The 246,197-nt window shown below is 50.0% G+C and overlaps 13 protein-coding genes and 1 pseudogene across 20 annotated transcripts; 4 read left to right on the top strand and 10 right to left on the bottom strand.

The window, feature by feature from the left end:
- The first annotated feature begins 19,991 nt into the window (after window positions 1–19,991).
- On the top strand, window positions 19,992–24,982 carry SMPD1 (sphingomyelin phosphodiesterase 1). Its single transcript, XM_070425430.1, has 6 exons — window positions 19,992–20,440; window positions 21,286–22,058; window positions 22,916–23,087; window positions 23,370–23,446; window positions 23,612–23,757; window positions 24,243–24,982. Exons 1-6 carry the CDS (start codon window positions 20,156–20,158, stop codon window positions 24,647–24,649), a joined length of 1,860 nt encoding a protein of 619 aa, XP_070281531.1. The 5' UTR covers window positions 19,992–20,155; the 3' UTR covers window positions 24,650–24,982.
- Window positions 24,983–25,112: 130 nt separating this feature from the next.
- On the bottom strand, window positions 25,113–49,322 carry APBB1 (amyloid beta precursor protein binding family B member 1). Of its 6 annotated transcripts, none has more exons than XM_070425424.1 (14): window positions 49,005–49,322; window positions 39,778–40,509; window positions 33,888–34,063; window positions 33,738–33,794; window positions 33,570–33,655; window positions 33,392–33,455; window positions 32,817–32,966; window positions 32,326–32,453; window positions 31,821–31,935; window positions 31,587–31,671; window positions 31,272–31,355; window positions 26,092–26,207; window positions 25,771–25,947; window positions 25,113–25,688 (listed from the first exon to the last, which is right to left on the bottom strand). In XM_070425424.1, the coding sequence occupies exons 2-14, from the start codon at window positions 40,493–40,495 to the stop codon at window positions 25,521–25,523; spliced, it is 2,124 nt and encodes a 707-aa protein (XP_070281525.1). In that variant the 5' UTR covers window positions 40,496–40,509; window positions 49,005–49,322; the 3' UTR covers window positions 25,113–25,520. The 6 variants fall into 6 exon arrangements, with proteins under 6 accessions (XP_070281525.1, XP_070281524.1, XP_070281529.1 ...); XM_070425423.1 differs by lacking the exon at window positions 49,005–49,322 and adding an exon at window positions 48,583–48,666; XM_070425428.1 differs by lacking the exons at window positions 39,778–40,509; window positions 49,005–49,322 and adding an exon at window positions 36,329–36,362.
- Window positions 49,323–58,892: 9,570 nt separating this feature from the next.
- Window positions 58,893–66,784, bottom strand: HPX (hemopexin). Its single transcript, XM_070425412.1, has 10 exons — window positions 66,694–66,784; window positions 66,504–66,568; window positions 66,333–66,404; window positions 66,041–66,156; window positions 64,282–64,435; window positions 63,390–63,602; window positions 63,017–63,148; window positions 59,643–59,773; window positions 59,396–59,558; window positions 58,893–59,257 (listed from the first exon to the last, which is right to left on the bottom strand). Exons 1-10 carry the CDS (start codon window positions 66,774–66,776, stop codon window positions 58,998–59,000), a joined length of 1,389 nt encoding a protein of 462 aa, XP_070281513.1. The 5' UTR covers window positions 66,777–66,784; the 3' UTR covers window positions 58,893–58,997.
- Window positions 66,785–74,643: 7,859 nt separating this feature from the next.
- On the bottom strand, window positions 74,644–75,797 carry LOC139018069 (small ribosomal subunit protein uS11-like; annotated as a pseudogene).
- An 847-nt stretch (window positions 75,798–76,644) lies between these two features.
- On the bottom strand, window positions 76,645–102,786 carry TRIM3 (tripartite motif containing 3). Of its 2 annotated transcripts, XM_070425410.1 has the most exons (12): window positions 102,704–102,786; window positions 94,703–94,868; window positions 86,184–86,415; window positions 85,809–85,960; window positions 85,413–85,593; window positions 84,433–85,165; window positions 84,202–84,305; window positions 79,113–79,280; window positions 78,761–78,929; window positions 78,446–78,516; window positions 77,343–77,483; window positions 76,645–77,214 (listed from the first exon to the last, which is right to left on the bottom strand). In XM_070425410.1, exons 2-12 carry the CDS (start codon window positions 94,831–94,833, stop codon window positions 77,062–77,064), a joined length of 2,235 nt encoding a protein of 744 aa, XP_070281511.1. In that variant the 5' UTR covers window positions 94,834–94,868; window positions 102,704–102,786; the 3' UTR covers window positions 76,645–77,061. The 2 variants fall into 2 exon arrangements, with proteins under 2 accessions (XP_070281511.1, XP_070281512.1); XM_070425411.1 differs by lacking the exons at window positions 94,703–94,868; window positions 102,704–102,786 and adding an exon at window positions 90,545–90,590.
- Window positions 102,787–105,210: 2,424 nt separating this feature from the next.
- On the bottom strand, window positions 105,211–110,016 carry ARFIP2 (ARF interacting protein 2). 2 transcript variants are annotated; one of them, XM_070425408.1, is made up of 8 exons: window positions 109,917–110,016; window positions 109,000–109,140; window positions 108,650–108,746; window positions 107,818–107,936; window positions 107,420–107,641; window positions 106,729–106,886; window positions 106,411–106,585; window positions 105,211–105,962 (listed from the first exon to the last, which is right to left on the bottom strand). In XM_070425408.1, the coding sequence occupies exons 2-8, from the start codon at window positions 109,096–109,098 to the stop codon at window positions 105,807–105,809; spliced, it is 1,026 nt and encodes a 341-aa protein (XP_070281509.1). In that variant the 5' UTR covers window positions 109,099–109,140; window positions 109,917–110,016; the 3' UTR covers window positions 105,211–105,806. The 2 variants fall into 2 exon arrangements, with proteins under 2 accessions (XP_070281509.1, XP_070281510.1); XM_070425409.1 differs by having other exon boundaries at window positions 109,000–109,100.
- Window positions 110,017–110,154: 138 nt separating this feature from the next.
- TIMM10B (translocase of inner mitochondrial membrane 10B) lies at window positions 110,155–111,354 on the top strand. Its single transcript, XM_070426708.1, has 3 exons — window positions 110,155–110,247; window positions 110,449–110,544; window positions 110,736–111,354. Exons 1-3 carry the CDS (start codon window positions 110,215–110,217, stop codon window positions 110,910–110,912), a joined length of 306 nt encoding a protein of 101 aa, XP_070282809.1. The 5' UTR covers window positions 110,155–110,214; the 3' UTR covers window positions 110,913–111,354.
- Window positions 111,355–121,234: 9,880 nt separating this feature from the next.
- On the bottom strand, window positions 121,235–122,617 carry LOC139018067 (RNA-binding motif protein, X chromosome-like). The gene has a single exon (XM_070426707.1). It carries the CDS (start codon window positions 122,513–122,515, stop codon window positions 121,373–121,375), a length of 1,143 nt encoding a protein of 380 aa, XP_070282808.1. The 5' UTR covers window positions 122,516–122,617; the 3' UTR covers window positions 121,235–121,372.
- A 1,619-nt stretch (window positions 122,618–124,236) lies between these two features.
- On the top strand, window positions 124,237–175,631 carry DNHD1 (dynein heavy chain domain 1). Its single transcript, XM_070427001.1, has 42 exons — window positions 124,237–124,300; window positions 124,585–125,374; window positions 129,857–130,027; window positions 133,029–133,232; window positions 133,312–133,422; window positions 135,238–135,394; window positions 138,884–139,138; window positions 139,247–139,384; window positions 139,508–139,559; window positions 141,780–142,036; window positions 142,127–142,370; window positions 145,217–145,374; window positions 145,849–146,341; window positions 148,722–148,849; window positions 148,953–149,151; window positions 149,496–149,587; window positions 150,085–150,283; window positions 151,660–151,785; window positions 152,077–152,174; window positions 152,289–155,172; window positions 155,371–155,548; window positions 155,706–155,898; window positions 156,115–156,403; window positions 158,496–160,095; window positions 160,287–160,495; window positions 160,700–160,904; window positions 160,980–161,082; window positions 163,439–163,588; window positions 163,841–164,023; window positions 164,154–164,585; window positions 164,800–165,271; window positions 169,704–169,991; window positions 170,255–170,407; window positions 170,583–170,761; window positions 170,891–171,856; window positions 172,054–172,240; window positions 172,435–172,551; window positions 172,639–172,840; window positions 173,623–173,714; window positions 173,876–174,025; window positions 174,241–175,064; window positions 175,251–175,631. Exons 1-42 carry the CDS (start codon window positions 124,237–124,239, stop codon window positions 175,602–175,604), a joined length of 14,346 nt encoding a protein of 4,781 aa, XP_070283102.1. The 3' UTR covers window positions 175,605–175,631.
- Window positions 175,632–181,527: 5,896 nt separating this feature from the next.
- On the bottom strand, window positions 181,528–190,340 carry RRP8 (ribosomal RNA processing 8). Its single transcript, XM_070425407.1, has 7 exons — window positions 190,223–190,340; window positions 188,438–188,801; window positions 187,770–188,223; window positions 187,551–187,680; window positions 187,262–187,368; window positions 187,083–187,179; window positions 181,528–186,860 (listed from the first exon to the last, which is right to left on the bottom strand). Exons 1-7 carry the CDS (start codon window positions 190,319–190,321, stop codon window positions 186,741–186,743), a joined length of 1,371 nt encoding a protein of 456 aa, XP_070281508.1. The 5' UTR covers window positions 190,322–190,340; the 3' UTR covers window positions 181,528–186,740.
- A 197-nt stretch (window positions 190,341–190,537) lies between these two features.
- Window positions 190,538–197,298, top strand: ILK (integrin linked kinase). The gene is made up of 13 exons (XM_070425405.1): window positions 190,538–190,614; window positions 191,029–191,163; window positions 194,605–194,770; window positions 194,929–195,024; window positions 195,216–195,312; window positions 195,403–195,486; window positions 195,572–195,657; window positions 195,776–195,885; window positions 195,991–196,118; window positions 196,199–196,320; window positions 196,392–196,491; window positions 196,595–196,725; window positions 196,892–197,298. Exons 2-13 carry the CDS (start codon window positions 191,075–191,077, stop codon window positions 197,039–197,041), a joined length of 1,359 nt encoding a protein of 452 aa, XP_070281506.1. The 5' UTR covers window positions 190,538–190,614; window positions 191,029–191,074; the 3' UTR covers window positions 197,042–197,298.
- Window positions 197,245–198,638, bottom strand: TAF10 (TATA-box binding protein associated factor 10). The gene is made up of 5 exons (XM_070425406.1): window positions 198,386–198,638; window positions 198,114–198,268; window positions 197,822–197,886; window positions 197,622–197,736; window positions 197,245–197,439 (listed from the first exon to the last, which is right to left on the bottom strand). Exons 1-5 carry the CDS (start codon window positions 198,621–198,623, stop codon window positions 197,350–197,352), a joined length of 663 nt encoding a protein of 220 aa, XP_070281507.1. The 5' UTR covers window positions 198,624–198,638; the 3' UTR covers window positions 197,245–197,349.
- A 496-nt stretch (window positions 198,639–199,134) lies between these two features.
- Window positions 199,135–206,980, bottom strand: TPP1 (tripeptidyl peptidase 1). Its single transcript, XM_070425403.1, has 13 exons — window positions 206,902–206,980; window positions 206,715–206,786; window positions 206,306–206,445; window positions 204,078–204,228; window positions 203,754–203,881; window positions 203,428–203,606; window positions 203,029–203,227; window positions 202,677–202,865; window positions 202,360–202,429; window positions 201,814–201,934; window positions 201,561–201,719; window positions 201,287–201,412; window positions 199,135–201,106 (listed from the first exon to the last, which is right to left on the bottom strand). The coding sequence occupies exons 1-13, from the start codon at window positions 206,943–206,945 to the stop codon at window positions 200,966–200,968; spliced, it is 1,719 nt and encodes a 572-aa protein (XP_070281504.1). The 5' UTR covers window positions 206,946–206,980; the 3' UTR covers window positions 199,135–200,965.
- A 730-nt stretch (window positions 206,981–207,710) lies between these two features.
- Window positions 207,711–241,227, bottom strand: DCHS1 (dachsous cadherin-related 1). The gene is made up of 21 exons (XM_070425402.1): window positions 240,972–241,227; window positions 226,540–228,446; window positions 220,922–221,110; window positions 220,593–220,824; window positions 220,234–220,470; window positions 218,874–219,899; window positions 218,456–218,649; window positions 218,147–218,243; window positions 217,889–218,046; window positions 216,830–217,694; window positions 216,500–216,739; window positions 216,196–216,321; window positions 215,372–215,581; window positions 213,169–214,047; window positions 212,936–213,049; window positions 212,554–212,765; window positions 212,311–212,465; window positions 212,006–212,136; window positions 211,607–211,890; window positions 211,111–211,249; window positions 207,711–210,775 (listed from the first exon to the last, which is right to left on the bottom strand). Exons 2-21 carry the CDS (start codon window positions 228,325–228,327, stop codon window positions 208,164–208,166), a joined length of 9,888 nt encoding a protein of 3,295 aa, XP_070281503.1. The 5' UTR covers window positions 228,328–228,446; window positions 240,972–241,227; the 3' UTR covers window positions 207,711–208,163.
- Window positions 241,228–246,197: the final 4,970 nt, after the last annotated feature.

The raw sequence follows: 246,197 nt of genomic DNA, 5'->3' as shown, positions 1-246,197 counted from the left end.
AGGGTAGGTTTGGGGATGGGGGGACAGACATGACTTGGTGAGGAATAAAATTTAGGGATGAAGGGAGGTGAAATGGCAACAGTGACTCCCAAGTTTCTGGTACAAAGAATTGTGTAGATTGAGGCACCTAATCCCCAGCTAGGAAGACCGGAGCTATGCCAAATTCAGGAAGGAAGATCAAAAGTTCCATTGTGGACACAGTTAAGTTAGAGATGTCTGAGCTCAGAGGCAGAACTGGAGATATAAATAAACCTGGAACTCATCAATGTGTAAAAAGTATGGGAAGCTGCGGGTGTGGCTGAGGTCACCTGGCCCTCAGGGAATGGGAGGATTCCTGGTTCTGGGTCAAGTTTACCAAAAAAAAGATCCCATTAATAGGCAGCAGATTTTCATTACTTGTGAACAACTAGATTCCCTTTATCTTATTTTTAAAAACAATTTTCTTAATTTAGAGAGAGAGAGAGAGAGAGAGAGACTGATTTGTTGTTCCACTTATTTACGCTTTCATTGGTTGATTCTTGTATGTGCCCTGACTGGAGATCGAATCTGAAATCTAGGCATAGCAGGATAATGCTCCAACCAACTGAGCTACCTACCTGGCCAGGGCCCACGTATTTATTTATTCTATTAATTTTTTAAATATATCTTTATTGATTTCAGAGAGGAAGGGAGAGGGAGAGAGGGATAGAAACATCAATGATGAGAGAGAATCATTGATTGGCTGCCTCTTGCACGCCCCCTACTGGGGATAGATCCCGCAACCCGGGCATATGCCCTTGACTGGAATCAAACCCGGGACCCTTCAGTCTACAGACTGATGCTCTATCTACAGAGCTAAACCAGCTAGGGTGAGAAAGAATCATTGATCAGCTGCCTCTTGCATGCCCCACACTGGAGATCAAGCCAGCAACCGAGGCATTTGCCTTGACAGGGAACTGAACCATGACCTCCTAGTTCATAGGTCAGAGCTCAACCACTGAGCAACACAGGCTGGGCCCAAGTATTCATTTATATATGAAAAGAAGATCTCTGGAAAGATACCAAAGAAACAGGTAATGTTTGCCTCTGGGAAGGGGAACTTGGTGGGAGGGGGGGGTGGAGGGAATAAAGTTGGAAAAGAAATTTTGTTGTTAATCCTCACCCAAGGATATTTTTCCATTGATTTTTAGAGAGAGTAGATGAGAAGGAGAGAGACGAAGAGAGAAAGAAACATTGATGTGAGAGAGACACATCGACTGGTTGACTTCCACACGCGTGAGCAACTAGGGCCAGGGATTGAGCCTGCAACCAAGGTACATGCCCTTGACTGGAATCGAACCCAGGACCCTTTAGTTCAGGGGTTGGCGCTGTATCCACTGAGATTTTTTTTTCATTCTATATATCGTTTTGTACCTTTTGAGCCATGTAAATATGTTACCTTTTTAAAAAAATTATTTTAGTTATAAAAGAATATAAATTGTAGTAAATGAATATGCTCTTTGAGAGGCACCCTGTCTGAAATCTGTTTCCAAACTTGCTTGGAGCGTGCTGCCCTCTGCTTGGTGTATCCAAATCCTACAGGGCCCAGCTCAGGCACTGCTCTCCCCAGAAGCCTTTCTTGAGCACCTCAGCCTAGAGTGACCTGAACACAGTGACCTTTTTCTACAATCTGGGTCAGGTTAAAGGAACACCAATGTGAAAATTAGAAAGCTGGAGTTCTTATCTAGCACTTACGTCATTCAAAATTTCAGCACATTCTCTGAGCTTCTGCAGGTCAGACACTGTGTAGATAGGAAAATGCAGAGATGAAACATTAAAATCAGTTTAATTACACCTGGCACTAAAGAGTCACACATTGAATTACAGTGCTCGCCAAGATCCCTCTTCTCCTATCTTGGCCCACAGCTAAACTAGATTTTCCAGGCATCCTTGCCCCACTTCCTGCCAAGGGAATCTGGGCAGACACAATGGACACCAGTCTCAGGCCTGGTGCATAAAAATTGCTTCTAAGCCTGGGTTCGTCTGCATAATCATCTCTCTCTCTCTCTCTCTCTCTCTCTCTCTCTCTTTCCCCCACCCACATTCCTTCCCACTACCCCCCCCACACACACACATACCCCCACCTGAATTTCAACATCCAAAGCAACTTCAGGAGTCATGAGTTGACTATGATACTATGATAAAACCTCTGACCTCTATCTACCCGGGTCCCGCTCACTTCTCTCTCACCACACACCCACACTGGATAATGACAGCCCAAAATAAACCCATACCATGTTCAGTCACTGATATTCTAAGATTGTTTCTTAAAGCGGCTAGTGTTACTCATCCTGACTAATATACAAGTATGGAAACAGAGTAAATTCAAAATTGTCCTGCTTCAAAGTATTACTGTTTCCCTAATCAATTGGCTTTTGTACCAATGAACTTTCCTCAGATCACCAGCTTCCCATCCACGCTCCTCATTTATGTCTTCATATTACAGTGACAGGGCACTGTGCATGCAGGGACAGAAACCAAAGCCCATCCTTAAGCTAAGGAATCAGACCACTTCCCTAGTCATTTCTTACATCTTCAGCTGTCTTCTTACCCAGGCAAGGAGTAGAGAAAAAACCTTTCTGTTTATTTGTTTGAAAATTCTCGTTCTGTTATTGGTAGTGTCACACACATTTCCCGCCTTTGGAATAATGTCCAATAATGAGAGGCACACCGTCTGAAAGGTTTACATGGCGTCTTGATATCTTAACATCTCCGAGGCCTGTGTGACTGGCAAGATTTTCACAGTGAAATGTGGACAGAGAGGCAATGCACTGAGATCCCTGAGAGCATGGCTGGGGTTTGGACAATCCGAAAGCAAATCCCAAGCCTTGATTCCATCACTCACTGGCTGTGTGACTTTGGCCAAGCCTTTTAGTCTCCCTAAGCCTGTTTCCCGAGAAGTAGAGATAATACTCATACCTGTCTCAGGGTCATTCATGATGATCTGACTAAATTTTCTGGTCCTTCCAGGCTTCCTTCCCCCATTCTTAGCTGCTAAGATACCACAGCCCACAGAATCTGATTTTGTAACCCCTCCCACACACACTCCAGACTGGGTGAATTCAATCTATGACCATGGTGAATAAAAATTAGAACTTGAGAAAACAACACACATAAAACAAACAAAATATAAAATAAGAACTGGACCATTTTGCATCCAAAGAACTGGTGGGAGGAACAAATTTGATTTCAACAGAAAAGCTAGGACAAGCCTGGCAAGTTTTATGTCACCTGCCCTGCCCACACCACACGGCTGCCAGGCCTTGGAAAGCAGCCAGCTCAGGAGTAAGGCCAGGCCTACAGGCCTCAGCCCCAGTGACTTTCAAGTATCTTTGAGTGGTTCATGGGTTCATGTCTGCTTTAACTCATGAAAGTTAAAGCAGAGAAGTTAAAGCAGGAAGCCTGCTTTGGGCTGGGGTTCTGTAGCAGGGAAAAGGGAAAAGAAAGTCTATCATTGACTACTGGTAACATCTCAGACAATGTCACAAGTTAGGAATAGAAAAAAGGTACTTTTCAAGAGAAAGAAAAAGTAAGAAAACTATTGCAAAAAAGTAATGTACTTTCTTCTTGACTTAGATTCAAGGAAGACATAAAAGACGAGAGAAATACCAAAAAGTATGATCCTGAGCCAGGCAGGCAAAAGACCCAGTTATGGACTATGTCTGGGGGTCCAGAAAGAGTCACCCCAAGAAGTGCTTCTGTGGTATGTGGATTGTTCTGAGCTAAAGGCCACTTTAGCCACAAGCTCAGGAGAAATGTCTGGCCTCTCCACCCCCTTAATTGCCTTGATGTATTTTAATTAGAGGCCTTGCCCATAAGAGATTATCAGAGGTAAACAATATGGAAGGGCAAACTTTTATTTACTAAACACCTGTTCTTTTAATTTAAAAAAAAAAGGTTCTTATTGATTTCAGAGAGAGGAAGGAAGAGATAGATATATCAATGAGAGAGAATCATTGACTGGCTGCCTCCTGCATGCCCCACACTAGGGATCAAGCCCACAACTCGGCATGTGCCCTGACAATAAATGGAATTGTGACCTCCTGGTTCATGGGTCGACACTCAACCACTGAGCAACACTGGCCGGGCCATCTGTTCTTCTTATCATCTTGCAATGACCCTTAGAAGCCCCCAGGGTGCATTACCTCATCCCTAGCTCATGATGTCTTATATTCCTCAATCCCCCTTTTGTCTCTGAACCTCTCCTGCATGTAGGGTCTCTGACTCTCACATATGTGGGGTTCTCATACATATGTATGTATTAAATTTGGTTATTTTCCCTCGCTAATCTGTTTTATGACTGTTTGATTATTAGACCAGCCAGAAGAACCTTGAGGGTAGAGGAAAGTTTGTTCCTCCTCCACATTTCCTTATGTTAGGAGACTTGCTTATACTTTTAGGTGATAAGAGGCTAAAATTAGCTGCTTTGGTTAAGATGGAACCCCTTTTCCCCCAATCAAGGCAAAATGCCAGTGTATTACAAGTTAGTTATGTCAGAGTTCAGGAATAAGTGCTCAGGATAGTCACAGAAGCAAGTAGGCTGTTAATTTATTATAACAAAGACAAGGATGTTTCTGTCTAATGCAGCGGTTCTCAGCCTGTGGGGGTCGAATGACCCTTTCACAGGGGTCGCCTAAGACCATCGGAAAACACATATATAATTACATATTGTTTTTGTGATTAAGCACTACGCTTTAATTATGTTCAATTTGTAACAATGAAAATACATCCTGCATATCAGATATTTACATTATGATTCATAACAGTAGCAAAATTACAGTTATGAAGTAGCAACGAAAATAATTTTATGGTTGGAGGTCACCACAACATGAGGAACTGTATTAAAGGGTCGTGGCATTAGGAAGGTTGAGAATCACTGGTCTAGTGGATCCTGAATTATCTGTGAAATAGAAGGAAAATCCTTAAAGGGGACTGGGTGGTGTGGTGTGGGGACAGAGGACTCAGAGATATGAGAAGATTTGCAAAGATATGGGAGAGTTATTGTAGAAAAGGGTAGAGCAAGCTGACTAGAGAAAAACAGAAAAATTGCCAGGCCCCACTGAGGACCCCATGAGGCTGGTGTACCCAGATCCTCATCTGACTCTGGGAGCCCTGTGATTAAATGGCTCTTGGAACTACCCAGAAGTTAGCTTTCTCCAATTTGATATGAAAAGACACTTTGCTAAGTGAAAAAAACAAGGTGCCATTTTCCTTAGTGTCTTTTCTGTTATTGCCAATCAATACACATGTAATGGTTACTATTGCACTGAGTTCAGAATGAACTGAGTTCAGTGCAATAGTAACAGGTCTCAGCTTTCTTTCCAACCACAGCCTTCACACGTTCTGTGTTGAATGCTCTTTTCACACCACCCCTCCCATGACGTCTCAAGCAGATCCCACAGATTTTGGTCACTTACAGATGGAAAAAGTCACACATTGGTAATTAAAACTAAACTCCTTTCTAAGTATTAAAATAATTCAGTCTTGCCTAAATCAAAGTATAAAACATTTCCAATTCCAAATTTCCCCTACCCACTTTGCACTTCCAGCTCAGGCCAGTTCTGTGGTTTTGAAACTTGTAATAATGAAAACAAACATGGACAGCTCTTTCATTTTTTTTTTCTACCTCCTTCACCCTACAACTGGCTCCTCCAGAGTCCCCACCAAGTGTTTGAATGTGAGTTTCTATGTGTAACAGGAGCCTGTTGTAACCGAGCAATTGACACCCTCTGTATAGAGGTGTTGGAATTTGGCTCTCTCCTGGGGACATTTGTGGATTTCAGAGGCCCAGGAGGGATCTCAACCCTGTACAGTTTTCTGAGCTGGGAGATGGAGAAAGAAATGGGCAGAAAGAGGTACGCATCCTCCTGCTGATCTCCTGAGACCCCACCTCCTCAGTTCCTCTCCACTGATGCGTATTCTACAGTTTCTTGTTGTCAGTACCAAGTGCCCCCATGGACAAGGCTCCTTCATGTTCAGCTCTCTTCTGCAGCACCCATCTGACTTTGTCACATCAAGCTATTGGCATGCAGACTATGCCACTGCTGCCTTCTCTCCTTGCTCTAACACTGAGGGCTGCTCCAGCCACCTCCCCACTTGAAATTATGCAGATGGAAAATAGGCAGCAGACTGTCACATGTCAAGCTCTTCCAAGAACTCTCTCATCACCCTCTGCTCCAGTAACTGCATTGGGATTGCATTGGGTATGTTTCTGCAACTCCCCAAGCCTTTCTCCACAGAAAGAAACCATATTTCCAATCACTGAGTGGTTTTCTTGGCACCATCCCCCCATCACACACGTACTTAGAAAACCATAGCACTTGCCCCTGTGCTTTAACTTTCATAGACTTTTTAGACTTCATTTATATGCATTGAAGGTGGATGTTAGGGTGAGGGTCAAAGGACTTGTTCCATCAAATTTTAAGAAATCCGTTGGGTATGTGTACTGTCTAAGATTAGAGCTTTGATCAAAATATTGAGATATCAGAAGTCCTGCCCAGCCGGCTTGGCTCAGTGGTGGAGCGTCAACCTATGAACCAGGAGATCACAGCTCGATTCCCGGTCAGGGCACATGCCTGGGTTTCGGGATCAATCCCTAGTAGGGGCGTGCAGGAGGCAGCTAATAAATTATTCTCTCTCATCATTGATATTTCTATCTCTCTCTCCCTCTCCCTCTCTGAAATCAACAAAAATATATGTTTTAAAAAGTGTCACTCACAATTCTGTTACACACACACACACATACACACACACACACACACACACACACACACACACTTACTCTTATTATGGTAGAAGCATTCTAAAAACACACAAAGGAGTCATGGTTCTCTCCAAAGAAAAAGGCCCAGGATTTGGGGGTAGGAAGCATTCTCTGGGGAAAAAAAGAAATTTAACATGTGCATATATTATTTTTCAGTTTTAAGAAAACTGGGCATTAAAAAAATTGAAAGCTTTCCTATTCTCTCTTCAGTCTCCAAGATTGCTTTGTTACACCAGTATAACAAACAAGTGTGGGTGGTATTACACAAAGCAAATTAATGCCTTTCTTTTTTTAAAATATATTTTATTGATTTTTTTTACAGAGAGGAAGGGAGAGGGATAGAGAGTCAGAAACATGGATGAGAGAGAAACATCGACCAGCTGCCTCCTGCACACCCCCTACTGGGGATGTGCCCGCAACCAAGGTACATGCCCTTGACCGGAATTGAACCTGGGATCCCTCAGTCTGCAGGTCAACGATCTATCCACTGAGCCAAACCAGTTAGGGCAGTAATGACTTTCTTAAAGCAACTTGCCAGACAAACAGATTTCAAGCAGGAGTTAAAGTTTGTTTCAAACTTTCCCTCAAGGGAGCTAAGCTTACAAGAAGCCCAGTTGAAAAAATGTATTTGAGGGAAGTAGGCTTTACTGGGAGAGGAAAAGGGGGTATGTAGATAAAACTGTTAAATGAGATTCAAGAAAAATATGGCTGGTTCAAGGCCATTGGGCTCCTCACTACAAGACTAATGGTAAGCTGAGAGGGTTAAAGCCTAACTTTCCACAAGGGGCTGTTACTCAGCTCAAACAACAAAATTCTTTCCCCTTAGTCTATCAGGGTTGTTTATTATCAGTGCAATAGCATATGAGTTCACCTTTTCTCAGGTTTGAGATTTTTTTGTTTCTGTTTCTAACAGCTGGATTCCCAGTCTTATTTGTCAATAATGTTGGCTGTTTCTCCTTATATTCTTCCCCTTCCCCTCATCTCTACTGTCAAGTTCTCCTCCAGACCCCTACCTCAGCCTCACTCCTTTCTCTCCCAACAGGCAGTGGGCTTTTACTAGGCCCCAGACATCATGCCATCGAGTGAGGATAAATGGTGCAACTGAACATCTCCGCCCCCATCACTCTTGGTGTAGTGGGGAAAACATTGAGCAATTGTCTCCTGAAGGGTGTGTTGTGGGTAGAGTGTGGGGAAATCCCCCAGGTTTGAAGAGGCTAAACTGAAACTTGAAGGACAAGAAATTAGGCAGATGTGGGGAGGGGACAGCGCAAACCAAGGCCTTCGTGACCTCAATTCCTTCCTGACAAAGATCATGGGGACTTTGAAATCCTCTCATGTTCTGTCCTCTTCCTCCTCCCCCTACATGAGTCTGAAGTGTGGGTGGAAATGTGGTGCTGTCATATATCATAAATACCTAACTGGGCAGGTCATGGTGGGTAGTTATGCCCCAGGCCGGTAACTTCTTTAGTGAAAGGTTTTTAAGACAGGCCTGGCCATTGTTCTTGTGCATCTGGTTAACACACCTTTGAAATGCCAGAAGTCATACCACCCCCTCACCCTCCCACTCCCCAAAGCCATAACCACCCTCAGGAATCTTAACTATCCTGTAATCCAACGCCCACCTTGCTTTCTCCCTTCATGTAATCTTCCTTATCTCTTTCTTACATAGACAACAGTACAGTACACTAGTTTCAAAATAAATAAATAAAAATATTTTAAAAAATACCTTCAACCTCAGAAGAAGCTATAACCCTTCTCTTATCCCAATCCAAAACTCACACACGTGCTCCATCTGCTTATCCCCTAAACCAGAAACCCTCCTGTCTTTAATTCAAGTATTTGCTTTTCTCACTTGTTTACTTACAGAGATAAGATGGCTACTTGGAAGGCATCAGTAGCTCTCTCCCAGTAGTGTCAAGGTAAGAAAAGTCCAAACCTGGAGAGAATTTTTATGAGTTTATTTGAGCCAAACTGACAACAAATGCCAGGAAGCAAAGATCTCCGAAGAGTAACAGTTTGGCAGCTTCTTTTATGCATTAGAAATTAAGGAAGATTACAAAGAGGTGGGAGAGAGCAAAGTGGAGATTGGATTACAGCAGTGGTTCTCAACCTTGGCTGCACATTAGAATCACCTGGGAATCTTTTTTTTTTTAATATATTTTATTGATTTTTTACAGAGAGGAAGAGAGAGGGACAGAGTGTTAGAAACATTGATGAGAGAGAAACATCGATCAGCTGCCTCTTGCACACCTCCTACTGGGGATGTGCCCGCAAGCAAGGCACATGCCCTTGGCCAGAATCGAATCCGGGACCCTTCAGTCCGCAGGCCGATGCTCCAACCCCAGAGCCAAACCGGTCAGGGCACCTGGGAATTTTTTTAAAATCCTGATTTCTGGGCCTCATCCTCCAGATTACAGGGATCCTCAAACTACGGCCCTCGGGCCACATGCAAATACAAATATTTGTTCCCGTTTTGTTTTTTTACTTCAAAATAAGATATGTGCAGTGTGCATAGGAATTTGTTCATAGTTTTTTTTTTTAAACTGTAGTCCAGCCCTCCAGTGAACTGGCCTCCTGTTTAAAAAGTTTGATGCCAAAACCGGTTTGGCTCAGTGGATAGAGCGTCGGCCTGCGGACTGAAAGGTCCCAGGTTCGATTCCAGTCAAGGGCATGTACCTGGGTTGTGGGCACATCCCCGGTGGAAGATGTGCAGGAGGCAGCTGGTCGATGTTTCTCTCTCATCGATGTTTCTAACTCTCTATCTCTCTCTCCCTTCCTCTCTGTAAAAAATCAATAAAATATATTTAAAAAAAAAAAAAAAAGTTTGAGGACCCCTGCTCCAGAAATTCTATTTCTTTGTTATGGGGTGAGGCCACAACATTAGTAACAAAAAAAACAGAATTTCCGGAGGATGAGGCCCAGAAATCAGGATTTTAAAAAGATTCCCAGGTGATTCTAATGTGCAGCCAAGGTTGAGAACCACTGGATTACAGGATTGTGAAGATTGTTGCAGGCAGGAACAGCACCAGGTGTTAGGTCTTCCCCTGGGACCTCCCCTAAAAATTCCACCCTTAAAACCTTTAGGATGGAGGACCCAGAGCGCTCTCCCTCCCAGGAGCATGGGTGTGCCTTTCCCTTTACCCTCCCCCTAACCCAGTGATGGCGAACCTATGACACGCGTGTCAGAGGTGACACTCGAACTCATTTTTTTGGTTGATTTTTCTTTGTTAAATGGCATTTAAATGTATAAAATAAATATCAAAAATATAAGTCTTTGTTTTACTATGGTTGCAAATATCAAAAAATTTCTATATGTGACACGGCACCAGAGTTAAGTTAGGGTTTTTCAAAATGCTGACACGCCAAGCTCAAAAGGTTCGACATCACTGCCCTAGACACATTACCATTAGCGTCCTCACTCCCAAGTTCCAAGGGCCCTTTACCTCTCCTACGAATTACTTCTACCTCTGTGATTTTCCAAATAAATGTTCTCTTATAGTTGCAGTCTTGGCTGTGAATTTTTCCTAGCCAGACTCAAGTACTGAGGTTGCTGAACCCAGGGGAAGATGTTTTTTTCTGTGTTTTTATTGATTTCAGAGAGGAAGAGAAAGGGCAGATAGAAACATCAATGATGACAGAGAATCATTCATCAGCTGCCTCCTGCATGCCCCCCACTGGGGCTCCAGCCTGCAACTGGGGCATATGCCCCGACTGGGAATCAAACTGTGACCTCTGGGTTCATAGGTCTATGCTCAACCACTAAACCACACCAGCTGAGCATCCTGGGGAAGATTTTTTTTTTAATATATTTTTACTAGAGGCCCGGTGCACAAATTCCTGCACAAATGGAGCCCCCTCAGCCTGGCTGGCAATCAGGCTGATCGGGGCCGGCCAGCAAGGAGGGACCTTAGGAGGTTAGCTGTGGGAGCACACTGACACACACAGCCATAAGCCCTGCATCTGGCACCTGTCCCACGGGGGCTGGGGGTGGGACGGGGACACGATTGGCCCTCCTGGCAGGCAGTGGGATACCCTTGCCGACCCGGGATCCGGATCCTCCCACTGACATTTGCGCCAGTTGGGAGCCACCTGGCAGTCACCTTTATATCCTTTCTTCCTTGTGGAGCATCTAGGGAGGGAAGCGGCTGCAGTGCCCAAGGCTGACTTCGGTGTCAAGGCTGTGGTCCCTCAGTGCCTGGCCCATTCTCCCAAGATTGGACCTAAAGGGCTACTGAGGGAGTGAGTGGCTGCCACCTGGGATGGGTCGGTCAGCTGAGCGGCACTCCCGCTGTAGGAGTGCACTGACCACCAGGGGGCAGCTCCTGCATTGAGCGTCTGCCCTCGCGTTGTCAGTGCGACCAGCCCACTGGTCGACCAGTCATTTGGTTGTTCCGTCGTTCAGTCGCTTAGGCTTTCATATACTAGTTTATAGGTTGATTTCAGAGAGTAAGGGAAGAGACCTAGAAATATCAATGATGAGAGAGAATCATTGATCAACTGCCTCTTGCATGCCCCTTACTGGGGATCTAGCCCACAAACCAGGCATGTGCCATTGACCAGAATCAAACCTGGGACCCTTCAGTCTGCAGGCTGATGCTCTACCCACCGAACAAACCCAGCTAAGGCAGGGAAGATCTTAATAGAATGTTCAGCAGCTTTCAGATCTGGGTCTCCCCTGATTGATTGGTCTGAGCCAGGGCAGGAGGTCATTATTCAATGCAGCTGGTCCTGGGGTGGTGTCCCTTATCTAGTTTTGCTGCTTTTCTGGGCCTGGAGCTGAAATACAGCTGAGGCCTAAATGTTATCTCTAGGGAGGAAAGGTCAGGGGTTCCAAACCTCCTGACCAGAGATATGCTAGGGGAGGAATGGTCACCCTGAGGGTGAGACTCCACCCTAGAATTATCCTTTGCTATGCACCCAGGGCTTTCCACCCTGGTGACCTTCTGTACCTGGACCATCATCCTTGCTTTGCTCATGTCTGTCTGTCTACCACAAGATTATGTGCTCTCTTGCGAGTGGTTATGGCTTATTTCACAGGTGTGCTAACCTAGAGATGCATAGAAACAAAGAACAGGGCTTACTTAAGGCAAAGATATACCTTTTATTAAAGAACTTGTAATGCCTGGGGTGTGACTGCCCATCATGACCTGCCCAGTTAGAAATGTATGATCACATCACCCAATGAGGTTACTTTTCATAGAACCCCTTTTTCCATGCAGAATAGCATCCAGTTGGTTGTGTTGAGGCTGCTTCTCTAATATCTCTTCTATCTATTCACCCTGCTGAATGCCCCTCTTCAGTCCCACTTTTCAGAATTCACCATCTCTACTTTTACCTATTATAATTTTCTTTAAAAAATATATATATATATATATACATATATATACATCGATTTCAGAGAGGAAGGGGGAGGGAGAGAGAGATAGAAACATCAATGAAGATGTGTTTGGCTGCCTCCTGCACACGACACACTGGGGATCTAGCCCTAAACCCGGGCATGTGCCCTGACTGGGAATCGAACTGTGACCTCCTGGTTCATAGGTTAATGCTCAACCACTGAGCCACACCAGCCTGGCACTTATTACCATTTTCACCAGCTGATCTCCCTGGCCTATCCTCACTGAAGTGCCATAGCTTAGCAGGAAAAACTCCAATAAAATTCTTTAATGATTCAGTTGTCAGATTGTCAATGTAAGAAACATTCAAACCTGTAGAGAATTTTTGTGAGTTTACTTAAGCCAAACTGTCAACAATTGCCAGGAAGCAAAATCTCAATGAATTGAGATAATGTTCCAGAGAATGGCAGTTTTGCACCTTATTTTATACATTACAATCAAAAGAGATGATGCAAGTGAGTTACATGAAATCCGTTGGTGATAGGTTAGAGAGGTGGGAAAAGGCAAAGCGAGGAAACCTCTGGGATTGGATGAAAAGTAAAATGATAGACACATACATACATCTTTTACTTAGGTGGGTACAGGATAGCTAACAGTCAATAATTAACATGATAAAACAATGAGAGAATTTATGGTTCCCAACCTGGGTATGCCTTTTTCAAAAAAAAAAAAATGTTATAGATACAAAAGATAATAAGACAGGCTTAGTTGAGGTAAAGATTGACCTTTGTCAGAGACAATTCTAACCTAGAACATGACTGCCCACCATAAACTACTTTTAATTTAAAAGTTGTAATTTCAGACCATCTTTGGTGGTTATTATAGGTCTTTGAGTTTGAATGCCACCACAGAGGTCTTCCCTGGGCTTGTCAGGATAGCATGCGGCCCCTTTTTCTCCACAAGGTTGTAACTAAATTCTTTAAGATTGGTCCTGCCGCCCTAGCTGGTTTGGTTCTGTGGATAGAGCATCAGCCTGTGGACTGAAGGGTCCCAGGTTCGATTCCAGTCAAGGGCACATGCCAGGGTTGCAGGCTTGATCCTCAGTAGGGGTCATGCAGGAGGCAGCTGATCCATTATTCTCTCTCATCATTGATGTTTCTACTCTCTCTCCCTCTCCTTTCCTCTCAGAAATCAATAAAAATAAAATAATTTAATAAAAAGAAAAGATTGGTCCTGCCTCCCCACCTCCCTGCATCTCCTCTCAAAAACACCCTTCATCTAAACTTTTAAATATTTCTCCTTGTTGCATAGTGTTGTCTGCCATTGGTCCTTTTGCGGTAAGCACTTAACAGACATGAGCAAAGCAAGGACAATGGGCCAGGTTTGGAAAGTCACCAGGTGGACAGCCCCAGGTGACTAGCAAAGAACAACTGTAGAATGGGACCTCATCCCCAGGGTGACCTTTCCTCCCCGAGCATATGGCTGATCATGGGGTTTAGACACCCCTAACCTTTCCTCCCTAGAGATAACATCTAGGCCTCAGCTGTATTTCAGCTCCAGGCCCAGAAAAGCAGCAAAACTAGACAAGGGACACTACCTCAGGACCAGTTGCATTTTGAATAATGATCCTCTGCCCAGGTGCCAACCAATCAATCAGTGGAGACCCAGATCTGAAAGCTGCTGAGCATTCTATTAAGATTTTCCCCCTGAGACATCCCCTAAAAATTCCACCCTTAAGACCCTTAGGATGGAGGACCCAAAGCGCTCTCCCTCCCCAGAGCGTGCTGGAGCCTTTCCCTTTACCCTCCCCTTCCCCTTTCCCTCAGGCATATTGCCTTTACCTTCCTCACTTCTGAGCTCCAAGGGCCCTTCCTTGGCCTCTATAGCTTGTTTCCTAAGCCCATTTCTTCTATGAATCACTTTTCCTACCTCTGTGATTTTTCCAAATGAATAAAATCTCTCATCGCTTGAGTCTTGGCTCTGAATTCTTTCCTAACCAGAACTCAAGTATGGAGATTGCTGAACCCAGGCCCTGCCTGACCCCACCGGACTAACACCTGGTACTGTTCCAGCTGCTGCCAACACTTTGCTTATATCTCACTTCTAATTTATTCAACCATTCTTATTGAGACATTGCCAGGCTTTGTGGTAAATACTGGGGATATTTTGGGGAGCAAACCCAGACATTCCCCCTGCCCCCATGAAGCTTACAGTCTATTGGGGAAGGCAGTCATGAATCAAATATGCACATACATAAATGTAAAATTACAACTGTAAATAGAAATATGCTGAAGGGAAAAGTAGGAGGAGGGAAGGGAAGGAGCAGGAAAAAGAACAAGAGTTAAAGCGATCAAAGTATCCCCAAGGAAATCACAGTTGAACTGAAGAATGAGTAGAAGTTAATTAAGTAAAAAGAGAGGGAAGATCTCTTTAGGTAGGAGGAACAGCATGTGCAAAGGCCCCGAAAAAGCTGGAAGCATGCTGTATAAATTCTGAAAGAAGGTTAGTGCATCGAAAGCATTGAGACATAAAGGGAAACCTCTTCCCAATCTTGTTCTCCAGGCAAATACTAACTTATTTCTCAAGGCTGGAAAACGTTTCCTCAGCCCCACCAACCCTTACTCCCTAATCAGCAGGAGCCAAACACTTTTCCTTTGGCCCCTTTGACCCCGACAGTACCAAGTAAGCATGATCTCAAAAGCCCTTTATGGTAGGTCTGTGCTTTCATGTCTGTTTCTTCCCACAGGTCCATGAGGGAGGATCTGAGGGAGGTACTGGTGTCTTAGTGGGGCTCTGTGTTCATGGTTCCTACACTTGGTGCAGAGTAGACTTCTAAAGTGTTTGTCACAGGAATGGCTGGCTGGCTGGCTGGCTGGCTGATTGAATGAATGAATGAATGAATGAATAAAATGAATAATAAATGCATCCATTCCTTTAAAGATTAAGACAAACACTTTAATGTAATCCCCTTAATGTGGCCCTGTCAGTTTCTCCAGCCTCAGCTCTCAGCACTCTTCAACTCCTGATTCCTCCTCAGGGCTCCAGCCCTACTGTCTTCTCTCTCAGTTCCTGAACCTGCCCAGCCCTCCCTGCCAGAGGACTGTGCAAGCAGTTCCCTCTGCCAGGGGCATTGGTCTTTCCTCATCTATGCACTTCCTGGCCTCAGTGTAGACACCAATCACTTCCTCAGAACCTGCACCAAGGAAGGCCTTCCGTTCCAGGTGATCAGCCTCCTCTCTGCTCCCACAACTCCCCACACCTCCCCCTGGAAGTTCTTATCAGATTGAATAGAATTCTCAATTACTAGTATAGCAATATAGAGAAATTAATTATATATAATATGCATCTAATTTCTCCCTATCCCTTCAGAAGAGAATTGGTTTTATTGCATTAATCTTTTTTTAAAAATATTTTATTGATTTTTTACAGAGAGGAAGGGAGAGGGATAGAGAGCCAGAAACATCGATGAGAGAGAAACATCGACCAGCTGCCTCCTGCACATCTCCTACTGGGGATGTGCCCGCAACCAAGGCACATGCCCTTGACCGGAATCGAACCTGGGACCTTTCAGTCCGCAGGCTGACACTCTATCCACCGAGCCAAACCGGTTTCGGTGCATTAATCTTTTGAGGAGAAGTTTAGGTGGAGAGAGTGAGGTCCTCCAAAGGCTGCATGAATAACAATAGATGACAACAGGGCTTTTCTGGGGAGGATAAATTTAGTGAGGGGTGTGTGTGTGTGTGTGTGTGTGTGTGTGTGTGTGTGTGTGTGTTGAATGAATGTATGGTTGCCTGGCAATAAAAGGAACTAAGTGTCTGTTAAATAAATGCTCCCTACATATTCCACTGAGGGGGAATAATAGGATTTTTCCAAGTTTCCTACATTCTTCCCTTTGGCCTTTCACCTCATTGCAGCTGGAGTCTGTCTCCCCTGACGATGAACATGGTGAATGGGGCCTGGGAGTCAGTAAAAGCTGGGAGCTGGACTTCATTAAATTACTGGCAGTCAATACATCTCAAAGATGCACCTTAAAGGTGGGGCATCAATTACTAAGCCTTCCTCTGCACCATACGTTGCCCTAAGTACTCTTCCTCACTGAAGCCTCACAACATGTACTATTATTATCTCCATGTCACCCGGGAAGAAACTGAATCCCACAAAGTGACATGCACTTTTTAGATCCTGAATCTAAAGTCCACCCCCTTAGCCTCTGCCCCTGCCATTCAGGTTCTGTATACATTGTATTAGAATTGCCTATTAGAAAATACTGTTTCTTCAGGGCTTCCTTAAGATTTTTTTTTTTTTTTTTTTTTTTTTTTTTTACGGAAAAAAATTCTTAAGATTCTTAGCCCTCTAGTATTCCCTAAAAATATCCACAAGAGGGAGACCTTTCCCCTTCAGTTCTCAGCTGACTGGAATTATGGATTTAATTTGCAGTTTAGTAGGTTACGATAGGCGACTGTTGCTTGATTTTGCAGCTGTAAAGTTACATGGAGGGGACAATGCCAAAGGGGTGCCCATGGAAAAGGGGCCCAGTGAGCCATCACTCACCATGACCTGGGTAATGGGCATAGTCAGCAGGTGAAGACCTGAGTCATCACTTGGCTTCCATACGAAACAGATCAGCTGCTTCATCTGAGGTGTTCTACTTGACATTTACAGGGGTTTCCGTATGGTCTGGGGTAAACAAATCTGACAGCAAGATTGTTCCATAGCAAGCTGTGGGTCCTGTAGTAACCCAAGCCTGCTCTTCCACTCTGGAGCATTTAAAAGCAAAGACATTGCCCCTAAATTACTCACCCTCACAACCCATTTTAGTAAAGTTCTTTGGAAATTTGATGATGTTAATCTTCAAAATAAAACAACTCATTCACATTATACCCCCTGGTTTTAGTCATTTCTTGGTTTTGTCCTTTCTCTACACAGACCACCTCTTGGTGACTAGAGTCTTAGCGGTACTCTCAGTTGTCACCAAATAATTTTTCCCTTTGGGGTGATTTGGAGGCTAGTGGCCAAAGCTCAACCAAAATCTATGCTTGAGCCAACATCAAGGTCCAACCCAGCACTCTCTTATTTTCATTTTCACTATTACAGATAGCAATAATGAAGAGATGATATATTTTGCTCTTGTCTTATTCATTTCAGAAACTCAACTAGGCAATACCCAGAGTGTTCCAAAAGAGAAAAAAAAAAAGCTGAGAGTTCTTTTAGTAAAAACTACATTCTTGAGAAGCATTAGTCCTGCATTCTTAGCCTCTGGATTGGTCCAGAGATGGTAATCTTCTAGCTGACCAGTGGCCTGGATAATGGATATGTGTTGGTGTAAGAAATGCCCAAACTGGTAGAGAATTTTTATGAGTTTATTTGAGCCAACATATGCCAGGAAACGAGATCTCAAATGCTTCAGAAAATAATAGTTTTGCAGCTTTCCCCATGCATTTGAAATTAAGTAGGGAAACTAAGGAAGATTTCCTGGAGGTAGGGGAAAGCAAAGCAGGATTACAGGACGGTTAACAAAATTATGTGCTCTCTTGAGGGTGGTTATGGCTCAGTTCAAAGGTGTGTTAACCTACATGCATAGAAACAATTGACAGAGCTTGCTTAAGGCAAAAATAAACATTTTAGTAAACAGTTATATGCCTGGGGCATAGGTATGACCCATAACTTGTCCAGTTAGGAATTTATGACCAGATCACGCTGTGAGGTTACGTTCCCTAGAATCCTTTTTTTTTAAATCCCATCCACGGGTGTCGTCTGGATACATGAACATTCTTTCCTTAGTTCTTCATGGGGTAACCAGGTTACCTGGAAATTCGATGTATATACAGGCACTGACACAGGACTGGAAAGCTCAATGGTTTTAGTTCCCAGGCTAGTTAGAACAGGAATAGAATCATTTCCTCCTGCCTCAACTTACCTGATTTTAGCAACTTGGCAGGTTGGCTATAGCGACTTCCTTTTATTTCTTCACTCTATTCCTTATTCTTTAGTAATTGCAGCACAGCTGCTGTTCCCTACCAGGTCGCCACCAGGAATCAAGTTCCTCACCCTCTCCCCTTTCATCCTTTCTCTTCCCAAACCACGTGTTCTATGAGCCAGGACCAGTCTGGCAAATCCTACTTCTGATGCCAATTCTGGGGTGTTTTCTCTGACACCAACCAATTCTTTGAAACCAACTGGATGTAAAATAATTCAATTAAATTCTGATACTATCTACCTGGAGTTAGTGTGAGATCCCACAAATTAAAGGGCTAAGTTCCACAAGGCCCCCTTTCCAAAGCCAGTCACAAGTCTCCGGTTACACCACCTGTGCTTCTGACCAACCAGCTAGAAATTTTGGTTTGATAATTTGCTGGGACAGAACTCAGAAAACACCTTACTTACATTTTCCAGTTTATTATAAAGGGTACTACACAAGAATAACTAAATGGATTAGGGCAAGGTATAGAAGGGGGATGTCATGGAACTTGCATGCTCTCTCCAGATGCGCCATTCTCCCAGCACCCTCTGCACCAGCCAGAGGCTCTCAAAGAGATTGTTTGTTTGTTTTATTAATCCTCACCCAAGGATATTTTCCCATTGATTTTTAGAGAACAGAAGGGAAGGAGAGAGACAGAAAGAAACATGGATGTGAGAGACACATCGATTGATTGCCTCCCGCCCGTGCCCAGAGCAGGGCTGGGGATTGAGCCTGCAATCTAGGTACATGCCCTTGACCAGAATCGAACCAGAGACCCTTCAGTCCACAGGGCCAACTCTCTATCTACTTAGCCAAACTGGCCAGGGCTCAAAGAGGTTTTTAGAGAGCTCAATCTCCAGCCCTACTCCCTTCCGTGAAGGTTGGGGGATGGGAATGAAATTTCTCACCCTCTACTCACTTTTTCTTTTTAGTGACAAGCTCCATTCTCTATGTAGGAACATCACCCTAAATCATCTAATTAGTATAACATAAATAACAAAAAACACTTCTATCACTTAGGAAATTCAAAGGATGTGGGGAGCTCTGTGCTGGAAACTGGAGACAAAGGCCAAATATATTTATTATAGCACAGTTACTCTGAGATAATGCCCACAGACGTGAGGAAGAGTCACTTGGAAGAAACATTCTCGAAGGAGAGAATCGGCAGGACTCTGCACTCCAGACGTGAAACAGCTTACGTTTTCATCTCTGTTCTGCCACTAAACTTCCCACTGTAAAGTGGAGGTAATGATATTATTAGACCTGCTTCTGGGGGTTGGTAAAATGGAAGATTCGTCATCACAGTGTCTGGATCAGTGCGGGAAACATGTACAGAGCTCAATAAATGATGGCTTTTACCATCATGGCTACAGGCGGTGGGAGACCCAAGCTCTAGTCCATGTTCCCAGCCCTGGTGATGTTACCCCTTCTTAGTCATTCACCATCCGCGAGCTTCCGTTTCCTCATCCATAAAATTAAAGTATGGGTGTCCCCACCTGAGCCCAGGTCCCTTCCTTCAGAAGTCTGAATCAAATATGACTCAAAGACTCGCAGTCAGGGTGACTCAGGGGGCTGGTGCCAGGACCAGAAGGTGGGAGGGAAATTGAGGGGAGGCGCCCTCCCGGCCGGGGCAGCACACTCGGTGGGAGGATCCCTGCCCAGCCCCGCTGGCCCCCAGCCCCCCTTCCCGAGTTAAATGCCGGGTGGGCCTGGCAGTCAGCCATTCCAGGAATTTGAGCGCAGGTTTGGAGAGAGGTGGCACCTAGGAACCTCCGATGGGCCTTTCACCTGCCACCCTAGCAGCCAGGGCCCCGGTGGAATCCGGGGCGGGGTCAAGGGCGGGTCCCGGACGCGCCCGGCCCACTCCGCCTCCGGGACGTCGTCCAGGTCCCCCGCCCCCGCCGCCAACAGCTGATGGGGACGGAGGAAGAGGAAGGGGTGGAGCTGCTTTGCGGCTCGCCGCCGAGCTGTCAGCCAGCAGCGGGGCGAACTGGCGGACCCTCGCGCTGTCCCCACGGCTGCGAGGCCAGCCAGGGCCTAGACTGGCGGGGCCGGGACAGGCGACCTGCCCGGCCGGCAATGCCCCGCCACGGAGTAACTCCCAGCCGGGGCCGCCCCAGGTCCGGCGGGGAGCGGCGATCGGACAGGTCCTGCGGGGCCCCCGGCCTGGGGATGGTGCTGGCGCTGGCCCTCTTCTCCTCCCTGGCTCTCTGGACCCCGGCGGCGGCCCACCCACTCCCCGCCCAAGGCTATTTCGCCAGTTTCAGTGGCCTAGCGCCCCAGGTCCGGAACACCTTTGGATGGTGGAACCTCACCTGCCCGGTCTGCAAAAGCCTGTTCACCATCCTCGACTTCGGACTGCAGGTGAGTGCTGTGGGGGCTGTGGGGAAGCAGGCCGGGCCGGAGAGCGCCCGGGCCCGGGGCCCCGAGAGCACCCGCACGGGGAAAGGCTGGCCTCCACAAGCCTTCACTGAATTTGTTCTCCTTTAAGGACACCCCTGGCTGTACGCCGCCCTGCCTCCACGGTGACCTTGTGAAGTAAGGGAACCGTGCAAATTATACGCTGAGCGCTGTGCTAGCCTTTTGGTACAGGTTAAAGCAGGCCTGCGAGCTGGTTTCATTGCTGCTGCTGTCTCCGTTTTACAAATGGATAGATTTCCAGGGGGGTGAAGTCACTTGTCCAAGGGCAGATGACTGGCCGTGGCGGAGACTGGGACTCCCATCCGGGTGTGCCTGGCACTAGCTACTCAAAAGGGACTTGAATGAAGAGGTATCCAGGGGTGTAGGACCAGCTGGGGCCGCCTTGACCCTGATCGGGTTATGATGAGTACTGGTTGTTAGGCAAGCTTTGTGAGGCTCCCCAGATCAGCAGGGCCCTGCCCCTGTGTGTGCCTCCAAACCCTGGACAGTCTGTCATTGTGCCTGCCCGGCCCAAACTTCAGGGCACACTGAAGAACTGTGCCTGAGAAAGCCGCCTGGGCAAACAAAGGCCTGAAATGGAGCTGGAGAGGAGTGCTGGCCTGGTGCTGCCTGAGTCACGGGGCAGCATCTGTGGGAGGCAGAGGAGGCGCTGAGATCTCTTCGGCATGGTGGCACCGGTCCAGTCCAACCCCAGTTTGGATAGGGAAGCCCACAGGGTGGTAGCCAGGGGACGGCCTGGCCCCTGTGTTCTGAGTCTGACCTCTCACCACTCGGTCTTTCCGCCACAGAAAGAGAATAATGTGGTCCGGGTGGGCTCCCTGGCCACCAAGCTGTGCCAGCTGCTGAAGATCGCACCCCCCGCCGTGTGCCAGTCAGCCGTTCAGCTCTTTGAGGATGACATGGTGGAGGTGTGGAGACGCTCAGTACTGAGCCCATCTGAGGCCTGTGGCCTGCTCCTGGGCTCCACCTGTGGGCACTGGGACATTTTCTCATCTTGGAACATCTCTTTGCCAGCCGTGCCGAAGCCGGCTCCCCAGCCTCCCAAACCGCCGGCCCCAGGTGCCCCTGTCAGCCGAGTCCTCTTCCTCACGGACCTGCACTGGGATCGGGACTACCTGGAGGGCACAGACCCTGACTGTGAAGACCCGCTGTGTTGCCGCCGGGGTTCTGGCCCGCCACCCCCCTCCCGCCCAGGTGCTGGATACTGGGGCGAGTACAGCAAGTGTGACCTGCCCCTGCGGACGCTGGAGAGCCTGTTGAGCGGGCTGGGCCCCGCCGGCCCTTTTGATATGGTGTACTGGACGGGAGACATCCCCGCCCATAACGTCTGGCACCAGTCTCGTCAGGACCAGCTGCAGGCCCTGACCACTGTGACAGCCCTTGTGAAGAAGTACTTGGGGCCAGTGCCTGTGTATCCTGCGGTGGGCAACCACGAGAGCACACCCGTCAATGGCTTCCCTCCCCCCTTCATAGAGGGCAACCAATCCTCCCGCTGGCTCTACGAGGCCATGGCCAAGGCATGGGAGCCCTGGCTGCCAGCTGAAGCCCTTCACACCCTCAGGTACTTGAGGCCCATGGGAAAACGGGAGTGGAAAAGGAAGGTGGATGAAAGTGAAGGGAGCAGGGAACCCGGGCATTATCTCTGACCTCTGCTCTCCTCTCGGGCCTCCCTAATCTGACCCCTCCTTCCCTTCCCACCCTTATCTCCCGCCACCCTCCTCACAGGGCTGGCAGCATACCTTCTCCTTCTAGCCTCTGCTTTGCTCATGTTGGCCCTCTCTAGAATGCCTTCCCCTCCTGTTGACATCCTACCTTTCCCCAACTTACCCAGGCCCATGTCAACTTTCCTGAGTGGCCTCTGCTTCCCATTCTAGCTCACTTTTCTCTCTACCCTGAACTCCTTAGCTCTCTAAACCACTCTCCTGTCACTCAGGCCCTATCATCATGCTCTTTGGTCTTCAGCTAGAGCAGTGGTTCTCAACCTCCCTAATGCTGCGACCCTTTAATACAGTTCTTCATGTTGTGGTGACCCCCAACCATAAAATTATTTTTGTTGCTACTTCATAACTGTAATTTTGCTACTGTTATGAATCATAATGTAAATATCTGATATGAAGGATGTATTTTCATTGTTACAAATTGAACATAATTAAAGCATAGTGATTAATCACAAAAACAATATGTAATTATATATGTGTTTTCCAATGGTCTTAGGCGACCCCTGTATAAGGGTCGTTCGACCCCCAAAGGGGTCATGACCCACAGGTTGAGAACCACTGAACTAAAGTGTGAGCTTCTTGAGGGTAGAGCTGATGGTCTGTATGCCTCCACCCTCTGTCCAAATGTCTCGCACAGGACTGGGCATGCAGGACCAGGGTTATGAATGACTGTTGACCCCTTGTGTTCACTTTATTTCAGAATTGGGGGGTTCTATGCCCTTTCCCCAAGCCCCGGCCTCCGCCTCATCTCTCTCAATATGAATTTTTGTTCCCGTGAGAACTTCTGGCTCTTGATCAACTCCACAGATCCCGCTGGACAGCTCCAGTGGCTGGTGGGAGAGCTTCAGGCTGCTGAGGATCGAGGAGACAAGGTGAGGGAGAGTGGGGAGCATGATGGCATCGGTGCCCAACGAGGGGAGCAGCAGGCTCTTCTTAATAGACTCCTGTCTGGAGCTGGAGCATCTGTGAGCAGAGACGCTTCCAACAACAGCGTTCTCTCGGGGTGCTGCTCAAGGTCATCCTTAGAAGTCCTTTTGTTCACTCACCCTCTCTCTGGCCAAAAATGCCCGTCAGTGTAGATGAGTACCAACTCCCCTGGCCTGGGCTGTCTGAACCCCTCCTTCCCCGATAACCATCCTTACCTCTCTCCACAGGTGCATATAATTGGCCACATCCCCCCAGGGCACTGCCTGAAAAGCTGGAGCTGGAATTATTACCGAATTGTAGCCAGGTAAGAGGGAGGTGGGGGTGGGAGGATGAAGAGTGAAGATTGAAATTCCTTTGAGCCTCTCAACATTCCTGCTGCCCCAACCCAGTGGGGAGGCCACGTACTTAGAAGGCATCCATTCCTCCTCCTCCCTAGACCCTTCTGAATATGATTCCTGTCCCTGGCTAGGTACGAGAACACCTTGGCTGGTCAGTTCTTTGGCCACACCCACGTGGATGAGTTTGAAATCTTCTATGACGAGGAGACCCTGAGCCGGCCACTCTCTGTAGCTTTCCTGGCACCCAGTGCCACCACCTACATCAGCCTGAATCCTGGTGAGTGAGGCAGAGGGCAGCTGTTGAAATAGGGGGCGGGCGCCAAAACCGGTTTGGCTCAGTGGATAGAGCGTCGGCCTGCGGACTGAAAGGTCCCGGGTTCGATTCCGGTCAAGGGCATGTACCTTGGTTGCGGGCACACCCCCAGTAGGAGATGTGCAGGAGGCAGCTGGTCGATGTTTCTCTCTCATCGATGTTTCTAACTCTCTATCCCTCTCTCTTCCTCTCTGTAAAAAATCAATAAAATATATTTAAAAAAAAAAAAAAAAGATTGTCTGTTTCAAAGCTTCATGAAAAGATTTAAAAAAAAAAAAAAAAAAAAAAAAAAAAAAAAAAAGAAATAGGGGGCGGGGGGGGGGGGGGGGCGGAGGTGCTGTGTTAAAGGGGCGGGTTCGAGCCTAGGCCAGCAAGGGGCTGAACATGAGGCCTCTCCCCTCTGTTGCCTTTGCTCTCTGAGTTCCCAGCCAGCCCCTCCCTCCTTGTAGGTTACCGGGTCTACCTAATAGACGGCAACTACCCCGGGAGCTCTCACGTGGTCCTGGATCATGAGACCTACATCCTGAACCTGACCCAAGCTAATGAGCCCGGGGCCACTCCGCACTGGCATCTCCTCTACAGGGCTCTAGAGACCTACGGGCTGCCCAATGCGCTGCCTGCCGCCTGGAACGACCTGGTATACCGCATGCGGGGCGACACGCAGCTGTTCCAGACCTTCTGGTTTCTCTACCATAAGGGCCACCCGCCCTCCGAGCCCTGTGGCACGCCCTGCCGCCTCGCTACTCTGTGCGCCCAGCTCTCCGCCCGCTCCGACAGCCCTGCTCTGTGCCGCCACCTGGTGCCAGACGCAAGCATCGCCGAAGTCCAGAGCCATCAGCGACGGCCGCTCTGCTAGAGTTGGGGAAAGTGCGTGTCTTAGGAGGGGAGCAGAGACCCCAGAAGGCCGCTGTGGTGAGAAACGTCAGTGAAGAGCCTTTGCTGGGCCCCAAGTACATGGGAAACAGCCCCTTCTCCTTGCCTGGAGCTGGGGTGGCAAGGCATGGACAGGGTGGCTCTGCAGCATTGAGGCTGCTGTCTTTTCAGAGACTAGGAGCAGCGGTCTCAGTTGGCAGTGCCCTGGGCAGACCAGACAGGGGCTGTTGCCCCAGGCCCGCGCTGGCCGGCCAGGAACACTACTGCTGCTGCTGCCTGGCTGCCAGGCGGTTAATAAAGAGACTTGGACTCCAGATCCTCTCCCTCTGTGACTGCTCCAATTTCTTCTTTCAAGGCAGGCAGGGCAAGAGGACCTTGGGAACAAGATTCTAACTGAGGGATCAGGGTAATGGGGGTGATGCGGGCACAGGAAGTGACACAGCTCAGCAGGGCAGACAGACTTTATTAGTGATATCAGTACAGCAGAGGTGCCATGGAGCAGGGGGGAGGGGGTCCATATCTGGACTGGTCCCCTACTTCAGCCCCTGCTGGACCCCACCAAGATGGGGCCTGGCCTGGCATTCCTCCTGCTCCACCTGAATTGTGGGGATGGAGAAGTCGGGGCTGGCTTTGCTTCCTGCTCCTCTTATCAATCCAGTATTGTCACTTCCTTGAATGGATTAGACATCTCCCCCCACCCCAGCCCCTAGGCAGGGAACCCAGCTACAGAGAAGGGGCAGCTTGGGAGGGGAGTGGGGCTGAGGCCTAAGAATAGCCTCTAGGGCCCCTCCCTGCCCCATACCCTTGGGTTCCCTGGGGCCTAATGCCAGCAGGTGGAGGAAGAACTGAGGGCTTCAGGGGGTGTGGGCCCCCAGGCGTTTGGGCTTGAGGGAGCCCCACAGCGACTGGACACCCCTGCGGACAGTCCACCCTACGCGCCGGGCAACGGACTCAGCAGGGGGGGCAGGGAGGCAGGAGGTGGAGGCCTGGGAGCGGGCATCCAGACACTTCTGGTAGCGGAGCTGCAGAGACAGGCGAGGCAGTCATTCTCCAGCCTGCCCCGCCCGGGGGCCGTGTCCCCACCCCACCATCCTACCCGCTTACCATGCATGCAGCCTGCACGGCTTCGGAGAGGCTGGCGGCATTAGGCTCGCACCAGAACATGTGGCAGCAGAAGGAGGCTGGGCCGGCAGCCATGATGAATGCGAACGTGTGGACATCTCTGCCCACCGCCAGGAAGGAGAGGAAGCGCACCCGACACTCTCCCAGCACTGCCTCCGTCTGGAGGGAGGGGCCCCAGTTAGTAAGGAATAGCCCGACTCTGTTCCATGGGCACATCCATCTCATTGGCAGCTCTCGCCCTCACCCCCCAGTCTCCCCTCCACGGCAAAGCACTGCCACGCCTTCTCCATCCCAGGTCTTTACCTGCTGATGCAAGATGGTGAGGGTGGCAGGGGCCACGCTGACGTGACTTGGGGTCCACTGCTCCCGGCTACTGGAGGACAGGACGGACTCCAGGGCGCCATTTATTACATCTACCCCTAGAAGACACGGACACACACATGGCACCGCTACCACTGGAGGTGGGGAGAGGACACCCCGGATCTACCCTAGACTTTCCAGCTCTGCCCAGTCAAACCCAGGGCCTTTGCTCCATCCCCACTTCACCAGCCTACAGCCCCCATGGTGCTTCCTCCTGGGCTTCAGTGACTTGCCACTTGTCTGGTTTCTCCCATCCTAAATCCTAGGGTTGGTTTTCTTCTCTATTGTCCCTCTTCTGGTTGCACTCAGAGGAGAACCCAGCCTCCTAACCCGTTGACCTCCTAGAGCTCTGACCTCACCATATCTGACTCACCCACATTCAGACCTTGTGCTGCACACAGCATTGGACTCCGAAATCAGTCCCTCAGGCCAGTCTTCTCCCAAGACCCAACCTTTGTTTTTTTTAAAGATACCCATTTAAGGAAATGTTTACTCTGTGTCACTCTGTTAAATCATTAAGTGCCTTTCAACAGTCTCACAATAGATCCTTTTATAGATAAGGACGCTCACAGACATCAGGAAATAAACCTTAGGTCACATGGAGGGGTGGGGTGGCAAAATCTTAGTTGTGCTTAATAGTTTCTATAATGTGCTCAAAGGCCAAGGAACCCAAGGTCCCTGGCTTTCATTAGATCAGCCAGCTTTTCCTTGAAACACAATGGTTTCTTCCACTTCTGCTGGCACCCAGCGAGCGGCAGCACATGGCGTGGTGGAGGCATGGGTTCCAGTCCCTGCACTGCTCAGGACTGGCTGTGTGACCTACGTGTCTTCACCCCTGCAGTGGTGAATAGTGCCATCGCAAAAGCATCCCACGCAAAAGCATCCCACGCAAAAGCACACGCCTCTGTGGTCCCTCGGGGCCCTCTGTGCTCCCACCAGAAACAGACCACAGGGACCCTCTTGGGGCAGAGGACAGATGTCTTCCTCCACTGTCCTCCCTCACGTTGGCCTTGCTCATCTGACCTCTGGCTGGATCCAGGCCAAGCTCCCAAGCACGCTAGGCCTCTAAAACCTGGCTTCCTCTGAGCTGTCAAGCCGCCTATTTGACTGCTCCCTGAGCTTCAGATGACTTATGGAACATTTATTAACATCTCATCTGGGCAAATGCCCTGTGAGGCAGGTGGGGAATAGAAAATGAAAGAGGATACCCCGAGGGACACAGAATGTTACTGAGGGAAAGGCCTCAGAGTGGAGTGCACCTTCCCCGCTTGACTGCCTGAGAAACTCATCCTTCAGGGTTCACCCACACCCCACCTAGGAAGCCTTCCCCGCTGCAGGCAGAGAGAGGGTGTTGCTGGGTCAACTCTTAGCAAAACATCTAATAACTGCTTAGGACCTTTCCTACCCTGGGCTGGCCATCTCAAGGACAGAAACCAAGTTTTGTTCATCTCTGTGTTGCCAATCCTAGCACAGGGCTTATCTACTGAAGGATTTCCAAATGCATGAGCAAGTCACCCTCAAAGCAACAAGGGCCAATGCACCCAAACTGGTATAACCAAGCCGCCACCCGGGAGTCCACAGAAGGGTGTCACTGCAAGCAGGAGTGGTGGGCCAGGTCAGACTGCAGAGAGAGCTGTGCTGTGTATGATATTAAGCTCAGTCAATAGAAAGTCTCAAAGATCATGAGTTGCGGATGCGACACTGAAATCAAACTGCTTAAGAAGCAGATGGGGCCCTGGCCAGTGTGTCTCGGTTGGAACATTGTCCCATACACCAAAAGGTTACGGTTTTGATTCCCTGTTGGGACACATACCTAGGCTGTGGGTTCAATTTCTGGTCGGGGCATGTATGGGGGGTTAAGGGGGTGCGGCGCAACCAATTGATGTTTGTTTTTCTCTCTCCCTTCCTCTCTCTAAAATTAATAAAAAGCATATCCTCTGGTGGGGGAAAGCAGATGGGGCTGTGAGGGTGGGTCCTGGCCTCAGAGTGTGGGGAGGACCAGTGTGGAGGTAAGGGGAAAGCAGTGGAAAAACGGGCCTGGAAAAAGCCTGAGTTGGTAACAACTCAGGGCTGAAACCTACACCCTAACTGCTAGCCCCACACTCCCATCCCCCTTATCCTGATGTGCATTCTTTCATATCAGGTGCTGCCATCCAACATCCTACATAACTTATTTTATTGTCTGTCTCTACTGGCTAGAGTGTCAGCTACCTGAAGGCAAGAATCTTTTTTTTTTTTTTAATATATTTTATTGATTTTTTACAGAGAGGAAGGGAGAGAGATAGAGAGTCAGAAACATCGATGAGAGAGAAACATCGATCAGCCGCCTCCTGCACATCTCCTACTGGGGATGTGCCCGCAACCCAGGTACATGCCCTTGACCGGAATCGAACCTGGGACCTTTCGGTCTGCAGGCCGACACTCTATCCACTGAGCCAAACCGGTTTCGGCAAAGGCAAGAATCTTTGTCAGTTTTATTCATTAATGTATACCAAGAACCCACAATGGCGTCTGGTACAAACCAGGCAGTCAGTAGTCATTTGCTGAGTGAATGAATATTGCAGCTTCAGCAGGAGCCAATGTTAACTCCCTGAGGTTCAGCCTAGCAGGTGTTGCTCAGTGACTGAGTGTTGACCTATGAAGCAGGAGGTCACAGTTCGATTCCCGGTCAGGGCACATGCCTAGGCTTAATCCCCAGTAGGGGATGTGCAGGAGGCAGCTGACCAATGATTTTCTCTCACCATTTATGTTTCTATATCTCTCTCTCCCTCTCCCTTCCTCTCTGAAATAAATAAAAATATATTTTAAATAAACTCCCAGAGTTCAAAAAGGGAGCAGAAACTAAAGCAAGAAGTGAGCTTAGAGCCTACTGGTGTAAATGACCTGGCTTCAATAGAGCAGACACATTGAGCTAATGGACAACAGAGGGGCCATCAAGGGCTGCAGACAGATGGTTCAGTGTAGTGAGAACCTGTGTGAGGTGGATATGGGAGGAGGATATAGGAGTGGGGGTAATAACTGGAAGAGGTAACAAGGGCTTAGAAGCTGAGGGTGGGAGGGAGAGGAAGTGAGAGGGAATGTATAGGGGTCAAGCACCTCCTTTCTGCTCCCTCAGCATACTTTTCCACCTCCAAATCCATGTCTGCAGCAGTGCTATTGGATCCAACCAGAACAGCCACTTCTCTGCAACTCCAGCTCAATCCCTATCCTTCCTAAGAAGGGTGCCCTCGCTGAATCTAAGGTGCTGGTCATTACAGTCAGCATGGTTGGAGGGGAAGAGGAAAGAACTGAAGGTGACCAGGTTGAGTCCTAGGACCACCATCTCCTGGCTATGTCATCTGAGGCAAGTCTCATTCATTCATACATCTGTTTGTCTGTTTACCTATTCACCAAACATTGTTGAGTTCTTCCCGACATGACACCCAACCACTCCTTGAAGCAGTCTTCTTTTCCTCTAACTCTCTCCTGCTCTCACTATCCGTGGCAGTTTCACCCTCCTCCACTATCCATCACCGAAAATGTTGGAGGGCCTCAAACCTAGGCCTTGCCTCATTTCCCTTTTCACTGCACGCTGCCCACTTTCTGGGGTGAATCTTCGCCATACTCATGGTCTTGATTACCTCTATAATCCAAGGATGCCACACTTGTATCTCTAGCCCAGACCTCTCCTCTGTGAACCCGGATGCCTACTTGAGTTCCCCAAGGCACCTCAAACTCTGCATGTTTAAGACTGAACTCACAATCGCTGCACCAAAACTGGCCTCTGGCAGTGTGTACCTTTAGAGAATGGCACCGCTACAAGAGCCAGGAAGCCAGGAGTCCCCCTTAATGCCTCTGCCCCGCACCTCACATGAATCACCAAGGCCTACTGATTTCAATTGTCTAAACCTCTCCCTCTCTGATTTGTCATCTGTCTAAATATCTCGAGTCAACACACTCCTTCTCAGTTCCTTCAGAGTCCGAGTTATTCCCCATACTGGCAACCACTACTGCAAGGTCTCCTGAGTTCTCTACGTCCACCTCCACCACTGAACATTCCCCATGTATGGAACAACCAAAGCAAGCTCTACAAAATTCAAATCTGATCATGTCAAGAGCTCTCCTGAAAACTCTCCCAGAGCTCCTTGCTGCCCTTAGGATGAAGAACAAATCGCTAACATGGCCTGTGAGGTTGCACACACAGTCTGTCCACTGCCCAGCTCCCAGCCTCATCTGGCACCACTGTCCTTCTCTCAGGGCCTTTGAAGCACCAAAGTGCCTTCTGCTCTGGGTACTCAAATGACTGGAAGGATCTTCCCCGACCTCACTCCCACCTCCATCCCACTTTACATCAGCTCCTCTTCATTTTCTGTTCGAAGTTCAAATGTCACTTTCCCATGTAAGTCCTTTCTGACTCTCTGGACTAAAGGAGGTTTTCCTATTATGTAGTTTCATAGCACCATGCTACTTTCTTTCAACGAATGACTCAACTTGTAATTACACACTTATTTGCATGATTATTTTATCAGTTCCTGTTTCTTCCTACTGTAACCTTCATGAAAGCAGGACTATGGCCATTGTTTTCCCAGGATCTGGCACATTGTAGTAGGCTTCATAGGTATTATTTGCTTAGTGAATGAACTGGAAATATAAGAGTAAACCAGATAGCCTACCTTCAATGTCCTTATCTATAAAATGGAGAGTCTCATAATTTAATCAAGAATTAAATGACATATAAGGAGGTAATTTACAAGCAATAAAGCACGTGACAAATATGCTCACTGCCTCTGCAGAGGCCCATCGCTGGTGCTGTAATACCAAATCCAGCTCCCAGCTGCTGCCTGGTGTCTCTAGTCATCTAAGACCTGCCTCCCAACCCAATCAAAGCTTCTCTGTGGGATTCGGGAGTGGGTCTCCCTGTGTGCCTGGTTCACTGGTTCACACTCAGGGAAGGCATGCCAACTGCTGTGACGGGCAGGACACAGTGCAGCTGGGACAGAGGTACCGCAGGTGGGATGCATTCTGAAGGACGGGGTGACATCCTGCATGAGGAAGGTCTGGGAAAAGAGGCGTTGGAAGGCAGAGGGTAGGGCAGAGCTTTGGGATCAAGGTGGTGGTCCCTGGGTGAAGGAGAACATACGTACCAACAGGTTTAGCAACAGGCACATTCCCCAGGTAATAGACTTGGAACTTTTGTACCAACTCATTCTTAGGCGCTGGGAATTCCACTGCAGGAAAGAAGAGGAAGCTCAGTCGTGGTGGCAGACCTTGCTCACTCCCAGGCCCCACCACGCGGGCATGAGCTAGAAATTCCAGCCAAGGCCCTACCTCCACCCTCTCCCTCTTCCTCCCTTTAACCAAAGTCCCTCCGCTCATGTGATCCAAAGAATTTAGCAGCCATTTTTCTATCGTGTCTGTCCAGTGGTTCGTGCTGGACGTGGAGGGGTTGTGACACTGACCTTGGAAAGGGACATCCACAAGTTTAGAGTGGTCCAGGGAGAGTCCATTTACCAAGCAGCGGGCATTGCGCCGTTCCGCCATGATCTGAGGAAGGGAGGAGAGGAAGGGAGGAGCGAAGGAGGGTCTGTTAGGGCTTCCTAGCCCTAAAGCCCCCCCCACCCCCACTCCGTAACCCCACCCCCACTCTTGTAGAGCAAAGGTGGCAGCTGATCCAGGGAGCAACGGGGTCGTGCCTTAGAGCAGATCTCATGCAGGCTGGTGGCGATGTTCTTGGCGGGTGCCTCACAGCGAAACACGTGGCACTTGAGCATCTGGGTCAGCTTATCACGAGCTACGTAGGCAAAGTCCCTGTTGGGGGAGGGGCACCTCAGTGTCTCCCAGTGCCATCCAATGCCGAGCCTGTCCCCACAACACCCACACCCTCCACCAGGGCTTCTGCCCTCAGATGGTGTCCTGTGGGTACTGCCTGTTGGCCGGAGGGTAGACAGGCAAGCATGCCGAGGTGAGGGAGCGTGGGCGAGCACAGCGGGCAGGAAGGGGCAGGGCAGAATAGGGGAACTTGGGTGCTTCGAGGCATCGAGGCATTGGTCTGGGTGTGGGAGGAGGGAGGAGGTAAACAGGCATAGTACCTCTCTCTGGGTCCGGCAGCACAAGAGAGGCAAAGAACAGAGTTAGGGAGGAGGGCCCGCTCTGGCTGCTGGTGAGCCCCCACCCGGAGACCCCAGGCCCGGCGCCCACCTTCCACTGTCCCGCCCGACGCCCCACACGCGAATGCTGACGATGGGCTGGGCGTGCAGCAGGGCCTGGCTCTGCGGCTCCACCAGCTTCAGCGTCTCCTCCTCCAGCTGCAGCAGCAGGTCCTTTCCCTGCAGGCCCAGGACGCAGGCACTTCTTGGGGCCCCCGCTGCCACCTCCAGCTCAGAGGAGGTCAGCCATGGCTCTGGGACCCTTACTTGGGTGTCAGACCACCCACCCTGCAGGCCACACTGGAGTAGAGGTCTCACCCATCATCGCTTACTCCTTTTATCACACACACACCCCCAGGTTAGACCACCATCTCCCAAGGCCCACACATCCATCTCACAAGCTGTCACCTGGGGTGGGTCCACACACACACACACACACACACACACACACACCCCATCCCCGCCTGGGCAGCTCAGCTCTCCCATCTCTCACAGTTCCCTTCACTTGCCCACAGCACCACACCCCACCAGCCAGGCCCTCACCTCCCCCCAGCCCCCAGACATGGGGTCGTGCAGATTGTTTTTGTGGTAGCAGAGCTGCCGGATGCAATTGTTGACAGCCACGCTGCTGCGTCCGGGGGCCAGCTCCTCCTCGGTCATCTCCACCCAGCCCAGGGAGCGCACGGCAAAACACTGCCAGACACAGAAGAGGGGGTGGAGGTAGAGGGTCTTCGTTGGACCTGGAGGAGCCCCCAACACAGGACACAGGGGTTCTGCTGAGACCAGAGGAGTCCCTGACTCAGAACGTGGTGGTGGGTGTCCTAAGCTAAGATTGGAAGCTCCCCAAACAGGAGATAGCTGGTGGGAGGGGTGGTGGTCTCAGAGGAAGCATCTGAGCCAAGCCTGCAGGGCCCCGTCAGACCACCGGGCCGGGCTAGCCAAATGAAAACTGAAGCTCCTCCAGCTCACACACTGGGGTCTGTGCGGAAACTGGAAGAGCTCCTAACTCAGGGCCTGGGGAGCTGTACTGAGACCAGATGCCCCCAGGACATGACACGAGGCACTCGCCTGCACACAGAGGGGCCCAGCTGGGGAACGGACATTAGTCTTGAACAAACCTTGGTCCCTGGGTTGGCATTCCTTTGGGGCAGCTTCTCCTCCTCTTGGGGCAATGGCTCTGGGCTGGAGGCAGATGGGTAACACTTGGTACAGGCCCCAAACATGGAGCTGTCCCAAGGCACCTTCCCAATACACCCATCCCACTGCCAGCCCACTGCTTCGTGCCTTCCCACTCACCTAAGGCTCTGAGCCGGGAAGGGCAGTGTCCCCTCCTCAGGGTCCTTCAATCCCAGATCCATTGGGGCCTCCTCACTGGGTTCATCCTTGGGGAGGGGAGAGAGGAATCAGGACCAAAATCATGCCCCTTCTGCAGCTCCCCCTTTGTGAAACAGGTCCCCCACTCACCTTCCAAAATTCTCCATCCTCAAAGCCTTCTCCGTGGGCAAAGCCTGTCCAGGTGAGCTAGGAGGGGGCAGCAGCAGTGAGTGGGCAGCTCATCTTGCTCCAGCAGCACCACCCCTGCACCTCAAAATACAACAGGCCTGTGAGCCTCACCTGGGACTCCTCTCGGGGGCTGCTCCCCTGGGAGGGGGAGGCCCGGCCAGGGGGTTCCCACTGGGTGGTCCCCGTCGGGATGTGCCAGTAGTAGGTCCCTGAGGTGTCCTGAACTCTCATCCATCCAGCCGGCAGGTCGGAATCCGTCTCGAAGGCGTTGGGGTTCCAGAAGGAATCTGCGAGGTGGGGGCTTGCTGAGAGTCTGTCTCTCCACGAGCAGGCAGCGGTGCTTATGCCCAGTCCCCTCCCTAAGACCCCATGGTGGGCAAGAAGGGGTGGGGGGAGGGCTCCAGTACAACATGGTTCCTGCTTCCTCCTAGAGCCTGCAGTCTGGAGTCACCACAGGGGGGACCCCAGCAGGAAGGACGGCTCAGGTCTCCTCCTGGGCCCTGCTCCTGGCTAATGAGGCCATATTGGGGTAAGGAGGAGAGCAGAGAGAAGGGAGGGAGCTTAGGTGACCTCCTGTCATACAGATCCGTATCTCAGGCGCACATGCTTACCAGCTCCTGCACACACATGTGCACACAGACACACGAGCCCTACTCCACACCTGTGCAGCCACCACAAACACAAGGGTATGTACGCACAGAAAATGGGCAAACACACACACCAACTCTAGCCATATACTAATGCAGATACCATGTACGGAGGTGTGCACACACATAGGTAGGTATATATATATAAACCAACCCAGCCACGCATAAGTATAGAGAACACACCCACAATGACCCTCAACACATGTGCAGGTACCACATTCTGAATGCACTCTCAGACATACAACATATGTCAACCTCTGCCATGTGTATGCAGACACTGCAGACCTCGCACCCGGACCCTTTCAGATGCAGGCAAACATTTTGTGCACATGCTCACACACCACGCACCTGTGACATACCGGTACATTCTCCCCCCACTCCCCATCCCTGCTGACATCACCACTCCAACCCTGTGGCCCAGCTCATACTTCCTCCGCCTCTGCCCTCCCTGCCAGCCCCACCCCACATCATGCCCACCCCCTGCCCTCCCTCACCTGGGCTGCTGTCCTGCAGGATGATGGCCAGGAAAAAGTCCTGGGAGAACATGGCGCTCGCTCCCAGCCCCTCCTGACTGCACCCTCCCTCCTCACAGCCCCTCCAGCCCAGCCAGCTGGGCTCACAGCCTGGTGCTGGGCTGCAGAGAAAAGCTCATCCCGCCCCCTTCTCACCCGGGCAGAGTGCTTGCCAGGAAAGATCCTCCTCCGCCTGGAGCTCACTAGGGAGGGGCCGGGACCACCAGGGGAGGGGACCTCTTGGGGTGAGAAGGGAGGGTGCTCAGGGGACCCCAGCCCTTTTTCTCACATCTTTTCTTTCCAATCCTGGCTCCCCTCCCCCAATCCCAAGTCTCTATCCCACCCCATCGCACCCCACCCCACAGTGACCACATCAGCGCCACAGTCAGGCCCCGTCTTAGGGACACCAGGAGGCTCAGCCCCTTGGGAAGACCTCAGCCCCCCAGGGCCCCGCAAGCCTGGAGCTCAGCACAATCAGGGTGTGGCTTCAAGGCTCCCAGGGATGCCTCCCCTCCCCAGAGCCTGCCCAACAGTTTGAGTCTGAGAGCAGGCCTTGAGGGCATGGGCTCCAGTAAGCTTGAGGCTGGGCTTGGGGCTTCCCAGTACCAACCCCCCTCACCTGCCAGGGCCCAGCTAGGCTGCAGCGTCTCCTCGGCAACCGCAGCACCAGCACCGGCTGGGAGCGCCCAGTCTGCTGACGTGCTTCGCGTTACCAGGGAGACCAGGAATCCTGACTGGTCCAAGAGGCAGCACTGAGGGACAGGCAGTCAGTCCCCAGACCCGGGCTGCTGAGCAACCAGGCCCAGGGGGCTGGGGGTGGGCGTGGTTACACCACCAGTGGCTGCACGCCTGAGGTGAGAGTTCTTTGGGCAGGTGTCTCACCACCCTGACCTTCCAACTGAGGTGGGCCCGGAGAGGAGGGGCTCTTGCTGCCCATCCAGCCTTCCAGGCAGCCAAAACCACCTCTGCCCCCGCCCCTCCCCCAGCCCCACCTCACCCATCCCCACCCTCAGGCCCTAGGGAATTAAAATGCCTGCTCTTCCAGAGACCTCCCACCGCCTTCCGGGCTCCAAGGCCAAACCTTCCAAGAACATCAGCACAAAGGGCAGCCATGCCCTCCACAGCCACACACGTCTTCACGGAAAGTCATACACCTCTCGAATTGGAGGGTGAATTCTCCATCTTCTGACTGAGCCACACACACCAATCCATCTGCCGTCCCTGTCAGTCTGTACCTTCCTGCTTCAGAGAGCTTCTTCCTTCCGATCTGACCTGGAGGGGCCGCTCTCCTGCCCTGACCATCTGGGAGGCCCTGCTGGAGCCTGGCACATCTCCTCCAACCGCTCCCTACCTCCCTGTCACCACCATCACCTAGACTACTCATATTTCTTACCTGGATCATTGCAACAGCGTCAGTGGCCTCCCTCTAGTCTAGTCTCCACCCGTCTGGGCTGCACACCACAGCCTGAATGACTGTTCTGAAATCTCAGCTGATGAAATTACTCTTTATTGTCCTCTCCTCGCCCTCAAGATGGAATCCAAATCCTCCCCCCCTTCCCCTAAGGTTTGTGTGCTGTCAGGAGCCCCTAACCACTGCCTCTCAGCCTTATCTCTGACCACCCCTAACCCCCTCCTCTCTCTCTCTCCCCCTGCTTGGGGCATGCCCCCCATATTCTCCAGCCCAGCCTCCCACCCTCCCATCCTCACCTGGCTATTACCAACTCCTCCCTCAGGCATCAGTGTAAAGGTCACTTCTTAAAACGAACCCACCCCACCCCACCCCTGCATCCCAAACCCACACACAGGCGGGGTAGATGCCTCTCCTGCACTGCCCCATCCCAGAGCACCATGCTGATTCTGACTTTGTACTTCTGTCTCCCCACTAGACTGGGAGTGTATGAGGGCAGGAACCCCTGTCCCCTGGAGTCTGCATTTCCAGCCTTCAGGACAAGGCCTGGCACAGAGTATGCACCCCACGCAGGTAGCTGAGTGCATTCATTCATTCATCATTCATTCGTTCACTTATGCAATCAATCAACAACTTTGTGGAGATACTAAAGTGGGAAGAAGCAATAATTTTTGCTTAATTCTAGCCCATTCCTACAGGAGTCTAGAACTGCTCTGTGGCTTTCATGCTTATAGCAACACAATCACAAAACAGTAGGCCCTTTCCTGGGCGGGCCCCACATGACTACCCTCAATTTCCACAGCCTCCACCGGAGTGTGATCCTTGACCTTCCTCTTGCCACGCCAATGCCCTTGCTAAGGTCACTGCCCATGCCTGCATACCCTTCCCAGGTCTCCAGCAGTTCTATCCTCCTACTCCCAGAAGGTTCATAGGTCTGGCTACCACAGTAACCATCCCAGGAGCAAAGCAACCAAGCCCTCTTCATTATTTGGCCTGGCTCCCACCCTTGGGGCAGAAGTTGCAAAACAGCAACCTGCAGATGGGTGCAAGCCTCAGAGAGATTTTGTGTGGCCTGCAAGGTGTTTAAAAAACAGAATTGACTGTTAACGTTTAGAAATTCAGATAGTTCACATCAATATCTAGTTTTCAGTTTCCCTTGAAAAGTCACATGAAATGGCTCCATTGAGACTACATTTTCCCAAACCCAACCCTACAAACAACGAGCTGGGCTGCAAGAGCAGCTGTTTCCTTTAAAGGGGGTCCAAGCAACGACCATCGAAGGCCACAACATCACAAAGGAGAGAGGCAATCGGACGTTGCCTTTGATAAAGAAGGACTCAATGGCACCTATAAAAGGTTCTTGCAAAAACACCTCAAATCTGAGTCTGATCCCAACTCTAGAATTCACTACCAATTCCTGGCAAACTCAGGGGAAGGGAACATGTTCAGCACCACCACAGAGAGAGGATGTGCAAGTCCCGACCATGCAAAACCCAGGGCAAACACCACCGCGGCTTCCATTGAAAAACCGCGGGCAGAAATGAAGACAGAGAGGTGGAGGGATCATGTGTAGATCAAAAGAAACTTTAAGAGACATATCAACCTTAAAAGGTCTGGACCTATATGGATATTGATTCAAACAATAAAAGTGTTTTAAAAGGCAAGGAGGACATTTATTAGGCAACTGGGAAAATGTAAACATTGACTGAATATTTGGTTGTATTGAGTATTGCTAAACTTTTGTAGACATGATAACGGTATTGTGAATTTTTAAAAAGAGTTTTATCTTGCCCGGCCAGCATGGCTCAGTAGTTGAGGATCAACCTGTGAACCAGGAGGTCATGGTTTGATTCCCGGTCAGGGCACAAACCCAGGTTGCAGGCTCAATGCCCAGTGCGGGGTGTGCAGAAGACAGCTGATCAATGATTCTCTCTCAACATTGATGTTTTTATCTCTCCCTTCCTCTCTGAAATCAATAAAAATATATTTTAAAAATAAATAAAAGAGTTACATCTCTTAGAAATGTAAGCACTGCCCTGGCTAGTTTCACAGTGGTTAGAGCATTGGCCTAAAGATGGGTTTCCCCGTCAAGGGCTATATCTCAGTTGCTGGTTTAATCCACAGCCCAGTGCAGGAGGCAACCAATTGATGTTTCTCTCTCCCCCCTCCTTCCTCCCTTCTACTCTCTCTAAAAATCAATGAAAAAAATATCCTCGAGTGAGGATAAAATTTAAAACAATGAATAGGCAAACATTTATGGATGAAATGTTTACTTCAAAATAACCTAGGCTGGGGCCCAGGAGTAGGTGGGGGTACAGATGTGGCAAGATTAGGCAGGTGTTGATAATTGTTGAAACTGGGTCCTAGGTAAGTCAGGTTTATTATTCTATTCCCTCTACTTTTGCATATGTTTGAAAGTGTCCATAATAAGAGTTTTGAAAAGGTACAGTGTACTGCCCTTGGCTCATCGGAACCACATGCCTCCTGCAAAGGTTCCACCGTTTGGAGTCTGGGTGTGGTGCCTGCTGCCTGATGCAGGGGAGTCTTTCCTAATCTTTACCTACACCCCCATCCACCACACACCCGGCTGTGGCTTCAGCCCACTCACTCTGCCCTGTGCTCTCAGCTCTGTCTGCATCTCCACAAATGTGATATCAGCAAATGTGGAGACTCAACTTACTTCCAAGAGACACATTTAATGATCAATCCTTGGAATCTGAATATCTATTCTTCCTCTCCACTCCCAAAGAAGTATATATTTATTCGTCCTAACTTCGTAAATATTCTATTCCAGATACAAAGGATTCAAAATAGGATCCCTGCAATGCCCAGTGTGTTGCACACAACACACCCGCCCCCCCCCGCCCCCCCCCCCGTTTTTACAAAGAGACCTCTGTGGAGAGGTGCTGCTGCTCCCTCCAAAGCATGTCAAAGTCTGGCCCAAGGCGCCCTGGTTCCTTGTGCTGTGGCACTGGCGGCAGGCTAGCACAGGGCCCAGAGTTCAGGCCTAGAGCTCAGGCCTGGACTCAGACCTGGTTTAGATCTCAGTTCTACTGTGATCTAAGACTCTGGGATTTTAGGAAAACTACTAAATCTCTCCAGGCCTCGTTCTGTCATATGTAACATGGGCACAAAATAGTATCGACTTCACATCACTGTGAAGGCTAAATACAATAGAGCTGAGCAACGCCCAGTACCTGGTAAATGCCCCATAAACGGACCTGCTCTGCTGTCCGTCAGGGGTGCATGACGGACAGAATGGTCAATGTGGCCAAGCAGTCTCTGAGGCGCGAATGGCTTCCTTCAGGAAAACCTGGGCGTGGCCTGCTGTGGCCTGAGGACTCACCCCCAGGCTGGCCCCGGCCTCTGCATGGAGAAGCCTGCCCTCTGCCCTCTGGCCCTCCCACAATCCCTATGTCACCTCCACAAGGTACCTGTGTCCTCCGGGGAGCCATAGGAGGGGCTGCCCTGGGATAAGGTAGCCCAGCTTGAGTCCTCGTCACTGGCTGCACTGTTCCGCATGCCAAACAGGAGGCTGGCACTCTTGCTGTGCTCCCGGGGGCCGTCTACCAGGGCCTGGGATGCAGGGGGCACCTCCACACTCTCCAGGGGCTCGGGCAGCCCTGGGGGAGAAGACAAGTCCTCCTCCTCCTCGTCCTCTTCCTCGTCCTCCTCCTCCTCTGCTTCCCCCGCTGCCTTCTCCTCTCCCTCGTCTGGCCCCTGGTCTTGGGAGCTGATGATCAGGTCGGATCCTCGGAGCCCTCGGTTGGCCGCATTGTGGGCAGAAAGCTCCAGCTCAGAGTACAGGTGCAGCAGGCCTTTGGGGCCCAAGGGTGCCGTTTCAGGTTCCTGGCTGGCCTCCTCTGCCAGGGTCAAGGTCACGTTTCGGTTCTGGTCACGGTGGGCCGTGGCAGCCCGCCGAAGCTGGTTCTGGCCCTCCTTTAGCCACTTGGCATTGGCTGGGCCCGGCTCAGGCCCACCGCCCTCCCCCATGGCACTGCGCAGGTCTTTGGGTCCCACGGCCGTGACCTGCAGCTTGGCGTTGAGCAGCTGGTTGTGGGCAGCGTGCAGGGGCAGGGGTAGGCTCAGGGCGGGGCCTCCGTGGCTGTTGGCGTTAATGGCCGACTGGCTCAGTGATGATGGAACAGACATGGCCTTGGCAGATCCTGCAGGACAGGGTGGGGGTTGGGGGAAAGGGAAGACCATGTTTAGCCTCCAGGTCAGGATAGCAGCAGCCCTGCCTCTGCCCCAGGGCTGTGCCCTGCGGCTCCTCCTCTCCCTTACTCTCAGCAGGCCAGCCCACAGCACCCTGTATATGAGCTATTCTCCCATAGGGATGACTGAGCTTAACTCCTGTCCTCCACCACCCGTCTCCCAGACTAGACCCAGGCCCGAAGCCCACCCCATCCACAAATCCCGACTTCCCCAGAGAGTACAGCCAACCTCTGCCTTTCCCTCAATTCCAACAGCGGAGCCTCCACACAATGGCTCTCTGTGCATCCCCACCCCCAGCTCACCCAACTGGGGCTCACTGTGCCAGGGACACAGCTGGCGTGGGCCTAGCTCATGTGTTCTGAACACTGGACACTGCCCCCTTCCTCCTGCCACACTGCCATCCAGTCCCACCTCTGAGCTCCCCAGGCTGCGTTCCTATCATCATACATCACTGGGCTCAACCAGCCCCCAAGCCCGCCCCCTAGAGGGACTGTGAGGTCAGGAAAGAAAGAGCTGCAGGCCCAGCCCGCAGGGCAGGGCAGGGCAGGGCAGGGCCCAGGGAAGGCAGGTCACAAAGGAAGGGCCTCAGCTCCAATTCATGGCTCCTTTGGCCAGCTGACGCTATATTTTGGTGACTCTTTCTATAAAGTATCTCACTTCGGGCACCAGTCCCTCCACCAGCCCCTTTAACCCAAGCCTGGGTCACAGCAGGAGCCTTTGAATTGGATCCTCCAACCCTTCAGGTCTTTGCCCAAATGTCACCTTCTCAGTGAGACCTTTCCGATTACTCTTAAAACCAGTAGGGGGTGTGCAGGAGGAGGCTGATCAATGTTTCTCTCTCATCGATGTTTCTAACTCTATGCCTCTCCCTGCCTCTCTGTAAAAATCAATAAAATATATATATTTTTAAAAAGGTAACCCCCTTTTAAAAAATTGCTCCCAGTCTATTTAAAAAACAAACAAACAAACAAAAACTGCAGGTCTGCCCAGCCGGCATGGCTCAGTGGTTGAGTATTGACCTATAAAACCAGTAGGTCACAGTTGGATTCCCGGTCAGGGTACATGCCCAGGTTGTAGGCTCGATCCCCAGTAGGGGCATGCAGGAAGCAACCGATCAATGATTCTCTTTCATCATTGATGTTTCTATCTCTCTCTCCCTCTCCCTTCCTCTCTGAAATAAGAATATATTTAAAAACAAAACAAACAAACAAAAAAGCTGCAGGTCATGCCCAGCCAGTGCGGCTCAGTGGTTGAACGTTGATCCATGAGGGCCGAACCAGAGGTCACTGGTTCGATTCCTGGTCAGGGCACATGCCCAGTTGCAGGCTCAGTCTCCAGTAGGTGGCATGCAGGAGGCAGCCAATGTATGTTTCTATCTCTCTATCCCTCTCCCTTCCTTTCTCTCTAAAAAAAAATCAATAAAAACATATTGAAAACACACACACCCACACGAAAAAAAAACTGCAGGTCACTATACCCCCTCTCAGCAATCCCCAAATCTTCCCTAGCACCTAACACCATCTGACAAGCTATTATTATTTTTATTATTGCTTTAATTTTGTTTTTTAAATTGGTTTTAGAGAGAGGAAGGAAAAGGAAGAGAAAAATAAAACATGGATGTGATGCACTCCAATGGGGGATTGAATCCGCAACCTGGCCATGTCCACAGACCAGGAATGAAACCTACCACCTTCTGCTGTAGGGGACCATGCTCCAACCAACTGAGCCACACTGACCAGGGCTATTATTGCTTTTTATAAATCGTTGTCTCCTCATGACAATAATTTCAGTTCCATCCTGTGAGGATTTTTTTCTTCTTCAACGCAGTATTCCTAGAGCTAACACAGTCCTGGCACAGGAGAGGAACTCAATACACAGTTGCAGAATTAATGTTGAAATGTGCCCTCCCATCTCCTCCAGGCCTCCTTTTAGCATCTCCACTGCCAGTTTCAGAAAGCACACTTGGATTGTGTTTCTGCGTCTCAACCAGTGCTCATGGTGCCCCAACCAAACTCTGCCTGCCCTTCCGCCGCCGAGGGGACCTCCTGTTCCGCAGTGACAGCGCATGTATCCTGACCCCTCGGACCCCTCCTCCCTCCTCACAAGCCATTCACGGATCACCTTCTCCACTTACCTTTCCTTCCAGCCCCGGTGGCCCCACCCTCAAGCTCCCAGTCCACCCTCCCCATTTTCCCTGACCTTCCACTACTGGGCTACTCTCCTTCCCTGACCCCCACTAAAGTGCTCTTCCCCTGTTAGCCCCCCACATCCCAGTCCCTGCCTCCTGACCAACCACTTCCCAATTCCTTCTCTTCTTGTCCCTTGTCGACAGCCCCTACCATGACACTCTTACTTCCCTGACACTCAGAGTTCTCTCTTCCTACTTGACTCTTTCCCCAACACCACTCTCCCTCACTGACTGCTTCTCAAACGCCTACCTTTCTCTCTGACTCCCACTGTACAGTTCTGTCTCCTTATTTCCCACCTGAGAGTTCTGTCTCCCTGTTCCCCACTAGGAAATCCTTTCACTCCCTGACCTCTGCCCCAGTTCTCTGCCACCTCAGTGTGGCTCTCAGCTCTGAGCACAGGTGGCAGCGAGGTGTTCAGGCTGCTGAGCAAGGCTCTGCCATCTCTCAGGTGTGGTGGTCCTGAGCAGGAGCCATAGCTCGCTTTTCTGTGCCTTCTGGCTCCTCAGACCCTAGCACAGTGGTTCTCAACCTTCTTAATGCCACGACCCTTTAATACAGTTCCTCATATTGTGGTGACCCCCAACCATAAAATTATTTTCGTTGCTACTTCATAACTGTAATTTTGCTACCGTTATGAATCGTAACGTAAATATCTGATATGCAGGATGTATTTTCATGGTTACAAACTGAACATAATTAAAGCATAGTGATTAATCACAAAAACAATATGTAATTATATATGTGTTTTCCGATGGTCTTAGGCGACCCCTGTGAAAGGGTCGTTCGACCCCCAAAGGGGTCGTGACCCCCAGGTTGAGAACCGCTGCTCTAGCACAATGCTATGCACGCATCTGTGAAATAAATGGGAAAGGCTCCTGTCTATGTCTGCCTCACGTGGAACTGCTGGTCTGCTCCACATGGCTCCACCTGGGCAATGAGAAAAATAAACAGCTCTGCCTCTACCCAAAACCACAGTAATGTTCCAAAAACGGAACGGGATTGTGTAATTCCCCAGTTCGAAAAAGTAGATGGCTCACCCCTGCCTTTAGGATAAAACATCCGTGCTCATTAGCAGGACACCAAAAGCCTCCTGAGCCAATGCAGATGACCTCTCGGACCTCCTCCTCCCTGCCTCCTTCACACCTTACACTCCAGCCACGTGAAGTACGGTGGGTTCTAGAACATGTCACACTCTCACAGCCCTGGCTCTTTGTTTGCCCTCTATCTCCCCTCGGGAGAAACTCTGCTTCCTGTTTCAAAACTTGGCTCAGTGGTCACAGCTCCTAAGCAGTAAATCTATTCTTTTTTTAAAAATGTATATTTTTATTGATTTCAGAAATGAAGGGAGAGGGGGTGTGAGATAGAAACATCAATGAGAGAGAACCATCGATTGGCTGCCTCCTGCACACCCCTACTGGGGATAGAGCCCACAACCCAGGCATGTGCCCTGGACTGGAATCGAACCTGAGACCCTTCAGTCTGTAGGCTGACACTCTATCCACTGAGCCAAACCAGCTAGGGCAGTAAGTCTATTCTTGTTCAGTCCTCTCTCCCCATCCTCAAGTGACCATTCCCTCCTTTGTGTCTCACAATACCCAGTACTGCATCCTATCAGCACATCAGAGAGCATGTCTTGCTCAACTTCACTTTCCCACTCACAATGAGAGTCCACTGTGCATCTGCCACAGAGTTGGCCCTCAGTGTGGAAGGAAGGGAAGATGGGTGAGGCAGACAGGGTGAGAGACAGTAGGAAGCTTGAAACTCTTTGGAAAGAGACACTAAGATAAGCTGTGTGGCCCCACGGGCTGAGGATGGGCAATGGGAGTGTAGAGAGGGTGCTGGAGAATGGTAAAGGGTCCCTGAGAAGGAAGTAAGAGGGGCCTGGGGTGCAGGACAGGTGTGGGCTGAGACATAGGGAGAAAGGAGCACGGGAGCTCACTTAAACCGACATCCTGGCTCTTATGCTGTTCAAGAGCGGCACCTCCATGAGTTTCAGGAGGTGGGAGAGCCATGACCCTGGCAAGCTGATGCCCAGTGCTTTCCTAAGGCAGTGGCGTATGCAGCAGGGTTTTGCAGAGGTCAGGCTCGGACCAAGCTCCTTAGCACTTGGAAGTGGGATCTGGGAAGGGCACATGCAGTGTAAGGCTGGGACAACAAAGAGCCTGGGCAGCCTTGTCCATCTCCGGTCAGCAGGGCAGAAAGTACAGGGGGAGGAATGGGGAAGTTCTGAGGTGATGGTGATCACACGGCCTTTGAGATCAAAGGATGCCCAGCTGCTCAATATCTTCCAGACCCAACCTCTCCCCTCTCATTGGGGTTATCCAAACCTGGGTCCCTTGAAGGATGGAAAGAGCCAAATAAATTCTGGCATAAGGCAGGGAGTTGGGCAAGGAATTCAGGGCAGAAAATAAGAGAGGCCACTAGACCTGAAGAAACTGATATCAGACTAAGAGGGGGAGTGGTATCCTGCTCAAGGTCAAGGGTCTTCTAACCTGGCAGCTTATTCCAGGCACTTTGCATGGCATGGGGGAGAGTGAGGAATAATAAAGAAATGGTTCCCCGACAATGGAACTCACAATCTAGTGGTGAAATAGTCATTGAACGGGTCGTTACAATAAAGTGTAATGCCGGTATGTAGAATAGTACATGGCACCTAAAAGCACTCCCTATTTGTTGATAGATGACTAAGTATTATTATGGGGAAAGAATAGGACACTGTAGGAGCCTGAGGCTTACTCTAGCCTAGACATCAGCATAGACCTTCCTGAGGAAGTGACTTTTTAGCTAAGACAAGAACACAACTCTCCTTTGACCACCCCCTGCACCACCCACCCTCTCAGAGGATGACCACCACTCCTAATTCACAGAAGAATAGAAGCCATCAGTTGGGAATGTCCTCAAACATACAGACTTGCTGACTTCAGGATCTATCCTTTTCTCTCCTTCCTAAAACCAATTGCTTCACCTACCATTTGGTTCCTTCCTTTCATGCCTTTCAGGAATTTTATACCACTGCTTACCCATTTTCTTTTCTATATAATCAATCTCTCCTTCTCCATGGGATCTACTATCTCCCAACTTAAAACAAACACACACACACACATTCTTTTTTGACCCAATGCTCCTCCTCCAGTGCCACTTGCTGCTCTCTCTCTTCCGCACATCTTCCAACCGCCATTTTCACCTCACACTCACTTCTTATCCGTTTCCAATCTTGCTTCCACTCCTGACACACCTCAATAGCAGCTCTTACCAAGGTCAACATGGCCCCTAGGTCACTGATCTGACAATCACTCACAGTCCTCATCTGGGTTGTACGCTCTGCACATTTGACACCATGGGCCTCTCATCCAACTTTCATCCATAGCTTCTACATGCTACGTCTCCTGGTGTCCTTCCTACACTCTAGTTTCTATCTGGTGGCTTCTTAGACCCCTTTGCTGGCTCATCTTCCTCTACCAGCTGGAATTTCCCATGTTGTTCTTATGCCCACCCTTTTGTCTTTCTCACCTACCATTCAATATAGGTATTCAATCATGCTCATAGCCTCAGTTACCACCTATATACCAATGGTTTCCAAATTTACCCCTCCATCAGATCCCTCATCTGAGCTCCAGACATGTACATTTCTTTCTACTCAGCATCTCCACTTGGATGTCTCAAAGGCTTCTCAAACTAACATGCCCACTCACTTTTCTCTTGCCCACCCCCTAACTGGCTCATGGAATGATCAACCACCCTGAGTAGGGAGTGTCAACCATCCTTGACACTACCTTCTCCCTCACTCCCCATATTCAATCCATCCCTAGGTACTGACAATTTTCTCTCTGAAAATATTTTTAGATTTGATCTACTCTCCACATCCACTGCCATCAACATTTTTCATCAAGAACGAAGACCTTTAGACCAAAATTTATAACATGGTCTCAATTGTCCTGCTCGGTCTGGCCCCTGCCTTCCTCTCCAGCTTTGGCTCTGTTCTCCAGCATCACTGGCCTTCTTTGATTCCTCAAAAACATCATATTGTCTCTTTCCACAAGGTGTTTGCATGTGATTTCACTTCTGCTTAGAACCTCCTTCCCCTATCCTCTCAGCCTGACTCTTACTCATCCTTTACATCTCAGTTCAAATGTCATGTTCTCAGAGAAGTCTTCCTTGATCCTTTCTTCCTACCCCCGAGATCAGTTTAGCTTGTGCTCTTGTGTGTTCCCAAGGCACCATCTACCTTTCCTTCGTGATATCTATTAAATCTGTAATTTTATTCTTTTCTGATTCCCCCTTTCTGTAGATTGTCAGCTCCATGGGACAAGGACCGGGTCTATTCTGCTCATAGTTACACCTTCAGTGCCCAATACAATACCTGGTATATAGTAGGTGCTCAAAAAGCATTTTTTGAATGAGTAAATGACCAGATGGATGCTTTTTTTTTTTTTTAAGGAGGGGAGGTATGGTATTAGAGTAGCCAGCCAAGGGAAAAAAGGGGTTGTAACCTAGATTAAGTTTGGTAGCAGTGGGGATGGAGAGAAATGAATGGATTTGAAAAATATTTAGGTAGTGTATGTGACAGAACTTGGTGACATTAGATGTAGAGGGTGAGGAAGTAGACATTAACCTAGACTGTTGCCCAGGATTCTAGCCTGGGTAACTAACTGATTAGAAAGCAGCCATTGCAGAGCGTTAAAGGAACAGACTTGGAAGAAGGGTAGAGAGGGTACACAGGGAAGATAATTAATTCAGCCTGGATCTATAGGTTTGGAATTCCTGTTGGACTTCCAAGCGGAGATCGTGAAGGCAGTTGGATATTGAATCTGCAGTTCAGGAAAGAGGTCTAGGCCAGATAGAGGCATGTGGGCATCATCAGCATGTGTGTGTGAAGCCTGGGGAATGAATGAAATACCCAAGGAGAAAGTGCAGGATGAGAGAAGATAGCTCAGGACAGGACGAAGAGCCTTGCCAACATCTAAAAGAAGAGGAAAGAGGTAGCAAATGAGATGGAAAAGGAGCCAACAATGCCAGGAGAGAAACCAGGAAAATGCTCGAGGGCGAGTTGACAGGGTCACTGAATGAATACTATGAAAAGGTGAAGGAGAGAGCCCATTGGGAATGGCCACATGGAGGTCTCCGGTGACCTTGGCTTCAGCAGTTTCCGTGGGTGAGTGACACAGAAGACCCAGTAAAGCGGCTTTAAGAATGAATGGGAAGTGAGGCAATGAACACAGCAGGTGTAGACAAGGTTTCGGCTTTGAAGAGTGGAGAGAGCTGCAACTACGATAGAGGGTCCGGGAATGCAAAAACGCACAGGCAGAATCAAAACAGCTTCGGAATAACCTCCGAATTGGCTGTGGGAGAACCGCTCCTACTGAATGGCCCTGTGCGCGCTAGGCCTCCTGGCCGCGCTGGGGACATAGCCGGCCCCCGGGCGCTCTGCTCGGTCGCTGAGAGCGACAGAATGCGGCCCGACAGATCCCAGGCCTGGGACACTGCAGAAAACCCGCGGCCTCTGCCTACCTCGCTGCACCTCCCCTCCCCAGCCCTTGACCTCCCCTCCCCCCACGCCCCATCCCCCATCGTCCCTCCCTTCGCGTCCCCCACACTCGCCCCCTATTCCTCCCGCAGGGGCAGGAGGTACAGGTCGGGGAGGGGCGGTGTGAAGACCGAAGTGGAATCTACCAGGAGGACAGGAGGTAGTGGGAATGCGCTCGGGAAAGCTCTGCCCGCGGGGAGGGGCCGGGCCGGGGGACCCGGGGCGCCACGGGAAAGGTGCTGCGGGCCCGCGGGCCGCTGGGGGTCGGGATCTGGCCGCCGGGGCTGGGCCCGGGCCGGGGCAGCTCCTACCTGCGCGGGGAGGCCCCAGGCCCAGGTGGCGGAGGTGGCTCAGGCTGCGGGACTCCGGCTCCGCGGCGGCTTCTCCATCACAACATCCCCCGCCCAGGAGCGCGCGGGCCGCGGGGCTGCGCCCGGAGCGGGGGCGCGCGGGGGGCGGGCGCGCGCGCGGAGGGGCGCCATCTTGGCCGGCGCGGGCGCGAGCTCCTCGGGGCGGCCCTGGCCGCGGCGTCCCGGAGGGTCCCACCCAGCGCGACCCTCCGACCTCGGTGAGCCCACGGCCCCAACCCTGCGCGCGGTTCCCGGGTCCCACGGCGCAGCCCCCGCCTAGGCCGACCCTGCCCGGCCGGCGCCACCCTCCACCCGGCCGGCCCGGAGTCGTTCCTGCGCGCCCGCGGGACCCTCCCCGCACCCCCGCGGGGCCACGCACCCACCGGGCGGAGGGCAGCCTGCGCCGCTCCTGCGGCAGCTCTCCCGACGTCCAGATGCAGAGCCGAGGAGGGCGCGGCGCTGGCGATAATAATAGCTCTGTCCATCGACCGCTCACACGGTGCCAGGCTCTGTGTTGAGCCCTTTGCTTGCGTTCTTCCTCGCGCCAGCCCCGTGAAGTCGCCACGGTTGTTACCCTTGTTTTTCCGAGGCAGCATTTGAGGTTCAGAACGGTCAAGCGACTTGGGGTCTGAAGGTGGGGAAGTCAAACGGGAGCCAGAATTTTCTTGACACCCTTCCTGCCGCTGACCATAAAGCCGTGATACCCACTGAGGCCTGGCCGATGTCAATAAATCGCTCCCCAGTAGAACTAAAACGGTGGTAAAGAAGAAGGGGAGGGTGTGGGTGAGAAGTGTGGAGGCAGCACTGGTGGGGCACAGTATTCACTGCAGGACAGTTCCCGGTGGTCAGTCAGATCCGTGTCCCGGAGGCCATCCAGGACCAGGAGGGGGAAGGTTACCAGCCAGAAACCCTCTCACAGCTCATTGTTTAAGGCAGAGGTTTTGATTTTTTGTAGCTGCTAACTATTGCACAGCTGACTGGAGATGCCCTCAAGTAATGAAAACTAAAGGTATTGAAATCAAAATTTATTCTTTCATCCCCGTGATTGACCTTCGAAGAACTTTCACTGGGGTGAAAAGGAACCCTCTCCAAGCTAGCCCATGCACAGGCGCATTGGAGTATGGATGCAGCTCCACTTCATCCACCCCAGTGAACCGCACCACCACCTACTGGTTTGCTTCAGCCAGAAACCTCAAGATCATCTTTGACTACATTTTCGCTTGACTTTAGGTGAATACTATAAATGTTTTCACTTTTTATTTTGGAAAATTTAAAAATATAGATGAAAGGAGAAAGAACAGTGTAATGAACCCTACTCATATACCCATCACTCAGTTTCAACAATTATCAACTCCTGGCCAAGAGTTTATTATTTGACAAATATCTCTGATATATGAATCATGTACCAAAGTTCCACACTAGGCCCTAGGGATCCAAAGATGTATCAGATTTGACTGTAACCCAACCTGGAGGATATAACATCTGGCCTTGGTCCTTGATAGGTGAATAAGAGTTACCCAGAAAAAGAAAGTTGTCCTTATTCATTCATTCTCTTTCAACAAATAATTATATGTGTGAGGCACTGTCCTTGGTGCTAGGAACACATAAAGAAACAAGATTGCATTTCTACCTTCTTGAAGCTTGAATAATGGGAAAGAGACATTAAACATATGATTAGAAATGTGATGAGTATCTTTTTAAAAAAATTTTTTTATTGTTGATAGTATTACAGATATCTCCCACTTCCCTCCCCCCCTCCTTACTTCCCTTCCCCTAGCCCCTATGTACCCACTCCCAGGTCTTCACTATTCTATTGCCCATGTCCATGGGCTATGCATATCTATATATATAAAACCTAAGCGACCATTATGGTGGAACAATTGGAATGACTGGAACGACCGGTCACTATGATGCGCACTGAGCAGGCAGGCAGGTGAGCAGTTAGGAGCAAGCAGGCAGGAAGGCAGGCAGACAGGCGAGCGGTTAGGGGTGAGCAGTCCCAGATTGTAAGAGGCTGTCGGACATCCCCCAAGGAGTCCTGGATTGCAAGAGGGCGCAGGCCGAGCTGAGGGATACCCCTCCCATGCACGAATTACGTGCACTGGGCCTCTAGTAAGTATATAAGTTCTTTGGTTTATCTATTCTCGTCCCCCAACCCCACATAAAGGTATGTCAGTCTGTTCCATGCCTCTGCTTCAGATCTTATTTTGTTGGTCAATTCATTTTGTTCATTAGATTCCACAAATAAATGAGATCATGTGATACTTGTCTTTCTCAGATTGGCTTATTTCTACTTAGCATAATATTTTCCAGTTCCATCCATGCTGTCCCAAAGGGTAAGAGATCCCTCTTTTTTACAGCTGCATGGTATTCCATAGTATCAACGTGCAATAGCTTTTTTATCCATTCATCTACTGATAGGCATTTGGGCTATTTCCAGATCTTAGCTATTTGTGATGAGTATCTGAAGGCGGTGTACAGAATGCTATGAGTGAACTAAATTTAGCCTGGAGAGGTTTGGGAAGGCTTTCCATAAGGAATTGGCACTTATGTGAGGGGAATAGGGTAAAGGAGAAGGTCAGCCAGAAGAGAAAGTTATTCCAAGTCAAAGGAGAAGCACAAGAAGGCCAGTATGGGTGACAGGAGAAGAATGGCATAAGATGAACTGAAAAGGTAGTATGTGCCAAATCAAGGAGGGCATTGTAAGGGTTTGCTAAGGGTTTGGACTTTATTTTAAGGGCAATGGAAAATCATCAGGGTTTGAGGCAGAGGGGTGGCATGTTCATCCTTGCATTTCAGAAGCTCACTTCTGGCTGCTAAGTGGAGAATAGATGGGAAGAGTAAAATTGGCTCTCAGTGTGGGGACCAGTTAGGAAGCAGTTCATGTAGTCTAGGTGGGAGATGACTAGTTGTGGGAGTAGGAATGGAGAACATTGCATAGGTTTAAGCAGGAGGTAGAATTCACAGATATTAGTGATCAATTGATTGGCTATGGAAGGATGAATTCCAGACTTCTGCTTGAGCAATTTAAAAAAATCCAGAAATATCATCAGTTTACAAAGAGCCCACCAGAATACTTGTCTTCCCAGTCCATTGGGCAGGAGGGCTGCAATATCCAGGGAAATCTCTTCAGGTAACCAGAGGCACACAGATAGGATGATGAGGGTGGGGAGAGGCGCTAATTAGCTAAGGTGCACAAAGAAAAATGTGAAGTTCACATACTGTGCAGTTTGACCCATACACAGTCTTCCTGAATCCCTGATCTATGTCTGCAAAGCCTCCTGCTCAATGGGGAGTCAACCTGTGCCCTTTATCCATCCTTTCACTATTGTATCTCTTCTCCCTTCTGATGCTCTCCAAGGCCTAGGAGCAGACAGCTTATGAACCACCTCAGATACTGTGTGTGGTTCTAACAATGTGGGTCCCAGGCAGCAAATTTGAAAAATTATTACCTTGGTCCTATCAAGAAAAACTTGAATTAGAAACAACTCCATCCCTAGCCGGTTTGGCTAAGTGGATAGAGCATCGGCCTGCGGACTGAAAGGTCCTGGGTTCAATTCCTGGTCAGGGCACATGCCCGGGTTGTGGGCTTGATCCCCAGTAGGAGTTGTACAGGATGCAGCCAATCGATGATTCTTTCTCATCATTGCTGTTTCTATCTTTCCCTCTCCCTCTCTGAAATCAATTTAAAAAGAAAAAAGAAAAAGAAACAAAGAAACAACTCCACCCAGAGAGTCACCAAGAGCACTGGCTTTATGCATCACCAGAAAGTTGTCATCCATGTTACCTATATATGGAAGAATAGAGCTTTCATCTCTATTAGCACCAAAGACACTTAATGGAGCAAAGGCAGCATTTTCTACCACTACATATAAGCATTGCTTGAATATTGTATTTTTTATTGTAGTTGATCTAATAAACTTTCTTTATTCTACGTCAGCGGTTCTCAACCTGTGGGTCGCGACCCCTTTAGGGGCGTCGAACGACCCTTTCACATGGGTCGCCTAAGACCATCAGAAAACACATATATAATTATATATTGTTTTTGTGATTAATCACTATGCTTTAATTATGTTCAATTTGTAACAATGAAATTGGGGTTCACCACAGCATGAGGAACTGTATTAAAGGGTCGCGGCATTAGGAAGGTTGAGAACCACTGTTCTAGGTGGTTGTTATCATTTGGAAAAATTTATAAGGAGTTAAATCTTCCTACATATTATATGGAGTGGAATTCATAAGTCAGATTCTAGGTCTGGCAAGGACTTCCTCAACACCCTTCTTCAAGACTATTCTAATACATTCCCAGGAAAAGCATAGAGGGTGAGAAAAGGACTAACCTCTGGGAATGCCAGTGTTTGGGGAGCCAGCAGAGGAAAAAAAGGCCAAAAAGAAAGCTGAGAAGAAACAGAGTAAGAGGAGAATCAGGAGAGAGTAATGTCATGGAAGATATCCAAGGGAGGAAAGATTTTTCAAGGAGACAAAAGTGGTCAACAGCATCAAATGCAGCAAAGATTTCCAATAAGGTTAAGGCAAAAAAAGTATCCTTTGAATTTTGTGGCATGGAGGTCATGGACATCCAAGATGTGATCTGTATCAGCAGAAAATAGAGGCAGAACCACAATGCAATGAGTTGAGCAAATGAAAACAAGGGAGAATAAGTAAGTGCAGAAACCCCTATAGAGAAGTTTAGAAGAAAGAATAGACAGTAGCTGAAAAGTGGTATGAAGTTAAATATTCTGGTTTATTTATTTATTTAGGTTATTTGTTTTTTGTTTTGTTTTTTTAATCCTTACCTGAGGACATGCGTAGAGAAAGGAAGGGGGACAGAGAGAGAAACATTGATGTGAGAGAGTAACATCAATCGATTGCTTTCCATAAATGCCCCAACCATGGGTCGAACCCGCAACCCAGGTATGTGCTCTGACCAAGAATCGAACCGACAACCTTTCAGTGCACAGGACAACGCTCAACCAACTGATCCATTCTGGCTGGGCATGTCTTTTTAAAAAATATATTTGAACATGGATATACACCACAAAAGGGTACCAGTAGAGAAGATGAATTTGAAAGTAAAGAAAATAGATGGAGTGAGATGCTAGAGGCAAGGAGAGGAGGTGGGATCAAGGACTCATGAGAAGAATTGGATACCTTAACTTTGTAGACTAAAAAGATAGAGGTGCGGACAAAGGTGTAGACGGAGTAATAAACTGGGAGTCAACAAGAGGTTGAGATATTTCATGCCCAGGGATATCAATATTTTCAGTCTAGCTGAAGAAGGGAAGGAGGGTTGGATACAGAGCAACAAAAAACCTGCAAGATGAATATCCTGTCATGAACATGTTGCCTTTGTTGTTATCTGTGCAGTATCCATTTCCCTTTTTATTGGTAACAGCACCTCATTTTTCTTTTGGCACATCCTTTCCCCAGTCTAAGTCTGTGTCACACAAGTCCCACAATCCACTTCAGTGTTGGGCTCCTAACCCATGATTGAATCAAAGTGATCAATTCCGAGATGAGCACATGATGAAATCTGAGCCGGTGAAAATCAGATCCAGGAATTTTCCTGCAAATAGAGGAGCTGGTAGAACATAAGCCTGGTGGACACCTTGCCACCAGGAACAACGAGCCTGCCTGAGAATGAAATATAGTTAAGGGAGAGAGACAGATGCCTGATAACATCACTTTAACACCTATATTACTTCTGCCTGAAATCACATAAGTCAATAAATTTCCTTTTTACATGCACACCTTGAATTGAGACTTATCACTTGCAACCAAGAGTATGATGAATACATGTGGCAGATGCTGCCTGTTGGTACTCATCCCCACATCCACTCTTCTATAATCTCCCCTGTACAAAGGGCTAGAAATCTAAAAACCACATTTTTCTGATTCCTTTATTGCTTTGTTACAGTTGGGTCCCACTAATGGGAACCTTCACATGAGGAAGGGAGAAGTTCTGCTTTTTGGCAGTGCCTCTGGCAACATCAGCTTCTGATGTGGCAAAAGTGAAGGCAGTCCCAGCAGCATCAGCAATACAAGTTCCAGCCACATCAGTAGCCAGTGCAGACTTGTAGATTCCAGCTCCTTAATCTTTGGATATTTCCCCACTTTTACTCTTTTAAATCAAGATTAGGGGCCGTTTCCTGGTCTCTAGGTAGCCCTGCTTTTCCTCTTATGTTTCTCCAGACCTTCTCCACAGCTTTGTAACAAATTATTCCCATTTAGTCCTTCTCTACTTAAACCATCTACAGTGATTTCTGTATTCTTTCTGAACAGTGGTTGATTCAATACACATTCCTATTTTGCATACAATCATGCATATACACACACATATACCACACACAAGACTCAGGCTTTCTCAAACCTACAAATTTAGGAAGCGGCCTAGCTGGGATTGGAGTTCAGACATCTCTGACTTTTAAAATTCTCTCTTTCTCTGATTTGAAGTTGGTTTTTATTGTTCTTTTCTATGGATAGATTAAACAGAAGTTAAAAGGGACAGAGATATAACAGTATTAAGAAAGTTGTTCAGATGATCAACTTTGATGTTCAAACTGAGTAGGAAAAACAATGGCTTTTCGGGAATGAAGGGCTGGGAGATAATAAAGGGATGAAACATTTCTATATTGCCTGGCCAGTGTGGCTCAGTCTTTTGAGTATTGACTTATGTACCAGGAGGTCAGGATTTGATTCCCTGTCAGGGCACAGTTTATAGGCCCAATCCACAGTGTGAGGAGGGCAAGAGGTAGCCAACCAATGATTCTCTCTCATTATTGATGTTTTTATTTCTCTCTCCCTCTCCCTTCCTATCTGAAAAAAAAAAAAAAAATATATATATATATATATATATATATATATATATTAAAGAAACATTTCTATAAAGTCAAAGAGCAGGAGAGTCAGAATGAAGTTGTGAGGGAGACAGAAGAATAAGGATAAGAGGTGGTTATGATCACAGGTGAGATGTTGGGATTTTTTTCACGGGTAGAGCAATTGTGAATGATGACTGGGGTCAGAATTGGGCCATAATAATTGGGTGGTTGAAGTAATTGGGGATTTCAGCAATTGAGAAGACAGAGTCAGAAGGTTGGCAGATGTTGGCCATAAGAATGGTGTGGCTCCAAGGGAGGAACCATTAACCCTGCACAGAAAGAGGAAGAGAAATGGTACAAACGTGTGTCAAGTTATGCCAATGCTAATACTGCTTCCCATCCATTGGGACAGCTACTGTGTATGGAAAGGAAGAGGGCCCTGGGGCTTTCCCTGATCTTAATTAAAGCTGGAGATAAAGAGATAGAAAAGTGTAGTAAAAAATGCAGAGAAACTTACTAACCATGGAGTGAATTTGAGAGGGCACCATGGAAAGCTTGGGAAGAAGAAACACAGTGTTAGCCAGTGGTTAGAGTGTTGGCTCCCACACTGAAGGGTCACAAGTTCTATTCCTGGTCAAGAGCATGTGCCTGGGTTGCTGGTTTGATCCCTGGTCTAGTTGGGGCATGTGCAAGAGGCAACCAATTGATTTGTGTCTCTCACATCGATGTTTCTCTCTCCCTCCCTCCCTCCTTCCCTCCCTCCCTTCTACTCTCTAAAAATCAATGGAAAAAAATATCCTTGGGCCCCGCCTGGCATGGCTCAGTGGTTGAGCACCGACCTATGAACCAGAAGGTCACAGTTCAGTTCTGGGTCAGGGCACATGCCCAGGTTGCAGGCTTAATCCCTAGTGTGGGCCAGGCAGGAGTCAGCCGATCAATGATTCTCTCATCATTGATGTTTCTCTCTTTCTCTCTCTCACCCCCTCTCCCTTCCTCTCTGAAATAAATAAAAATATATTCAAAATAAATAAATAAATGTGCTCTAAAATCACCTGGACTCATGTGAAATTTAATATATCCTTAAGTGAGGATTAACTAAAAAAAAGAGAGACAATGATGAAGGGGGTAAGGGGCCATGGAGCAGTTTAAAGGTGAGCTTCCTCTCTCTCCTTCAAACTCCTGTCCAGTCCATCAGCAAGTCCTACAGACTTATGTCTTCTCAATATTTTTAATCTGTTCACTTCTCTTTATTTCCATCACCACCCAGTGTCTAGGTCTTCATGATTTACCACCTGGACTACAGCACCAACCTCCTCAGTGGTCTCCTCACAGCCACTGTTGTCTGCTTTCACCCAGTATCCACTCTGCAGGAGTCAAAGGAATCTCATCACCCTTGTCTAAAATCCCCCACTAGGTCTCCATTGCCCCAAAGATAGACAAAATCCATGCTTCCTAGCCTGACATGGAACACACACACACACACACACACACACACACACACACACACACCCATGAGCTGAGAAGCCCCTGCCTCCTTTTCCAGCCTCAGATCCCACCGGCCCTTCATTTATCCCTAGTTGTGGCTACCTCTTCTCCCCTGGTTTTTCTTTACTTGTGTTGCCTCCTCTGCTTGTACCGCTCCGTGGCATGGTAGAATTTATATTTGCTAAAGGAATTACATTCTACTCATCTTTTACATTTCAGCTCAGGTGTTATGAGGCCTTTCTTAACCCACTCTCCATCCCAGGTATTGCTGGCTCTGCTCTCCTTTGTGTATATAGACTTCCACCTTAATGTCTCGCTCACGTATTGCATTTATCTGAAGTCCCCTCCTGACTGTGATAGAGTGGCAGATTCTTGAAGGTAGGCATTGTCCAATTCATCTTGTTACTCTATTACCTGACACAGTGCTCTGCACATGGGAGGTGTTAACTGAGTGGATGAAAGAAGCATGAATTGAGCCTTTTAAGGGAGTTCCTTGGAGACAAGCTAGAGGTTTCCTTGTAACAAAGCAGGTGGGAGAAGAGAAGAAAGAAGAGACCTAGTGCTCCCCCTTATGAGGAGGAAGTTAACCTTGTGTACCAGAGTTGCTGAGACTTTGGCCTTATCCTCACCTCTTAGACTGAAGGAGGAGAACCATCCAGGCACCATCAGGGAGGAAGGGGAAAGCTCAAGATACTTCTTGGCAGTAGACCCCACAGCCCTGGTGCCTGGCCTCTAACTTCTGTTCCTAGCCTCAGCCAACCTCAAGTCCTGGGTGGAACCTCCGAGACCTAGTTTCATCCCTGGCTGCCCCCCTCCCCACTCATCAAGGCTGGTGAAGCACCCTTAGGCAGTTCTCCTGAACCAGAGGAGCCTGGTGCCTATCAGGAGCCACTCTATGGCATGGCCTCCCAGTGCAAAGCCCAGTGTGTCAGTGGACCTTGTCAGGGTACCATTCTACCCACAAGTAAGGGGCTACAGGTCAGGAGGGGCTAACTGCAAACCAGATGAGGCCATGGACCAGAGTTTGGGTCTACTTCCAGGGCCCCTTCCTGACAGAATCCAAGGGATGGGTTTGAGTCCATATTCTTTGCCATTGGGAGATGAGTAGTAGTATACTCATTTTATGGATGAGGTCATTGAGGCTAGGATATGAAAAGTCAGAGAAAGGGTCCCCTGCTAGAGTCTGAGGTTATTTTTTGAGCCTAAAACAAACTAATTAACCTCTGCTGGCTTGAAAAGGTAGAGGAGGAAAAAGGGTCTTACCTGAGATCCAGTTGACTGTGGTCCAGACCCACTCCCCAGTCAAATGGTTGTCAGTAAGTTTGGAGAGTAAAGTCTTGGCCCATTTATGATCAGAAAAGAATCAACAACTATATCCTTTACCAACACTGCACCATCTAGGCCCGCATTCATGGAGGCTAAAGGGTAGCCAGCAGAACCACTCAGTGTTCTACAGATGTGTTCATGGTGCCAGGTCCCTGAATGGTTCCACCTCCCCTCTCCCCAGCTTGCCTCTGACACACATCTGGCCTCTCCCTGTTTCCTCACCTCAACTTCCTTTTGTTATACCTAACTCATGGCAACCAAAGCCTCGTTTTCTGGTGAAGTGCTACCTGAACCACCTGAAACCACAGTTTTAGGGCTCAAATGGCAACCTTGAGCCAATCCATTTGGCACATGAATATCTGCCCCTGGCCCTATTTTCCTGATGCCTCTCCTGTGGTCAGTTATTAGCAGGCTGGGTCAGAGTCCCTGCTCTGCCTCTTACCAGTTCCTTTTCCTACTTGTGGTTCTCTGTTTCCTTCTATGTGTAATAGCCCAGAAGAAGCTAGTTAGGATCTAGGATCATCTGAGCAGAAATGAGGTTTGTCCCTCAGCCCTCCCCTTCCTTGCCTCCCACAGCCTCATTTGAGCTAGAAATTCTCAAAAGAAATGTTACTACCTCTCAATTTAAAGAAGGAAATGAGATTGTTCCACAACCAGGGCCCCTTGATTCAAGCCAAGAAGTCCTCTGGTTTTATTGTAAAGAAAATGGGGAGAAGGGTCTGGGCCAGATTCACATCAGAAGCCCTGTCAGTGACTGCAGCCCAGGAGGCTGTTCATTCTCAGGGGCTGGGGAAGGGCTTTGGCTGCACTCAGTTCCTCCACATTGCTGTAGCAGTACAAATTTTGGCCATGGATGAGGTATAAGCCGGAGCCATTGGCAGAACATGAATTGGGGCCAAGGGACTTTTCCATGCACAGGGCCCCATCAACCTTCTCATGGGGCCAAGGAAGCTCTGTCCATGTCGCTTGAGCTCCTAACTTCATGTCCAGCCACCACAGCTGTCGTCCTGTGAAGAAGGCACCAGATATAACATGGCTTCCACATCATGGAAATCCTGACCTAACCCTTTTCAGGCCCTGATGGTGATCCATGCTATGGAGAAGTAGTAGAACAAGCCACCCCTTAGCACCCAGATGCCCCTCACCTGCCATGATGTGGAGTCGAGAAGACCCAGGACAGATAAAGGCTGCATCCACAGCCAAAAGGCTGGTCCCAGGAGGGCTCCCTAACTCCTTCTCCAGTCGTTTTGGATATCCATCTACTAGGGTATGGCCTCCCTTTGTCAGGAAGATATATATCTGAGTGCCCTGGAGGATAAGAGATGTTAATCAGCATAGAGCTGGATATTCTCCCAGTCTTTTCCTCAAGCCTCTCTCCCTCCTAACACATACCTGGATCAGATAGAGTTTATCATCCCAGGAAAAGGCAGCATCCACTGTTGAAGGACCCTTGGGCCACTGATGGACAATGGGCCAGCTATGCCACCCATCCTTGCTGCTGTCCAAACGCCAGTAGTTGGTCCCTGTGGAGTATCAAAGGCACCTGTAGTGCTGGTGGTAAAAGGCCAGAAAGTGAAGAGGCAAGTGAAGATGTAGGGGTGAGTCCTGAGAGGAAGGAGAGAATGCATCCAGAGGCCAGGAGGAAAGAAGACTCATAAGAGGAAGTAGAGAAGGACTTGGCAAAGTTGGGCATTGTGGCCTGATTGGAACTGGAGTCAGCAGGGGCCTGACAGAAGGGCAAGAATAAAGAACAGTGGCCAAGTTGCCCGGTAAGGCCAATATCATGGGGTTTGTTGGGGACTTCCAACTAATCTCAGATGTCCATGTGCAGAGATGTTATAGACAAGGAGAGAGTGACCAGAAGTTAAAAGGGAAGCACCACAGCAAGCTTCCAAGCTTCCATGGAGTGTTCTACTCTGGCTGTATTCTCTAATCCCAGGGGGGAGGGTGGCAGGAGAGTGAGGGAGTAGCCAGAGCAGCCCTCTAATTTTCTTCTCTCCTTTCCATAGCAACTTACTAAACGACTCACCTAAGCTCTCATTTACCTTTACTTTCTCAATCTACTTCACTTACACTTCTGTTTCCCTCCTCTATTGAAATTGTTCAAGGGCACCAGTATCCTCCAACTTGCCAGATCTACTGGTCCATGGTTCATTCTCTGCCTTCCTCTTACTCTATCTCTCAGCAACATTTGACTGCTGACAACTCCCCTCTTTAAATGTCTTTTTTTTTTATCTTGACTCCTGTGATACCAGACTCTCCCAAGTTCCTCTTGTCTTCTTGACTATTCTTCTCTTCAGCTATATACCGATGACTTTCAATCGTTCTCTACAGCTCTACAGGACTATCCTTTGAATGTTAGGCTCAAACATAACTGCCTACTTGACCTGTCCATTTGGGACCACTAGGCACCAAAAACCCAATATGTCTCAACTGATTGCTGCTTTCGCCACACACACACACACATACACACACACACACACACACACACACACACACACTTATTCCTTTCCTAATCTTTCCTAATTTTAAAAGAGGAACCATTAATCACCCAGCTACCTAGTCCCAAAAAACTGTCATTCTTTTAAATACATTTTTAAATCCTCACCTGAGGATATACTTTTCCTTGATTTTTAGAGAGGGAGGGAGGGAGGGAAGGAGAGAGAGAGAGAAAGAGAGAGAGAGAGAGAGAGAAACATGGATGAGTTGCCTCCCATACATGTCCCAACCAGAGATGGAAGCTGAAACCTAGGGGAACATACCTAATACTTACAAGATGGAGGTATAGTAACCTCCATCTTGGGTAAAAACTGCTGTTTAAAATTTTAACCCTGCTACTCTGTAAACATTTGCTTGCTTAAATAATAGAGAAAATAAGACTACTCCCCACTCCAGAGAGGCCATAAAAATATGCCTCAGACAGTGCTGGCGCCAGGCCAGGCCTTGAGATATGGTCTCACAGCCCTGTCCCAGCAAACAGGACTTTTTCTCAGAAGTTTCAGAAGTCTCATTCCAAATTTGGAAAACAAAGAGCTGAAAAACATATAAATTGAAAAGACTTGCACCATATGGGGCCCCAGAATTTGAGAAGCGAGAGTTCCTCTGTGCCCTTTAGCGCTGGCAAAAATGAACAAGACTCCAAATAAATTTGGCTTATTGATTAAGGCATCTTCTGATTTACAATTTAACAATACTGTACTTTTGATTTAGGAGTTCAGCAGCATTCTATTCACAGCCACATGGCCTTAAGGTTCTATGGTCTCTCTACATTTCTGTGTGGTCCCTGTGACCCTGTTTTCTCTCTATCTCTCTCTCTTCCTCTGTGTGTGTGTGTGTGTGTGTGTGTGTGTGTGTGTGTGTCCTCCCAGTGGTCCCATGCATTCACCATAGCTGCATGTTTTCCTGATACTTAAGTGTTTTGACTCTGGCATATATTCTCAGTATAGGTCTATATTTTTCACTGCAGGTGTGTTTTTCATCATGGATGTATGTTCTCATTACAGCCTGCATTCCTGTTGTGGGGATATGATCTTGTGACTGTGTATTTTTAATTATAGCTTGGTAGTTATATATGATCATACCAGAGGCCCGGTGCATGAGATTCATACACTGGAGGGGGGTCCCTCAGCCCGGCCTGCACCCATTCGCAGTCCAGGACCCCTCAGGGTATGTTCGCCTACCAGCTTAGGCCCGATTGCCCCAGGATAGGACCTAAGCCGTCAGTCAGACATCCCTCTCACAGTCCGGGGCTCTCACAGTCCGGGACCCCTCGGTCCTTACTGCCCGCCTGCAGTGGAGGCGGGAGAAGATCTCACCACTGCCGCTGTGCTCGCCAGCCGTGAGCCTGGCTTCTGGCTGAGCGGCGCTCCCCCTGTGGGAACACACTGACCACCAGGGGGCAGCTCCTGTGTTGAGCGTCTGCCCCCGGTGGTCAGTGTGCATCATAGCAACTGGTTGTTCCACCGTTTGGTCAATTTGCGTATTAACCTTTTATTAAATAGGATTTGTTGTCCAAGGGTTAGGAGCAAAAAAGGATTTTCACTATTCCATGTTCTCACCTCTATTTTACGTTTGTATCTGATCATACATGTGTTTTGAGCTGCATAATGTGGTTGTTTACTCTTTCTCTTGGAACTGTTATTGGGTGTGGATTAACACCTGTCATTACCTGCCGACTAACCCAAGAGCATCCCAAGGTGTCATTAGATGGCTTTTACCAATTAATGCTGTTGGTCTGAAGAGAGGTTTCTCCACTGGTCACTCAGAGAGGAAACCTCCTCGGGCTAGTGAAGCTATCTCTAAAGGTCTGAGGGACCCAACAGTTCTTGGATAGTTTTTTTTGGCACTGGAACATCTCATACCCTGGTAATGCTGTTCCCAGAAGCCTGGACAGGAGCTTCTGGGAACCTGGAAAAAGACTGAGCTTGTGAAGATAAGCTCAGGGGGCACCAGAGGACCCAGCAAGACATGCAAGGGCAAAGGTAATATAAGGAGTCAAAGGGACCCAGAGAGGTCAGGAGAGGTCACCGGCCTAGGAGTAGGTGGTACTGGGTGGCAGAAGTTAGAGGCCTGGGCAATGAGGGGCAAGTTGAACAATATACATCAGAGGAGAAGGGGAATGAAAAAAGATATGCTAAGAATGGAAGCCGAGGGACAAAGTAAGGGACATAGTGGTGAAAATGAAGGAAATGCATCAGAGATGTAGACACGTGAAAGAAGTGAGAGATGCAGAGGGCAGAGATGGGGGACTTAGGGATATCTCTTACCACTGAAGGCATAGATGGCACCATAGTTGTTAGACACCAGTGCAGACAAGACTACATCTGGGTTACAGCGTACCTCCTTATAGCCATGGTGGGTACCATTTCCAGGGCTGGTCCTGTTCCTGTGTCCATGGCCTTGAAGGAAAAAATAGGCAAGGGGAAACAAAGACAGAGGTCAGAGGTCATAATGAAACCTGAGGTGGAAGAGATCATTGGGGTTAATGGGGTGTAGGCTTCCACCAGCCGAGGACAACTGGTAAGAGCCAGAATAGAAATGGGGCTAGGGCAAGGGCCAAGGTCTTACAACACAGAGGTAAGGTGGGAGCTGGGCATATGGATAGATTCCAGTGAGTCCCAGGGACTGCGGCTTTCTCACCTCTGCCAGGGCAGGGCATGAAGTAGTCTCGGACATCCAGAGGGTACCTAGGAAGCACCTCTCCCGTGACAGGGTCGAAGCGTAGGAATTGGTTACCCCGGAAGCAGAAGTAGCGGCCAATCCATCGAATGGCAGAGGAGCAATTCCAAACAGCTGGCCAGTCACGTTCCTTTACGGTTTTTGTAGCCAAGTCCCAGAACCACGTGTGGTTACCTTTGTCCAATCAATCAACAAGAATTTGGTGAGGCCAGCCTGCCCCTTCCTTTATGCTTGTACTGGGCTCCAGGGTGGACCAGACATGGTCCTGGCTACATGAAGCTGATAGCCCAGCAGGGAAACAGTTGAAGAGAGTGATCATACAGTAAAATTCCACAGCAAAGTGCACATGATCAGCTCAGCAAGGGCAATGGGAAGAGTCAGGGGAAAATTCCCAGAGAAGGTGATACTTAAACTAAAATCTGATGCAGGAGTTATAAAGCAGACGGGAGGAGGAGACAGAACTCTAGATAGAGGAAAGCATGAAGGAAATTGGATGTACAGGGAGCAGCATGGAGCTCCTGGAGCTTCATATTCAAGGTCAGGGTATGATGAGAGTCAAGGCTGGAGGGTCAATAGGGACTTGGTCATGGAGAACCTTGTATGTAAGACTAAGGAACATAGATTTGTCCTAAGGGTCATGGGGAACAATGAGGAATTTTTAGTAGAATTATACCCAGTTACCTTCCGTAGGATAACTTCCTCTACTTCCCCTACTTGACCTTTAGATCCTAACTGACCTATTTCATTTCTTCCTTGGGGAGCCATATAGTGAATCCACTACCACCACCATTCCTACCACTACCTCTGTCACCACCGACCCACCATTGCTCCAGCCTCTCTCATTTGGACTGACCTTGGAAGAAGAGGATGCCCTCACTGTTGCATTCTCCACGGTGACATTCCACAGCTGCGTCCACTGGGGATGGGATTCCAGGAAACTCATCTTGGAGCAACTTTGGGTATTCCTCCTCTTTCTCCTTAGGAGGGTACACCCAGACTTTGTCCCCCTGCATACAAAAGCACTCTGTTTTGAACTATGCTCTCCACATACTGCCATCCTGCATTTACACACAGCATCTTTGATCTGTTGCACTTACACAAAATCCTCCTGCAGCCTCCCCACACTCCCAGTCCATCTGTAGATGGACTGTCCCCATACCCATCACTATTACTATAACACACACATCTGGCTTTGTACAATGGACACTCCCATGGCACACTTACTTGCAACACCATTAGTGCTGGCAAACATCCAAAAATAGTGATTCTGTAATCACTCATCTATGTATACATGCATTTGTTCATTTATTTATTCATTCATTTATTAATTCAAGAATGACCACAGATACAGGGGGTAAAGGCATGACAAGGCTCTGTCTCTGCCTTCAAGGAGTTCCCTATGCAAATGCAGAAAAGATCCACCATCCCAGCCATGTAGCCACCAAGGTGGATGTGAAGTGCACTGGGAATATAGGGAGAATGCCTGATCTACCTAGAGAATTCCTGCAAAACTTCACAGAGGAGGACACATTTGGGCCAAGAATTGAAAACCAAGCAGGAATTTTCCAGGTAGACAAGTGTGGAAAGAGTATCCCAGCAGAGGGAGCAGCACATACAGAGCATGCTCAGAGAAATACATGTAGTGTTATGAGTCTGGTGCAGTGAGTGTGGTGGGGATGGGAGATAAACCTGAAAAGATAACCAAGGGGCAGATCCGGAGACCCACATGCACCTGGCTTGCAGGAACCGGCATGTGGTGGTGCCATTTACTGAAATGGGGAACACAGGAGGAGGGGTTCCTGTGTGCGTAAGAAAGATACTAAGTTCAGTTCGGGCGATGCACCTATGGAACATCTAAGTCGAAGATGTCTGCCATGAAATTGGAAAGACATGCCTGGAGCTCCAGGGAGAACTCCAGATCTGATGCCCACAAGAGTCCTCAAAGCCATGGCATTAGTATACATCACCAAGGGAGGGTGTATGGAAGAGTTGGGATGGATCTCTGAGGAACATTTGAGGACTGACTAAGGATAAGAAACCTGAGAAAGAGCAGGAAAAGAAGCAGGAGGGAAAACAACGCTGCCAGGGAGGGCCACCCCAACCTCACAGCACCTTTGTGCAAGTGAGGAGAAGATACCCTTTCCTCTGAGCAGACAGCTTGGGCCAGGGCACATGCCTTGGTGAACACGGTAGGCTGGATTTCATCCACCACTCACCCCCTAGGCTGGGTTTCATCCGTCACTCACCCCCAGGGCTTCATCCATCATGCCATTGTGTTGTATAACAACCTAGCCACCCTATGAAGAGGACCAGATGCAGGGTCACAGAAGCCAAGGAAAGAAATTGCCATGAAGGAAAGGATGGCCAAGAGTATGAGGAGTGGCAGAGAGGTCTGGACGGAGATCAAAACTAAAAAATAGCCTTGGATACAGTGCCTTCCAAGCTCACATGCACACACTGCCTTGGCCTGAGCTTTTTCAGGAAGGGAAGGCACAGGGGGAGGAAACCTGGAACTTATTGGTAAGGGCTGTATGCCAGGGCCATTTGGGGGAGAGTCTCTCATGTAGATTCCAGCACTTCCTGGTCCAGCCCTGACCTTGACCCAGCAGTACCTTGATCACGAAGACACTGTCTTGATTAAGGCGAAAGGCGGCATCCACGGAGCTGGTCTTCCACTTCTCTGAAATCAACTCCCGGCCCCAGTGGTGAGCTGTCCACATGTACTCCCCTGAAAAATGCACTCACTGAGAGACCAAGAACAAAGTTTTGATCTACTGAGATAGTCACAGAGAAGCTGTGGGCGATATTCTCAGGTAATTCCCAAGATCTCCCACAGTTGGATACACCCTTGGTGAAGGGGACCAAGTCTGAGGTCTCAAATACCCCAACCCCAGCCTCTCCTACCTTTAAAAAATAACATGGTCCCATTTTCACTCAGAGTAGTAGCATCAAAGCTCCAGCCATCTGAGCAGAGTTCTGAGGTGAAGGTGGGGAGATGACAAAATAAAAGACCAGTCAGATGATAAAATGCAGAGACACAGACAGATAGACACACTCAGGGAGTTGGGGCCTCACCCCGCATGTCTGTGGCCAGCTGGTTCCTATTCCCACCTTCAGCTCCACTCCCAGAGGAACCAGTCCTAGAGAGAAGGCAGAGAGAGGTATTTCTTAGCTCCTGACCCCAACTTGCCCAGGCCTAAAACCTGGCTCTGTCCAGCTCTAGCCCAGACCCCAGTCCTCCTTCCCCAGCATCAGCTTTACTCACGAAGTGACAGGGTGGGCAATGGCCAGAGACCAGCACAGGCTCAACAGCCCCAGGGCAACTAGTGTTCCCAGTGCACGAGCCATGCTGAGCTGGAGAGGCCACAGGACAGGTCTCGTCACCTGGCTGAACCCCCTTTATAGAGATGGCAACAGCACTGCCCCACCTCCAAGCCTGCTGGGAATGAGCTATCTCTAAGGTTTAGGCCAATATTGGCTGATTACATCAGTGTAAATAAGGTCAGGGTCCGGACAGAAATCTGAGTCCAAGACTAGCTCTTCCCGGCAGGAGGCCCCATCCCCCTTCAATGACTTTTTTTTTTTTTTAATATATTTTTACTAGTGACCTGGTGCATGGGTTAATGCACATTGAAAGGAAATTAATTAGAAGGTGGCCAGTGGGGCAGGACTGGATGAGATGGGTCAGACACGCCCTGGAGCCAACCTCCCTTAGTCCTTCCCTGGTGTCTGCGGAGTGATGAGGGTCCCTCCAGCAGGTGAGGTCCCTCAGCCTGGTCTTCAGGGATCAGGCTGAAACTAGCCCTCCAACATCCCCCAAGGGGTCCTGAAGTGCGAGAGGGCACTCTGCAAAGTTGCTGTCATATAGGGTGTGGAACGCAAACTTGAGTGTGCAGTAAACCAGATTCAGGGCCAACAGTGCCCCAGCAACAACATAACCCACGGTCAAGGTGGAATCACGTGGCCCCTTGAGGAATCAGGGCTCCCTCCTCTCTGGTTTCGGGGTGTGTCACCGGAGAACCACCGCTGTCAAGTCACTGCAGCTCAGCAGCTCTCCTGCATTGAGCGTCTTCCCCCTGGTGGTCAGTGCACATCATAGCAATCAGTTGGACGGTGGGAGGGACACTTAGCACATTAGCCTTTTATATAGAGATTGATTTCAGAGAGGAAGGAAAAGGAGAAAGAGATAGAAACATCGCCCTAACCGGTTTGGCTCACTGGATAGAGAGTCGGCCTGGGGACTGACGGGTCCCAGGTTCGATTCTGGTCAAGGGCATGTACCTTGGTTGTGGGCACATCCCCAGTAGGGGGTGTGCAGGAGGCAGCTGATCGATGTTTCTCTCTCATCGATGTGTCTAGCTCTCTATCCTTCTCCTTTCCTCTCTGTAAATAATCAATAAAATATATTTTTAAAAAAAGAGAGAGATAGAAACATCAATGATGAGAGAGAATCATTGATTGGTTGCCTCCTGCACACCCCCTACTGGAATCAAGCCTGCAACCTGGGCTTGTGCCCTTGACCAGAATCAACCCCAGGGCCTTCAGTCCACAAGCTGACGTTCTATCCACTGAGCCAAGCCAGCTAGGGCTCCAGTGACTTTTGAGCAGTGACTAGCCCATGCCACTGATGCCTAGTTGTGACTCTCATCACCTTGGTGATGGATCTGGTTGCCCATAAGATTAAGGAAGTGGGTAGACTGATTGAAGATCACCTTTCTGTGGTTAGATTTACGTCTATAATGGGGAGGAAAGAAGAGAAGGACACTACCATTTTTGTGTACTAGATGTCAAGCCCTGCTCCAAGACAGCTAAAGACACTGATACTTATATATACTTAGCAAGCACACACACAAACATACTTAGAAACACTCAGAGAACAGCTATTTCCAAGTTCCACTAAGGGCCTTTCTGGGGCATTCCCAAGCATTATCAGCTTTTCTTTTCTTTTCTTTTCTCTTTCCTTTTCTTTTCTTTTTTTTTTCTTTTCTTTTCTTTTCTTTTCTTTTCTTTTCTTTTCTTTTCTTTTCTTTTCTTTTCTTTTCTTTTCAGTGCCCCAAACATGAAACAGCTCTGGCCACCAAGACAGGCAACAAAGCTAGGAGGAACTAAGGACTATACATCTGCTTTGCCCCTGACTATTATAAGAACACCACCTCCAAATAGGTGTCTCCTTGCACACTGGGTCATCAGCTTTGCCCTTGAAAAGTCATTAAGATTTCACCATCAATGTCCGACTCCCACCCTGGCCCTATTCCCAGTAGCAAAGAACTTTACAAAAAATCACTGGGAGGGAAGGGACTGACCGTAATGGGACAGGAAAAGTTGTTTTTCTCCCAGAGAGCACTGCTAGTAATTACTCTTTCTTGGTACTTTTCACAATATGGAAAAAGTGCTTTATTTACCCATCATAGAATAAATAGAACTGTCATGGGTTTCACAATATTTACAGCCAATTCTTGCTGAAATGCTATCTTCTCAATGAAGCCTTACATGACCACCTTATCCAGCCATTTCAAACCCATGTTTGTTTCCTTTATGTCACTTATTAAAATTTTAAGTTATTTTATCTGTCTACTTATTTGTATACTATTACATTTTCTCCACTACAAATAGTACCTGGCATATAATAGGTGCTCAGTAATATTTGTTGAATGAAAAAAATGGAGTTCAAGTACTGACTAGTGTTGCAGACAAATAACTGGCAATTTTCCTCCTGGGGTGAGGGGAAATATCAGGGCCTGGGCAGGGGTTGTTATGATGGAAGGCCTATTGTGATCAAAGGGTCACAGGTTCCTTTGTCACTGTCCTTCATCTTATGGTTTAGTTTCTCTTTCCTGTGCACATTTGGCCATCCCAGTGCTGGTCACAGGGCTCAGTGTCCCAGCCCCACATCCCTCTCTTCCTCTAGTCCTGGGAACTCACCTGGGATCTCTGGTGCCTACTATCTTCAGTACTTCCCAGGGCCTCTCCCAAAGCCTGTCCCATTGCCATCTGAGACTCCCTGCTGAGGCCAAAGACAAATATAAGCAGAGTCAGCTATGGGCCAGGCTGACTGTTTCCAGGACCCCTATTTCCTTAGTCCAGCTTGAAAGGGTCCTGATCCCTCTCAGATGGCCCTGTGTGCCGTAGGCCAATTCCAGCATGTCATAATTTCAAGAGTTTCATCAAAAGGTTGATGAAACTTGGGGACTCAACAGGGTTGAGGCACACATGTAGTCACCTGTTGGGAATGGCTAAAGGCATTTCCCCAAACCTGAATAGGAAACTGATTGTGGCTGCCAGACAATTAAAGGGCATCTTAATCTACACGTTATTGCCTCCTACTGACCAAACACCTGTACAGCCGTAGGCTAATTCCCCCAAACTGACAATGCTTCTGTACCCTTTGAAACCTTACCCTTTGAAGTGTATTATCTCCACCTTGCCTTAGGACAAATTGTGTTAATAAAAGCAAGGAGGGAGTCTTTAGTTCCTTTAGCTGAAGGTCCTCTGACCCCCTATGCCTTTCAAAATTATATCTCGTCTCTGGATTCTTTATTAGTCTCTGGATTCCTGTCGTCTACGCACAGTCCCTTTTCCAGATTCCTGAACCCTTCTTGATGCTGGGACAAGAACCCCAGCACCTGTGCCGCCCTACCATTGCCCTAAACAACCTTAGCAAAGGTCTCACATCCCTTTTGTACTCTGCAAAGGCTCCTCCCAACCGGGATACAAAGATTTCTGGGACCTCTGGAACAACATGTCACCGGCTCTGCCATCACGCTCAGCGTCCTCTCCAGACTTACAAATGTGCCTTGTTAGCCTCATTCCTCCCCATTGGTTAGTGGACAAAGCTGGACTCCCCTAGCCCTTGGCAGCATGGGCAATGCCATGGCTCCTACAGCAGATGCCCAACACCCACTCCCTCCCCTCTGCAGGGCGACCCTGGCTGGACCTGCTCCACCCCAGCAGCTGGGCACCAAGCCCTGGAAACCACTATTCCCAGGCTTCCCTCACCTCTTCTTTCACTCTCAGCCTCTAAAATCTTACAGAACTTTCCTGAACTCTCCCCCCTGAGCCCCTTGTACCAGCAACACCCTCAGCGACTGTTTTTAGCTCCAGAATGGTGTCTGTGTGTCCTACAGCTTTCACTGAGCCTCCCCCGGGAGATGGAAGCTTTCACACCGAGTCACTAACAGCGCCCCCCACCCCCCAAACACACACACACACACACACACACACAAACACAGTGAGGGTCTTTAGTAGTCATTTCATCAGGGCCCTGCTCCGACCTGCTGGTGCAGGGGCACAGCAGCCTCCCCTCGGTGGTGGCTCTTCGAGGGGAGAAAGCACATGCACTGGATGACGGGTTTTCCACTTGGCCTCTTCTTCCCACACAGCTCTGGTTCCCTCACCCCTGAACTATTGCAGAAGAGGGCTTTATGTTCTCTTTTCACTGTGTCCTAATTCGCTTGTCTACCCTAAGATGGCTTAGATAGCAGTATAGGAGCCTTCCTGCCAGCCCCAGGAGTAGTTCAGCAGAGACTTCTGCAGGGCAGGCAGCTCAGGGGGAAGCTCAAGTTCTGAGCAGGAGCCGACAGGCAGAGGACTATCCGTTTGGAAACCAAGTTGTGGATATGTTGTCCATCTGGTGCTGGTCACAGGGCACAAGGCAACTCTTCTCAGAGGATCCAAGATCGGGCTGGCCTTGCTTCTCTTCTCGGTTGAGGTGGCATTTATTCTTGCCTGGAGTCCTTCCCAGCCCTCTGACCTGAGCTGAAGAGAAAGTGATTATCCTCACTGGGTCCTGAGCACCCCCTGGAGGCTGCAGGTGTCAGTGCGCTCCCACCCTTCAACCAGAGACAGAGCCCAGGAGTTTTTTCCTCCCCAAAATCGGCTCTCACGGTCTTTCTCCCTCCCTCCCCTCAGTGGCACAATCTCTTCCTTTGCAAATCTCTTCTGCCCAGGGTGGGTTGGGGGCCTTCAATCTCTTGTTTGATTTTCTGGGGAATTCCAGCCCTGAAAATCCCAACTGTCTGCTTTTCCATGTAGTCTTCTCAGTCCTCCTGACAGGCAGCTTTCTGCTTCCCCTACAGAGGGTCTGCATGGACAGAGCTTCCTCTTGCATTGCCAGGGGACACATCTAAGCTGAACACTGACCCACTGTCCCTTGGAATGGCCACGTCCAGCCTGCCCTGCTGCTGATCTGCACTCTCCGACCCCAGTCATTTCCCCTGGGCCGCTGAGTGCTGGTGTGCTGGGCCTGCTGCGCCGGCTGTGTGCTCCAGGAAGCAGAGACTGGACCCGTCCTTTCCCCAAACTGAGAGAGCTTAGGGGTAAAGTTCCAGGCACCAAAAAGAGCCCACTGCTCCCAAATGAGTCCTCCAACATGTGCAGTTTTACTAGCTCTGTCTATAATGGGCTTTCCTACATCATCCATTCTTGCTTCTCTATGAGTAAATCATTATAATAATAACGAGTAACCTGGTGCACGGATTCGTGCACATTGAAAGGAAATTCATTAGAAGGTGGCCAGTGGGGCGGGACTGGGTGACACGGGCTGGACACGCCCTGGAGCCAACCTCCCTCAGTCCCTCCCTGGCGTCTGTGGAGTCTGTGGAGTGAGCGGGGTCCCTCCAGCAGGTGAGGTCCCTCAGCCTGGCCTGCAGGGATCAGGCCGAAACCCACTCTCCGACATCCCAAGGCGTCCTGGAGTGCAAGAGGGCACTCTGCAAAGTTGCTGTCATACAGGGTGTGGAACACAAACTTTAGTGTGCAGTAAACCAGATTCAGGGCCAACAGTGCCCCAGCAACAACATAACCCATGGCCCAAGGTGGAATCACTTGGCTCCATGATGAATCTAGCTCCCTCCTCTCTGGTTTTGGGATGTGTCACCTGAGAACCACCTCTGCCAAGTCACTGCAGCTCAGAAGCTCCTGCATTGAGCGTCTGCCCCCTGGTGGTCAGTGTGCATCATAACGACCAGTCGGATGGTCGGACAATTAGCATATTAGCCTTTTATATAGAGAGAGAGGCCCAGCGCCCGAAATTCGTACATGGGTTGGGTCCCTAGGCTTGGCCTATAATGAGGGCCATCTTCCCCAGCTGCCAGCAGCCGGCCCCACCCCCTAATGCCACCCACCCCTAGTTCCCCATTTGCCATCAGGCAATAGGAGCCTGCAGGCTGGGGGGGAGAGACCAAGAGGTTGGCCATTCTGCCCGCTCACCAGCCCCACCCTCAGCCGCTGGTCACCCTCTGTGTGTGGGACAACCAGCAGGGCAGGGGCCTTGGCCTGGCACCGCCCACATCTGCCACCTGATGTTCCCTGTTCCCCATTGGGCGATCAGAGCCTGCCGGCTGGGGGAAGGGACCAAGAGGTTGGCTGGCAGGCTTTTGGGGCCTGAAGGCTGGGGGCAGCTCCTGCATTGAGCGTCTGCACATGTCATAGCAACCAGTCGTTCGGCTAGTCGGTCAATTTGCATATTAAACTTTTATTATATAGGATTTGCTCATATCTATGGGCACATGTATGTGCCTGGCACTGTGCTAAGCACTTAACAGGATTTATCTCATTAAATCACACACACATATATATACACACACGATAATATTAGTCCCATTTTACAAATGAGGACAGACACTGCCATTAGGCATGTTAGCCAAGTCCCACTGTTATCAAGTGGTAGAGCCACAGTGAAGCTCTGCTGCCTGACTCCTGGGAGTGCGCTCCGCCCTGTCAAGGCGTGTGCTGGTACATGTCTCAGGGCCAGCTCTCCAGAAGGATCAAAGGCTGGTCTGTAGCATTTGTTAATTTCTGTGATGTAAATATCACAGCCATCTTCAGGCTACCAACAAGGCATCCAAATGCGCAGTTGAAAGAATAAGAAGCACAGTAACATGCTACTTCTGATATAGTATTTCCACCAGGCAGACCCGACAGATGTAAACAAGCTCAAGAGCACAGGTCAGAGTAAAGTACAGCAAAATAATTAGGAAGTGATGAGTTTTGAGTATTTATTATCTTTTACTTTTGTTGTTGTTGTTGTTAATCCCCACCTGAGGATATTTTCCGATTGATTTTTAGAGAGAGTGGAAGGGAGAGAGGAAGGGCGGGGGGGGGGGGGGGGGGAACATCAATGTGAGAGAGACACATTGATTGGTTGCCTTCTGCATGTGTCCTGTCTGGGGCCAGGGATGAACCTGCAACCCAGGTATGTGCCCTTCACCAGGAATCGAACCCACGACCCTTTGGTGTGCAGACTGACACACTAACCACTGGGCCACGAGACCCAGGGCTATTATCTTTGACTTTAACAAAATGTATTTAATTTTAAGTTTACATAACTCAATTTTTAATAATGGCTGGTTTTCAACAACCAGCTGTCAAAATTCCTGAAAATGTGACGAGCTCTTGTAAGCCAGTACAAACCAGCTTCAGCACCCCACTGTCCACCACACTGCCTTAATGAACAGGACAGGATTTTATCTGATTTATTCACGTCTATATTCTTAGTACCTAGCACAATGCCTGAAACACTGTATGTGTTCGATATTGAATCTTGTTGTTCCTACTTCCTAATTAGACCTAAAATCTGTCCACCTCTCTCTGCCTCCCTCATAGTGCAAACACCATCATTTCTTGTCTAACCACGAAAATAGCCCTGTCTCTCTGCTTCGCCTTCCCCTCTACAATTCATTCTTTGTAGCAACCATGGTCATCTTCAAAAGCATATCTGAAACCACCTTATACTCCTACTTAAAAGACTTCTTTCTTGAAGATAAAAGTCATTTTAAATTCTACTAACCAGAGGATACCATTATTCACATTTTATCTATCCCAGCCTTTTTCTATTCTTACAACATCCTTTTTAAAATGAAGATGTGAGGCCTAACCAGTTTGGCTCAGTAGATAGAGCGTCAGCCTGCGGACTGCAGGGTCCCAGGTTCGATTCCGGCCAAGGGCATGTACCTTGGTTGCGGGCACATCCCCAGTAGTGGGTGTGCAGAAGGCAACTGATCAATGTTTCTCTCTCATCGATGTTTCTAACTCTCTATCTCTTTCCCTTCGTCTCTGTAAAAAATCAATAAAATATATTAAATAAATAAAATGAAGATATGATTTTATAAAACTTCATTGTCTTAATAGTGTATCTCAGATATCAGCATTTTTAAAGGGTACATACAATTCCATTATATGTTTAAGCAAAACTTTATATTAGTATAACCATTTCTTGCAGATGGACATTTAGGTTTGGGAGGGGGTGGTATTTTTCTATTTTAAGTAAAGCTGTAATAAACATGGGTGCATGCACTTTTTTGTGTCTTTGATCAATTCTTTTCTTGAAAAATATTCCTAGAACTGGAATTCCATAGGTGGTTTTAAGTTATCCATGGTCTTCAAAGGAGTTTAGAGATGTTCAATTTTCTTGCTTTTCATCCTTTTTCCCCACCCCAGAGTCACTGTCTAGCTGCCAGTTTATCCCATTAGGCATCCTTTCATCCTTATCACTTAAACTTTTCCACGGTTTCCTGTTGTACTCCAAATCAATCCAAACTCTACCTGAGTTAAATGATCCAACTCAGGCCTGACTCCAAACGGGTTGCTTTTCTTATTCCACTCACTTTCCTCTCCAATCACCCTGGCCTCCTTTCGGGTCTTTCAACACCCAGATCTTGATCCCTCGGGACCTTCGTACCTGTTCTTTCTTTGTCTGGAAATCTCTCTTTTTTGTTTTTAGCTCATACAAAGGCAATTTATTAACAGAAACCAATAAGTTGAACAGTCCTGTTCAGTGACCTAGGTGACCTGCCTTCCTGTGGGTGCCATTGGAGGGATGAGTGACATCTTCAATCTGCCATCTTCGTCCCTAGTGGGCAAGGGCTCTGAGAGCTGATTGGGCCCCTGGTCGAGGGGATCCTGGTCCTATTTCCTCCTGTGGCTTGGAGTTCGATGTGGAGGGCAGTGATGCCCAGCTCCTTGCACCCCTGGGCCACACCCTGGGTAACCAACAGGGTGGCATATCGAGAGGACTCATCTCGGTCAGCCTTTACCTTCGTCCCACCAGTCACGTGGCAGATGGTTTCCTTGCCAGAAAGATCGGCGACATGGACAAAAGTGTCATGGAAGTACGTAAAGATGTGGTAGACACCAAATGCATTCTCCTTCAGCCACCTAAGACCTGTTCTTCCTCCTTTCCTTCCCCCTGCGAGGTGCCATTTCTGAGCATCTTCTCCAGACTCCGCCATTGGAAAGGGAGCTCTAGCTCTTATCACAGCTGGCTCCCTCCCTGCCCAGTCTCTCCCAACCTGCAGGTCACTGTTCCAGGAGGCCCTCCTTGCCCACCCTCCTTAACACCTTATTCTTTACATTATTTATTGCATCCTATTCCTTCCCGGCTTTAACACAACTGTCGTTGCACATTTAGTTCCATGTGTTTACTTGGTTGCCTGTCTTCGCCAGTAAACTATAAGCTCCACAGGGCCTTCTCTGCCAGTCACCAGGCTGGGTGAGGGGGGCAGAAGAATGAGTAAGTGCTGCAACTTACAGTTAGGAGCACAACAGCTACAGGTTCAGGTCTGGGCTCTGCTCTTCATTAGCAATATGCCCTATTTCTCTGAGCCTCAGCCTTTTGTAGAGAGAGAATCATAGTCCCTACCTCCCAAATCAGAGTGCTGGTTGTAATTAGCTCTGGAATTGGCAGCCAAACCCTGACAGACTAGAGCTCAGGAGTCGGTGCTAGAACCCTCGTTCCAATGTGGGGAAAAGCAGCAATCTTGGGATGGAGAACAGGAGGATGGAACAGGGCTTCGAGGCTTCCGGACCAAACTCTAAAATTGGCATGGAGCCTCCCACACCCAGCTTCCACCTGGGCCAGCCCCAGGTCTCCAACCCAGGCCTGGGCATCAGGATTGCTGTCATTCCCGACTGTTCTTCCTGCAGGCGCTGGCTGTGTTCAGGGCAAGGACCATTTTCCCAGGCTCCTCTCAGCACCAGGGCAGGGAGACACAGGACTTACTATTTCTACAGAAGATGCAGGGCCTGGGGTGGGGATTTGGCAAGTGGCTCAGGATCCAGGGGTTCGCCCTCCCTTGCTCTCCCCTCCTGAAGCTTCAAAACATCAGGACCCACTTAGGAATCTGGGTGCCATGCCTGCCGGCTTGCCTACTTTTTAGTCCAGAGCCAGTCCCACCATCCCATCCCCTCACAGCCCCACTCCACAAGAAAGCAACAAAAGCACGTGGCGAACACATTTATTTAATATGGGGGTGGGGTATTGCTGTCTCTGTCAGTGTGTATGGGTGGTAGGGAGACAACCAGAGGGACTTCTGCCCTGGAGTAAGAGGCTGTTCTGGCCCCAGGCTGGGGTTGGGAGCAGACTGAGGGGACGGGGGAGGTGTGTAAAGGGGGGAGGGTGAAGCTCTGCACACGTCCTTAGAACCACAGTCCAGGCCCATCCAGTCACCAAAGCAAGAACCGAATAAATAAAGTGCAACCGTGGGGGTGGGAGAAGGGGAGAGGGAGGGCACTGGGCGCACCCACGCCCACAGCCCACATTCAGTGCTGCCAGGTCTGGCCCAGCTGCGGGCCAGACACTCCTGTCCAATCACCCCTATGTCCGTCCCTCCATGAGCCAGGCAGGGCCCCTGTGCAGCTACTGGAGGTAGCGATAGGCCTTGAAGCAGTGGTTGCCGGCATCGGCCACCACCACGTGGCCGTCCGAGGTCAAGGCCAGGCCCTGTGGGCCATACAGTGGCTCTGCAGCTGTGTTGATGTAGGACAGGAAGGAGCCAGAGCTGTCGAATACCTGGGGAACGGGTGGAGAATGAGGGAGAGCTGAGATCGGGCTGGTGAGATGCTTACTGGGGGGAGGGGATGTGTGCATGGGGAACAGCAGGACACCTCACCTTCATGCCGTCCCTGGGCCTTACTCACCTGGATGCGGCTGTTGCCCCAGTCAGCCACGATGATGTTCCCATTGGAGTCCACAGCTACTCCCGTGGGAGCGTTGAACTGCCCGTTGCCCTCACCATGGGAGCCGAACTTGAAGAGGAACTCTCCGTCGGCACTGTATACCTGGCAGGGCAAAGGCTGGGGACTGGGGACCTGGCCTCAGACAGAGGGCAGGGCCTTGGAGGAGGTGGGGGGGAGCCCTAGGGCTGAGGACCCTCAGGTCTGCAGCTACAGCTCAGTTCTTTCCAGGCTTCCCATCCATGCACCCCACTGCTACTGGACATCTCCAGCTGATGTCCCTCGGACATATCAAATCTAACAGTCCATTCCCCAGGCAAGCAGTTCTGACTTCTCTTTCAGTGACTGGCAACACCCATTTGGCCATGAGTCATGGTCGACTCCATCGTCTCCTCTGCTCAACAGACAGTGGATTGACACAATCATTGATTCTACCCCAAGTCTGTATCCTATATACATATATTGCCACAGCAGTGGTCCTTATCTGGATTATTGCAAAGATAGATTGTCCAGCCTCTAGTCTTGCCCCAGCCAGAGTGATCTAAGACACACGGGATTGTATCACCCCACCTGTCTGCAATCCTTCAGTGACTCCCCAGAACTCGTAGGAAGAGATCAAGCTCCTTAAAGGCCACACAAGACTCATCTCTGCAAACCCAGTCTGAACTATTTGTGGTTTCTTGAACACACCATAGGGTTTCCACCTCCAGTTCTCGGCTCCTCTGGTCCCCTTTGCCTCAAATCCTCTTCTCCTTCTCTTCCTTCTGGTTAATTCCCACTGGTGCTTTAGGTAATTCTCTCTCACCTGAGCCAAATGCTCCTTCTATGCCCTCACATTTCCCTACACTTCCTTATCACTGAACGTATTGCATCAAATTGTAACATGCCAGTTAATTCTTCTCTTCTCTACTAGACTATAACTAAGAAGACAGGGAAAGTATTTGCTTGAGTCATGACTGTATCCCTATCACTTCTGACATAGTGCCTGGGTCAAAGTAGCCACGCCATAAATGTTTACAGTGCCAATGAATGATCAGGGGAAGGGGGAGGCAAGGGAAGACACTGACCTTTACTGAATGGTTATGGAAATCCGTCACTACAATCTCATTCTTGTTGTTCACAGCCACAAAATGGGGCCCTGAAAATATAAAGTGGTCTCTAGGGCAGTAGCTGGGATACTGGGGTGGGGAAGAATACCTGTGATGATAAAGTTGGGGTGTTCAGAGAGGGGTGGGGTCTCTGGGATGATGGTGCTAAGGCCCAGTGAAGGGATGGGGTTCTCTAGAGCCAAGACACAGGAGGAGGGGTCTTTAGAGTTGGGGTCCCCTGGGGTTCTCTGGGACTGGGGAATCAGAATAGATGTCTGTCTTATCTCCTCATACCTGCGAAGTGACGGTCAGTGGCTCCACGGCCCCCAAAACGGCCAACCAGCTTTCCATTGGGTTGGAAGGTGAAGACACAGCAAGATTTGTTGTCGACCACAATGATATGTCCGTTACGGTCTACAGCCACCCCCTTGGGGCCCATGAGGCGGCCAGCTCCAATCTTGGTCTGGAAGGAGATGAGCATTAGGGTCTTTATCCTGCCTGGTGGGGAGAACAGTCCCAGCCTGGCACCAAAGCAGAATCTTGGGCTGGGGATGGACCAATCCAGGCCCAACCACCAGGGGACACTAGAATGGTTACTTCAGCTGATCACCAGGGGTGCAAAGTGTAATGACAGTAAATTTCTCACCTTGAACTTGCCCTCAGGGGAGAAGATGCTGACCCAACGGTTGTCATAGTCTGCAACGATAATGTCTCCATTGGTGTCCACTGCCACACCTGTGGGTCGTTGCAGCTGTCCAGGCGAGCGCCCTCGGACCCCGAAGCGGAACTTGAACTGGCCTTCATTGGAGAAAACCTGGAGCACAGGATCAAGGGAGGGAGGGGAAGGAGGGGAGAGACTGTGGGCACAAAGGGAAGGGAGCAGGATCCTGAGGGAGGAGATCCCCATTCATTCAGTCATTCAGCAAGGACTAATGACACCATGTCAGGGCACAGAGAAGAATCAGACATGGCCGCAGACCTAGCGGACACGCAGCAGAGGTGGGAATGGGACTGTAGGAATATGAAAGGGTTGAGGGAGAGTGATCAGGAAGGGTTCTAGAAGAGGAAATCTGAGCTAAGTCTAAAAGGATGCTGACAGATGAACCAAAGTTGGCCAGTAAAGCAGCAGGAGGGAAGGCATTTAAGCAGAGTGGACAGTGTATAAACGGGACAGAGTCCAGCATGGGCCCTGCCTATCCGTGTACAACACGGGTCAGGTTTTATCCTGGATGTAATGGGGATTCACTGAAAATATGTGGGCAGGGAGTGACAAGATGAGATTTGCTTTTGTGGTATAATAAGACATCTCTGTGGTCTTTGTCCCCAGTGCCTGTCACAGAGCTCCTCGAAGCCTGGGAATTTCCTGAGTGATAGGGTTGTCTCTTGTCATTCATAAGGGGCCCCTTTTGAGCTTAGGCAACTGCGGTGACTTAGGGTGGGGACCCCAGACAGCCTCAGGATGAAGCTGGTCATTAGAAAGACCAAATGAGTAAAGGATTGGAATTTACAGCCCTATCCACCCTCTGGGAAGGGTTGTGCGTGTGTGTGCACACAAATTAAGTTATATGAAAACTCCTGAACAACAAGATTTGATGAGCTTCTGGGTTGGTACTGAGAGGATGGGGCACCCCCATTCCACAGCGACAGAAGTTCCTGCACTAGGGACTCTTCTTGCCCTCTGTACCTCTTCATCTAGCTGCTCATCTGTGTCCTTGATCAGACCCTTTACAGTAAACTGGTAAACCTAAGCAAATGTTTCTCTGAGTTCTGTGAGCCTCTCTATCTAATTAACCGAACCCAAAGAGGGGGTTATGGGAACTTCCAATTTATAGCAGGTAACAACCTAACTTGCAACTGGTGTCTGGGTGGGTGCAGTCTGGGAGGCTGAGGGATTCTTCCTTTGTAAGATGGAGACAGTACAGGCTTCATAGTGTCAGAATTGAGTTAAATTCAAAGAAAACATGGTCAATGTCCACTGGAATTAGAGAACTGTTTGGCAGTGTCTGCAAAAAACACCTTGGGGTTTGTAAGAAAGAGCACTCTGGTTGCAGGGAGGAGTCAAGACTGGATGTTGGCCACGCAGTCAGAGGCTGCTGCAGTGGTCCAGGTGTGAAATGATGACGACTTGGACCAGGGCACTGCTAGAGGGCAGCAGATGGACTCAAGAGACATATAGTAGGTAGATTGAACAAACTTGGCAGTAGACAAGGAAGGGAGGGAGGTAAGGGAAATGGACTAGGATTAGCCCTTCCAGGATATGGGGCTGACCAGGCAACCTTCCTCCTGGACAGAGTGAACCTTTCAACCTTTCTCACTCTTCTATCTCCTTGACCTTAGCCATCCAACATACTCAGGGTTCTCCATCCTAAAAGCACCTCCTTTAATGCTCCTTTCCTCTACAGCTAAGCCTTCCTGCTTCTCCTTTGCAGCCAAGACATTACTCACCACTTACTGCAGAAGTCCCACACACTGCTTTGTTACAGGCTCTGGGGACATAAGAGGAATAAGGGCCAGGAGCAGCCTTGGCTAACTCAAGTTCTGGGCCTTGGCCTTAGTTTATCCAGACCTGCTCCCTCCTTAGTGGACTGGGCCCCTGTCCCTACCCCACCCCCACCCCCACCCCCACCCCCATCCCCATCCCCATTTCTCAGACCTGCAGAGCTGTTTGAACTGGTCCCACCAAGAGACATCACTCCCTCCTAATGTAGACCTTCTACTATGCCCTCACCCCTTTTGCTCTAGTCCCCTGCAGTGGGACAGCACTTGCTAGCATGAGAAGGGAAGGATCACAGATTGGAAAGTTGATGTGAGAGAGACTAAAAGGTTCCCCCAGATCAGCAGTGAGATTATGCATGTACCTTCTCCAGTCTGAGTAGCTTGGTTTCCAGCTCAAAACTCAGAGGCTTGTGGGGTATGGGGGATGTCTTACTCATCCTGTCCTACCCTATCCCACCCCTTATATCTATCTGGCCAACTCCTATTCATCTTTCAGTTCTCAGAATTTCCAAGTCACTTCTTGAGAGAAGCCTTTAATGACCAACTCCATCCCCTGAATCAGTGTATACACATACAGTTAGGTCTCTGTGATGTATGCTTTATAGTTCTTGTCATAACAACCATCACTTCCGTAACTAAATATCTTTGTCCCCTTCTAAGAAAGTTGCAGGTGGGACAGGAACCGTGTCTGTTCTTTGCTGCTGCATTTGTAGGTAAAGCAACTGGCACCTAACAGACATTCAACAAATGAGTGAATTCCTCAGCTCAATCTCAGATCACAGCTAGACATCTCCACTTGAATGACACACTCAAACTCAACACGTGCAAAAGGGAATTCATCAACTTATATCTAGACCTGCTCCTGAATTGCAACACCACCGACCCAGTGCACTAAGTCCTGCCATTCCTGAGTCCTCCCTCTTCCTTGACATCTGATGGCTCATCAAAACCTGCCGTATTTGCTTCCTTAACATCTCTGAAATCTGCTGGTGCCCTAGTTTGGTCTTTAACATCTCTCTGCTGTATCACAGTAGCACTATGTAACTTCGGGACCTGAGCCTAGTAGGGAAGAGAGACTGAAACAAAATTAAACAAGCCGGTGATTCTGGTAAAGTCTGAAAGTGTTTATAGCAAAAGGTTGAGGAGCTCAGAGGAGAATGTGATTAATATTCTGCCTGAAGGAAATGAGCTGATAAAATTTCTGGACTAAGACAGTTACTCAAACTGTCAAACCAAATATGCAAATTGAATTCTTCACTCAGCCTCCACCATAAATGGGTCCAAAGGAGGAAAAGTTCACGCGGAGCCCAATTCTCATGAACTGAGGGGTGCAGGTCACAGTCCATCTGGGAGCCCAGCCCCTATCAGGCCTGAGGCCCCCAGAGTAAGAGATGCAGAAACTCCACTTTGGAATCCAAGTCAGGTTCCTAGCAACTGGGTAGATGGAGTGCAGGTGGGAGTGGGGGCAAGGGAGACTGCTATAGGACTATTAAGTGTTTGGAAGGGAGGGGGGCTACATCAGGCCCTACCTCTCAGTTCCCCCACCCTGAAACAGTGGACAAGCACAGCTCCTCTAGGAATGGCACACGTCATTTGGCATGTGAGAGCTCATGTGCAAGCACAGTAGGGAAGGTTTCCCAAATCTCAGCATTTGTGCCAGAAAGCATCCCTGGCATAAGGAGCAGGAAAAGAGTTAGAGGGTAGAGGAAGTGACTGAGTAGGGCCTCAGCACCACCCTCATTCCCATCTCCTCTTCACTATCCAGGCTGAGTCCAAATACCTCCCTGTGCTGAACTGGGCCTCTCCACTCCTCCGCTCCTAGGAATAGGGTGGGAATAAGGGCTGGCTGGAAATACAGGATGGGGAATATGGTCATGGAAGAGCTCGTGGCATTTGCAGCCTGGTAGGTGGCACGCAGGAGCTAGGTGGGATCTGACATTGAAGCGACAGGCTTTTGGCAGAGCTGGATCTATGACGGGGTACTCAGGCTGGGTCAGGATGAAGCGTAAATTTATATGTGTTGCGAAGTAAGGATCTTCAGGGAACAGTTTTGCTCCCTGATAAAGTGTTTCCATGAACTGAAGCTCAGGGTAGTCACAAACAATCCCACACAGCATAAACTCAATGTGACCTCAGCTACTTGGCTCCTAATCGTAATCTATCTCCAGCTCCTTTGGGAATCCTTCCAGTTCCCTGTACAACCCCCTCCAGCACTCCCCACCTCCTGGCTTTTGTTGACAGCCGCCACCTGGACAGTGATATTTGTAACTAACATCAGAAGGTTCACTAGGTGTCAGGCACAGTACATTATGCCATTTAATGCTTCCGGCGACCCTCTGAGGTATTCTTTTCCTAATTTTACACATGAGTTAACTGAAGCTGAGAGAGGTCACATGACTTGTCAGTAAGTGGCAGAGCTAGGATTCAAGCCCAGGTGTCTGGTTTCAGAGCCTGGGCTTTTAACTGCTCCGCTGTGTCTACCACACTGGGCGCTGGGTTTACTACAAGGAATAAAAAGAGAAAACCACATTTTCTGGCTTTAAAGAGCTTGAAGTGCAGCAGAGGCCTTGTCTATTTGTGCGGTGGGTGCCTTAATCAGGTGTGTGAGGGGCTGAGAGGGCCAAGGGCAGGACCACCTGTGAGCGTGCACTGTAGTCTAGCCACTGAAGACACCTCTTTTCACAAGTTAACCCCATTTGACTGTCTAGTCCACCGGATGTTTGCAGAGACTGGTGCAGACAAGATGCATTCTGGAGCCAGGAAAGTATGTTGGGACATAGCAGGGAAGGGCAGAGCCAGCATCCTGACCACATGCTGGTGAAAAGGGGAGAAAGTTAGCCACCAGGTGGAGGCTCAAGAGGAGACAGAGGGGAAGGGAGAATGAGCCTGACCTTTGAGGTCCAGGAGCTGGTCTGGGCTGTGCCATAGCCTGGGAGTTATAAACTGCCAGCACAGTGAACCCTGGGTAACCTGTGAACATGGTTACCCTTGTGGCTAGTAGGGGTGAGGTTACAAGTGGGTGGGTGAAGGGCGGTGCTATGACTTATTGCTCTTTAAGAAATGATACTATGTATAGGGCTGGAAAAATAAAAAGGTTTTTTTTTTAAGTAAGGCTTCGATTATTGTACAACTTTCAGGAGGAGACCTATATTATATACAGTTTATTGTTTGTTTGTTTTCAGGAGGCTGTAGCTGGAGGACCTGTATTTTGGTGGTGTGGGAGCTGGACAAGCGCTCACCTGAATACATTGGTTGTTGCTGTCTGCTACCACTATGCGGCCACTGCTAGCTGCGGACACACCCTGTAGATTGGTAAATTCGCCTTTCTCCCTTCCACGACTGCCTGTGGGAAGGGGATGGGGGAAAAACAAAAGAATTCACTCGCAGGTCATTTTGAAACTCCCTGCCCTCTCCGCCCTGTCTCCGGCCTGAACCCGCCCCTGCCTGGCTCCGCCCCCGGCCGTCTGTACCGACACGGAACACGAGCTCATCCTCAATGGGGTTGTCCTTCCGTTTGCCGCTGGTGCTGTACATGGAGTTGGGCCTCCGCACCGCCTTCTGGCGCACATGGCTGCCTGGGCCGCCAGGGGACTTAACGCGGCGCTTGACGTCATCCGAGGAAGGTGGTAGGTCTCCAGGTCGCAGGGCTCGCACGCGGAAGGGGCTACCGCGCACCGGCTGGCCATAGAGCAGCACGGAGAGGAGCAGCTCGCCCTCGGAGCGCGCCGTGTAGACCAGCTCATACGTGCCGTTCTTGTGGTCCACCACTGGCACGGGCAGGCGCGTGCCGTCGGGGGCAGTGAGCTCCGCCCGCAGCTCGGCGCTGCCGGTGCGCACCAGCCGCCCATCTTTGTCTTTGGTAGTGACCGTGAAGGAGGCGGTCTGGCCCACCAGCGCCTGGCGCAGGCCTTCGCCCGTGGCCACCGTCTCGTGTGCAGTGGCACTCGTTGTGAGCAGTGCACCCAGATTGAGCACCGATCGCCGCAGCCCATCGACCTCCAGGACCAGTTCCAGCTGCGCGTTCTCGTGTGGCCACTCCGGGAAGGCCTGCGCCGCCAAGGCCGCCAGGCGCTCGCGCATGTGCTTGCGGACCAGCAACACCTCCGGGGCTGAGCCCAGGCGCAGGGCCTGCTCTGCGAAGCTGCAGCTGCTGCCAATGTGTTCCTGACCCTGGCGCAGCGTGTCTAGCTGGGTCTGCAGCACCTGAGGGGGTGGGGCGGGGGGTGAGAACACTGGCGCAGAGGTGGGTCTCTGTGATTTCTGGTGAACTTGCAGTACTATGGCACGGAAGGAATACAAGCGAGGGAGTGTGGGCAAGGGACACAGATGCCCACAGCACCTGTGGGGCCATGTCAGGAGGCAGAAAGTGTTGACTAGGGAAAGGGGTGTGCAAGTGTGGGAAGCAGGGATACATGGGGGCAATAAGGCAGGGAAGGGTGAACAAATGCACCTTCTGCTTCGCCCCACAAATGGCCTCCAGGTCGTTGACCAGCGCCTGCTTGCGCTGCTGCAGCGCTTGCTCCAAGTCCTCGAAGGCTGCGCTGATCTGGGCCAGGGCCTCTGCCTTGCGCTCCTGCAGCTGCTGGCTGATGCCCCCCACTAAGGCGATCGCTGCGGACAGCTGTGGCAGCCTGGGGAGGGAAACAACTCATACCGGAGTGGCTTGAGGCGGCGTCCTTACCAAACCATCCCTTCTCCCTACTGCTGCTGTCCAGGAGATCACCTACCTGAGGCCTCCCTGCTCTCTCACAGAGTTTTATCTGTACCTTGCCCGGGGTCCCTCCTCTGCCCCCGTTGAAACACCATCTCTGATGGCCCCACCAGCCCAGGTTCCCACCAGGCCTACCGGCCGCGCACTGCCTCCAGCTGGCGCTGCAGGGCGGCCTTGTGCTGCTCCACCACGTCCCGCAGCAGCACCGTGCCGTGCTCCCGGTGCTCCCCTGCGCGGCACTCTCCGCACATGGCCGTCTCACAGGCCTCACAGTAAAACTCCATCGTCTGGCAGCATAAAGACTCCAGTTAGGCAGTGGCTACACACAAAACTTCTTTGCCCTTCCCCTCCCCCACCTGCCCTCCTGGCCCCTCACCTTCCAGGTGTGCCCCCTACCTGGGCCACTTATTCCCAGAAACACCTCTCACCCACAGCCACTCGGCCCCCTCCCCCAACCTCTCCCTCTCCTCCACCCCAAGTCCTGGCCTCACTGGGCCTGCTTGGGCCCACCTTGCCTTCATGGTTGGGGCAGGAGAGGGGGCGGCCAGCCACTGCACTGAGGGGATGGGGGTCCTCTGGGTCGTGGGCCCCATCAGGTGCCTGCTGCATGGCCTCCATGAGGCTGCTGATGAAGAAGTTATTCTGCAGTGCAGAGACGCCCTGCTCAGGGAGGATGGACGTCTGCCGACATACTGGACAGGACAGCGTCAGGCTCTGGGCAGGGATATAGTTCTGGAGGCATCTGGCCAGAGAGGGAAAGAGGGGGTGGGGAAGCGTCATTACACCCCTCCTCACATTTCCCCTGGGTGCTGATTCCTCTCCTCATAGGGGTGCCATTACACTTCCTTTGGAAACCTCTCTGGTTGGCACACACATCTTGTCCTGCCAGCAGGTAGAAAAGGCCTCATCTCATCTCTCACGACTGAGTAGAAACACATCCCTGACCTCTCAGAAGAACTGACATATCCGCATTCCTCACCGTGTGCACAAACACAGGTTCACCTTTCACAGGTGCTTACAAACCCTTCTCATAGAAAAATATGCAACTAGCCCTTACTTTAACTAATTAAACATTTACTGACTGCCTACTCTTGTCAAATTTGTGCCAAGCTCTGGCGATATAAAGATAAAGCATAGTGCATACCTCTAAAATACTTTCAGCCTACCGAGGAGTGTTTACAGAAGTACTGAAATAGAGAGTCTATAGAAGTAAACAGTGTAATGATTAAGGGTGTGGACCCTGGAGCGAGGCTGCCCGGGTTCAATTCCCAGGTCAGTCATCTATTAAACTGTGACCCCTGACAAGTTACTTAACTTTGATGAGCCAGGGATTCTTCCTTTGTAAGATGGAGACAGTACAGGCTTCCCAAGGAGTGGAGGATTAAAGGTAAAGGGCTTCTATGCCTAACTCACAGAAAGCATTAAATATTATAGGCTCTGAGGATTTGCCTCACTCACAGAGAGCGCTATATATTGGAGGCTACTATTTATCATTAATAAAAGGAATTCAGTAGATGCACTGATAAGGAAATGCACTGAGGGGCACCTGGCCCACGGTGGGTGGAGAGGGTAGCCAGGAAAGGCTTCCGAAGAGGTGATGTCAGCTCAATCTTCATGGGTAAGTAATGTTAGCCTGACCAAAGGAAGGTGCAGGAGGAGGAGGAAGGGTGTTCCAGACACAGAAGGCATCCAGAAACAGCATAGTGTGGGTAGGGAATTATAAACAGCGTGATATGGCTGGAGACCAAATCCAAGACAAGGAATGGTAACAGGAGTCTGGAGAGAGACAGGGGCCAGTTTATGGAGGCCCTTATGGGCCACACCAAGGAGCTTAGAAGTCATTGCAACGGCCAAAGGGAGCCACTGGAGCATGGGACAGCCAGGTTTCCATTTTATCAAGCTCCTCTTCTTGGCGGAGGGCGAAAGAGAATGTGATGAGACAGCAGACAAGTGGTTTTAACATCATCATCATAATCATCCAATTACCACTTATTAAGCACCATGTGCCAGGCGCTGTGCTTTACATTTTGTTTATGAATGTAGACTCTGAAAGGGTAAGTAGTCCAAGGTAACAAAGCTAGTGGACACTGGAGCCTGGATCCAAATACAAGGCAAAGATACTCTTGCAATCGTTTAGGCCAGTGGTCGGCAAACTCATTAGTCAACAGAGCCAAGTATCAACAGTACAACGACTGAAATTTCTTTTGAGAGCCAAATTTTTTAAACTTAAACTATATAGGTAGGTACATTGTTATTAACTTAATTAGGGTACTCCTAAGCTGGCCTTTGCTAAAAACGTCCTCAATCTGGCGGGTCAACCTCAGCGAACGTACCCCCACTTCTAACGCCACTTCTTCAAAATAGACTCGCCCAGGCCAAAAACCGACTTCTGCGCATGGGCCATGAAGTTTCAGTCGCACTGTACGTGCGCTCCCCGCAAGTGGTATTTTGTGGAAGAGGCTCACTCAAGGGACCAAAGAGCCGCACGTGGCTCGCGAGCCGCGGTTTGCCGACCACTGGTTTAGGCAAGAGATGAGAAGACCTGGATTTAGGCAGTAGCAATGTAGACTAAGGTGGAATAAATTTGAGAAGTATTTAAGAAGTGTAGCTAGTAGGGGGTATTGTCTGATTAGAAAGGGGAGTGAGAGATGAGTCTTGGTTGACTCCCAGATTCCTAGCCTAAAGCACTGAGTGGATAGTGGTGGCATTCACAGGAAGAGGAGTGGTTTCTAAGGAAGTTCAGCTTGACCTGGCTGAGCTTACTGTAACAGTGGACATCCAAGTAGAGGGAACCTGTAGAGAGCTGGGGAGAAGACAGGTTAGAGATATAGATGAAGGTGCTGTCAACATTTACATGGCCTCTGTAGCCCTGGGAGGGGATACAATCAGCCAAGAAGGGGTTGGCAGTGATAAGAGCAGGGCAGAGCACCCAGCAAATCCTGAACGAGGGGCACAAAGAGCCATGGGTAGAGCCAGTGACAGAGCAGCAAAGTGCGCAGCACAATTCCGGGAGGGAAGGAGTAGTCATCAGTGTCTAAAGTAGCTGAGGAGTCAGGGAACATTAAGGACCAAGAAATGCCTATCAAATTTGGCAAATGTGAGAGTACTTTTGTCTGTAAGTAAAACAGAGACAGCAGAGTGGTAGGGGAAGCAAAAACTTACTGTTGCCAGTTGAAGAGTGAACAGGGGGAGGTTTGAGGAAGAAGGGGGTTGAAGGATTGAATGACAGCTATCAGGGACAGAGGCGAGAACAGTTCTTATCTGTTTGTGATGGGAGCCTTGAGCATGTTTATAAATGGAGGAGCCAGTCAAAAAGGAGAGATGGAAGAGACTAGAAGACGTGGGACAAAGTCTAGAGATGGGGAAATGGCTCAAATTGGTCTGAAGAAGAGGAATGAACCATCTCCTCTGACTGGAGGAGGGAAGAGAAAGGTGGATGTACTTGAGCACAGGAACAATGTTAGGGAGACTGCGCCTAACTTGCCTCAGGCAAGATCAGCTGCTGAGTGTGAAGGAGGGAGAGGATTCAGGAGAACAGGAAGGCTGGGATTAGTCACTGAAGGGTGGAGGAGAGGAAGCTTACAGACTGACCAGACCACAAATCTGTGGAGGGAATATCTGCATGCTGTAAACTTTGCTGTATCTTCGGTCTCTTCTGTTAACGTTTTCTATTTCTTTAGATCTGAACTAATTAATTTTATTTATTTAACAAACAGTATGTGCCAGGCACGATTCTAAGTGCTTCACAAATATTAACTTATTTGTGACCTAGTTTCCCCTGCAGTCCTCTCAAGTAGAGAGTTTTTTGTCTCATACTCCACATTCCTTGGGGCCAGAAGGTGGGGTTGAGTCCTCCCCACCCCCAGGTGAAACATTTCTAAACTATTCTTTAGCTCCTTGAAAGCTCAAGCCTTCTGTCTACACCACCCCTCCTTTTTATTGTCTCTGCTAACTTAATAGTTGCTTCCCCAGTCACTAAACTCTTTGGTCTGGCTTACTCTCTTCCTCTGTTAACCCCTGACCCATACCACCAACGCCCCATCCCATACACACACACTCCTCCCATTAGTTCCAGTGACTCTGACATCCACCAGGTGACCCATCCACTATCAAGATTTCTTAGTTCCTTGATCTTCTCACCCCCGTGATTTTTCCTTCCACTTCACCTCAGCTGTCCACTCCCATGCTCCCACCACCACCCATATCCCATCACTCATCACTGCATCAACTCTACAACCTGCATTTCTACCATTCTACTCTTCCAGTTCTCTTCCCAACTCATGGATTCTGGTGTCTCGCCTACAAAATACCTTTGAACTCATCACGACCTCCTTCCTTTTGTTGCGCATACCTGACAATATAGCTTCCTAACTGGATTCTTGTTTCCACTCTTACTTCTCTATAATCCATTCTCAGCAGAGCAGCCAGAGTGAGCTTTTAAAAATCTAATTTATGTCACATTATTTCCCTGCTAAAATAAATCCTCCAATGATTTTCCACTGCATTTATAATAAAGTCCAAACACTTTCCTAAAACTGCCAAGCTACCCCATAACTGTCCTGACTCCTTTGTGCCTCATTTCATCTCACTTTCCTCCTCACTCAGCCACACTGGCTTCTTTTCTGGTCTCTGAACATGCCAGTTTACTCCTTCCTTAAGGCGTTGCATGGCACAATGCAAAGATTTTTCCCATTGCCTGGAACAATCTGCACATGTCTTGCCTCTTTCTCATCCTCGGGTGTCAGGTCAAATATCACCTCCTCAAGGAAGCCTTTCCTGGTGACTCTATGTAGAATAGCCCCTGGCCCAACCACCCCCACTTATTCCCTGTTTATTTCCTGCAAAACACTTTAGCACAAGCTGTGACTCACCTGTTTGATTATTTGCTTGCTTATTGTCTTTCATTTCCCACTAGAACATAAGAGTGAAGGCTCTAAAGAATACTACAAATAATTATACTCCAACAAATTAGAAAACCTAGAAAAATGCATAAATTCCTAAAAACACACAACCTTCAAAGGTAAATCATGAAGAAATATAAAATCTGAATAGACTGATTACAAGTAATAATATTGAATTAGTAATTTACACGCCCCGCCCCCCAAAAAAACACAACACAAAAGCCCAAAACCAAATGGCTTCACATGTGCATTCTACCAAAGATTTAAAGAAGAGTTAACATCTATCTTTCTCAAATTATTCCAAAAATAATGAAAGAGGAAGAAAAGCTTCCAAACTCATTTTACGAGCCAGCAATACACTGATACCAAAACCAGACAGAAGCCACACAAAAAAAGAAAATTACAGGCCAATATCCCTGATGAATATACTAGTAGATGCAAAATTTTCAACAAAATATTAGCAAACCAAATTCAAAAACACATTAAAAGATCATACATGCCCTAACTGGTTTGGCTCAGTGGATAGAGCACCAGCCTGCGGATTCAAGGGTCCCAGGTTCGATTCTGGTCAAGGGCATGTACCTTGGTTGCGGGCACATCCCCAGTAGGGGGCGTGCAGGAGGCAGCTGATCGATGTTTCTCTCTCATCGATGTTTCTAACTCTCTATCCCTCTCCCTTCCTCTCTGTAAAAAATCAATAAAATATATTTCTTAAAAAAAAGATCATACATCATGATCGAGTAGATTTATTCTAGGGATACAAGGATGGCTCAACATCAGCAAATGGATCAATGTGATACATCACATTAACGAAACAACAAAAATCATATGTCAACTAGAGGCCTGGCGCACGAAATTCGTGCATCGGTACAGTCCCTAGGCCTGGCCTGCGATCAGGGCCATCTTCCCTGGCTGCCCACAGCCAGCCCCACCCCCTGCCGCCAACCACCCCTGGCTCCCTGTTTGCCATCAAGCGATGGGAGTCTGCTGGCTGGGGGAAAGGGACCAAGAGGTGGTCAGTGTGCCTCATAGTGACTGGTCGAGCGGTCATTCTGTTGTTCTGCTGTTAGGGTCAATTTGCATATTAGCCTTTTATTATATAGGATAGGATGCAGAAAAAGCATCTGACAAAATTCAACATCCATTTATATATTATTTTAAAAAAACAACTCTTGCCCAGCTGGTGTCGCTCAGTGGTTGAGCATCAACCTGACCCAGGAGGTCATGGTTCCATTCCTGGTCAGGGCACATGCCCAGGTTGCAGGTTCAATCCCCAGTACGGGATGCGCAGGAGGCAGCAAATTGATGATTCTCTCTCATCACTGATGTTTCTATTTCTCTCTCCCCCTCCCTTCTTCTCTCTGAAATCAATAAAAACATATATTTTTAAAAAGAATTAAATCTTGACATTTGCGAAAGTATGGATGGACTTCGAGGGTATTATGCTAAGTGAAATAAGGCAGAGAAAGACAAATACCATATAATTTCACTTACATGTGGAATCTAAAACACCTAAACAAAACAGAAATACACTCACAGACACAGAAAATAAACTGGTAGTTACCAGAGTGTAAAGGGGTAAGAAGGGGGATGAAATAGGTGAAGGAGATTAAGGTACAAACTTCCAGTTGTAAAATAAGTCATGGGGATGTAAAGTACAGCATAGAGAATACAGTCAATAATATTATAATAACTTTGTATGGTGACAGATAGTAACAAGATTTATTATAGAGATCTTTTTGTAATGTATATAAATATTCAATCACTATGATATATACCTGAAACTAATAGGATATTGTATGTCAAGTTTACATCAATAAAAACAAAAAAAAACTGAAGGGTCTGCAGTCAAACCTGGATTCAGACCTTGACTACTAACTGCAGAAACATTTCTTAATTACTTAATGGCTCTAAACCAGGGGTGGGCAAACTTTTTGACTCGAGGGCCAGAATGGGTTCTTAAACTGGACCGGAGGGCCGGAACAAAAGCATGGATGGAGTGTTTGTGTGAACTAATATAAATTCAAAGTAAACATCATTACATAAAAGGGTACGGTCTTTTTTTTTTTTTAGTTTTATTCATTTCAAATGGGCTGGATCCGGCCCGCGGGCTGTAGTTTGCCCACGGCTGCTCTAAACCCTAGTTTCTCCTTTTCCAAAATGGGGATAATAAAGTATCTATTATAAAGATTAAGTAAATCAATACATGCCAGTCCTTTGCAAATAGTAAATAATCAATGCATAGCAGCTATTATTATAATTTCTCAGGCATTGATTTTCTCCAGGAGTGTTCAGTGATCTGGGCGTAGGAGAAGGTACAGAGACATCTTACTGATCCAGCAATGAGCTTCTGACACATGGGTTTAGAAAAGGACAAAGATGTGAGTGGATTGTGGCAGCCAGTCAGATGGACAGCCATAGGATGCAGGATGGGTAGGAAAGAAAGGCAGGCTAGGATGGATCTGGTGGCTGGGAAAAGAGGGAGTTGTCAAAGGGGCTGGATGTCTATAACCAGTCAAAGCTGGTGTAGTGGGGAGAGGGTAATGGGAGCAGGAGTGGGTCAGTGGAGTTTATGACCACAGAAGAAGTGGTATTATTCTGGGTGATGGCAAGATGCAGCGCGTTGCTGGGAAAAAGTATGACTGAGGCGGTATGGAGGACATCCTGGAGAAATAGACAAGAACCAAGAGGCATAAATGGATTATAAAGTCATTCGAATTGATGGAAGAACTTGGAAAGGGCAGGAGGGTGGAGTCTGTGTGCAGCTGATAAAGGGGGGAGAGCAGTAGAGCTGGAATCTGAAAGAGCAGGGCTAGAAGGGAAGCGAGTCCCTGGGGCTGAGCCAGGTTTCAGTGAAGGCAGGAGGCAGAGGGAAGCCGTGGGTGGACACAATGGTGAGAAGACCCAGAGACCAGGCCACTCAAGACAGAGCAATGTGGGATGAGGGCTGGAGAGAGAACATTGTCCAAATATACATGTGATCATGTTTAAAACCCTGCAAAGGCTTCATGGGCAACATTCCCTAACAGGTCCACAAAGTTCCACATGGTCTGGCCTCAACCTCCCTCTCTAGCTTCATCACATGCCACTCTCATCACTAGCCTGGCTCCTGCCCGGCCGGGCCTCCTCTAGGCCCACTGACCTGACACAGTCCCTCATGCCACATGGCCTTCTCCTATGTTCTTCCTTCTGCCTGCAATGCTCTTACCACTCCCTTCATTAGCTAACTCCTACTGAGCCTCCAGACTGCACCTCGAGGAAGCCTTCCCTGATTCTCCAAACTATAAAATCCCATATGCTCAGCTCTCATAGCTTACACTTCATTTGCAGCACTTATTCAGGGTGCAATATTACATTTACCTGTTGCCTGGCTATATGATTATTTGATTATTTTCTCCTTCACTATATTATGAGCTCTTTAAAAAAAATTTTTTTTAATTTATTGATTGATTTTAGAGAGAAAGGAAGGGAGAGAGAGAAAAACATAGATTTGTTGTTTCACTTATTTATGCATTCATTGGTTGATTCTTATATGTGCCCTGACCCGGGATCAAACCCACAACCTTGGCATATTGGGACAATGTTCTAACCAACTGAGCTACCTGGCCAAGGCTATACTGTAAGCTATTTAAGAACAAAGAGATATCTGCCTTTGTTTGTCACTGCATACAAGTGTAGTTGCTTGTTACATAAATATTTGTTGAATGAATGAATAACAGATAGAAGCCTAGAGGCTGGAAGGGGTTGCCTTGCACTCAGTACTCCAGGACAACAGGGACAGGCCTAGCTTCAAATATCCTCCCACTGGTCATAAAGTCTTCTGGTGCCAGAGCTGGTTGAGAGTCCCAGCTCTATCTGATTTCTTTGATGCTGTGGAAGGCTGTCTTGGGGCTTGGGAAGGGGGCAGAAAAGGCCCTATTCTGGGCAGGGATCGTGGCCCAGTGTTAGGAGCTCCTGGTCCTCTCATGGGTTCTTGCATCAAACCCTCATCTCCTCCAGGGTGGAGTTTACCTGCTCCCCTGCATAGGTACACAGATTTCCCTCACCTCTTATAGGTTTATACATGCCCCTCTCCTCTCAGGGAGCCCTGCAAGGCCTTCCTCCCTCCCAGGACACATACACCCTCACCTCTCACAGAAGGTATGCAGGCAAGGCAGAACCTTGGGGCACCGGTACCGATCCAGGCAGATGCTGCACACCAGGAACTGCTTGTCCATGGGCTGGACCTCTGGGCCAGGGCTGTCCTGCCTCTTCGCCATGGTGCTCACTGATGGCTCCTGCCACTCACACCAGCCTGTGTATAGAGAAATGGTCAGCACCAGGGAAGTCAGCATTCCCTCCCCCACCTGATCCTTACCACTCAAATGCCCTGCAGAGAATTAGCCCCATTTCTTCCCTGCCAGGGGCAAGTCAGGCAGTTATCTGGAGGCAGCAAGGTGAAGTAGGTGGGCTGAGTAACCCATGGTTAAAAGCACAGACTTAGGGTTAAATTGGAGTCAAACCCAGCTCAGCCTCTTACCAGCTACGTGCCCTTGCATAATTCATAGAACATCTCTGAGCCTCAATTTCCTAATTTGCAATTATGGAAATAACAATCCCTACTTCAAATGGTTGTTCTGAGACTTGCAATAGTGCACATCAAGTGCATGGTACACGGATGCCCACTCTCACTGAGATACTCATCCTTTATCTCCTCTGTCTCCCTCAAATCCTCCTCCAGGAGACCTTCCTGATGGAGTGTCTCTCCTCTGACTATCAAAAGCCCCTCCTACCTCAGACCTTCCTCACAGCACAACTGCCCAGGACTGCATTCTTTTCCACATCCAATCAATATCTAGGTCTGTGGATTCTGCCTCCTAAATATCTTATCCCCTTTTCTTCAACCACACAGCTACCGCCCCATCAGGTCACCACCAATTCTCTCCTGAGATGCAGCAGCAGCCTTCTAACTGGTAGCCTTGTCTCCTCACTGTGCTTCTCATCCATCCCCCTCGCAGTCAGAATGAGGCTTCTAAAACACAGATTCCATCTTGTCACTAACTTCCTGTTTAACTTCCTTCAACAGTTATCCATTGTCCAGAGGACAAAGTCCAAACTTAAATTTGCCAACATGGCTTAGCTTTGCCCACACCTCATGTCTTATGATTCTACAATTAGTAACACTGTCCTTTCTGTTCCTGGAAAACTCCTTCTTCTCTTTTACTACTGGGCAGTCACACATTCTATTCCCTCTGCCTAAGATCCTCTTCCAAGCTCCCCTTTGCCTGACTGACTCCCATTCGTCTTTCCGGTCACTATGTAAATGTCACTTCCTCCAGAAGGCCTTCCCTGATTTCCTGAAGTCTGGTCAGGTGCTCCACCTTTGTGTCCCAATGCACCCTGTATTTCCTCCATCTTAGCCCTTATGCCATACTATAATGTTCTTGTATACTGGTATATAGCACAGAGCCTAACATAGGATCAATCTGTATTTATTGAATTAATTCAGTAATTCAACCAATATTTATTAAGTGCCTACTTTGTACAGATAAACAAATCAGACTGATAAACAAATCAGATATAGTCACTATAGTCACTATCCCTAAGATAGAGAGGTGATGACAGGTATTTTTAAAGTAAATAAACAAATAATTACAAGTTGGGAGAGGAGCGTGCTATAAAGAAGAAAAGGATGCTATGAAGAAGAACATTTTTTTTATCGGTGATCAGGGAAGGCTTCTCCAAGCAGGTGACTTTTAAGCAGAGCTCTGAGAGATGGAAGGAAAATGGTAGGGATGAGGGTGGGAGCATCAGAGAGTGAGAGAGGGAAGTCATTCTAGGCTAAAGGAACAGCATGAATGAAAGTTCTTAGAGGGTTCATTGAGAAATGGAAAGAACCATGCGGTTAGAGCAACGTGAATAAAAGGCAAGTGGTGAGCTTGGGAAGGTGAGCTTGGGAATGGTATCAGGAAGGACCTTGATGTTAAGAATCTGGATTTTCTCCTAAATTGGGTGAGAAATGATACAATTTCCAAAAAAAAAAAAAAGAAAGAAATTAAAAACCTACTTTGGCAGCTATGAGGATTGAAGAAAAGTAAGTAGGAGAAGAGAGACCAGTTAGGAGGCTACCCCAGTTCTTCTAAGATGTTGGTTATTAGCAGAGCTATAGGTAAGAAGGTGGATTGATTTGGTAAATACTCTTGAGGTTGAATCAAAAGGACATCATTATGGATTTGATGTGAGGTGAAAGGAATGTCAATAATGACACACACACACACACCCTGTTTTCTCCCTTGAGCAAATGGTGGGCCATGTACAGAGACAGTGAGAGCTGAGGAGGTGATTTTGGACATTCTGTTTCATTTATTTATTTATTTTTGAAATATATTTTTATTGATTTCAGAGAGGAAGGGAGAAGGATAGAGAGATAGAAACATCAATGATGAGAATCATTGATCGGCTGCCTCCTGCATGCCCTCTACTGGGGATCAAGCCTACAACCCAGGCATGTGCCCTTGGCCGGAATCCAACCTGGGACCCTTCAGTCCACAGGCTGATGCTCTATCCACTGAGCCAAACTGGCTAGGCCTGGACATTCTGTTTTAGATACATTAAGTTTGAGGCGCCTGTGTGATATCCAGGTAGAGATGTCAAGTAAGGAATAGAATACAGGTGCTCAGGGGAGAAGTCTGTGCTGGTTATTAGTTTGGAAACACTGGCATGACTTAAAGCAGCAAGCAATGAGAATGGATGAGACCACCTAGGGAGAGAGAGTGGAGAGTGAAGAAGAACCCAGAGCAAAGGCAAGAAAACCAAGGGAGTGTGCGACCAAGGGAATCAAGAGAAGAGAGTGATTCAAGAAAGGAGTGGTGAGATAAGATGAAGACTGAAGAGTGTCCACCAGATTTGATTGTGGTGGAGTGGCAGGGGCAGAAGCCATGTTAGCATGACTAAAGAATGAATGGAGGTGGCGAAATTAAAACCACATATGTAGACAATTAATGAGAGAAATTTTGCCATGAAGAGAAGCGAAAGATAGCTGGAGTACTTCAAAACAGGCAGTGACTAGGAGCAAGTCAACACTATCTGTGCCTGCATTATGGGGTCTCTCTACAGATAACATATAATGTTTACATGCATGCAGTGGGACCAGTTCAGAGACTTCTCTGGGCTTGAGGAGCAACCAGAGAGAGGCTAGGCTGTATGTGCCTTCTGTTTGAGTGTGGGTAGGCATGGGAAGGCTAGGAAGGGCGTGCCTGAGAGATTCTCTCCTGGTGTGGACACTGGGGTTATGAGGTTCTCTCTAGAGGTGACGGGTTCTGAATCTGGAAACTTAAAACAAGGACAACATAGCAGGAGGGAGGACAGATTGAGGATTGGTGTAAGAAACAGGAGGCCAGAGCCAAGCTGAAGCTTCAGTCTGGTGAAGGGGAGGGCCGGGAGGAAGAGTAGGAGTGGTCTACTGGGCCACGCCCGGGCAGCTGATGTCAGGCTCCGCCTCTCTCCAAGCCAAGGGTCTCTCCCAGGCTGTTACAAAGGGGCGGAGATTGGGCTACATCCCAGGTCTGACAGCTCCTCCCTCCCTTCCCCTTCCTGCTTCAGTTCCCCACCCAGGCTTGCCTGACAGGCAGCCTCTGAGGCCACAAGCTTGCCTGGATCACTCGATGCCCTTCTCCTAGATTTCTACTTCCACCCTCCCATCCCACTGCGCCCTACAGATCTGCCCCCAAGGCCCTATAGTCAATGGTTTAAGTGGACTGTTTATCACAGCAGACACTGGAGGACCTTGAACTCAGAGCTGAGATTTCACCCTCTTTCCTATTGCCATCCTGTATGCTTATCCCACCTCTGTTGTATGGCTCAGTTCGAAAGGCATCTCATTTCCTCATTCAGCATTCATTCAACAACTCTGCTAGGCCTGGGAATACAAAGATGAATAGCCGCAGCTCAGCCTTCCTAGACTCCACAATCTAATAAATAGATCACTGCAGTGCAATATGGTGAGGGCTATGATGGGGAAGCACAGATTGCTCCAGGAGCACAGAGGTCACCTAACATAGACTTGGGTGGGGGACAGGGATCCTGGAAGTTGGAGGACAAGGGAATTCTCCTAAGGAAGTGTCATTCAAGCTGAGATTTCCAGGATGAGTGAGAGTTACAGAGAGCATGGTGCCTCTGCATCAGGAAACTGAATCATACACCGGACAGGGAGGACAGTTAAGAAACAATTTGGGTAGGTGGGCAGGAACTAGATCACACAATGCATTGCTAGCCTTATGAAGAAGTGTAGACTTTACCCTTCCCTTCTTGGGGATTAAGATTTTATCCAAAGAGCAAAGGAAACATTTCTTGGGAGGTAGGGGATTCAAGTATAGAGTGATAGAGCCACAATAGTAAATTTTTGACTGCTGTGTGGAAAATAGTTTAGAGGGGACACAAATGGAAAGTTAAGAGACTGCTGATATTCCAGAGGAGAGATGATGGTGGTATTGACTAGCGGAGTAGCAGAGAGAAAGTTGAGAGAAGGGGATTTCATAGGGAGGAATCAACAGAACTTGATGGCTAGATGGTTTGATGTGAAGAGTAGAGGGAGAAGAAAGAATTAGAGATGATTCCTAGTTTTCTTGCTTGGAAACTCTAGAAGAAGAGCAGTTTGGATGAGAGGGTGGCAAGTTCAGTGTTTAATAAAATGACTCTGAGGTGCCTATGGGAGAGGTCCAGCTGGCAGTTGGAAAGATAGGCTGGAGCCTAGGAAAGATGTCTGGCCTGGAGATAAAGATTTGGGATGGTGCCTAGAGCCATGGAAGTGGATGACATCACCCAGAGATGAGAAAGGAGAGCCTGTGACTGTGTCCCAAGGAACCTCAACATTTAAGGGATAGGCCCAGGAAGCAAAGCCTGCAAGAAATGGAAAAGATGTGGCCAGAGAGGCAGGAGAAGCAAAAAAAAAAGAGGGAGCCTGTGAAGACCCAGGGAGAATAAAGCTTCATGGACAAGGAAACGATCTCATTGTGAAATGCTGGAGAAAGGTCCCATGATTTAAAGCCCAGGAGAAGCTGTGATTAACTTCAGAGAGTGTGGTTTCCAAGGGCCGGAGTAGAGGAAGCCAGATCCAAGGGGCTGAGGAGGAAGTTGACTGTGAGCAAATGAAGACAGCCAGTGCTGCTGACTCCACTAGATCCTTGACATCTGCAAAGGATGTGTTTCAAGGCTTTTCAGTTTCTCCAAATTCTCAAACAGCATCTAATTTCCCCTATGACTTCCTCCTGCAACCCCAGGAGAGTCCCAGATTTCCACAGCTGTGAGTGGAGACAGGTAACCAAGGCATTGTTAAAAAGTGGATGCAAGAGGTCATCTAGGCTCACTTGCTTCCTAAAATGACATTCCTGTCCACTAGCCTCCAGGTGTATTTGATTATTTGAGGCCTCAGCAAAATGTCAAATGACTGCACATTATAGTCTTTGAGTTTCTCCTGGAACAGATGAAGCAAAGGAGGAGGCCAAGTCCTCAAAGTATCCTTCTCAGTAAGGTTGGCAAGGAAGGAAAGTGATGAAATTCACAGTACCATCTCCCCCACCATTGCCAGACTGAGTAGGTGAATGAACTATTCGATCAGCTGATCAACCTACCAATCAAACTTCTCCGGGCATACTCTGGACCAGGCCCTTCAACTTGCAACTGGAGATGCAAAGCTTCTTAAAGAGATATATTACCTGTCCTTCCAAGCTCTCAGACAAGTGTAGAAATAGACTTGGAAATACATAACTACAATGTGATAAGTGTCCTGGTATTGATACATTCGAACTGCTGTGGCAGCAAAGAGAAGGAAGTCTCTGAGTCAGAAGGTGGTGGAGGAGAATGAACAGGCCTCGAGAGGAAGGGATATCTGAGCTGGTTCTTGTGGGACCAATAGGAGCATGATAGACACATTGAGAAAGCTGAGCAAAGGAACAGAAGCATGAAAAATTAAGAAACATGGACCAGATGGGCCAAAGGACAAGACTCAAGAGGGTAGAAGCTGCTTTCATGACCACTCGATTTGAGTTCTCCACTTGCTCCTTGGTTGCTCAGTCACTGCCCATTCCTTAAATGTCTAGTTCCCCAGGGCTTTTTTCTAGGGCCCTTCTCTCACACTCATATTCTGCCAGGGAAATCTCATCATCTGCCAGGGTTTAGTTACTAACCACTTACTAACAAGTCCCAGATCCTTATTTCCGGTGCAGAAAACTTTCTTGAACCCCAGCCCTGTATACCCAACTGTATCTTGGACACATCTACATGGGAGATGATTGGAGACTAACCTAAAACTGAATTCATTTTCCCCTAATCTACTCTTCCTGCTGCATTTCTCATCTCAAAACAAAAAAAGAGCACCATCATCCATCTAATCACCCCAACCCTGGGAGTCCTCTCAGTTCGTTCACCTTTCAGATACAAGCTATGACCATCCTTGAGTCTGCCTCTAAAATGTGTCTAGGTTACAAAAAGGTCAGGAGATCTAGAAGCTCGTCTTGACTGACACTAATGTCACAAATGCAAGGTAAGACTGGGCCAGTTCCTACTCCATCCCCTTACTTGTAAACTGTGTGTGTGTGAGGGGCTGTCCTTTTGTTCCCCAGATCTGAGATTCCCAAGATTCTCTTTCCAGCCAAAAGTCCCTACAGATTGCCATATATGCCCATGCTTAAACCCCGTCTTGTACTACCCTGAGGGTCTGATTGCTGGTTTCCATGGTAAGGCTAGATGTGCTGGAGGGTGGCTGCCGTTGCCCCCACCTCCCTTCCCAAATAATGTTTGCTGAGTTTAGGAAACCCACGACACTCCCTCCTATCCTAGCCATATGGTTTTGCTCTGTCTTTCTGAACACAGGCTGTAATCCCAACTATGGGCCTTGGCTCAAGCTCTTCTCTCATCAAGAATGCCATTGTCCCCTAAGTGGCTGAGGCAGCACCTGACACAGAGAGGGTGCTCAGTATATGCTGGTGACAGGCGAGCCATGTTTAAATCACTGCAGTTTCCCCTCACCAGACAGAGAGGCAAAAGCAAAGGTACTGACAAGGTAAGTGAACAAAGCTCCAAGGAAAAAGACCTCCACTCAACATAAAGAAGCTTTCCCACAGCATAAGGTAGTAAGTGCTCTGTCACTGGAGGCATCCAAGACAAGAGAGGCAGGGCACCTGTCAGCCCTGCAGCTCTGATTCCAATTCCGCAGTAAATCAGAGCCCTGCTTAAGGGATGAATGGGCACTGGTGAGCTGGACAGACAGGCAGGGACAGATCTGTGAAAAAGACCGCACCTCTTCCAACTTCCCAGACCGCATCTTCCTACTGGGGTCAATCCTTGGTCCACCTGAGAGGCCCCCCACACCAGGAACAAGCCCAGAGCTGCCTTCCGTCAGAATGACCTCCCTGGGGTGCAGCCTGCCCCTCCAACCTGCAACCATCTGTCCCTGCAGGTTTGCAGCCCAGGATCTGTAGCCAAGTGGAGAGGAGAGGAGGCCAGACCAGGGAGGGGCCTGGGGTCCTCCAGGCAGGGCACAGGCTGCAAGGGAACCAGGGGGGGTCCTTTCCTACAAGAAACAGCCTCCGGATGGGGCTTCCTGTGCAGGGAGCAGTGCTAGGGGAGGAAAGAGTGTCCTCCATCCTGACCGGTGGGGCTTTTGGTGCCTGAGGAGGATGGAGGGGGTGGGGGTAGGGGATTGGGGGAGGTCAGGGGGAGCCAGGGGTAGAAGTGTTGGCACCAGGGAGAAAGGAACCCTTCAGACAGGCTGGGCCACAAGATTCCAGAGTCCCACTCAGCAACCCCACCCGCCCCCCTCCACCGCCACCGCCACCGCCCGCAGCGCTCGACTCCCTCCGCCAACATACACAAGCTCCCAAACCCCGCGCTCCTCCGAGGACCCATCACCCATCCACCCGCGCCTGCCCCCCTCAAACATGGACCTCACGTGAGAGCCACAGCCCGAAGAATGCCCCCGCTGCTCCCACGGGCACGGACACGCCTCACGTGCACAGAGGCAGCCACGGCTTCGGAGAGCAGCTGTGCCCCCACCCATGGACGCTCCACGGACCCACGGCCGCGCGGCCCCGGCCCCCGACCAGGGCAGACAGGGACACAAACGCACCCCTGGGGACCGCCCGTCACACTCACCGCGGCGGAGCAGGATGGGAGGGCCGAGGCCCGGACTGCGGCCGCTCCGAGGCGCCCGCGGCGCTGCCCGCGCTGCCCCCGCTGCCCGCGCCCGTCCGCCCGGCCCTGCCCGCGGCGCCGCCCCACGTCCCTCGCCTCCGCGGGTCCTCGCGCCGGCGCCGCCGCCGGACCCCGCCGCACAGGCCGGAGGGAGGGGCCGGGGCGGGGCTGCGGACCAGCCGGGGGAGGGGGCGGGCCCGGGACTGAAGACCCGCCCCCGCCCCGCCCGCCCCGGGCAGGCCCCGCCTCCCCGCCTCCCCGCCCCGCCCGCCCCCGCTCGGAGCCTCGGGCTAGGACTGCTGGCTCGCGGGCTAGGGCACCCGAGAGCCGGATCCCGGATCCCGGATCCCGCGTCCCGGATCCTCGGCCCCAGGTCCCCGCCGGCTGCCTCAGGCCCCAGCGGCTCCGGGGCAGGCGGCACGGTGGGTCTCGGAGACCGGAGGAGGCTCGGGCAGGAAAAGGCCAGCTGGACAGCAGGGGTTTCGGACTCCGGGAGCCGGTTCGGGCTGCCTCCCGGGGGTTCCCTGCCCGGCTTTCTGGGGGCGGGGGTCCCCTACGGAATATGCTAGTGTGGTCCCCGTTGATCGTGGGAGACAGGAATCATCCTGTACCTCGACACGGATCTCGGCGGCGAAGGGCCCCAAGGTGCCAGGGCAGGACCCAGAGCTCGGGAAGGGGGTGAAGGGGTAGGAAGGTGGGGGGACTTGATCCCGCTCTAGCCGCCTGGCTCTCCCTGAGGAGCACCCTGGCGAGGAAATTACGGTTCCGACCACCCAGCGACTCCCTTCCCCACTCCAAAGACCAGAGCAATTCTCAGAATCATCGCATTGGGGAAAAGCAGCCCCCGTGGAAAATAATAAAAATTATAACAACAGTTCACAGGGACTGAGTGCTTATATTGGGCCAGACACACAACGAACCTCTTTACATATATTATCTCCTTTAATATTGTTAATAGGTAGCTTCTTTTATTAGCCGTGTTATACAATGTAAGAAACTGGGGGCCCGGCTCCCTAGAAGTTAACCCTGATCACTCAGCTAGAAAGTGGTGTAACCAGCGTTTGTTTGAGCTCTGTGTTAAGGTCCTGCCGCCAGTCACTTGGAGATTCATCAGTACCTTTCACGTTCAAAAATCCCCAGTGTTTCATAAAGTGGGGGTCACCCCTCCCCGAATAATCAAGCTGCAGTCAGGTGACTGCAGGCTGACCAAAGCCCAGGAAGCCTGCCTGGGAGCTGCAGTATCTGTGACAAAGGGCGAAGTCGGGCTGCACCTGGATCTCAGTGCTGGGAGCATCTGCTGACGGGGGTGTCCCCTCCTCCAGGCCTCCTCCCAGGTAGGGGAGTGTTGAAACACCCTGGGGCTCTCCTTAGCCAAGGAGCAGAGGTGATGGCACCTGAGCTCCGGCCCAATTAAAGTGCTGCTGGAGAGCTTTCCTGCCTCAGACAAGGTTCAGATTTTGGGCTCAACAGGGGCCCTGGAAACTGCCTCAACCTCACATCCACCGGAGCTCAGGCCCTAGCACAGGTGTTCCAGCGCTGTGATACGCCTCAGACTGGACTCATGCTTGCTTTGGAGACTGGGCCAGAGCTACTAGACTACCGACTATGAGGGAACTGGGGTCTGTGTTACACTAGTTTAAGCTTCACAAGGACTACTTTCCTCGACCCTAGACTTCTCCTATGCCATCATACTTCTGCCGAAAAGGCCTCATGGTTCCTCTTCTCCAAAGGGCAAAAGTCCTTAATGGGCTTGAAGAGGCAGGCCTACCCTGAGCTCTTACTGCCTTGCCTCTGTAGTCTTCCTCTAGCCACTCCCCTTCATCTTTCATCCCGGTGAAACTCCATTAATTCCTCCAGATTCCTACTGAGGGCCTTCACATATTGACCTCTCAGCCTACGATGCTCTTTCCTCTACTCTCTCTGGCTGTCTGAATACCCTTTCTCTCAGCTTTCAAGTTGACATGCCCATCTCCATTCCAGTCTAGGAGATGCCCCTCCTCTATGCTCCCATAGCTCCCCGAACTTCTGTATCCTAGTACTTATCGCCGTATTGTAGTTGCCTGGTTACTTGTCTCTATTCCTCACTAGACAGTAAGCACTGTGGGAAGGGACTGTGCTTTATTCACTGATGTTTCCCCAGGGGCTAGGGCAGTGCCAGGCAAGTAAAAGCTCTCAGTAAATATTTGCTGTATCAATGATTGCATGATGGCCAGCGGGCCCAACCCCCCTTGGGCCCTGTGCTCTTAAGATCCTTAGCTATCTTGGTGCTGGCCTAAAGGGCAAATGAAGCTTTTGCTCAAACTGGGTCTGGGGGAGGAGAGTGGGTCCTCAGACTGTTCTGGAAACCTCTGACTTCAGTTGTCTGTCCCCAGCTCTTCTGACTTGATAGGATTTTGGCGTATTAGACTGAGCATTTCTCTACCCAGCCCACCCTCCTAGAGTCCCCCACAAATGGACCTCACTGGGCCTGCTTTTATGAAAGGTTTATTCCTAGTGCTAGGTCCCAATCTTCCAGGGCTCTAAGCACAATTAAACTGGGTGGATGCCCATTCTGATGCAGGGCCAGAAATGGGGCTCCCCATTATTCCCACCCCTTTGGTCCCAGTCCCTTTCTCTGCAATGGGCACGCATAGAGGAGGGACAAAGGGTACTGGAGGCAACATCATTGGCCCAGGGGAGCCCAAGAAGAGCTGCCTTTGGCTGACAGGGCCTTTTGAAGCTCTGCCATTGGTCGGGGGCACACCCCAGGAGCTGGGGATAGGCCTGAGCAATACCATTGGCCAGGGAGTGGTTTTGTCATAGCCTTTGGCTGTGGAGTGGAAGGAAAAGATCTGGGAACAAAGCCCAGTGGCCAGGAAGATAAGGGACAAGGCAGCAACTGCTAGGCCTGCAGGCCCCATCCCTACCCACAGCAATGTGGGCAAAACTGGTGTCAGGCCCCAGAAAGGGGAAAGGAGCCCACGCCTGAGGGCAGGTGGCAAGGGATGTCCCATGTCCGATCTCCCCCACCCTGGGACTACCCATCCCAGTGTCTTTATGACAGCCAGGTTGGTCTGGGAGCGGCTCACTGCTCCTCTAGCCAGGAGGGCTTCTCAGCTCCTGGAGGCCTCAGCTTGATGTTGAACTGCTGCAGGGTCTGCTCCAGTTGTTTCTGGTTCCCAGCAAAGTAGGCGGACACAGCATTGTGGAAGAGCAGCAGCTGCTTGTGCATCACCTTGATCTGGGGGTCCAGAGGGTCAGCTGAGGCTGGACTCAGGTGCCCTTCTTGAGGGGCTGAGCCTGAGACCAGACCAGGGGTGCATGCATTCTGCTCTGACAGTGCTTTGGGGGTGGGGTTTGAACTCCACCAAGGGAATCAAAGGAGAAAGGTTAAGCTGATGGGAGAAACCTGACTTGATTTGCTGGGGCTGGGGTTCTGGTACCACAACTCAGGATATGATTTTTCTGTCATGATCCTGGGACCAGCAATCAACTCTTCAACAGAAAAGGGCCAGGGACTGGAAGGAGAGAGACCCGGAAAGGTCCAGGGGTTGAGGGGGCTAAGAGAAGAGAAGAGCCCCCTCCTTAGTCAGACTGCATTACTCCATCCAACCATGGGCAGGGTCTGGGGGGAGGGTCAGTGTTACAGATGGGAAGATGGGCTGGGGTCAACGGGGTGGGGTTGGCACCTTGTTTTCTTCCAGGAACTTGAGCTTGATGGCCACATCTCCCCGCAGCTTCTCATATTTGTCCCGATGGGCCTGGAAAGTGGCCTGGGCACTCTCAAGTCGACCACGCGTCCCTGCATCCCGAGGGCCTAGGCTCAGCTCCTCTAAGTCTGTACGGTAGGCATCATATTCCAGCCTGGGGAGGGGGTGATATAGGCTCATCTCCACCCCTTTGTCCTCCACACTCTCCTTTCCTTCCTGAATTCTTATGACCCTAGCCTCAAATTTCCACCCAAGCCAGCCAACTCCCAAAGCCCTAGGCCCTGCCAGTGCCCACACCTGGCAGCCTCATACTGTTTGACAGTCATGAGTGTGTCTTCCATGGTCTTGGTGACCAATGTGTTGATGCTAGAGACAAAGAAGTTCACAGCCCCTAGCAGTGTCTCTCCATTCTTGCACAGCAGCTTCTGTGTCTCTGCATTGTAGCCAAATTCCTCCTGAGGGCAGAAGGGAGGGACAGGCCTTGAGAAAGAGTCCCTACCTGACTGGAGCCGTAGGGCCCTTCATTCCCCCTCTTCCCCAGGGAGGAAGCAGCCATCAAAACTGGAATGACCAAGGACTGCCTCCAGCAAGGCTCTCTTAGCCAGAAAGTTAGTGGGGCCACCCTGGGGATGCCTGGGGTGGGAACGTGGGGGTGGGGTTCTCAGATAAGTTCACAGGACTAGAACAGAGAAAGCTAGTGCAGCAGGCAAGGAAGGGGCTCGGATTAGGCTGAGCATCAAAGGCATTCTCACAAATGCAGAGAAGGGTTACTTGTGAGGCACCCAGTGTGCCGCCTCCCACAGCCCCTCCAACTTCTGTACAAACCCTTAAGCTGCCTCCACAGGTGAGTGCTGCTGGGGGCAGGGCTGGGCCCACCCTGTAGGGGTTCTCCCTCTGGGCTGCAGGAGGGAGGGAGGGAGGCTGAGGGGTGACTGCCTGGGAGGGCCTGGGCCCAGTCCCCCCACCCTCGTTGGCCTGGCCGAGGCACCTGAAGCTCTGGGGACTTCTGGCTGAGGTCAGCAAAGGCGTCACCTAGTGCATGCTGGGTCTGCAGCAGGCTGTAGAGGTGGGCTGTCAGTGCCCGGCCCAGCTGCAGGACACTCTCATACTTGCGCTTCGTCTCACGCAGCAACTCAATCTGCAGCTCTAGCTCCAGGTCCACAGTCCGAGAGCCTCGGCCAAATCGCTCTGATATCAGCTGCTTTGTGCACTGATGGGGAAGTGGGGGAAGCAGTCAGAGACCCTAGCACCCTGCCCCCACAACAAGTATGTACCCCAGTATACCCAGACTCCTAGTCTCAGCCATAGATGGAATATTAGGATCTGGGAGAAGGGGAAAGGTACCCGTGGGAGTTTGGGGGGAAGGGAGAGGTGCTTGAATCCCACCTTATATGTGTTGATGCCCCATTTCTTGACGATGTCAAACTTCTCTCCAGCGATGCCCCGAGCCACCTCATCTCCAGGGCTAGCAGGAGTGGCACTGTGAGATGGATGGCGGCCAGACCCTAAAGGACCAAGTTCTCTGACACCAGCCTCTCTCAGATACAACCAGACACCTCTGTGGCTCCACCCATTCTTCCCTCCCAGCACCTGAAAAGGACTTTCCTGAAGGAGCAGAAGCTAGAGACAATTAGATTCTCCTACTCACTAGGAGGAACTCATATCTTGGGCCCTGAAACCCAAATCCCAATATACATCTGGCCTCCTCTGAGGTGGTGGTGGGGATTAGAGGGGGAGGGAGGTGGATAGGGGCAGAGGAAACAGAAGGAAATACACAGAAGGTGGGCTAGGAGATCAAGGATGGTGGGTCCTGATAACAGGAAACCTGGTTGACATTCCCATGTGGTATCACAGTCTGTGAGGTTCAGGGCTGTTTATTCCTCTAAATTTTAGAGTATAAAGTACCAACTCTGAGAAGCCTCATAAAGATCCAACATCAAGGTCTAGAGCAGGGGAAACTTCTGTGGAAGCGTCCCTAACGTGACTCAGGTGGTGGCAGCGAGAAAAAGGCTGCACCTCAGGCGAAATGGCAAGTGGAAGCAGTTGGACAACCCTGGGAACTGGCCTTGGGGTGAGGACTCCATAGGGTTCACACTAGCAGGAGTTTCCAAGATCTCCCAAGATAATTCAAGCTTTCTCAGACATAGCCTATGCTCCCCAGAACCATTCCTCTCCCCATCCTCATGCAAGCTTCCCGTCCTGGTCTGATCATTCATACCTGTGGGGATGAGTCCATCACCAGAGCCCCCATAGCCACCAGACACAACGCTGGTTTCATTGAGGTTGGGTCCTGACACCATCACCTGCTGGAGGTCCTATAGGCCAGAGAAGAGGGGGGCTTCAGGAACATAGGGGCAGCTGAAGCATTTTGGGGGTGAGAACAAGCTTGGATTGAAGCATCATAGAGAGAGCACACAAGGGAAGTCTGCACAGAATCAAAACGAAAATTTGTAAAAAGATTGAAGGGAGTTAGATAAATTAGGGAAGGCGACTAAAATAGAGAGCCCAGGGTTTATGAGTTGGGATTCCTAAAATGAGACAATAAGGAGAAAAATCAAACAGAAGCACCTGCTCCAGACCATCATCTTCGGGAAGCTGCCCAGCTTCGCCATTCCCATGGATGGGGATCTCCATTGTGGCTGCCTTCCCTAGGATCCCGTCCGTCATGGCTAGGGAAGGGACCGGAGTCAATGTCTCCACCCCAGCGCCCTGCAAAGCCCAACACAGACAGTTCTGGAAACTGGCCAGGTCTCCAGAAGAGAAAGGTCCCCCCTACCATTTCTGAGGTTTTAGAGGTTTTCCCAGGGCTTGAGTGTCCTGATTTGGCTGCCACTCCTTTCGTCAGGTAGCATATGTATCTCTCCCCTCCAAGGTGCATAGTTTTACACATGCACACCCAGGCCTCAGGTGTCTTCTCCTGACTGTCCAACCCCACCAGAACTCTGTGATCCTTCATGCATTCAATCATTCAACAGACACTGACTGAGTACCTACTATGTGCCATGCACTATCTGAGGCCCTGGAAATGCAGCAGTGAACAAAATGGATAAAGTCTGTATTCTCTTGGAGCTTATCCCCATGCAGGTGTTTCTCCCCATCAGGAGATGAACCCCTTTCCAGGGCTCAGGTATGTCACCCAGGGCTTGACCTTGCACACTCCTTTGGTGTGTCTCCCCCTTTCCTTCAAGTGATCTCCCCCTCCTCCACCCCATGCACCTTCTCTTCCTCGCCCTCTCCACCAGGCCTTAATTGAATCAGTTGGTGTATGTTCTCGGCCTCTAGGAAAAGCCTCTTTTTCCTAGGATAGAGTTGAACCCTTCCAAAGTCAGTTATGTGTCCCCAGGTGTGTTTCCCTTTCCCCCCACCCCCACCCCATACACCTGGGCATCAGGTGTGTCCTCATCCTTCCCTGAGCTCAGAGGTATCTTGCCCTCAGGACAGGTTCATGCGTTCAACTTCCACTGGACTAAGTACGCCCCTCTCACCTCGAGCTGGGCTGCTCTTCCCCTCGGGGCGCCAGGCCCGGTCCGCGCGGGGACCTCGGGCTCCCGTTCCCGTCGCGATCCTAGCAGCAGGTCAGGGATTCGGCGGAAGTGACGTCCCCGCCCGGGCAGAAGAAGCCGGCCACGTCGCAGTTTGTAAGGGCGGAAGTGACGTTAGCGGGGGGGCAGGGCGATCCTTGAACCAACCCTTCAGTTCTCGGGGAAAGCTACCGAAGATTACTTCCGGGGCGTGACCGAGACGCTGAAACGGAAGTAAGGGCAGGCGTGCTCCTGGGGCGGGATGGAGCAGCAGCATCAGCAGCAGCTGAGAAATGTGAGTAGCAGCTAGAAGTGGCTTCGGGACCTTACATTCAGCTCGCATCCCCGTCCGCAGGGCGGGACCCCGGAGAGCCAGGGGGCCAAGGGCTGGGGACATGGGCCGTGGTGCGCGGTCCTAGGAAACGCCGAGGCGCCCGGCCCAGAATTGAGGTGTGGGCCCCCTTATCGCTGCGTCCTTGGTCCCCTTCTCTTCCAGTTGCGGGACTTCCTGTTGGTCTACAATCGGATGACGGAACTCTGCTTCCAGCGCTGCGTGCCCAGCCTGCACCACCGGGCCCTGGATGCTGAGGAGGTGGGGAACCGAGTAGGGAGCCACTCTCCCTCCTCCGAGTTAACCGCGACTGCCTTCCTCCTCCCCCCACTTCCCTTTAACCTTTGGCCGAGTCTTTCCTTTACCCTCGCCCCTAGGCTGGGAAGGGGAAGACAGGAGACGCACCTGACAGGCCACCTTTGGCCTCTGCCTCCACCCTGTCTTCCCTCCAGGAGGCCTGCCTGCACAGCTGTGCTGGGAAGCTGATCCATTCCAACCACCGCCTCATGGCCGCCTATGTGCAGCTCATGCCTGCCCTGGTGCAGCGCCGCATCGCAGACTACGAGGCTGCCTCCGCTGGGGCAGGGGCTGCTGCTGAACAGCCGGGAAGCTCGCCCACAGGCAGCTAGCTATCCCCAACCCAGGAAGGGAGGCACTGGATGGACCCTCACATTGAAGGAGCCAGTGGACCTTAGGCTGGGTGCAGCCCGTATAGAGAGTGAGGAGTTGCCTGAGAGCTGGATGCTGTTGCTCCTTTTTCTGGAGCTAATAAACCCGCTTTCATTCTGTTTGGTTTATGTTCTGAGCGGAGAAGCTCTGCCCACTTGACTAACACCATCCTTTATTTGTCAGTGCATATCAGCTGGCTTCAACCCTGGCATCAGGGAAATTGCCTTCTATGTGTAGAAGGAAAACCTCAGCATTCATTCCCTAGGTACCTGGTTAAACCGAGGTGTGTGGATGCAATTTTTTAAGGTTGGTAATAGCAACAGGAAGGTGAGTCCTGGCCGGATGACAGAGAAAATAGGAGCTCCGTTTAGCTGTCATTAAATAAAATCTGTCTGACTTTAATGGCTCACTTGTGAGCTGGGTATGCATTCATTCATAACTTTTTGTGTGTGAATTGTGTCTTGCAAGAGGGAATTCTGCTAGATTTAGAGAAAAGAGGAGACATCTAAGGACAACAGGGTTTTGGGGACTACCTCCTCATAAATCAGTAACTCCAGAACAGATGAAACCTATAAGAATTCTGAATGTTCTGAAACTTTAACCATATCCCCAAGTTGTTACTTCTTTACTATTTTCTAAGAATACTTTTTTTTTCTTTTTGCTTCAGGGGTGATCAGAAAGGGGGAAACTTGAGGGCCCATATTCTGCAATATGGTCAGGCTTGAGATAAAGAAATCCAAGAGAGAAGTGTTGGTGGTGGTTGTGGAAAGGAAGAGATAAGCAAAATCTATGGGACTTCTTTAATGTTACTTCTGTCTCACTGCTTATTTATAATCTAATTCCAGCTCTTCCACCTTTACCCCACGTTCCCACTCTGCCTGTTCTGTGATTTCTAGTCCCCACCTATCCATTCTTTTTATTTCCTCCCCTTTGTGGAATTTACTTCTGCTTTCAACAGTGTGAATGACCTATCACTCCATCACCACATTTTCTTGCTGCTCTTGTGTCCTTTTGTGTCATTCCAGCTCTTTAATCTTTTCTGTTCCTCCATTCAAACTGCTAGAGAAAAACACAGCCGTATAATGAATGTCACTAAGTATTTAAGGTTCCAACCTCAACCAAGCCATCATTACCAACAAGCAACCCTTTGTGGGTTCCTGGTCTATTCACTGTCCTTAACATGGCAGTTATTACACCTTACTGCTCTCCTTAATCCTTCACCTCACCCTCAACTATTCCCCATCAACTGACCATGTTTCATTTTTTTTACAGTGGAAATGGAAGCTCTTAGACATTGGTTCCCACAATAATAAAAATAACTTCCTACAACCACCCACAAAGCACACAGTTTTCTCCCTCGTATAGCTCAGGAGTTTGAAATTCTCTAATAGTAGACCCTGTATTAAAATACAGATCTGACTTGCCCTGGCCAAGTAGCTCGGTTGGTTAGAGCATTGTGCTTGAAACATCACATGTGCTCATTACGCCAATGGCAAGACCTGAGGGAGACTCCAGCAATGATGGGCCAAGGTGGAGATTCAATCCTGAGTCAGGGCACATACAAGAATTAACCAATGAGTGCATAAATATGTGGAACAAGAAATCAATGTTTCTCCTTTCCTCTCTAAAAAAAACCACAAACAGATCTGACTTTAAAATCCATGTCTTTGTTTTTATACTATAACAGACTACCTCTCAAAATTACATCTATTGAGCCCCTACTTTGTATAGGTTCTGATGTTGGTATATGTCATGCTTTACCTTAGTTCATCTTTATGACAAAAGTACAAGTAAGAGGTATTATCCCCCCTCCTAACAGATGAGGAAGCAAGAATCCAGAATGTACTAGAAGCACATCTTATATACATGGTCACCTGTTGAGAAAAGTGGCTCCTATTACTTTTTGCCTTTTAGCTAGCTGCTGTCCCATGAACAAATCTTAAATAGAAAGGTTTATTAGAAAGTAAAAGTTGCTGGCCAGGAACTTCCTTACCAAGTGGCTTCATATCTACCCAATAAAATTCTTTCCTTGGAAAGTATAAATGCAGGAAATCAGCTTGTGAACTTCCCAATTTCCAGACACAAGGAAATGGGGATCCAGGATATTGTACTGCTGGTGGAAGGATTCTTCCACATCAACATTTGTGGGTGTCCTTGCAACAGACTTCCTTATAATTAAACTGCCATATGATTATGAGTGATCTGTGTTTCCAAGTCATGTAATTAATTATTGCTGGAGAAGGGCTAGGAACATAGAAGGCCTTTGAACTTCCAGAGCTATTTGCTTATTTATCTGTACCAAACCTCTCCCCAGGCATGGAGAAACAAATGTCCCCCAGTCTGCTCCATCAATTAGTCCCTTTCTTAAATTTCCAATCTCTTCTGTCCTGTTTCTTTTCTTTTAATATTTATAAGAACCTTATTCCTACCATCCATCTTCCATTATTGCTGGCGTCTCCCTCAGGTCTTGCCATTGGCATAATGAGCACATGTGATGTTTCAGGCACAATGAGAATAAATGTTGACAAAACTTTATCTGATTACCACAGACATTGGAGAGAGGGTTAGTGTTCCTGTCATTCTGGCTTCAGAGCATAACTGCCCATTCCTTTGCAAAGTCTGATTCCTTTTGTGAATGTTCCCCCACATCCCGCCTGGTTCAGGGTTCAGGATCTAGAGGAGGGGCCACTTGCAAATGAAAGAGACAAGACAAGAAATAATTTGGAAATATTGGAGGCCAGGCGGGCAAGCCCAACTCAAGGGGAAGGACTTCTACTGGTGCCCAGGCTTCGCCAACATTTTATTCAACTTTGCATACACATAAAGCCCTTAGGCAGGCAGGCAATTTTGGTAGCAGACAGACTATCTTAAAGGTCAGTAAATACTAGACAATTTACTCTGAGACTATTTGATCAGGAAATAACTTGAGCCCCCATTGTCTGGACTAGACAATCGGTGCATAACTCTGGCCCTTGCCATGGGTTCAAGGTTCACCAGCGTTCCGGGATCCTTGTTTGCACTTCTCTGCTAGTGAAGACAATGGGTGGCTTCCTGCACCTTTGAGGCTATTCAAGTGTACCACCCTCTCGTTATTTGTCCTTAGTGACTACCACTCTCCTACATTCCTCTAAGGAGCTACCCCTTAGTCTTCCTGTCCACTCATTGATACTTTTATGTTTATGTGGACACTCCAGTATTTTGGTCTCTTAGTTCTCTGACACAATCTAGCGATTTCCACTTTCTTGGGCATCCACTCCCATAGTTGTGTCCTGGCCATTGTCTTCACCCCCAATTGCTCTTATCTTCAAAACACTATTACTTGCATTGTATTCACTGACCATATTCCTTTCACTTGATTGAACTATTCCTTATCATTTTTGAGTCACTGGGGCAGTCAGGCCATTGCTTCTACCTTCTCTGGATTCCTATCGAGCTTAAATTCTAGTGATTCTCTTGGAATAGACTGTGTTTCCTTACCTTTCATCTCTTTTGGATGCATAGATAAAATGAAACATTTGTGTGTCTGCATTTGGTCACCCAATGAAATCACTATAAAGCAGATTTATATTACTATAGATCCATAGTTACCAACTTCAAATGGAGTCTGAGCCCCTATAATCCCACTGGATTTTTCCAGTCATCTCTCCTGCGTAAATCTGTCAGCTGAGAACTCTCACATCTGGTCACCCACCTACATCTGCATCTTTCTCCTCTGAACTGTCTAAACAGGCCCAGCATTCTTCTTAAGGCCAGTGCCTATTCCTGTGCCCTGGAACCTAGTCCTTCCTTCTTTGGGAATGGCTGCCTTTCCCCCACTTTACTAAATTCTCATCAGTGTTTAAACATGCTAAACACTCCCATGATAGAAAAACAAACCACTCTGTACCTCATTTCCTCTCCAGCTACCAACCTGTTTTTCCACTTTATACTGAAAGCAGTTGAATACTTTGACTCTCTCCATCCCATTCCTCCACCCAGTCTGGTGTCTGTTTTTTGTTAATCCTCATCTGAGGATATTTTTTCCATTGATTTTTTAAAATATATATATATATTATTAATTGTTTACAGGGAGGAAGGGAGAGGGATAGAGAGTTAGAAACATCGATGAGAGAGAAACATCCATCAGCTGCCTCCTGCACACTCCCCACTGGAAATGTGCCCGCAACCAAGGTACATGCCCTTGACCGGAATCGAACCTGGGACCCTTCAGTCCCCAGGCCAACGCTCTTTCCACTGAGCCAAACCGATTAGGGGTCCATTGATTTTTAGAGAGAGTGGAAGGAAGGGAGGCAAAGAGAGAGAAAAACATAGATTGGTTGCCTCCTGCACATGCCCCAACTGGGGCTCAGGATCAAACCTGCAACCCAGGTATGTGCCCTTGACTGGGAATTGAACCCATGACCCTTCAGTGCTCTATCAACTGAGTCACATTGGCCAGGGCCACCCAGTCTGTTTTGACTTCTACAACCTTTATTCTATTGAAATAGTTCATACTGAGGTCACACTGGCTCACCAGGTGACCTTCACATTCCTAAACTCAGTGGCTATTTCGCAGTCCTCAGCTTACTTTCCCTTCTCAGTAGCATCTGGTAGTATTGACTAGTTTCTCATCAACAGTCTTCCCCTAGCATCTGCAATTCCACTCACATACTTTAACTACTACCTCTTTGGCCAAAGCTTCTTAGCCTCCTTTGTAGGCTCCCTCCCACATGCTCCCCGCCTCCCCCCCCCCCCCCCTCTTCAGCCTTTAAATCTAAAGGTTTCTCTGGGTCCTGTTCTTTCTCAGCCTATTTTTTCTAGGATTGTTTCATCCCCACTCTGAGCTTTGGTTACTGATGACTCCCATACCCTCCTCTGAGCCACTTGATTGACCTCTCCACTTAGGTATCTCAAGAACATCCTGCCCTAGCCGGTTTTGCTCAGTGGATAGAGTGTCAGCCTGCAGACTGAAAGGTCACGGGTTCGATTCCAGTCAAGGGCACATGCCCAGTTTTCAGGCTCAATCCCCAGTAGGGGGCGTGCGGAAGGCAGCCAATCAATGATTCTCATCATTGATGTTTCTATATCTCTCTTTCCCTCTCCCTTCCTCTCTGAAATCAATAAAAATATATATATTTTAAAAATCCTCAGCTAGCCCTAACCGGTTTGGCTCAGTGGATGGAGCATCGACCTGTGGCCTGAAGGTTTCCAGGTTCGATTCCGGTCAAGGGCATGTACCTTGGTTGTGGGCACATCCCCAGTGGGAGGTGTGCGGGAGGCAGCTGATCAATGTTTCTTTCTCATCGACATTTCTGGCTCTCTGTCCTTCTCCCTTTCTCTCTGTAAAAAATCAATAATAAAAAAAAAAATCCTCAGCTCTACATGTTTCCTCATAAACTCTTTTCCTGTGCCTGGAAGAAAGAGTCCTTCAGTTGCAGAAGCTAGAAACCTCACTCATCCCTTCATTCAATTGCCAAATCCTATTTCTACAGATCCCTGGATTCTTTCTGTTTCTCTCCATCTTCACAGTCTCCTACCAGGATTATTGCAATTGCTGCTTCTCCCTGTATCCACTTTTGCACCCCTCCAATAGACCAGAAAACACAAAGTGATGCTTAAAACTTGGCAATACCTTCCCATTCTTAGGATAAAAACTGACATTCTGTACATGACTTACAAGGTCCCGCATGATCTAGCTCCTGCTCACCTCAGCTGTACCTTATCAGTGACTCAAACACTGGACTGTCAGTATTGTTTGTTGAATTGGACTGAAACCACACCTCACTCTCTCCTCTCTACTCTAACCACACTAGTGTTTTGATTCCTCTAACCTGTCACATACTTACATCTCAAGGCCTTTGTACCTGCTGTTTACTGGCTTGCAATTCTTTCCCTCCACCTACTGAATTACTCATTCTTGAGTACTTAATTCAAATACTCTTTCCTCAAAGAACTCTTTCCAGACTGCAGCTCCCATAATTCTTCATGTTTTTGGCATCCACTTCTATCAGTTGCTCATGAGGTCAGAGTCCATGTTTGTATTGTTCACCATTGCTTTCTTATCACAGTTCCCGGCACATAATATGTGCTTGATAAATATTTGTTGGATGAACATCTTTTATTCTCCTCCCAGCTCAATCTACTAGTCATATAACAAAAGGAAGACTTTTTGTTAGAGGAACAGACAGAAGTGAATCTGAATTTAACCTCTGCTCTAATTTTTTTCCATAGTGCTATCATGTATATAGTTTACTCATTTTGTTTATTATTTATTACTTGTGTCCTCCACCAGAATGTAAGCTTCATAATTCAGTTTTTGTCAATGTTAGCATTTTGTACACTGAGATAACTACCTACAATAGTGTCCAACACAGTTGTTGCTCAGTAAATATTTGTTGGTTGAATGAAGAAAGAAAGAACAGTTACAGAGCAAAGATATAGAGCTTGGCTTTAGGGAGAGAGAGAGGGTGGAATGGATGAAAGTAGATCTAATTAATTTTTGATATAGTTTTGGGAGATTGAGAGTTCCTTGTAAATAGCATGTGTGATAGTTAGTTTTACATGTCAACTTGACTAAGTTATAGTACCCAGTTATTTCATCAAACACCATTCTAGGTATTGCTGTGAAGGTATTTTATAGATGTGATTAGAATCTACAATTGACTGACTTTTTAAAAAATATATTTTATTGATTTTTTACAGAGAGGAAGGGAGAGGGATAGAAAGTTAGAAACATCAATGAAAGGAAAACATCGATCGGCTGCCTCCTGCACACTCCCTACTGGGTATGTGCCCGAAACCTAGGTACATGCCCTTGACCAGAATCGAACCCGGGACCTCTGAGTCCACAGGCCAACACTCTATCCACTGAGCCAAACCGGTTAGGGCAGAATTGATTGACTTTAAGTAGAAGAAACTACCCTTAATAATGTGGGTGGGCTTCACCCAATCAGTTGAAGACCTTAAAAGTAAAAACTGAGATTTCCCTGGGAAGAAATTCTTCCTCAAGATTGAGGCATTAACCCCTACTTGAGTTTCTAGCATTCTGACCTACCCTACAGAATTTGGACTTGCCAGCCCCAAACAATCATTTGAGCCAATTCCTTAAAATAAATCTCTGTATACCTGTATCCTATTGGTTCTGTTTCTTTGGAGAACCCTGATTATTATAGCATATGTTCTTCTTCTTTTTTTTTTTTAATAGGAGCTGAAGTTATCAGAGAGTAAAGTAGTAGAAAATGGAAGATGAGAGAGTGCAAGAGGTTAGGAAGTTTGAAATAGTCTTTGCACAGAATGAAAGAATAAACTGACAAAAGAAATAATTAGAATTTTAGGTGGTATTGAGGGCTCAGTAGAGGTTACTGAACAGAATTCCCTTCTGTCCTTGTCTATCTGGAAAACCAGTGTTTGTTTGTTTGTTTTTTGTTTTGTTTTTTATTCATCCTCATTAGAGGATATTTTTTCCATTGATTTTTAGAGAGAGTGGAAGGGAGGGGGCAAGACAGAGAGAAACAGCGATTGATAGCCTCCCGCACCCGCCTCTGCAACCAAGGTACATGCCCTTGATGGAATCGAACCCGCAACCTCAGTCCACGGGCCGACATTCTAATCACTGAGCAAAACTGGCTAGCGCTGGAAAACCATTGTTATAAGGCCTTCAGCTTTAAGGCCTACTGCTATTCTGAGACTCTTCTTTGTCCTTTCTAGAAGGGTTACCCGTACCCTTATTTAGGCCGTCACTGAACCCTATTATGGCTTGGTCATCATTATGTCAACAGCACTTTGTAGAGTGCCATGAACAACAACAAAAACACATAGCTAACACACATCATTACATCAAGTGGTTGTTATCCACCAGGCTCTGTTCTGAGCATTGTATACACATTAACTCATTTAGTCTCACAACAAACCTCCAGGTAGATACTGTTATCATCATCTTCATTTTACAAAAAAATGAAACAGGTAAAACATCCCACAACTAGTAAGTGGTGGAGTCAGGTGTTCAATCCAGGCATCTGACTCAAATCTATCCTTTCTCACTTATTAAGATTGCTATACATTTATGCATTTGTTCCACAAATATTTTCTGATCACCTACTCGTGGTGCCTAGCACAGGGGTTGGGGAGAGAGCAGAGAGCAATCAGAATCTGCCACCATGGAGCTTATTTTTCTAGTCAGGGAAACAGACAGCAATTAAATATTTATATGGGATGGTAATAGGTGCTATGGCAAAAACTAATGCAGGGTAAGAAGGATGAGGAACGTGGGGAGAGTTTTTTTTATATTAGGTGGTCAGAGAAGAACTCAATAATATGTTCTCTGAGCAGAGACTTGAAAGGAGGAAGTAAGCCTCATGTACATCTGGATGAAGAGTATTCACGGTGGTTTAAGCCTCTAGTTGTCCCCAGTATCTATCCATTTTCCCCTTCTTTCTTTGCTAGTAGAACCCCTGACTTTTCCAAGCACGTGGCCTTTGAAAATAAAGATTTATAATTAACAAAATAAACTGATGAATGGAGTGGATCCAGAAACATGGAAGCATGGAACAGAGTGCGGTATCTCAGAGGGGAGGTGGAAGAGGGTGGGTGGGTGAGAGGTGATCAGCCAAAGAATTTGTATGCACATATGTGTAATGGTCCCCCCTGGGGAAGGGGAGCGGGTCCGTCTCCTCCCGGGGGTTAGAACGGTTATTAGAGCCCTCGCGTGAGGCTCAGCGCTGCCGCCTGGAGCGCCCAGGAGCCAGTAAGCGGAGGGTGGGGCCCCAGGTCGGTAGCAGAGGTGAGGGGGCAGGGCCAGGCCGAATGCGCTGGCTGCCAGCACCGCTCGAGGGTGGGCGTGGCTGGTGTAATCCTTGCGCCGGTTTATTCACTGGGCGGCTAAACCGGCGTCAGGCACCAACCACCTGTCTTTGAGGCCCTCCCACCCGCCCCCTCCTCCCACCCGCCCCCTCCTCCCACCTCCGCCATATCCACCTACCCCACCCACCCACCCCCAACTCCCAGCAAGAAGAAATTCTTGATCACAATAAGCTCAAAATAGGGGGTGGGGCTGGAGCTGAATGATTAAAACAAAAATAGTGCTATTTAATGTCTCCGCTTGGATGAATGATGAGTATCTCAAACTTAAAAACTTAAAATGTCCAAAACCGGACTACTAACTGCCCCCCCCCCCCCCATTCTTTCTCCCTCTGCCCCAAAGAAATCTGCTGCTGCTTTCACTGTCTTCCCCATCTCAGTAAATGGCAAGGCAATTTTTCCAGTTGCTCAGATTAAAACCTTAGAGTCACCTTTGACTTCTCTCCCTCTCTCCCCCTCCCATCCCCACATCCCATGTCTTATCCTTCAGCAAATTTTGTTGGCTATAGCCTCAAAAATATCCAGAATCCAACTGCTTCTCACGACTTTAAGTGCTACAACCTTGGTCTAAAATCATTCCTGTTGTTGACAGGATTCAATTCTTTATGGTTGTAGGACTGAGGTCCCAGGTTCCTTCTTGGCCAGGGGCCACTCTCAAGTCTTAGAGGCTTGCTTTATGGCCCCTAAAAAACGCCCTAACCTTTGGAATAGAATGGTTAGGATTAAAATCAACTGGTGTAAATACAGATGTAACAGGACAATAGACACAGAACCTGGCTGGAGATCCTGGCTAGAGAACCTGGCTAGGCTTCTGATCAACTGAAGGCTGTTTGTGTCATTCCTTCTTTGCCAACTCTGTCCACACCTTTGAGAACCCCTGGACCTGCTGGGGTTGGACCCCAACATACAATTACTTAGACATGATAGTTCATTTTTTCTTTCTCACATAACTGTCCAAGTATAATCACTCCAGGACTAATATGTCAGCCTTTTAGTTAGTTGTTCTGCTTCTCCAAAGAAGTGATCCTGGTCTTCAAGGTCCAAGAGAGTTTACCACTGTATCTGCTAGGCCCATCCCAACTAGTGAGATGGGAGAATAGAGAAAGGAGAAAGTATACCCTTACTTTTAAAAGCACAATCTGGCAATGCACATATCACTCAATCACACAGACACACATAACTTCAAGGAAAGCTGCAAAAATCTAAATATTTTCTTTTTAAAAAAAATCTTTATTGTTGAAAGTATTACATATGTCCCCCCTCCCCCCACCCCATCTAGCCTGTTGGCAAAGTCACAAACAAGTCTTAACCCTATATCGGCTCCCCACATCTCATCTCACCCTTTTTTTTTTTTTGCTTGTTGAAAGCAATGTCATACATGTTTTACTTTTTTCCTCACAAGAACATAAAAATTATGAAGGGGGAACTTAATAGAAAATTTTAAAAATGTAACACAATTTTTCCTTTTAGTTGTCCTTGGGTAGTTATGACAGAATAGGTTCCACTTTCTGTTTGTTTCTTTGAACAGGAATTTTGGTCCAAAGTTTTGTTTTTAATATCTGCTTCTGTCTCCCCCTCTATTAGATCAGCTTCCTCCACGGCGACCACCCCCGGGTGCCCTGCAGCTTGAACTGCTGTAGGAATCACGTGGAGGAGGGTACCCCCTTCCTATAGAAGGGGGAAGCCCTCTATCTTGTCTGCCAACCCAATCACGACCACTTGAGTAGAGGTCACTTTGGCTGTTTGAGTAACTGTCTCGACTTCCACCATATCTGTCACGTGAGCTGCTGTAATCATTATAGCGACTGCTTCCACCATAAGATGATGGAGGCCCTCGTGTAGGTGGAGCACTACGTGAGTTACCATAACTGTCATATGAATCTCTGTAGGAACCACCACTTGGATGATCTGAATAGTCACGATCACGACCATAGCCATCTCTATCACTATAGCCTCTTGATGGATAGTCATCACGTGAACTGGAATGACCATAATCACGATAAATATAACCTCTTGGTGGTGAAGCATAATCTCTTGTATCACAGGAGCATGGGTAATCTCTACTTGAGTAGCTGTCTTTAGTAGAATATCCATCATCTCTTGGGGACAAATAAACATCTCTACGGGAAGGCGGGGGTTCCCTTCGAGGTGGGTCTCCATAACTATCTCTTCCTTGAGATGCAGGAGCTCTTCCTCCCATTCCACTGCTGCTGCGAACTGGTCCTGAAGGAGCAGATCTTTTAGCAGGAGGACCCCCACTTCTCGGTGGTGGTCCTCTTTTTACTGGAAGTGGTCCCCTGGAAGAACTCATGTTAAAATTCATGGAATAGCCACCATCATCCATGTGCCCTCCATGTGCGGGAGGTCCCCTGATTCCTCCAGTGCCTCCTCTTCTGCCTCTAAGACCCCTTGGAGGGCCTCTGCTTCTTGGAGGTGGAGGTGGTCCACGCCTACCAGTTTCAAATGATGGTTTGGTGGCTTGTTCTACCTTGATGGCTTTTCCATCTAAGGACTTTCCATTCATATCTCTGGCTGCATCCTTAGCATCTGCTGGGCTTTCAAAGGTGACAAAAGCAAATCCTCTCGATTTGTTGGTTTCACGATCTTTCATCAAGAGTACTTCCACTATCCGTCCATATTTGCCAAATACAGCTTCAAGGGCTTTCTCATTTGTTTCTGTATTGAGGCCGCCAATGAAGAGCTTTTCTGGGCAATCAGCTTCAACCATGTTTCCCTCCTGGTAAGAGTCGGAGGGGTGACGACGGTTTCAAGCTCCTACGAGCTCGCTGACAGGGGCTTCCTAGCTGTTCAGCACAGGGAGGGCCACTGGCTCCGAAGACAGAAGAGAGAACCTGCAGGAACTACTGCGGCATACGTTGGGGTCTAACCCCAACAGGTCCAGGGGTTCCCAAAGGTGTGGATGGAGTCGGCGGAGAAGGAATGACACAGACACAGCATTCAGTTGATCAGCAGCCTAGCCAGGTTCTCTAGCCAGGATCTCCAGCCAAGTTCTGTTCTTTAGTGTCTTGTTACATCTGTATTTATACCAGTTGATTTTAATCCTATCAATTTCTATTCCAAAGGTTAGGGAGTTTCTTATCTCCATTCCAGGGAGTAAAGATTATGTAGCTTAAGGTCGATTGTTCATAGTTAAAGTGATTAACTACCCGCCCGGCATTTAGTTAAGGGGTTTTATTCCCTCCCTAACTTCCTGTCAACAACAGGAATGATTTTAGACCAAGGTTGTAGCACTTAAAGTCATGAGAAGCAGTTGGATTCTGGATATTTTTGAGGCTATAGCCAACAAAATTTGCTGAAGGATAAGACATGGGATGTGGGGATGGGAGGGGGAGAGAGGGAGAGAAGTCAAAGGTGACTCTAAGGTTTTAATCTGAGCAACTGGAAAAATTGCCTTGCCATTTACTGAGATGGGGAAGACAGTGAAAGCAGCAGCAGATTTCTTTGGGGCAGAGGGAGAAAGAATGGGGGGGCAGTTAGTAGTCCGGTTTTGGACATTTTAAGTTTTCAAGTTTGAGATACTCATCATTCATCCAAGCGGAGACATTAAATAGCACTATTTTTGTTTTAATCATTCAGCTCCAGCCCCACCCCCTATTTTGAGCTTATTGTGATCAAGAATTTCTTCTTGCTGGGAGTTGGGGGTGGGTGGGTGGGGTAGGTGCATATGGCGGAGGTGGGAGGAGGGGGCGGGTGGGGAGGGCCTCAAAGACAGGTGGTTGGTGCCTGACGCCGGTTTAGCCGCCCAGTGAATAAACCGGCGCAAGGATTACACCAGCCACGCCCACCCTCGAGCGGTGCAGGCAGCCAGCGCATTCGGCCTGGCCCTGCCCCCTCACCTCTGCTACCGACCTGGGGGCCCTCCCTCCGCTTACTGGCTCCTGGGCGCTGCCGCCTGCAGCGCTGAGCCTCACGCGAGGGCTCTAGTAACCGTTTTAACCCCCGGGAGGAGACGGACCCGCTCCCCTTCCCCAGGGGGGACCACTCTCGGGCTGTCCCCTGGGAGGCCCCCTCCTCACACGTCCCCAAGGACCCAAGGATCCCCCCTTCCTCCTCTTCTTCTTCCTCCTCCTCCTCCTCCTCCTCCTCCTCCTCCTCCTCCCCCTCCACCCCCCCTCCACCAGGCCACCGCCCCTCCCGACAAGCAGTTCTGCGGCCACCTGCCTGGTCCTCAGCGGCCCCTCCAGCGCAGATAGGACTGGACTTTGCTGCCTCCCGTGGCGACCGGCTCCCCGTCCTCAGCAGGTCGCAGGCTCCATCCCAGGGACAGCTCCTCAGTCACCGAGGTTCTCTGGGCGGGTTTTCCGTGTGTGTATCCGTTGGCCTCCGTAGAGGTCACAGGCTTTTCTGTCTGCCAGTCACTCTGCGTGCAGTGGTCTGTGCCCAGGAGCCAAGTCCAAGTTCGTCCATTTACCCAACAGGTGCTCCCTGATGAAACCTCGTCGGCAGTTGTGTCTCCCTTCCCTTACCTTGCCTCCTGTACCCTTCCGGCCAGGTGAGGGGGCAGTGGCCTGGCTGGTGGGAAGGAACCTGTGCAGGGAGGGCCCCCACCTCTGTCCTGGGCGGGCTTCCTACCAGAGTCTCTGGTTTCTGGAGGCTGTAGGTAGGGTTGAGGGTCCCAGAAAGGGCCCTCTGCTGGCCTGGCTCTGCCCTGCAGCTCCCATTTTCCTGTCTTAAGTCCCTCCTCTCTTCCTTCCCCAACCCCATTGACCCTGACCATCCCTTGACCAGAGCCTAAGGTCTCCTACTCTTGCTCCTTTCCTGGGCTGGGCCATGCAGGTGAGGCCCAGCAGCCAGGAACCTGGAACTGGCAGTCGGAGCCTGAGCAGTGGGCCAGGTCGGTTCGCCAGCAGTTGGATGCCCAGCTCCTCGTGGTCTCGAAGGCGTGGGTAGACTCATCTCCCAAAGAGGCACCATATGATGCCCTGGAGTCTCCGCACCAGCAGAGGCGGCAGAGGCAGTTCCTGCAGGCGCTGACTCAGTCACTGCCCGGCCTGCGGCGCCTGGTCACTGAGCTCCGCACTCTGTTCTCAGCTGTGCTCCAGGACGGCAGCCTGGAGGCCTGGCACTACCTGCACGCAGTGCTCTGCCTGCTGCCTCCATACCACGAGCTGCTAGTGGGCCACCTGGATCTGCTGCCCTTCCTGGAGCAGCTGTACCGCTGGGCACCCTGGGTCCAAACCCAGCTCCAGCTGGACCTGCTCGATGCCATAGACCATGCCTTTCCCCGAGACACCTCTTTGTTAGAGAGTGCCTCTCATGTTGACTGCAGCCTTCAGAAGCAGAGGTTCCGTCAGGGGCCTCCCATCCCAGCATGCCCTTTTGTGCGGGCCAGGAGGAGTGGGCAGCAAGGAGAGGAAAAGTTAGCCACGTGGCTGCGGCCACTGACTCTGCCTGAGCTGCAGCACAGCCTGGGCATTGTGGGTGCCGAGGTGGCTATGAATGAGGCACCGTGGCGAGATGGCCTTGGCCTCCTGTCCTTGGCACTGGCAGCAGACATCCCGGTACAGTATGAAAGCGGTGGCACTGACGACATGGAGGAGGAGCCTGTTGGAAGAAAAAAGACTATGTAAGTGAGGGACCCAGTCTGGGGTTCTGAGCGGAGCAGAGAAAGAAGCCAGTTTATGGGTGCCTCCTGGGGGGATTGGTTGTCAAAAGGCAGTTCTCTATTGATTTTAGTGATTAGCCTAACCACAAGCCAACCGGGTGTGAGGCTGCTCCTCTCTCCCTTTGTTTTTTAAATATATTTTTATTGATTTTAGAGAGGAAGGGAGAGGGATAGAGAGATAGAAACATCAATGATGAGAGAATCATTGATCAGCTGCCTCCTGCACACCCCCTACTGGGGATTGAGCCCGCAACCCAGACATGTGCCCTAGGCTGGAATTGAACCCGGGACCCTTCAGTCTGCAGGCTGATGCTCTATCCACTGAGCACAACCGGCTAGGGCTCCTCTCTTCCTTTTTGTCTGCAAAATTAACCCAGTGGTCTTAGTGTTAATCCCCACAGGAAACTGCAGAAACTTATGAAAATCAAGTCAGCTGTGAGGAAGCCAAAGCTTCAGAGGACAGCTTGAGTTCCCAGACTTCTTTCTCAGATGGTGCTGGAAGCCGCCTTAGTTTTCTTCTCACTCATTCGTAATCCCCGAGCCTCGCCTCTGGGCTGCCCTAGTGCTGGGTGCTGCATGCTGGGTACAGGTCTTCCCCTCGGGATGCTTCTGGATGTGTGCTTGTCTGGGGGCCTTTCCACTCACGTCAGTGTGAGCTAAGCGATCTCCAGGGCAGCTTCAAGTTGCCAGCACTGCCAGAGGGACTTCATTCTGATCCTTCCAGGGTCTTCTTCCTGCCTTGCCAGTGTGGGTATCCTGGGCCCTCTAGTGATGACCCCCTCCCCCCAATCTGGCTCTTGTTGTTTTCTTCAGGATTTCAGAATGCCAACAGAGACCTCCTTTTCTGAGAGTTCTCTAACTCTAGTCTTGGAATTCCTCCCCAATCCTCTGGATTGATTTATTTTTGCATATATATATATATATATATACTGAGTGGCCAGATTATTATGACCACCCCATCAGTACTTCATTGACACTTCCAAAAATACTGAATATTGAAAAATTCCTAAGCAAATACTCTCAAGGTTTTATTATTATTACTAGAGGCCTGTTGCATGAAGTGATTCATGCAATAGGCCTTCCCTTCCCTTGGCTGCTGGCACCAGTTTGCCTCTGGCACCTGGGACCCAGGCCTTTGCTCTGGCCAGGCTCCAGCTGGAACTGGCCCGGGAGCCGTCCGGCTTCGCTGCTTCAGCCCCGGGGCCTTCTGACTTCACTCCGCCGCTTGGAGCCTATGTATGCAAATTAATCGCCATTTTTGTTGGGTTAATTTGCATACTCTCCTGATTGGTTAGCGTAGCGAAGGTACAGTCGATTTACATGTTTGTCTATTATTAGGTAAGATTATTTGTATAACTAATTCACTTCATTGTACGGATAGGGTGGTCACAATAATCTGGCTAGTCATAATAATCTGGCCCATATATATATATATATATATATATGCCTAAGTGACCATTAGGACTGGATGATCCAAAGACCAGCTGGTAGCTATGAAGTGCACTGACTACCAGGGGGAAGACGCTCAATGCAGGAGCTGCCCCTTGGTGGTCAGTGTGCTCTCACAGCAACCTCCTGGGACTGACCAATCTCCCGTGGTCCCTCCCCATGGCTGGTCTGATCAGGGCTGGGGGAGATGGCCCAGATTGGCCCTGATCGCAGGCCAGGCCGAGGGACCCCACCCGTGCACAAATTCATGCACCAAACCTCCTGGTTCATAGGTTAACGTTCAACCCCTAAGCCATGCCAGCTGGTCATGGGTTGCTTTTCTAAGTGCTTTGCAGCTTGTATGTGACACATTCATGATCTGGCTACTTTTACCTTTAATCCAGCTCTACTTTGTCAGTTTTTGCTAAGGTAATGTCTGGGTCAAATTTTCTCTGAAGCCTTAGCGCACTAATGGTGGACAGAGAGGCAGGCTCCTGCAGGCCCTGATAGCAGGTGGCCGGCGCCTACAATTTATGCCTTCAATAACCCCAGCCAGCTCCCTTTTACACTGTGTCCCCGTGTAAGTTTCCTTTCCTGGGGGAACGTAACTGAAGTGAGAATGGGCTGAGATGTAGGGAAGGGGTCAAGTTTTCTCTGCCCTCTCTTGGACCTGGCGTCAAACCTCTGAGGCCTAGCTAATGTGGCTTAATTTGCATGAAGTTTTCCAGGACTGGTCTCTAAGGCATTCATTCATTCAATAAGTATTATGGATGTTTAATATATATTAGGAGCTGTTAGATGCTGAGGATACAAAAGTGAACAAGATGGACTCCATCTCCTCCCTTGGGTCTTACAGCTTAGTTAGGGGGATAAATGTTATATAAGTCAATACAAGTAACATATAATTACAAATTGTGCTAAGCGCTATAAAATCAGGCTGCTCCTCTGGTGTGTGTGTTCAGTCAGGGGAAAGCACATCAGAGGAGGAGGAGGTTGGTGAGAGCCCTTGCAGTGGGATTGCGTGAGGAGGAAGCCAGACTGTAGTGCATTTAGGAGTGAATGGGAGATGAAGTAGAAATCACATTTTACTATTCTGTCATGAAGTTTGGCTTGATAGGGAGAGAGATACAGTAGGACAGAAGATTGAAAGAAGAGTAGTGTCTGGGCAGAACTCTTAAAAAAAGGGGGGGGGGGAGATGTTCATAGCCCTTAAGACAGTGCTTGAGAAGTGGGTGTTCGATAAATATATGTAGAGGGAATAAATAAATATAGGCTAATGGTAAGAAGAACAGACTGAAAATTCCTCATGAAGAGGGGAAAGGCAGTGGTTCTCAACTTTCTGACCCTTTAAATACAGTTCCTCATGTTGTGACCCAACCATAAAATTATTTTCGTTGCTACTTGAGGTAAGAGCCTAACCCTAGACCTGTAATGTTGCTACTGTTAGGAATCATAATGTAAATATCTGATATGCAGAATGGTCTTAGGCGACCCCTGTGAAAAGGGTTGTTCGACCGCCAAAGGGGTCTCGACCCACAGATTGAGAACCGCTGGGATAGGGGATCCAGAGCACAAATGGAGGGATTGACCTAGTAAGAGAAGAAAGGACACTCCTTCCTCTCAAATTGGGGGACAAGTTTAGGATGGGAGCCCATACAGATAAATATGTAGGAAGGCAGCCAACGTGGGGGAGTTAGTCCATGGCTGAAAGCCTCAGTTTTCTCTGGACAGAGAAGGGAGGAGCTGGGGGCTGGGCAGCGTTGGGCATAGGGTGGGGGTTGGTGGAGGCCTGGACAGCAGCTGAGGACACAGAAAGAGGCAGCTGCCTGAGGGCCGGTCCTAAGACATCGGAGCAGAGTGAGCCCACAGTGGAGATTGGACATCAGTAACATAGAACGGAGCCAATATTCCTGGTTCTGTGATCTTCTGAACCTACTTAGATCACAGAGGACTTTAATGGTTAAGGAAGTGGACCTTCAATAGTTACACCATTACAAGGACGTCCTGATCCAACCTCAAGGTCATAAACCAGTGAAGGCAAACCTATGACACACGTGTCAGAGGTGACACGCGAACTCATTTTTTTGGTTGATTTTTCTTTGCTAAATGGCATTTAAATATATAAAATATCAAAAATATAAATCTTTGTTTTACTATGGTTGCAAATATCAAAAAATTTCTATATGTGACACGGCACCAGAGTTAAGTTAAGGTTTTTCAAAATGCTGACACGCCGAGCTCAAAAGGTTTGTCATCACTGTCATAAACCCTATTGTTGATATGAACTTTAGAATAGGATGGTACTGTGTTTGGATCAATTAGCGACACTGGTATATTTTGATTGGGTAAGTCTAAGTTTAATTATTCAGATGTGTGTGTGTGTGTGTGTGCATGCGCGCGCGCTCGAGGTCACTCCAACTAAAACTACTAGTCCCGGTAAAATTTTTCATATCCATTCTGTTGACTGGTGTGGTACAAGTGTAAGAAGATTGAGGGGGGTTGAAGGATGCACCATTGGGTCCTGGCTGAAAAAGAAAGTATGTGAAGCTAGAGGTTGGGAAGAGCAAGAAAGAGTCACAGGCATGGAGATCAGATAGGGTTGGAAAGCGGCTACAATGGGAACAAAGATAGGTGGTCTAGAAGGTTAGGAAGGCTGCCAGAGAGGAGAAATCCAGGGCTGTGGGCTTGCAAGGTGATGAGCTGGGAAAATAAAAGTACTCCCCTTACTTTTACTCAGTACTACAAAATACCTACTTCACAGGAGATGCAATCAATCCAGAGTGACTAGTCATTTATCAGAGGAAGGAGTTGTCCGTGCACACATCTGTGTGAACATGGTTGCCTGACTGTGCCTTCCCCTGGACTGGGTGTGCTCGCACAGGTGGCAGAAAGGCTCGGACAGTGCCACAGCAGGTCCTCTCAGCACCAGACTGACCCAGCTCCTGCTCTCACGGCCAACAGTGGCACCCTGACCCCTTTGCTCTGCTTTGTCTCTCCTGACTTTTTCTCATCCAGGACTCAGCTTGACTCTGAAGTTTCTGAAAAGACCTTCAAAAAGAGCAGCACTGGCGGCCTCCCTCCGACTTCCCGCCTGAGTAGCCAGGCGATGGCCATTCTGAAGACAGAGAGATACCTGAAGAAGATCCACTTCGTCTACCTCAATGTGGCTCCTAGCCGGCACTTTAGGTAAGAGCCTAACCCTAGACCTCAGCTCCTTCCACTCCCTGGTTTCCTCCCATGTTCTCTCTCCATCCTCTCTGCTCTCCTGCACTCCCCGCCCCCGCCCCTCCCGCCCCCCCCCCCCCCACACATATTTCTCCTCTGTCTCCCAGTATCCCGCCCCCTTCCCTTCACCTCAGCCTCACAGCCTTTTGTCTGAGTCATCCTCTTCCACCTTTGGCTCTGTCTGCTTTATTCTATCCTAGAATGATAGAAGCGTTTGGCCATTACCTCAGAAAGGAATTTAATGGTGACCTCTCCAAACTCCAGTGCATGAATCGGGTGTTTGTTTAAATCTTTATAGTGTCAGGGAAGTTTTGTATTTCCCAAAGCATCCTGCTCCTTAGACTGACCAAAATCTGCTCTTTTTTAACAATTACCCCTCAGTCTTAGTTTGATCTCTGGGGCTATAAAAGCAAATCTCTTCCTCCCACATGACTCCAGAGGCATTCATTCACTTTCTTCCGTTAGATCCAAATCTTACATATTTCCAAAAGCCCTGTTCAAGTCCCATCTCTTCTCAGAAGTAATAATAACAATTACCATTAATTGAGCTTTCCTATATACCAGGCATTGTGTTAATAAGCACATGAGATGTGTTATTTAATCTTTACCATATTACTTCCATATATGAGATGAGTAGAATGATACATACAGAGGTTAAGTGACTTGTCCAAAGCCACATAAGTGGTGGAAACAGGATTTACACCTAGGACTGTTTTAATTTACTTATTTTTAATATATTTTTATTGATTTCAGAGAGGAAGGAATAGGGAAAGATAGAAAGGTCAATAATGAGAGAGAATCACTGATTGGCTACCTTCTGCACGCCCCACCCTGGAGATCGAGCCCGTAACCTAGGCATGTGCCCTGATTGGGAACTGAACTGTGACCCTTTGGTTCATAGGTCGACCACTGAGCCACACTGACCGGGCTGGACTGGCTCATGCTTTTAAGCAGTATCTTAGAGCCTTATTTCTGTATACACTGATCTCTTTCTCCTGGACTTACGTAGCACTAATGATCTGTATCATCCATTCATTTACTGATCAATTCATTAACAAACATTCACTGAGAGCATTGTGCCAGTTATTAAGCAATTGTGTCTTGGTTCTAATTTTACTCTTCTCTCTCTGCTTTGTGATACTTGGGCTGAGACTGTGAGCTTCATTTCTCATTTTTCAGCTGGCCTCCTGTTAGGCTTGATTAATAGGGGTGCTAGGAGGAGGCTGGACCGCAGGATAAGAGGAGAAGGGCCTTTCTCCTGCCTTTGCTTGCTCTTCCTATCAGCCTTGCACCAGGCTGCTCCACCCTGACAGCAGCGGGCACTTTCTGCATCAGCCTCTTCATGATCCTGGGAGGTACCAATACCAGCCAGGTGGTACCTTCCCATCAGAATTCTGAGTCGCAACTCTGCAAGGCCCCTCCTCCAAAATACTTAGATACTGGTAGCAGCCAGGAAATTAAACTTCCAACTCTACAACCTCTCCTCCAAGCTCACAGCTTCTAAGACCCCAAACATCTTTCCTTTGCTCCTCTAGTTGTGGCGCTGGCATCCATTTCCTGCAGTCATTACCTCTGTGTTACCTTAGTGTTCCCTTTTTGCTTTCTCAGTTCTCTGATACTAAAAAACACATTCTCACCCTGGCCGATGTGGCTCAATGGTTGGAGCATCTGTCCACACACCAAAGGGTCTTGGTTCAATTCCCAATCAAGGGCACATACCCGGGTTGCAGGTTCAATTCCCAACCCCAGTCAGGGCACATGCGGGAGGCAGCCAATCAATGTGTCTCATTTACATCAATGTTTCTCTCTCTCTCTCTCCTCCCCCTTCCTCCCTTCTACTCTCTCTACAAAATCAATGGGAAAAATGCCCTCAGCTGAGGATTAAAAAACAAAACAAAACAAAACAAAACAAAACAAAACAAAACAAAACACACACACACACACACACACACACCACATTCTCTCTATTGGATTCACTTTGTTATACTGTCTACTGTGGTTTCGGTTTTCCTGATGGGACCCTGACAGATACAGTACTTGGTATCATGAGTAGTTCCAGGAAATGAGCTCCTTGCCAATGGGAAATACTAATAGGATACTAGTAATCCATGGCATGTAGTGCCATCACAAATAATTAAGGTGATCACTTTTGGTGGAATGTGACGAGCTACCTACTGCCACCTAGTGGCGGCTACACATGACTGTCTGGCAGTAATGTTAGTGATGGTAATGATGTGGGATGAGATGCCAATTGGCCGTGGTGGAAAGCTAACTAGTTTACTGCAACAAGATACAGCTACTATATAGCTACATGTAAATTGTTTTGAAGGTGGAATGTAGGTGCATTTCTCTGCAGTAAGAGGATTTGGTGGGATTGTAAGATAGCTCTAGAGGTGCCTTGTTCACGAGGTGGCAGTTTTCCCCTTTTTGGCCTGTGTCTAGTCTTCTCATTGCCCCTTGCGTTTCCCCATTCTCAATTACTCCAAGTGGCATTCTTTGATGGTCTCTGATGTTATTTCAGTGTCTAGAGATATATGAATTTTATCATTTCCGAGCTGCACATTTTTTTTCACATTTTGACACCTCTGAAATTGCGATGCATCTTACAGATCGATGGAGTATCATATTGGGAGCATTTTTTCTTTCATTAAAAAATGCTGCATCTTACAATGAATGGAAATCTTAGATTTGATGGGATGTTAGGTATCCAGGTCTGGAGATATGAACTTGGAATTGGCTAGGTGCTTTTTTTTTCTCTTTCCATCTATCCTTGGCTTCTATTTCTTCTTAATCATAGTTGATCCATCTTTCTATTTTGAAGATCATTCTTCTCTTTTACCCCTCTTCTACAGCCTTCTTTCCTGCCTCCTTAAAAAAAAAAAATCTCCCCTGCCTTCTTTTGTCCCTTCCTGAAGCCTGCACACGTTCCCAGGCTCCCACTGATCAGAGCCCCCTTTTAAAGGCCCTACAGCCTGGTGGTGGTGCCGCCAAACAAGGTGAATCCTGAGCACTACATCTTCTCGCCCTTTGGGGTCCTGCATGTACATCCTAAGGAGGCCACCGAGACAATGACGCTGGGTACCTGGCACCGCCACTTCGTCCTCTGGCAACACCTCCAGCTCATTCCGTTCTTCAAGTACTGCCTCTTACGCAAGGCCTGGGCCTGGTAGGTGACGATGGCTGTGGGGTTGGGGGGAAGTGCTGCAGAGGGCAGGCTGCATGTCGCCACTCCCTCTGCTCTGTAGCTGGAGGAAGACCGTGAAGTTTCAGAGGCTGCACCGGTGCCGGGATTTCCTGGGGCGGCATCTGCTCTTTGCCGTGCCCCACTTTGGAGTGGCGCTGCTCCATATCAGCAGGTGAGGTCTTCAAAACTCAACTTCGGTGGATTTTAAAAATCATTTTTAGAAAAAGAAATAACATGGTCCTTGTAGAAAATTTGGAAAATACAAAGAAGCACAAGGGGAAATCAGTTTTAATCCCTCCACCCATCAGTAACCACTAGGAACATTTTGTTGCATATTCTTCCATCTTTTTTCTATCACACATACAAGTGTGATCAGACTTTACATATTGTTAAGTAACCCATTTTTTTTTTTACCTCTGAATAATATATTCTGAACATATCACTGTGTACTTATGCATTCCTACACCAGGTTACCCCAGATCACACAATGATTAAGTATCACATCTGGGGATCTAGCTCAGGTGGTTGACTCCACAGTATTACTTGGGTTCTTTCTTTGGAAAAGCTTAGTTGTCTCTATTTTCAGTACTCTCTTGCTTTCTCTGCTCTCCTCAGCCACTCCAATTACCTTCTGTGACAGGAGTTGCAATTGTAAATGCCTATGGGCCCCAAGCAGGAGCTATGAAAGGAATGCAGTGAGTTAGATGCAAGACATGACAAAGTGTGGGGACTGTGGTCTGGAGATGGCATTGGAAGAGAACAGTCATGCTCAGATCTCATGGACTGTTGCCATTGGAGCAGAGGCCCAGCATGTCAGCCACCTTATTTTTCAGGATTGCCTGGAAATGCATATTTTGTTGTAAAATTTCTTAATTTTACCTCGTTAGCTCAAATTTTTATTAAGACACCATTTCAGTCAGAATGTGGCCCGTGGGCTGCCAGTTTGTAACCTATACTCTGGGCATCCTCCAGCCTAGCCTAATCATCATGGTGTTAATCAAAAGCAGAAGGGCTGGGAGGCTGGACTGATCTGAATTTCAATCCTGGACACTAGCAAGGGGCTTGACCTGAATAGAGATAAAGATTTCTGCTACACAGCTGTAGTGAGAATTAAATGAGATTGTGAATATAAAGTACCATGTTCAGTGCCCCATAATAGCTACCGAATAAATGACACCCATTAGGATCATCCTCTGCTCATTGGAGGTCTTTCATCTCTCTCTCTCTCTCTCTCTCTCTCTCTCTCTCTCTCTCCCCCCTTTCCTCTTTTTAAGGGTGTTTAGAGATGTGGTATTTTCAGGGTGGGTGGTGGAGAATGGGTAACAGAAGTGGGATTCCTCAGGGATAGTTAGCCTATAGCAGTGATGGCAAACCTTTTGAACTCGGCGTGTCAGCATTTTGAAAAGCCCTAACTTAACTCTGGTGCCGTATCACATATAGAAATTTTTTGATATTTGCAACCATAGTAAAACAAAGACTTATATTTTTGATATTTATTTTATATATTTAAATGCCATTTAACAAAGAAAAATCAACCAAAAAAATGAGTTCGAGTGTCATAGGTTTGCCATCACTGGCCTATAGGGAAGTGGCAGGGCCATCACCTTTGATCTTTAAACTCCCCCATCCATTTAGATTAGTAGGGCCCTCTGCTTCCCCTAGTCCAAGGAGGAAGCCTCTGTAGTCTCTCTTTCTAAGTCGGACCTTGGGCTGTATTTGACCCTTTCTCCTGGCAGAAAGGTCACTCAGGGTAAACATTTGCACATACCCCAGGCCTCTCCCGAAGAATTCCCCAGCCAGCAACTTCCTGGGCTTGAATTCTTCCAAAGAATTCTCAAGAGGGAGCTGTGGCTGTCGGTCACTGGGGATATTATAACCTTTCGAAACCTTTGCTCATTCTGAGGTGAGCTGAGCTAGCAAGAGGTCAAATGTGTCCAAGGAGAGAGGGCTGAGAAGCGGCTCTGACCAGTGTGGCCCTTGATTCCAGGCTTCTGCAGGAGCTGCACTCTGTGTCCTGGCTCCCCCAGGAGCCGGACCGGTGCTACGAGCTGCTGGACCTGCAGCGGGCTCTAACCCAGGAGAACCACAAGGCCCTGGAGCTGCTTTCTCGCTGTCTGCAACTCTGCAAGTCCATCCTGGACATGGTAAGAGGCTCCAGTGTATGGTGACCCCTTTCTCCAAGCTGAGCTGCCAGAGTTCCAGCTCCCTCTTGGCTTGAGCTTCTCCTGGGATCCCCTGGGTGGCCTGGGCTCTGCAGTTGGCTCAACCATTGTTCTGTCCAGCAACAGCAGCCTCTGCCCCGGGCTGGCTGGATCAGTAACAGGTGGGCAGAGACTTGGACTCAGCCTTTCCCTAAGGGTTGGTCCTGGCCTTGAGCAGGGAGGACAAGGAACATAACAACATCTATTTTTCAGTTGTTTGTGCCAGGGGCACTAGGGAATTTGAGAGTTGGAATCCTGATCTTTCATACTGCTAGGCTTATCTTTGAACCAATCTTGCAACTTTGTCAGGTGCTGTGGCTTGTAGAAGCACCCAATGATGGCATCCTTCCTAACTTTGCTTACTTTGCATCTGCAGTGCATGCTCCCAGCCAGGGGCCTGGGAGGCCCTGCTGTGTACTTGCCTCTTCCCCATGACCTATCATCATCGTTTTTTGTCTGTCAGGTGGGGCTGGATGACTTACAAAGTTCTCTGGCTAATCACCATCTGTAGATAGTCCAGTTCTGAGAGAGAGGGCCCACCTAGGTTTTGTGAAAATGAGAAATGCTGTGAAGGAGGCCCTTGGTACATTCATACTGGGAAATGGTCTTTAGCCTCCAGACAGCAATAGCTGGACCTGGCATTGCACTGAACTGAATGGGGCAAAAGGTGGGGGTGAGGTGCTCCATGGCCTTTCCCTACCTCCAGTTCCTATTTCCACCTTTGTTTTAATGTTATGAAACTAGTTATAACTTTCTTATCGTCAGTAGTTTATATATATATATATATATAATTTTACCCAAGGATATTTTCTCCATTGATTTTTAGAGAGCATGTAAGGGAGAGAGAGACAGAAAGAGAGATAAACATTGATGTGAGAGAAACACATCAATCGGTTGCCTCCCACACACACCCTGGCAGGGATTGAGCCCGTAACCAAGGTATGTGCCCTTGACCAGAATTGAACCCAGAACCCTTCAGTCCTCGGGCCCTAGTGCTTATTATAGGTTATGCTGTATAGTAGGTGCTCAGTGACTATTTGTTGAATGAATGAATGTCAAGTGTGAATTTGTATCCATATCTTTCTCCCAAGCAATATAAGAACCTTAGCACTCTCCTAATTTCCTTCCTCTCCTCTTTCTCCCTTCACCCTCTACTCTTTCTAATGTGCTCATATTAATATATCTTGGAGGAATTTAAATTGATTTCTTATGAACATTCTTGCTTTACAGCCTACCCATTTAGAATTAACAATATGTTTCACAAATTTCTGTGCTCATTCAATCTACTCATAGACCATTTCATGCTCTTGTATTCATATTTCTCTGTCAGAAATATACTATTGCTATTGGGTGTGGTTGTTTCTTTAAGAGAAAATCTGTAATTGGTAAATTTTTGGATTTTTTATATATCTAAAAATGTCTTTATTCATTCTTAAACATCAGTAATACTGTGGCTACTAGTAGATTCAGAATTCCAGGTTTAAAAAATGTCCTTAGAACTTGGAAGATACTGTCCCTAGTGGTGAGGTTTTAAATTGTATTCTGATTATATTCTGTTGTAATAATTACTGTTTGTCTGGTTTTATCTGAACTGGCACTCAGCGAGCTCTTTAATGCAAGGTGACAGATTTCTTTTACAAATATTTACTGTGGAACTGCCAGTGACCGGCACTGGGTTAAGCAGTAGAGAAGTAAAATGTGTGCCGGAGGCCTCCTCCTCAAAGATTTTAGCCTGTCGTGGCGAGTCACACAAGTAACTAGATAATGAAGACGCACTGGACTCGGGGCCATGAAGTGGGAAGCACTCGGTACTGAGAGCACTTTTTTCTTCATGTTCAATTTTGCTTGTTTATTGAAAGTATTATATGTCTCCTTTTTTCCCCCGATTAACCCCTCCCATGTCACTCCCACCCCCAAGGGCAAGCCCCCACCGCCCCAGTGTCTGTGCCCATTGGTCATGCTAATATGCATACAAGTCCTTTGGTTGAGCTCTAACTGCCCCCATCCCCTGCCTTCTTCCCAAAATTTGACAATCTGCTCACTGGCACCTTGTCTCTGGATCCATTTTTGTTCATCAGTTTATGTTGATCATTATATCCCACATATAAGTGAGATCATGTGATATTTATCTTAGCATAATACTCTAAGAGCATTTTAAAAAATATATATCTTTTATTGATTTCAAGGAGAAGAAGGGAGAGGGAAGGAGAGAAACATAAATGATGAGAGAGAATTATTGATCAGCTGCCTCCTGTACACCCCCTACTGGGGATCAAGTCCAGTAGCTCTGACCAGGAATGGAACCCTGACCTCCTGGTTCATGAATCGATGCTCAACCACTGAGCAACACTGGGCGAGCGGTACTGAGAGTATTGCTGGAGCACAGAAGAGGCCATCTCGCCAAGTCTGAGGGCACGTGTGCATGATACGCCTGGCTTAAGTCTCAACTGCCTCTGTCTGGGTCTCAGAAAACTTGGATTTGAGCTCAGGGTTAGCAGAAAACAGTTCATAGTCACCAGTTAGTTTTAATTACAAGCTCTATGGAGCATCAAAAAGGACAAGAGAGCAACAAGGACAAAGTGTCCATTTGGCCAAGAATATCTTCCTGGTATCTCCCCTCTGTTCCTCAACAGGACAGGCCCTGAGAGGTGGTACCTGTCAGCAGCCTTTGTGGGATGAGGCCCCTCCCAGATGTGAGAAGAGCCCACAGAGAAGCTCCCAGACTTTTATCTCACATCCCCCGCCTCCCACAGAAAGTCTGAGTCAGTACACAAAGGCAGCTTCTGCTATCACATAAGGCAGTATTCTGCTGGTCAACAGGCCACACCACCCAGCCCAGTGATTAGAGTCCATATCCTGGAGTTATTGTGGCCTTTCTCTTTTTTTGTCTAATCTGTGCCGTGTGGACCTCTCTGTTTACACATGCACACATTTTTCTACTTGAATTCCCCCCCTCGGGGCTTTTAGTAGACAGGCCTGACCTATCAAAATAATACATTGTGGCCTCTCAATATCTATTCTCAATTTCACATCTTCCCTGGTCACTTAAAGGTGTCTGGGGCTATCTCTACTAAAAAGCAGCCCTCTGTGTGTAAACCTAGGTTCTAGGTTTCTGGCTCCAAGACCTGAGCATTTTGCACAGGCCAGTGGGTTGCCAGTTTGTTCTCCATCCCTCAATCTTGTCTTTTAAAAAAAATTTAATTCATTTCAGAGAGGAAGGGAGAGAGGGAGAGACAGATAGAAACATCAATGATGAGACAGAATCATTGATTGGCTGCCTCCTGCACGCCTCCCCACGGGGGATCGAGACAGCAACCTGGGCATGTGCCCTGACCTGGGAATCGAACCCTGACCTCCTGTTTCAGCCAGTGAGCCACCCCGGCTGGGCCATCCCTCTTCCTCCAGTGAGTTTTCCACTCTCTGTGCCGGCAGGTTCAGGAGGATACATATCAAATGCAACAGGGCCTGCAGGAGCGAGTGAAGAACTGCCAGAGGGTCGGAACAGACCAAAGCTCCATATACCTACGGAAGGTGCAGTGCCAGCAGCTGGAGCAGAAGCTGAAGCGAGTAGAGACCTGGCTGCTGCAGCTGGGACAACTGGCCCGCCTGGTGCACTACATGATTTGCCAGAGCCTCGTGTCCATCATAGAGGAGAAGATAACCTCTTTTGTGGCCAACATCCTGAAAGTGAGGTGGCGGCGGCATGTGTGGAGGTGGGCAGGCAGTCGAGGGCCAGCTGGCGGGGAGCGGATACTGACATCTAACCCCATGACCTCTCCTGACCCTTCTTTATAGGCCCCGAGGCAGAATCCCTTTCTCTCAGCCCAGCTGGTCTTTGACAGGCATGGCCAGCTGTCTCATGAGCCCTGTATTGAAGACATAATCCAGATTCTAACTGGGGGCCTACAGCGTGTCAAGGTTTCTGCTCTGAAGGTATTCTGGTTGGGCAGGGGGCTGGCTGTAGGAATTTCTAAATTTTATCCTCAGAAGCTTTCAGCCTAGTCCGAACCCTCATTGTTTTCCATTTCTGCCCCTTCACCATACGGTGACATGCAGGTAATGAAGTCTACAGACCTGAAGACCTCTGAGGATTCCCTGAATTCCGAAGGTATTTAAGGAGACTTAGGCAGAGGGTAGGAGGAGGGGAAGAAGCAGGGAGGGCACATGCAGGGTGCTAAGGGCATTGCCAGAGAGTCAGGCTTTGGGTGTGCGTGGAGCGTTTCTAACCTGAGCACTTCCCTCCCCATAAGAGTGGTCTAACAATGAAAACAAGAAGTCACAAGGTAGGTGCTTCCAGGCTAGGTCCAGTGGCTCAAAAACGCCATCAAGTACCAGGCTCTTTATATCCTTCCCCCAACTCCTTCCTGGGTTTAGCTTTAGGTAAGGGCACATCTGCTTAGAGGGGTATGTGTGGTAAGAGAGGCTGCAATCACAAAACCGTCGTTTCATCCTCAGGCTTACTGCCACATAACGGCAAGGTGAGCTGCAGTTCTAATCATCCCATCCGCAAGCAAAATCAGGGGAAAGGGGGAGGCAAGGGAGAGAGCCAAGAGCCGAAGTGGGGAGGCGAGGGAGAAGAGCATTGCCAACAAGACAGTGAGATTTGATGGTGACTTGGGCTGGGCAGAGGGGCAGGCAGTGGCAGAGATGGTGAGAATGGGTTGGATTCTGGATATATGTTTAATGTAGAGCCAACAGGATTTTGCGATCGCTGGGTGTGTGTTGAGAGAGAGAGGAGCCAAAGACTAAAATTTCTGACTGGAGCGACTGGAAGAATGGAGCTCCCGTTTGCTGAGGTTGGAAGACTGCAGGAAGAGCAGTTTTGGGGAGGGAGAAATCAGAGCTCATTTTTGGTCCTACTTGAGGTACATATTAGACATCCAAGTGGAGAGGTAGAGTAGGCAGTCGTTTCAATGGGAATGGCATTCAGGGAGAGATCTGAGCTAGAGATAAATTTGGAAGCAAATAGATGGTGTTTAAAACCACTACACTGGATGGGCTCACTTAGAAAATGAGTACAGATAAGAGGAATGAGCACTGGGTGTGTGTGTGGGGGGGGGGGGGGCGGGCAGGCACTATAATGTTAGGTGTTGTTAGTAAGGATCTAATTTCTAAACATTTTGTTGCTTTCCCCCCCTTTTTGACTGATTGAGTCCCAAGCAGCGCGATTGCGCTGCTTGGTATTTCTCGACATAAAATAAAACAAGCGCTATCACGCTGTTTGGGTCTTTTCGTACTCATTTAGAGAAAGCGCGGTTGCGCTGTTTGGGATTCTTCGACAGTGTTTTTTCAATACCCCCTGGGACTCAAACGAATCGTATGTTTTCCCAACATAAAATCTCAGCAGCACGATCGCGCTGCTTGGGACTCAAACGGTTAATAAAGTGTTTTTGTTGTTGTTAATCCTTACCTGAGGACATTTTTTCCCACTGATTTTTAGAGAGAGTACAAGGCAGGGGGAGAAACAGAGAGAGAGAAATATCTATGTGAAAGAGACACATCGATTGGTTGCTTCTGCTCGGGGCCGAGACTGAGCCTGCAACTGAGGCGTGCCCTTGACCAGAATCAAACCCTAGCCTAGACCTTTCAGTCAGTGGGCCGGTGTTCTAACCACTGAGCAACCGCTAGGGCTAAAGTTTTTTTCTTTTTAAAATATATTTTATTGATTTCTTACAGAGAGGAAGGGAGAGGGATAGAGAGTTAGAAACATCGATGAGAGAAAAACATCGATCAGCTGCCTCCTGCACACCCCCCACTGGGGATGTGCCCGCAACCAAGGTACATGCCCTTGACCGGAATCAAACCCCGGGACTCTTCAGTCCACAGGCCGATGCTCTAGCCACTGAGCCAAACTGGTCAGGGCAGGGCTAAAGGTTTAATGCGAATACAGACTTTGTCAATTAACCAGTTCCTAAGAAGCTACAAGGGAGGCCAGGTTTACGGGTCCTTGAGGAGGATACTGAGTACTGGCACGCTCAACGTCCTTTCCCACCTCCTCCTACAAACTGCTCTTCCCAGACCCCCTTGCTACTAGAGTGTTTTTCAGCTCTTCTGTGTATTCGCAACCCACTTAGTGTTCTATAATGTCCTTCCTGCTTACACTAGCTAGAGTAAACCCTCTTCTCTCCACGCGAACCCTAGCCAGTGAATTCCTCCATGGGTCTGGCGCACTGTGTTTGTAATAAGATGTACGTGTAAACTCACTCATGAGCAGGGTGTGTGTGTGTGTGGGGGGGTGTGTGTGTGTGTGTGGACACATTTTAGAGAGGGAGGTCGTGTGGGGGCCCTGGAGGACACTCATGGACAATTATGGCATGTGTCCCACTAGAAAAAGGTGAAGAAGAAGGCTCGAACACGGAAATCCTGATGCCCAGGTCCCAGGGTGATGTTGTGCAGATCTTCTGTGGCCCGAATGTAGGACTGGTGTGGCCCTGGAAGTCTCACACCATCACCCAAGCGCTGGAGGTCCGTGGATACCGGCTGCGGAGCCAGTGCTTGCCCCCCAATTACAAGCAGCTGCAAGAGGACCTGAATAACAACCCGCGAATCCAGCAGGCGCTGGCTATACAACAGGCCCTGCTGGTGGTGAGAACGGAGACGTGAGGAGTGGGAGGGCGCCTGCCAAGCTGCGTCACAGCCACCCGCCTCTGCCCTAAGCACCTTGTCTGCCCCTAGGACATGCTGTGGGAGGTGCAGGAATTCTGCCGGGACCATCACTGGATGACAGACATGTATAAGTTTCTGCAAGCCTGGGGGCCGCAGAAGCTGGAGTCTATGAGAGGTTGTCCTATCAGCAACTACCAGACGCTGGTGAGCCACCTGGACGGTTGGCAGGCCGGCGTCTCCCAGATGCCTATCGAGTTGATCACAAAAGGCAAGTTGCTGCTGCTGAGCTGCCGTGATGTACAGGCCGACCTGGGTGAGTGCCGCTTCCCCTCCCTCCTTTTCCTCCCGCCTCCTTCCCTCATCCACTCGGCTTTGCTGGTGTCTGGAATGTACACCGGGGACCTGAGCTGCAGGCCCCTCATTGGAGCTGCAGAGCTTCCCAGAGCCCCAGGTCCCAGCCCCTTCCCTGTGCAACTGCAGGTGTGACCCCTGAAGAGGACAGCCTCTTCCCCATTCTCCTTGGGAACCATGTTCCTGCCACCTGATGCTTCCTGTTCTTATGGTGTGGAGTTCAACCGAATGCAACTGAGAAAAATCTCAGTGTCCGTTACCTGCAGGGACGAGAGACTATCGGGCCTATGCTTTCTCTGTGAAGGTGGGAGGCCGTGGAGCTGGGGCCTGAAAGAGTTTGCCTGAAAGTCCTTGCCTGCCCAGCCCTCCCTGCCTTTGCTCTTCGACCGATGAAGCACTTGCCTAAAGTGCTCCCCTCCTCCCCTCGCCCTGTCCTAAATGTACAGGGGGTTCAAGCTGGCAAGGAAGGAAGAGAGAGGGCCCGTGATTGGCCTGCTTTTGTTCTGACCCTGTTCAGGGCAGCCTTTGCTCCACTGGTACTTGGAAAGCCTGTGTCCTTTCTAGTTTGCTGGCTTCTTGATTCTTAGTCCAGAATCAACTGGCTTCTTCAAAAAGAGCAGATGGAGAGAGAAAGCATGGGGTTCAGGACCCTGGCTCTGTTTTCCACTGATGTGTGTGACCTTAAGTCACCGAGCTTCAGTGTTATTTATAACATGGGCAAAATAATGGAAGTCACTCCCAGGGTCATGGCAGGGAAGATTGAATGAGGTATCATGTGTGATATTCCCAGCATTGAGTATGGCATGCAGTGGGTGCTTAATTTTTTCATGTCACCTTATTCTCTTCTGTCTGCTGCAATCCTTCTTGCTGAGTTTACCTTTTTATCCTGCTACTCTGTTGCTCTTCTCACTGGGCTCCCTTGAACAGCGAATGATATAATTACCCACTATGGTGAGTTGTTCTTATCAAAACTTTAACTTCATCCTTTTAAAAAATATATATTTCATTGATTTTTTCACAGAGAGGAAGGGAGAGGGATAGAGAGCTAGAAACGTCAGCTGCCTCCTGCACACCCCACACTGGGAATGTGCCCGCAACCAAGGCACATGCCCTTGACCGGAATCGAACCTGGGACCCTTCAGTCCACAGGCCCACACTCTCTCCATTGAGCCAAACTGGTTAGGGCTTAACTTCATCCTTTACTCTTTCCTTTCCCTAACTCCACCACATCCAACCTGTCACCAAATCATTTCCGTGCGTCTGTTTCCTAAATACTTCTCAAATCTATTACCCGCCCCCCCAACTCCTCCCGTCCATTTCTAACTTCAGCCTAAACGTGGCACTTTATCAGTCCATTGCTCCTTTGTGCCACACCGTGTCACTGTTGAGCTCCTCTCTGCCTTCACTGCCTGATGCTGCAGGTCCAAAAGCAGCACCATGGCAATGGCCTAGCTCCTGTCATAGGCCAGAGGGATAGTTTGAAAAGGGTAAGTTCCTGTTCTCTTCTACCTTGTGTGCCCCTCAATAGGTTCCCTTTCTCTTGGTTTTCTCAGCTCTTGGTGCCCAGTCCTCTTGGTTACGTCCTCCAAGACCCCAAAAGGGCCATCCCCAGTATGTCTCAATTACGTGTCCCTGGAACTCACTGCCCGCCTTTGCAGTGGAAGAGATGCTCATAGGGGATAAGCTGATTCACTTTTCACCCTCAAAACAAAACAAAAAGTGTAACAGAGTGGAGCCAGGCTGTCTGAGTTTGAGTCCTTGCTCTGCCGCTGTGTGATATCGATACAGTTACTGAACCACTCTGAGCCTCAGTTTGCTTCTCTGTAAGATAGGGACAATAATAATATATACCTCAGAGCGGTTTTTGTGAGGATCAAATGGGTTCATACAGGCAAAGTAGTTGGCATTGTATCGGGCATGTAGTGGCACTGTATTTTGTGGTATCGTTTATATCACATTTCTATGCTCTTCTGTGCATTATTTTAATATTTCTGAACTTAAGAGGTATATTAAGATGGATGGCATGTCAGAATTTAGATGGCATCACTTTTTTCTTTTTTTTTTTTGTGGTCTATGAAAGAATGGTGCCTCCTACAATTGGTAGCATCTTAGGTTTGATGAGGTCCCATCTTGATATTATTCCTGCCCTCGACACAATAGGCTTGTTCCTATGGCCAAAGGCAGCCCCCATGCTTGTCTTCTAGCCCCGTATCCTCTTTCCTTACACCCTTAAAAGGAAAAGGCCGCTGACCCACTCCTCTCGCTGTCTCTTCTATCAGAGCAGAAGCAGTAAGACTCCCCAGGCAGAAGGCCTTCGTCTGCAGTAGGGCATTCTGCTCTTCATAACCATGTCATCCCCCTGCCTTTGCACATGTTTCATCTGTGTGCTGTGCCTTTGCCCCTCGGAGCATGAACTGCTCAACACATTCAGCTCCAATGTCCCCCTCTCTGAGGCTTTCCCCAGCCTCCCTGGGCCTCGCCGCTTCTCACTCTGCCAGGTTGAGGACTCGTGGGCACTTATCACAGATGATCTGTTTATGTATCTGTCTCTGCCACCATATTGTAAGCTTCCTTGGCTGGAAACACTTTCTGTCTCACTCACTCACTCTTGTGTACCCAGGCCCAGCTCAGGCCCCGGGGCTTAGCAGCTGATTGGACATTGGGCCGGGCTCCAATAAGCGTTCAGTGATCGAGGGAATGAATTCATGGTCTGGTGTCCCCTTCCCACTCCCACTCTGGGCCCACAGCACTCCCTCAGCACCCCTTTTGTTGTGCACCCCTTAACACCTCACCCTCCTCTGTGCTCAGAATCCAAGTTGGGGAGCATCAGGAAGGAAATTCTTAAGCACGTCCAGGGCGAGAGCTGGAGCCGCAGCCAGCAACTGATGAAGGAGCTCACAGATTTCATCGAAGCCTTCCAAATCATCAACTCCGACATTCACACCATTGCCCGGTGCTCCCAGAAGGTGGGCCCTCCCCCTCTTTCCATCCCAGCCTACCCGGGGGCCCATCCTGCTCAAACGCTCAGCAGGACTCAGCTGAGCTCCCAGCAGGGCCGAGGCTCTTAGACTGCGCTCACATGGGTGACCTGCCCTTGCTACCTCTCGCCCTGCTCTCCTGGCTCAGTTTCCCCAGGGCAGGGGGAGGACCCCAAGAGAAGAGAGAGACACTGTCCTGCTTTCAGAGACAAAGGTCTGCTCCTGTCCAGTCAGATAGGGATCAGTTGTCCTGTCGCAGGGTAATGATGTGGAGGGGGCGGAGCAGTGCTGTCTGCAGAGAGGCCTGGATGAGATGGGGCGTGACCTCAGACTGCCCCTGCTCCCAGTGGGTTACAGGGAGGCAGCTGGAGTCTGCAGCCTCCAGCAGGTGGGCGTGCCCCTCGGGGTGCTGCCGGGATGTGGGGGCGGGGGGTGCCGGTCTCATGCTGCGGGCCCCTGCAGTTGAACAAGGCCCATGAGCAGTACAGCGAGCTGGAGGAACGGACGGAATACATACGGGCCCTCCACGAGCTCATCCGCAAACACTTCAGTCTCTTCAGTGCGGACACCGAGGCGCTGGACATCTCGGTGAGAAGGCAACCCCGGGAGCCACCCCTCCCTCCCGGCCCTCCTCCCTCACAAGCACGTGGACCTGACTGCCCTCTGCCTGCCCCCCAGCTCCTGGATCTGTGGGAGGCATTTCAGTTTGAGAGAAGCCAGGCCTCCGAGTTCCTGCTCAGCAAGCGACATGTCATCGTGCCCAAGCTGCAGCAGCTGATGGCGGCGGCGCTGGCCGAGCTGGACGGCCTGATCGGGAAGGCCCTGTCCAGCCCCTACCTGGACCCTGCACAGGAGCAGAAGAGCATGGAGAACCAGCTCATCGCCCTGGGGCAACAGTTTCAGGATACCACCAGCTACCTCAGCGAACTGCACCACGCCTACACCACCTTCACTGGTACCGAGGGTCCCCGCCCCCTCCATCCCCACTCTGTGAGCAACCCTCCAGCTGAGAGAAGGGTTTGGACTCAAGGTCCTATGTCCTGTGTGCCCCTAAGCAAGTTCCGGGGATCTCACACCTTCACTGGTCTCTTTTATATGTGAAAATTGCAGGACAGAATCTTCATACATTGGATATAGTGCGGTGCTTAGGATGGGGAGACGGGACTCACAGTCTGGGAGGGAAGACAGACAGGGGAATGTTCCCTTAGGATGTGATGGGGTCAGAGGGCTAAACCCGTGCAGGAGAAGGCGAAGGCGTCCTGATAGTAGTACCAGCCTTTGTGTAGCCCTGTTCAACCCAGCCCTGCACCGGGCAGCAGGCCCCGGTGAACACGGTCTTCATGCTTCCAGCCAGTGTGGTGTAGAGTTAGCTGCTGGGGCCTCACTGGCCCACAGCACAGAGCTCCTGGTCTTCCGTCTTCCATGCAGCGGTGCCGCTCCTTCCCTTCTGCCTGTAAAGAACAGTGTGGGCTCAGGTTCCTTTTTTCCTCAGGTGCCGTCACTTCTATCAGTCACTTCTGTCCGTTCAAAGACACATTGCTTCTCAGTTGCTTCTTGGCCAACCTCACTATGACCACCCCTCTCTGTGGGCCTCCCAAGTTCAGGGCTGTTGGCCAAGTGTGAGATGTTGGACACTGGGACCATCCTCAAGCAAGGGGCTTTTTCTTTAGCTAAGTATTAGGAGACCCTCATCCTCTACTCTGACCTTGACCTCGGACCTTGACCTTTCCTGCTAGTTTTGGAGATGTTTGTGGAAAAGCACAGCAGTGGATGCAGGCCCTGTAGTGCATGGCCCAGGAAACCCCACAGCATGGCTTTCACTTCTTTCTTCCCTGTCTCCTCACCAGACTTCCAGGTTTTGTTAAAATCATCTTAGATCTAGATGATTAAAACTACCTTTATTTTCCATTAGGCATCTTTTACTCTTTACTTTTGACCTTTGCTTTGTTTTATAACCATGTTAGCAACTATTTGGACATCTAAGGATTCCTGGTTTTGTTTATGAATTACCATTTTTAAAAATACCACACCTTTTCATTATTTTTGTTCTTTCCTTGGATGGCTGTCATGTTTGAGGTTGTTTGTTTGTTTTTCTAGGAAGAAAATTAGAGGGGTTAATGTTTCTAAGTTCCTATGCTGAAAATGCCCTTTCTAATGTCCTTATATCACAGCTTGGCTAAATATTGAATTCTGAGGTTTTCCTCAAGTTTAGGTATTACATCACTGTCTTCGACATGTAGCATTGTGGACAAATATCAATCTTATTTTCCCCTTTGTAGATGATATGTTTATCAATTACTTAAAATGGTTCTTATGTTTGCTCTGGCCTCCTTCCAGAATTCTTATTCGTGTATTGGATTTTCTGGGTCACTCCTCCACTTTTTATCTTCTTTATCATCACCTCTTTTTTTTTTTAGTTCTGGGGAAATATTGTGTTTGTTTTATAAACTTCCACTTTCTATAGTATCTACTCTGTAATTTCCATTGCATTTTAAAACACACATTCACATGTTGCATGTGTGTGCATGTTTATGTGCACATGAACAAGGATATAAGCATATGTCCATAATAGCAAGGTACCACCCTGTGCCCCGTCTTGGTTTCTAATATCATTGCTGTGGCTAGGAACCAGGGCTCCTCAGGGAATGGATGATCCCAGGGCCGTGGCAGGGCAGGTATAAGATGAGCCTGGAATATCTTTTCAACCAGAAAGTAAGGAAATGTGAACTTCTTTTAAAAAGTGATGAGAGCATGTCACAAGGACACAGAAGGGACACCAACTGGCCAAATCTGGGACAATTTGAGCACCAAAGTTCAAATGAAACGACTGGAAAACCCAGAATGTATTATCCACACTAGTAATAAGAAAGGCTGTGGGGAATGTTCTTAAAGAGGTGGGCTGCTTAGGCCTCATTAAAAAGGAGAGTTTTGAGCAAGGGCTTGAATTTGGTGAGTGCAGGAGCCCCTGGTTCTCTGAGGGAACAGTGCTCCAGAATAATCGGTCAGTCAAGGACCCCCGGCAGGAGGGAGCCCCTGGGGACCTGAGCCACAGTAAGGAGCCTGCTGTGGCCTGAGTCGGGTGAGTGAGAAGGAGACTAATGGAAGAGGAGCCCTTCTCTTGTACTGCCATTGGGTTGTCTCAGATAGCCTGTCCTTGGGACAACTGTCCCTTGGATTGTCTCCACCTCCATTGTTCTACTAAACAATTTTGGACCCCCCCCTCCCCGGCACTTTTGGGACCCTGCCTTCTGTCATCATGGGCTCTTGACTGACCATCCCCCACCACGCCCTCGCCCCCACACATAACCCAGGCCTCAGCCAGCCCTGTCCCACAGGGGATGAGAGTCCCGTGCCCTTGCCAATCTGTGGGATCCATCCTATCCTGCATCAGCAGAGCATCTGGCACCTGTACCGAGTCATCTCTGAAAACATCAGTGATTGGAAGTGCATGGCTTTTGCCAAGGTGCTGACACCCTTCCTTGGGACTCCTGCCTGGGAATGGAGAGCCTGCAGGGGGGTGAGGTGGGGGAGGGACTCCAGCTGACACTGAGCCCTTCTCCCTACAGTTCAGCCTGCCTATGGCCCAGGAGAAGATAGAGGGCTGGCTGACAGAGGTGGCCCGGTTGAATGCCACCATGGGCCTGCACAACCCAGTCCTGCAGTACTGCATCCACATTCTGGAGGAGTTCCACATCTACCTGCCCTTGCTCACCAAGCTGAGCAGCCTCCAGCTGCATGGCCTCAACTTCCAAGTCCTCCTTCGAGGTGTGTTTATAAGTAGAGTCAGAGAGAGGAGGGGGAGGGGAGGGAAGGACACAGGGGTTAGAACAATGCAACAGCTCAGTCACTCTTGTTGGGAACATCTTCCTTCCCTGGGTTGCTCCCTGCCACCCCCAAAGCACCATGTGGGTCCTCCCTGCTAACCTGGGCTGGCTCAGGCTGGAGTCTGAGCTCTGGGCTCTGCACTGTGCGCAGGACTTTGGGTTCGGGGTTCTTGGCTCTATGTTGCACTCAGATCTGCCATCTGGGAGCTGGGCTGGGCTGGGCTCTGGGTCCCAGACCTGCCAGATACCGGTGTTGCTCTGACTTGTTGTCCCTTCTACCTCTAGCCTTAGGGCTGGGCAGTCTCAACGTAGAACTTCTAACACTGGGCCAGCTGCTCACTTGTCCACTGCTGGACTTTGCAGATCAAATCAATCAGGTGGGGCCCTCTGGAGGGAGGGAGGTGGTCCCAGGTTCTGTTTGCTCAGCTCTAATAGAGCCAATTAAGGTCCAGCAGCCCCTTGAGACAGGGGGGTAATAGATATTGGCTTGTGGGTGGGTGGGGTGGGTTTGAGATTGCTGGCTTGCCTAGAGCATATGGGGATCTGATGGGTGGTTCAGACTCTCTGAGACTGAGAGTATGCACTCCCCTCTCCACCAGGGGAAGGAAGTAGGTGGCAGCCCCAAAGTTGTGGGCACACAGGATGGCAGATGTCCTCCAACACTTACTCTGCCCCAAAAGAGCATGAGAACCAGCTGGAGCCTTGCAACATAGTGGGTTTCAAGGCAGCAGCCTAGGTCAGAGTGTGCTGCTGATGGCCAGTCTCCAAAGCCTGATGGTCTCTGAGACCTGCACTCCCCTGAGCCTGGCCCTTGTTCCAGTGCTATTCCCTGAGCCCTTGCCCAGTCCTGGTTCCTGAGCCCCAGCTCTTGCAGATCTGGCGGAATGAAAATGAGCACAATCATGCCCAAGAGGCCCTTCAGCAGCTGCGGCAGGTCTGGGAAGCGCGCAAGCTGCGCCTGCTCAACTTCATCCTGCACGTGCCCTGCAAGCCCTCCACCTTGGGGCGCTCCAAGAAGCAAATGCTCCACAGGGACGTAATGGCCCAGGATAGTGGCACCTTCATCCTTTCAGGTGAGACCCAGCCCTTGTGGCCCAGTGAAAGTCCCCCACTGGCCGTCATATTCAGCCACCACATCCACCGAGCCCGGCCAGATCTGGCTTCTCTAGCCCAGGTCCCCATCCGTGCTGGACAGCCTGCGACATCATTCTGTTCTGAGACGATGTTTTTCATGGTGCTCCCGGCCCCTCACTCCCAGGCAACGCCTGGCCTCGTCAGCAAAGGTCCTCCCCTTCCTGAGTGAATTAAGAAACGCCTCATGGTCATGTCAACGCCTCCAGCATGTGCCCTGCTGTCTGACCTCTTGCCCTGCTCACTCATTCCTTTTTCGCTTCCTCATCAAACCCACCTGCCTCTGCTGAGCCAAACACAGGAGACCCTGAGATTGCCAGACAGGAGTCCAGTAAGAGAGAGAGAGAGAGAGAGAGAGAGAGAGAGAGAGAGAGAGAGAGAGAAGAGAGACGTGCATGGTGGAGCACCTAACTGAGGGCAGTCGAATCTCAGAAAGCAGCTTCAAAGGACCAGGGAGTCAGAGAAACTTCCCTTCCCCTGCGGGGAGGCCTTTTGTTGACTTTTGAAGGAGGAGGCGTTTTCTCAAATTGCAAGGGGAGAAAGGCATGCCAGGAAGAGGGAACAGCATGGGCACAGGCACTCAAGGTGGTATTAGTTAGGGAACTGGCAGAAGTCTCTCACTTCCTTTCTTGCACGCATGCATTGTCTACTATTTCCAATTTCAGTTTCTGTAAAGTTGAGCAATGCCATAAAGACATTTGTGAAGTTACCTGAGACCAGAACTTTTCTAGATTTTTATTATAATTTTCCAATTTTTGAAAATTGGCTGGCCTATACCTAATTTAATGTTTTTATCAACTCACCTTTACTGAAGCCTTCCATAGTTTCCATAGAACCAATAGCTCTTTTGCCCACCCATATATCTCAGTGGTTAACATAATATTAAATTCTGTAATCAAAATTATAACTCACACAAGCAGGTTTTCCAACACCCTGTGGCTCTTGGTGAGCCTACAGTTCAACTAGTGGCAGAAAAGAAGTGGTTGGGTATTCTAGAGCAGCAGGCGGCAAACTGCGGCTCGCGAGCCACATGCGACTCTTTGGCCCCTTGAGTGTGGCTCTTCCACAAAATACCACATGCGGGCGCACATACAGTGCGATTGAAACTTCGTGGCCCATGCGCAGAAGTCGGTATTTTGTGGAAGAGCCATACTCAAGGGGCCAAAGAGCCGCATGTGGCTCGCGAGCCGCAGTTTGCCGACCACTGTTCTAGAGAAAGCTGGAGATCTGTGTCCATGAATTGGGGCCTTAGCCACTCCTGCCCTTGCCTCATCTGACTGCCAGCTCAGCTCAACTAGCTGAGCCCACCCTTCCTTAGATTACAGCAGCCTGCAGGATTCCATCCAGGAGAGTCTTCAGGTGTTGTTCAAGATCCTGGCCATCCAGAAGTCGGGAGACTTACACAAAAGAGCTTTGGAGTGGATGACCATTTTGCATGACCTGAGTGAGTGCAGGCCTCTAGCTGGGCTTATGTGTGGGACCTGAAGTGGGATGGCCCAGAGGGGATGGGCAAGAGGTGGGGACTGGGCGGGGAAGATCTGAAAGGCAGAGTGAGGACCTCCTTCAGGGCTACTGTCTTTATTCACAGTGAAAGTTTTCTCTCCTCCAGGCGAGGTCCTTGGGTCCTGCTGAGTAGGATATTTTGGGGTGGGACAACCTGAGAAGTCAGGAACAGGCTGGACCCCATTGCCAGAACCCTAGTATTCCCCTAGTGTTGCTCTGGCTGCTCACACAGGTGACATACTGGCGGTGTGGGTGACTTTCCAGCAGAAGTGGATTTTTCTGAATAAAATTCTGCATGAGATGAAGATCCAGTTTCCCAGTTCTGATCTGGTAGGGAAGGGGGGTGAGGCAGGGTGGACACAGGCTGCTGAGCAGTGGGGTGCAGAGGTGCGGGGAGGTGCTTCTTCACATCCGCCCTCACTTTTCCCCTTTCCCTCACCACAGAACTCCCGTTTCAAGGCCGTAGATGATCAGTACCGGACCCTGATGCAGAACTCTGTGGCTGACCCGCTGGTTCTGTCACTCGTAGTGCCCGGTGCTCAGCGGAACACTTCCTTCCAAGGCCAGAAGCTGCAACAGATGCTGCAAGCAGGCTCGGTGGAGCTGGAGGGCATCATTACGGCTCTGAAGAGCGTGCTCTATGAGTTCTGTGTTCATTTCCCCCGCCTTTTCTTCCTCAGTGACAGTGAGCTGGTGGACCTGCTGGTCGCCCGACTGGAGCCCGATGAGGCCCAGATATGGGTACGACGCTGTTTTCCTCACGTGCTGGCTGTGAGCTTCCAGGCCAGCCTGACTGGTGAGCACACGGATGCCCCGGAGTTGAAGCCAAGCCTACAGACTCAGGTGGAGGGCTTTGCGGTGCTCGGCGCCGGTGGTGAGAAGGTGAAGCTGCAGCCGCCCCTCCTTCTGCATTCAGATCTCCCCAGGTGGCTGACCTCCCTGGAGAAGGTTCTGCGTGTGGCACTGGTGCATAGGCTGCAGGGCTGTGTGGCTGCCCGTCTGCAGCGCAGTGTGGCTCTGACTCCATCCCTAGACAAGGAACTGCCCCAGCAAAGCCAGTTGTCTTCGCAACTGTATGCCCACAACTGGCTGGATTTAGTCAAGGCCTTCCCATGGCAGTGTGTGCTGGTGGCAGAGGAGGTGGTATGGCGGGCCGAGATGGAGGAGGCTCTGCTTGAGGGGCAGACCCTGACCATGGTGCGCAAACATGTGTGCAAGCTGGAGGTACTGGTGCATTTCGTACGGACCCAGAAGGCCTGCCAGGTTGGGCATCCCCTGCCCTCTGTCCGTGAGACCAGCCTGCTCAGTGCCCTAGTGGCCATGGCCGTGACTCACCGGGATATAGCACAGCTGCTGAAGGAGCACAAGGTCAGTGATCTGACAGACTTCCACTGGGCCCGCCAACTCAAGTACCACCTGGGTTCATCTCACATCATCTCCCAAAGCCCCTTACAGAGTCTCAAGACCATTGCATCTACGGACACCTCTCTGTCACCAGCTGCATGCTGGATAGATGTGCTGGGCCGGTCCTTCCTGTACAATTATGAGTACCTGGGTCCCAGGCTGGGGTCTCTGCCCAGCTTGCTGCCTGAGTGGCCAGCCCTGGCACTATTATTGGCCCTGGAGGAGGTGGCCTGTGGGACCCTACTGGGCCCTGATGGCATGGGCAAGGCAGCCATGGTGAAGAGCCTGGCACAGGCCCTGGGGCGCCAGCTGGTGATAATGCCCTGCTTGCCTCAGATAGCGGCCCCAAGTCTGAGCAACTACCTGAACGGCGCCCTGCAGGGTGGCGCCTGGCTGCTGCTGGAGGCTGCTCAGCACCTGCCACTCGGCTTGCTCTCTGCCTTGGGCCAGCGCCTGGCTGAGCTGCACAGCCTCTATGCCCCGCTGTACCGGCAGGTTTCCCGAAGCACCAGTACCATTGACCCAACCCACCCCCAGCTCCTCGGCAGGGGTTTCTTTGAGAGACACCACGTGGACATGCGCCTTGGCTATGGCTGTCTCCTGACGCTGCGTTCCCTGAGCCCTGCTGTGCCTGCCAACCTGCGCCTGCTGCTGCGTCCTGTGGCACTGACACTGCCCAACCTGCAGCAACTGGCAGAGCTGACTCTGCTGGGCGCAGGGATGCGGGAGGCCTCCCTCCTGGCTACCCGCCTATCCAAATTCTTCTCCCTAGAGCGTGAGCTGATGTCTGGGCCCCTGCCCTGCCGCTTGCCACTGTTCAAGTGGGTCCTCGCAGACACGATACAGGCTCTAAATGTGGCCAAGGAGGACCCCACATCCCAGCTGTCCCTCGGCCTTGCTGCCGCCCAGGAGAGGGCCCTACTGCGTGCCCTGCTACGCTCACCTCTGTTTAGCATCCTCGACGGGACCCGCCTTCACCACCTCCGAGAGCTGCTCTGTGGGATCTTCCCCAGGGCCAGGCAAGTGCTGGCGGAGCCTGTGGCCCACCGGCTGAGGAAGCCACTGCTGGTGGAGGAATTGCAGCAGGCGGGCCTGCATCCCAGCACTGATATTTTGGGTTCCTTGGAGCAGCTGAGCCAGGCCCTGGGCCACACCTCGGGCATTTTGCTCCTAGGCCCTGCAGGCAGCGGCAAGACCACTTGTTGGCACAGCCTATTTACGATCCAGAATCGGCTGGCGGCCATGGAGAACACCTCAACACAGGGCCGTCTGCCTGTGGAAATTACACACCTGTATCCCAGCGTCCTCAGCCCCGAGGAGTTCCTGGGATGGCAAGAGGGCCCCTGCTGGCACCAAGGCATCCTCCCCAGGCTGCTTCGTGCAACCAGTCAGTGCAAGGCTGTAGACCCAAAGAGCAAGGCCCAGGGGTCGGTGGGGACCCAGCACTGGATCATATGTGATGGGGTCTCCAGTGCTGCTTGGCTGGACGCTGTCACTTGCCTCCTGCGTGACCCCCCGCAGCTTATCCTCCCCTGTGGTCAGCAGATAGAACGATCCCCGGATACTTTTCTCCTGATGGAGGTGGGAGATGCCACAGGAATGCCCCCTGCAGTGGTGGGCCGCTGTGCCCTAGTCTGGTGTGGTGGGGAGCAGACGTGGGAGGGGATGCTTAGAGCCCTGATGACAACCCTGCCTCAGGAGTACTGCCTGCAACCCCACACGGCCACCGAACTCAACCACCTGGCTGAAGTGCTGGTGCCTGCAACGTTCCAATTCCTTACCCGCCAGGGTGCCAGCTCCGTGCTGCAGGCACACGGGCAGAAGGCTGTTTGCCCAGGTGTGGCTGAAATCACCAGCCTGGCTCGCCTCTTGCGTTGCCTGCTTGACCTCCACCTACGCATAGATGAGGAGACACATGTCCCAGGTGAAGGGAAGGGAAAGAGAGGGCTGGCTTGAGATCTCTGAGGTCTGGAGGTTCAATGGCATATGGCTGGAGCCTGGGGGCTAGGGTCTTTGGTGGACTTGGGCCTGGGGACTGAAAGTGAGAAGTAATCGAGCCAAATCTCCTCCCCTGCCCCCATTTCTTACCGGGGTCCTATTCTGGCCACAGTGTCCTTTGCAGAAGACCTCAGTCATAGTGACTCCGGAACCCCGAGCTTCAAGTCCTTGAAAAGCAGCTCTCCTACCCGGTCCCAGGCTGACAGCAGTGATGTGCTTAATAAGCGCAGGGAGCACTTGCTGGTTGTCAACAGCTTTCTCTTTGCCTTGATCTGGGGCTTTGGAGCCCACCTTCCCTCCAGGTATCTACAGGGGTGGGGAGTGGCAGATGCAGAGGGCTAAGGTGGACTGGCCGGTGGGAGTCAAACCCAGGGGATCTCTGTCCGGGAGGGTGGTGTGTGTCACAAATGGCACTGTTGTAACTCTCTGACACTTCTGCCTGTGTGTCCGTCTGAGCAGGCTCTGGCCCGCCTTTGATACCTTCCTGAGGGATTCTACTAGTTACCTCCCCAATTATCCTGAGCCATCACCCTCAGCCTCGGTGTTTGATCTTCATTTATGCCCGGAAGATGGGACTCTGGTCCCCTTCACTGGGCAATACGTGGGCAGCCGCATCAAGGGATCTCTGGGCACCTTCAGTCCTTCTCCCCAGGTGTGAGGACAGTGGCTGGGGTTGGGGCTCAAGGGGGTCTCCTGGGAGAGTCCACGTTCTAGGCCTATTTATTCCCTTTCTTTGCTATGTTTTCACACTTGCAAGAATACACAAAATATTGTGCAAGTGGAGCTTTAAGACAAGATCCCTAGACCTTTCCTTTCAGCTGGATTACTGTCTGGAGCTGCCACAGTAAGTCCTGCTCCTGTCCTGCAGACTGAACGACTCTTGTATGTGGTGGACCTGCTTCTGACAGAGGGACACCCAGTGCTGCTGGCTGGAGAGGCAGCAACAGGGAAGTCAGCCTTTGTGGAGGTGCTAGTGGAACCACATCACCCTTACATCTACACCCCCATCCACCCTGCCTTCAGTACCACCCACCTTCGCCTTCTGCTGAGCCAAGGGGTCCAGGGCCAAGCACAAGCCAGCCCAAGGTCTGGGCAGCCCCTGAATTCTAAAGGCTCACTCCTCTTCCTGCTGGAGGATCTGCACCTGGCTGCTTCTGGTGAGGAGCTGGGAGGAGAGAAGGGAGGCAATATCTCCAGGAAGCCTGAACCTCCAGGCATAAAAACTGATAAATAGGTCATTGGAATAGAATAGAGATCCAAGAAATAAATCCTCGCTTATATTGTCAATTAATTTATGACAAAGGAGGGAAAGATATACAACGGTATAACGACAGTCTCTTTGATAAGTGGTTTGCCCAAACTGGACAGATACATGCCATAGACAGAAAATATTCATGATACATATATCTGACAAAGAACTTATTCAAAATATATAAAATAATGTACAACTCAATAAGGAAACAAACTCCATTTTAAAAAATGTGCAAAAGAACAGACACTTCACGAAAGAAAGATATGGCACCAATTAGCACGTGAAAAGATTCTCCATGATATTAGGCATCAGTGAACTGCAAATTAAAACCACCATGAGATAGTAGTTCAAACCTACTAGAAAGATTACAATTAGAAAGACTGAGAATAGAAAGTGTTGGGAAATGCAGAGCAACTGAAACTCACACTTTGCTGATGGGACTGTAAAATGATGTAACCACTACGAAAAGAGTGTGGCAGTTCCTTATCAAATTAAATATATACTTATCATGAGACCCAGCAATTCTATTTGTAAGTATTTACCCAAGTGAAATAAAATCATATTTATGTTCTCAAACCTATACGGGAATGTTCATAGCAGCATTATTATCCTGAATAGTCAAAATGCAGAAACCTAAAGTGCCCATCAGTGTCTGTCAGTAGATCTACAAATTGTGGTATTTTCAAAGTAGACTACTACTCAGCAACCAAATGGAGCAATCTACTGGTACACACAAAACATGAATGAATCTCAGAATCATGCTGAGCGAAAGAAGCCAGAATGGTAAATTGCATATAGTGTATGATTCCCCTTATATGAAGTACTAGAATAGGCAAATTAATCTATAGTGATAGAAATTAGATCAGATAGAAATTCCTGGGACAGTGAAGTGGGGGGATTAACTGCAAGGGGCATGATGGAACTTCTGGGGTGGTGAAAATGTTCTAAATATCATCGGGTTGGTGATTACACAGGTACATACATTTGTCAAAGTTCATTGAATTATACTTTTAAAATACCTACATTTTATTTTATACTAGAGGCCTGTTGCATGAATTTGTGCAAGGGTAAGGTCCCTAGGCCTGGCCGGCAATCAGGGCCAATCAGGGCCTTCCGGCTGCCGGCTGGGGCCTCCCTTTCCCTGCTGCCACCTGCCAGCCGGGCCTTCCTTCATTCTGCGCCCCCCGGTGGTCAGTACACATCATAGTGAGTGATGGATCTCCTGGTTGAACTCCTGTGGGGACAATGTGCCTATTAGGCTTTTATATCTATACTAGAGGCCCAGTGCATGAAAAATCATGCACTCCGTGGTGGAGAGGGCCTCAGCCCAGCCTGCACCCTCTTGCAGTCCAGGAGCCCTTGCTCCTTACCACCCGCCTGCTTGCTGCTCCTTACTGCTCAGCATGCTGGTCCTTAGCACTGCCTCAGAGGCAGGAGAGGCTCCTGCCACTGCTGCTGCGCTAGCCTGGCTTCTGGCTGAGCACCCCCTGCCCCTGCATTGAGCGTCTGCCCCCTGGTTGTCAGTACACGTCATAGTGATTGGCCATTCGGTCAATTTGCATATTACCCTTAGTCATATCTTTATAAAGTTGACTTTATGAAAGTGGGCATGTGATATAACTCCACACTCTCTGTGATGGCTGCATCCCTCGCCGCCCCGCCGCCCCCCCCCCCCCCCACCCATCCCAAATTTGGTCAGATTAGGTTTACAAGCATCTCAGCTTCCAAACTTCCCTATTAATTAACCTTCAGTTAATGAATAATTGGCCATATAGGATTGGGGGCAGAAGAGAGAAGAAATTACTCACTTTTAGTGAGAGTGTGTGGGAGAGAGAACCACTTAGACATGACCAAACCCCAACACATCAGATGCACAAAATTCCTTCAGAATCCTATGTGTTCAGAGGTAAATTGGGCGAGGCAGGGATAGAGGAACAGGGTGACACTGCCAATGTGGATGCAAGCATGTCCTCACTGTTATTCTTAATGTCCCACAGACCCAGAGAAGAGCTGTCAGCCAGTGTTGGAGACTCTACGCCAGGCCATGAATGGCACTGTGTGTGCCCACAGCACCTTGGAACTGCAGAGACTACAGCCTATAGTCAACTTCCTTGCCACAGCTACAGTGCCAGGCTTCTGTGAGTGCCCACTGTGCCCCCGCCTCTTTCGACTGTTCACAGTGCTGGCCCTGGCCGACATGACCCAGGCCATGCTGCTCAGCAGGCACACACCTATCATCCAGGCCTGGCTTGAACGCTTTCCCTGTGTGGAGCGGGAGGGTGTTCTAGCAAGAGCCCTGATCTGTGCCTCCATGGAGGCCTGGGAGATTGTGGGCAGCTGTTTTTTGCCTTCACCCCTCCACCCACATTACCACTTCTCCCCGCACTCTGTGAGCCAACTACTGGGAAGCCTTCAGCTGGTGTCAACCAGAACGGGCTCCCGAGGTTTTCTGGACTATCCCAACCACCAGGAGCACTTGCGCCGGGTGTCAGGCTTGCGTGGCACTCGCCTGTTGACTATGATGGCCATGCGCAACATGGTGCGCCTTTGGCTGCATGAGGCACAGAGAACCTTCTGTGACCGGCTGGACAGCCCTAGGGAACGTGACTATTGTGCCAAGCTGCTCCTAGAAGTAGCTCAGAGTGTCTTCTGCTGTGGGCCAGCGCCCCAAAGCCTGGACAAGGGCTATAAGGAGAAGGAGGAGTTGGAAGAGGAGGAGAGGGTGCCTGAAGTGGAGTCTGAAGGGGAGTTGGACCAATGGGAGGACTTAAGCAATAGCGGCAGTGATACAGAAGAAGAAGACACTTTTGACCTTTGGGTCACCACGGGCCCACCCTCCAGCGATTCAGGTCATGCATCATCCATAGCCCCAGTAGAGAGGGAGAGCACAGAGAACATAAGTCAAAAGATAAATCAGGAGGAAGGCACAAGGGCCTCCAGTTACAAACTTCAAATAAAGAGATCCAAGAATTCGTGGCAGAAGACATCCCAGTCGGACCTGGACTCACCCCTATTGCTACCAGTGCTACTACTCTGTCCCCAAGAAAAGCCTTCAGACCTAATCTTTAGTCAGGAGCTGATACTGGGTTCCAACTCTGAGAGCCCCAACATGTACCTGGAACGGCAGTGGGAGAGCCTGGAGGAGCAGCTGGCCACATCAGCTGCTCAGCTAAAGCTGAGTCCCCACCTTGCCCGGTGCCACTCGATGGCCCAGCATGTGGCCCGCCTGGTCCGGGTGCTGGCCAGGCCCCGGCAGCATGGCCTTCTGCTCTCAGGGGCTCTGGGCACTGGGCGCTGTACTGCCATCATTCTGGCAGCTAACATTTGTCAGGCCCGTATCTTCTATCTGCCATGTCAGCCAGAGAAGGCCATTCTCCAGTGTCTATGGGATGCCAGCTGGCACGCTGGCATGTTAGGTCAGCCAGTGGCCCTCCTGGTGCCCAACGATGTGGATCTTACCACTCTTCATCGTCTGCTGGCCTTGGCAAGCTCAGGCAGTTTCCCTGACCAGTACACAGAGGCACATCTGGAAAACATTGAAGAACATCTCCTCAGAGATGCCAAGCAGACCAACAAGAAAGAAATGCTTTTGCAGAGGTGAGGCCAAGAGCCCCATTCTAGGGGCTTCTCTGCTCTTGCTCCATTCTGGCCAAAAGGCCAAAAAGAAAAGTAGGGGTTGCTGTGAGGGCTCAGAAGATCAGAGCTATGGGTTCAGGATTGGGACTGTGGGGCATTCATGGGCAAATAGAGATAAAGGGGAGGACAGTATCTGAGCTCCTGGCCCACAGGTTCTACCAACAAGTGTGCAGCCACCTGCACATGTTCATCCTGATTGGAGATGACCAGGCACACAAACAACTGCCCTCTACCCTTTTCCGGAGACTCCTCCAACTGGCCATCACCAGCATTGACCACTATGAACCCTGGGATCAAGACTCCCTGATCAGTGTGGCTCAGCACCATCTGGACAGTGCTCAGAATCTACCGCTTGGTGATGGTGAGCACTTTCTACCTTTCTGTGCCTCATCTCAACCAGACTGTAGAGGATTATTATCTCTCTCTCTCTCTCTCTCTCTCTCTCTCTCACTTAGTGAGTCCCCTTCACTTTTTGTGCCCTCTTTTCTGAGCCAAGAAAAGGTCCCTTTCCTTTCCTATTCCTCTACAAGCTCATTAGCCCAGGCTAAAGTCATGCCTGTTGCAGATACCTTGAAGCACCCAGACCTTCAGGCCTCAATTCCCAATGTGGCCAAAGCCATGGCTTTCATCCACCTTTCGGCTGCCAGCTACCATGGGCACCTGTGCCCTGAATTGCCACTTGTCACCCCCAAGACCTTCTTAGACTTCCTGGAAACCTTCATGCTGCTGCAACAACAGATGATCCTACAGATGAAGAACAAGGCTCAGCGGTGAGTGGTCCCATTCCCTGCCGTGTACCTCCTTCTGCTCTCTCAAATACACTCACTGGGTCACTGTATCTCCAGGTTCAACAATGCCCTGGGGAATCTGACAACAATATTTGAACAACACAATATCCACATCACTCAGGTCTCCATCTTGAAACAGGAGATGAGAGCGTCCTACAAGGTAAGAGGGAAAAGACTATGGTCCAAAGCAGAAGCCCAAAAGGGGATTTTGGAGGAACCAACCAAACTGAACCTTAGTTCTTATCTCTGGAGAGTCCCCTTTCCCCCATGAGATCTCTCTAAATCCATGCTGCCACCTCCTTTAGAACTTAGACTCAAAACTCCCCATAACACATCTGAGACCTGGCTGATTCTTCTAAACACATGAAACCCAAGTGTAGCTTCTGGTTTCCCCTAGTAGCTTGACTGTGTGAAGTTCAGAATGCTCCCCAAGGTCTCTGTAGATTCCATCAGGAATGGGGCAGGGATTACAGTCTCATGGTCACCTCTCCCTCTGATCCTCCTCTTCTCCTGAATGTTCTATCAGTGTCAGATCCCTTGGTCATTTACTCAACAGCCATGATAGTGTGTGCTTCTCTCAATATTCCCCACCCCAGGAAATGGCACCACCATTCATTTAGTCATTTAAGCCAAATCCCAGAAGTTATTCTGCATAACTATATCTCTTTTCTCTCTCATATTCAGTTGTTTCATTTATTCATTACTGTACTCAACAAAAATTAATTGAATTTTTTGGTCCAGGCATTCATTAATATTTATGTCTATGTCTACATCTATATCTACATCTTATGTTTACATCTAGATGGATGGATAGATAGATAAATAGATAGATAGACAGACAGATAGATAGATAGAATCCTTGCCACAAGTTTCTGAGGTGGCTATTTCCCCCTCGCCCCCCTATTTTACAGATGAGAAAACTGAAATCCAGAGATATTTAGAGTGAGCATTAAATGAGATCTTACATGTAAAGCATTTAAAAGTGCTGGCACATAGTAAGAGTTTCAATAAATGTTAACTACTATTAATATTAGGTTAGACTACCTCCTAATAAGAAAGATAAGACACTGTCCTTGCTTTTATGGTGCCTAGATTACTAGAAGATATAAATGAGTCCAGGCAATTAAAACAGTGTGTAATGACAGAGTAAGTCCAGGATACTCTGAAGTATCAAGAAAGACTTTCTAAAGAAAGCTTAGTGCCACAGTAGGCACTCAAAAACATTCTTTAAATATGTAAACAAATGAATGAAGTACATCAAAGTTGATAGCTAAAGATTAAGTAAGATTTTGCATAAATGGGGGTGGAGAGAAAGAATGTCACAGGCTGAAGCAACAGCATATGCAAAGGCCCAGAGGCAAAAGAATGTGTGCCACATTGGAGGAACTGAAAGTCAGGGATGGCTGGAGAGTAGAGTAATGGGAAAGGAAAAGGAGATGAAGTTGGAAAAATGAGTAGAGGCTTTCTAGTCACAGAGGCATTGTAAACCAAATGAAAGAATGGCAGGTGTGGTAAGGGACATGACAATGATGATATTTGGTTTTTAGAAAACCAATCAGGCTACAGCATGGAAAATGATTAGAGGTGGGGATTAAGAGTAGAAGGTCAAAAGTGAAGAGAACATAGGCATAGGTGATGGGTATTGGGGATGGGAGTAGACATGAGAGATGTTAGGAGGTATAATTGAGAGGAAATGCTTTGGGTTTGAGGGGAAGAGAAGAGATGGAGTCAGGGTGGCAATTAGGTTTGGGAAACGTGGGTGTATTTTGCCACAATTCTAAGAAAAAGAACACATGAATGGATGAGTAAGATTGCAAGAGATCTGAGGAAGCCAATATATACATTTTTCGTCATGTGGAGTCTGAGGGGCCTGTGAGACAACGAAGAGGAAATTTCTGCTAAGCAGATAGATACAGGGTGAGGGGTTTGGGGAAAAATCTGGCTAGAGATAGAGACTTGGGAGTTGTTAAAATATAAATGGTAATAAAAGCCATGAGATTAGGGAGGGCACATCGAAATGTGGGGTGAGTAGAGAAGGGGCCCTGAAAAAATTGCTGAGGAATATTTAAGGGATGACAGAGGAAAAGACTGAGAAAGAGCAGCCTCAGAAGTTGGAGAAAGCCAAAGGAGAACACGGTATCATGAAACTCAGGGAGAAAAATGTTTTAAGAGGAAGGGAACTGTCTCTGTGACAAATGCCATTAGTGGGTCTAATAACAGAAAAGGGTAGCATAATGGTCAAACATGTAGGCATTGAGTTCAGATTGCCTGGATCTGTATGGCAGGTCAGGAGAAGCAACCACCAACTTGGGGCTGCATCATTAGATATATAACTCACAGACCAGGAAGTGACAGCTCCAGAGTTCAGTCTATATTAGTGGCTTATTTGGAGTTCAACTTGATCACCCTGACTATTAAGTGAGGAGTACACTGGAGTTCCAAGCCCATGGAGTCTTCCCTAGGGTATTTCCACCTGGTCTAGGGTCTGGAGTTGCAGCCTGGGTCTCTGTTCACAGAAACTCAGCATATTGCGTCATCATCTCGAGCACAGCAAGATCCTACACAAGCGGCAACTAGCCGAGTGTCGGCAGCAGGAGTCCCTCATTAAGAACCTGACCAAGCAGTGGGATGCCCTGCGGGCTCAGCATGAGGCTTTCCTGGAGCAGGTGGGCTCTTTCTGTCGCCTGCCCTGAACTGCTCTTCTCTTGTGAGAGGACAGCTCCTGATAGGATGCCCAGAGGAGAGGATGGGGTGATTTGTCATGGAGTCTCTTGGGGGAGGGGACAACAGTAATAAGATGGCTTGAGGAATGGCCCCTTTATGGGGACTCCTAAGGGGAGACGATCCCTCTTGACAATACCTTGAACAAAGAGGGCATTTTAAGAGCTCACTTCAAGAGTGAATTTGTCCTCATTTAGATGGGCAAGGCATTTCTTGGGCCCCTGAGCCAGCTGAAGGTGACTGATTTTGAGGAGTTACGAAGCTATCGAGCACCGCCAGAATCTGTGGTCCAGGTGACCAATGCACTGTGTGACCTGTTCCACCGTGAAAGAGGCTGGGCCAGTGCCAAGCAGCTGTTAAGCACTGAAGATTTTTATCAGGTAGGGAATGTGGGGCATAATGGATGAGGAGAGCAGAGATGTAAAAGGGACGCTTGACAAGGTAAGAATGAGGGAGTAAGGTTCCGAGCATCTATGTCACCCCCATTCCTTTTAACCTAAACTCTCCCAGGAGCTGGTGTTCTTCCCCAAGGAGAAGATGACGGACTCAGAGATAATAAACTTAAGCATTGCCCTAAAGGCTCCAGGTATGAGTGACGCAGCTTTGAGGGCAGTAAGCACACCTGCAGCCAGCCTGGCAGCCTGGCTCTGGGCTGTTCTGCGCTATAGGCTGGCACAACACCGAGGACTGCCCACGGGCCTGCTGCTGCGGCAGCTAGAGGCGACACTGGCTCGGGAGCAGGCCCAACTGGCCCACTACCAGTTCCAGTCTAAGGAGATCCTGGAGCGCAATTTGGCCCTGACTATGCAGCTGGAAGGTATCCAGGCTTCCCACGGCCATCTGGTAGAGAATCTCAATTGGAGTCAGTCTGACCAGTATCACACGTGGCCCATAAAGGCTGCATTGCTCGCGCCCATGCATTCCTGGACTGCAGAGCTCGAGGTAACCAGCCCCTCCCAGATTTCCCCCCAAAGTTCATTTCTGCACCACTATCTGCATTCCTCCTCCTCTCAGTGCCCTCACTGCCGCCCTCTATCCCACTCTGCCCCTTTGCCATGCTTTCCTTTTTACCCTGCCTTGCTCCCTCTCTGCTAGACCCTCTGCCTCTACCCTCCTCACTGGCCTGCACACCCTCTGGTCTTCCCTTCTACACTAGAAGTTGAAGAGGCAGTGCATGACTGTGTATGGCGATGCCCTCCTGTGTTCAGCTGCCATCGTTTACCTGGGACCCTTCCCACCATTAAGGCGCCAGGAGCTACTGGCAAAGTGGCTGGCTGTGTGTAAGGGCTTTCAGGAGACTCTGGGCCCAGATGATGTGGCACAGGCCCTGAAGCAGAATCAGAAATCTGTCATCACGCCACCAAAAACGCCCCTGCTCTCCACGTGCTCTCCCTTTAGCCTTCTGTCCTTACTGAGCTCTGAATCCGAACAGTTCCAGTGGGACCGAGACCTGAAGCCCCGGGCAAAGTCAGCTCGCCTGGCAGGCCTGCTTCTTCGAAGTTATACCCACTACTTCAGCTGCCGTTGGCCTCTGGTGCTTGATCCCAGCAAGCAGGCCCTCAACTGGCTGAACCCACTGCCTCTGGAACATACTAGATGCATGGCCCCAGTTCCCACCAAGGGCAGAGGTAAAGTGTTTATAATCATAGTGTTAATAATAATCATAGTGTTTCTTGGGTGTCTGAACTTCCCGGCACCGGAGCCATAGTGACATTCCCTTTCATAATTACATTTTTGTGGCCAAGGAATCCCAGATTTCACCAGCCTATTAAATTAGGTCACATTTACATCTTTTGGCCCAAATTGCAATGATTCTGAATCTATGTGTCTGACCAGTCCATGATCTTCCACTTCCCTGATCTGCTTAGCACTACTGGAAACTTAGCTAACAACTCAGAGCTTTACAACCCAAATTTGTTCCTATGTCCAGGAATTCTGGGGAAATATATCTATTGGTTCTGCTTGGATCAGCGACCCATCTGGGTGGAGCATGAGAAGGAACATTTTCTAAGGGAAGGGAGGGAGGGTGTTTATTTCCCAGAAGAAAGGGTTAGGGATGAGAATAGCAGATATCTCTAATGGAAGGTGTACGATAAAGGGGTCCGTAACATAGGCTCTATAATCAGACTATCTGGGTCAGTCATTTGTCCCTTGCTAGCTGTTGACCTAAGGCAAGTTCCTTAATCTGTTTATTTGCCAATAAATTGAGGGTCTTACTTATACCCATCTCATAAAGTGTTGTGAGTATTAAGTATGGTAATTCACATAAAAGGGGTTCATACAGTGCCTAATATACAGGTTGTCCTCCCAAAATGTATATATACTTTAACAGTTGATTGCTCAATTTTGAAAATGAAATGTATTTTAACAAACACTGCCTTCAGAATTATCCTAAGCGTGTGTATACATTAGTATACATTTTTTTTGGAACACTATATAATAAGTTCTCCAAAACGTTAGTCTTTATTACTACTAATATATTACTGCTGCCATTATTACAGTCCATCCCTTTGCACTACTTTCCATTGTGCCCATGAACCATTATAAAAATGCCCATTATAGAACTATCACATGGGTAACTCTAAATGAATTCACTGCCTAACAGACACTCTTTTGCATACAATTCTGAGTCCAGAAATTCTGAATGGTATTCATTGCTCTTGATTAGATCTGGATGTGGGTCCTTGTGATTCCTTAACCTATGATAGATTATGTGCCATCTCACCATACCAACAAACCTGATATACAAAGTGAAGCAAAATCAAATCAAGATAACTACTATAAACTTCCTGCTTAGAAACTGGGCAAGGGTAAGAAACACTCTATATCAGTCTCTAGCTTGTACTATATATCAGCTAGAGAGATAGTAAGGCAAATAATTAGCATTATTTCACTGGCTATGGAATTCTTGGACAGTCAGGTCAGCTGCCCTGGGTTCTGATAACTAGTATAATTTTCTTTGCCCATTGCCCCCAGGGCAACCTACGGAAGGAAAGTTGAGTAAGAAGTCCCCTGTTTGTAGCTGCTCTGCCTTAAATGTATGGGAACTTAGGATTTGCCTTAAAATTAAGCAGACCCAGATCACTTGTTACCAGATGGGAGATTTTTCTGGCTAACCCCCTTAAGTATCTCATCTTTTTACTATAGATTTCATTCATAAGGACTCTATTAGCTATTAAAGAATGCAAGAAATCTTGATACATTCTCAGTCTTGAATTTAAACCATACCTTCCAGCTTCTATCTCTTAACATTGGTTCTGGGGGCTCCACCAATTCCTTGGTATAATTATCATCCATCTAAATCTCAGCCTTGACCTCAGAGCTGTAAGAAAATAGTCTGAGTAGTGAGCTCAGGCTGGTTGGCCAGGGAATTTAGGCCCTATTACTTTGAGCTGTATCCAAATCCAAAGGATTTATCTTTGTCAAGAAGGGAGTGCATAGAGAGAAGTGCTTGGGATGGACCTAGCGTCAGGAAGCCCCTTCCATGCAACATGAGTTAGAGAATCATCTTTGCAGATCAGCCAGGGGTATGACTATCTTATCATCTGTGGTCTGAACTTGCTTGATATGAGCAGAAAGGAATTTCCTTAAAGTTTCTCTCATTGAAGTAGAGAAGTAGCCAGCACACTCCAATATCTTCTAATAAATCCACTAAAGTTCAGTAAGCACATAGTCTAAGTCTCATGAGATAAACCAGCCTCTTACCTACCACATAGCCTAGCCACCTTCCCAGTAGGAAAAAGAAAAACCCTCATTGCTTCCTCCAACCCCCATCTTGCTGTCACTACCAATAACAAAAACCCAACTTACCATGGCTTAAACAAATAGGGATTTGTTTATCTCACATTATAATAAGCATGAGGTAAGTATAGGACTTCCGTGTTGCCTTCAAGCACCCAAATTCTTCCATCTTTCTGCTCTATGATCATTAGCATGTTGACTTATCACATTGTAGTGGATTGAATGGTGGACCCCTAAAATATATATCCATATGCTAACCCCTGGAACCTATGAAAGTGACCTTATTTGGAAAAAGCGTATTTGCAGATGTAATTAAGAACTTTGAAATGAAACCACTCTACATTGAGTTGACCATATATGTAATGACAAGTATCCTTATAAGAGACAGAAGAGCCTGGCCAGCATGGCTCAGTGGTTAAGCATCAACCTATAAACCAGGAGGTCATGGTTCAATTCCCAGTCAGGGCACATGCCTGGCTTTCGGGCTCCATCTCCAGTGTGGGGCGTGCAGGAGGCAGCCAATGAATGATTCTCTTTCATCACTCTTGTTTCAATCTCTCTATAACTCTCCCTTCCTCTCTGAAATAAATACAAGTAAAATTTTAAAGAAGAAAAGAGACAGAAGAGGGAAAGCCATGTGAAGATGGAGACAAACAGTGGAGTTATGTAGCTACAAGCTAAGGAACTCCTGAAGCCACCGGAAGCTGGCAGAGGCAAGGAAGGAGGCTCCCTTAAAGCCTTCAGAGGGAGGGCAGTCTTGCCAATGCCTTGATTTTGGACTTCTGGCCCCCAGAACTATGAGAGAATAAGTTTCTGTTGTTTTAAGCCACTGTATTTGTGGTAATCTGTTGCCTCGTTGGCTGCTATCCCTCCAAGCATCATGTCAGAATCGCTGATAGTCATTTCTGTTCCATTTGTCAGGAAAACAAAAGATCTTTCAGAAGTCTGAATAGCCAGATGTGGTAGACAGAATTTTGGCTCTCATGACCTTTGCCCCCACCCCCCCTCGGTGTTACACTCATAACTATGTTTTGTTACATGGCAAGAGAGACTTTGCAGATGTAATTAAGATTACTAGTCAATCAACCTTAAGATAGCGATATTATCCTGGATTATCTCTGGGTTGCCTCAATGTAAACACCTGTGCCCTTCAAAGAAGAAAGGAGCAAAGAAGAGAAAGAAAGATTTGAAACATAGGAAGGATTCAATGAACCGTTGCTGGCTTGAAGGTGCAGTGGGCTACAGGGAAAGAGTGGGAAGGAAACCATAGCCAGGAAGAGGCCCCAAGTCCCAGATGAGAACTCCAGTTAATGCCTTGATTTTAGCCCAGTGTAACCCTGAGCATCCAGCCATGTTGTGCTGGGCTTCTAACCTACAGAACTGAGATAATAAACTGTATTGTTTTTGTTTGTTTGGAGAGAGAGAGAAACATCAACATGAGAAACATCCATTGGTTACCGTCCATACACATCCTGACCAGGGTTCAAACCTGCAACCCAGGTATATACCCTGACCGGAAATCAATCCAACAGCCTTTCAGTACATGGGACAATGCTTCAACCAACTGAGCCACACTGGCCAGGGCACAGGTGTCTATTTAAGCTGCTAAGTTTGTGGTCATTTGTTAAGCAATAGAAAATAAATATACCCAACTGTAGACCCGACAACCTCCATCTGCCCGCTTCTTAAATGTGTGATACTTTTAAAAAATTCTTAAATTTCTTAATAGTTAAAAAATAACAAGTATTCCTCTTTTCCAGCCCCTGCAGTAGGGGAGGCAAAGGAAAAGGGTTTGGGATGGCTGTTGGCTAGCCAAATGTCTGTGTCCGCCACACTGCCCATCACTTGGCTAATTCCACAGTTAATGGCCTTTAAATTACAAGCACTGATTTCTGTATTAGCGATGTCTCTTTTAGTTGTTAGTCACAGATAAGCTTTGGCAAAAAGGGGAATGCACTGGCTCTTCTACCCACAGAAAGGCAGAGATGGGTCAATTTCAGGACTGACCAGAATTCCTCCCTGGAATTTTAGAGTAACAATAACAATAGCTAACATTTATTGACTGCTTACGAGGTGCCAGCTAAATGCTTCCTATGTGTTATTTCATGTCATCTTCACTGCTTCCTATGTGTTATTTCATGTCATCTTCACAGTAAACTTTTAGGGCTCCCTGATAGCAACCCCATTTTGCAGATAAGGAAACTGAGTCCCAAAGAACCTAAGTGACGTCCCTCATGAGATGGAGCCCTTGGGTGGACAATGCTCCCTAGCAGGCTAATTCCTCCTCTGAGAAGAGCTCCTCTGCATCTTTCTGCACAGGGAAGGGCGACAGAAGTCAAGAAAAAGAGGATAAAGAGGATGAAGAGGAGGAAGATAACAATAGTGAAAAGAGTCCCGAGGCTGAAGAGCAGAAAGCAAAGGAAAAGGGAAAGGAGGAGGTGGTAGACGAGGAAGAGAAGCAAGAGCAAGAGAACAAGGAGGACGAGACAGAGAGGCAGGAGTCGAGGCCAGCCTCTGAGACCCATTCTCCGTCCTTTCCCTACCTCAGCGTACTCTCAGGCTCTGACCCAGACCTGGGTCCTCAGCTCCTGGAGGCAGCTGCCAAAGGTAAGAACTGGTCCCTGCCCACCATGTCTCCCTTCTGTCCTCCCCCAACTCTGTGGGCCCACAGGCTTCTCACAGCCCAGTCTGAGCTCAGCTCCCACTTTCATCCTGGGCACTAACTCTGTTGAAGAGCCCTGAGGGAACCCTGCTCAGTAGAGGGGAGCTCATCAGAGCCAAATTTTGCACATGGCAGGCGGGGGGGGGGGGGGGGGGGGGGGGGGGGAGTGGCCTACGTGCTGGCTAGAGTCCTTGCTTTGCCCTCACAGGCCTGCCTGTGCTACTGACCAACGTGGAGCTGGGACTAGGGTGCCAAGAACTGCCATTTCTACTGCAGCGGGAGCAGCTGAGCCCACCCCAGGTGCAGCCTGGCTTCTGTCTCTATCTGAGCACCACCCAACCCCTTGGTGCCTTGAAAAAAGGTGAGGGCCAGTGGGTAAGTTGCCAGCACAGCTTTGTGGACATACTAGGCCCCCGGCTTCACTCAATCTGGCCCAGAACAGGCTCAGGACTGTAGCAGGGAACCACACTCTCTGTGCACCCCATCCCCTGGCTCTGCCAAGGGGAAGGGTTAAGGGTCTCCCCTATCACCCCAAGTGCTAGGTTGTGAACTGCTGAAAGTGCTGAATGTGCTGGATCTGGGTCTGAACATGGACATCCTAGAAGAACAGATGCTGCATGAAATCCTGTGCAGAGAGTGTCCCAAGATCGAGAGCCGCTGGCAGAACCTCCAGATGAGATCCTTGAATACCCTCGAAGCTGTGGAGGCTACTGAGGTGCTCAGGGGACTGCTATCTGGGTTGGGCTGAGCTTTGCAGGGGCCCAGGGATGGGGGTGGAAAGAGTGGAGACCACAGGGGACTGTGTGGGAAAGGGTCCAATCCATGCCACAATGACTGTGTGCAGGAGCAACTCCTGATGAGGCTGCTGTCCAAGAACCCAACTAAGCAGAAGCTAGCCAAGTTCCTGCGGGACATGGTAAGGAACCAGGCAGAACTATGTCAGCTGCATGCCTACCGCGAGGAGCTGGAAGACCTGAGGCTGCAGGAGATGGTACAGTGGGTACCCTATCAGCATGTGGCCCGGCATGGGATCGCCATTATCAGGGCCCTGAGCCCACTGCAAGACCTGCTGCCACCTTTCCGGATGAGCCCAGAGAACTGGCTGGCAGCCACCAAGCGAGCTCTGAACAGCATGAAGCAGTGTGAGAATCATCCGGGGAAGGACTTACCCAGCCATCTGCTACAGCTGAAGACACAGCTGACCCGCCAGCTGCTGGGCAGCATGGTGGCTGCACTGGGCCTGGCCCACATGCCCTTGGTAGGTGCCTTGGGTGCCTTGGCTCTGCTGTGCGAGGTAAGGAAGGCACCACATCTGGAGAGGCTGGCACTCTGGCCTGGACTGGAAGCCTCTCCCAGCACAGGCTCTAGCAAGCCAGTCCCAGGTGTGGCTCGACCGGCCTGGCTAGGGCGGAGAGCCTGGCACGAATGTGGAATGTTAGAGCTGCTGCCCCCATTTGCTGGGCTGCGTGTCTCCCTGGCAGGCCACTCCAGTGTTTGGCAGTCTTACCTGTCCCTGTCATCCACAGTGCTGGGGCCTATACCTGGGTCTGGGCCCAATCTACTCAGCCTCCTCCAGAAGCTGATCCTGTGGCGCGTGCTGAGACCTGAGTGCCTCGCAGGCGCGCTGGCAGACTTCACCACCAGCCTCCTGGGCCGGCCCCTGGATGAGAACCTGAGTCCCTCCACCATACCCTTTGAACAAAGTCAGGCTACTCAGCCCCTGCTGGTCCTGTTGCCACCACCTGGTCACCCCACAGCCACCTTGCATCCCCTGTATGTCATCCAGAAACTGGCTGCCCAGCATGAGCAGGTTTGAACCAACCTCTTGGCCACAAAGCAACCAGGCTCCTATGGGCTAGGATAGGATGGGGGTGGGGCCTCCCAACAGTCTCATGGATCCTTCTGGATTACTCAGAGACTTTGGGGGTCATTGTGGCTTTACTCGGAGTCCCTTGGGGCACCCCAGTATCACCTTGAGTTATTCTGACATCTCTCTGCGGTTCTCAGGGGCAGAAGCATCTGGAGGTGATAGCCCTGGGCTCTGAGGCCTGGAACCCGGTCTCCGCTGTGGTCAGCACTCTAGGCCAGGCTATGTGCAAAGGGCACTGGCTGGTGCTAGAGAACTGTCACCTGATGTCTCACTGGCCAAAAGAGCTGCTACTGCCCTTGCTGGGACTGCTGGATGGAGCCCACGGTGGGTTTGTTGCTGAGAGATATTCTTAGGACCCTTTCCTACACTTGGGCCTAAGCTTGAACTCTCAGGTCTCACGACCAACCCCTAGCTTCAAGCCTGTCCCCTGTATCTGACTCCTGCCTCAAGTCCGATCTCTAGACTTGTCTGACCCTCTTTACCCAGTGACTCATTTCAGTCCCATGTCTGACCCTTAGTATTCTCAGACCCGGAGTTAGAACTGCTTTTAGCCCCATCTGCAAGCAGGAATATGGTCCACAGAGACTTCCGTCTTTGGCTTATTGTGCCTGCAGAGTCTATTGCTTCCTTACCAGGTGAGGAGCCCTGACCCCAAAGGCTCTCAGATGGAAGGGGAGAGGGCAATTGTGCTGTGCTGACTCAGCACTCTCCTTCCTCTCCAGCTGTGCTGACTCAGCACTGCATGCCTGTTTTCTGGGAGCAGTCCCTGGACCTGGGCCATGTCTTGCTCGACAATGTGGAGCTAGCCCAGCAAGAACTGTGTGTGCAACCCCTTACCAGGAAGCTGCCTCTGCTCCTCTTACATGGCCTCCTGCTACACCGGCAGCTCTATGGAATGAAGCTGCAGGCACACAGGGGCCACTGGTGAGGACCCCACCCATTCTGCTCAGTCAGTCAGTCCCGAAGCAAACACTGAGTGTTTTCCCACAGGCTGGATTCACCTCTAGGGAGCACCAAAGTGTGAGGACAGGGGGAAGCCAAGAAAAGCTTCTCCAAGGACTTGGGGATCTCGCATTGAACTGAGTCTTATAAGCAGAAGCAGATTAAGTGGAGATGGGCTTTTCTGAGCAGAGGGAACTAAGCTCAGCAGGAGGGAAAAGACAACAGTGTGCCTAAGGTGGACATGCGGGGGGTTGAGTGGGAGAGGTGAGGCTTGTGGTAAAGGGTCTTTAAGACCATGGCGAGGGGACTGATTTTATACTGAGGACAGTAGGAAACCACAAAAGGGTTTTAAGTAGAAGAAATACAACCCTACTTGTCTGTTGGAAAGATCATTCTGGCTTCATTGAAGGGGACAGGCCAGTCAGGACTGCGCTGGAGGCAAGTAGAATAGCTTTAGGAGGCTCCGGAAGTCTCAAGGAAAGAGATCATGGTGGTAGGACTAGGGTAGTCATAGCAGTGGTAGAGAGTATATATTGGGTGAGGAAGAGAAGTAGTTAAAGGTTGGCTCCCAGATTTCTGCCTTGAATAATTGGGGGGTGGGTGTGGAGGGAAATGATTTCTACTGAAAGCAAGTTGTATTTTAGGTGCCAAGTGGCAATGACTAGCGAGCCCGCATGAGTCAGGAGCTCAGGAGAGAGGAAAGATGTGAAGGTCCTCAGCATATAAATGGTTTTGAAACCCTACTTCCTGCTCCTCTCCCCCAGGAATCAAGTGACCCTGACCCAGGTCCTTCAGATGCAAGACCAGCTGTGGGCCAGCCTTAGCAATCCCCGTGCTGCCATGGAGGAGCTGGCTGGTGAGACCCTTCCTGTCCCCCATGTAGTCATCTGCCCCCAGGACAGTTCTGGAAAGGGGTGGAGGTGGGAGTACTGAGACTGGCCCATCATTTGTCGCTTTGGTTTGGGAAGTGGTGGAAACTGGAGGGACCGGAACTGAGGACTCTACCCTCATCTTCAGCTTCGGTTTTCTATGGGGGTCCTTTGGGAGACAAGAAGGACAGGGAGGCCCTGATTAGCCTCATACATGCCTGCCTGAGCCCCCGCAGGGGGAGTTGGGACCAACCACACACACCCCAGTATCTGCTGGCCACTCTGATACCCAGCCCAGGTAAGCTCCATCAGGTATCTGTGTTGGGGTGGGGAAAAGCAGTGTAGTGCGCATCCTCCTGGGAATGTGAACAGCATGGCAACAAAGGAGCAGGAGGGGGTGGTATTCACATAGTTGTGGGGAGATGGCTGAACCGGTCAGAGGAAGGCCTATTCCCTTGGGTCTGGGGTGGGTCGAGTCCACCTTGTCTCTCACTCCTCACCTCCACCTCCAAGATCTAGAGGAGCTGGATGCTATATCAGAATGCAAGGCCCAGATGCACCAACTGCCCACACCACCTGAACCCAGGACCTGTGGACTGAGTGCTGGACACCAGGCCTGGCTGTTGCGACGCCAGAGTCGTGCTCTCCTGCGTGCTCTGCAACAGTGTTCGCTCACTTGGGTGCCTGCACCAGATGGCTCCAGACACACCGAAAAGCAAAGGCAAAGGCGGCTGCGGCAGCGCCTAGTTCTAGCCAAGCAGACACTGGAGTCGCTGCAGGCTCTGCTGACCCAGACCACTTGCCAAGATGAGTCTGGTGCCTCTGGTGCCGGGTGGTTGGACATGGGGTACGATGCGGGGCGGGCTGTGGAGGGCTTCCTTCAGATGGAGGTATGGGAACTGAGCCAGCTGGTGAGCACACTGCAGGGGGACCTCAACTGCCTGTTACAACAGCTGGAAGGCGCACCCCCGTGCGTCTCCCAACGCTGTGTAGCGGTGGCCCGTGCTCTGTGGACTGGCCGCCTACCCCTACCTTGGAGACGCTATGCGCCTGCCTGGCTGCAGCCGCCCTGGCACTGGCTGCGACAGCTGTCACGCCGTGGGCAGCTGCTGGTTCGCTACCTGGGCGCGGGCACTGCAGCACCAAAGCGCATCTTTCACCTATCAGCCTTTCGCCACCCGCACCGCCTGCTGCTGTCGCTGCGCTGGGAGGCTGCCTTTGCTATGGTCCCCATTGACCACCACGTGCCTAGCTTGAATGCGCCTGATGGCCAAGGCCTCAGCTCTGGGCATCTTCATAAACGTCAGGAGCTGAACAGCAACCCTTTGCACCTTCAGGTATCTTCCAGCAGCCCCTTCACTTCCAATTCCGCCCCCTCAACCTTCCTGATTACACTTAGAAGCTAACTTACTTGGCCTCTTGGTGATCCTGTCCCCTCAGTGGCCCCATCTGCTTCTCTGATCCCACTCTAGGAAGACCCCTTAGCTTCCTAGCCTTGCCTGACCAGCTTCTGGTGTCCCCAGGTGGTGAGCAGCCCAAAGCCCCCAGTTCCAGAGACAGGAGCCGTGCTGCTGATTGGGCTACAGCTCTGGAATGCCCAGTGGGATCCGCTAGCAGGAGCCTTGAAGGATGGTCCCACCAGCCAACCCAGTCCTCTGCCTCCAGTCAGCGTCAGCACCCAGGCCCGGGACACCAATGACCTGCCACCCACTGCCGGCCTGGCTGTATATTCCTGTCCTGTGTACATGGAAGGGCCCCTGGGCACTGCTAGGCTGCACAGCAAGAATATCCTGATGTACCTGCCCCTGCCCACAAAGCTCAGCCCTGCCATCTGTGTTCAACGGAGAGTCCATGTGTGCAGCCCACCCTTGTCCTAAGCCCTCAACCAAAATAAAGTTGGAGTTATTCAGTGAAAGAGTTCTGAGATTTACAAGGAGTGTCCGTGTGGAAACACTGAGGGTGTGACACACTGAGGGTGTAACACACTGAGGGCAAAGCAGTGTGCACAACAGAGGAGAGATGTGTTCACAATAAGGTAGAAGAAAGGGTAGTGCGGGGACTGTGAAGAAAGGCGCCTGGGATTGGTCATGCCTACGCAGATCTTGGGATGGCTAACACGCAGGATCCCGAGTCCTTCCCCAGCTCTCTACTGTGGTCTCAGCACTTGTGCTATATCCACAATGGGTATTTTTAAAGGGATAACATTAGAACTCAAAATGATTAAGGCACTTAGTGGTATTATTGAGACAGACCCAATCCTGCCCTACCAGTCATTGCTTCCTCTGCGATGGATTCTCTGAGTGAGCCATACACCCAAAAAACAAGCAAAATAAGATACAAGGTCCTATATCTGTTCAACAATTATTTGTTGAATGCCCCTTTGAACCAGGTGCTCTTCCAGGCACTAATGAGGTTGTTCTAATAGAGACAGACAATAAAAGGCCAACACAGGCCGGCCCGTGTGACTCAGTGGTTGAACATCAACCCATGCACTAAGAGGTCACCAGTTCGATTCCCCGTCAGGTTGTGCCCAGTAGGAGGCAGCTGATAGATGTTACTTTCTCATCAATGTTTCTCTCCCTCTCTCCCTTTCCCTTCCTCTCTCTAAAAATCAATAAAAACACTTTTAAAAAGGCCAACATATAAATAAGTTGAATTTGATGATTTTTAAGTGCTATAAGGAAAATAAAGTAGGCTGACATGTTAGAGGGCGATTGGAGGGGAGCAGTTAATACAGTTTGGGTGGTATATTTAAAAGGAAGGATTGTTTCCCGTACAGTGCTCGGTTGGTATAAAGGTTGTTTTTTTCTTTAAATGTCTTTTTAAAAATATATTTTTATTGATTTCAGAGAGGAAGGGAAAGGGGGAGAGAGAGATAGAAACATCAATGATGAGAGAGAATCATTGATCGGCTGCCTCCTGCACACCCCACACTGGGGATCGAGCCCGCAATGTGGGCATGTGTCCTGACCAGGAATTGAACTGCAACCTCCTGGTTCACAGGTTGATGATCAATCACTGAGCCACACCGGCTGGGCAGGTACAAAGATCTTGAGGCAAAGCAAGCCTGGGGTGTTCAAGGACCAGAACGTGTAGCTGGAGCATGGTCAGTGAGGGGCAGAGTGAGCCAAGAGGATGGAATCACACAGAGCTTTTTCATGGCAATATACTTGTATTTTCTAAAAGCATAAGGAGAAATCTATCGGAGAGTATTAGGTGGGAGATGACATGATCTAATCCAAATTTTTCAAAGATGACCCTGGCTGTTCTATGGTGGGAGAAAATCCAGGTAACAAGGAGGAAGATTTGTTTGAAGGCTCTTGAAGTAATTCAAGTGAGAGATGATGAATTTTGGACAAAGGTCATAACAGTGGAGACGAAGAATGAATGTATTTAGGAAATATTCTGGAGGCAAAGCCAGCAGGACTTGCTGATGGGTTAGATGTGAAGAGCGAGGGAAGAGGACAAATCTGGGATGAGTCCTAGATTTTAGGTGTGAGCAACTGGGTGGATCGTGATGTTATTAACTGAGATGGGCAATCTGAGGGAGAAACAGGTTAGGAGTTAGAAATTGAGTTCTACTTTGATACGTTGAGTTATTAATAGTTGTGTGATTACATACTATCCCAGGGCAAACTTCTCAGGTAAAAATTGGGTTAAAGTATGGCAAAGCTAAAGGCCTACATGGTGTCCTCTCCTTGCCCCTAGCACCAAAATTTACCAGATACAACTCATCTCCCTCTGGCTAGGATAAGCTACATGGTAGGAGGAAATGCAAATCAAGTATGTAATGAATGTCAGTGCACAACCTCTTCACAGTCACCCACTCACTAGTGACTGTGGTGTAACTGATGCCTTTGAACAAGAGACAAAACAGAGAGCAAAAGCCTCCACTTTCCTCAGAAGCCATTCCCTTTTCTTTCCTGTGGTCAACCAGAGGCATGCCTGTTCCTCCAGGAAAGGAGATTAGAGAATGTTGAAGAAGTCCTTTTGAATAAATGAACTCTACCCATGTTTATCATCACTACTATTTACCCTCCAGTGGGAGCAAAGAGTGATGAGGTACCTGTAAAACTATCTGAAATTGGTTGGTACAGAATATTTTCTGCAAATCCACACCATTCTCTGAAGTTCATTCTTGAATTATGCCCAACCCAAGTCAATTAGAGGTTATTAGTATAGTCCAAATACAATGACTACTTCGTAAACATGTTCCAGATTTGACAATTTTGGTCTGCCAGATAAATTAAAATTCCATTAAGAAATTCAAGTCCCAAACAACGGAAGGAAGTAGGAAGTGAGACACAGAACAAAGGGGAGAAATATGTGCGTCCTGTCCCAGTGGATAGGGGTAGATGGAGTAGAGGCAAGAGGAGTGGTACAAAATCAACATGACCAGGGACCTTGGGACAGAATAGTAAAATAACATACTAGGACTAAAGAGGCTTTTGCCCTTTTGCCTCCTGGGGCTTTAGAAGGGAACTGCTTTGTAGCCCAGACTTAGCGAGGCCCCAGGAGCATTACGAGGGCAGAGCAGCATGGTCAGGAAGAGGTGTCTTGATTCCTATACAGTTCGGATGCTGAGTAGAGATCCTTTAAGGCTCAATGGAGTAGGAGGCAGAAAATCACTGTGTTGGAACAGTGTTGTTGCAAGGAGGACAAATTAGCAAGGGGGGGGAGAGGGGGGAGCGGGCCCTGACAGCTGAAAAAAGACAAGACGGATTCATCAGCCTTAGAAGCAAATGTTGGCAGAATGCCCAGGTATGATACTGGGCCAACTGTATCCAGAAGATTCCAGCTTGTGCACACCCAAGAATCAATATTAGGCCAGGGAACCCCTTCCTTCTGATATCAAAATGCCCTTCCCTTTATACCCAGATGACTCTTGCAGAGAAGTAGAGGTAGAATGGCGGAATCTGAGTTTTTGAGTATTTATTTCAAAAAGAATAGATGAAACCTAGAGACTGAATTAAATTTATTTCTAGCTTTTCCACTCTTTGATGGAGTGTAGGATGGAAGTGAGACTTGTAAAGAAAATCAGTAATTGAGAAAGGAGCTGAATTTTATTTGCATATCCAAATTGATGAGGAAATTTGTGCCCGGCTTGTTCACTATATGCACTAATAATTCAAAGACCAAAAATGCCATTGACTAGCACACTGTGGCTCACCTGAAACTAATTTATTTCTGCAGCTTCCCTTTAACAGGGTCTTTCATAGAGCAAAGGTTTTTCATTTTGATGCAGTCCAATTTATTCGTTTTCTTTTATAGATCACTAGAGGCCTGGTGCATGAATTTGTGTACAGGTAGGGTCTGGCCGGCCTGCCCTGATCAGGGTCTATCGAGCAGGACTGGCCAGGGGGAGGGGAAGCAGGAGGTTGGCCAGCTGGCCCTGCTCCCAATCACCCCCCCATCCCAATCAGGGGTGGGGTCAGCTGAGGGGAGGGGCTGTGGGTGGTTGGCTGGCCCCGCTCCCCCTCTTGAACTCCTGGTTGAGGGGACATATTAGGCTTTTATTATATAGATCATGCTTCCAATGTCAAGTTTAAAGCTTGTTGCCTAACCATAGATCTCCTGTTTTTTTCTTTTCTTTTTTAATTTCAGAGAGGAAGGAAGAGGGAGAGAGATAGAAACATCAATGATGAGAAATAATCATTGATTGGCTGCCTCCTGCATGCCCCCTACTGGGAATTGAGCCCGCAACTCAGGCATGTGCCCTGACAGGGAATGGAACTGTGACCTTTGTCTCAGCCATGTTATAGGGAATAATGGAACATATTTACACCAGAGTATTAACAATGTAGAACAGCGGTTCTCAACCTGTGGGTCGCGACCCCTTTGGGGGTCGAACGACCCTTTCACAGGGGTCACCTAAGACCATCAGAAAACACATATATAATTACATATTGTTTTTGTGATTAATCACTATGCTTTAATTATGTTCAATTTGTAACAATGGAATTGGGGGGTCACCACAACATGAGGAACTGTATTAAAGGGTCGCGGCATTAGGAAGGTTGAGAACCACTGATGTAGAAGGAGCCTTGAAGGCCAAAAAGACTGAGGCAATCAGTGAGATTCCCAAGAGGTGTATTAGTAAATAGTAAGCTGGGTGTCCCCACTTAATCAAGAACATGCCATCTTGTGAATATGAGAAGCAAAAGACCTAGAGAATGACAGAGAATTGCTAACATCCTTAAGTAACTGGTAAAATAAGCATCTCAACTTCCTGATGTGAACACCCCCCCGCCCCACCCCCCCCCCCCACACACACACCATTAAGATTAAAATTAATGGCACAGGTGGAAAGCACTGAAGTATTTGCTAAGGTAATTACATGTTTGAAGCACCCAAAGGAAACAAAAGTGTTCTGTGATCAAGAGTAAGGTGGATAGGATGACCAGAGAAGAACTATTAGCCAGGATATATAATGCTAACTGTCCTAAATCTCCCAAAATTCACTAATTTATTGCAGTAGAGGTTTACTCTTTGTTCAAAGTTCAATGTGGATGTTCTTAGTCAAGCAGTTTTCCTCCCAAAGAGTGACTCAGATATCTCAACCTCTTCTATGCTGTTACTCAATCACCTTCAAACATGTGCTACAAGGTCATCCTGTAAGGTGGAGGAGGGGGTGGTACAATATGGAGAAGGCTCATCTGCTCTTTAACTGCCTTGGTCTGGTGTGGGAGGCCCTGGGCTTTGAAGAGTTGAGCTGAAGGCATTCTCACCTTTTGGCCAGAAATACCCCCAAGGTAGGGCTATGCCCAAGCCTTGGGTTCAGTCAACATGACTTAAAGAAAGCCATGACGCCTTCCCTGGCAGGGGGCCTCTCACAGTCTGGTAGTGAAACATCTCTCCTACTCCCCTTCCTTTGACGAGGACCACTCACACTGCCCCACCTTGATGCGATGAGCAGGGAAATGGAGTTTAACTGTCCAGGGAAAGGACATTCTGGTGAGCACCTAGCCAGTTTCTTCCACAGAAGGTGATGTTGGTGTGAAGATCTGGAAGATGAAAATGAGCTCATCAGGGAGAGCACTCTAGGAAGATGGAGCAGCATGCACAAAGACCCAGAGCAGAAAAGGCTTAGAATGTTGGAGGAATGAAAAGAAACCCCGTGTGGCTGAGGTTTCGTGAGGAAGGAGTGGGTTAAGATGCAGTTGGAGAGGGAGGCCTGGGCAAGATCACACAGGGACTGGGAATGAAGTTGTCTTTTGTTTTCAGAGCAATGAGCATCCATTGAAGAATTTTAAGCAGAGAACTGACAAATCTGATTTACATTTAAAAAAGATCACTTGGCTATGTGCAAAATGAACTGCTTTGGAGGGGTAGGAGGGAGACCAGTAAGGTGGATATTGCAGTTTTGTCAAATATCCTAGAACCAGGTGGCCAGTCTGAGAAGTCACCCGGGAAGGAGGGCAACAAGGGGACAAAAAGGTCTAATTACAAGTCTCTTAAAAGCTTTAAGGGCTTTGTGCGATTACAGAAATGGTTGAGTGTTTGGAGCTGAGTTGTGTCTCTGCCAAGATCATGTTTCTTTTGGAACTGTATTCTCTTAGGACTATATTACAGGAACAAAAGCTGGAGCTCACCAATATCTGCAGAAGCAATAAGCCTCTCAAGGGGATGCTAATAAGCCTAGTACCCAAATCCAACTTTATTCTTATCTCTCAGCCCTCTAAACTTTTTTCATTTGGGGGTACTCTTGCCCTGTGCTGGAAAAGAGCTGTAGCAAGCCTGTGACTTTTCAGCTCATTCTTAGTTGATAGTCTTGTGCTCATTTTAAGATACAAACACAAATCCAAGTGATTAGAATGTTTAATCCTATGCAACAATAAATAATCTGCACCTGCTGTAGCTATAACTATTTTCCCTTCCCAACTCTGTTCCACTTAAGTCCAAGAGCTTGCTATGGGGAAGGGCAAAATAATCTCTGCTCTTTTCCACCTAATAGCTGCTGATTGCTTTGGGCCCAAGTGCAGAGAAGTCAGGCAATAAAACAGTTCTTGATTGACTGGTGGTTCTGTGCCCTATGGACTAGGCAGGTATTTAAAGGGGGCATATCACTGTCCTCTTGACTCTGGTGATGCAGCTTTATTTTGGGGGGTCTCCTGCAACTTCCTCCTCAGTCCACCTGGTACACTCCTAGCTTCTTTGTGTTGAGGTCTCCTTCCTCTTCCAATGGTCCTATTGGACAGGACCCAAGACCACCATGCGTCCCTCTCCTGCAAGGCGTGTAGGATACACTCATACATCAGGTGCCCCGGCAAATTGTGGGAATGCAGGCCAATGCAGAAGCAGCAGCACTCCTCTGGCTCCACACCAAAGCAGTCAGTGAGCCTCTGCTAGCCTTCTACATTTCCAGGGCAGAAGTCAGACTCCAGGCTCATCATTTCTTGGCTGTAGGATTCAATACTTCAGGGGTCCCAAATGGTCCCAGTGGAATCCCCAATTAGATTTGGGGTAAAAGGGCAGAAAACAGCCTGCCCCTCAAGAAGTGGGTGGGTTCTGACAATCCAGGTGTACTCTGTCTCACAGTAACAAGCTCTCCAGAAAGCAATCTTACACTGGTCTCCTCCCATCCTATCCTCTTTCTGACCTTGTACCTTATGTGTGCTATTAATACTACTAGCAATCATGCTGTACTTTCCTAATTCATTCATTCCCTCTTAGAAATATTCATGTTCTCCTCCCCTCAAAACTCCAACCCCCTCCCCCTACTCTCATTCTCAACTCAAAGTCTACTTCCTGCTTCACTGAGAAAAAAATCAAAGCAACCAGAAAAAACTTCTCAAGCCCTATCCTGACCTTCTGAACCAGAAACTGGGGGAGGGTTTAGCAATCTGCACTATAACAAGCCTTCCAGATAATTCTACTGCACTCTAAAGTTTGAGAACTGCCTTTCCCAACAGGGCAGACCCTCCCATTCTCATTTGCCTCTTACTACTCTTGCCACTCCTTCCCTCTGTTCTCAAAGTGTCCCTTAAACTGGTCTCATTGTTCTTTAAACAGCTGGCATACTGCTATTTCTTAAAGAAACATATATTGTTCTCTCTTCATTCTAGAATCTCAACATTAGACACTGAAATCTAGGCAAGGACTTGAACAAAAGCTTGTCCTGAAGTTGACGATGGAGCAGGGGGGACCCAGGTCAGGCTCAGGGAGTGCTGCTTTCATAATCAGGGTGATTGATGGGCCACTACTGGGGGCTGGGCTGAGTTAGAGTGAACTTGGGGTCTGAGTCAGACCCAGAGAGATATTTACTCAGGTGGCCGGTGCCAGAATAGGCCAAGGGAGAAGTATAAGGGGGGAAAGCAAAAGAGGGAGGAGGGCAGACCCCAGCTGTTCTGTTGAGCATGCCAAGAAAACAGGGAAGATTAGTCAAGATCTAGAAATATAAGTAACATTTGGGGAAGAACATGGATGTGGAGCTATAAAAGGTGATGTGCCCTATAGTGAGATGCCCTACTACCACACACATCCCTTGGACATTGTGGCTTACCTCTCATTATTCCAGGAGGCCCCTGGCCACGGAGCTGCCACAATACTCTCTCCCCAGTAATCCCTGGTGAGTCATGACAAACTGGAGAGGACTGTCAGGGTATTTTATCTTAGCTGCCCGGCAGCCAGCTCCACTCCCAAATGAGTCTCTAATAGGCTGTGTGAACCCTCAGCACTTTTGAAACTTATGCCATTATTCTCTCCTTCCCTTTGTCTGCAGATCTCCTGGATTGGTTTCCTCCTTCAAGAGGTTGGCACCTGTTTCATGCCAACTTCTACCACCATCCTAGACAACTGCAAAGTCCATACAGACAACAGCCTACCCCCCACACAAATACCTGAGTCCTCAGTCCATTAACCAATCTTCAGGCAACCTCCCTTGAATGTCTCTCAGGCACTCACCACTGTTGCTGCACTCTGCCATCACCTGGAGCTGATCTGTTTCTAATAATTATAATTTAAGTATTCCAATTTCTGACCACAGCCTCCCATCCTCCCAGGTCACTTGTTCAGTTACTACCAGGGTAACAACCTACTCCTGTTTTCACTCTCCTACCTGTCCTACAAAATCCCATGGCCCAGTGTAGCAATCACTTACTTGCAAATAGTCTGAAACTCCTTTGCTCGCTTTCCTTTAATTTCTTTTGCACAGCAAGGTTCCAACTCTGGATGATCTTAGTGCTCAGTTTCTACAGCTACACCTAGATTCCTGAGTAGACAGATAACCACACCATTGGCCTGACTGGTATAACTATAAATTCAGGAATAATACCTATACTAGTATATGTTCAAAAAGGCCCTCAACATTACTCAGCAGTCCTCATCCCACCACAATCTGATTTCTCATCTTAATAGACTTCTCAACAGCAACTGGCAGCTGACAAATTTCCCATTCCTTCCATATTAAAAAAAAAAAAAAATCCACTCTCTTGCCCTGGCCAATGTAACTCTGTTGGTTGAATCTAGTCCCATGCACCAACAGGTCGTCAGGCACATACCCGGGTTGGTTGTGGGCTTGATCCCTGGTAGGGGGTGAGCAGAAGGCAACTAATCAATATTTCTCTCTCCATCAAGTTTCTATCTCTCTCTCCCTCTCCCTAAAATCAATTTTAAAAAGCATATTAAAAACAACCCACTCTCCTGGTTTTACTCCTCCATCTCTGGCCCAAACTTTTCATCTTGCCACTCTTACTGGTTCATTTCTAGTTACCCATCCACTAAATGCTCTTCAGTTCTATTCTGAGCCATTTTCTCTTCTCATTATCTTACTCTGGATACCTTACCTATTCCTAAGACTTTAATTCTTACCTCTGGGCTGCCGATTCCCAAATCCCTAGCACAGATCTCTCCTGAGTCTTTTGTTTTTGTTTGTTAATCCTCACCTGAGGATATTTTTTCCATTGGTCTTCAGAGAGTGGGAGGGAGGGAAGTAGAGAGAAACAGTGAGGAGAGAGAGACACATCAACTGGTTGCCTTCTACAGCGACAGCCCAGGTACATGCCCTTGACTGGGAATCAAACTCAAGACCCTTTGGTGCACTCAGGCCAACACTCCAAACACTGAGCAACACCAGCTAGGGCTCTCCTGAGATTTTTATGTCCTGCTTCCAAATGAACATCAGAGGTACTTAAAACCCAACATTTTGAATGGCATCGCCAACTCACCCAGTTGTGCAAGCCAGAAACCAGACTCACTTCAGATTCCTCTCTCATCAACCCTTAATATTTACCAATCCTATCTACTGAATTTCTCCCATTTGCCCACTTCTTCCATCATCACAGTGGCTTTATCTTGTGCCCCAAATGGGGGTTCCTGCAACACTCCTGCTCCCATCAACCCCACTCAACTGGACCCTGTCATTCAAGTGACAAGTTCTGGGAATACCAAGATCAATGTAACTTGAAAAGACTGCAGCCTAACACACACAGCAATCACAATGCAGCATTAAAATGCCGAAGCTGCACTCTTCAGGTAGTACTTTGAGTGCAGCTAAGACACTCATTCTGCTTTGGGTGTGATGGACTAAAAAGCACGTAGGTTGTTTGGAGGCAGGAGTAAGGCTTTGCCAGTCAGCCAAGTATTCAGCAGAGAGAAGAGCACATGCATGGCTCTGTGCAGTATTTGCCGAATGGTTCACAGCCCCACCTCCACACATTTCCTCTGGCCGACAGCCTGCCTCAAAACCTCCATCCTCTTCTGGAGGCATCCTACTGGCTTAGAGCCCTGAAACCTGTGTTTCTTGGAAGTAGGTACAAGAGGTTGTATGTCTATGCCCGGGCTCATGGCAGATTCCTTTTAGGAGCCACCGAAGATGTATCAACCCAGTTCATCTTCTCCAGCACTAGCCTTCCTTGCCTATAGCTTTTCCTAGGGCTTGCTGATCTGGACCTAGTGTTAGGCAGAAACAACAGACCCATCTGCCAACGAACAGCCCCATGCCCCACCCCAATGTGGCATTAACTGATGGTTATTGATGAAAAGACCCAACTCCCTCACCACCACTCTCCAAGGATGGCTCAGACGCTATCAAGAATCTCTAAATATCCTATTAAATGAGCCCTTTGAAAGGTCTATATTGAGTTCTCTGAATCTTCCTCACGAAGAGGAACAGAACAAATCTATTCTTTACCCTCCAACTTCCAACCCAGTCCGGAGAAGATCTTTAGAGAATGAGGCTGATAACACACAACAAGCTACATCTACAGTTTACTGAGCACCTCCTCAGTACCCAGCCCTGGCTATAGATCGCCTCAGTTGGCACACAACAATCCATGAGACAGGAATTCTACCATTTTCCAAATGAGGAATGTGACATTCAAAAATTAAATGACTCTCAGCCAGGCCCACCTGATTCTAAAATCTGTGCTCTCAGCCAGACACACACCAGGGGCCCACAGGACAACAACAGATGCTGGGCGTGTTTGGGTCATGTAGCCCCAAAGGTGGAGATGAGACTAGAGAGGAAAGAAGTGTTTAGTGCAGAGACAATCCAACAGTCCTGACTCAGAAACCCAGTTTGTTGTACTGAGCCAGGATGTTGATGGGCTACTAGTTGTCCAGAGCCAAGAAGCAGACCAAAGGTGAAGGAGCAGCAGCTATGAGTAAGCAGAGGAAGCTGGTCTGCAGACAGAAGATCAGAAGAGAGAATGGAGACACCAGGACAGAAAGCCCATGTGGCTCCTGAGAGACAGAAAAAAAGAGTCAAACCCAGAGATGCCTTGAATTCCAAATAATCTAGTTTCCATGACACCTAGGGGATCCATAATTCCCAGATATCCCTGTGTTCTCACCATAAACTCCTTATTCTTTAGCCAGCCCGAGTGATTTTATGCTTCTTGCAACCAAGAATCCTTTAGCAGAGCGGGGCTGAACCAGGGGTTTCATCACACTTCGTTCGTGGGATAGAGGAAGGGCGGTACCCAGTCCTGGGTCACAGCCTGGCTGGTTATAGTCTTCGGAGTTCTGACAATGGAGTTCAAGACTTGCTTCCCCCTTCAAGGGGGGTTCAGAGGTCACCTGCGCTTGTAGAGACAGGGCTGAAGCTTCAGGCCTGAGAGTTGAGCCTTGGGCCCCACTCGAGGAGGCCCAGTCTTTTCAAAATCAAACAGGAAGAAGTGGCTGTTGGTCAGGTCCTAGGGGCAGAAAAGACCCAGTGAGCCCCAATTCCTCACCCCATTCTTTAAAAACACCTCCGTCTATGTCCCACCCTTGCTCAGAAAGCTTCCCAGGGCTCTCCCACGAGTCGTGCCTTCAAGAAGCAAATGTCTGTGCCCATGGCCTTCTTCCTGAACACCATTACCCTGAAAAGGGCCACACATGAGACAAAAACAGGGACAGACTTCTTGGGCCCTCACCTTGGAGATGATCTTGAAGCCCAGTTTGTTCATGGCTCCCAAAAAGGCCCGAACATCTTCAAAGCGGCTGCTAACTTCAGCCACTTTCAGGAGACCCCTGAGAAGAATGGGAAGTTCTGTGTAAGTGCAGAGACACGCATGTGCACATGTACATGCACCTGTGTCCTGGAGGCTCTTACCCAGGCTTCAGCACTCGATTTGCCTCCTCTAGAAAGTCCCTGATATTGGTTCCCATCAGTGAAAGGCAGAACACAGCCACATCTACAGACTCATCCTCCAGAGGCACCTGTGGGTAGTGGGGTGGTATATGAGGCGCACAATTTGGGGAGGAGAAGGCCAGCAGCGAGTGGTAGGTTGGACACCAAGATGGGGGTGTGGGCAGGGAGGAAGGAGGGAGTGTTAGAGATTAGCACATGCAGGCTGGGCTTAGAACACAGGCCAGACACAGAGAGGGATACAGGGGTTTACCTGGGCCATGTCACATACAGTGACCCTGGGGTCCAGAGAGGCCAAGTCAAAGCAGTGCACCGGGTTCCGGATACTTGAAGCCAGGCGGCAGTCCCCACAGCCAAAGTCAGCTACCACCAGGGACGCAGGCCTGGGAGTGGAGGGGAGGGATCACTCACTGGTCTAGTCTGAGCCCATGATCGACCAACATCGGCTTTCACAGTGCCCAACCCCATTCACCGCTGGCGAAGATCCCTGGCGATGCGGTCCACTGGCTGTAGCGGCCACTTCTTGACTTGGCTCTGGAAGCCGCGGTGGTAGAGGAGGAAGGCCTCAGGGTCTTCCTGGAAGAGGCGTTGTGCAGCACTGCTGGGCCCTGAGTACAGCTGTTCATTGAGGTAGCGAAATTGAGCACCATCCAGCCGCTGTGCCATGCGGGCTCGCAGAGCTCCTGCCCGAGCCTCGTGGTCATCTTGAGTGGGGGCAGGAGGCACCTCTGTCTCCTCTGTGGGGGCTGTGACTTTGGCTGGGTCTGGTGGCTGAGGTGGCCGAAACTTGTTCTTGTGTCTACGCTTGTTCTTCTGCCGGTTCCGCCACTGCTTGCGACTCAAGGCATGGGGAGTTTGCGGGGAAGTGGCCACAGAGCTTGGCTTGGATGGGTCACCTGTAGCACTACTCTTCCAAGCTTTGGGACCTGTCGGGGGAAGATGGAAAGGCATATTTGGGGCAAGATCCACTGAACTCAGAGGCTCGGCAAATTCATCCTGGCCAACACAGAGACTGTGGCCTGGATGAAAGTACTTCTAACTGCCCATCCTCACACCTGATGATGGGAAGTAACCCCGGTCATGTGTAAGATCAGACGATCCCCTTCCCTGTCCCCCACACACATATGCATCCACTAATACCTGTTTGGTCAACACTGTCCAGGTGCTGGGCAGGGTTTGAAGGGGCCTGTTTCTGGCATTTCCCTTTTCTTTTTTCTTCTGCAGCAGAATCACTTTCAAGAGCCCTTTTTCGGCACTTCTTCTTTTTTACTTCCTTTTCCTCAGAGTCACTGCCAGGTAGGCCTTGTTTTTGATGCTGCTTCTTCCTTTTCTCCTCTACTTCGGTAGAAACACTGGCCAATGAGGCCTTTTTGGGGCGTTTCTTTTTCCTTTCCACCACTTCCTCCTCCTCAGAGTCACTGCCAGGTAGGCTGGGGAGTTGTTGGGAAAGAGATGCTGCCTCCAGGGCCCGTAGTGTGGCCAAGAGCTGTCGGCGCTTGGAGCCCTGGAGGGGAAAGAAGGGATGAAAGCAGGTTTGGCTCAGTGGGTAGAGCGTGGGCCTGTGGACTGAAGGGTCCTGGGTTCTATTCCAGTCCAGGGCACATGCACAGGTTTCAGGCTCAATCCCCAGTAGAGGGTGTGCAGGAGGCAGACAATCAACAATTCTCTCTAATCATTGATGTTTCTATCTCTCTCCCTCTCCATTCCTCTCTGAAATCAATAAACATATACTTATGTAAAAAAGAAGGGATGAAAGCAGGGACGAGGAGAATGGATGGGACCTGGGGAACGAGAAGGGAGAGATAGGGACCTGACTCAAACACTGGCAAAAGTATCTGGATTATTCCCAGTTAACAAGCTTGTCACGAAGCATGTCAGACCCCGAAGAACTTTCAAGTTGTCACCCCCACCTTTGGGAGGCTGGAAGACAGAGAAACCACCCATCCCACTCTCTTCAGTGTTCAGAGGAGGTACTGGGGTTCCCCAGAGGAATGTGGTAAAGTCACAAGCAACAGGACCAAAGCCAGAGACCAGGAGTTCCAACCCTCGTCTCAGGTGTTTGCCTCCAGCTGGTAAAAGGCAGAAGGTTTCTGACAAGAGCGACACCTGTTTAAAACGACTCTAGCCGCAGTATAGAGGACTGAAGGAGACAAGCGGCAGACAGGGGACCAGTGGCCTGGATTATAGCAATGGGTTTCGGGAATGAAGAGGAGGGATAAAGCAGGCAGATTCTATGCTGGAAGCTCACAGAAAGTAGGAGGAGCCTGAAAAGTACTGCTGCCTTCACATCAGCAGAAGCTTAAAGGAGAAGGTCTATTGTCTGGGGGGCCTTCAGGATCGAAGTCCCAGCGGGCAGTCTCAGCCCAGGCACTTAACTGGGAGGTGCTTAGTAGCCCCGCCACACCACCTTTGTACAGACAACCCTTCCTTCACTGTCATTCCCTCGCCCTCGCTCAAGTCCAGTCTCCACACTGAAGGAATCCTTGCCCTATAAAACCGCTTCATGGGCTTCTGTCTATCCTTAAAATACGCAAAACCACTAACTTACCTCTCCGACTTCAATGGCTTCCCCTCGCATTCTCTGTGCTCCAAGGACACGGATTATTTCTGTGTGTGTGACCCTCATAGGACATGCATGGTCTCTTGACCCAGGGCCTTTGCACGTGCTTTCCTGTCCAAGAAACCCTCTTTGCTTCACTCAGTTCTACTTAGCAACTCTCAGTTCCAACGGCATTTTCTTGTGGAAGATCTCAGACCTTCGATCTCAGTCGGCCACACACACACACTCACACACACACACTCACACTCACACACACACTCACACTCACACTCGCGGAGTGCGCGCGCGGCGTGGCCAGCGCTGAGATCCACGAGAATCCGCTTCAGGGCCTCAAAACAGCTCCGGGGACATGCAGGGCCACTCACCTTGATTGGACAGGCTGCCGCCGGCCGAGGCCGCGAGGCTACAGGCCGGAGGCCCGCGGCCAATGAGGCCTCCTCGGCCCACTCCGGCTCCTCGAACATCTGCGTGGTGCGGGGTGAGACGGCGGGATGCCCGCGCCTCCCCACGTGCCGAGAGCGCCTCCGGGAACCAGAGCGCACGGAGCCGGAAACCAAGCGGTGAACGCGAGGGCGGCTAGAGCGGCCGGCGCGGCGCGGGAAAACCATCGAGTTTCAGCCCTGGCGGGCTAGAAGGGCAAGGAGGCGGGAGGAAGGGAGGTCCGCGCGGGCAGCAGAGGGCCAGGGGCGGGGCGGGGCCGGGGCGGGCGCGGCCGGACGGGAGTTCCCCGAAGAAGGCTCCTCCAGCCCGAGTCCCGGTGAGTGCGGGAACACCCGTGCCCCCTCCCCAGGGCGCCCTCACCTCTCCCTCCGCCTAAGTTCCGAGTCCGAACGAGGGCCACCCCCGGGAAGGACCCCCGATCTCCCCCCCAGGGAATAGGGCGCCCGAACTCTCCCCCCTCCCCCCAGCTGTTAGCGGATTGGGTCCCTGTGCGCGCTCCTTGACATCCCTTCTGGAGATAGACTACCTCCCAGGCACCCCCTATCGCGCCTGGACGCGCCTCTCTCACGTCCGGGGACACACAGTTGGGGATCCTCCGTTGCCCCGAACTCCTTCCCAAACCTCCACTAACCGGGGACGCAGCACCGAGACCCCCATCCCCAACACGAACACTTCTGCACTTCAGGGGACAAAGTTTGGGGCTCACCCCGTTCCCTGGATCTCTCCACAGTCCCCAGGCTTCCCCAACCCAGGGGACTGAGCGCCGGGACGCTGCTATGGACGACATTTTCACTCAGTGCCGGGAGGGCAACGCGGTAGCCGTTCGCCTGTGGCTGGACAACACGGAGAACGACCTCAACCAGGGGTGAGCTGAGGTGTCCGGTGGGTGCGAGGAAGGGCGGACGCCCTCCTCTCGGTGATGCGGGGTGCTCCTCTGGGGGGAGCGGCTGACTCCCCTGTCCAGTGTGATGAGTGCCAAGCACAGCCCGTGTGTGGGGGGGGCGGGGGCGGGGAGGGCAGAGGGGCTCCACAGAGGAAGCTGTGTTTGAGCTGAGCCTTGACTGCTGAGTACGAGTTGTATTGGCAGAGGCTGCAGAGCTTTCCAGCCTCGGGGAACTTCCTGGGCGAGGAGGCAAGACGGAGTGGAGAGCGGATAGGAAGCAGTGGATGCAAGCGGAGAACCACAGGAGACCGGAAAGGTCTGCAAGGGTCAGCCAGGTCATGCGAGGATGCTTGGGCTATAGTAAGGTCTCTGTTCTAAGGACAAGAGTCTAAAGCCATGGAGTGACACGAGATTGTCCATTTGTAAAGGGTCATCTTGGATGCTTTGGGAAGGCGGTGGCAAGGTGAAGAGAAGCAGTTGCCTGGTTCATCCCAGACGTGGTGGCGGCGGCTTAGGCTAGAGTGGATAGGCGAAAAAGAAAGATCAGATTCCCGAAATCTTTATGGTAAAGAATTGGTGAAAGCGTCAGGAGGAACACTTTGTAAAATATATGATTGTCTAACCACTATGCTGATACACCTGAAACTAATACAAAACAATATTGACTGTAATTGGAAAGATATTTTTAAAAAAAGAATAATAAACAAATAAATACATAAATAAAAAAGTATTGGTGAGACTTGGTGAGGGAAGTGAGTAAGGTCAAAGACAATGACGAGGGTTCTGGCTTGGGCCCTTGGGTAGGTGGTGGTTCCTTTAACTGAGATGGACAAGATTGAAGGATGATAAGCTCCACTCTAGACTTGTTAAAGTGACAGTAAGGGAAGTGGAAATGTTGAGCAAGTTGTTGGTCATGCAGATCTGGGTTTCAGGAGATGTGTCTGACTTGGAGACACAGATCTGGGAGATATTAGCATATAGATGGTATGTGAAGACATGGGTGTGAAGGAGAGGGGATGAGAAGCCTGCAGGACTTAAAAGGAACAACCGGAGGTTGAAGGAGAAACAGGAAAATTTGGTTAAGCTTAGAGAAGTGACTGTTTCAATGAAGGGGGAGTGGTCAACATTAGTATAGGCTCCTGAGAGATCAAAGAATTTAAACACTTTACGGTACCCGTTGAATTTACAATTAATGATCTATCTGATGATCTCTGTGAGGGCTTTTGCAGAGGAAAACAGGTGAAGGATCCAGATTACACGGGGTTCCTTCATTTAAGGAACTGTACTAAATACAACCCCTCTGCTGGGCACTAGAGGTGGGCATTCAGACTCAATACCTCGAGGAGGGGCCTTGTGCCAGCTAGGTTGAATGAGAGATGTGGTTGGATAAGACTGGAAGACAAGAAAAGCAGTAGTGATGTTGACTCAGGATGATGGATTTCAATTCCATTTTAAAATTTAATTTTTTAAGGTTGGCAGAGTTTAGTTTTTAGGTTTGAGAGGCAAGAATCACCTGTCATCTTCATCCAGGTTCCCACTAGGCTCATTGGTTCCCATTAGGCTCTATACTACTTCTCCATAATGCGAAGTCACTTGTTCCGTCATTCATATAATTCCTTAAAGGGTGCTCTAATAAAGTCAGTGGGCACCGTTACTATTTTGTTGGTGGCGTTATAAAGGCTTAGGCGAAGTTGTCCAGTGGGGGTGGCACCCGGATAGACGCTGCTGCCCCAAAGTGAAGGGGTGGCAGTGAAACTGGAAGACTGTTGGTTTGAGGGGATAGGTTTTGAGGGCCCAAGGTGGCCACATGATGGATAGAGGTTGGGATGAATTCCCTGCAGGCCCCTCTGGGATTCAAGTCTTGGCCCTGAGGTCACTGTGCGGCTGACAGTGGGCAGAATCCTATCCATACTTTTGCTCTCAGGCTCAGGCCTGTTTGGGGGCCATAGACTGGGGTTGGGGTGGAGGGTGATAAGCCAAGGCATATATTAAAGTGCTGGGAAGTAAAACTGAGGGTGATAAGCAGGGGGTGGTAATTGCTTTGGGGAGGGGAAGGAGCCCCATCTCCCAGGAGAACTTTTGGCTGGGAGCTGATGAAAGCAGCTGCAGAAGGAAATCATTACGTTTAAGGCCACGCCCCCTCCCTCCCATGAGCTATCGGGGGCCTCTGGTTGGCCTGCGGTGGCCAGACCCCTGATCAGCTCCAGGCCGGGCCTAGAGCCCCCACAAGGAAGTGACCGCAGCACTAAGGCATCCGGAGGCAGTCTGCCCAAACCACAGACCAACCCCAGCTCCGCCTCTTGGATCTGCCTCCGGGACTTGAGGGAATTTCCTTTTATGGCCCCAGGCTGTCAGGCAGGCCCTGCTCCCACCCAATTGTTTTGGTGTGTGTGTGTTTTTTTGTACAGTTCTTTTACTTTATAAAATATAGGTCCATGGGAAAAGGAAAAAGATAAGCAGTTTTCTTTCTACATGAAGCCACTCTGATTTTCTTGTTTTCTGGGCCCAGGATTGTTTGCATAAAGGAGTCCTGTTTTATTTTTTTAATTTTTTTTTTTTAATATATTTTATTGATTTTTTACAGAGAGGAAGGGAGAGAGATAGAGAGTTAGAAACATCGATGAGAGAGAAACATCGATCAGCTGCCTCCTGCACACTCCCCACTAGGGATGTGCCCGCAACCCAGGTACATGCCCTTGACCGGAATCGAACCTGGGACCTTTCAGTCCGCAGGCCGACGCTCTATCCGCTGAGCCAAACCGGTTTTGGCAAGGAGTCCTGTTTTATGTGGTAGTTTGATAGCTGCCTCATCAGTAATGGCTTATCAAAAGCATTTCTCATTTTCATTATAAACCCTTCTAAAACTTTTTAAATTCCATTCCATTTTTAAATCTTAGTTTCAACCAGAGCCAATCAGTAAGCTTGCCCCCCCCCCCTCCATGAATTGTGGCATTCTTTCTCCACGACTCTGCACCCCCAACATGCACTGAACCCGTTGTCAATCCATTCTCTCAAGAAGCTTACAATCTGGCAAGACAGCCCATTCATGGATTTTTACAATCCAGTGTTATAAGTATTATAGTAGGGGGATGTACAAGGGGGAAACAGAAAGGTCCAACAGATGTTGCAAAAGGGATGCAGAGGATCCAGATAAAGAATGCTACCATTTAATGAGACAGGGCATGCCAGAGAAGGGCTGGAGGGAGATGTCGATGAAAACAGTGAATCTTAAGGACTTGTTGAGGGTTGCGTTTGAAGCTCAGGGGGAAGTCTGAATTGGACAGCTTTGGGAGCTGCTGATGTGAATGAGAATTAGAGTCCTGGAGAGGTAAGGTTGCCCGGGGTGAGTACACAGAGGGACTATATAAGGCCATTGCCCCCATTCCACCTCCAGATAAATGACCATTGCCTCTTCCTTCAAAGGGACGATCATGGCTTCTCCCCCTTGCACTGGGCTTGCCGAGAGGGCCGCTCTGCTGTGGTTGAGATGCTGATCATGCGGGGGGCACGAATCAATGTGATGAACCGTGGGGATGACACACCCTTGCACCTGGCAGCCAGTCATGGGCACCGTGATATTGTACAGAAGGTGTGTATGATCCCCTCCATTCCCTACGTCAGTCACAGGCACTGAAACATACTGGGGAAAGTATGTGTACTCTTCTCCCTCACCTGCCTCAACACCCCTCTCTGATTTGGGACTGACTGCGCTTTCTGCCTCTTCTGTTGTCTGGCCCTGGGAACCAGCTGCTGCAGTACAAAGCTGACATCAATGCAGTCAATGAGCATGGGAATGTGCCCCTGCACTATGCCTGTTTTTGGGGTCAAGATCAGGTGGCAGAGGTAAGTACTCAGCCCCTCAGCCCTGGGATGGGTGGGAAGTCTGAGCCTCAGTGGGAGATCTGGAGTCCTCATCCTATCCTGTGAGCACTGCAGAGTACAGGACACTCATAGGATTTGTACTGCATCTGATTGTTGTTGTGATTGCCAGGGAGGTGGCAGGGGCCATGATCACAACCACCTTTTCATTCCAGGACCTGGTGGCTAATGGGGCCCTTGTCAGCATCTGCAACAAATATGGAGAAATGCCTGTGGACAAAGCCAAGGCACCCCTGAGAGAGCTGCTTCGAGGTCCGTCCCCCAACTCCCAGCTGTGTCTTTGTGTCTTGTCCCTGCCTGTCTCCTCAGCTGAGGCCAAGACTGTTTGTCTTTCTTCCCCAGAGCGGGCAGAGAAGATGGGCCAGAATCTCAACCGTATTCCATACAAGGACACATTCTGGAAGGGGACCACCCGCACTCGGCCCAGTGAGTCAGTTGTGAGGGAAGGGGTGGTAATAGGGAATAATCCTGGGTTTCTCCAGCTGGGTACCTGACCTGCTTACTCTCTCAGGGAATGGGACTCTGAACAAACACTCCGGCATTGACTTCAAACAACTCCACTTCATTACAAAGATCAACCAGAATCACTCTGGAGAGGTGACCCCTGCCTTTCATGCCCCTCCCTCCCCAATTACATGATTTGCACCTCCTTTTAAGTTTCTTCTCGTTAGTGGGCTTGAAAGTTAAAGCCTCCTAACCCTTACCTGTCCCTCAGCTATGGAAGGGCCGCTGGCAGGGCAATGACATTGTCATGAAGGTGCTGAAGGTTCGAGACTGGAGTACAAGGAAAAGCAGGGACTTCAACGAGGAGTGTCCCCGGCTCAGGTGGGGAAAGCCTAAATTGGAAGCTACTGCTTCCAAGGAACCTGACTTAACACCCAAGATGTTTTACTCTTGTTCTTAGCCAGGGACACTCTCTTCCTCTCCCAGGATTTTCTCGCATCCGAATGTGCTCCCAGTGCTAGGTTTCTGTCATGCTCCACCTGCTCCTCACCCGACTCTCATCACACACTTGATGCCACATGGATCCTTGTACAACGTACTACATGAAGGCACCAGTGAGTAGGGGATGCCAGATCTCACTGAAGGAAGGTATGTGAGCCTCTCCAAGCTATTTGACTCTTGCCTCCTCTCCTAGGTTTTGTTGTGGACCAGAGTCAGGCTGTGAAGTTTGCACTGGACATGGCAAGGGGCATGGCCTTCCTACACACACTAGAGCCCCTCATCCCACGACATGCACTCAACAGCCGAAGTGTAATGGTGAGGTTACAACTTCACTCCTGGCTCAGTCCCCCAGACCTTTTCCTATCTAGTAACCTTCTCTTCCTCAGATTGATGAGGACATGACCGCCCGCATCAGCATGGCTGACGTCAAGTTCTCTTTCCAATGCCCTGGGCGCATGTATGCACCTGCCTGGGTGGCCCCTGAAGGTGAGGTTATGTGGGAGATAGAGAAGGGCAGCTCAGTAGCAGTGGAGGGGGGCAGAGACAGGACTGGATAGGCAGCTGGAACAGATAAGCGTTATCCCTCCAGCTCTGCAGAAGAAGCCTGAAGACACAAACAGACGCTCAGCAGACATGTGGAGTTTTGCAGTGCTTCTATGGGAACTGGTGACACGAGAAGTACCCTTTGCTGACCTCTCCAACATGGAGATTGGAATGAAGGTGAGAGCACGTGTTGGGGCAGTGACGGTAGTAGTGACAATTGTAGAGGGCTGGGCTTTTCCCACAGTTGTTCAAATATACAGTCATCCTGTCCTGATGGCTGGAGGCCTCTCACTACATAGGACTCATGTTCTGAGACCCACTCTGTTTTTCCCTGCATTTATAGGTGGCACTGGAAGGCCTTCGGCCTACCATCCCACCAGGCATTTCTCCCCATGTGTGTAAGCTCATGAAGATCTGCATGAATGAAGACCCTGCTAAGCGGCCCAAGTTTGACATGATCGTGCCTATCCTGGAGAAGATGCAGGACAAGTAGGGCTGGAAAGTCCTTACCTAAACTTAAGAGGTGTGGGACACAGTTAGGGGAATGCACCGCCCAAAGCAGCAGGCCTCTGGTTGCCTCCCCTGCCTCCAGTCATGGTACTACCCCAGCCATGGGGCCCACCCCTGCCCCCATCCCTCGCACTGTGGCCCCAAAAGGGGCTGGGCTCAGAGCTTTGTCACTTGCCACACGGTGTCTCCCAGCATGGGAGGGATCAGCCCTACCTGTCACAATAAAGTTTATTATGAAAACAGGCTGGTGTGGGGATAAGGGGGCAGACAAGTACATATAGGTTGGGTGGCTCAGGTGAAATAGTGCGGCTTCTTCACATTGATGCCATATTCGCTGAGGGCAGGGGTCAAGTCCTCCATGGTTAGAGTGTACTTGCGGTCCTGGGGGGAAAGGGAAGAGTACCTGCTGAACACGGGAATCATGATTTCAATCCCAGGGAGGTGACCCTGGGTAAGTTTTTTACTTCCCCTAGAGTTTAGTTTCCCCCAAAGGGGTTGCAGGATAAATTAAGCCTCCGCTGCTGTGGGAGGTAATTACTGATTCAATGAGTCTCCCCTCACACCTTGCTCTTGCTTCGGGAGCTGCCAGAGGCTGTGCCCTTCATTTTGCAGTGCTGTAGTGCGTCGTTGGCAATATCTGAGATGAATTTCTGGGCAGCTAGGGAGATGAGCCGAATTCTAGAGAGAGAACACTGGCATAAGAAGATGGACAGCAACCACCACACAAGCACCCAAAGCTCTAACCTGTGCAGAATTTACTCACATGCGAGGGTCTGAGGCCTCAAAGCCAGCGCGGTTCAGGTAGTAACCAGTCACTGCATCTGGGATCTGAAATTAATGAGACATCTGTCAGTGCTCGCCCTGAGCCCTGCTGGGCTGAGGTGAAGGCAGGGGGCAGGCCTGGCTATGGACGCTCGCAGTGTGTGTGGGCAGAGGGTAAATCACAAGAGCTGGTAGAAGGGCAAATACAAGCAGAGGGCGTTGGGAACCAAGACGGTGTGGCAGGAAGCTGGCGGGACAGCGGGCCAGTGGCCCAGGGCGGGCGGGAAGCCCACCGTAGGCGTGTAATCCTCCAGCTGCATCAGGAAGTCCACCAGCGGCGTGCTGGACACCACCGGCTTCACGTCTCCGTTGGCCGCGCTCGGCAGCACATAAACCCCGTTAGACATGGCCCCATCCGGGGCCGCCGCGCCGCCCGCCGACACCGGAGCTGGAGGAGAAGCAGCGCTGTGACGAGTGGAGGGCCCAGGGCCCGGCTGGGTCGGCCTTCCCCGCCGACGGGCCCCGCCCGGGGCGCTCCCGCCCCCTCACCCGTCCCAGCCCTCACCCGCCCCGCGCCGCTCGGCAGGCTCCCCGGCCCGCGCCGCCACGGGTCCCGCGCCCCCGGCCGCGGCTCCAGCCCCAGGCCCCCCTGCCGTCCCCGCGGGGCTGGCCTTGTTCTCCGCAGCGGTGCCGGCGGGCAGCGCGGCGGGGGCCGCGACCGCGGGGGCCGAGGCCGGGCCCGGGGCCGAGGCAGCGCAGGCCGGGGCCGCCTCGGGGTCCGCGGCGGAGCCGCTGCAGCTCATCGGGCCGGTGGGAGAGGCGGCGAACAGAGCCGCTTCCGCTTCCGCTCACGCTACGCACACACCAGGATGACGTCAGACGCCTCGCGCTGGCCCCGCCCACGCCGTGGCCGCGGGGCTCCCCGCCTACCGGTTGCCTGAATGCCGGCTAGCTGACACAGACCGGGCGGAGCCCAAACCTCGGAGGTTCGCCTCCCGCTGCCTGACCTCGGTGGCTCCACCGGGTTGGGAACCCTGGAAAGTCGAGGACTGTCTCCCACGGACTGGGACCTTCATTCAGCCGGACTCCTCAAGACCTTGCTTTGGACTCATCGGCCCGGCCCGGCCCCCCTCGACCGCCGATTCCCTGCCAGTCGGCCTCCTTTCTAGTCCCCTTATTCTGCCTTTTAGGGTTCGTAGTGGAGGAGGAAAGCCCCCGCCCCGCCAGCTGCCCGGAGAAATAAGGGCAGCTGTAGACCGGAAGGTATTCAGCCCGAGTAAACAACATATGCAAAAATCACAGCGAGTGCAAGAGTGAGGTTCTTGAAGTAGCAAACATTTATTTAATTCCTATTTGCCAATCCTGAGCTAGGGGCCTGGGAATACAAAGTTAAGTAAAACAAGATTCTAGTCTTCTAGGCACTACCGGTCTTGGAAAGGGAGGCAAACAGGTCACCTGGCAATTTCAATACTTTGTGGGAGTTACAATACTGGAGGTAGACACAGAGTGTGCAGTGCAAAAAACGAAGGGCATGAACATCTGCTGCCTACTTTTGTGTCAGGCACTCTATCACCTTTATTCCATTTAATTACTCACTGATAGTTATGAGAGATAGGTATAGAGATCCCCACTTACCACGTGAGGAAAAGGCTCAGGGAGATGAACTTAGTTGCCCAAGGCTCTCCACTAGTCTGTATTAGAAGCAAGAATCAAACAGGTTTGGCTTCAAAATTCTAGGACTTTAGTACTATACCAAAATCAACCAGCTTCAGGGAGCCAACAGTTCACAAGAGAAGGTGGCTTCTAAACTGAGTCTGGAAAGAATCCTTGACATCAATCAAGCAAAGGGGAGTCAGGGGTGGTGTTAAGGGCAAGGAATATCTTCAGCAAAAGTGAAAGAATATACATATTTGAGGGAAGAGTAGGGGAAGATAAACAATTTGTTACTCAGCAACAAATATCAAGGAAGGGGTCAGGTTTGTGAGTCATGATAAAAAGCCTAAACTTTATCCAATAATCTTTGAAGGGTCTTAATCAAGTAAATGACTTGATGTGATTTTCATTTTATCTCTGGAAGATGGTTTAGGAAAGGGCAGGAAGAAAGGTCACTTTTTGCAAGAGCCTACAATTCAAAGGAGAGAACATGGCTTTAAGCTAATGTAGTAGCAGTGGAGGTGGAGTGAAGTAGATGAGTTCTAGATATACATAGGAAATATAACTGGCAGGACTTGTGGATTGATAAAGATACATTTAAGAGGTAAAGTCAGCAGGACTTGTTAATTGAAGCTGGGGGGGGAGGTGATGGAAATGGGAGTCTAGAATGACACTTAGCTCTCTATGTCTTGGTTGGAAAAAGCATAGTATATTTATCATGAAGAAATAAAAGGATTGGGAAAGAGGAAGGGAGATGAAGTGTTGAGAACTGCACATCTTGATTTGAGGTATCAATCACTGTTGGATAGAAAGTCTGATTTAGTAAGATGGTGATGGCTGTGCATGCCAATCATTGATTTGTTCCAGGGGACAATGGATAGTGAGGAGAGCAAAAGGCTAAATAAGGATGCAGTAGTGAAGTACATCAATGAGGAAGCAGAGAAAGAGAAGGAGGAAGAGGGAATGGTCAGAAAAGAAGTTAAGCCCTAGAAGCTAAGGAAAGAGAGGGAGTGGGCAACTGTGACAGAGGGCCATAAAGTAAAGATTGGGAGGAGTGCACTAAATGAAGCAGCAGGGAGACCATTGTTTCTGTGTCAGGGGAGGAAAGAGTAAAAAAGTGAGAACTGAGGTCTCATTGAAATGAACTGAGATGCAAACACAAAGTAAAATCGTGTACACAGACAGTGTAGACAACCCTTGGGAAAAGCCTGGTTGCAAAGAGAAAGAAGGAATGGGGGGTGGGGTGTGCTCCCAAACACTACTGGTTATAGCGTATGTAGAGGAACCTGAGGCAGGAGCAGGGAGACCTAGATGATGGAGCAGGGTAGGGTTGGGAGTCAAGTCATGCTCACAGCACTTCAGGGTTAGGGATGTAAGCTGTCTGCAGCAGTCAACAGGCGAGGGGTCAGCAGGGCTTCCAACAGTGCAGAATAAGGAAACAAGCTACCAGCTGTGGGGCAGGGGATAGGCCCTCTCTCCCACCAGGAGAGGGTCAAGGGTTGATTAATGTCTTCAGCAAAGCTGGGAAGTTGGGTGTTCCCCAGCCTGTCACAGGATCCCAGCCAGGGCCCGAGCAGAAACCCTGACCCTGCACCTCTTCATTCAGACAGGACTCATGGCAGCCACGGGTTACCTAGGGATAAGGTGGGCATCAGATCTGGGCCTGCTGGTACCAATACTGACAGATTATACCCCCTCACCCTGTATTCAGATCCCAAAGACTATCCTACCCCATCAGAACTGCTGTAAGGTTTATCTTAGCACTCCCCATACTCTTATGAAAAGGTTCACACAACCTCCCTTCCACACTCACATCAAAGAGTCCTGCCCCATGCTGCTGGTAGAGCCTTGGGTTGAGAAAGCCAAGAGGGGGGCGGCCATTGAGGATTCTGTGTTCATTTATCAGGGATAGGATCCCTCCAAACACTGGAGTAGAAGCCTGCAAGGGTGCAAGTAATTGGATTTTTGGGGAAGGGATGTTTGAAAGGATCAGAAGTCTCTGAGAAGTCAGGGGTTCTGGGCAAAAGGTCTTGGGGGGTACAGGCTGAGGGTAGTTCCTAAAGGTTTGAGGCCAGGCTGATTCTCACCGAGGTGCCAGACACCCATGGAATAGGCACGCGGTTGCTGACCACCCAATAGCCATCAGAGAGCGCAGCCACATCTGGGTAGGCACGTCCACTGGCATTGAAGTAACTGGATGGTGGCAACTGGGGGCTGGAGCTCAGGAATTTGGCTACAGCTTCCTCCTGAAAAGCATCGTTGAGTGAGTAGGTCTTCTGAACTGAGGATTCCTGACCTCCCCGACTCCATTCCCATCCACCCACATAAACATACACGTACCTGGTATGAAGGTCGTGGAAACACATTGCTGAAGCCGCCGCCACTGATATAGTCAACAACCTCAGTTGTGACTCGGAAAGGATTCTTGAAGGACGTGCCTCCCACCGTGGTCACATAAGGGCTGAGGGCAGAAGACAGCACTCAGATTTTAGGGGTCCTAAGGGTACCTCCAAAATGGATGGCGATGGCCTGGGTGTTGCTGGAGGGGCTGGACTCTGTGGGGAAGCATGTAGGTGGCGATGACTAAGGTTTTGAACCCCGAAGGCTTGGCTGAGGTGACTGCATACTTTTCCTAACAGAACACTCACCATATCTTCCACTAAAATGCCTAGGACCTGAGAAAGAGAAACACTGGGAGCTGTGTCCTACTCAGGAGACATGGGGCCTGGGACCTACTGGAAGAAGAGGGGAGTTCAGCAACCAGGGCATGTAAAGCTGAGGCTGAGCTGTAGGAGCACCCGGTGGGGTCAAGGCAAAGGTTCCAGATCATAAGGTCACAGATGAAAGGTTGGTGGTCACAGATAAGTGGTGAGCTGGGGTGCTTACCTGGAGGCAGGAAAGCTGGGACGGAACTGGTGTCTTCCAGAGGTAGACCAACACCCCGCCCCACTGTCACCTGAGAGAGATCAAGTTTAGCACTCAGATTAATTGGTCAGAGCTTGGTATGTAGGTTTGGCTGTCGGAGAGGAATTCAAGAGTTAGTCCTTAGTGCAAGAGGTCAGAGTTTAGAGGTCAGGTCAGTGGCCCCTGTTAAATTCAGAGTATGAGTCAGAGATCAGGATCAGGGGTCACTGTGGGGTCAGAGTTCTCAGTTGGGTGGGTGGGTGGGTTGGGGGGTGTTTAAGTGTTCAGTAGGAGGTCACCTGAGGCAAAGAGCAGGGTAAGACCCCGAGCAGCAGCCTTCATGAACTCAGTGTTGACCCTCTGGATGTAGGCGCTGCTGAGGGAGTCCTCGTCATCTCCGTAGCTCGCGGTGTGCACAGGTGGCAGGGCTGACTCATTACTGAGCAGCAGGAGCCACTGCAGGAAGGGTTCCTGTGACTCGTGCCGGCCTGGATTTTTGTGTGGGAAGGGGAGCACAAAGGCAGTCATTTTTGGGAGGGGACGGGGGGAGGTTGTCAGGATCTCCCTCTAGTTCACGGGATTCTCTTGGGGGAGCAAAGATCAACACTCATTCCTATCCCTCTTCCCACCAACCAATCCCCTTGATAGTACCGGGGTTACTGTAGACCCAGGTGGAGATGTTGGCGCCAGCACTCATCAGGTACTCCACATCTAGACTGGCCTCGATCCCAGCCCGGCCCCGGCCCTGTTGTCCAACCACCTGGGCTACTGATGCCTGGTGAGCAAAGTTCCCACCAAAGAGGTGCATGAATTCAGCCAGGTCTGAGTCATGGAAATACTGCTCCAGGAACTACGGAGGGAGCCAAAGCAGATATATGGGTCAGAGGACATAGCCCCAAGGGAGATAGCATCCTAGATCACACTAGCCCCCCACTGTGGTAAGATCAGATCTCCCCAACCTTCCCCTTGGATAGGGGATAAGAGTGGGCCCTTGGCCAGTCAGGCTCCATGGGGAGGCTTCAAGGACCCTGGGGCTCCTGCCTAGCTCACCTGGGCACAGGCTTGGCTGTTGTTGGTTGTGCCAGAGCCCACGTCATGTGCTGTCAAGTTGTATCGCTCACGGATCACGGATGGGGTCACCCCCAGGTGCAGGCCAACCGTCCCTGCCACCTGTGGCTCAGGGCGCTGCCTCAAGGATGATGTGGGGGGAAAGCGGTGCAGCCCCCCAACTGTGGGAAGGAGATTAGGTTTGAGGAGATCTTTTAGACTCCAACCTCCACTTTACTGCTGATCTCCCCAATCCCCCCCATGGCATCTAAACTTCTCCAGCCCCTGGCCCTGCCTGCCCCAACCCCACCAACCCCACTGGGTGTTACCAAAGTCCACATGGGAGGCCAAGGCCTTCGGGAGCTGGTAGGGACGTAGGGACCTTACAACACGGGTCTCTGCAGGTCCCCCCACATAGCGGTGAAACTCAGACCCAGAGAGCAGCAGCTCTGCCTGTCTGGAGGTCAGAGAGCAGAGAACAGAGGTCAGAACTCATGGAACAGAGCAGAGACGGCCATGTGAGCATCACCGGGCAGTTAGCTGTCTCCCCATGCGTTAGCTCTTACCCATAGCTCCCAGCAAGCTCTCAGCTCCCTCCCATTGGGGTGGCTAGTCTCCCTGGTACCCCCCGTGGGGCAATGATTCTCTCTCACCGAACACTCATCCAGCAGGTGAGAAAGTCCTGTGTGATCACTGAGTGGCAGTTCCGGGCTCCAGCCGCCAGGAGCCATTTTTGGACCGTGTGGAGGGTCAGTGGTGAGGGCCGGACCAGTTCAGCCACATCCTCCAGGGTCAGGTATTTTCCTGCAGGGATTCAGTAGAGGCTCTTGCCTCCATTCATTGCTTTTCCAAGTTTCCCTTTTTGGACCTCAACCAGGAGACATTGGGAGCCTGGAGAAGGGTCTTGAGGGACTTTAGAGCACAAAGGTAGGCATGCAGGTAAAGCTTATACTGGGGGCCCGGGGAAGAAGAGCTGGAGAGAACTGGAATGCCAGGGCCAGGAATATGGATTTATCCTAAAGACTACTAGGTTGCAAATGCTGCACCACAGCATGCACTGCCATGATCATGAAAAACAAGTGAGGTTCATAGATTAAAAGTCCATTTTAAGCTTATCTCCAATAACAGTCTTTGAGACTTTCAGAGCCAATTATAAGATGATATCTAATTTAGCTCAAATTTTCATACATGTTGATTTTAAGCTTAACATGATGGCAAGTCACCGTTTTCCTGTATGGAGCCATGCACACTAGTACTCGACTCCTGGGTGCATCTGAGACCGCCTCCTCCCCCAGTCCTCCACTCTCCAGTCCTCCCCCCACCACGAAGGGCTGCAAGCAGGGGAAGGACACAATCCAGCCTGACCCTTGGACCAAAACATCGACAGTTTTAGAGCAGAGAGTGGAGGAGAGTGGGGAGGGGGGTGGAGGGAAGAGAGTCATGGGGCTGGGCAGCAGCCACGTGAGAGAATAAACTAAGTTGGTGGCAAGGAGGGGGGTGAGAAGTGGACTACTCCAAAGGCTATTTTAGAGTTAGAAGTGGCAGCCTCAGCATCTGAGTGGAGAAGGAAATGGGAGTGGATTTGTGGAACTTGAGTTGGTGAGCACCTAGATGTACAACAGCCCCCAAACTTACGATTTTTCGACTTTACAATGATGCAAGACCAACACACATTCTCTGGAAACCGTACTTTGAATTTTTATCTTTTCTGGGGCTTGCAGTGTGGTACGATACTCTCTGCTGATGCTGGGCGGTGGGAGGAAGCCACAGTTCCCCGTCAGGCACATGATCATGAGGATAGGCAACTGGTACTCTACCAGTTTTTTGGATATTGTGTTATGAGCATATTTAAAGCAGGCTAGGCTAAGCTATGATGTATTAAAAGCATTTTTTATTTAATATTTTCAACTTGAGGTGGGTTTATTGGGATGTAACCCCCATTGTAAGTCAAGAAGCATCTGTATTAGATGCTACTTTTCCATTTGTAGAGTCATAATTCGAATCCGGATCTGAACATAAAGCCTGTGCCCTTTTTCTTTTTAAATTAAGCCCTGGCTAGTTTAATTTAAACAGTGAGGGGGGTGTGCAAGAGGCAGCAGATCAATGATTCTCTCTCATAATTGATGTTTCTATCTCTCTCTTCCTTCCTCTTTGAAATCCATTAAAAAATATATTTTTAAAAAGTGGATGTACCTGGGTTGCAGGTTTGATCCCCGGCTCCAGTCAGTTGGAGTGTGTGTGTGTGTGTGTGTGTGTGTGTGCCCACGCGTATGCGCCAATCAATATGTCTCTCTCAAATCTATGTCTCTCTCTCCCTCCCCCCCTTCCCTTCCTTCCACTCTCTCTAAAAATCAATGGAAAAAAATATCCTCAGGTGAAGATTAAAAGAAATAAAATAATTGATTTTAGAGAGGAAGAAAGGGAGAGACAGAGGGAGAGGGAGAGAGAAAAAGAGAGCGAGAGAGAAGCAGTTGGCTCCCATACCCACCTTGCACTTCCACCAGGGATTGAAAAGCAACCTAGATATGTGCCCTGACCAGGAATCAAACCTGTGATGGTTCTCAGTTGGTTGGGAGGATGCTCCAACTGAGCCACACCAGCCAGGGGAAAGCCTGTGCTCTTAACCACATCTGCTTTTGGGTTTCTAGCCTGACAAACACAGACAGAAAGGTTTTGGAGAAAGAATGAGTTAGTTTTGGACAGTTTAGTTTCAGTTCACTTTTCATTCAGAAACTTTTCAATGAGAGCCACTGCCATTCATCTGCCCTATATTACCCCCTGATGGGAACTGAGAGCATGACCTTGACATGCCCTGCACTGTCCCAGGCTCAGCCCAGCCCTGTACTGCATCCCACATCCCGTCCCAAGTCCCGACAGGCACCGTAGCGAGGAGAGCCGGGATCCGACACAGCCTGAACCAGTTTGGACAGTCTTTCCAGGTTCTGCTGTCTTAGAGCAAAGGTGAGACTCAGCTCTTCCTCAGGGTCCACACGGCCCAGGGACACCCATCCTGGGGGCAGCCTGCGGGGTCAGGAACAGGGCCTTGGTTAGGGCGGCGATGGGAAATAGTCCCAGAAGGTTCGGGATTAGGGGCTGAGAGCTTGGGAAAGACCCCAGCAGCGGATATGGCTCATGAAGGTGGATGATAGGTGACTGAGCCTGGGGACCTGGGGGTGAGACTCTGCCGCGAGTACCGGGAGCTGGTAAGGGGGTGAGGGAGGCTAGGAACAGGGCAGGGGGTGTGGGACAGGGCATACGGGGAAGGAGGAGGTCGTGCTCAATCAACTCACGTCCGCTGCTGGTCGGGCTCCGGGCTGTAACTGCATCTGCCCACGACGCAGAGGGCTAAGAGCCCTAGGAGGCTGCAGGGGCGGCAGGTGGGTTTCAATGGGAACTGGGTTGTGACGGCCTCCCCACCCTCCAACATGTATTCCCTCCAACATGATGCCCTTCTCCCAGACCCTCCTAATTTCTTACCAGGCTCCGAGTCCCATTCCGTCTCTCAGCAGATCTGCTGTCATGTGACAGATCACATGAACCCTACAGTCTACCACTACCAGCTTCAGCCTGGAAACTAGTGACGTGCTGGTTCCTCCCCGAGGTGGGCGGTCCTGAATGCTGGGGGAATGGGAGGGGCTGCCACTTGGATTCTCCCGCTGAGGCCCATCAAGGCCCTGGCTTTGGCCCCGAGTTCCCTCCTACTGCCAGTCCACTAGGACTTACCAGAGGGTACAGGGGGGCTTAAGAAAGGAGTCCTAGGCCCACAGACCCAAAAACCCGGGTTCTTCCTAGCTGTGTATCAAGAAAGTCATCCACCTAACCTCTCAGAGACCAGCCAGCTTTCTTCATTTAGAATGTAAACTGTGATATTAAAAGTGGTCTGTCTCATAGGGTTGCAGTGAAATTTACAGATAAAACAGGCAAATCGCTCGGAAGCCTGATGGCAAAGGCTCAACACATTTGAGTCCTATGACAAGTGAATATATAGTGGCCCCAAGAAAAACACATAAACCACTTGGCTGCTCCTGTATCCACCTCCTTGGCCTAGAGCTGGTCATCCCTAAGATCTCTCCTCACCCATCCGGTCTCTCTCTGGGTCACCGTTTGCCTTCTTCCTGGCCTCCTGCCTGTTAGAGGGCAAGATCGACTGCAGAGAGATGGCTCCCAGTGCCACTCCCACCCTGGATGCCCGTGTCTGCCACCCCTCTGTGCCTCCTGAGGTGTCCACAGTGTGCCAGGTGCCTTCCCATCCCTCTGGCCCCCACAGAACTGAGCCGGACGCTGGATACAAACTGCAGTTTATTAAGGCTCCAGAGTGAGAATTGGCACTTGGTTCTGGGCAGGGGAAGGGGTGTCAGTGGAACCCAAAGGAGCTGGGCCCCAACAGGTTGGAGGACCTCCCCCATCCCCCCTACCCCCCAATAAATAAAGTCTCAGCTCCATCTCGGTGCTGGCGCAGGGCAGGAAGCCCTCACTGAGGAGAACCAGGGCTGCTGTCTCCTTCATATGTCTCCCCACTGGACCTGGCCACAGGTCAGTGCCCACAGGGCCTCTGTGGGGTTGGTACTCTGATGGGGCCGGGGTGAGACGTGCGACCTGCTCCCACTGGAAAGTTTGGGACGGGGAGCTGGTCTCCCCTGTGGCCAATCATGGTCCGAGGCTGCCCAGGGCAGGCTCAGATGGGGCCTGCGTTGGGGACACTGTGCGTGTCCCAGGTCGGGGCCCAGCCTGGGCCACAGCTAGATGTGCAGCTCCGTGTCATCAGGTGGCTCCAGGCCGGACTCTGCGCTAAGTGCTGAGGCTGAGGGGCCCTGGGCCACCCCAAATGGCGAGACAACGGGTGAGCGAGCAGCCAGAGGAGACAGTGAGGGTGAGAAGCTGGGGGACATGGCAGCTGAGGACAGGGAGCCTTCGTGGCTGATGGGGGAGCGGTGAGCGGCCGGCGGGAAGATGGCCCGGGGTGCAGCTGTGCTGGCTGGCTTGGGAGGCACAGACTTGGCTCCTGGGTGGGCCACGGCAGTGATGAGGGGTGGTGGGTCGATACGGGGAGCTGGGGGACATGGCCGAGCTTCATCCTTGAGCCGGGCGATCTCTGTGAACACGCTGGCCAACGGCTGGAACTGAGGGCACCAGCTCAGCAGGTAGTCCCAGTTATAGCTGCCACGGAGCTCTTCCTCGCCAGCCACAATGGCTGTCAGTGCACCTGCCACGCATGGCTTGCCATCTGCTGGGAAGCCATAGTCCCCAGTGGGTGCAGGGCTCAGGCCACACCCCCCCAGGAAGGCCGTGGCAGTGGCTGGGGGGCCCTCTTCTCGGTACAGGGTGGCTCCTGCACCTGGCAGCAGCAGCCCTGCCTTTCGGCCCTTATACCAGGTGTCGGGGGCGGGTGGCTCGCAGGATGTGTCACTCAGTCCGTCTGCATCCTGCTGAATGCCCGAGTCGGGACCACGGGCAGCGAGTGAGGAGGCCACACTGGCCACACGGGGGAACTCGTTGATCATGCGGATCTCGTCATCCTCCGCAGCCTCTGCTGAGCCTCGGCCGCTTGAATGGGAAGGGTCCAGGGAGCCACCCCGCGGGTAGGGACCTCCAGCTCCTGGCCCACCGTAGCTGGGGAGAGTCTGGTGATACAGGTGCTCTGAGGGCGGTGGGCTGGGTGGCTCCCGGCCCAGCTTCTGCAGGGAGCCACTGGCTAGGGGTGCCGCCTGGGACATTGGGCCAGGCGCTGCCTCTGCCTTGCGGCTACGGGCCCGCACCAGCCCAAGGACCAGGGCTGCCAGTGCAAGCACCACCACCACTCCCAGGGAGGCTGCCACAGCCCCCACCAACAGCAGGTTGAGGTCAGGTGCCAGGCCCAGCGCCGTGTGGGTGATATCCACGGTCACCGGCACTGTGGCACTCCTCGAACCAGGCAGAGGCCCCCGTGCCACCACTTCCAGCCTCAGCTCTCGTGGTGCCTCACGCCGGGTCCGGCCCCCACCCCCAGAGGGGCCTGTTCCGCTGCCTGGTGCTCGGCTGTCCACCCGCAGGTACAGGGCACCTGTAGTCTGGTTGATACCAAAGTAGGGAGAAGAGGTGGCAAGGGAATAGAGCACTAGGCCGTCGGCACCTCCATCCTCATCTGTGGCCTGCACGTGACCCAGGCTGTGGCCACGCCGGGCACCTTCCGGCACTTGGAAGTGGAAAGCTGGAGCCAGGAACACCGGGTCATACTCATCCTCGCCAGTCACCAGCACCGACACAGTGACCGAGGCGGAGAGATTCCCAGCATCGGCAGCACCCACCAGCAGCTGGAAGCTTCCCGTGTGCTCATAGTCAAAGGCCACTCGTGCCCGCAGCTCTCCTGTTGAGCTGTTCAGTGCAAATGCCTCACGTCCCTCGGGCCCTGGTCCAGCCTCCAACAGGGTGTAGCGGAGCCTCCCGAAAGCCCCGGCATCCCCATCAATCGCATGCAGAGTGGTCACAAGGGTGCCTGGAGGCTGGTTCTCCGCCAGGCTGGTGCTGAGCAAGCTCAGTGGGAAGGCTGGGCCATGGTCATTCACATCCTGGACCTCAATGGTCACTGGTGCCAGAGCAAAGTGTGCCCCCACAGGGTCTGCAGCCTGCACGACAAGCTGATGTCGAGCCTGGGTCTCACAGTCCAAGGGCCGGGCCAATCGCAAGGCACCTGAGCTCTCATCCAGTTCAAAGAGCCCTGCAGGGTCACCCGAGCTGAGGGTGAAACGCACGAGGCCATGAGGGCCAGGATCAGCGTCAGAGGCCTCCACATGCAGCAGCTCGGCTCCAACAGGTGTGTCCTCAGATACTGCCACGCGGTAGGAGGCTCGGGTGAAGACGGGTGGGTTGTCGTTGACGTCCAGCACGGTGACGGTGACCGGCACGGCTGAGCTACGAGGTGGCTGTCCCCTGTCAGCTGCAGCCACGGTTAGATTATACTGGGTTAAGCTTTCAAAGTCTAGAGGCTCAAGCAACACCAGGCATCCCAGTGCCTGGGGGCCCAGTCCACCACTCTCTCCAGCTTCAGCAAGACGGGGTTCCAGCTGGAAGACTCGGCCCCGGTTGCCACTGACAATGCTGTAGTCCACAGTGGCATGGGTGCGGCTTCCGTCAGCATCTGTGGCTTCCAGGGTGAGCAGGGTGGAGCCAGGGGGCAGATCTTCGGTCACAGCCACACGGTAGTGTGGCAATGTGAAGCTCGGGGCGTGGTCGTTCTGGTCCTGCAGCTGTACATGCACGGTGGCTCGGGCTGCCCGGCCTGGCATCCCATGATCTCGAGCTTCCAGCACCACGTCCACCACTCCTAGCCCCTCATGGCCCAAGGCCACTGTTCCCGCTGTTGTGAACAAGGTCCCTGAAGTGAGAAGGGAATGGAGAGAAACATGAATTCAGCAGAGGCTATGGGTGAACAGAGCGAGTGACCCTTCAGGGCCTAGGAAATGGCCTCAGAAGTCAGACTCCAGGGACTAGCCTGTGTGCTGGGAGATTATGGGATGGCCCCCAGGATTCAGGGAACAGCTTCTAGACATGCAGCCAGGACAAGGCTTAAAATAGAGACAAATGAGGAAAATTGTCCTCCTTGGGTAAGAGATCTAGGAGTTAAAAGTTCGGACAAGAAATTCTAGGGAAGAGGTCAGAATATGGCCCAACACAGTCAAAGACACGGGGTCAGATTGGGGAAGGACGCACCATTGTTGGGGTCAACACTGAAGCCCTCAGCAGGGGAAGCCAGGTGGTAGGAGATGTGACCATTGGCACCTGAGTCCCGGTCAGTGGCAGAGACGGAGAGAATGGCACTGCCTGGGGGCGTGTGTTCAAGCAGCGTCACCTGAGGTATGAGGACAAATGTTTATGGCCATGCTGCCCTGCTCTCCATTCGGCCTGCGTTCTGGAGGTTGGTCCCAGGAGCCGTACTTGGTATCCATCCCAGCTTGGAGCCCATACTCCTTAGTGTTTGAATTGCCCACCTTTCCCCATTTTGGAGCATGGGGCGAAGAACCTGGATACAGTTCCGAGGACTTGCAAGGCTGGTTTGAGATGGGACCTTTCCCCTTCTCCCCCTTCCCAGAGCTCCATCCCCGGGTCAATTCTAAGGTCCAGCCCATCTCAGACACTTCTAGCCTCACTTCTCTCCAACACGAACCAACCTGGGTCTGGGTGTGGGGACATCCAGGGACATTGGTACCTGGTAGAGGCTCTGTGAGAAGACAGGTGCATTGTCATTGACGTCCTCCACGAGCACCGTGAGGTTGGCACGGCCCTCGTGAGGCCCATCGTGTGCCAGCAGCTGCAGGTGGTAGCGGTCACACTGCTCGAAGTCCAGGGGGCCTGTGAGGGAGACACGGCCTCCATAGCGGCCTACGCTGAAAGGATCCTGGGGTCCAGATGAGCTCAGCACATACCACAGCACCGGTCCTGAGTCCACGTCATTCCCCGTGACCTGTGCAATCTCTGAGCCCAATAGTGCATCTGCAATACGTGGGAAAAAGGGTTTGGCATGGTCCAAGACACCTCTGGAGCCCCAGAGTGGGGAACAGTGCCACCTTACCACCCTCTGTACCTCTTACTTTTACCCAGCCCTTACCTTCGGACACTTGGAGCTCCCAGGGCTGGGGGATGGTGGGTCGATTGTCATTGGTGTCGATGACCATCACCGTCAGGGTAGCTGAGCCCACCAGGGCTGGGCTTCCTCTGTCTGTGGCCATCAGTACCAGCCTGGACATAGTCAGGTGGAGCACAATTGGGGGAGGGGCCCGGGGATAAGGGAGAACACTGGGCAGGGCTAGGGAGACTCAGAAAATGGCCTAGGAATTGAGGGGGATTCAAGGAGGGACTTGAAGTTGGATGGACACAGGATGGGGTAGTGGAGTCTATAGAGCCAGGGCTCACCGTGTTTCCGCCCAGATCTCACGGTCCAGGATGGCTGTGGTAGTGATAGTGCCTGAGGCTGGGTCTACATGAAACAGTCCCCGTGCTGGCTGGGATGCAGCCAGACTGTAGGAGATCTGTCCACTGGGGCCTTGATCCAGGTCATCTGCCTCCACCTGGTGGAAGTAGGAGGCTGCTGGCACTGACCTGGGCACAGACAAGTCTGACCAGCCCTGCTCCCTATCTTCCCATCATATCCCTTACCTGCAGCAGGGGCCCCTCCAAGGGCCTGGATTCAGGCAGAAAGGCCACATAGTGGGGCTGCAGGAAGCGGGGGGCATTGTCATTGGCATCTTGCAGGGTTAGGGTCAGCACGGAGAAGGCAAAGGCTCCTCCGCTCTCTGCCTGCAGCACTAGTCTCAGCCGTGGATTTGCCTCAAAGTCCAGCCCCTCTGCTGAGCGAACTGTGATGGCTCCTGGGAGAAGGCAGAATGCATCATTGAATGCCCCTTCCTTGCCCGGAGCCTTCCTCTCTGAGGCCTCTTACTCAAGGGCAGCCCCTCCCCCACCAGAGTCTCCTTGGACCCAAAGGGGAGCTCCTCCAGGAGCCTGTCCCTTCACAGAGCCCCCTGCTCCTGCCCCTTACCTGTGTTAGGCTGGATGGAGAACGTCCCTTTCTCATTCCCACTGAGAATGCTGTAGGTGATTGGTCCATTTGAGCCCCCTGTGTGGACAGCCTTAGGGGAGGCAATGGGAGTCCCTGCAGAGAGGACGGTATTGGTTGGACTGTAAGCACTAGACTGAGGGAGTTTGGGGGCCATTTTTAGTAACTCCAGCCCATGCAGAGATATAAGGCTGGGAGACACAGTTGGGACCCACCTGGGGGTGCATTCTCACGGAGCACAGCTTCGCCACTAGCACGGGGAAAACGGGGTCCACGTTCAGACTCCCCCTGTAGCCCCACAATGACCACACCGGTGGCAGAGCGAGCAGGACGGCCAAGGTCAGTGGCCACAATGAAGAGGACACGATCCCGGGGGCCCAGGCCTACAGGGGCGCGGGTCACACGGATTTCTCCAGTGTAGGAGTCCACAGTGGTGCCAGGAGGTGGCGTGCCTGCCAGCCGGTAGAGGATGGAGGCATTCGCACCAGCGTCACGGTCTTCAGCTCGCAGAGTGGCCAGAGCCAGGGTCGGGGTGCTGAGGCTGGGGCCTGGGCGGGGCAGGCGCAGCCTCAGGGGACTAGTGGGGAAGGTGGGTGCATGGTCATTGACATCACGCACTGTGATGGTGACAGGCACCGTGGTGCTCAGGGGCCCAGCAGCTGCACCATCCACCGCACTCACAGAGAAGGAATAGCTGGAACACTGCTCTCTATCTAGGGCTGTGGCTGTACGCAGTTCCCCGGAGCTGGGCTCCAGCAGGAAGGCTCCTGCTGCACCTGCACCCAGGTAGTAGGTCACATGGCCATTGGCCCCAGCATCAGGATCATGAGCCTGTAGCTGCAACAGGAGAGTCCCTGCAGGGGCATCCTCAGGCACCTCCACAGAGTAGGCAGGCACAGGAAAGGCTGGGGCATGGTCATTGGCATCCAGCACTGTCACTGTCACAAGCAGAGTGGCACTGAGAGCTGGCTGGCCTCCATCCTGGGCCTCTATCCGTAGCTGGAATGCTGGTTCCACCTCTCGGTCTAGTGGTCTCATGGTACCAAACTCCCCAGAGGCTAGATCTAGGACAAAGGCTCCCGATGGATCCCCATCTGCAGAGAAGGGCATACACACATAAACATACATGCATCAGCCCATGGGAGTGGGACTGATTTATAGGCAACAGCAAAGAATGAGATAGAGAGGATGGAAGGGAGAGAAAGGAGAGGGAGAGAGGAGGAGGAGGAGAAACAGAAAGAGAAAAAGGAAGAGATAGAGGAAGCAGAAGAGAAAGAGAAATAAATTGGGAGAAAAGCAGAGAAACAAAGATAAACACAGACGGTAAGGAAATATCTTACTATAAAGCAGCTGATCTTAAGAGTGTGGTTAGGGAACCCCTAGGAGTCTCTTAAGACCCTTTCAAGGGAGTACATAAGATCAAAACTATTTTCATAGCAATACTAAGACATTACATCCCCTTTTCATTCTCATTATCTCACAATGTAGTGTGGAGTCCAGATGGTATATATGATGACATCATCACTTGGATGGTTAATGGAATGTGTGCTAATATATTCTTGTGTTTTCTAGAATATTCTAGGTAGAAAGTTTAGCATATGAACATGTTCAGAGATTCATTCAGTTTTTGCTGGCTTACCTTCGTTTACACCTGTTATAATCTTTGCAAACTCATTACTATCCAACAAACTGTTATTTGAAACCCTAACACATGCCTATGCAGAAATATGTCAAGTAGTATACTTCATTGGCTTACTTTGCAATATTTTATATCTTCTTAGCTTTAATATCTAATATAATATTGATAAATGTATATGTTTATATTACATATTATAATATTTATTATAATGTTATATCACACTATTTTATCATATAAATAAAAGCTTTTCAGGGCTCTCAAAAATTAAGCATGTGGCTCAGCGGTTCAGTGCTGACCTAGGAACCAAGAGGTCTTGGGTTAAATTCTGGTCCAGGCACATTCCTGGGTTGCAGGCTGGATCCCCAGTAGGGGGCGTATGGGAAGCAGCCAATTAATGATGTTTCTCCTCGATGTTTCTGTTTCTATCCATCTTTCTATCCCTCACCTTCCCTCTCTCTTTAAACAACAACAAAACAACAAAAAAATATATTTTTAAAAAGCACCATTTCTATTTTAAAAATTAAGCATGTTAAGGGTTCCCAAGACCAAAACATTTGAGAGCAACTGTTGGTCCACAGGGACAGACAAGACAGAAAAAGAAGCAAAGTTAAAAATAGAGTCTTAGAGGGAGATAAAGAGCTGAAGAAGTACAGGAGACACCCAGAGACAAAGACATATGCATGGAAAAAAAAAAAAGAGGAATACATAAGGAGAAGGAAAAGGAGACCCTGACACATTGACAGTCTGACAGAGGCCAACACGGAGTATGTGGTTCTCACCCAGGATGCGGTACTGCAACTGCCCATTTGCTCCCACATCTGGGTCAGAAGCCCGCAGCGTGGTAAGGGTCTGGGGGTCCTGGCCCTCGGGCACTTCCAGGGAGAGATGGGCACTCCCAAAGGTTGGAGCATGGTCATTCTCATCCTCTACGGCCACTCGTACTGTGACATGGGTCAACAGCGGAGGTGATCCCCTGTCTCGGGCATACACTATGAGGAAGGAAAATCAATGAGCTCTAGTCTGCTACAACCCCTGGAGTAATCCATACCACACTGTGTTCATATGCGTACACACACAAAACAGAAAATGTCCATCTCTCTACACCCCACAAGCACATAGGTGCCTACATGTGGACATGCACACATAAATATACAGGTTTCAGAGATGTTACTTTCTTCTCACCTTCCATGCTTGGTGCATGCAAGATATAGCGGTGGTGTGACATTAAATGAGGTATCAAAAGATCTGGGTTCAAGTTCCAGCTTTGCCACTTTCAAGCTGCGTTAGCTTGAGCAAGTCAGTTCACTTCTTAGGAACTCAAATATGCTCCTCTGTTAAATGTCTGCAGTATAATCTGAGGGAATCCTAGACGGCATAGCTGTGACATTATGCATTTGAGAGTTTGTGTCACACTGGTGACAGCCTAGAAATCAGTTGACCTTGCACTCTGCCAAATTGCTGACTCCCCAAAAGGATAAAAAAAAAGGAACAGAAGCTGTGCTGTAATGGGTGGGAACTTCTAGAAGGTAATTTGGGGGTTTTGCTTATGTAACACCGGAGATTACAACACCTCTCAGGCTTTCAGGGTCCTGTCCATGTGTACCTGTCAGGTTGATCTCCTCCTGTTCCTCCCGATCCAGGGCCCGGAGAGTTGTGAGAACTCCAGTGTCTGGGTCCAGGGAGAAGCTCTCACCAGAGATGCCTCCATAGGTCACTTGCCCATTGGCCCCTGAGGAGGGGCAGAATGGGGGTGTTCAGATATACATATACATATACATATACATATACATATACATATACATACACATACACAAACACATACACATACACATACACAAAAACATACATTTTGTCTTTTCTTGCCCTAGTCCATCCCTCTCTCAAATCCCCCACCCCCAAGGTCTTACCCAGGTCTGGGTCGGTTGCCCGCAGAGTGAGCAGAGATGTGCCAGGCGGGCTGTTCTCCCGCAAGAGGACGCTGTACTCCTGCTGCTGGAAAGCCGGTGCCTCGTCGTTGACGTCAGCGACACTGACAGTCAGGAGCTGCGTGGCTGAGCGCGGCGGGGAGCCGTGGTCCGAGGCCACCAGGGTCAGGAGGTGCTCAGCTCGATGTTCGCGGTCCAGGGGCCGCACCAGGGACAGCGCTCCTAGGTGACCAGTAGGGCAGGTTGGAAGGAAACCGCCGCATTCCCGCCGCATCACACCCTCCTCGGACCTGGCCACCGGACACAACTCACCAGTGCTTGGGTGCAGCCGGAAGTAGCCGTCCCCGCCCGCAGCCAGGCGATAGGTCACGCGTGCGGCCTCGCCCAGGTCCGGGTCCCGGGCTACCACGTGCAGCGCCACGGGCCCAGGCGGCTGATCTTCGGGGAGGCGCACACGTGAGGGCGAGGCGAAGACCGGAGCGTTGTCATTCTCGTCCGTGACGAAGACACGCGCGGAGACGCGCGCCGTGCGGCGGCGGCTGGCATTGGCGGGCCGGTCGGTGGCTTCCACCAGCAGCAGCATCGCGGGCGTGGTCTCGCGGTCCAGGCCCAGCGGCGCGCTCAGGGCCCCGGTGCGCGCGTCCAGGCGCAGCGCGGGCGCGGGCGGCTCCTGGCGCAGCAGGCGGTAGCGCACGTCGCTGTTGGGGCCCGGGCCGTCGGCGTCGGACGCGCGGAAAGTGTACAGCGCAGCGCCGGGCTCCGGGTTCTCCGGCAGCGCCAGCGCCAGGGGGTCGCGGGCGAAGGCCGGCGCGTGCTCGTTCTCGTCTTGCACGCGCACCTGGACGCGCAGCAGTCGCGCGCCCGCGCCGCCCGGGCCCTCGGCTCGCACAGTGAGCGCGCGCCACGCTGGGCCGGCCTCAAAGTCCAGCGGCCGCGCCAAGTACAGGCGCCCCGAGGCCGCCTCCAGCGCGAAGGTGCCCTCTGGGTCCGCGCCGCCCACCAGGGTGTAGGTGAGTGCTCCCACCCCCGCCGGCTCCGTCGGCGCCACCGAGCCCAACAGGGAGCCGGGCTGCAGCCCCTCGGCGGCTGTCACCGTCAGCACAACAGGCACGGGTGCCGCTGGGTCTGGCTCTGAAGGATCTGGTGGAGGCTCAGCTGAGTGAGCCGAGGGAAGCACCTGTTGTGGACAGAGGCAGGAGGAAGAAAGCAGGGGGACCCTTGTAAAACGGGGTCTGGGCTTGCCCATGGGTAGCAGGAAGCGTGCTCAGAGTAGCATTCGGAGAGGGGAAAAGGACCCAATGAAGGTGGAGCTATTGGAGGTGGGTCCACAGCAGTGGCCAAGTGGACAGATTGGAGGCGGGGCAGCCATACCTGCACCAGCAGCTGGAGGCTGGAACTCCGAGGAGGGCTGCCTTGGTCATGAGCACTCAGCGTCAGCACATAGTGGGGCCGCTCTGCTCGGATCAGGGGTGCTGCAGTGAGCAGCTCCCCTGAGTGAGGGTGCAGAGAGAAGAGCTCTGAGCCAGGACCTGGGGATAGGCAGTGGAAGGGTGAGGGCCTGGGTCCCAGAGCTGGGCAGGTCATGAGGGTGTGTCACATCCACCAACTCCCTTCTCTCCACCCCCATACCAGTCAGTGTGTACAGGATGGTCCCATTCTCCCCTTCATCCGGGTCCTTGGCCTGCAGAGTCGTCACCAGTGTCCCTGGAGGCACTCGATCTGGTACCTGTGGGGACACACAACTCGCCTACAGTTGTCTCTTTCCTGTTCTTGAGACAGCCCAGGATGGAGTTCCCCTCACCTGTGTGCAGACAGAGCCCCTTTTTTGCTCTCACACCTGTTCCAAAAAGCATCTCTCTTACCTACACCTACAGCTTTATGGGGCGACGCCCATTCCCTCTCACTTCTTCAGGATAGGGTCCTTCCCCCGTCACATACCTGTATGGGGAGGCCCCCGCCAGCAGCCCCTGAAGCCTGCAGGAAGGTGGGACTGTTGTCGTTGAGGTCGAGCACCGCGATGTGCACGGTGCCTGTGGCACTGCGGGGTGGGCTGCCCCCATCCTGCACCCGCACCAGGAGCTGGTAGCTGCTCTGTCGCTCTCGGTCCAGGGTTTGGAGGGTGGTCACTTCTCCTGGGAGTGCAGGAGAGGGGTCATGTATGGAATAGCTAGGGATGCAGAGCCAGAGGCCTGTAACTGAGAAGCTGGGGATTGGGGAGTGTGGGAGGGGAATCCAGGGTGAAGCTCCAAGCTTAGTGCTGGTCTTCATGACCAGGGGATCCTGGGGATCCTGTCTGATGGTTCACCAATCTGAGGATGAGGCTATGGGGTCTCAGAATTTGGGTGCCAGTACTCACCAGTCTGGGGGTGGATGCGGAAGGCCTTGCTGTCTTCTGACATCTGTCGCAGGCTGTAGGTCAGGCGTCCATTGGGTCCCGAATCTCGGTCACTGGCATAGACCCGGCCCACACTGGTCCCTGGGGGCTGGTTCTCTGCCACAGCCAGGAAGGTGGGCTCCTCAGACAAGCGGGGGCTGTGGTCATTCTGATTGAGGATGCTGACCCTTACAGTGGCCGTGCCTGTCTGCTGCCCCAACTCAGCTTTGGACCCAGACACTGCCATTACCTTTAGTGTGTACAACTCCTGGGACTCACGGTCCAGTGCTGCCCGCACCCATAGCCACCCGCTCTGTGGCTCTAGACCAAAAGGGCTGCTTGGCCCATCTCCTGCAAGGTGGTAGGTGACAGAGCCCCCATCAGGTGCTCGAGCCTTCACTTGCAGAACCTGAGTTCCAGGGGTGGTGCCCGAGGGCAGGTCCACACGGTAGGTAGGGCTGTCGAAGTGGGGAGCCAGCCCCCGGGTCACCAAGTCCTGTACCACCACCCGCAGTCGAAAGTGGCTGGTGCGGGGTGGGGAGCCTTCATCCCGGGCTTCCAGGTCTAGTTCATGCGCTGGCCCCCCTGGGGCCCCCAGAGGTCCTATAAGTCGTACGTGGCCTGTGGTGGGGTCCACGGTGAAGACTCCGCCACCTCCATCAAGAAGGTTAAAGGTGACTCGACTGTTAACGCCGGAGTCTGGGTCCAGAGCACGCAGTGTATAGATGAGGGTCCCTGGGGCAGTGCTTGGTGGCAGCAATACCGTGTCTTCAGGTGCAGGGAAAGCAGGGGAATTGTCATTCACATCATCCAACAGCACACGCACCCGAGCTACAGCGAAAGCCGGGGGCACTCCACTGCTTGCCCGCACCTCCAGCTCCAGCACTGGCCCCAGCAGCTCCCGATCCAGAGGGCGAAGTGTCTGTAACAGCCCCGAGGCCCCATCTAGGGAGAAGAGTCCTCGGGGATCCCCACCTGATAGGGCGAGTGTCACTGGCCCCAAGCGACCTAGGGAGGAGAGAGTGGTCAGAAAAGAGATGGAGGGGCACCTATTGAGTTGGGACCAGACTCTGATCCCAAGAGGGGTTACACAACGCTCACTCCTGTGCCCTTCAAAGGAATAGGGGGCGGGGCAGGTGTTGGCAGAGAAACTGGATGGCACTAGGGTGATATTCATGTGGCTGAGGATGAAGCAGAGCACCTGCACATGCCTAAAAAGGTGTTGGGAATTGGAACCAGAGTGTTTTGTATTGGGGCTATCTGGGGTACCCTGATATAGAGACAGAGGGCTATACCGGGGAGTCTGGGTATGGTGCTAAGTAGGTATAATGATAAATGATACCTGGTGGGTTGTGTGCCTGGACTATGCCCACACTGGTGCCTGGTGCCACATCCTCTGGCACAGAAAAGACGTACTGTAGTTGTTCAAATATGGGTGGTATGGGGGTTCCAGGCACAATGCTGATGTTGACTCGGGCACTGAGCTCTGCCTTCAGGCCACCTCCATCCTGAGTCCCAATCTCCAGCTGCACCACAGAGTTGACCTGCCTGGCCAAGGGCCAGGCTACTGTCAACAGCCCTGGGAAGAGGGATAGAGCAGAGATGTATAAGGAAACAACAGAGTTGAAAGGGGGGCAGTGCTTCATTTAGGCAGGCGGGAAAGGGGTGTGGGATAAACCCTGGGTGTAGAAAGATCCTCACCTGAGTGCTCATCCAAAGCAAAGAGTGGGGGGCTATTGCCAGCCAGGATGTGGTAGGAGAGTCGCCCATGGGGCCCCTGGTCGGGGTCATGAGCACGCACCCTCAGCACGGCTGTGCCTGGTGGACTCTGGGCACTCAGACTGGCGGCATACTCCCGTGGATAGAACTGAGGTGGGTTATCATTCTCGTCTGACACAAACACCTTCACATACACTATGGACTTGAGGCCTCCCTGGTGAGATATGTAGCCATAAGTCAGGTGGGCTTTATCTGGCCCTGGTGAATGCTCTATCCCAGTGTCCCATCCTGCCCACAGTCTGCCCACTTACCCCATCCACAGCCGTCACTGTGAAGTCGAAGCTTGAGGGTCCCTGGTCACGGTCCAGGGTCTGAGTCGTGCACACATCACCACTGTGGGCATCAATGCGGAAAGGGGGAGACCCCGAGGCCCCAAGTCCGGCACCCAAGGAATAGGAGAGGAGGCCAAATGGGCCACTGTCTGCATCTGTGGCTGTCACCTGTGGGAGAGGCCGGGGTGAGTGTTGTCACATTTTTTTGGCCAGAAGAGCCAGAGCTACATGGCAATTAGGAGGAGAAGGCCCTGGGCCACCTGGAGCTCAGAGTCTCTAGATGGTGGACACACAGAGGGAATTAGTAGGACATCCATAAAAATGCATTGCCTGTGTGAGGTTCCTATGAGCCTCTTGTCACAAATTTTTGTCAACTTGTCAATACATAACCTTGTTTTACGTGTGTTTCTGTTTAAAAACACCTAACTTAATATATATTACTAGAGGCCTGGTGCACGAATTCATGCACGGGTGGGGTCCAGCCAGCCTGCCCCAGTGGGGGCTGATTGGGCTGGGCCAGCAGGAGGGCGGGGTGGGGGGGAGAGGAAGGAGGGAAGGGGATGCGGGAGGTTGGCTGGGTGCAGTGGGCATCATAGTGACCGGTCATTCCAAGTCGTTCAGTTATTCCAACGTTCCGGTTGTGGGCTTTGTGTGTGTGTGTGTGTGTGTGTGTGTGTGTGTATAGATAGATAGATAGATAGATAGATAGATAGATAGATATTAGAGGCCCAGTGCATGAAATTCGTGCAGGTGGGGGGGGGGATCTCCTTAGCTCAGCCTGCACCTTCTCCAATCCAGGACCCCTCAGGGGATTTCCTACTGATCCCGGGGATTGGGCTTAAACCGGCATTCGGACATCCCTCTCACAATCCGGGACCGCTGGCTCCTAACTGCTCACCTGCCTGCCTGCCTGATCGCCTCTAACTGCCCCGCCTGCCAGTCTGATCACCCATAACCGCCTCTACCTGCTGGCCTGATCGCCCCCAACTGCCCCCTCTGCCAGCCTGGTTGCCCCTCGCAGCCTGCTGTTCAGTCATTTGATCGCCCCTCACTAACCCCCCTGCTGGCCTCGTCTCCCCATGCAGCCTGCTATTTGGTCATCCATCCAATTGTTTCAGTGGTGACAGCTCCTGGCTTTTTATATATTAGGACAGATTGATTTATTAACATTGAACACATGGCCAATGGTGCTATAACTCTTATCTGAACGAAGCTAATCTGAACACACTTACTGTTTTCTCCATAAAGCACATCACAGCCTTCTTGTGCTTAGGAACACTAGACAGCACTTTAGCACCACACCTGGGGACCACTTTAAACAGCAAAATCACCAACAAAAAGCACAAAAATGCAAAAAAACCTGGCACTAAACAGACTGCATAAAGGACTCTTGCTTACAGTATAAGAGCTGAAACGTGAAGGCAGAGCCTGGCCATGTTCAGCCTCAGCTGAAAATGAGTGCATTAGGTAACTTGAATTTTTCATCACTCTGCCCATGTCTGAGAATGATTGCAAAAGTTCCACGAGTACTGATTTTAGGGTCACACCTAAATTTTAGAGAGTCAGCAAACTGACAGATATACTAGTAGAATCTGCAGAGAATGAGGACCAATTTCACTTATGAAGAAGAGTGCTAAAGGGCTCTGACTGCAAATTCTGGTGGATCACAGGGAGTGAATAACATCACCAGGTCTCATCATCACTCCAAGCAGAGAACTGGCTGACTGATAAAATTATAGAGGCTGATGTCATAGGGTTACTCTTTATTGATTTTGGTCATTAGAGAATGAGATCTGATTGATACTGGGATTTGGTCACTGAAGTAATCAGGACTGCTCTATGGATTTATGAATGTGGCTCATGCAACTTTAGCTTCCCTTTCACCTCTCAGGCAAACTTCATTGGAAGTGGGAGAGGGAGAATTGCAGGTCTATATTGCAAGTCCAATATTGAAGTCATTCAGTTGTAGGGGCTCTCCAAAACTAAGAAACAGGGAGAGTCTTTCCTGGTTAATTCTTGGTAATCTCCCAGATTGAGTCAGAAAACGTTGAATGATTGGACACCAATGTCAGGAGCATCTGAACATTTCAGAGCTGGATCAGCAGGAGACACTTTCTGGGAGCTCCTAAGGCCAGGAGAGGGCCAGGCATATCCTAGGTCCTCTATGTGTATTTGTTCATTGAGTAAACGGACATTCTGATTGCCCTGCCTTACAACAAAAACTTCTTTCAAACTGACTTTTATATCATGGGTGCACATTAGGGCCTCAATAGTGGACTAGCTGGTGCCGACTGCGGTAGCCTGTGACAAAGTGCTCTTTGTGGATATAAGGGCCTCAGGGTCATGATATGCTGTAAAAGGAAGCTGGAGAGTTCCCCTTTCTGAGCCAGAAAATGTTGCTCAGGGAGAAGGCTGGCCAAGGACTTCTAATGGTTGCCTGGGCCCTTGACAGAAATGATTTGTGCCATTGTTTACTCTCCTGAGAGACACTGAGACCCTGCCATGGCTGGACCCTGGAAACAGCTCCCGCTCCAACTCTTTACTGTGGCCGTGGGCCCGATATCCCAGGAGACAAACTTCCCCTGCATCAAGCCTGCAGGCTGCAGCACAGCTGCGGCACCATCTCCAGAAGCTGTTAAAGACCTTTGCCCTCTAACTCGCTGCAGGAAGAAAGCAATAAATAGTGGTCGGGGGAAGTTGTCAGGAACTGACCCCAGAAGGCGCAGTGGCCATTGACTGGAAATGACCAAGGCAGAAGCGAATTTCCCAGCCTCTGCAGCCCCTGCTCAGAGGTTCCATTGCAAATGCACAATCTCCATTTCAGCAGGCTCTCCGCCCTGCTACACAGCAAGTTCTCCCCAAAGCTGTAACTCTTATCCCCACCCGACCCAAACCTCTCATCAAATGCACTATTTCAAGGAGAAAATAAAGACCCTTATCTATGAACTCTCTAAATCTCCTAACAGACCACAAACTTACTGCACCAGCCCATCCTGACCTCCTTCCTAGGTGTTTCTCCCACTTTGACTTCTTGACACGACGCTCTCCGGTTTCTCCCACAGTTTCCCCACCCCCCAGTCTTCCTTTGACCTCCCCTTACTCTGCCCGTTGTTACAAGTTTTTGTTCCCTGGAATCTCTCCCTGGCCTTTTCTCACGCTACACACTTGCTTAGGGTCTTCTCTTCCACTTCTGTGGCTTTGACCATTGTCTATACTTTGACTCAATCACTCCTCTGAGCTCCAAACTTGTGAGGTGCCTGCTCAACATCTCCACTTGGATGTCCCCACAGGCACCTTACATCCAACCTGTCCAAGACTAAAGTCATGATCATTCCAAACCCCTCTCTAATGACTCTTCCATCCACGCAGTCGCTCAAGCCAGAAATGTGTTCTTTCCTTTTCCTCTCCCGGTATATCAATCAACCAGGGACTAAGTAAATCCTCATTATCTCTCCTATTTGTCTATTTCTTTCCATTACCATTATCACTGTCCTGACCTGGGCTTGGGTTGTCTCTCCCCTGAACTGTTAAGTTCACATCTCATAGCTGTCTGGTCCCCCATCCTTCCTCTACACCAGGGTTTCTCAACTCAGCACGATTGACATCTTGGACCAGTCAGCTCTTTGTTGTGGTGCATTATAGGGTCCCCGGCCTATACCCACTAGGTACCAGTGGCATCCCACCCATTGTAACAATAAAAAATGTCTCTGGACATCGCCAAATGTCCCCTCCAGAGGGCAAAATCACCTCAAGCTGTGGACCAGTGCTCTACACTGATTGTCCAAAGTATTTTTGAGAAAACAAATATCATCAGATTACTCCTCTACTCAAAAAGCTTCAATGTTCCCTAAAGAAAAAGCTCACACCTCTTGGCTTGGCTGGACTTTTCACTGTCTGGCCTCCCTGCACAGTCTCATCTCCCACTCTCCCATCTCACACCCTCAAACAAGTCAGCCTCTCCCACTCTGTGCATGTCACCTCTGCTTGGTACCTTCCCCTGTCCCGTCCCCTCATAAACTACTGCTTACCCTTTAGGTTTGAGCTCAAGGATCCTCACCTTTGGGAAGACATTCATATTGCCCTTCTGTACCTCACATGTATCCCCATCATGGATGTCTTCTTTGTTTCTTTGCACATGAATCTCCCCTCTGTATTATAAAATCTATGAAGTGTGTGTGTGGTGGTGGTGGATGATTCGTTCATTATTGTATTCTGTGTCCCTAACACAATGACTGGCACCTGGTAGATACTCTAAATGTATGCTGAGTGAATCAATATTAAGACTTCTTGTAACCATTATGAACACCCACTGGTTATTTTTATGCCTGCTTCCCTATGGTTACTAACAGTAAACTCCAGGAAACCACCTGGAGAGTTGCCCTCTTGCTTCAGGCACTAGTGAGGAGAAAGAAGTTTGGAAGCCCTAGCCCATTGGTCCTGGGCCAAGGAGGACAGTAAACGCATGAGAGTGTGGGTGGGAGCTGGACAGCAGCAGGCAGGCAAATAACCTAAGTCTGGCCAGAAGGGAGAGGGCCAGCCAGGACCAAGCACTGGCCTGGAAGTCTAGGTTGACAGGGAGCCCCTGAGAAGATGTTCAGGGGTCTGGTGGACTTCTGAGACATAAAGACTTCAAGCATTAGTCTCCTAAGAGACCACCCTACCTCCAGTCTCCCCTCTGGCATCCATACTCCATGGTGCAGCCAAAGCAATAAAGACATGTCAGATTTGCCTAGAGCCCTTCATTGGCTCCCTGTGGTTTTTAAAAAAATACATTTTTAATTGATTTTTTTAGAAAGAGAGGAAGGGAGAGGAAGAGAGAAACATCGATGTGAGAGTACTAGAAAACAGTTCAGCTGCCTCCTGCATGCTCCCTACTAGGGAATGAGCCGTAACCTGGGTATGTGCTCTGATCAGGAATTGAACCCGAAACCTTTGGGTGCACAGACCAACACCCATCCTACTGAGCCACACTGGCCAGGGTGCCCTATGGTTTTTAAGATAAAGTCAAAGCTTATAATATGGTTTCTGTCTACAATTTTGTCTCACCTCCCTCCAACTCTTTCTCATCAGCACAATTTCATCTGAACAATGAAGTCCCCTGAACACATGGTGTTCTGCAGCTCTTTCTATAGACCTGGAGCCCCTATTCACACACCCTGTATTATCCATTTGACAAAGTCTCATTGGTTCTTCAAAGGCTTGTCCTCTGGGTTTCCATAGCAGCTCATATGCAGCCTGCTATAGCACTAGCTACTGGTGTGTCTCTCCACTGAGACCATCTCCTTTCTTTGTTCCCAGGGCCCAGCAGTGCTGGACTTATGGTGGGTAAGTTAATTCTTGACATCATAGGACACCTTTTCTCTAGACCCAATCTTAATTCCAACGACCAAGATTGCCTGACCCAGCTCTTGCACCCTGCTCTCTCATCTTTTCACTAACCCTTACCCTCTGCACAGACTTTGGAGCTCACAGGATAGAACCAAACCCTCTGGCATAAGTCACCATCAACAGATGCACCTGAAATGCTTAGTTCTTGCTCTGAGCTCCCCTGTGGCCCTCGGATCCTCTCCAGCCCATAGCAGCACCCCACTGTGTACCTGTAGGAAGCAGGTTCCAGGCTGGGTGCCCTCGGGCAGTGAGGCATTGTAGAAAGTCCTCTGGAACTGAGGCTCGTTATCATTCACATCTTGCAGGGCCACGCTAACTGTGGCGGAGGAGGTGAGAGGGGGCAAGCCCCCATCCGTGGCCACCACAATCAGCTGTGGCTGGGGTTCCAACTCATAGTCCAGTGAAGCAGCCGTGGTGATGATGCCTGAGGTGGGGTCGATGGAGAACCAGCGGGTGTGGCTGCCTGGGGCCAGGCTATAGGTGACCTGACCGTTGGTGCCCTGGTCAGGATCCCGGGCCGTCACCCGTACCACGAAACTGCCAGGCAGTGCAACCTCAGGCAGGGGCTCAGGTCGGTAGAGCTGGCGGTCAAAGGCAGGCACGTTGTCATTGACATCAGTGACATGCAACACAAAGGCAGCCTCAGCCCGCAGTGGGGGTGAGCCTGAGTCGGTGGCAGTAACCCGCAAGTTATAGGCATCCCGCTCCTCCCGATCCAGCTGCCGAGCCACGCACACCAGGTAGATGACGCTGTCCTGGGTGCTTAAGGCAAAATGGCCCTCTCCACCCTCCAGGGACACGTTGACGTGGGCAAAATCACCATCGTCTGGGTCTGACACAGAGATTCGAGCAACAAGCTGGCCAGGTGGGGCGGCCTCGGACACTCGGGGGGAGCCATCTGCGCTGAGGAAGATGACAGTCATGGAGGGCTGGTTGTCATTGGCATCTCGCACGTGCACGGTCACAAAAGCCGAGCCCAGCTCAGGGTGAGCCCCACCATCCCGTGCCTGCACCACCAATTCATGGACCCGCCGTTGCTCGAAGTCCAATGGCCGCTCCAGCCGCAGCAGCCCCGTGTGGGCGTCAATGGAGAAGGGTCCATCACCCTCGCTCTGTCTCCGGTTGATCTCATACGTCACAGCCCCATTGGCATCGGCATCGGCATCAGATGCATACACCTGCAAGACTGGGCTGCCAGGGGCCAGGCTCTCAGACACCACAGCGTGATAGCGACTCTGATTGAAGGCTGGGGCATGGTCATTGATGTCCAGCAGTGTCACATCCAGCAGGGCCTGGGCCCTCCGAGGGGGTGAACCACCGTCGTAGGCCTCCAGTTGCAGCATATAGTGTGAGCGGTTCTCTCGGTCCAGGTCCCCAGTAATTACCAGCTCAGGCACTGGAGCCCCATCCGGACCAGGACGTGTCTCCAGCCGGAAGGTCACTCCAGCCCCATCACCAGACAACGCATAGCCCTGGGTCCCTAGGCGGCCAGCGTCTGCATCACGAGCCGGCTCCAGCGGGTAGCGAGTGCCAAGAGCTGTGTGCTCAGGTATCTGCAGGGCAGCACGAGCCTGTGGGAAGGCTGGAGCATGGTCATTGATGTCAGCCACTCGTACAGTAACTTCCACGGTGGCGCCGTCAGGAGTGACTGCAGTGAAGCGGTAGCGATCCCGCTGCTCACGGTCTAAGACACGGGCTGTACGGACCACTCCGCTGTGCTCGTCGATGGCCAGGTCTGTGCCCACGCCGCTGCCCTCCTGCGCAGAGATGAAGTACATGGGAGGTGCTGCCGTGCCTGCCGGAAGCCCTGCACTGATGTCCCCGATCAGTGTGCCTGCTGGCTGCTCCTCATCAATCTGCAGGTCCAAGCTCCCTGCCTGACCCCAGGCTCCTGGCACCCTGGCCCCCAGCAGCAGTAGCAGCAGTGGGAGCAGGGGGAGGGGCCCGGGGCCCTGCATGCCAGTGCAGGAAGGCACAGTGCCCAACTCCTTCGGCATGACAGGCGCAAGACCAGATGTGACTGGGGCTCTGGCTCCAGGCCAGGCTCTGGGCCCAGCTTGATCTCAGGCTTTGGATCAGGTCCAATTCGAGCTCTGGCTCCAGTGCAGGCTCTGACCTGGGAGAGAATCAGAAGGGAAAAGGTCATGAGGTGGAAGGAATCAACAGTTCAGGGAGACTGAGGTTTAGGCCTCTGCTTCATGACTCCTCAGGATCCACTCATCTTTCCCTGGCAGGTTCCCATCCCAGCCTGATCCTGCTCTCAGCAGACTGTTTTGTCCCTATTGTTCAGGTCCGAATGCCCTGAGATTCCCAAATGGGGCAGGGACTCATAAGCCATACTAATGGTTTTGACTTTATCCTAAAAGCAAATGGAAGCCATAAAAGTATTTTGAGAAGGGATGTGCCAAGATCTGACTTACATGTTGTGAAGATGGTTATCTTAGGACAGCCCTTGTAACACACTTGTGGGAGTCCAGGCGCTGGCATTGCTTTGATGGTGACTTGGATGAGTGTTAGCAATGAAATTGACAGTAGTGGAAAGGTCTGCAGAAGTGGCTAGGTCTGCAGGAGGTAGAATAGACAGGGCTTGGTGACCGTTTGAAGGCAAAGGAAGAGGTAGTGGGAGAAGTCAAGTATGATGGGCAAATTTCTGGCCTGAACCATGAGCTGGACAAAGGTATCTTTAACTGGTCAGAGAGAGAGACAGACAGAAAACCAGAGAGGGGAGGTGCTCTGAGGCTAAGGAGAGCCAGGGTTTCAAATGTTGTTGACGTTTAAGAAGGAGGAGACCGAGAGCCTCAAGATGGCATTTAGTGACTAAGTGAGAGCAACTCTCTCTGAAAGGTTGATTCATTTATTCCAATTTCTCACTTCTCACACCCTCCACCCTCTATGAAATGAGGCTTCCTCTCCTATGACATTGCTTTCACTAAGCTCCCACTCATTTCTATATCCTACATCTAATGGGCACTTTTAAAATCCTCCTCTTACTGTAATCTTCTGGAACACTGGATTAGTGGTCATTGGCTTCTTGCAGCCTACTCGTCTTGGCTTCACATGGTGACCCCACCTCTTCCTTCCATTCTCTGTCCACTCCTCAATCTCCTGTGCAAGTTCTTCCTCTACCCATCCTTTAAAAATTGGTGCTCTTTAGTTGGGTGGGTGGCTCAGTTAGTTGGAGTGTCGTCCCGTGCAGGACACATACCTAGGTTGTGGATTCGATTCCCAGTTGGGGCACATATGGGAGGCAACTGATCTCTCTCTCTCTCTCTCTCTCTCATCATCATCATCATCATCAATGAAAAACATATCCTTGGGTGAAGATTAAAAAAATTGGTTCTCTTCAGGACTCAATCCTGGTCATATCATTCCCCCTTTCCACACTCTGCCTGGGAGATCTTATCCTTTCCCATGCCTTCAATTCAAATGTATCAACCATTTAAAAAAATATATTTTTATTGCTTTCAGAGAGGAAGGGAGAGGGAGAGAGAGCTAGAAACATCAATGATGTGAAAGAATCATTGATTGGCTGCCTCCTGCATGCCCCCCACTGGGGATCGAGCCTGCAACCCAGGCATGTGCCCTCAATCGGAATTAAACCCGAGACCCTTCAGTCCGCAGGCTGACTCTTTATTCACTAAGCCAAACCAGCTAGGGCATATAAATCATTTTTTAATATACCACCTATTTGCTAATAACTTTCTGAACTCCATTTCTAGCTCTGGAGACACATGTCTGGACTTCCTTCACAGCGGATCCCCAGCCTTCACCTCAAGCTGATTTTCTACCTCCAGTCCCTTTCCTGGGAACAGCACCACCACTCATCCAGGTGTCCAAGCCAGAAATCTGGACGCTCTCCTGACTTCCTTGCTTTTCTTTAGTCTTATTTCCAATTAGTTATCCAAACCTAACCATCTCAACTAGACATGTCTCAAGGGTACCTTTTCCTCTCCTTCCCACTGCTGCTGTCCCAGTGCCAGTTTTGTCATCTCTCCTTTCAATTCTGCTCCTTACTGGCCCCCCAACCTCCTGGCTTGGACCATCTGATTCATCTCCACCTGACCAGAGGTATCCACACAGCTCTCAAAAAACCACTCCTGACAAAAGGCTTCCACTGGTTCCCCATTACTTAGAGCAGAAACTACTGCTTCTCTAGGGGAAAAAAATGCAGATACACATACACACAAACTGTGTCTGTAGTTTCAAAGGTTCATGGACACTAGGTATAGAATTTCTGGCCAAAAATATAAAGTCCAGCCTCCTTCATATATCTTCCTGATCTGAGTCCTGCCAACCTCTCCAGTGTGCCCTCCCTTTCCTTTTCCCACCATACCCTGCATTCCAACACTAAACCATTATCGTGTTCCTTCCCAACTCCTTGCCTTGTATGAAGTATTCTCTCGGTCTGAGATATCCCCTATAAATCCTCTCCAAGTGGCCATCTCCTACTCAAACTTGAAGATACAATTCAAATGTCCTGTGTTCTGTGGAATCTTCTACATCTCCATTACCTCCTACAGAGCCAGCTGGACCCCCTACTGGGCTCCCACTGCTTTTGGTGCACACTGACATTAATTGCACAGCAGCCCTGATTTGTTTACGTGTCTGCCTCCCTTCGGAATTGGAGGCTCCCTGAGGACAGCAACTTGATGGTCCTATTTAGTCTCTGATTCTCCAGTGTTTAGTAGAGGTATAGTGTCAGCAGGCAATCAGTCTGAATGAATGGTTGGAGCCTCAGAATTGCACACCACCACACTCACCTATCGACACAGAGAGAACAATCATGGACATGCCAACTAAGATGACAAACACATGTAAGCCTATGCCCTTGAGACATCATGGTCAGTCCTGTGGCTACAAAAGTGTGTCCTTGGGTCTATACAGATTTGCTCTGCTCTAGGACTTCCTGTCTTGCTAAGGAAGGAGAGTTTCTGGCCCCCCTCTTACACTCCCAGCCCCCACCCTCTTCCATCGGTGTGAGGCTATAAAAAGAGCAGGATCTCCAGAGTTTGAGTTGGATTTGAGTCTGGTCCCTGTTATTTTCCTAATCTCTAAAATGGCTCTGGTAAGATCTACTCTGTGGGGTTTTGTGAGAATTAGAGGCAATGGAAGCAAGGAGCCCAGAGCTGGGCATTTGGTAGATGCTCTCTCAGAGTTCTGGGGTTCTTATGTGTGCACTAAGATCCCTCTCCCCTGGGCTCAAGTCTGAGGGGCCCAAAGAGCTGCCCTAAGGAACAACAGGTCAGAGAAGTTCAGAACAAGGAGGTCAGAGTGAGCATCGGCCTCATTAAAAGAGGGGAGAGACTAAAAGTACAGGGATGGCCCAAGCCTAGAGACTGGGTTCCACATAAGGGTTAAAAGTTGGTTCTATTCATTTAGTCAGTCAGTAGAGAGAAAGCAGTTATGGTTGGTGGGGAGAGGAGAGAATGGACAGTAAGGTCAATGTACTTATTACACTGCTATAACGCTCTGCCTCCCCACCCAGAGACAGAATGTCAGCTATCTGAAGGCCACAATTGTATCTTTTTCACTTTTGTACATAGCACAGAGCATGGCACAGAGTACATGATCAATGCATTTTTTGAATGAAAGGATATATGAAAGGTATGAGATAAAAGCTCAGGTGAAAGATCAACTTTGAAGAGGAGGGATTCAGACTCAGGCAGATGCCCCTTCTTCCAAACTGTGTAGACCCTAGGGCCCTCCTCATCACCTAGTCTGGATCCCTTTCCAATGCCAACTGTCCCAATACACTCTCACGGTGGACACACAAAGGTGCATACTCATAAAGCCACAGGTCCACACATGCACTAACTTACTTGCAGACAAGCACACTCAGCACACATTCATTCACACCTGGACAGGCTACAACAGACACAACCATGGCACATACACAGATACCCTCCTCACAAATACAGAGAAACATGTTTTCACACACACACAGATGTGCAAATTCATTCACATGGACACCCCCACCCCCAAACACACACTCACATGCAAGCATACATACAGACACACACAGAAAGGCGCTTTCTCATAGGCCTCACATGGACAGGCACATTCACATGGGGAAGCAGATACCCCACCTCTCCCACGTATACACACAGGCACACTCCCACGCACTACCTTCCCATATGCACAGACAGACCCACCTTCACACATGCACAGTCTCACACAGACAGGCACGCGCGCACACACTTGCAGACCCACCCACACGCAGGCATGCTCTCACACATGCTGCCGGGGCACTCGTGGTCAGCTCTGCGGCTGCAGCTGTGACCTCTAGGTCCCTGGGGCCTCTGTCTGGACTCTGCTTCACCACTTCCTGCTCCAGGGCTTCCAGTTCCAAACTCGAACTCCAGACTCTCTCCCGAGACTGTCTCATCCTCTCTCCAGCTCTCTTCTCAGCACCATCTCCCCCATCTGTCCAGTGTTTCTCACTGCCTCTTCCCCAAGACTTGCTCCTCCTCCCTGTTCTTGTCTCTTTCCCTCCCCAGGTCTGTCCCATCCCTTCCTCCAGATCAGCCATCATCTTGTCTTTCCCCAATCTGTCTGTCCTGCCTCCTGCCCAGATCTATCTTTTCTTTCCCCAGATCTTCACACCTCTTCTCCTACCCAGTTCGGCCTTGCTGCATGCCCTCACTCTGTCCCCGTCCTGTTACTCTGTCCTCTGGCTCCATCCTGCTCTCCCCCTCTACCCCCACATCTGGGCCTCTGGAACCACAGCTGGTTCTCATTAGGAGGGGGAGGGGCGAGACTGTTCATTGGGGCCTGCAATGTGATGTCAATCCTCCCCCCACCCCGCCGCCTGTGTGTCTATAGGGCCTGGGAGCAGGGGTACATGGGAGAGGAAGGAAAAGTGGGTTGGGGAAGGAATAGGGGGACCATGAGGGAAGGGGATACTCCAGGAGGAAGTAGAGGAGTGGCCCGAGGTACAGAAGGGGAAGCAAGCTGGGGGAGCTGGCACCACTCAGGCCTCCTCCCTCAACTTCCTGTCCCAGCGCCAGGGAGGGGCAGGGACCAGAAAGACAACAGGGTGAGGAGGAGAGCTACTAAAGCGAGAGTGGCACAGAACTGAAGGAAGAAGAGGGTGGCTTAGGTGAGCAAAGGGAGGTGGAGATACAGGGCCAGGCCTAAGGGAGAGAGGAAAGAGTTCCGGTGGGTGGATGACAGGGAGCAAGACTGAGGGAGAGTGAGTGTACATGGCCAAGGAAAGCGAGTGGAGTTAATGCAGAAAGGGGAGGTAAGTCAGAGACAGGAACAGTGGGCCTGGAGAGATGGGATGGGGAGGTAGATAGAGGCAGAAGACGGAGCTGGAAGGGTAGGGGGCAGAGAGGAGAATAAGGAAGAGAGGGAGGAAAAGGATGACAAGCTGGCTTCCCAAGGGACAGGGATCAGTGGCCAGGGCAGTACCTGCAGCCTGGCTCTCCCGAGGGCTGGCTCCCAGAAGGCACCTCAGGGAGAGGCTGGGACGGATGTGAGCAGAGGAAGCAGAAAGAAAGTCTATTTTCTGAGCTTTTATGGTGTGCTGGGCCCTATGCCAGGCAATTCACAGACAGTATCTTGTTTAATCATCATAACAACCCTGTGAGGAAGGTGTCCCGCCTTCCATTGAAGAAACTGAAGCTCTAAGTGAAACAATTTCCCTGAGTTAACACAGCCTCAATTTGAAACCGGGACTATCACTCCACACTGCTTGGAATTTGGGGAGAAGGGAAAGATGGAGAGGAAGAAATTACAAGAGAGTTGCGGGGAGAGAGTCCCCAGGAGGCTAAGGGAGACCTGAAGAAGAGAACTTACAGGAGGGAGACAGGTATGAGGTGTCTGTAACAGCCCAGGTCAGGAGCAGTGAGTTAAGGACACAGAGAAGTAAGATGCAAGGAACTGAAGCTGACAAGACTTGGCCACTGACTCTTCAGGAAGGATGAGGGAATAGAAGGGTTCCAAACCGACTCCCAGGCTTCTGGCCTGGTTACTAAAGTGGTGCCATTAGGGTACCACAGAGGAGAAGCCATTTTGGGGTGCTTGTTGGGATCCCCATTGGAATTGTCCCAGGCACAGCTGGATTGGAGCCTAGGAGAGAGGTCTGGACTTGGACAAATCCAGGAGTAACGGAAAGCCATGGGTGTGGGAACCATCAGGATGAGTGGGAAGAGAGTCTAGGACAGAATCCTGAGGAATAGTCACATTTCAAATGCAGACTGAAAAAAAATAAATAAATAAAGTGCAGACTGAGGAGACTTTATTCTTCTTGGAGAAACAGACAGTATCACAGAAGGGAGGAAACATTTCAACAAGGAGGGAAAGATCGGCCGCAGAGTTAAGTAAGGTGAGGGCTGAGAAGTGGCTGCTGACTTTAGCAATGAGTTCACTAGTGACCTTGGGGAGAGCAGTAAGGAGAGCCATAAGGGCGCAACCCTGCTGCAGTGGGAAATGAGAGAGAATGAACTGATTAATAAGTAGCCATAGAAAAGATGTCAGCATAGATTCATTCACCAATGCACACTTATTGAACTCCCAGAATAGGAAGGCAATACATCACAGTGAAGCAGGACAGGATAGTGGTGAAGATGTGGAATCTGGGACCAAACCAACTGGATTTTTGCCCAGCTTCACACTAACTAGCTGTGTGACTTTGGGCAAGCCACTTAATTTCTCAGTGCTTCCATTTCCTCATTTATAAAATAAGGACGATACTAATACCACTGCACTATGTTCGCGGTATGAACAGTGTCTGGCATGCAGTAAATGTCTTATAAGTGTGCAAGCATGAACTAGTATTACAGTGGTTAAGAAGATGGGCGCTCAGTTGGTTAGAGTGTCATCCTGTACACCGAAAAATGGTTGTGGGTTAGATCCCCTGTCAGGGTGTGTATGGGAAGCAGCCGGTCAATGATTCTCTCTCTCTTCCTTTGATCTAAACCCAAAAAACATATCCTTGGGTAAGGATTAAAAAGGAGAAGAAAAAGATAGGTTCTGTTGTCAGACAGACTTGAGTTCAAATTCTGACTCTACCACTTACAGCGTAACCCTGGGAAAGTTGTTTAACCTTTCTAACTCTTAGTTTCTTCTTCTGTAAAATGGGGATTTAAGGGCCTACTTTATGGTTGTACAGAATTAAATGAACGAATGCTACAAAAACTTAGCATGGTGTCTGGCATACGGAGAAGCCTCGATAAATATCAGCTGCTATTGTGTTCTGGACACACAAATAACCCTGGGATAAGTACTATCTCACAGATGAGGAAACTGAGGCGCGGAGCAAGTAGCAGAGAGACAGCTGGAACACAGCCCTGACGGACTCCAAAACTACTGCTTCTCTGCTGGAGGGCTTGGAAATCCAGGAAGGAAAATGAGCGAATTTCTGCTTTAGGAGAGAAAATCAGTGATGAGGTAGTTGCCAGTCCGGGTGGTCATGGAGTCAGGTGGTGATATAGGGGATGGGACTAGAAGATGCTTGGAGGACTGCAGAAGACAAAGAAAAAAAAAAGCGGGGAGAGGCAGGCCTAGGGCATGCTTGTGAAATGATTCATCAGTAGATTTACTCAACAAATATCTACTGAAGACCTACCATCTGCCAAACACCATATTAAGCAGTAGGGAAATAGCAGTGACTTGGAGAGATCGAGTCCCTGCTGCCTTTGTGGTGTCCACAGGTAGGGAGACCTGGAAATGGTGAGGGATCTAGGGGTGGTGATGACGGGCAGCAAGGGTCTGGTCCTAAGTTCTGACCCTGACCGGCAGAGTCCGGACTGCAGAGGAGGCCAATGCGGCTGGAGCTAGCAGAGAAGTTGAAGATGTAGCAACCCAGAGATGTCGAGAGGAAAGAACAAGTTTGGGGAAGTGGGAGATAGGAGGTTGAGGGGCAGGTAAGCACAGTAGAGGGACTGAGACGGAAATAAAATTTAGTTAAAGTTGAGCACTTAATAGTTGTTTTCTTTCTGAATCCTCAAAGCCACTCTCTTAATGTTACTTCCGTTTTCACCTGAGGAAAGGGGAGTTCTGAGAAGCTAGGGTCATCCAGGTGGAAATGGTGTGGCTGGAAGGTCTGATGTGTACCCCTACTCCCTCTTTCTCTCCCTCCCCTCCTCCTTCCTCACCAACCTTATGGGAATTCTAGGCCCTGAAAGACAACAGCTCCTTCTTTTGAGTAGCTTAGAGAGAGAAACATAAATAAAGAGATTCTAGTATGCTAAGCAGAACAGTGGGGCATCTTGACTCAGGCCTGGGGGTTCTAGGTGGACTTCTTAGAGGAAGTACCCTCTCACCAGGGGACACACGAACTAAGAAGTCCTTCCCATGTTGAAAATGCCTGGACGTCAGAGGGTTACCCAGGAAATACTGACACTGGAAATGAAGGAAGGGGCAGGCAATGGGAAACCAGGATAAAGAAGGGATCCAACAGCACAACCCCCTTGGAGGGACTTTTGCTTTGCAGGTACCAGGGCACTAGAGAGTCCAGTCTTGCTCCCACTACCACTGATAGGCAAGAGAGGGAAGAGGCAAGAGCACAAGTATCTGGGAACTTGATATGAGGAGGAGAAGGGGCTAGGGTGCCAGTAGCTGGAAGGTGTGGAGTGGATGTATGTGAAGGGGGCGTTAGAGGAAGGAGCTGCCTATGGCACCTCCAGGGAAGGGGGCCTGGTGAAGTGGAGAGAATGGCAAGGCACTGTAATGCCTTGTGGCCTGATGGCAGGTCACAGCTTCCTCATTTTTCACTCCCCCCAAGAATCCCAGCAGGCACCTGGCCCAACAGATTGGGATCTCTCAACAGGTTCCAATGACTTTCTGAGTTATGAGACATGTGGAGAAGGGAGTGGCTACAGTTAATTTCTGGGTTTGTAGCTTGATAACTGAGTGGGGATGGCTTGGGGAGGAAAGAATGATGAGTCAGGTTTGGACATTTTAAGGGGCTTGTGAGTTATATAGTAAAGATCAGGTAGGAAGCAGATATGAAGGTCTGGAAGTCAGAAGAGAGGTCTGAAAGAGGTAGATATTTGGGAGTCATCAGCTTAAATAAATGATAAAGCCCTGGAAATGAATGAGATGGGTCACCCAGAGAAGTGTATATAGTAACGTGATAAGAAGGTCCAAGCCAGAACCCTAAGGAACAGTAACATTTAGGGGCCACACAACAGACCCCCTAAAGCAGACTGAGAAGGAACAGCCAGGCGTTCTGGGAGACAGATGCACATACTCCCACCATACTGTACCAGCAATCATCTGTTTATTTGCCTGTTTCTCCTATTGAGGTTTAAACTTTTTGAGGGTAGGAACAGTATCTTCTGTCAGTATTCCCATTACCTAGCAGTGTGGTTGGCACATGAGAGCTCACTAAGTGTTGATAGAATAAAATAATGACTCAGAAGCCACCAGACAAAAACGATTCAAATAGAAGAGAATGGTCATCAAGAGGTCAAGCAGTTAAGGACATTTGAAAAGAGTCCCTAGATTTGGCAGGTGAGAGGCCACTTTCTCTTAGGGCGAGCAGTACACTGGAAGGGCAGACGTAAATGGGAATGAAGAAGTGGGAGCAGCTCTGTGCAGAAGACACTCACAAAATGTGGTAGTGAAGCAAAGCGAGTTTCTTGGTTAATTGGATATTACAGGGTTAAGGAAGGTGGAGGCTATTCACATGCTCAAAGGACGATTGGGTATATGGAGAGAAACTGGAGACATGGGCAAGACACGGATTAATTACTTGAGTCATGTCCCTGTGGAGGTGGAAGAGATGGGATCCACAACACAGGTGGAGGACAGGTCTTAAATAGAAGAGCTGCCTCCTCATTCTTACAGGAAAGCAGAAGAGGTTGAGGAGGATGCAGATGAAATTTGAGGGAGGAGGCAGAAATTTGAGGAATTTAAGCGGGATGGCTTCCATTTTCTCAGTGTTCAAGTAGACCAGGTTAGGTGCTCCTACCTCCTTCTCTTCTCAATCTTCACATCCATTCTATCACCGAGCCCTGCTGACCTCACTGCCTAAAGAGCTCCTGAAACCATCTACTTCCTCCTTCTGAACTGCCACTACTTGGGTTCAGGCCAGCGAGGTCCCCTCCTGGGTTCCTGCAGCAGCCAACTATCCCCCTTTTCAGACTCTTCCCTCCAGTCTCCACACCGCTGTCAGAGTGGCATTTCTAAAACAGATCTGATCATATCACACCACAACTTTAAATGATTTGGTGATGTTCCATTATTCTTGGGTTAGATAAATATTTGTCCTATGAACTATAAGAACGCATGATAGAACTAACCCTCCATCGACCTCTCTCTCCCAGACTCTCACCTCTCCTGACACAGTGCTATTAGTGCCAGGCGCCCTGGATTGCTTTATACCTCAACATATATCACTTTCTTCACGTGGGCTTTCTCATGCTGCTCCCTTGGCTTGGAATATTCTCCACCCATCAACCTCACCTCCATCTCTCCCACCTCACCTTCATTTGGTTGACTCCCTGTTTATCCATCAGACTGAAGCTTACATGTCACTTCCTCCAGAAAGCTTCTTCTGACCTCACTGCACTGGCTATGTACTGCCATGTTATAGCACTCACTTCATGGCCTGTAAGCTTCATGAAGGTAAGGACCATGTCCATATTGTTCATCCTTGTAATATTCACAGCCTGGCATGGAATAAGTGCTTAACATGTGTTTGCTAAATGAACGAGCCAGCAAATGACTAAAGAATCTGCTGAAAACAATGGGTGAGGGATATGAGGTTAAGAGGTGTGACAAAAATAAAACAAATCATCTATTTATTTATATATTTATGGAGGGCCTAGTAGAGGGTGGAATTTATAGAAGCATCACTTGATGTAGTTGAACGTTCATTCCAGCTAGGGTTAAGATTTTGTGGGATGGGTGGGCTCAAGGACAATGTAACCAAGAGTGACCACGGAGTGGTTGAAGGGAGGGTCCTACATGTATACATTGGAAGAAGAGCACAAAGCCAGCCAAGGGGCAGATTAGGAGAAAGCAAAGAGGTCAAGGGCAAAAGATCGTTATGGGTTGAAGAGTAAGTATAATGGAAGTGAGGGCATCTGAGAGCTGGAAGGACACAGGAGGTTTTGGGTAGAGAGGGGAATGCAGAAGTTTAGAATTTTAGAGATGGACCAGTTCTACAGAGTGGTTCTAGGAAGGGAGAGGAAGGTAACAGGAGCTAAGGATCTGTGAGGCTGAAGTTTTGGAGGGACACTTAGAACTACGGCAGGATATAGGGCATGGGGAAGACTGATCCTGGCCCTCAAATTGTCAGGCCTGAAGAGGGTAAGCCTGGCAGTCTAGAGATGAGGAGTCATGGTGTGGGCATCATAAGTTAAGGGGAGTTTATTTAGCAGCTGTGACAGCTCACTCTGTGGCATGTGCATGTCACCTAAAAGTGTGTCTCCTATGGTTTGTACAAGTGGGTGTGTGGTAACAGTGACTGATTGCAATATAGCTCCCTGTTAGTGTCAGGGCTCTGGGATACCTGTTTTGTATGCAGCTCTGAAGAAGGATAACCTAAATGATGGGTTGACTGTGACAATGATTCCAGTAGATATGCATTGCCGTGACAGTGCCCCCCACAGTATGTGTTGGTCTTGACAGTGATCTTGTGGGAATGTATTGGCTGTATCATTCCTACCGTGGGTGTGTGTTGTCCTGAGAGCATCTTCCGTAGGTGTGTGTTGGCTCTGACAGTGCTTTCTGGGCGTGTGTGATGGCTTTGAAGGCATTTCTTCTAAATGTGTGTGTTGCCTGGGACTGGGTCCCCTGTGGGTTGAGTAGGGCTATGACTGTGTCCCCTGTGGGTATTTGAGGAGTTGACATAAGCAACAATATTTTTCTGGCCTATAACCCCATGGCTCCGGGCCCAGCCCACGCCACACTGAGTTCATTGTGCTTCTAGATCTCCCTCTCCCCACCCCCTCCACGTGGAACCAGGCCTGTGGTGACCTCCCTCTGTCCCCTGCGCAGGACTCCGACCCAGGTGTCCTGGACACAAACTCAGAACATCCACCTGGGGTGACCAGCCTCCTCTTGAGGCTTTGCCTGTCTCTCCTCTGCTTCTCTTTACTTCTTCCCCCTCAGTTTCTTTGTCTCTGTCTCAGTTTGTCTCTGTCACACACACACAATCCTCCACATTCTGACACATGGCTCCCACAGAGGCAGACACACACACACACACACGCGCACACACACACACACACACACACACATTCACACGCACACTCACATACACACGCACACTCGCTCACTGGAACTCACTCACCATGACACACACTCATTCTAACCCACACACCCTCGGAGTGACACGCACATACACGCACGCAGCCAGCAGACACACACAGGCACACAGCCTCCTAGTGACACGCACTCACACAGCCCATGCACGCACACACACCCTGCCCGCACCCCGCACCCCCGGCGCTCTCCCTCCAACACACACCCTGACTCGAGGACACACGCACACAAAGACCCCCCAGGCCCTGCCCCCGCGCACACGTTCACGCTCCCCCTCGTCCCGCAGGCCCAGGCCCCCCCTCCCCCATTGTCTCCGGCTCAGAACAAAGCCCCCGGCTGCACCGCCGCCGCCGCCGCCCCGGAGAGGCCGGCCGGGCCTGGCCACTGCGGCCGAAAGGGCCGGACGGCGGCGGGCACTGACCTCCGCGCGGCGCGGGCTCTCTCGCCCGGTCCAGGGGTGCCGTCCGGCCGCGGTCAGCCCCCCGGGCAGCGCCCGCCCGCCCGGGGCCTGGGGCTGCGCATCGTCCGTCGCTGTTGTCTCCGGGCCCGCGATGAGCTCCGGGAACACCGCCGTCGGTCCTCGCGCCCCTGGCCGTCGGTGTGTCCGTCCGCCGCCGTCACCACCACCGCAGGGGCGCCGCCTCCTCCACAGCCGCCCCGCGGAGGATGCGAGTTTCGCCGCCGCGGCCCCGCGCCCCCTCCCCTCCCCTCCCCCGCCCTCCGCGCGGTAACCCGAGCCCCCGCCCCTCTGCCCGCCGAGCCCCCGCCCCCGCCCCCGCTCCCCCCGCGCCCCGCGCCGCGGCCCCCCCAGCACCCGCCCGGCCTCCTCCGCCCCTCGACTTCCCGGCCCCCGTCCCGGGCGCCGGATCCGGCCCCTGCTCTGCGCGCTCCCAGTTCCCTTCCCTTCTCCAGGTCACTGCGCCCCGTCCCCTCCTCCCATCCCGTTCTTTACGTCCTCGCTCCTCGCCCCCTTCTCCTCGTCCTCCCCTTCCATCTCCTCTCCCGCCCCCCACTCCCTCTCCGTCCCCTCTTCTCCCTCACTGTCCTATTCTCTCGCTCGCCCAACCCTTCTCCCTCTCAATTCTTTTCTTTCTATTCTCCTTTCGTTCTCCCTCATCCGCTTCTTCTCCCCATCCCTTCTCTTCGGTCCTCTCTCCCCAACTCTTCTATGCCCCTCTCCCTTCCCTAGCTCTCCACCCCATTTCCCCCATCTCTTCTCTTCATCTCTCTCCCTGTCCCTTACTCCCCGTCTCTTCCTCATCACCCGCTTCTCCTCCTGCCTTCTCCCTATTCCCTTCCGTCATTTCTCCTGTCCCTGTCCTCCTCACCTCCTGCCTTCTCCCCATTCCCTTCTGTCATTCCTCCTGTCCCTGTCCTCCTCTTTCCCACCTTCTTCCTCCTTAATCTCTCCATTCCCTCTCCTAGTCACTTCTATTTATCCCATTATCTTTATCCCCTCTCCCTCTTCATCGCTCAGTTCTCTTTCCCTAACTTCTTACCAAACTTGAGGCTAGAGATTGGAGGGTATTGCAACAAAGAGATTTGGGGAAAAGGACACATATGTAATACCCTTTGTAATACTTTAAGCAATAATAATAATAAAAAAGATATAAAAGGGAAGAATCCCAGACAAGACAGAACAAAGTCAGGAACCTAAGGTGATGACATATGATGAGGAAGAAAATTGAGCTCAGAGTTGGGAGTGTCTGTCCATGGAGTAATACATGGATTTTCTGCTGGTAAAGGTGAAACCAGTGAATAAGATATGATTTGGTGATATAACACAGACTACTAAGATTAACAGACATAGTGGAGTCAGCGTCATGGGGTGGGTTAACCTGACAACTCCCAGGAAGCTAATATTTCAAATTGGGCCTCCACTTTGTCCCCACATAGAGGGACATATTTGGACAAAGGCTTTTATTCTGAGCCTGAGATACCTGTGTTCCTTTGATTATACAATGGAAGGGTTTCCACTAGGGTAGTGAAAGATAATGTCTAGAATTCTAGTCTTAAAATATGCTCAAATGGCCCAGTCAGTGTGGCTCAGTGGTTGAGCATTGACCTATGAACCAGGAGGTTTTGGTTCAATTCCTAGTCAGGGCACATGCCCAGGTTGTGGGCTAAATCCCCAGTGGGGGCTGTACAGGAGCCAGCCAGTCAATGAATGATTCTCTCTCATCATTGACATTTTTCTCTCCCTCTACCTTCTTCTCTGAAATCAATAAAAATATATTTTAAAAATTTATGCTCAAAAAAAAAAATTCTACTTTGGCCCACCTGGGTGTGGCTCAGCAATTGAGCATCAACCCAGGAACCAAGAGGTCACCGGTTCAGTTCCTGGTCCGGGCACATGCCCGGGTTGTGGGCTCGATCCCCGGTGGGGGGCCTACAGAAGGTAGCTGATCGGTGATTCTCTCTCATCATTGATGTTTCTGTCTCCTTCTCCCTTCTTCTCTGAAATTAATAAAATATATTTTTTAAAAAATTCTAAAACAAAACAAAAACAAAGAGATTTGGGGATGGTGGTCTAACTCACAAATGCCCCAGAGAAAGGAAAGTGAGATGGAAACTGGGCAGGGAGGTGGGAAGGAGTTCGAGGTGCCAGCTTGGTGGAGAAAACGGGGAGAAGTGAGATAAAACAGAGGCAGAGGGTATTGAAGAGCTCTAAGAGTTCTGACCCCTCCCCTTCTGTCCTATGGCTGTGAGTAGGTGTGAGTCCATAGGTATTCTGGACTTGAGACTTATTCAAAGAGAGCAGGAACTTCTGGGGAGAGAGCACAGAGTTTCAGTTAAAGGAGAAGGGAATGCGATTTTGAACGAGAGGCTGGAGTCCCTGGTTTCTGGCTTGGGCAACTGGGTGGATGGTGGTGACATTCACTGTGCTAGACAAAGGGAGGAGGAGGAGCTGGTAGGGAGATGATACAGGAGGAGGAAGACTTTCCATTTGGACTGCTGACTTTGAAGTGCCTGTTGGGTAGGTAGGTCTGCAGCTTAGAAGAGCGGTGTGAGATGGACATAAATATTTGGAAGTCATCTGCAAATACCGTATAAACTTGAATATAGGGTGAGGTTTTTCCTTTTTTGTTTTTCCAAAATCATCCCTCAGGAAAGAGGGAGTAACCTTATATTTGAGTTCTTACAAAGTCTCTTATATTACAGGGTTTGCTCTCATTTACTTTTTATTTTGAACAACAAACCACTGGATAGGGCAGTATGGTATGGTGACTAAGCTTGTGGACTCTGGAACCAGACTGCCTGGCTTGGGTCCAGACTCCGCCATTTTCGAGCTGTGTGGCTTTTGGAAAGTTACTTAACCTGTCTCTGCTTCAGTTTTCTCATCTAAAAAGTGGGGCTGAGGATGAAATTATTTAATCTATGTAAACCATGAATCTGGCACATTGTAAGTGCTCAATAAATACTATTTTTACTGTTTGGGCAAGAACCATTAACCTGAAATATCCTGAACAATACTATTTCAGATGCTTGTATAGGTCATGTGCTCCAGAATCCATAGTCAAAGTAATTTAGCACAGCTTTGGTAACTATTCCTGGTAGTATGACCTCACTACTGCATGTGTTGTATGTCTCTATATACACTTTTTAAAGATTGCTTTTAAAAGCCATACAGTGGTATCTAGGAGGGGCTTCTGGGATGCTAGAAATGTTCTATTTCTTGTCCTGAGTGATGTTGTATGGGTGACAATTCATTGAGCCGAACACTGGTGACCTATGCCCTTTTCTGTGTGAGTAAAAATATTTATAATTAAACATTATTTTAAAAGGCAATACATTAATTTTTAGAGGTCATGGGTGTAATCCTGCAGGACTCATGCCAAAAACCACTGCCCTAGTGTGATGCAAATGGGACTTGTGACTTGGGATCAAGTTTCCAGTGACTGCATCATGTGTGGGTTCAAATTGTGCTGTGCGCTCGCCCGCAATCTTCACTTCACTGAAGGGAAGGTCATCCATTCTGGAAAATGTGTTAGGTGGCTGAAATAGTCCACTAAGTAATAGAAGTAAACTTTTGATCCTCATTCTTAAAGGTATACATTTTCAGATTGGAAAAATGAGGAATCACTTAGGTTTGGGTAGCCTTAGATGGTAAATGTGGCAAATGGTGAGGCTAAGAGAAGGAATAAGATTGCCCAGGGACAGAAAGTACATTGGAGAGAGAAGGAGGTCTAAAACCTGAGGAGCTCCCACATTTAAAGGTTGAGGAGAGGAGGAGGAAAGAGAGAAGGAATGGTCAGAAAGGGAGAAGAAAGGAAGGGAGGATTGGCCAATCCAAGGGAAAGGCCAATAAAGAAGCCATGAACGCCCGGCTGGCATGGCTCAGGGGTTGAGCATTGACCTATGAACCATGGAGGTCATGGTTCGATTCCCAGTTGGGGCAAAAGCCCGGGTTGTGGACTCGATCCCCAGTGTGGGATGTACAGGAGGCAGTCGATCAATGATTCTCTCTCATCATTGATGTTTCTATCTCTCTCTCTTCCTCTCTATTCCTCTCTGAAATTAATAAAAAATATTTTTTTAAAAAGAAGCCATGAAGGTATGGCTCAGTGGTTGAGCGTCGACTCATGAACCAAGAGGTCATGAGTTTGATTCCTGGTCAGAGCACATGCCCAGGTTGTGGGTTCAATCCCCAGTAGTGGGTATGCAGGAGGCAGTAGATGGATGTTTCTATCTATGCCTCTCCCTTCCTATCTCTCTCTAAAATAAATAAAAACATGTTTTTAAAAAATTAAAAAAGAAGCCATGAAGCTATCTATCCCTCTCCCTTCCTCACTCTCTAAATTAAATAAAAAATATTTAAAATTTTTTTTATATAAGCCATAAATCAGGGAGTGGTCATCAGGACCAAACAACACAAAGGAAGTCAATGAGATAAGGGCTGAAAGGTATCCATTGGGTTTGGTGAGAGGGCAGCCACTGGTGACCTTGTGGACAATGGGGTAGGTGGAGTGGTAGGAGTGGAACTAGTGAGGTGAAGGGAACTGAAGACTTAGAGTAGAGACCATTCTTTAAAGAGGCTTGACTACAGGGAAGGAGAGAGATCTGTGCCAGGGGGAGGAGGGAGCAGGTATTTTAGGGAATCAGAGAGTTTTTAAAACAGAAGAACCTAAATGTTTTCCCTTTTTATTTTATTGAGATACTAGAGGCCCAATGCACAAAATTCATGCAAGAGTAGGCCTTTGAAGCCCCGGCTTCATCTGGAAGGTCGTCCGGAAGGTCATTCATATGGATGTTCCGCTATTCAGCCGTTCGGTCGATATTATGTTTTTATTATTATAGATAATTGACCTAAAGATATTTTATTGCTTTATTCATTTACTGAAGACACATATAAGTGTCTACTGTGTGCCAGCTTTATACTTAAAATACATAGTTAAGATGTGACTGAGGAACTCAGTAAACTGTGAAGACAGATCTGCAAATTAGCACTGGGAAGTGTATGATAGAGGAAAGCCTGGGATTGTGGGCATAGAGGGGATTCCTATCTTAGCCAGGGGTGGGACATCAGCAAATGGTGTCACAAAGATGACACTGGAACTTGATCTTGAAGGATGAGTAGAAGCATAGTAGAGGGAGGAGTTGGATAAAGGAGATTCAGGCACCATGTTCAAATCTAAGGCATGAAAGA

The sequence above is a fragment of the Myotis yumanensis genome, unplaced genomic scaffold (genome assembly GCF_028538775.1).
Source record: "Myotis yumanensis isolate MYYU_CA2020_CCGP unplaced genomic scaffold, mMyoYum1.0.hap1 SCAF_10, whole genome shotgun sequence".
Lineage (NCBI taxonomy): Eukaryota > Metazoa > Chordata > Mammalia > Chiroptera > Vespertilionidae > Myotis > Myotis yumanensis.
The sequence above is the reverse complement of the archived record's forward strand: the minus strand, read 5'-3'. Positions and strand labels throughout refer to the sequence as shown.

Excerpts from the sequence above, each read along its gene's own strand:
- SMPD1 (XM_070425430.1), top strand. The coding sequence starts at position 20,156 with ATGCCCCGCCACGGAGTAACTCCCAGCCGGGGCCGCCCCAGGTCCGGC. Across the intron at positions 20,441-21,285 it reads TCCTCGACTTCGGACTGCAG|AAAGAGAATAATGTGGTCCG; the intron begins GTGAGTGCTGTG and ends TTTCCGCCACAG. Across the intron at positions 23,088-23,369 it reads CTGAGGATCGAGGAGACAAG|GTGCATATAATTGGCCACAT; the intron begins GTGAGGGAGAGT and ends CTCTCTCCACAG.
- APBB1 (XM_070425424.1), bottom strand. The coding sequence starts at position 40,495 with ATGTCTGTTCCATCATCACTGAGCCAGTCGGCCATTAACGCCAACAGC. Across the intron at positions 25,948-26,091 it reads TCACCATCTTGCATCAGCAG|ACGGAGGCAGTGCTGGGAGA; the intron begins GTAAAGACCTGG and ends CCCTCCCTCCAG. Across the intron at positions 25,689-25,770 it reads CCGTGCAGGCTGCATGCATG|CTCCGCTACCAGAAGTGTCT; the intron begins GTAAGCGGGTAG and ends CTGTCTCTGCAG.
- HPX (XM_070425412.1), bottom strand. The coding sequence starts at position 66,776 with ATGGCTCGTGCACTGGGAACACTAGTTGCCCTGGGGCTGTTGAGCCTG. Across the intron at positions 64,436-66,040 it reads ACAGTGTCTTCGTGATCAAG|GGGGACAAAGTCTGGGTGTA; the intron begins GTACTGCTGGGT and ends TTTTGTATGCAG. Across the intron at positions 63,603-64,281 it reads GGGCATCCTCTTCTTCCAAG|GTAACCACACGTGGTTCTGG; the intron begins GTCAGTCCAAAT and ends GATTGGACAAAG.
- TRIM3 (XM_070425410.1), bottom strand. The coding sequence starts at position 94,833 with ATGGCGAAGAGGCAGGACAGCCCTGGCCCAGAGGTCCAGCCCATGGAC. Across the intron at positions 85,961-86,183 it reads GCCCCAACCATGAAGGCAAG|ACGATGGAGTTTTACTGTGA; the intron begins GTGGGCCCAAGC and ends TTATGCTGCCAG. Across the intron at positions 77,215-77,342 it reads GGGGCAACAGCCGCATCCAG|GTATTCGACAGCTCTGGCTC; the intron begins GTGAGTAAGGCC and ends CCCGTTCCCCAG.
- ARFIP2 (XM_070425408.1), bottom strand. The coding sequence starts at position 109,098 with ATGACGGACGGGATCCTAGGGAAGGCAGCCACAATGGAGATCCCCATC. Across the intron at positions 107,937-108,649 it reads TGATGGACTCATCCCCACAG|GGTCTGGCCGCCATCCATCT; the intron begins GTATGAATGATC and ends TTGGTCCTTTAG. Across the intron at positions 105,963-106,410 it reads AGTTCCTGGAAGAAAACAAG|ATCAAGGTGATGCACAAGCA; the intron begins GTGCCAACCCCA and ends CTGGACCCCCAG.
- TIMM10B (XM_070426708.1), top strand. The coding sequence starts at position 110,215 with ATGGAGCAGCAGCATCAGCAGCAGCTGAGAAAT. Across the intron at positions 110,248-110,448 it reads ATCAGCAGCAGCTGAGAAAT|TTGCGGGACTTCCTGTTGGT; the intron begins GTGAGTAGCAGC and ends CTTCTCTTCCAG. Across the intron at positions 110,545-110,735 it reads GGGCCCTGGATGCTGAGGAG|GAGGCCTGCCTGCACAGCTG; the intron begins GTGGGGAACCGA and ends TCTTCCCTCCAG.
- LOC139018067 (XM_070426707.1), bottom strand. The coding sequence starts at position 122,515 with ATGGTTGAAGCTGATTGCCCAGAAAAGCTCTTCATTGGCGGCCTCAAT.
- DNHD1 (XM_070427001.1), top strand. The coding sequence starts at position 124,237 with ATGAAACCTCGTCGGCAGTTGTGTCTCCCTTCCCTTACCTTGCCTCCT. Across the intron at positions 149,588-150,084 it reads TTGCAGATCAAATCAATCAG|ATCTGGCGGAATGAAAATGA; the intron begins GTGGGGCCCTCT and ends CAGCTCTTGCAG. Across the intron at positions 172,552-172,638 it reads GTCTATTGCTTCCTTACCAG|CTGTGCTGACTCAGCACTGC; the intron begins GTGAGGAGCCCT and ends CTTCCTCTCCAG.
- RRP8 (XM_070425407.1), bottom strand. The coding sequence starts at position 190,321 with ATGTTCGAGGAGCCGGAGTGGGCCGAGGAGGCCTCATTGGCCGCGGGC. Across the intron at positions 188,224-188,437 it reads GGACAGTGTTGACCAAACAG|GTCCCAAAGCTTGGAAGAGT; the intron begins GTATTAGTGGAT and ends TTCCCCCGACAG. Across the intron at positions 187,681-187,769 it reads GCCAGGGATCTTCGCCAGCG|GCCTGCGTCCCTGGTGGTAG; the intron begins GTGAATGGGGTT and ends CTCCACTCCCAG.
- ILK (XM_070425405.1), top strand. The coding sequence starts at position 191,075 with ATGGACGACATTTTCACTCAGTGCCGGGAGGGCAACGCGGTAGCCGTT. Across the intron at positions 195,886-195,990 it reads GAGGAGTGTCCCCGGCTCAG|GATTTTCTCGCATCCGAATG; the intron begins GTGGGGAAAGCC and ends TTCCTCTCCCAG. Across the intron at positions 196,492-196,594 it reads TGCCTGGGTGGCCCCTGAAG|CTCTGCAGAAGAAGCCTGAA; the intron begins GTGAGGTTATGT and ends TTATCCCTCCAG.
- TAF10 (XM_070425406.1), bottom strand. The coding sequence starts at position 198,623 with ATGAGCTGCAGCGGCTCCGCCGCGGACCCCGAGGCGGCCCCGGCCTGC. Across the intron at positions 197,737-197,821 it reads GAGGCCTCAGACCCTCGCAT|AATTCGGCTCATCTCCCTAG; the intron begins GTGAGTAAATTC and ends TTCTCTCTCTAG. Across the intron at positions 197,440-197,621 it reads GCTCCCGAAGCAAGAGCAAG|GACCGCAAGTACACTCTAAC; the intron begins GTGTGAGGGGAG and ends CTTTCCCCCCAG.
- TPP1 (XM_070425403.1), bottom strand. The coding sequence starts at position 206,945 with ATGACAGCAGATCTGCTGAGAGACGGAATGGGACTCGGAGCCTG. Across the intron at positions 203,882-204,077 it reads ACCTGCTGGATGAGTGTTCG|ACAGGCAGAGCTGCTGCTCT; the intron begins GTGAGAGAGAAT and ends TCTGACCTCCAG. Across the intron at positions 203,228-203,427 it reads ACAGCCAAGCCTGTGCCCAG|TTCCTGGAGCAGTATTTCCA; the intron begins GTGAGCTAGGCA and ends CTCCCTCCGTAG.
- DCHS1 (XM_070425402.1), bottom strand. The coding sequence starts at position 228,327 with ATGCCGAAGGAGTTGGGCACTGTGCCTTCCTGCACTGGCATGCAGGGC. Across the intron at positions 216,740-216,829 it reads CCGGCTGCACCCAAGCACTG|GAGCGCTGTCCCTGGTGCGG; the intron begins GTGAGTTGTGTC and ends CTGGTCACCTAG. Across the intron at positions 212,137-212,310 it reads GAGATCTGGGCGGAAACACG|GCTGGTACTGATGGCCACAG; the intron begins GTGAGCCCTGGC and ends GACTATGTCCAG.